This window comes from Anastrepha ludens, chromosome 6 (assembly GCF_028408465.1).
Source record: "Anastrepha ludens isolate Willacy chromosome 6, idAnaLude1.1, whole genome shotgun sequence".
NCBI lineage: Eukaryota > Metazoa > Arthropoda > Insecta > Diptera > Tephritidae > Anastrepha > Anastrepha ludens.
In genome coordinates this window covers 25594795-25883152 of record NC_071502.1, presented here as the reverse complement: position 1 = coordinate 25883152, position 288358 = coordinate 25594795, and the positions used below count along the sequence as shown (strand labels likewise).

At 38.6% G+C, this 288358-nt stretch overlaps 15 protein-coding genes across 29 annotated transcripts; 9 read left to right on the top strand and 6 right to left on the bottom strand.

Moving 5' to 3' along the window:
- Positions 1-15699: 15699 nt before the first annotated feature.
- Positions 15700-51910, top strand: LOC128865966 (uncharacterized). The gene is made up of 23 exons (XM_054106412.1): positions 15700-15772; positions 21081-21428; positions 21528-21622; positions 21760-21869; positions 24863-24939; positions 25208-25340; positions 25468-25610; positions 25910-26096; positions 30460-30572; positions 30655-30918; positions 31106-32203; positions 32339-32807; positions 32887-33050; positions 33131-33224; positions 33287-33371; positions 33448-33587; positions 40344-40580; positions 40654-40988; positions 41060-41127; positions 42527-42696; positions 42794-43009; positions 44416-44638; positions 51650-51910. Exons 1-22 carry the CDS (start codon positions 15700-15702, stop codon positions 44594-44596), a joined length of 4800 nt encoding a protein of 1599 aa, XP_053962387.1. The 3' UTR covers positions 44597-44638; positions 51650-51910.
- LOC128867757 (uncharacterized) lies at positions 47572-48248 on the bottom strand. Its single transcript, XM_054109227.1, has 2 exons — positions 48031-48248; positions 47572-47757 (listed from the first exon to the last, which is right to left on the bottom strand). The coding sequence occupies exons 1-2, from the start codon at positions 48104-48106 to the stop codon at positions 47630-47632; spliced, it is 204 nt and encodes a 67-aa protein (XP_053965202.1). The 5' UTR covers positions 48107-48248; the 3' UTR covers positions 47572-47629.
- Positions 51911-61937: 10027 nt separating the features above from the next.
- LOC128868096 (mucin-2-like) lies at positions 61938-76196 on the top strand. The gene is made up of 8 exons (XM_054109830.1): positions 61938-62582; positions 67453-67542; positions 67621-67734; positions 67819-68189; positions 68251-68462; positions 68524-69735; positions 75662-75778; positions 75847-76196. The coding sequence occupies exons 1-8, from the start codon at positions 62382-62384 to the stop codon at positions 75933-75935; spliced, it is 2406 nt and encodes an 801-aa protein (XP_053965805.1). The 5' UTR covers positions 61938-62381; the 3' UTR covers positions 75936-76196.
- A 2174-nt stretch (positions 76197-78370) lies between these two features.
- LOC128867754 (GATA zinc finger domain-containing protein 14) lies at positions 78371-80953 on the top strand. Its single transcript, XM_054109225.1, has 3 exons — positions 78371-78902; positions 78964-79629; positions 79693-80953. The coding sequence occupies exons 1-3, from the start codon at positions 78740-78742 to the stop codon at positions 80367-80369; spliced, it is 1506 nt and encodes a 501-aa protein (XP_053965200.1). The 5' UTR covers positions 78371-78739; the 3' UTR covers positions 80370-80953.
- Positions 80954-81942: 989 nt separating this feature from the next.
- On the top strand, positions 81943-99077 carry LOC128867458 (uncharacterized). The gene is made up of 7 exons (XM_054108662.1): positions 81943-82316; positions 96840-96934; positions 97437-97507; positions 97580-97720; positions 97833-98194; positions 98258-98484; positions 98602-99077. Exons 1-7 carry the CDS (start codon positions 82117-82119, stop codon positions 98781-98783), a joined length of 1278 nt encoding a protein of 425 aa, XP_053964637.1. The 5' UTR covers positions 81943-82116; the 3' UTR covers positions 98784-99077.
- Positions 99078-109975: 10898 nt separating this feature from the next.
- On the top strand, positions 109976-116186 carry LOC128867894 (farnesyl pyrophosphate synthase-like). 2 transcript variants are annotated; one of them, XM_054109478.1, is made up of 7 exons: positions 109976-110095; positions 111274-111362; positions 112506-112576; positions 112648-112788; positions 114542-114903; positions 114970-115196; positions 115976-116186. In XM_054109478.1, exons 2-7 carry the CDS (start codon positions 111275-111277, stop codon positions 116158-116160), a joined length of 1074 nt encoding a protein of 357 aa, XP_053965453.1. In that variant the 5' UTR covers positions 109976-110095; position 111274; the 3' UTR covers positions 116161-116186. The 2 variants fall into 2 exon arrangements, with proteins under 2 accessions (XP_053965453.1, XP_053965452.1); XM_054109477.1 differs by having other exon boundaries at positions 109976-110177.
- A 21175-nt stretch (positions 116187-137361) lies between these two features.
- LOC128865962 (farnesyl pyrophosphate synthase-like) lies at positions 137362-198859 on the bottom strand. The gene is made up of 7 exons (XM_054106409.1): positions 198816-198859; positions 141965-142053; positions 140923-140993; positions 140717-140851; positions 138645-139015; positions 138352-138578; positions 137362-137572 (listed from the first exon to the last, which is right to left on the bottom strand). Exons 2-7 carry the CDS (start codon positions 142050-142052, stop codon positions 137388-137390), a joined length of 1077 nt encoding a protein of 358 aa, XP_053962384.1. The 5' UTR covers position 142053; positions 198816-198859; the 3' UTR covers positions 137362-137387.
- On the top strand, positions 157551-165093 carry LOC128866023 (farnesyl pyrophosphate synthase-like). Of its 3 annotated transcripts, none has more exons than XM_054106486.1 (9): positions 157551-157737; positions 159836-159984; positions 160731-160813; positions 162275-162345; positions 162421-162561; positions 162636-162997; positions 163068-163297; positions 164522-164731; positions 164784-165093. In XM_054106486.1, the coding sequence occupies exons 2-8, from the start codon at positions 159851-159853 to the stop codon at positions 164704-164706; spliced, it is 1206 nt and encodes a 401-aa protein (XP_053962461.1). In that variant the 5' UTR covers positions 157551-157737; positions 159836-159850; the 3' UTR covers positions 164707-164731; positions 164784-165093. The 3 variants fall into 3 exon arrangements, with proteins under 3 accessions (XP_053962461.1, XP_053962460.1, XP_053962459.1); XM_054106485.1 differs by having other exon boundaries at positions 164804-165092; XM_054106484.1 differs by having other exon boundaries at positions 164522-165093.
- Positions 168018-219656, top strand: LOC128866020 (farnesyl pyrophosphate synthase-like). Of its 6 annotated transcripts, none has more exons than XM_054106481.1 (8): positions 168018-168288; positions 169737-169957; positions 212403-212491; positions 213603-213673; positions 213745-213885; positions 218002-218363; positions 218433-218485; positions 218550-218653. In XM_054106481.1, the coding sequence occupies exons 1-8, from the start codon at positions 168223-168225 to the stop codon at positions 218564-218566; spliced, it is 1020 nt and encodes a 339-aa protein (XP_053962456.1). In that variant the 5' UTR covers positions 168018-168222; the 3' UTR covers positions 218567-218653. The 6 variants fall into 6 exon arrangements, with proteins under 6 accessions (XP_053962456.1, XP_053962453.1, XP_053962451.1 ...); XM_054106478.1 differs by adding an exon at positions 219426-219656 and having other exon boundaries at positions 168024-168288; positions 218433-218659; XM_054106476.1 differs by lacking the exons at positions 212403-212491; positions 213603-213673; positions 213745-213885; positions 218002-218363 and adding exons at positions 171384-171472; positions 172395-172465; positions 172539-172679; positions 172776-173137; positions 219426-219655 and having other exon boundaries at positions 168033-168288; positions 218433-218659.
- LOC128866022 (farnesyl pyrophosphate synthase-like) lies at positions 176460-186723 on the bottom strand. The gene is made up of 8 exons (XM_054106482.1): positions 186610-186723; positions 184853-185079; positions 183980-184068; positions 180437-180507; positions 180225-180365; positions 179796-180157; positions 177183-177409; positions 176460-177009 (listed from the first exon to the last, which is right to left on the bottom strand). Exons 2-8 carry the CDS (start codon positions 185062-185064, stop codon positions 176825-176827), a joined length of 1287 nt encoding a protein of 428 aa, XP_053962457.1. The 5' UTR covers positions 185065-185079; positions 186610-186723; the 3' UTR covers positions 176460-176824.
- Positions 219657-231406: 11750 nt separating the features above from the next.
- LOC128867421 (farnesyl pyrophosphate synthase-like) lies at positions 231407-246844 on the top strand. 4 transcript variants are annotated; one of them, XM_054108612.1, is made up of 8 exons: positions 231407-231505; positions 238593-238817; positions 240249-240340; positions 241983-242053; positions 242128-242268; positions 243921-244282; positions 244888-245114; positions 246556-246844. In XM_054108612.1, exons 2-8 carry the CDS (start codon positions 238612-238614, stop codon positions 246738-246740), a joined length of 1284 nt encoding a protein of 427 aa, XP_053964587.1. In that variant the 5' UTR covers positions 231407-231505; positions 238593-238611; the 3' UTR covers positions 246741-246844. The 4 variants fall into 4 exon arrangements, with proteins under 4 accessions (XP_053964587.1, XP_053964589.1, XP_053964588.1 ...); XM_054108613.1 differs by lacking the exons at positions 231407-231505; positions 238593-238817 and adding exons at positions 239131-239179; positions 239711-239801; XM_054108614.1 differs by lacking the exons at positions 231407-231505; positions 238593-238817 and adding an exon at positions 238829-239052.
- Positions 246845-249650: 2806 nt separating this feature from the next.
- LOC128865924 (CWF19-like protein 1 homolog) lies at positions 249651-253606 on the bottom strand. Its single transcript, XM_054106338.1, has 10 exons — positions 253488-253606; positions 253258-253424; positions 253087-253188; positions 252789-253021; positions 252628-252728; positions 252350-252563; positions 250548-250668; positions 250143-250471; positions 249921-250078; positions 249651-249851 (listed from the first exon to the last, which is right to left on the bottom strand). Exons 1-10 carry the CDS (start codon positions 253505-253507, stop codon positions 249713-249715), a joined length of 1584 nt encoding a protein of 527 aa, XP_053962313.1. The 5' UTR covers positions 253508-253606; the 3' UTR covers positions 249651-249712.
- Positions 253607-257396: 3790 nt separating this feature from the next.
- On the bottom strand, positions 257397-259488 carry LOC128868858 (UBX domain-containing protein 6). Its single transcript, XM_054111403.1, has 6 exons — positions 259402-259488; positions 258790-259263; positions 258626-258720; positions 258135-258558; positions 257903-258051; positions 257397-257843 (listed from the first exon to the last, which is right to left on the bottom strand). The coding sequence occupies exons 1-6, from the start codon at positions 259453-259455 to the stop codon at positions 257732-257734; spliced, it is 1308 nt and encodes a 435-aa protein (XP_053967378.1). The 5' UTR covers positions 259456-259488; the 3' UTR covers positions 257397-257731.
- LOC128867493 (uncharacterized) lies at positions 259473-260188 on the bottom strand. 3 transcript variants are annotated; one of them, XM_054108748.1, is made up of 3 exons: positions 260069-260181; positions 259652-259996; positions 259473-259563 (listed from the first exon to the last, which is right to left on the bottom strand). In XM_054108748.1, exons 2-3 carry the CDS (start codon positions 259926-259928, stop codon positions 259484-259486), a joined length of 357 nt encoding a protein of 118 aa, XP_053964723.1. In that variant the 5' UTR covers positions 259929-259996; positions 260069-260181; the 3' UTR covers positions 259473-259483. The 3 variants fall into 3 exon arrangements, with proteins under 3 accessions (XP_053964723.1, XP_053964724.1, XP_053964725.1); XM_054108749.1 differs by having other exon boundaries at positions 259656-260188; XM_054108750.1 differs by having other exon boundaries at positions 259652-260183.
- A 19926-nt stretch (positions 260189-280114) lies between these two features.
- LOC128867326 (uncharacterized) lies at positions 280115-281527 on the top strand. 2 transcript variants are annotated; one of them, XM_054108444.1, is made up of 6 exons: positions 280115-280262; positions 280325-280465; positions 280535-280754; positions 280824-280970; positions 281034-281148; positions 281220-281527. In XM_054108444.1, the coding sequence occupies exons 1-6, from the start codon at positions 280246-280248 to the stop codon at positions 281411-281413; spliced, it is 834 nt and encodes a 277-aa protein (XP_053964419.1). In that variant the 5' UTR covers positions 280115-280245; the 3' UTR covers positions 281414-281527. The 2 variants fall into 2 exon arrangements, with proteins under 2 accessions (XP_053964419.1, XP_053964418.1); XM_054108443.1 differs by having other exon boundaries at positions 280116-280262; positions 280824-281148.
- The last annotated feature ends 6831 nt before the right edge of the window (positions 281528-288358 follow it).

Below are 288358 nucleotides of genomic sequence, written 5' to 3'. Positions count from 1 at the left end.
ACATGCTTCGTTCCCAATCAAATCTAAAGCATTCTAACAGGGCATGCTCAGGAGTTTCATATTTTTCTTGGCAGTATAGGCAAAATGGGAAGTCTGTGTGCCTGTATTTGGACACATACTGACTGAAACAGCCATGGCCAGTTAAAATCTGTGTCTGCATGAAATTCAAGTTTCCTCTATTCTCCGGATCCATTTCTGTATGTTGGGGATCATAGTGAAAATGGTTCTTTCCTTCCCACTATCGTTCCATTTGGTCTGCCAATTTTGCAGAGCGATATCATCGATCCTCTGTAGGGCTCCCTCAGTGAGGCTTTGTTACCAGGTACCCACGCGTTTTTTGCATGCTGGTATTTTTGTTTCATACATTTTGCCTTTATATTGAGAGGGATTCTGCCTGATATTATCCCTGCTGCTTCGTAAGATATGGTCCTATAGCCTCTAATGATTTACCCGTTTAGCCTGTCTCAGTAGCTGACATATTTCACTACGTCGCCCCAAACTTTCACAGCGTAAAACAGGATCGAGTTGCAGACGCTTGCTAGCAATGCTCTCATTTGTTGCCTTGGTCCACCCACATTGGGCATCACTCGCGATAAGGCCCCGCAGGATTTTGCAGCTTTGGAGCTTGCGTATTCCAGATGCTTTTTAAAATTGAGCCTTCTGCCGATCATTCCCCTCAAATATTTAATGGTATCTGTTAGTCTTAGCCGAGACGATTGTAACAATTGCTTAATTTTATTGATGGTGTCCTCAACCCCATATTATTTGGGTTACATTAGCCTAGCTGAATTGGTCTCGAAAAAGGCTTACTTGATGGGCACAGAGGTCACTTCCCTGCCTACAAAATATATCCGCAGTTCTAACCTCTGCATGTCGTTTTGATCTTTTAGCGTTTCCAATCAGTTCTACCAGTGGGACGGTGCTTCAGCAGTCCACTTTCTCGTCGAAGTGGTTCTACAGGAATCTGAGGCGGATACTACGAATTGCAGAACATTCACAGAGGAGTTGCTAAAGGTTTTGATCTGCTAAATAAAGCCCAAACTAAAAATGCTGGAAAAACTTGCTAAATTTCCAACTTAACTCCACTTCAGCGACGATAAATTAAGAATTTGTTGACCTTTCAGATGATCGCGAATTTGTATGTATATAAGCATTCATATAACTGCACAGTACACAAATAGACTCACACACACACACACACGTATTCATAGTTCCATGCATGTGTAGGTGATCGATTGGCGACAAAAGCGTCTGCAAAACGCTCGTTCATCACTGGGAAAAAACCATTTCAGGCCCTGCACATTCTGTGACCGTCAGCCGCTGCCTGGTTACCCAGTTGAGACAACTTCAGTGGCCGCTATAACAAAAATGAAGCTATGAACAAAAGCATAAAAAAAATGTATGCGCTGCTCATTCAGACATGACCAACAGCGCAGCCACAACGAACTTTGCCGAGGGCGAATCTCTGCACTCAACCCAACCATTTATGGCTAACAGCAAAGTTAAACTCAGAACGCAAACGATATTCGCTGAAATAGGCTGCAAAATCCAGAGGCCTCGGTGATCGAACACGGCATTTCGGAGAACTCAGTGGAAATAAGGCGACGAAGCGTCCAAGCGCCCCGACTAAAGTTTGATGACATCAACTCAACAACAGTCGCAATCGCCGGAGGAATCGAAGTGGTCAGCGTGTGTGGGCGTTGTGTGAAGAGTGGGCGCGGCAACTCAAATTTTACACGTGTGTGTGTGTGTGTGTGCATGTGCTAATTATCCCTGTGGTAGTGTTGGAGCGGGCATTAGTGGCACTTGTGCGCGCCGTCAACTCCCACAAGTAACGCCGCCACGGCTACACGGCAATCATTTCGGCTCGTTCGCTCGTTGATTCGGTGATTTTCGTGCGTTGCTGCTCGACCAGGCGAAAATGCGTGTGCGCTGCTGATGGTAGTGGTGGCTTTGATGTAGTTGTTGGTGGTGCGGATTTACATTACAAGTGAATTTTCATTTTTGTCGTTTTTAATAGATTTTTTTTTTGTTTTTTTTTTTTTTGGTTTAGAAGTTTTTTCATTCTGTTGCTATTATGTGCGCGCATCTAATTAATTTTTTGTTTTCTCTGCTTCTATTGAATGCGTGGCTCTAAATATTTTTTTTGTTTGCTGTTTTTTTTTTTGTCTTTTTATAATGTTCAATTTTATTATTCGTTGCGTGCAACTGTTGTTGTTGGCTGTGTTATTACTACTGATGGCAATCTTGTGTGCTGGCACCTAAACCTAAAATCACCATCCATCCATCCACAGCAGGGATTTGAGTTCTGACGCGCGTTTCAGAATTTTCAGTTCAGCGCGAAATTTTCTAACGATCGGTCGAGTTTTCCGGATAACTCGCTTAGAAATCGCAAAGCGTACAGTTGGCGCCAACTGTACACAGACATTGGGTATCCTGTGAAAATTTTTGAGCGAACTATTTTATTGCATTAAATAAAACTAAATAAAAATAATTGAAAAGTATTAGATAAGTGAAAAAAGTGAATAAAATAGACAAACGTAGTTATTGAAAAATAAACAAAAATAGAAATCGTCTATTTTAATAAATATTTAAGAAAATATTTTTAGAATTTAACAGAAAAATTCGAATACTCAAATAGTTCTCAAGTGGCTAAGTGTTAAAATCAAACAACGATAGTTTTGAATCCTTAAGGTCTTCCGGAGGAGAGCTGAAAGTAAGTTAATGCGAAATAAATTGAAATGAATTTTGAAATCAGACCTGTTTCGATTAAATAAATGAAACAAGGCAACGAATGAAGATTTAACTGCCTAAATCTATGAAAAATTGACAAAATTTTCACTATCACCTGATTTTAAACACAGGGTGCCACATTTGTAAAACATTCAATATTAAGCCAATAAAATATTAAAAAATGCCAAAAAGGCAATAAATGTTGAAAATAACAAATGAAAATGTTGAAACTTATAAATTGAAATGCCTTTTTTTTTTCTTTGTCGGGATAGACTAACAAGTACAGCTCTCAGACACATTTAAATCCATTGCACTGCACTCAGATTCCCTTTTTGAATAGTTTTTTTTTAAATCTACTCCACCTCCGAAGAAATCTGAGCAGATCTTGTGATGCCAAGGAGCCAAGGTGGTCGCCTGTTAACACATCAGTGCCAAAGACCTTAAGTCTGATTCGAGCGAACGCCGGGCAGACGCACAGAAAATGGTCCGCCGTCTCAACCTGCTCTCCACATGCTGGGCTGAGTGTCAGAGAGTCTGAGATGCCTACCTTTTCTATGTGCCTCGCCCTTTGAAAGTGGCCAATCATCAGTTCAATCAGCCTCCTACAGTCCCCTCTGCTAAGTAACAGGAGGAACTGCGACAGTCGGTCGGACATGACAGATAGCATCAGTTTTGTCCATCCGCAACCTCTCTCAGCCTGTCAAGCTATTGAAATGCATAATAAATATTGTAAAACCAAAAATTTTAGATATTCGACAGTCTTGAAACTCATTCATTTTGATGCCATCCAACGAGAATTTTTAAGACAGCCAAAAATTTTATGGAGCAGTATCGCACTTGCGGCCTCGGTAGACTGGCGTAAGTGCACTTGTCTGCTATACCAGAGGATGTGGCTTCGAGTCCCACGTAAGCCACGGTCGTCGCACTTTTTCAAATTTACCTACTTTCCCTGTTTCTAAAACAAAAACAAAAATTGTCTCCAATTTCATTCCTCAACCCCAAGAGCTTCTCCTTTCCATCCTTACACCCACACAATAGTCTGCGCATTATTTGCATTGTGGCTGCTAAAACAAGCAAACAAAAACCAAAACTAAGGAAAAGGACCCAGTAACACAATTGCATCAATGGCGCCAGCAAGAGAAAGCGAGCGACCGCGGTAATAACCCAGACACAGGAAATTTAGCGAAGTCCTCAACCGTCTTTGCGATCCTTTTGCCAGAAAAATGTGAGGCACAGATGGCGCTCCAAGCAGCAAGAAGGCGTTGTTCCTAAGCAACGACAGATGGGCATTCCCACTACTTAGGACTGGTAGCGGCAGGCTAATCACCTGCCCCGTCAGAAACCAAAAACAGATGAACGAAACCAAGGCAAGACTTAGTCTTGTCGAGGCCCTATGCTCCCAAGAGGAGTGAATAAGGAAAAAAAATCTCACTTGTTTCCTTACTTTTACTAGCAAAACATGCGCTTGCACCATTCCCATTTTCAAGTCATATTAAATAATATACTCGGCTGTTCCGTAAAGTTTCGGGTTCGGTAAGGAAACCACAATTTCTTTTATTATACAGTAAAGTCTCCCTGAACATCAATACGCTTGTTCCAAAGAAATTTTTCTTCTTCCTCCCCTTCTTTTTCTTCTTATTTTTCTCCTCCTCCTTAGCTTCTCAGTTTGTGTTGGAGCATAGCTTAATGAAGAATCGTCTCCCGTTCACTCTCTCTCCCACTACATTTTTTCAATTACGAAAGTTCCTCACATTCAAGTCTGCTTCGTCATCATCAAGCCACCTTTTTCTTGGTCGGCCGCTTTTTCTTTCTCTTATTCGACGTAAAGTAAACACTTTTTTGTGAATTCTTCCAACGAGTTTCTAATTTACGAATTGCATACCTGAAGTGAGAAACTGGAAACGCTGCAAAATACGCTTCCACAGCTGTTATGACCTCATCATTTGATGAAAAACGCTTTCCACGCATGAATTTTTTAGGTCTGGGAGCTGATGGAAGTCGCTAGGGGCCGAATCTAGTGGATGCTCTAACAATTCCAGCTTTAATTCTTAAGCCATTGTCAAAACGTTTGTGTTACACGGCAATTGGCATTGTCCTGATGACAAAGAATTTGTTTCTTTTCCAAACTGAGTCTTTCACCCGATTATTTTCTTCAGCTAGTCTAAAAGTTGGACGGATGAGTTGGTAGGGGAGTAGTCTGTAAGGAGCTGCCCATAAAGCTTTCGGCTCACTGTAGTGTTTTGCAAGCGCAGCTAGCCGGAATTAAGGAATCAATGTATTGGGTGCTTACTTCTGTAAATACTGTAAAGAACGTAAATGTCAACTCAAGCAGCAAAGTAGCAATTAGGGCCTTAAGCTCGTTACTTGAGCGTTCGAAATTAATCGGAAAATGCCTGACTTATCTCTCTCGAGCATTGGAATACTTCGACATTGCGCTCATTTGGGTTTCCAGTCACAGCAGAAAAGAAGAAAACTGCTGGGTTGATGAGCGGGCTAGACCGAGAACTCTGAAGACGGTTTCATCGCAAAACGGGAGGGTTTAGGGCTCCCTTGAGAACCTGTGGGTTACCACCTGGAAAGATGGGCCTCGAATCAACTCAGCAAGCGCTGGGCTAGTGCGCAAACTTGCAAGGTCGCGAGATCCTTCTGACCACGGGTAGAGCGGGGACGCTCGAGGGAACTCCTAAGGCTAACAAAGCAACAGCTCTCTAGTTTGGTGGATATCCTTAACGCACATTGTCCTTTAGGTGTCCATGCGGTGAGACTTGGGATTGCCTCACGTCCGTTCTGCAGAAGCTGTCTGGAGGACGAGCTGGAATCATCGCAACACCTTCTTTTCAGCTGCTCTGCTCTCTACAGCTGGGCTCTCATTTTTTCGCTATGCCTGCGGATATAGCGGGTTTAAATATCATACATCTGGTGAAGCTCATCAGTAGCTTGTTGCGGCTAATTATGAACGTAAATCAGCCGCCGTCGGCGTCGTCGTAAGTACATGGTCATCTTTAATCCCAAGGCTTCCTTCCCTTCTCCTTTCTGCTTTCCCCTGTATGGCACCACAACGGTCGAATTTTGCATAATTGTCCAAGTGGACAGAATTTATTGTTTTACCAGTTGACAAATAATCTACAAAGAAATTCTTTTGGCATCCTAAAAAAACTGTTGTTAACTCATTCTTGTCCAATTGCCGATTTATGGACACGAATTCGTTTCGGAGCCGAAGAACCAGGTTCACCCCACTCTTTACCATTGAAACCTAATACTTCAGTCGAAATATTGGTTACACTGCCCAATGAGATGCCTAGGGCTTCTACTAAATCTCTTTCAGTTACTCAACGATTTTCTAATACGACGTCCTGTATTTTTTCTACGATTTCTGGTGTTGTTGCTATTTTTGGACGTCCTTGACGTCGGTCGTCTTCAAGGCTTGCACGACCATATTTAAATTTGGGAATCCATTTTTCTACTGTACCTACTAATTAAAGGCGAAAAATGCTTAAACACCTTCAACATTCGTTCATAAATTTAATTTTTCCTTTGCTTTTAAGCCTCCTAAAAATAAAAATCCAATCACTGCGCGATGTTTGATGTTTTTCCATTGTAGAAAGCGCTGGGACACGTCGAAATTAAATGGCTTGTAATCAAAGAATGAGTTGACAGATTGAAATGAGGCTTCACATATGTCCATATGAAGAGTGTACCAACACAACAAAAAAGATTTAGGTTCTTATCAAACCGCAAGACTTATTGTTTTCCAAATCAAAATTTTGCCACCTGATCTGAAAAGGTTATACTCCCTTTCCTTAGCAAAACGTATGGTGTTCCAGAATTTCTCTTCCTCAGTTAAATGACCCCTAGCAAACTTTAATCTGGCAGCACGGTTTTTAGCCCTGATAAAAGGCTTGCTGCGGGCTGCATTACTATGGAAATCAGCTTCTCTTAGTACTCTGCGGGTACTTTTTCCCAAGATTTTTTGCAACTCCATTTGCAATTTTGGAGCACTCTCATGTGGATTTTCACGTAATCCTTAATTGAAATGCGCAGTGTTTGCTTATTTTGTACACGGTTTTCGCACACATAACATTGAATAAAGTGCCAGGCCTCAATTTAACCATTTCAGCCATTATTTTCTCGGTAGATGGATGTAGGGATCGATATCTCGTAAAGTATCGATCAAACGATTCAAAGTTTATACTCGCTGTCAAGGTGACATTTCACACTAAAAAAATTCGTTTGCTGTTTTTTATTTTTTCCGATCAGTTATGAGTTACAGGGTGTTAGCAATGGAAGTCAACAAAGAGAAGATCCGAATTCGGTACATTTTACAGATTTTCTTTCGTCGATTCCGTTGAGGCATTTTTGATGTTAAAGAAAATGTCGATAATGTCCATAAAACCATAGAAATAATCCAGTATTAGTAGTCGTAGCACGGCCCAGGAACTAAAGATCGACCATAAAACAGTTTTAAATCCTTTGCTCAAAAGTTTTACGGAAACATAATGGTTTATTTTTCGAACTGATACATAAATTTCTGAAATTCAATAACAATAACAAAAAAAATTTTTGGGTAATAAATATTTAAGGTATGGGAATAAGTTTCCGTCCTTTCTCAGCCAAAGTTGTGTATTATTTAAACAATTAAGGGGTAACATATATCCAGTTGCGCCAAAAACGCGCTAGAAGAAGAACTGTTTTTAGAAGGTATAACAAAGCAAATAAATATAAACAAATTTTATACATTGTTTATTACTACTTAAATTTTATAAAAAATAAATTTAAATTTTTCTTAGCAAAAATTTATATATATAAAATTACGTGACCCAAAGTACAATGAATATAAAGTTGCTATATGGTCTGCATCATTTCTCCTTGAAATGTTGATGGATCTGTAAAAAGTAAACAATTCTTTTATTATATTGTAAAATAAAGTTGTAGTCTGCCGAGCCAGATTTTTGAGTTTTGAAAAATTTTGCAATTTACGGCATTATAAAAAAATGATGCGTTTTACGTCGTAAATGTCACACTTTAATAAAAATATCAAAAACCAAATCTATAGAGAAAACACCTTCGAATATTTAAAAAAAAAAACCTTATCAAAAAATATTATAATATTATATAAATCATACAGTTGAGTTATCATTATCAGAAAAACGAGTTTAAACTTTCAAGTGCAATCGAAGGGCGGCTATCTGTGCGTATCAAACTCTCGTCGGGCAGTTACATTTTCTAACATTACTTTGCATCTATGGGGAATTTTTGCAATCGACTTCCGCAGAAATACGCCTAAAACTATAAAGAATAATAATCTGTAAAAAACAAAAAATCGATTTTTTTATTAACTCTGGGCGTAGGTATGTAACCCCTTAAGGTAGGTACAGTGGCTCACAGCTTATTTCATCCAGATTCAATTTATGAATTTAATGATTTGCTAACAATGCGTAGAGCAGTATTCGTGAAAATACAGTCCCACCCACAACGCAGTATCTTTGCTCACAGCTTATTTCATGCAAGCACTTGTTTAAGTTGTGGCGGCGGCTAGTCGCTTGGTCAACGGTATTTTGAATTTCTAGTTTATGTAACTAGCCCACAGTTATTGTTCTATGCAATTTTTAGTATGTTTGTGTTCGCCAAGTGGACAATATAAAAAAATATAAAAAATGGGCCGACGAACTACGATTGAACAGCGAGAACTGGTCATCAAGCATTTTCAAAGCGGAAAGTCGCAGCGAAAAATTGTGGGAATAGCTTGTTTGAGTAGTGCTACAGTACAAAGTATCATTGAACGCTTCGTTCATGAAAATCGGGTGCAAAATAAAGGCCGATGTGCCACAAAAAAAATTTTTGACGAACGTGATGAGCGTTTAATTGCTCGAAAAATAAAAGAAAACCCAATGCGATTGGCTCCAAAACTGCTAAATGAAATTTAGCTGGTATTGGGCAAATCATGTTGCGTCGAAACAGTGCGACGGTTACTACGTGAAAAGGACTTTAATGGTCGAGTAGCACGAAAGAAGCCATTCATAAATAAAAAAAATCAATTGAGCCGAGTTGCCTTCGCCAGAGATGCTCGAAATTAAAGATTTTGATTTCTGGAAAACGGTAATATTTTCTGACGAGGACAAATTCAACCTATTCGGCTCAGATGGAATGTCTTACGTACGGCGGAAACCTAATACAGAGCTCCACAAAAGCAACATAAAACCGGCTGTGAAACATGGTGGTGGCAGTGTAATGGTATGGGCATGTATGTCAGCAGTCGGAGTAGGAAATTTAGTGTTTGTCGAGGAATACCTCAAGATTTCCGGGACAAGATTTCTACCACAATGACAATGAGCCTAAACATAAGGCGGCAATCGTGCAGAAATGGCTCATATGGAACTGTCCACATTTAATGCAACCACCGACTCAATCACCTGACATGAACGTCATCGAGAATTTATGGTCATTACGGGAAACAAAAATCCACACACATCACATAAGCAATATAGATCAGATAAAAACCGAAATTTTGGAGGAGTGGAACAAAATCGGACCGGAAGTAAAGAAAAAGCTAGTGGAGTCAATGCCAGAAAGGTTAAAAGCTGTTAATAAAACCAAAGGATACCACACAAAGAACTGTATCATTTTTAAATCGTTAGTTTAACTTAATTTCAGAAAAAAGGAATACTTCATGAAATAAGCTGTGACATAAAATTTTGAACTGTTCTGTGTTTCTGTTTTTATATTTTCTATTTAAAGCTTAAAAAAATATATGAAGTACCTTTCTTATACTGCAATTGCGTATAAATTATTTCATATTTAAATTTTTTAAAAAGTTTACCTTTCAAAATACAGCATTCGAAGTTTTAGTAGTTCGCCTGCATGAAATAAGCTGTGAGCCACTGTAAGTGAATTGGTTGAAGTATCACTCTGGCACTTCCCAAGTAGCACTAAGCGCCGTTTTGATACCATTGTGAGACCTCCAGCAGGCAGATATCTACAGTCAGCCAGAGCTGTTGATGTAATGGAGGATGAAGATGGACGGAGTTTAGGTTGGCGCACTGTGCCAGGCTGTCGAAGAAAGGAACACACAGTGACCGTAATCGTCTAGCTGCCAAACCCGGACATTTACAGAGAAAGTGCTCAACAGTCTCCTTCTCTGAGAGATCCACACAGATTCTGAAACGGGGTATAAATGGTAAACCTAGCTTTTCCGCGTGTGCGCCTATCATCAAATGACCGGGAAACGCAGCTACGAGTTTGGAAATTGAATGGCGTGGAGTTCCCAAGACTTTATAAGTCCTGCTTCTATTGTACTGGGGCCAAAAGGTTTTCGAAATACTGCATGAAGAAATGGAGTTCCATCTTTTTTGCGCTATCCTAAGAAATAAGTTGTGCAATTCTACTTTAAGAACAGGCAGCGGATTGCTGATGACCGGGTAGGAGGTCTCTGAGACCAATTCAGTCCCCTTCCTGGCAAGCTCTTCAGCAATTTCGTTTCCCTCTATGTTCCTATGTTTTGGAACCCAGATAAGAGAAATGTTACCTGCACACTCAAGTGATTTTATCTCCTTCTGGGTGCAGATCCAAACTACTCAACTCCTGTAAGGAGGAGATCAAATGGCGTCGTCAGAGCTTTAATCACGGCTTGACTACCGGAAAAAGTGTTGAGGTAGTTGTCTGGTCAAAAACTCATTTTTATATAGATATTTTTTAGGAATTTTTTTTTTTTTGAGAAAATAAAATGCGTTGGTTTTGATTTTATAGTTTGTTATTATTGACATCAAATAGTATGCAAAAAAACATTTTCTTTTTTTTTACATATTTTTTTTAGCAGTGTGGCAACAAAGTAAGCGTCTTAAAAAAAGATAGGTGGCTTGTCAACAGGATTTTGGCTCTTCAGGACATCTGAAACGAAAAAGTTAAACTGATTATTATTTTGTAGGCTTGTCATTCTGATTGGTGCTACTTTCATTTCTTTTCAGAGCCAACTTTCCATACTACAGTCAGATTTCCACCCGAAAAACATACCTTTTTTGCAAAAGTCCGCCATTTTGTTATTTTTTCACATTGTAGCATCCGCCAGAAATTCCTAAAAACTATCTATAAAAAGTGAGTATTTGACCAGACGCCCTCGCTCCCACGTTCCCTAAGCATTTTGCAAGATCGCAAAGACTGCGGCCTGTAAAACACTTCCTTTGTTTAGTCACTGCCTTTTTTACGATTGTTTTTCACTTTTTTACCTTAAAAGAAGTTAACCATCTCGTCCAAGTCACATCCAAGTTTACAACCCCGCAATAATCTAAATTTGACTACTTTCACATGGACACCAACATTTTTATGTTGCCAATCGTAATAATTTTCGGCGCTTTATGTGGTTGCATCTGCCCGCCTGAGACGGTAATCGTTTGATGAATTAATATCAGTGGCCTCGATTTTTATAACATGGAAATTGGAGTGCTTCCAACTCTGCATTTATAGGTTTTTTTTATAGTACAAACATATAATATGAAAGTGATTTTAGACTAAAACTGCACCACAACTTTTCAAGAATTGAAGCCACTAAAAATGCTTTAACATAATTGGAAACATTATTGCACGTAAACATCCAATTCATAGACATTCAAAATCATAGCTATTCACAATTTACAAAATTACAGTTGATCCACTCATAACGGTTTTAATTGATGCTCTCCATTTGAACAGTTTACTGCCCACAATTTTGCTCCCATAAAGCAGAACCAGACACTTTCCAAAGACTTTTACATGAAGAAATGCATACAAATTTACGGGAATGAGCATTTCACCATTATGCGCTACAGTAAGCATTCAAGCACACATACATACATACATACATACATACATACACATGTACATGCATAGCAGCAGAGAGTGGGAAAGTGGTAGGAAAAGCGGCCGAATCATTCAAATCGAATGCCAATGCCGCATAGAAAATAAGCTAAGCCACTATTAATAAAAAAAATATACAATGCAAATTTAGAACGAATGGCCAAGCGAACAGTAAACAGTAAATGTCAAAGTGACAGTTGACATTTTTCACTTTCCTCATGCCCATTTATATAATACACACCTCGTGACAAGTAGAGAGCGCCTGTGTGTGTGTGTGTCTGCAATTGGTAATAAAAAACCGGAACCAACATCCGGCCACGTTGTTAACAATCAGCGGTATTGTTGTTGGCTTTATGAGCAGAATTCAAGCGCAGCTACGAATTTTTCATATCTTCATTTTTTCCACAGGTTTGCTGGATGTTGGCTCTGGGTTTATGGTAATCTGTTTGGTTGTTGTTGTGTCACGCATTGTGCACAATTGACCGAGAAGTAGCTACAAACCGATCAGCGCCTAAGCAACCAGAAATGAGCCAGTTTGAATGGCCAACAACTGTTGGTTGATTGCCGTTGAATGAAATCGAAATAGTTTAGTTTCAACGAGCATACGAGGAAAAATATCGCGTTGGCCGATACGTTCATTGCTATCGTGATTCAAATTGTCATAATTTCCATTTATTGAGGTCAAAATCATTTTTCTGGGCATGGGTATACTCACCTGTTCGTATGCTAGTAAAAATGTACGCATTTATAGCAATCATTTGGGATGTATGAGGGCACTCAAATGAGCATTGGCGGCCCTCGATGGAGTAATGGAAAATTTGCAATGATCAGAACCCGGCAATGATCAGAACCTCTTTGCAAATTAAGGATAAAAAATAATATTCTCTAGGGGGCCAATAAGTCATAGAGAGAAGAAAATACTTGTGTTACAACCAGGCTGGCCGTCAACTTGGCCGCGAATAGATAAGAAAATGTAAACAGAATTGCTCAACCTCTCAAGAGAGAACATCTCGAAGGTGGTGACTTGTGTCGCTGGTCTTTGGCTGTTAGGTAGGCAGGTTGTATTTTAGCTCTATAATACCATAATAAAACCAATTTTTTTATATGGAGTCATTGTCAGGTGGAACTCACCGGAGAGGATGGCATCGGTTAAAAAGTTGGAGAGAGTTCAAGGACCTGTAGACATTGCAAGTAAAACTGCCGCGGCTGAGACGTTTAAGCTTCAGGCTCGACCTCACTTGCGGACACTCAAGTATCCTCCGGCGACGGACCAGTGTGTACCCTCGCTTAGTCCAAGCGGAACTTGGAGTGGGTCAGGTGCATCACTTGGGGACAGGGCTTGGCTAACCTGTTCACGGATGGCTCGAAGTTGGATGGTAGGGTTGGAGGAGGAGTATCCTGCAAAGAGCTCCCCATCAGATTCAAATTCAGGTGGCCGCAATCATAGAAGCAGCTGGTTGGCTACTTACTTGCGAAATAACTGTTAAGGAGGTAAACATCTATTCCCATGACCAAGCCGCAATTAGGGCCCTGGGCTCTATTATAGTGCACTCGAAACTGGTCAGGGAATGCCTGGTTTCACTTTCGACTGCATCCAAACTCTTTGACATAAGGCTTACCTGGGTACCTGGTCATAGTTGCATTGCGGGAAACTGCGAAGCGGACGAGCTGGCCAGACAAGGGACTTGTGAGGTATTGTCCCGGCGAAAGAAGAGAATCGGGATCTCTTTGATAACCTGCGCTCTACTCCTGAGAAGATAGGCTTCGCGTCAATTCAGCGAGCGCTGGGCAAGTACATAAACGTGTAAAGTCGCGAAATCCTTCTGGCCACGGGTGGATCGGAAGCAGTTGAGGGATATTCTGAGGATGACAAAATCTCAGCTCTCAAATTTCGTGGGCGTCCTCACGGAGCACGGGGTATACATGCATTGATATTCAGAATTACTGCGAGTCCTTTTTGTGGTAGCTGTATGGAGGATGAGGTGGGATCATCTTAGCACCTGCCGCTTAGCTGTCCCGCTCTCGGAGGACTAAGATTTTAGCATATTGGTTCTCACTTCTTTCACAGCCCTGCTGATATAATAGGTTTTGATATCAAACATCTGATGAATTTTATCAGCAGCATAAAGCGGCTAACAGCCGCAAATTAGTCGCCGTTCGTAATCCACAAATACCTCCTCTACCTTCCCCCTGCAATGGTATCACAAAGGATGAACTAAACTTCTTCGTCCAAGTAGGCTCACTTTCTGGGCAACCATTACAACCTAACCTAGGTAGGCACTCATCTAGACTAGGAGTATTTTCGCATGAGTACTGCAGATGTTGTAAGGACGAGGAAGAGAAGAAACAGTGGCAAACTTCATCTGTAATTGCCCAGCCTTTGGTAGGAGTAAAGTAAGGTTGTTAAGAAAATAACAATTTGTCTCTCTTATGGAACTATCAGGTGTTGAGATAGAACCTACGCTACGCTTCATAAGAAAGTTCAACTGGTGCCATGCAAAATAATCAATGATGTTCCCGTGTTACACAGTGGTACCACAATGGGTCTTCAGAGGGTAAGTGAGTTGGCTACTCTAAGCCGACTCCTACAAAAATTTAACCTAATCTAGCCTCTTTGTAAAAACTCGGTTGTAGTTTATTCTTCAGCCGTTTTAAGCCCAGGAGATGATTAAAAAGCATTGCTCACTACGGCATCCAAATTTGTCGATTTGAATATGTGTCGGGAAAGAAATGAGGACTGGCTTGACGACGAATGAGAACAAACTCGAGTATACCAGCCAAGAACAAACATCTGTAAAGCGCAAAGTGGCAAACACTTGACGGAAAAAGAACAAATATTATAGAGATGAGGACGTATGCTTTTCCCCGACTCTACGGGAAAGGCATTATAAAGGCACTACGAGAAAGGTTTCGAATATCTGCATATCTGTGAACTGCCGTACGACACACCAGATGGCCAGAAAACAAAAGCGATAACGTCTGGCGATCTATTCTCGGCCCCCATTCTCTGGAATCTGAGCTGTGATAAGATCTGGCGGGATACGCGAGCAATAAAGCGACGGTCATACCAGCCTGGAACACTGAGGACGCTAGAAGGAAGCTGAACTAAGTTATAATAAGGAAGCAAATATAGCTTGATGACCACGTAGTGGAACTCCCCAAACACAAGACCGAAGTCATCCTTATGACACGAGATCACATGCCACTCGAGGTCGGCATGCGATTGGGCCACACGCCCCTAATGACACTAAAAGTAGTGGAATACCTGGGCATTCAACTCGATTGCAGGCTTACGTTCTGGGCCCAGCTACGGCAGACGCAATCAGTTAAGGCCACGGGAATGCCAAGCAACAAAGTATGGGGAATTACGCTAAACTGTAACACCAAGGACAAAGCACTGGAGGTTGTGCAACGAACAGTGGCACTCAGAGTTGCCTCAGCCTACCGCACTGTCTCTGGCGCTGTAGTCTTTGTGATGAGCGGGGAGATATCTGTCGACCTCATGGCCCGGGAACGAATTGATGTATGGGATTCCAAGAAGAATCACGCCATCACTTGAGTCGCAGAACGGAGATGCCAAACCGTGCTTGCTGTGGCAAAACCGATGGGACACTGAACTTAGTGGCAGATAGACGGCGAAACTCATTCCATCAATAAACAAATGGGAACAAAGGAACTCCGGGCAAGTAAATTACTTCTTAACTCAGTTCCTCTCGGGCCACGGATACTTCCGGAGATACTTATACCACATGGGCAAAGTGAGCGAGCCCAGGTGCATATACTGCGAAACGCCAAGCGATGGCGCTGAACACACGTTTTTTAGTTGTGATAGGTGGCTCGCGGAGAGAAATGCTCTGAGGAAGTAGTTTGGCGACATCGCGCCGAGCAACATAATCAGCAAAATACACGAACGTGAGGACAGCTGGAATGTGGTTGAGAGATACATCGGAAACGTACTACGGCACAGTGCAACAAAGCGAAGGCGCACAGATAGAGACACAAGAAGACAAGCCCATAGCAAGAAAGTTGGCTACAAATACGACGGACATGAATAGAACTTGTCCTTTATGGATGCCATTCTGAGCCGTACGGAGGTAATGCAGAAAGTGTGTTGTGTCCTAAAGCGCAGAAATTTGGAGCATGAATCTTGCAGACGAGGAGTGCCCAAGAATATTTGAGCGTAAAGTATTTGGCCGAATGCGCGAAGAAGATGGTGAGTACAGAAGAAAGTCATAATAAAGACCTGTTCAGTCTCTGCAAAGGCGAAGATACTGTAAGATTTATCAAATCGCAACGCATCTGACATCGTGACTACCTATATCACAAGATCCGCTTGGATGAAAGTAGTCCTTTATGCTCAAGACCCCGGGCAGACCAAAAACAAATTAGGCGTCCAAAACTGGAAATCTTTAGCACTGGTTCGCGTTGAATGGAGGAAAATTGGTGAGGGGGTTTTAGCCGCGGGCGGTAACGCTAATAGATGATGATGTTTTCAATTTGGCAAAGCTACAGTGTCACCACATGGCTCATCGCTCTTTTACCGCATTTTCAGAGGAAAATGGTTACCTCTCCGCCAGACTTACATGCGCACCAAAGGCCTCATGGTGGATGCTTGGGACTTTGAAAGATCCTGCGTTCCAAAAAGGCAATTGTTGTTTTGTTGGCATAGCCATTAAGTTAGAAATTTTCTTCCTCGGAGAATATGATTTGCCACGAAAAATTACTACTCCCTTGTCGATGGCTTCAAGTGTTGTTTGCACTAAAGAGCAGATCATCCAGATCTAAAATTACTAAATTGTCTGCATGGCTTAACCAGTACTCGCTCTTCCACGTTTGCTAACACACAAAGTGGATCAGAGATTTTGAGCAACTTGGTTCGTATGCGATAGAATTGTGCTAAATTATTCCTATGCAAATAACAAACGGAAGCGAAAGTCACTTCCTCGGGTTTCTGAACCCAAATCTGTCCTTCCTAGTACGTACATTAATTGCGGCACCTGTCTTAACCTACGTGTAAGTGTAGTCTGGTAACCCCAAATACGGCTTGACATTTGTATTTCACAATATTAACTTCCTCCGTTGAATCATTGTGAGTACATTTTAATCGCTATTTTTTGCGCTAATTTGATTAAATAAATTTGTTCAGCTGTTTACAAAAAATGTGAGTAACTGATATAATACACCTATAGTAAGTTATTGCAATATAACAACAAACTAATTTAATTGACACCACAGCTATATTATTTAAATACTTTTTTAACGAGGCAGCCAAATTCTAACTTCTTAACGATAAGCAACCTTAACTTATGAAACCTTCAAAACTACTGAGAAAGAAAGCAAATGGTTTACATATTTGCTATTGTTGTAATTGTTCGGTTTTCAATGTTGAAGTTAAATAGGTGATATCATATAAAATGGCATCCCGTGCCAGAGAGTTACAGTTTCTTTTATGCACCTCTTACAGGCAACTGAAGGTATGATAAAGGAACACAAGAGAATACGATTTGTATGTATGTATTGTACGATATATCACTTTCTCCGTCTCTATTCTGTTCAAATTTAAATATCTCGGCGCAACTTTTGATAGCAAGCAAATTAAATGAGAGAAAACGGTTTACACCGGTGGTGATTTCTTATGAATGTAATAGTAATAGTAGCTTCCACGTTGGAGACAATAATGTTTCTTGAGTAACTTCTCTGTTCAGCAACAACGAATAGATGAACCTATTGTGTAAGTAATACGATTACGATGTTATTACTTATTCAATGATAAAACAAAACCGATGTGTATAATTCATATCCAGAGAACTTGGGGAATTTGTATTTGTAATTTGGTTTGGCGAAGGCGTTGCGAAGCATACTCGTATGTACTTGTGAGTCATCTACTATTGCCCTTATGCATAATTGGCTTCTTATAAATGCAATAGTAATAGTAGCTTCTTGTTTCACCAACAACAAATAGATCGAACAAAATCAGAATAATGTTTTATTTTAAGTATATGAATATACAGGTGGCGCAAAAGTAACCTTGCGATGTTTTTTGGCTGTAATTTAAAAAAAATGAAAAACTTTGATTCTTCTTGTGGATTATTTTTATTTGGTCTTTTAGTTTTTTTTACATCAAGTCGAGAATATGATGTCATGTAAATGGCCGCCGCCACAGTTTATTGCCATTTGAGCCCTTTTTATGGCATTTTCCATCACTTTGGCCAAAACTTCCGGGGATAGGTCCTCACATTCTTGACGGATATTGTCTTTAAGAGCTGCAAGAGTCTGAGGCTTGTTGACATAAATCCGCGACTTTACAAAGCCCCACAAAAAGAAGTCTGGAGCGGTCAAATCAGGTGATCTTGCAAATCGCCAAAACGGGAGATTAGGCGCCCGGGAAATGCATCCTTCAGCATATCGGTTGTGGCACGTGCAGTGTGTGCCGTTGCACCGTCCTATTGGAACCACATGTTTTCCAATCCCAATTTATCAAGTTACAGCACACCATACAGTCACTTTGAGCGGGTGTAATGGCTCTTCGTGGGTTACACGCGGATTTTCAGTGCCCCAGAAGCGTAAATTTTGCTTATTTACGTACCCGCTAAGATGGAAATGGGCCTCATCACTCATGATTATTTTTGATGAAAAATCATCTTCCTCTTGTGGTGGTGATTAAGGATGGCTTGAGCGTATGTTAGACGCGATTGGCGGTCAGCAGCTAACAGCTGATGCACCGTCTGGACTTTGTACGGAAACATCTTCAAATCTTGTACCAAAATTCGTTGTAAAGACCGTCGACTGATACCCATTTATACCGGCGGCGATTCCATGACATCCTCGGCTACAGCAGCAATATTCTCTGCAGAACGGCTACTCCGGGGTCTGCCACGGCTGGCAGCATCTCGTGTTGTGCCAGTCTCTTCGAGGCGAGCGGCTAAACGTCGCAGTGTTTCACCAGTAGGCGTTGGACGGCGAGAAAATCTGCGACGAAATTCACGTTGTGCCAAAGTCACCGACCGATTATTGGTCAAATAAATAATCAGCAATATTCCGCGTTCTGGAGCAGTGTAGCGTAGCATTGTTTATTAAAGTGTATTTCGCATGTGTTTACTACACAAATGTCAAAACAGAACTGACATTAGGGGCCAATCGCAAAATTTATAGCATTATCTGATAGAAGGATTACTTTAGCGCCACCTGTTATAATACCTTAAAAATATTGCGTGAAAATTTTAAGTGAATGCGCCATTACTTTTCGAGTTATTCAACAATTAACAAAAGGCGCTCGGGCGCTCCAGAGCGTTCGAGAGGAAGCAAGCAACCGACGATAGCAAAACTTTAAATGCATTTTTCTCAAAACTATGTTTTTTGAACTGGTGATCGCTTAAAAACTGCTTAGTAGATTTCAATAAAATTTATATTGCTTTTGAAAAACATAAAAAAGTCGTGCCTGATCGAAGGATTTTTTTTTGACGTGATAACGTCTTATAATTCGATTTAGTCGGCTGCACGCACGAAAAAATGTGTCGTTACCTTGCTCATTTGTCGTTACCTTGCTCATTGCCGTTACCTTGAATGAACTGCAAGCGAAAGCGCGGAACGAACGACAAAGCAAACGAACGGCAACGTTCGACATCTTGCTATCTCCTACTTAAGTGAGCGCATATATAAATTCACGTATTTGTATTTGCATATGCCTTCTTATTGATTATTATTAATTTGATTTACTTGAAAATTTTAAAATAAAACCAAGTTTGTTAATAATACCTGTTGTTTTAATGTTATTATTATTAATTTTTTTATTATATATGAAGGAAAAAATGTATGGTAATATTTACCATATACCTTATAAGATATGTTGTATACTAATATATGTATATAAACATGCATATACATATACAATTTCTCGCAATTTTCAAAAAGAACAAATCTATATGTAAAGATGCATACAAGTCATATGGACATATCAAATATACGAATCTATTCCGTACGCAAGCAAATGTAAGCTAATGTGTTTGAACTGCAAGCGAGAGCGCGGAACGAACGACAAAGAGCGCAATCGGCCCCCGCGTTCGGCAACGTTCGACATCTGGCTCTGTCCTACTTGAGTGAGCATATATATGTATGTATATGCGCATTTGTATATAAATTCACATACTTGTATTTGCATATGCCTTCTTCCTGTGTGCATGGTAATGAACCATTTCTCTGTTGAGAATAGGACGATGATAGAAAAAGTAGGAAATGAAAGGGAGTGTTTCGAGTGTAAAGTGTCTTGAAAAGGGGAAATCGATGATGGTGCCTCTTAGTGTTGTTGACTTATTAACTTCTAATGCACAATCGAAATTGAAGATATATTTCATGAATTTGATAAATGTTTCGTCATTTTTCACGTTTGTGTAAATGTAACTTGACCTATTTCACTGCAATTCCATTTACCTCCTCCTCTATACCCATACAAAATATCTATCAAACAAATAAAATTAAAATTTTGTTTTGAAAATTGCAACCATTCCATCAATATTTTCTTATGACGTTGTCACGTTAAACTATCGTCAGTAAACCGACTTTACACACAACCTCTTTTTTCACAAAAATTTCGATCTTTTTTAAAGAATTAATTGTCGGTTTTTTTCTCGAAAATCTGAAAAATGTTTCCTGAGGCCGCCATATTGTTAATTTTGAAAAACAAAACTTCCATCAGGCCCAAGATTATCTATTAATAAAACTCCGTGGGATTGTAGATGATTCGCCAAGGACTTGTGATGATCACCGTAAGGGACTTCTGGAGATACGGGTTCCACACAAATAGTGATAACTTTTACAATTATTTTTTTTTTTTTGAAATTTTGCTAAAGTCAAGTCGAAATATGATATTTTAATGCTATGTTTTTATTTTTGAAAATAAAGCAATTGACTAGCGAAAAAATGATTGAAAATTATCATTTTTTCGGGCCTCTGATTATCCCTAATCCCTTAAGGAAAAATTACAGAAACAATAAAAATTGACCGGCATGTTAGTAGTCGTAGCATCGCCCAGGAACTAAAGATCGATCATTTACTCAAAAAATTTTACACAAAAATAATGAATTTCTACTTTCCTTCTTTCTTTCAAAGAAATCTATATCTTTAAATTTTCAGCCTAACATTTTTTAGTCCATTAAATAATATTAATATACAATTTCCTATTACCTTTTCGTTTGCAGCCCAAGCAACCAGTTTCCGCACTGTAAGAATGCGGCCTAAGCAAGCGTCCATCGTATGAAGATTCAACCAAGACTGCGAAAGTATTGGTTCCCACAGCAATTCACTGCAAACTCAAACCAATTAAGCTCATAAACACAAGCAAACATAACAATGACGAAAACAAATCAAAAATTGCATTTTATATACTTAGTTGTAGTATTTAGTATAGGCATCCAAACCAGTTATGGTAAGTTACGCCCTGCATTGCCAACATAATTACCACCATCTGTCCTCACCCTCAACCCTCCACTAACCAACCACATTCACCAACACAATCTCCACTTTAGCACAAACAACCTGCAAAAACGGACTGGGACGCGTCCTCTACGAACGACTGCCCAACCAACAATTACAGGGCTACGATGATGATGTGGTGCGCGATACGGCGCCACCCTTTCGCGTACTAGAAAAGTGTCAAGATTTATGTTTGCGCGATCGCACCGGCACCAACAATCTGGTGCGCACCTGCACCAGTTTCGACTTTCAGCCCGGCAGTCGCATTACCTCATTCGGTGGCACTTCTGAATACGAAGAATCCCTTTGCTATTTGACATCGGAACAAGCGGGTCCTGAGGGCATCGGCAGTCTGATGTTAGTGCCGAATAGTGTGCACTTCAATGAGATTTGTTTGACCTGTAAGTAGAGGAGCCGAAAAAGTTCCACTGATTACTTAGTGCGATATAAAATAAATATATAATTAACATCTTTCTTGTTGTTGTTGTGTCATCATACAGCTAGTCGCCCGGAAAGAGAATGTCCCAGTCGGCGTTATGTGTTCGAACGACATCCACGCAAGAAATTGAAATTGCCAATATCGGATGTTAAGGAGGTGTGTAATGGCTATCAGCAACTGCAACTGTTGTTTGATTGTCTATTATTAGCTAGTGTTGTTGTTGTTATAATTATTGTCTATGGCTCGAATGTAACACTTTTGTCGTTGACTCATTCAAGTTTGTATTCATACAGTTTACGGCAGCAAATCGTTCGGATTGTGAGGATAAATGTTTGAATGAGTTCGCCTTCGTTTGTCGCTCCGCCAACTTCGACTCGACTATGCGATCTTGTACTCTGAGCAGGTGAGTGTGATGATGAATGCAAGTGCAGTGCAACATGTTTTAGGCGCCTTCGCACCAAGCGGATGCAATGAGTTAGCATTTCAAAGTATTAGGTTGGGAAATAAGTTCGTAGCGTTTTTATCGAAGACTTTTATTAAAACAAAAAACAATAATTAGGTCAATAAGTTAATCAATTATAAAGGGTTTTCCAATAACAGGTGTTATTTTGAATAGCCTGTTATTTCGGTAGATGTCACTTTTGAAGCTGTCATTTTTCAATAGAAACTACGCCATTAATAAACTAATGCGTTGTTTGATGATTAAAATTCATTATAAAAATGGTGAAAATTCGTAAAACTCGAACATTTTTGGGTTATCGTGAAGCACCATGTCGGACCGCAATACGGAAATTGGTGAAAAATTCGAGGGACAAGTTAGCGTTGGGACAAGTTAGTGATGTGAAGCATAAAACCCACGCACGTCGCTCAAGATGTGTCGAAAATATTGCTGTGGTAGCCAAAAGTGTTGAAGAACATCCAGGTTTGTCCATTCCTCGTCGTTCTTTGGAATTAAGTATTCCACAAACGTCATTACACCATATTTTGCATAAAGATTTGGGTCTTAAGGCTTACAAAGTCCAGTTCACACAAGAACTCAAGCCGGCCGATCATTAACAACATCGTGTCTTTGCTGATTGGATCGTTAAAATGCATGAAAATGATCCGAAATTCCATCGAAAAATCATCTTGAGTGATAAGGCTCATTTCCACCTCGGTGGCTCCGTCAACAAGCAGAATTGTCGAATCTGGGGCTCATAAAAAAAGCCAAGAGTTATTGTTGAAATTGCCTCTCTTTCCTTAAAGTGTGACTGTTTGGTGTGGTTTATGGTCCGGCGGAGTCATTGGACCTTACTTTTTCGAAAATGAAACTGGAGCAACAGTTACGGTGAATCGATTGCGCTATCGAGAGATGATAAACAACAAGACGGCGCTACGTGCCACACAAGCAACGAAACCTTTGATCTTTTATTAAAATAACACCTTTTTTTGGAAAACCCTTTATATTCGCCGTTACTGTTTATAACCTCTTCTCACCTCTCGACCACTTTGTTGATTTCGTTCCGCCAAAAACCACCTGCTCTGGTGTCAAATAAGTTGTTCAGGCAATTTTTAAGAACCTCTTTGTTATCGAAGGTAACTCCCTTCATATGGTTTGACAGGGGAGCGTGAAAGATGGTAATCGGTTGGTGCAAGGTAAGGAGAATACGGCGGATGCTGAGGGACCATTCGAGCTCTTGGAATGCGGCTTTGACGACTTGCGGAACATGGGGCCTGGCGTTGTCGTGAAGGAGTATGGTTTGACTATGTTGATCAGGTCTTTTCAGTCGAATAGCCCCATTCACGCGGTGTAGCTAAGCACTGTAGAGCTCCTTGTTGACCATAGCATTCTTTTCGAGCACCTCCCGGCGCACCATGCCCTCCCAATCCACCCAAACACATTTCATAATCTTCTTTGGATGAAGATCCGGTTTGACTCTCGGTTTTAGCGTATCTCCTGGAGCCACCCACTCTTTTATTTGCCTCATATTGATTTATAGGCACCATTTCCCATCTCCCGTGACGATTACAAAAAGCGCTGTTTGGGAGCGCGTGTTGCTCGATGACGGGCGAGATGCTGAGATGCAATTTGAAGGCGACCTTCTTTGTTTTGTTTCGTTGAGTTCGTGAGGCACTCAGGCTCCCAAATTTTCGGTAAATCCCATTGAATGAAGGTAATGGAGTATCGTTTTATGATCGCAGCTCTTTTTTTCGCCGATTCTCGACTGGTTTGGCGACCGTCCGCCTTCAAAAGTAATTTAAGACGTTCTTCATCGAACTCAGAACTCAGAACTTATCGACGTAAAAGTCGCCATTTTTGCACTTTGCAAACCAGTTTTGTGCTGTGGACTTGCCTATGACACCTCCTCCATATTTGTCGCAAATGTCCCGAGTTCCTTTTACAGCTTTTTGACCTCGATGAAAAGCAAAGAAGAGCAGGTGTCGAAAATATCGTTTTTTACCTCCTGCATATTCCATTTCTAAGCCTCAAAACTAATAAAAAATTAAATAACTCAAAAATGCAATTAACATAATTTTGTAGAGCAGAAAGAGTTAAGTTAGGTTAGCTTGGAATGGTTGCCCAAGGAATGAGCACACAAACGGATTCGTCCTTTGCGATGAGCAGAAAGAGTTCTATCGAATGAATACTTACCCTTTGATTATCCCGATAAAGGGGAAAAAATCGCTGTAAAATAAAAGAAAATATAAAAACGCTATGAACTTATTCCCGAGCCAATACATACAGTCACTCACATCTTATTTCATACAGATGCGATTTTTTTTTTTGTAAAATATTCTATATTTCATAATATTTTGCGTAAATGGAAAAACCGAGTACGCAGATATTTTATTTTTTTTATTTTTATTGACAATTGTATTTATAATATATATAGTTACTATAAAATACAAAAAGCTTATAGCTATGGCTACTGTGGCCTTAAGCTAAACAGATATTTTATTTATTTTCTTTTATTTCATTTCTCAATGCACAAAAACAAAACCAAAAAAAAAAACACAGAAAATTTACGCCGCAGCTTTATTTTTTTAATAAAAAAAATCGTGTCGGTATCAAATAAGATGTGAGTGACTGTATGTACATTAAAAAATTTCACCTAAAAGTTTGTTTTTATTTATTTATTTTTGTTTTTTTATTCTATTTCTTTTTTTATTTATTTATTTTTTTTTTTTAATATTAAAAGTTAATTTTTAATATTTTTGTGAAATATTTTGTTAAATACCTTAAAATAAATATAACAAATTTTATACAATAACTCCCATGGAAAAACAGCAACTTTTTTTCGCTGAGTCACCCTAATCTACAAATGTTTCTATTGAATTGTTAAAAGGCAATACTTACAAAATGCAAACAAATGCAAAAATATAACGGCAATTAAATATTTATCTTCTCATCAACAGATTCACACGTCGCACACATCCCGAATTGCTCGAAGATGACCCCAACTCTGATTATCTGGAGAACACCTGCTTGAATGGTATGCAAATTCCACTGCCATAGTCATTACATTAACTCATCTACACGAATACACAATAATACATACATAGACACACACACACACATACATGCGCATATTCATGTGTATGCATGCAAACCTGTTTCTTCCTTGTTATCATTCCAAATCAAAACAAATGCCACTTATCAATTGCTTACATACCCACACACACACACACACAAGTAGAATATACACCTGGCGGGGTAATGAAATTGCAATTCTTCACATTTTTCCCCCCTCTTTTCTCCAGCTGAGCGACGTTGTGACGGCTTGGCCGTGTTCGTTAAGGAGGAGAACAAACGACTGGGCGGTCCCTTCGAAGTGGATATTTTTAATAACATGACATTGGAAGAATGTCAGACGATGTGTCTGCGCGCCGAGAAGTAAGTAACCACTCAGGCAGCATACAAACAACCAACCTATACGTACACATTACATAACCTCACTTAGCGTGCCTTGTGCAAATACAATTAAACAATTATGAACGCGGTAATTGTTGTGCAATTTCAGATACTTTTGTCGTTCCGTCGAGTTTGATGATCAGACGAAACAGTGCATTTTGTCTGAAGAGGACTCCATTTCGCAGAAAGACGACATTAGCATCAGTTCCAGTCCGACTCATCATTTCTATGATCTGGTCTGCTTAGACAATCGTAAGTACAAGTACAAGGCGGGTAAGGGTTGCGGTACGGAAAGTGGAAAATGAGAAATGCCCGCAGTGTTGCCGTGGTATCCCACAAATGTGGCCACCTGTTATAAACTGGGATACGTGCGGCGATTCCACTCGCAGTCACTCTACCGCACAAACATAGCACAAATTAGCTTCTAATTCAGGCGTTGTTCAGGCGACTTGTTTCGCAAACTTATTAAAATGCCAATAATAATTACAGAGTGTTTCTTAATGTTGTTGTTTTTCTCATTTTTTTTTAATTTTTCGCATTTTTGATTGCAGAACGCGCTACTGATTATCCCGATAATTCCGTCACATCGCATCTATTCTCGTCGGGTCGCCGGCCCGATACCGCCTTTCAACGCTATCGCAATTCACGCCTGGGCGGCGAGTTCCATTCCGAGATTACGGGCCGTTCTCTAAGTGAATGCTTGGACGAGTGCCTCCGTCAAACAAGCTTTCAGTGTCGGTGAGTACTTAAAAACTCGAATACAAATTTACAAAATAAATAAGACTGGCGTCATAAAAATGTTTTTGATAGCGCCATATTTTTAATGAGTTAGTGCGTTCGAAGTTACTTCCCTAGCTGACTTCCAGTGAAAACTTGGTGACATTCGGTTCAGTCGAAGCGAAGTTATTGCGTCTAAAGTGTGTTTGTGTCATCGGTGCAAAGATGAGTTTCGAACAAAGAGCTAATATCAAATTTTGTTTTAAAATCGGTAAATCGTTTACCGAAACATTTGGATTCATGAAAAAAGTTTATGGCGATGATTCTCTGTCGCGTGCCAGAGTTCATGAGTGATTTACACGTTTTAGAGATGGTTGTGAATACATAAATGCCAATGAAAATACGGGCCGTCGCCCAAAATCAGTAATCACCGAAAAAAACTCCATCGAAATTGTTCGTAAATTTATCAAAAATCAATCGAAATCATTGTTGAAATTCATGGAATCGGAGTTGAATATCTCCTAAACATCGATTTATCACATTTTAACTGATCATTTGGACTTACGAAAGGTCTGTGCACGTTTCATTCCGCACAAGTTAACTGAGGACCAAAAATTGCTCAGAATTCAACATTCCAAAGACCTCATTAAAGAGGCGAGAAATGACGAGAACTTCCTTTATAACATTGAAACTGGTGATGAAACGTGGTGTTTAAAATATGAACCTGAAACTAAGCGTCAAAGTGCCGAGTGGAAGGTCCCAGCCGAGCTACCACCCAAAAAATCGATGCTCATTTGTTTTTACGATTCCAAGTGAATTGTCCCCAAGAAATTCATGCTGATGGGCCAAACCGTCAATGCAATTTTCTATCTTGGCGTTTTGAAGCATTTGTTGCATCGTATTCGTTGAATTCGCCCTGATACCACGAAGAAGGAAGCTGGCGCTTATTGCATGATAATGCAACATCTCATCGATCCACTCTTGTGACTGATTTTTTTACTAGAGCCATATTCGCCTGATATGCCTGTGACTTCTACCTATTCGGAAAATTGTCTTTGGCCCTGAAAGGAAAACGTTTTGCGTCCGTAGAGACGACCCAAAAGGCTTGTACCGACATCCCGAAGGACATTCCGGTTAATGACCTAAAACACTCTTTCGAAATGCTTTAGATGGCGCAAAACAGTGTATCGAGGGCAAAGGGGACTATTTTGAATAAATAAACTCGAAGTTATTAGAACAAAGTTCCTCTCGTTTCTATTTTAGCTCAGTCTTGTTTATTTTGGACTTCATCTTGTATACATATATTAAATTATAAGATCGAATACAGTAGAAACTCGATTTTTGCACACCTCGATACTTGCGATACTATTTTTTTTCCATTGCGTACTCAGTACTTGCGATATCAGTAAATTTTTACCTCGATACTTGCAACATTTTTTGCTTTGCCTTTTTCTTTTGATGGTTGGTTGGAGTGGTGATTCATCTAGAATCCAACTAGCCTTTCCGCACCATTTTGTTGGCACATCCTCGTTACCGACTTGTTTAACGATTAGTTACAACAAGAGCATATCCAGTCTGTGCGGTTTAAGAACCTTATCAGGTTGTTGACCTCTAATCCGGACAGTTGTTCGAGACTCTCGAACAGCGGTTTGCCCAAGGTGAACATTTTTTCCTTCCAGAGGACAGGGCATTCACAGAGGAAATAGAAGAATGTTTTCGTTGTCTCCGGTTGTTTACAACTATGAGAGCTAGTGGTGTGCGGGATGCCAATTTTGGCTGCTTGTTCTCCAACAGACTAAAAGCCAGTGAGTCTCTCATTGCCGTGAATATTCAGGCATCCCATCACTTCATGTTTCTCAATGTTGATGACCTCCAGAGGTTGTAGGTGGGCCATAACGACTCCGTTGGCTGGGTCATGTAGTCCGAATACAAACAAACGCTGCGGCTCTGAAAGTATTAGATGCGTTTGAAAGATCAGGTGGAGAAGGACTTGACTTCACTTGGTTTGTCCAATTGGCGCCGGGTAGCACGAGAAAGAAACGACTGGCGCGCTTTATTAAACTCGGCCAAAATCGCGTAAGCGGTTATCGCGCCAATAAAGAAGAAGAAGGTTAATGTAAATTCTCGCATTAAATTTGTTTCACTTCGCTATGTCCATGTCGTCATAAAGCTCGTACAGCTCATCGTTTCATCGCCTGCAATATTCGCCGTTGCCAACGTGCAAAGATCCAAAAATCTTGCGCTGAAACTTTCTCTCAAACACTCCCAGCGTCGCTTCATCAATTTCCATTAATGCATTAGTTAAAAACATTCACGTGCATAGAGCAACAGTAACTTATAATTAAAAAATCCAGGACAAAACGCACTTACATCTACTGGACCGGACAGTATACAGACAGACGCCAAAATACTTTCATCGGGAAACACTTACGACCTTCCTAAAATCCCGACCTCTGAATGCCGTCATCGGAGTCCAACCGGCACCTGTTTCTGATGGAGAGCTACAGGTACTCCGAGAAACTCGCGTAAATTTGGCACAATTACGTTCTGGATATTGTAGCAGATTCAATTCCTACCTATCCAGAGGCGACCCTAACATATCCAACACATGTCCAGCATGTGAAGGCACCCCGAACGACACTAACCACCTTTTCACATGCCACTCAAAACCCACTCATCCAACACCCCTCTCCCTCTCTGTTACAACAACCACAACAAAAGAAAATGTGATATTAGATGTAAGGAGATGAGGATCAAGAAAGTTTTCAGTGTATGGCGTATGAACTAACAAAAAACCTTTATGGAAATGCCAAAAAGTATACTATTTGGTATGGGAATAAGTTTCCGTCCTTTCTTAGCCAAAGTTATTTAAACAATTAAAAAATACGTGATATTAAGTGAGGCATGTGCCATTGGAAGCTACAACTGTACTCCATCTTTCAGACAGCATACGGATACCTCTGACGAAAAATTGTAATTCTTTTGACTTGACCCATTCATTGAGCCAGTTTACGATGCTCTCGTACGAACTGAACCGCTCTCCAATAAGGGCTGACTGAGGGCGGTAGTCCTAAGGTGCAACGTCTGGTAAATACGGCGTGTGGAGCAAGACTGCCCAATTCAGTTCCTCTAAATATTTCTGGACCGATTTAGCAACGTGTGGGCTGGCGTTGTCATGCAGCAAAATCAGTTCGTCATGTCTACCCTCCCATTCCGGCCTTTTCCGCTTTTTTTTGAGAGCTCGATTCAAACGCATTAGCTGCAGTCGGTAACGATCGCCAGTGATGGTTTCAGATTGTTTAAGGAGTTCATGATATAAGACACTCTTCTGGTCGCACCAGATGCACAACATAACCTTTGAACCATGAATATTTTTTTTCGCTTTCGATGAACCTGGTTCACCTGGCAGGCTCCAACATTTTGGACGCTTAGAGTTACCATAATAAATCCATTTTTCATCGCCAGTGACGATGCGATGCAGAAAACCTTTTCTTTTCTGCCATTCAACACGTCACCAAACGTCTCTCGATATCTCTCTCCTTCAATTGATGTGGCACCCAGTTACCTGCTTTCTTTCTACCCATCGCGTGCAAACGTTTATCAATGGTTGATCTGTCAACATACAACTCTTTAGACATATCATCAAGGGTTCGACATGCGTCTTCATCCGAGATTCATAGTTAAAGCCGCTCCTAAAAAACCCTTTCTAAAATTTCATATTTCTTGTACTCAACGAACTTCGAATGCGGCGCCATCAAATTGCTAAAATTAGCTTCAAATACTAATAAATATTAACCACTTCACCACAAGGAAGTCTCGGCCTTTTCTGTGTCAATTAGATAAGAATATTTGAGCGTTGAGTGACACTTTTCCGCTACCTCTTTACATAATTCCTCTCTTCGTACGCATGCGTTTAATTTACTTGAACAAATGCCTGCTGATGCCTTTACAAAGTGATCGTTGCGCGCAGATGCTCCTCTTAGGCGACTGCCAGGCACCCAAGCTGTGCATTGATCTGATTGCCGTCAACCAAAGAAATGCGACTTTTGCCAACATTTTCTGCGCACACTTTAATGATTCCGATTGTAATGGAAAATTAATTAACTCAACAAATGGAAAGTCGTCGCAAGACTCACCGCACGCACACACACACACACACGCTGTCGATATGTGTTGCACGTAACTGTTATTGCTGTTCCGCGTTGACTGACATTTAAGTGGGCATTTAAAATTGTGTGAACAGTAAACGGTTCAGCGAACAAATCAAAATCATTAAATAAACCTGTCATATGCAATTCTTTGCTGCATTCCCACTTTACTTTTACCTTTGCTCCGCAATGCTTTGACAGTTTTTTTTTTTTTTATTTTATTTTCTTTACAACAGCTCGGCCGTGTACAGTGATCGATTTCGCACTTGCCGCTTGAGTCGCTACAATCAGAAGGACGGCATGCGCATCATCTACGACGCCGACTACGACTATTATGAGAATCTGATGTGTAAGTAGTGCAAAAAGCGGCCACTCTCGTACTTTCATCGCCTCAATAAACGCACAAATAATTTGCTTTGTTTTGGTTCCAGTAAACGTGGTTGGTGGCGGCGACGCAGATGGGCATGGCGGCACTGGTAGCGGTGGCAGCCACCGGCCTGGCGAACATGGCGGCTCTAATTGGCGCCCACCAAACAAAGATGACGATCGATATGGTGCTGGCGGTGGCGGCAGTGCTGGTGGCAGATATCCTGGTGGAGGTGGCGGCACAGGCGCAGGTGGTGGTGCGGGCGGTGGTAGTGGCGTTGATGACTACGGCCGTCCATATGACCGTTACCCAGCGCCCAATGAATATGGTAAATGTCTACGCTTTGTGCACACTTTTATATGTAGCTCAATGTTTAACTGCAATACTACTACCACATGCGCATTTTTCAATACATACAAATGCAAGTGCGTACATTTTGTATATGTAACTGCTTACACCCTCACTTACTCGCTAACCAACTAACAACGTGCGCTTTATTAACCCTCCTTTCCCAGATCGTTATCCAGGCGGCGGCGGCGGTGATCGTTATGCTGGAGATGGCCGTTATCCACCACCCGTCGACAGTCGTGACCCTTACGATGAACGCTATCCACCCGGACGTCTTCCTGCTGGTGATAATGAACGCTATCCGAGTGACCGAGATCGTTACCCAGGTGGCGGTGTAGATTTGTATCCTGGCGATCGCGATCGTGAACGCTACCCAGCAGATCGTGACCGTTATCCGAGTGATCGCTATCCCGTTGATCGTGATCGTGAACGTTATCCTATTGGTGAGCGTGATCGTGAACGTTATCCAAGCGGTGACCGAGATCGTTACCCGGGTGACAGAGACCGCTATCCAATTGATGATCGTGAACGTTATCCGATTGGTGATCGGGAACGTTATCCGATTGGTGAGCGGGAGCGCTACCCGTTAGGTGATCGCGGTCGTGACCGTGAGCGCTTTCCCATCCCTGTCGATGATCGTTACCCGCCCGGTCGTTATGGCGAACGCGATCGCGAACGTTATCCAGTGGCTGGTGGCTATCCACTACGTGACCGTTATCCTTACCGACCTTTGGACCGTTATCCCATACCGCCAGTTACCGACAATGGCTTGCCGGGCGATGTGCCGCATACGAGACCCTACCCACCAGACGATGATCTGTCTTATCGTCCATATGGCACAGCTGGGCGTTACCCTGAAGATCGCTATGCCAGTCGGTACCCCTCGCGTTACGCACCCGGCAGAGAACCCTTAGGCGGGTATACAGGACGCGATGCTCCGGATAGTTTCTTCCTTGACAAACGTTTTCGTCCCTCCTCCTTTGATTCGCGCTACCCGCTACTAACAGATGGTCGTGGTGGTACGCCGTCACGTTACGGCCCCGACGGACGTTATCCACCAGATGACCTAATACACAGTGCACGCAGACCAGAACCAGACTCGGCGAAGCGATATCCACCCGCACCTTTAGTGCCGCCTACAACAATAAGTAAATACCCTTCATCGCCGAATCGCTTCCCGGTAGGTACCGAACGCTTTCCAATCGATATTTACAAATATGGCAATCGATTTGGCAGCAGCGGTAGTAGTGGCGGCGTTAGGCCAGGTAAGCGTAACTACTTATAAAATAATAATTACAACAAATACACTAATCGACTAGCAAGACTTTCGTGTGCTTAACCGAAATTACTGATCGAATCGGAGCTGAGTTAAAAAGCGCTAACCAAATCTTCTCATGTAGGTTACGATCGGCCACGCCCACCGCCCCACTACTACGACATGGACTATGACGAGCGCTACGGCGATCGTTATGGTGGATATGATCGTGAGTACGAGATCCCAATAGGCAGACGACCTGCGATCGGCGGTGGCTATCCCCACTATGAGAGTCCCTTCAATCGACCCTACGGACATGGCGTAGGTGCACCACCGCCGCTCGATGACAATCGCCCTCTACCGCCACCACTACATCCTTACGGCGCAGGCGGTCCAAGCGGCCTCGGTCCAGCTGCTGGTGGCTCTGCAACTGGCGGTCCACCGCGGCCACTGTTGACGCGTTGCGAAGAGACTGATAATTTTAAACAAATCGCAGCAAGACACAAAATGCGACGCCACTACGTGCGGCGCGCACTAGTCGTGCCTTCGCTCATCCAGTGCGAGCGCGAGTGCATCGAGTCGCGCGAATTCATATGCCGCAGCTTTAATTACAGGTGAGTGGTCCAGATGGCCTGCTTCGATGCGGCACAAGCAAAGTCGTTATTTACATGCGCACATTTCTCACCTGCGCAGAGATGCGGCGGCTACAAATTACGATGAACGCGATCTGCCTAATTGTGAGCTGAGCGATCGCGATTCGCGCGAACTGGACGTGCACGATCCGAGCAACTTTGATGCAGCCAATTATGACTACTATGAACGCAGTTTGGGACGCAGCGATGGCGAGTGCATGGACGGTGAGTGAATGAGCGATGGATTGGAGTCTCAGGAAATGTATTTGAACGCATTCCAATAATAAATACGTTTTGGCTTGCAGTAACACAAACCTGCAACGAAGAGGGCATGGAATTCACAATACGCACGCCGGAGGGCTTTCTTGGGCGCATCTACACGTACGGCTACTATGACAGGTGGGTCAAGCGGCACAAGCGATCAATGTTTGAGTTGTACTAACACGCAATTTGTTTTGTAGATGTTTCTTCCGCGGCAATGGCGGCACCGTGAACGTGCTACGCATCAGCGGCCCACAAGGCTATCCCGATTGCGGCACACAAAGAGTAGGTTTTTTTGCTAATCTAATGAAATGCAGTTGCCATATCGAAATTCAAAAAAATAATTTAACTTTTTTCGCAGTACGGCGACACGCTGACCAATATTGTTGTTGTGCAATTCTCCGACAATGTACAAACCAGTCGTGATAAACGCTATAATTTGACTTGTGTTTTCCGCGGACCGGGTGAAGCGATTGTCACTTCCGGTTACATTGGTGCAGGGTAAGACAAATGCATAGAAATGCGCGCGGTTGTATGAAGCGCGAAATGGGCTTGCATACTTGTAGGCGTATGTGAAGTTGATTGGTAGTGAGTAGCGTAGCTTAGCGGCCTTAGGTAGCTAATACTTAGATACAAAAACAACTCTATACCTATGAATATGCGTACATAAGGTATTATTCTGGCCTCAGTTACGAAAATGCATGCACAAATTTATGCGCTGTGCTTTATATTGTATTTTTTTTTTTTGTTTTTCACAGCAAATGACATGAAGTTTGAAGATTTGACTTGAGGTTTTAAACACATTTCCTACACCGTTAATAATAATAAACACATAAGCAGATAATTATATGTAAGCATAATTTTTGTTGGAAAGGAAGTCTCAGCTAAGTTTTAGTGTATACTAAAACGCTCGCAAGTGTTTGTATTAAGGGGGGAGCCTGCTTTAGAGGCTTCAAAAATCGATTTTTTTTTACGTAAATGCCTTCCCAAACTAGCCAAGAATGTGTCCTCAAAATTTCAGAAGCAAATTCAAAATATTTTCGGAGTTACAGAAGAAATTGTGAGCAAGCGTCGAGCTGGTATACGAGCGGCCGGATCGCTCCAAATGCGATTTCTCGGTTTTTTATTTTTGCAATTTTTCCTAATTGGCGGGAAAGATAGGGAAAAAGTTAAACGTCCCATCGAAACGAGATAACATTGATTGTATTCGGAATTCAATTCTCTTCTAGTTGAACGCAAAAAACCTTAAGAAAGTTATGATTAACCCACTTTTTAAACAATTTAAAGTGAATTTGATTTTACAAAAAAATTAATTTTTTTTTTTATTAGCGAAAAATTTTTGAATTTCTCATTTTTTGTTTAATTTTCTTGATTTAACTAGAAGCTTTACTATACCAAAATAAAAATTTTTTTTGGGCTTTTGGCTTCAGATTAAAATTGCGACCTGCATCTTTCCCGCCGCACGACACATGCACAATCGAGGCGCCTCGGCAAAATGCTTGTATCAGGCATAATATGACATATATTTTATTGAAAAAATTTGAGAAGACTGTTTAAATATATAACAATAAAACCAGAAAGTTTCGTTTGAATCGAATATTTCTTTCCTTCCCAAAAAAATCCACGAAAAAAACGAATTTTTGAAGCCTCTAAAGCAGGCTCCCCCCTCAAAAGGAGAGTGGCAATACCGATTGTGGGAAGAAATCATGCAGCCCGCGGCAATCAAAACCATATCAATAGTCTAACAATTTTGAATATATCGCTACAGAGTTGACTATGACAGCTGACAACTGACAGCTAACTATCATATAAGCACTCGTATTATAATCATTCTTAATTACAAAAGTGCTCAGCAAACTACTCATTTTTGTTCTAGCCATGGGAAAAAACTGATAGCTTCTGTCGGTGTGCTATTCAATCTCCCTTTTACCAATAGCAATTTCTCATGAGTGAGAAATATCTCCACTGTGCTCTTAAAAGCCACACCGTCAAAAAATTCAGCGCAATGTTTCAGCTGCGTCAAACTTTCACTTTTTTGTACTAAAATTGAATTAGTAATAAAATTGAATGCCACAAATTTTTCTAGAAGTTCTAATTAAGAACCGTGGAATTAGGATGAAATGTTTATGGAATTTTTCAAATTTTTTGTATGCATAAAATTTTAAATTTGGACTTATATGAATTTTCTTAGACAGTGAGCTCTACTTTTATAGAAAAAACTACAAAAAAAAATGAGAAAAATTGTCAAACCTACACAAAATATCGGCTATTGCTTTGCCGCGGAGTGTAAATGATTTTCACATTGTCTAAAACACAACGACAACTATTTCGCCCTTCAAAAACAATATTTTTCCTTGCGAACTAATTTATTATTTATTTGCGGAGTGCCCAAACCCACGCAAGATTACATAATTTTGAGTGAAGGACTTAGATTTGAGACAAGCAGCAGATCATAATTTCATAATTTAAAACCCAATTATTCAGGTGCAGACTCCGCCTACAGTTGAGGTCCAAGACTGTAAGTAAGGTTGATAAAGTGGGAAAAGGGGGTGGATAGCGCGAGTTTAGCTCCTCTACAAACTTTGCGGACTTCTTAAGATATCTGAGAGATCTGTTATAGAGAGATCAGACACAGAATACGGCTGAATCCATTCTCTATGTATCTGACCCAGAAATGTGTCATCTTTTTTGTTTTTGTCCTAACAGCTAGCAAGTACAGCACTCAGACAACATTAAGTCCATTGCAGTGCACTCGGATTCCCTTTTCAATTTTCTTTAAATCTACCCGACCTCCGCAGTAATCTGAGTAGATCTTGTCGTACCAAGGAGTCAAGGTGCTCGTCAGTGGCAAGGCGAAGACCTCAAACCTGATTCGAGCGAATGCCGGACAGACGCACAGAAAGTGGTCCGCCGTCTCATCCTCTCTGCACATGCAGGGCAGAGTGCAGTGTCTGAGATGCCCACCTTTTCCACGTACTTCGCCCATAGAAAGTGGCCCGCCATCATTTTCATCAACTGCCTATAGCCTGCTGCTAACTCCTTAGTGACAAGAGGAGCTACGACAGTCGGTCAGATATGACAGGTTACATCAGTTTTGTCCATCTATAGACTCTCCCAGCCTACCAAGCTCGCTTATGGGTTGAAGTAACCTGTTTGCTAATCGTGGCCTTGATGGTTGCAGAAGGGAGTACAGAACGGGCTCCGGACCAAAGAAGTTGTGTCTCCTTTTGTATTGCAAATATCGAATAAGCACAGAGAATGTGATCTGAATTTTCAGCCTGCTTCCGGTTGGAAACTCTATCCGATTCTCCCTAATATCCACGTTGCTCCCATAGATTGTGTCGCGCAAACAAGCGAACGAGTTATCGTAACTCCTTTTCAGCTGGATAAAGAGGTCCGCTGCCAATATGCTCCGCTTTTTTCACTTGGGTACCAAAAATCCATGTTTTTTGTACTTGATATCTCAGATTCACCTAACGCTTCCTGGTGCCCGACAAGTTCAGGCTTGTTCCTCTACACGACGCAATTTACTCTCAATTTACATTCCTGTAGTACTTCTGAAGAGGTACGAGCGAACATTACTACATTTCATTTACATTGTTACGTGATTACCATTCGGAATTCAGAGAGAACGTAGGTTCGAATCTCCACACATGAAACACCAAAATGATAGAAAAAGTTGTTTCTAATAGCAGTCGCTCCTCGGATTTTGCTGCTATGAAAAAGCGCCTCATAAAAAATGCTTGCCGTTCGGAGGCGTCTTAAAACTGTAAGTCCCTCTATTTATGGAACAGCATCAAGACGTGGATATGCTCAGCCAAAACGGGTAGAGGTACGAGCGTTTTTTGAGCGTCTTTAGGACGTTTGTCGCTTCAGACTATGATTGACCTTCAATTGCAAAACCGCCTGCATAGTAGCCCGTAGGTAAGAAAATCTGAAGTTTTCCCCTAGAAGCAATTCAGCACCACGTGTCTTATCTATTTAGCATAAGACCCACCATATGGTCAAGTCCTTTCTCGTTGGATATTTAGCTGAACTCATTGATTCGAAATCGCACTAGACATAGTAAAAAAAATTCAGAAGATGGGGCCAATATTAGACCGTTAACCGGCTCTCAGCGGATTCGAAGAAATCAACTGATTGGCTGACATCACATGGGCGGAGACGGTGGTTTATTTAGGATAAAAATGAGATTATGTTACTTCGCTTATTTTACTTCGTTGCTGTCTGAACAACGACTGATTGGACGAGTGTGTGAAAATGAGCGTGCAGAATTCTGCTGAAACTCGCAAGTGACGTGGCAGCCGAAGTTCGCCTCACAATTTTCTTTTTCACCATAGTTAAAGAGCAAACCTGGGAGGCCTATCATCGGTATGTGAAATAAGCGTGCCCTGGCAGCTGGAATTAGTTGCTCAATTTCGTTTTCCTCCTTAGCTGAAGGCCAAATCGGGTAATCTATCAACCTTGGAACTATGCCTAAAGCAGTAAACAGAAGAAGACACATGAAGTTCCAATATTCGCTAAACCAACCAAAAAAATTGCTCCAGCTGCTCTCTATATATTCCTATTTCTTGAATAACTCTGTTCTACAACATTCACAAAAAACGAGGAAATTTCACGTTTTCTCTTAAATTTTAATATGTCTTCTTATTCTTCTTATCCACTGAACTTATTCACAATAAAAAATGCAGTGCTGCATTCGAAAGATTTTTATGATTTCACTGGAATAGAAACAGAAACAGATACAGGGTTCGACACTCGAAGTGTAACCAATTAAAAAGTCCATACCTTAGAAAATTACTTTTATTCAATTCAAATTCAAAAAATTCGTGAAAATTATAAGAAATTAAGAATCAATTTACTTTTGCTCGATATCATCACATTTTGCCTTGACTATGGTCTTGAGGCGGTCCAGAAACGAATCCAAGCAGCCCGAATGAGACTTGCAGTTATTTTGACCCACTCACGGACATTGGTTTTTTTCAGCGCCTCGAGACTGGTGAATCTTTTAGTTCGAACTTTGTCCTCCAAAATGGCCCTAAGAGAATAATCCATCGGACTCGCATCTGGAGAATTTGAGAGTCATTGTGTGGACGTTATGAAGTTCGGAACGTTGTTGTTTAACCATTTTTGGTTCACTCGAGCTTTGTGAGACGGTGCCGAGTCCTGTTGAAACGTCCATGGTCTGCCACCGAAATGTTTGTCTGCCCACGGTTTCAAGGCAACTTCCAGAATACTTCCCCGATAGTATTTCGCATTAACCTTGACGCCAGGCTCGATGAAAACGATTGGAGAGCGCCCATCTGCGGTTACAGCGGCCGAAACCATTACCTGTGGCGGGTGCTGCCTTCTGGTGGCCAATTGATGACTCAAATTCTCGTATAAACGGTCGGTCTAGGAAACCCTATCGTTTTGGGAGCTTACGAATTGCACAATTTGAAAAATTGTTTCGTCAGAAAACACATTGTTCGGAAATTTACTCCTTTTGGCCAAGCGAAGCCACTCCTTTGCTCTCTCAAGTCTGACTTTGGCTGCTTTGGTGTGAGAGGATGCGCATTTTGTATTTTGGATCTTGTAAGGCCTGCCTTTGAGATTATTTTTCAGTATGCGGCGGATCCTCCGATCAGATACTTCCAATTCTTTCGCCATTTGATTGGCACTTCGTCGGGGATTTCGTTCAAGTCGTTTCTTCACTTTTTTAACCATTGCAGTCTTTTGATGACCACCTCCATGAGGTTTCGCGATGCTACCAGTGTCATTGTAACGAGTAATGGTGCGGTAAACAAAAACTTCAATTACTTTGAGGTGCTCGAGCTCACGAACAATCGCTGGTTGTGATTTACCAGCCAAATGTAATGCAATCTCACTATTTCATTTGAAATCCATTACTGATTTTCTTTTTTCGCGTTTACTCTCGGCAAAATGCTTCCGCGCGCTTGTTAACAATACTCTGGACTGGCATTTAGCATCAGCTGCGCGAGCGGTCTGAAGTTGGTTACGCTTCGAGTGCCGGACTCTGTAATTATCAATTAACAAGCCAGCTCCTAATTCTTCATGCTGGTCATTGAGACATAAGGCGAAAAGCCTTTTTTCAAATTGTTCAGATTTACTATTGCCTTACCAAATGATTGAGATGGATTACTGATATATTTTTTTTTAAATAAAGTTAACAAATTTTGTCGAAATTCTCATTTCGTGTAATTTGTAAATCAGCAGTTTTTTAGGTACCTCGTCAAAGGTGGCTTTAAAGTCAACAAAAAACGCATACACTTTTTTCGCTCATTGACTTTTAAGTGAACTATTGACGCCGTCGAGTAATTCTTTCTAAATCCTGCTTGGAATTCTTTTAGAATTCCATTTTCTTCTACCCAGTCCGCCATCCTTGCATTTGAAACACCTTAAAGATTTCCTTACTTCTTTATTGTCCACTTTGTAAATTTGTTAAGAAACTTTCATCTACAACCAGAATAGTGATTCCTTTGCTTTATATGTAGACGTGCTCCACAATCTAATCCCAGGATGCGAATTTTTTGTATTATGAAACCCAGAAACTGCTAAAAATCAGTATCGTTTCAGCCCTCAGCTTAGATTCCTCTGTTTTAAGACTTAATAAAGATAAAATTTGTGCCTACCTGGTCGCGTACAAGAAGTCTGACCGTCAATGAAAAGCTCTACCTGCCTGCTGTGTGAGCTCCACAATTTATAGCAGTACCACAAATTTATATATATTTTTAATCATTTACTTTCAATAGTAATTTTGGCATTAGTAGAGTCCATTTCTTAAGTGGTTTATTTCGTCCACTGTGAACTGTTCCCTTTTAGTGCTGAATTTCGTGCTGACTTCTTTCCGAACACACGATGATAAACGTAGTAAATAGTTTTTTGGAGCAGCCTTTCCATGACAAGAGATGAGTACTTCGAGGAAAAGAAAACAGAAACATTGGTCCACTTTAGGGGCCTCTTCCGCCAGAATAATCCCTTAAAATCGCATGCTTTCTACTAGTTTTCTATTTTACGCTATACAGCTGCTAGTCTTTGCTCTATCGATAAGCTAATATTAATTTTATTTAACTATCACTAATCCCATTAATTTGTTATATTCAAAACGCAACGAAATGAGCGAGAAGGCGGCATGAATGAATCACCAATTCTTTGTTTTAATACTGAACCTCATTTCATGCGCTCCTCCATCGTCCATCATTTTGTTGATCCTTTGCCACAATGCGTTTCTGTATAAAGTCTTTCCGATTCCGACAGATCCGGCAGTCCCATACCGATCGAGTACTTGCCCGCAGAGAATACGCTTAGCTCCAAAGTGCGTCTCATGATACTTTACCAAGGACGACCAACCACCACCATAGCGGTGGGCGACCCGTTGACCTTCCGCCTGGAGGCGCAGGATGGCTACAATCACGTCACCGATATATTTGCCACAAATGTAGTGGCACGCGATCCCTACTCCGGCAGGAGTATACAACTTATCGACAGATTTGGGTAGGTAGATACGAGTATAATTTTAATGAAATAAATAATTCCACCAAATCTGTTGTTGGATGTCAAATTGTAGATGTCCCGTGGATCCGTATGTCTTCCCGGAATTGGATAAATTACGCGATGGCGATACATTGGAGGCGCGTTTCAACGCTTTTAAAATACCAGAATCTAATTTCCTTGTCTTTGAGGCCACTGTGCGCACTTGTCGCGATGGCTGTCAGCCGGCTTATTGTCCAGGTGCAGCCGGTCGCCAAGAGCCTTCTTTCGGGCGGCGTAGGCGTTCGTTGAACGAAACAGATGTTGCAGAAATTGAATCAAATACCGAACCGGTAGCTGAACGTTTGGTCGACGATGTGTCGGAGTTGAATAGCACGAAGGTGACAGGCACGCTGGGAGAGTTTAACAAAAGTGAGTAGATTCTATGAGAAAGTAAACATTTTGAACCGCTTTTAAACCTACAAAAATGTACACTCTTACAGCTGCCATAAGCGATGATAAGTCCAATCAGGAAATGGAAGAACCGGAACAAGTGCGCGAAATGATCGAGGTAAGGTTTTTTTCTTAGAGGCATCGGAGTTTATATTGAAATAAAACAACGAAGGGTCAAATTGATTCGGCAATCTTTATTATTTTTGAGTAGGATCATTCATGACATTTGTTTCTTAAAGATAATCCCTTTCAAATGTTGGCCGTAATTCGGCTAACCGTAGACTCCAATTTTTAGTGACTCGCTGGATGACTTCAGTCGGTCGTTCGGTATCTCCTGAGTAACTTTAGTAATGTTGACTTCCAACGCCTCAATCGAGACTGGCTTCTCCGCAAAACATTTAGGTTTTACATACCCCACAAATAAAAGTTCAAGGATGTGATATCACACGATCTTGGAGGCCACTCCACTGGTCCGAGACGGAGATAAATTGCGCACCGAAACGACGACGCAGTAAATCCATTATTTCACGGACTGTACGACAAGTAGCGCCGTCTTGTTAGAACCAAATGCTGTGGAGATCACAAACTTCAATTTCCGGCAATAAAAAGTCGTTTATCATCTTGTGAGAGAGTTCGTCATTCACTGTTACATTGGCGCCAGCCTCGTCTTGAAAGAAATATGAGCCCATGATTCCTCCAGCCCATAGGCCCCACCGAACGGTTGTTTTCAATGGATGTAATGGCAGTTCTTGAATAGCTTCGGGTTGCTCTTCAGCTCAAATATGGCAATTTTGCTTTCAGAGAGCAATGATTTTCGTAATATAATTTTGCGATTTGTAAACTTTGTTGAGGCGTAAGTCTTTCCATGATAAACTGTCAATGAATGCTAAAAAAAGTATGTATTTAGTTTGACAGTAGGCACCCGTCATCTGTCAAAGAACTCCTATTGGAAAAAGTACCTCCAATCTGATCACTCTTTGCAAGCCTTTCTAAAAATTTTGCTTAAAAATTTTTAACTTTTAATGAAAATCAGTTGACTTAGTTTTATTTTTGAAACTTAGATTTATATGTTTTTTGTAGTTTTATGCTCTGTTCTATGCCTAGCGACTACAAGAACAAAATGCGTTAATAGGCGCAGCCGTAGCGGGCATTATTCTAGTTGCCACAGTGCTGAACAGTCTGAAATAGTCGCGGCGGCGCCGAACAGTTTCCACTTTTGTACTGAACAACAAAAACTCATCATAAAATATATATAAGGTATAGCTCTCTCTCTCTCCTTTTCCTCTACGTTATATCTTTTTTCTCTTTCGCGGAACGAAAATGCCCAAAACGTTGCATGGCCTTGAAATTTTACTCTCCATTCTCGCTCGTCCATCGACTAAGCGTCGATGAAGTTTCACTTCAAAAAGTAAATTGTCAAAACTTGTCAACAAGTCCCTGTGCTTTGGTTATGAAGCGCACTGCATAAATAGTCGTAGTTCTGGTATTAATCCCGTTACTTCTATCTTTTGACTAAGGTTTTTGAAACACGCGAGGAGATCGAAAAAGAGTCGTATCCACGTAAGCTGGTCGCCCCCATCGAGACCGTCTGCATGACCCCCTCCGAGTATCACGGCCTCATAACAGCAATTATACTACTTATGGTTCTACTCTTCAGCATTACCTTGGTGTCCGGTTTGGCCTACAGGTGAGTTTGCGAATAAAAATTCTCATATTTTTTACTTAAATTCATTTAGCGAAAGCAAATCGTACTAATTTTTACACTTTGTGTAACATTTCAATAGACGTTACTGGAGCACCATGTCGAAGAATCGTACTGCCGATCGTCACTCACCGATCCATTCAATGGGACATTCGTCGATACGCACACACGAGCGTTTCAGTGAGATCGGCCAAATGCCAAGTGGCAGCGGAAATGCGATGCCAAATCGCACAGCGGGAGCTTTCCGCTCGAACATGTCGATATTCGGCGGAAGTTTGCATAAAACCTTTGCAACTGGGTAAATTAAATTACTAATAGAATTATGTCTTAGTTTGAGAACTGAACTGTGAAAATATTTAAGAGGCACTAAATTACATACAAACAGCACTGCTTAAACTCAACAGGGTGAGAGATGTAGTAATTCTGGTAACTAAGATTTCCCTGCCCGTAGTGAATAAAGCCGTGAAAGTTGGTTTTGAATCAATACTAAGATTTCAAGCATCGAGTTGACGAACCTAAAAGTTCAAATAATATGACCTCTCGGGCCAAGTGTCTGGAAGTCACATAAGATCCCAAGCCGATATTCTATATACAGGGTGGGCCATATAGCGTTTGCTTTTTGAGCCGCCTATTTTTTTGAGAATGGTAACACAAATGACATGTCAAATGTGTTCACAATTTACTTAAAGGTTTGACATTTACGAAATGGGACGCTATACGCTTGAACAAAATTGGGAAATATTGAAAACCTATTTCCAAAGTGGTGAGTCTTCTTCTTCTTTTCTGATTTTCACATCGGTGACTACGTCTATAAGCAAAATTGTCGGATTTGGGGCTCAGAAAATTCACACGTTACTGTAGAAAAGCAAATGCATCCACAAGGAGTCACTGTTTGGTGCGGTTTTTGGTCTGGCGGCACCATCGGGCCACTTTTTTTCGAAAATGAGCGAGGAGCCGCGGTTACAGTAAATGGCGAGCGTTACCGTGACATGCTCAACGAGTTTTTCTTTCCAAAAATTAAAGAGGATGAGGTGGACGACATTTGGTTTCAACAGGACGGTGCAACTTGTCACACTGCCAAAGTTACACTCGAACTTTTGGCTACCGTTTTTGAAAACCGAATAATCAGCCGAAATTCCGATATCAATTGGCCGCCTCGGAGCTGTGATTTAAGCCCGTTGGACTATTTTTTGTGGTGAGCCGTTAAGGACAAATGCTATGCGAACCATCCAGAGATGGTTGCCATTCGCGTTGCCGAAATCGAAGTTGCCATTCATGAAATTGGAGCCCAAACAATCGAAAATGTGCTTAAAAATTGGGTTGATCGAATGGCCTACTGTAAAGCCAGTCGAGGCAGCCATTTGAACGATATTATTTTTCATTCATAAATGATAATGTTCAATCTTCAAAATAAAAAAAAAAGTTTGGAAAAAGTATTGATTAGTTTTTTTTTATAGCCGATTCAAAAAGCAAATTTTACATGGCCCACCCTATACTTTCATGTAAAAAAAAATGTAAATATATATCTTTTATATCAGATTGTAAATTTTATTTATATTATTTCCAACTTTCGTTTTTTTTTTAATTTAATTTACTAATTTTATTGAAATATATTAAAATATATATGGATTATATCTATCCTTTACCTTTCATGCCCACACTTTCATCTCTGTTTTATTTCTCTTATTTCTCTTGCTTTAACAGCAATTTAGCGCGCATGTGCCAGCTGCCCGTCATCAATCCGATGCGCAATAACGCCAATACAAATCATCAATTCGAAGACCCTAGTGAACCAATCTACACTGATCCGTCACTATTCGAACGTTCTAGGTTCGTAGATTTGAATTTTTATGGAGCGGCAAATCGCAAGATACTCCACAAGTAATGAATGTTGTGTTATCACGGCCTGATATTTCATCCACAATCGGTACATACCTACAGACATACATACATACATACATACATATGTACATACACAGTGCACGCATAGATAAGTTAATTCCGCGCAGCATTCAATGAAACTATCGAGCCTGCAACAACAACACTCATTCTTACATATCAGTTTTCACACTTTTCTTTATAAATCAATTTACAGGTGCGCTGCTAAAAGTTTGTAAATATTTTTTCTATTATTTGCATTTATTATAAATTATTTTCCATTGCACTCAGCAAAACAAAAAAAATTTAAATGGAAAACAAATTATTAGCTCACCCAACACATTTCTACATGCACATATAAAAGTACATACTGATCGGGTTAGGGGTAGACAGAGGCTCGAAAAAATGATGATTTTCAATAATATTTTTTTGCTAGTCAATTGCTTTATGTTCAAAAATAAAAACACAGCATTAATACATCATGTTTCAACTTGACTTTAGCAAAATTTCACTGAAATCGTACGTGTATTATTTATAGTATTTGCGTACTATGAAAATATGTTAGGGAAATTGAAAAAAACCCTCAAATAGTTCATTCATAAGAATAAGCCGTTGTGAGTACATTTAAGTATAAAAGCATTTCATTAACGCAAGCCCTTCATTCACACGAAGTCATAATCAGAAGTGCATATACCACATACATACACACATAAATATAAACGTTAACAATTTAACTCTCTGTCAATGATTCGAAAAGAACGTAGTATGACTCTTAAATAACGAGGGTCACACTGCTATTGAAAAATCTGTTTAGCATGAAGCCTTCTCCTTCGAGTGCGATACCTCTCACTTCTGTAAACAAATCAATGTAGCCATAACCTTCGTTCGCAAAATAGTGCTTTTTTCGCCGGAAAAGCGTTGAGTGTTAGAACAGAGCAAGGGGAATTGAATACTGAAGACGGCGTCTTCTCAAAACAGTTATTTTTCGCTTAACACGGATTCGTTCTTACACGGGTAGATTGCCTATCGGAAAATACCTACATATATTTATGTATATCTCCCAACAGTTAAACATTTTGCATGCCTGAAGGATTGAAAACACCTCTACTTGAATCTGTCGGTAAAAATAGAGGTTCTTATGTCTGTGCCGATTCTCCCCTCCTTCCAATCCAGCCTGCTTGGAGGGATAGCCCTAGCACAACCCTTAAAACTTACTTTGAGGATGGAGAGATCTGTACGATTTACAAAGAAGGAAGGAAATCAATTAGACTCAAAATGCTACCATAGGAGATTGCCCCCAAAGGCCAACCCTCTTCAACCTAATAGCGCTCTGAGCAGCCTGAGCCGAAAAGCAACCGGAAGTAAGTGCAAAATGACGTTAAGGGCGGCAGTGGGGCTTTTTTACACGCCCCTTTCGAAGAACTGCTCACCAAACTAGGCAATCAAACGTCAGAACTGGCAGAATCGCTAAGTGGTACATCCAGAGTACGGCAACTGGATTGAAAAGCCATTTTTAGGCGAACATAGATTTGCAGGAGAAAAAATCTATACAGGCCTTCTTAACTCAATTTTCGATGTGCAGCTTCCAAGGGAACTTGAAGCCAGTTTAGGTTAGGTTAGCCTGGTTGGCAATAAGCCACGCATAGAGCTTTTGGTCCCTAGCGATACCAGATGGAGACCGACCTCTATGAATACCGAAAGTAGACATAATGTAGGATTTCAGCGCTTTTGGCGAATCTAAGCAGAGCTGGGAGATCCGATTTTGAGATGTCCTCCAGACCCTCAAACAATGGGGCTCTCAGGCATTTTAAACGCGTTCTTAATAATACCGGACAAACGCACAGAAGGTGTTCTAAAGTTTCCTCAACATCCTCTCTGCATTTCCTGTATTTGTCCGTGTTAGTAATGCCTATTTTGTACGCATGTGCAGCCAATAGATTATGACCTGATATCTATGATAGTTCTGCAGTCCTTTCGCGAGAGCGTAAGTACGAATTGAGTCAGTTTTTCGTCGTTAGTTCTACACATACTTTTGCTGTTTTGCGTGTGATCAGATTAGTTCACCTAGCTTCCATTCGTTTCTTCATATAGTCGTCCATTTCCTTGTATACTCTATTTAGCGGTTTTGGTATGTCGTTCTCTTGTTCAAATGGTAGTCTAACAGCGCTTTATGCTATCTCATCTACTAGTTCGTTCCCCATAATGCCTTTGTAACCAGGCACCCAATAGATATGCAGCCTACTGTTTGCGGCTAGCCTTTCTATGGCCTCTCTGCTCCGTCGAACATTTTCGGACTTAATACAATATGAGCTTATTGCTTTTATTGCTGTTTGACTGTCTACGTATATATTAATATAATTGTTGAGTTCTTTCTTGTTCTTGTGTAGGCTAGCTCCGCGGCTTTCCCCACAGAATACTGGTGTGGTCTGGCCGCTTGATAGGCTACCTTATCCCTAGTTTTGAGCAGTAAATACCCGCTCCCACTCCGTCTACAGTTCTAGAGCCGTCTGTGTAGATGTGAAAAGTTCAATGGCCAGTCTTCATGCCTTTGTGCCATCCCTCCTCTTCAATTGTAATGCGAAACCTTCTCTCCCAATTAAAGTACGAAGTCATGTAGTCTGTGCAACCTGAGCTCCACTTCCCTATTGAGCTGTGACCGAAGGTTCTGCAGGTGAATACCCCAGCAGCCACTAACCTCGTCGCGGACTTCGCTGCCAGAGCTTGGAGCCAAGTATTACACCAAAATACTTGACTTCCGACGACTGCGTAAAAAACTGTTTGTTTAATCTGGCAATCCTAAAATGCGGAGGTTTGTATTTCCTGGTGAATAGCATCAACTCTGCTTTGTCAGAGTTGACTCTAAGACCGCAACTGGTAGCTCTTCGACTGAGTACAGCCAATGCTGCTTCCAAAATTTCAGATAAATGACGCGCAAAAAACGTCAGATATTAGCCACTCCTTAGTAAAATACGCAGATTTCGCTTCACATTAAAAATTGTGTTCAAATTTATTTCAAAATATTGGCATGCCCATCAACATTTTACAATTGCCTGCAATGACATATTTTTACTTTGTCGCAATAGCCGTCACGTCCACCAGCAGTTTGACATTTTACAGTACACCAGTCGCCGCTCAACTCACACACACCCGTAAAAGTTAGCATATTAACTGTAAATACACAAATATTTAAATCGTAAATATTGAAAAAATTACTAAGATATTTTGGAATGAGTCAAGCAATGATTCTATAAATAATTACACATCTAAAGCAGTGAAGATAAAATTATTTTAGGATATTTTTTATTTTTTTTTTTTAGAGTTTCTCAAAATTCGCCAGCTGCGTGAGAAAGTCGTTTTGTGTCGCGTTTAACATTAAAAAAATATATTTAAATACTTTTTTCCAGAGACAAATAATTGATAAACACATTGGCATTCACTAACCCTCAACCGGTAAGGCATAAACGCCACATACAACAACAAATGAGAGTAAAATCATCAATGTGCGGAAGAAAATCATATTTGAAATTATTTTTTAGGCGAATCCAAATAACCACCGACGATTTTGGTGAAATAAATTTCGAGTATTTATTATTGCAAATATCCGCCAAAAAGTGTGATCTGCCGCACGAAAATTCAAACACTGATTGGGTTTTAGAGCAAATGCCGCCGTCAATTACTGCGGAATGATTTTTATTGATTTCATTTTATCGAAGATTTCGGATTTTTAGGGGCGTATACGAAATATGCATGTAATAAATATTAGTTATAAAATGCTACAATAATATGAACAAGAGCAGCAGAAATCAATAATAATAATAAATAAATAAAAGTATGCAAAATGTCTACATGTATGTAAAGGGTATTCCAATAAGAGGTGTTATTTTGATATTCAAAGAAAAATGCTATTTTTTAATTTAAATGATCGGCTGTTTATTTCATTATAAAGAGGAAGGTATGTCGTTAATAGTGGAAAATAACATCAGGCGAATGACCACCACCACTACGCTTACAGGACAATCATGAAATTTTCCATAACCGAATTGCAAAGTGGCTGCCCTGTGTCCTCGATAACCTCACGAATTTCATCTTTGAGGTCTTGAATCGACCCTGGGCTGTTGGCGGTGACCTTCTCTTTCACGTGGCCCCAAAGAGACAGGTCACAAGGTGTTACATCACAAGATCTCAGTGGCCAATTGAGATCACCTCTTCGTGAGATAAGAAGGTCCGGAAACTTTTCCCCTTAAAAGATCAATGGTTTCGTTGCTTGTGTGGCAACTAGTGCCGTCTTGTTGAAAATAAACGTTGTCAAGATCAATACCATTCAATTCCGGTCATAAAAAATCGTTAGTCATCTCTCCTGTTTAACACCTGTTATTGGAAAACCCTTTACATATGTGCATTAGGGTGCCTCACGAAAAAAAAGTTGCGGTTTTCCCACCGCGATTTTGCCAATTTCAATGACATATTACTATACATTAATTGGGATAATTTATTTGCTGAACTTCACACATCTAGTAGTTTTTCTGCCTTTAAGTCCATTTTGTCTAAACTCTGCTTAGATAACATTCCGCTCAGAAAGAAAAGGCCTTATTAATTACTCTGGTATTCAAAGGCTTTGAAAAAGCTTAAAAATCTTAAAAATAATGATTTCAAGAAGTTTAAATCTACGAAGAATCATTTGAATTTCGTTAAATATAAGCAAACGTTAAAGAATTTTGACGATTCAAATAAATCTCTCTATAATAGCTATATTAACAACATGGAGTTAAACATTAAAGCAAAACCCAAAATCTCCTGGAAATGCATAAAATCTAGAAGGAGTAGTACCAGTGTTCCCACTGGTATTATTTTCAAAAATAGTCAAGCGCGAAGCCCAAGTGAAGTGGCAAACTTATTTGCTGAGTTTTTTAAATCCAATTTTGTTGACGAAGAACTTGATCTTCCGTCCGACTTTTCTTCTGACTTAGTTCATGCCCTGAACTTTGGAGGTCTTTGCCTCTCTCCTGAGGATATTAGTAAAGCTTTAATTAAGTTAAATTCATCCTCTCTAAATGATGCTGATGATTATTTTCAACAAATCTTTATCGTCGGGTGTTTCACTGATGCATGGAAGCTCTCTTTCATTACGCCCTTCTTTAAGAGTGGAAATAAAAACTATAGTCCCATTTCAAAGCTGTCAACTATTTCCAAAATATTTGAGCACGCGGTCAATGCAAATCTTTAATTTGCCCTAGGTAGGTAGGTAGGTAAGATGGCAAGAGTACACTTCAAATAGCACTTACGTGTCGTTTTGATACCATAATGTGGACCACTACCTGTGAAAAGATTTAGGGAAGAGAAAACCCGTCTACAGCCATACAGTGCTGTTGATGTAGTGGAGGCGAGAAAAGAGATCTAGGCTGGAGAATTTCTTAAACTCATCCCCAAAGGGCACGCTAAGGAATTCAAGCGCCTAGCCGCCAGAGCCGGACATTTGCAGTCTCTTTCTCTGCAGGATCCCCACAGCTTCTGCAATAGGAGTTGTACGGAATTCCAAGCATCTCCGCATGAGTACCGATCACCCAGTGACCAGTGATCACCGCAATGAGTTTGGAAATTGAATGGCGGGGGATTCCCATCACCTGTTTTTATCGTATTGAGGCCGCAGTGTTTTCGAAATAGCACACAATGAGACAGACCTCCATCTGTCTTGCGCTTTTTTTAGAAAGAAATTTTGTAGTTTCCCTTTAACAACGGTCAAGGAGACACCGATGTCTGAGAAGGGAACAACTGAAACCGGTTCTGTCGGGGTAGTGAAGCTCAACAAATGGTCGCAAAACCAGGATTGATGCCTCGAAAGGTTATGCTGTGTGTTTGGTGGGATTGGAAAGGAATCATCCACTATGAGCTGCTCCAGCCTGCTCGAACGATTGATTCTACACTTTACTGTCAACAACTGATGAGATTGAAGCAAGCAATCGAAAAAAACGGCCAGAACTGATCAGCAGAAAGGGCATCGTCTTCCATCAGGACAACGCTAGGCCACACACATCTTTGATGACTCGGCAAAAATTGGGAGAGCTTGGCTGGGAAGTTTTGATGCATCCACCATATAGCCCTGATCTTGCACCATCGGACTGCCATTTGTTTCGGTCAATGCAGAACTCCCTTAATGGAGTAAAGTTGGCTTCAAGAGAAGCCTGTGAAAATTACTTTTCGCAGTTTTTCGCCGAGAAACCACAAAAGTTTTACACTGATGGAATAATGTCTCTAGAAGAAAAATGGCAAAAGGTGGTCGACCAAAATGGTACATATTTGGTTTAAAAAAATTCATTATAAATATAAAAAAATGAGTTGAAGTTTGATTAGAAATACGAATTCGACTACCAATATATTCTTTAAAAACAAAATCCAAAAAAAGATCTATAAAAAATGAGTATTTGACTACGTCTTTCAATGCGCATAGCTACCATTAGCGTGTCTACATTAATGTAATGTGCGCCGGTTTTTGTTTCATTTATAACTACCTTTTTTTGAAATTCAGTTCTGTCAATGAACAGTCGCCACTCTTTCTGAAGCAAAAAAGTTAAGCTGATTATTATTCTGTCAGCTTGTCCCTTACACCAGGTGCCAGCAAATAATGTTTATTTAATAATGTACAAAAGGTTTTAATAAATTTGCTCTATCCCTATTTAAGAAAAAAATTGCCAAAAATACTGTTTTTTTTTCGCTTAAACCCTTACTCGTCCCTTAAAAATGAAGCAAGCTCCTGCGATTTTCGTTGTGACAGGCGGCAGTAATTTAGCGACGATCGAATCCATACTAATCTGCGATACCAAAATTATATATGTATGTACATACATATGTATAGCCCAGGAGCCAAAGATCGCCCATAAAACAGTTTTACGTAAAAATAATATTAACTTGGTTTACATTGGATAATAACAGCTGTCCGCACTTGCACTTAATGCACATGTAAATATGTATGTATAAATAAATTCCACTAGTTCACTCGGCTTTAAGGAATTTATTAGTAATTATTCCTGAACAAAAGGCATTTAAAATATTTAATCTATTCCAGATCATTGCGCAGTCTAACTACCGAGGATGAAGCTGAAGATCGTCATGCGGCTTAATACCCAAGCAAAGTGTAAGCAGACAACCGACCGAATGCACGTAACGGCGCTGCACATACAAACATCCACAAATACCAAACCAAAACAAAGTAAATGAAAAATGTTGCGGAGGAGTAAAATTAATTAAAAATGCGTATACAAAAAATGCACTTGGAATTTAAACAAAAACAAAAAACATATGTACACGCACTCATCTTTGTACATGCATTTGTTTCATAAAATAAATATGAATAAATATAATTGGAATGCAAATATGGAATAGATAACTGTAGCGTACGTGCATATAAAATTACATACATACACAGTTATACCGCGGCGGTCAGAAGCTTAGTAGTGCTTATGGCTCATTATAAAGGGTGGTTAAGTTTCAAGGGCCGGTGTTGATTTTGAATAAAATACAATTTTTTTAGGAAATCATTGTCATTTCTCTTTATGATGATAATATTCCTATAACTCAATTACGTATGAAACAAAATATCGGCCAAATGGCCGCCGCGGCCTCAGCGGCTCACCTCCATCCGATGGTCCAAATTTTCGATGGCGCTGAGACATAATTGAGGTCCTATGCCGTTAATGTGCCGAATTATCTCATCCTAGTAGCTCCGTTAGCTCTTGAATTGTTGCTGGCTTATCGACGTACACCTTTTATTTCAAATAACTCCAAAGAAAGAAGTCCAACGGTGTCGTTGACGTTTAGGTGTGGTTCACATTCAACATCGTCCCTTGAAATTTAACCACCCTTTATTTAAGTGGCCACGTTTGTGTAATCACAATAATTTTTCGCCATCCACTGTAAAATCCGTTAGATTAAGAAGTCGGCCTCATGTTATGCAATCACTTGTTAAACTTAACCTGTTGGTTTCCTTAATTTTGCATGAAATTGTACAGGGTGGGCCATATAGCGTTTGCTTTTTGAACCACCTATTTTTTTGAGAATGGTAACACAAATGACATGTCAAATGTGTTCATAATTTACTTAAAGGTTTGACATTTACGAAATGGGACGAAATGGGCTTGAACAAAATTGGGAAATATTGAAAACCTATTCCCAAAGTGGTGAGTCTTTTTCTTCTTTTCGGATTTTCACATCGGTGGTTACGTCAATAAAGAAAATTGTCGGGTTTGGGGCTCAGAAAATTCACACGTTACTGTAGAGAAGCAAATGCATCCACAACGAGTCACTGTTTGGTGCGGTTTTTGGTCTGGCGGCATCATCGGGCCACTTTTTTTCGAAAATGAGCAAGGAGCCGCGGTTACAGTAAATGGCGAACGTTACCGTGACATGCTCAACGAGTTGTTTCCAAAATTTGAAGAGGATGACTTGGACGACATTTGGTTTCAACAGGACATTGCAACTTGTCACACTGCCAAAGTTACACTCGAACTTTTGGCTACTGTGTTTGAAAACCGAATAATCAGCCGAAATTCCGATATCAATTGGCCGGAATTCCCGCCATCCCACACAAGATTTGTCCAGAATATGTGACCTGGGACCATCACTAAATGCGTCGCCGCAAACACATTCGCGGCTACAGACGTATCGAGGCTCAACCGCATTGACTGGGAGAGGAAAGCGCAGAAACGACATCAGCAGTTGCAACTGCAGCAACAACAGCGACAGCAACAGTAGAAGCAGAAAGATAGATTAAGTACTCAATACATACTATTATAATATTTAATTAACTAGGTAGTAAGGTCAGCTAAATTATTTCTTAAGTAGTGTACTCAATCTAGCTAAGTCATAATTCGCGCAGTTTTGAGGAAAAAGGAAGAAAAAAAAACAAAAACAACCTTATAATAATACAGTTTATATATAGTCTATTCGTTTATCAGTAAGTTTTTGTACCTTTGCTAACAGGTGGACAGTGGAGATCAACTGCTTTAGACAAACCGACGCGAGGTACAGACGCTTGAGCCAAACACTCACAACAGTACCACACAGAAGACAAGACAATACCTTGTGAGTATCAGGCTATTGCAGATTTTCCGATGTTTCACATCCTCCACAATGGCCTGAAAAGGCAGGGAGGAGTGAATACTATCGATGGAGTAAAGTCTCCATACGCGAACAGGAGCGGAATCTGGACGTAGGAACCTGTTGACCAATTGACATAAACGCGGCTCCACCTTGAAGATATGCTAACGTGGATGGAAATCGGCCGAGGAGGAGGAATGTTATAGTGTTAGTGGGAGCATACATTGGTGTGACGGCACCTTTAATAATGTTTCTGACATTTTGTTTTACACATCTTAACTAAAACAAAAAAAAAAAAAAAGCATGCAGCAGCCTTCCTTTCAATCCCATCTGCAGAAGCTGTCAGGCGGAGGCGGTGAAAGAAAGTATTTTCCACTATTTATGTGAATGTTCAGGTCTAGCTAGAGCGAGACCTCGCTCTTTCAATAGGCCTTTCTTACAGCAAATTAATGACATCTGACTCACAAAAAAAGCAAAACAAAAAACAAGACAACACACGAGAACAGTGGTGGTAAAACGTCGCTAGTCGCTAGTCGCTAATTAGGATTACTTCAACAGAAATACTACATCACTCTAACAACAACAAAAAAACATATATGATACATAGACATACATAACTCAACGTAGCTTACTTTACTTTGTCATTGGATTTAGTTGTGCAAATAATTGCTTGCAATATTCATAACAGTTGCACGTAGCTTAGTTTGACCAGGCATTTAAAGCAACAATTTTTATTTGAGTGCACAGCATCTGAACAGTTATGCATTTTTTGGGAGTGTGGGATTAATTACGTGACAATGAGCAGTTCATTTTAAAGCGTAACCTTCTGATTCTACTTATTATAAATGTAAATCAAGGCACATTTTTTTAAATTACATAAATCCACAAAATTAAAATTTGGTGGCTTTTAAATTTATTTTTAAATTTCATCAAATTGACGTCGATATTGGAATGTATCTTTAAAAGGCAGATATCGTCGATGCCAGACGTACTAACCTCAAAAAGTAAGCGAATTTCGTCTGCTTAACGCAAAGGGCTCAGTTAATGAAATTTTTCATTCTTGTTATGATATTTTTGCGATTTCCTTAAAATAATATCCATCCTTCACGCAATATCCCTTCAAATAGTATCCACACTAGATAGTTAGTCCAGTGAGCATTTTCCAGACTCTTTGGCAAATCTGAAAATATCCTCCAATTTGAGAGACCGAATATTACCCATTCTCCTGGCATCGGAACCCAAAATTAGTAGCCTTGCTCTAGCAAATGGAGGGCACTACAGAGAAAATCTCAGGGATACCAGGCTCCTCTAAGTAAGACAGCCAAACCGGGTCCTCTATTATTCCAAGCGGCCTCGGTAGTCTAACGTAGGTTCACTGCCTGCCATCTCAGAGGTTTCGAACCCCACGTAAGGCAAGGTCCTCGCACTTTGGAAATGTACTTACTTTCCCTGTTTCTAAAAATAAAAATAAAAATCAAAATCTGATTCCTCAACTCCAGAAACATATCCTTTCCATCCTTACTCCCTCACAATAGCGCAAAAAAAAAAAACACAGTAACACAATTGCATCAGTGGTGCCAGTAAGAGGAAGTGGGCAACCGCGGTAATAGCGCAGGCACACCAAATTTAGCGAAGTCCTCAACCATCTGTGCATTCCTTCTGGCAGAAAAATGTTAACACAGATGGCGCTCCAAGCAGCAAGAAGGCGTTGTTCCTAAGCAACGACATGTGGGCATTCCCACTATTTCGGACTGGTAGCGGCAGGCTAATCGCCTACCCTGTCAGAAATCAAATAGATTGACGAAACCAACGCAAGACTGAGTCTTATCGAGGCCCTATGCTCCCGAGAGGAGTGAACAAGGAAAAACAACAAAATATTCCAATGATGGTCATATGCTGACCGCGTGGATGGTGTCCTGTAATAATATCGACATCAACCGAACGTCTTTTTACCAAGTTTTAGAAAAAAGTTCGACAGTTTTCTGTTCGGACTTGTCACAAAACACTTTGCAGCTCTGCAGCGTTCTAGGCCGGATCATCGCTTTTTATATAATTGCATACGTAAACCCTGATCCACTTCATGATTTCTGTAGCACTGATCCCGATTATTGGCTCTGGTGCCTGTTGGGGAACTGCTGATACGCAGATGGCCAATTTATCGGCAATTTCAAGTCCTTGAACACCGGAGTGTCCTGGAACCCATATAAGTACAAGCCTGTTCTGTCTTCCGACAGAATTAAGTTTCTTCTTACATTCTTGAACAATCTTTGAGGTTTGCTTCGTGTTCTCCAGCGCCTTCAGTGAAGCCTGACTGTCACTGAAAACTCCAATCTGTTTCCCGCTCCATCTCCTCTCGATTATCCATTCGGCTACTCTCAGGGTGGTAAAAACTTCCGTTTGGAAAACAGTTGCCATTTCCTCCATAGCATAGTGATACTTATTACTATCGTTCTACTATCGCTCCAGACCCTATTTCATTCTTGGATCCATTGGTAAAAAAATATCCATCAAACCTCCGTGAATGCATTTTGGATTGCTCCATAGCTCACGCAATGGAAATCTGACATCAAATTTCCTTCCAAATGAAACTGTGGGTATCAAGTCGTCTTTAGTTCTGGCACCTAACCACAGTGGATGCTGCTCAGACAGCATTTTAAAGATTTCTCTGTTAGGATTGTCACTAAGTCCATCCAATTTCCGTGTTCTCGTTTAAAGGCTAAGATAATTTTGTTCGGATTGACGGAAAGACCTTGTCTCGTGATGATTGATGTTATCCAGAATTCTCTGCACTTTCATGCAAAGCCTTCTTAGAGATTTCTCCGATTAGCAGAGACTCAACGACGAAGCACCACAACAGCGAAGAAAGAACACCCCCTTGGGGGCATCCTTACTTGGCCCTGATGGTAATTAGTTCATCATTGTTCTCAACAGCGGTTAGAAGCCTCTCAGAGAGCATGGAATGTATCCATTTTACAGTCGTTTGATTGATTCCGTGTCATTCGGCAGAGGAACTATTGAGTCAAAAGTGGTATTATGTTTGCGAACACACCCAATGTGCACTCGTCAGCTTCCAGCTTGGCTTCAATCTTGCTGGCAATATCGTGTATGTAAGGCTGATTCACATAATTTTCCGCTCCGGTAAGCCTGTTGATTTCTACTAAGTGGACTTCTCGGTAACACCCTCACTCGAATATGTTTCTCCACCACTCGTTCCAGACTTTTCAACACGAACGATGTCACACTAATTGGTCTAAAACTTTTTGCTAGGGAATAGTCATCTTTTCCCGGTTTCGAAATAAATACTACTCTTACGCGTCGCCATTGGGATGGTATTTGACCAAGTGCAAGACAGGCTGAGAAGATCCTTTTCAAGGCCTCAATCAGGCTGTCTCCTCCTTTCTTAAGCATTGCTGGATATAATCCGTCAGGTCCAGGTGACTTAAAGTTTTCAAAGGAAGATAAGGATAAGCTTATCGATTATTTCGTCACTATCCGACTAGTAATATACCAGCTGTACCTAGAGGTTCCACCGTCGCTACCGTTATTGTTCCTGCTACTCTCTACTTCAGAGAGTGTTCTACTAACCGGAAAATGAGTTTCGAGTAGAGCATTAAACTTTTCCGATTTGGAAATGGTGTATGAACCATCAGGTTTTCGAATGGAACCCAGCCTTACTGAGGAGTCTAGATGAAGGACCTTTCAAGGTCCTGCTGTTTCCCTCAATTCTTCGACGTTACTGCAGACAAATTTCTATAGGATTCGAGTTTGGCTTTCCGTACTTTTTTTTTATTGTCTCTGTGTAAGTCGAAGATTGGTCCAGTCCTCTTCTGATTGGGGTTTTAAGGCCTTATTAAGAAGTTATCTGACCCATACACGAAGCTTCGACAGTTCAGGGTTCCACCAAGGAACCGCTTTCCCCTGTCTACTTTGCCTGAGTGGGCAAAGTTCCTCGAAGCAATTGATTAAAGTACTTTCTAATTTCTCAGTAGCATCTTCAATCATTTCCATTGATTTGAGTTTTTTCAGGTTTGGTAATCGCTCTGTTACAAGCTCACCCTACCTGTCCCAGTCCACATTTCGAGGATTCCTACCGGAAGGTATTAATATTGTATCAATTCCCAGTCAGAATTCGATAAGACGATGATCAGAAAGAGAATCCTCTTCCAAAACTCGCCATCGGTCGATTTGATTTCCAACTGACCTATTGGTAAGTGTTAAATCAAACATCTCATGTCTCCTTTTGGTCACAAAAGTTGGTTTGTTACCAATGTTTTGAATGACCAAATCAGATGACAGGATAAAATCCAGTAACTTGCGACCTCTGGGTGGGGTTAAATTTGCTGCTTCCCCATACAATGTTCTGTGAATTTGCATCACAGCCCACTATTAGCTCCAGATTATTGGACTCTGCGTACTTGACTGCTTCTCTTAGCTCCCTCAAAGGAGGTGGCTGTAAAGAGTCGTGGGTAGGTAGGCCGAAACTATGATAGCCACTATTGCCACTCTTCTAGTACTTTATTTTTGCAACAACTATACCTCTGGAGCATAGCTCTCTTAACATCGTGTGTTCGATCAACCTTGACATGATAATACAGCTCGCGGTCTCACACTCCCTTCGCAATGAAGTATTTGTCCCCACGACATAGCACCTAGACCACAGATACGCTTGTGGCATACACATGATTCTTGTATTTATTAGTTCTCCCACTCATACAATGCCCCTTGATTGCTATTAGACCGAGTGGAAGTACTTCGGAAAGGATCACTTATATTTATAAGTATATTTATCAATTTTTTTTTTGTCATCTTCAAGTGATGAAAATAAAAAGATACTGAAAGATGTTGAAATGCTTTGCATCAGCGGCTCCAGAAATGCCTAACAAAAGAAAGAAGATATCGCGTTTTATACGAAATCCGAGGTTTTATTTAGAAATGCAGCGACGTGCACCAAGCAACGACAGTTTGGAGCTGCGCCGTTCTATAATTCCGCCGTTTGAGGTTCGCGTTTCAACTTTGGTGCACACAATGCGGTATTTACATATGAAGACTGGGCTTCTGTTACGTAAAGCGAAAGATTGGCTCAGTAGCATAGCAATCAGAAAGTTGAATGAGAAATTACGTACATTTGATCATAAAATATATTATATAAAATAAATATAAGAGCAAAAAGATGTTACATAAGCAAGCGCGTCAAAATAATCGGACGCTATAAATCTACATAATTCGCTTGAAATGTGATGCTACCGTAGAAATCGTGTTGGCTTTGTGTCTTCTCCAGCAATGCAAAATATGTATGTAATATATGTATGTATGTATATCGGGAAGCCCAACCGCATTTCTATACCATTCATGAAAATGTGTGGAATATTTAAGTATTATTTGAATGTATGTGTCTTTTTTTTATTTTTTTGTTTTTTTTTTTGCAGACGAGGTTAAAATCGAAAATGTCAGACATCATCAAAGGTGCCGTCACACCAGTAGTATGTGAGGCATGCCCCACTAACCCTATAACATTCCTCCCCTCTCGGCTGATTCCACCCTGGGACTGCTAAAAGCAATTTCATCAAGGTGGAGCCGTGTTTATGCCTTTTAGACACACCAGGTACCTACGTCCAGGTTTCTCTATTAATTCTGTATTGGAGTGATACGCTATCGATAGCATTCATTGGTTTGTCACCAATGGGGCATCGGAAAATTGCAATATTGTTGCTAGATATCGACTTGTCGTCTGGTTGGGTTCGTCTTGAGGCTTTACCTCACGCGTTCGTGCTAGTAGTATGTTCGAGAATACAGTCACCTCCACAGGAGATCTGTTTCAAAATGGCTTCTTTGGGCGACGCATCTGCGCATCTGTTGGGTATTATAAAAGGTGGTTAAGTTTTAAGGGCCGGTGTTGATTTTGAATAAAATACAATTTTTTTAAGAAATTATTGTCATTTTTCCTTATTATGATAATATTGGTATGGCTGAATTACGTATGGAATAAAATATCGGTGAGAAGTGGCACCGTCCTGTTGAAACCACATATCGTCCACATCCATATCTTCTAATTCGGGCCCTAAAAAGTTCGTTATCATCTCACGATAGCGAAAACTATTGGTAGTAACTGCCTGACCGGCCGCATTTTGGAAAAAATACGGCCCAATGACGCCGCCGGCCCATAAACCGCACCAAACAGTCACTCTTTGTGGGTGCATTGGTTTTTCGGCAATCACTTTTAGATTATCATTCGCCCAAATGCGGCAATTCTGCTTATTGACGAATCCACTGAGGTGAAAATGTGCCTCATCACTGAAGATGAAGTGCGCGATATGCATTTTGATTTGAACGCCTGTTTTCATAATAAGCCTGAATAACTTTAACGCATTGCTCGATTGTGTATCTTTCCATGGTTCAAATTGAGTTAGTCTGAAATTGAAAAATATCAAATGAAATGCAGAAAAGAACTTGACGTTTAGGTGTGGTTCACATTCAACATCGGCCCTTGAAATTTAACCACCCTTTATATATAATATATATATATGTATATATAATTGGCGCGTACACCCTTTCTGGGTGTTTGGCCGAGCTCCTCCTCCTATTTGTGGTGTGCGTCTTGATGTTGTTCCACAAATGGAGGGACCTACAGTTTCAAGCCAATTCCGAACGGCAGATATTTTTATGAGGAGCTTTTTCATGGCACTCGGAGGTTTGCCATTGCGTGCCGAGGGGCGACCGCTATTAGAAAAAAGTTTTTCTTAATTTTGCCCGCCGTAGCCGAATGGGTTGGTACGTGATTACCATTCGGAATTCACAGAGAGGTCGTTGGTTCGAATCTCGGTGAAAGCAAAATTAATAAAAACATTTTTCTAATAGCGGTCGCCCTCGGCAGGCAATGGCAAGCCTCCGAGTGTATTTCTGCCATGAAAAAGCTCCTCATAAAAATATCTGCCGTTCGGAGTCGGCTTAAAACTGTAGGTCCCTCCATTTGTAGAACAACATCAAGACGCACACCACAAATAGGAGGAGGAGCTCGGCCAAACACCTAACCGAAGTGTACGCGCCAATTATTTATTTATTTTTTTTTTTTTATGTTATCTTTTAACTGTATTTTAGTAAAAATATTTACGTTTTGCGGTGACCACTATATCTCTGAACTGGATCCTCTGAAATTAAAAAACCAAACAGATTTCGTTAAAGTAATGTCAAATCTAGCAATTAATCGAAGAAATAAGCAAAATAAATTTTTTTGACAAAATGGTGGTTTCTCAGAAAAAAAAATTAATTGTTGACAAAAATTTCGGCAATTTGAGGCCTATTATATTATTATTATTATTATATTATAAAAAAATATTTATATAATATATTTATCGGTGAGAAAACATCTTCGATTAATTACTAAAAAATATATTTGAGAAGCTCGTGTTAAAATTTGAGAGTAATCGGTTTAGCTGCTTTCGAGTAATGTTGGCCAGTGACTTTGAAAATACCATTTTGAGCAAAACGCGTTTAAAGTTTGAAAAGCACTGAGTGTAAGTCTGAAACACTTTTTCATATTCGCTTCGAAAATATTCACCGGAACGGTATTAAATACTCTGTGTGTATTTTTTAGTATATGTACATTAAGAAAAAATAAATAAAAAAATTGATTTTTTTGAAAATTTTAACTGTATGTATATAACCCCTTAACTAACGACCCCACAGCTGAAGAGTTGTGTATCGTTTCTGAATGAAAAAAGCGTTTTTATGGATATGTAAACATTTTCAATTAACGACACAGCCGAAGACATCAACGCTCTTACCTGTTTTGCCATAGTGGCAAATGGTCAGCAACAAAATTGCGTTGAGCGAATCAAAACATTACGTGAGTCATGAACTTGGGAGTTCTTAAGTGGTGCCGCCAAAGCCATCAACGAATTTGACCGACTACATAAACTTGTATGTATGACGCCATAATAATAACGTTGAAAGAGAACACCTGCTTATCAAAGGTTTAAGCGCTGTAACATAGCGCATTTGCCAAAAAGTGAGCGGGTGCTCGCTCGCATAACCATCGTCCCATTCGTTGTATTGGCTCAGCCGCGCATGCATAGAACTGCAACGAATGTATACATACATACATGATAAGAGGTGCAAATAACAATAAAAATGTTTCCAAAAATATCACAACTTACACGTTCTGACCGAATTATGCAAGTAGCCGTCAGAGTGGAGTAAAAATGCATTAAAAGCGCTTGACACAAAATTTAAACACAACATTCGAAGGTGAACGCTTCGCACAGCGAGAACCAAACTCAGTCAATAGCAATCGGCATTAACGAACGCCCACACACAAGTGCAGAACAAGTTTAACGAACGCATTCAAAAACTAAAACAACACAAAGTAACGAGAGTGCACGAACGTACAGTGAGAGGAAACGGAAGTGTTAATAAGTGGCTTGGAAATCCGACAGTAGTATTTTCCTAACGGTGAAAGTGAAAAAAAAGAGGCGATTAAAAAAGAAAGGCATTGAAGAGTTGAATAAATAATAATTTAATTAATAAAAAATAAATACATTTGAGAATTTTGAATTGAGTGTGAAAGTGGAATATTCGCAGTTAGTGAGTGCAAAACTAAAAGATTTGACGCATTTGACATTTGTGACCAATATATGCGTTCAATTTGTGTATAGAAAATAGAAAACCAAAGCCCAGTTAATTAACAAGTAAATGAACTTTTAAAAATGGCAGCTGGTGACTATAAAGTGAAAGAGTTCCTTTTCAGAATAATTGTAATCGCAAATTTGGGGCATGTGTTGTCGCGTTCTTTGCCAACTGGAAATGCGCCATGTCCAATGCCAGCTTTGCAATATCCATATCCTTTTCAAGGCAGCCCAGCACTGCCTGGTGGCTATTATAATCCTCAAATTCCACAAGTGTATCAAGTGAGTTTCTGCAAATAGTAATTTTTAGGTTAAGAATTTAAAAACCTTAAATATTAAAAAAAAAAATTTTTAAATTTTAAGGTATAAATTCACAAGATAATAGATAATAGAAATAAGAGCTTCTTCAAACTGCAGCAATCAATTAAAACTAAGTAAGCGCCAATTTACACGATGGCTTTTCACCGTGGGTCATGCGTGTCAAGGTTGGTGGCAAAAAGTGTAGAGAAGTCAACGGGATAGACAAGCAGGCACGCTTAGCGAAATCGAAGGACTTTTTTGACTTTTCGCTTTCATCGTAATCCCATGTTTGTATTTTTATTCAAGTACAACAATATTCCAGTGAATGGCCAATGAAAATTCTACACTCAAACATCAAAAACACGCAACGAATGCTGCAAACAAAAAGTGATCGTGTAAATGCACGAACATTTTCGAAGGCTTCTTTAAACGACAACGTGCAAAACCCCCAGGATGAAAAGTCATCGTGTAAATAGGCATGAACTCAATAACCTATAAAAAGAATTTGGATAAAGGATTAGGGCTAATCAGAGGACCGAAAAAATGATGATTTTCAATAATTTTTGTTTTTTGCTTTTGGCTTTATTTTACAAAAATAAAAATACTTTAGCAAAACTTAAAAAAAAAAATTAATAATTATATACACAAATTAATTAAAATTTTTATTATATTTTAAAAAGCTTACATGATAATAAATTATTAGGTAATATGAAGCAAACTCAACGATAGCAACAGAGGCTTTCGGGTGATTGGCTAAAACGCAACATTTTAAGATCACCACCACTTTCAATTAATTTTCTTTAAATGTACAGAGAGCTAACGACTTAGTTCATAAATTATAAGGAAAATTGCGCTTGAGAAAATAGACAGCCTATTTATTTCTTTGAATACAAAAATTCAATATACCTACGATGATATCGAAAGATTTTATCCGAGACGTATGGCTGCATGGTGGTTATTGTAGTGGAACTGCAATGGATTTTTTTTACGGTGCCAAGATGTATAGCGACAAGGACCACCACTAATTTTAAACAAATTTGTTGTTTTTCTCTATGCTAGCTTTGATTTGGCCCTTAGCTATGGTGAAAAACACGCAGAAGGCATATCAAATGGGTTGGGTACGTAATGCTGTATGATACAATATTCTGTTTACAAAATGCTGTATACAAAATTCTGTAAAAAATATTCTTTATTCCCGAAATGCTGTATTGACAAAATTCTGTATTCACGAAATTTTGTATTGACAAAATTCTGTATTGACGAAATGCTGTAAGTAAATGATAAGAAATTCAACAAATTTTATAAAAAAAGTGCGCACTTTTTTTCTTCAGTTTCGATAGAATCCACCATATTTTTGCGTAGAACTCCTTTTCGCGTGGGCGGCCTTCGGCCGCGCTTCAAAAAAATAACCCTCATCAGTCCGACTCCGGCTGCGCAATCCACCGTATTTTTGCGTAGAACTCCTTTTCGCGTAGGCGGTTTTCGGCCGCGCTTCAAAAAAATAACCCTCATCAGTCCAACTCCGGCTACGCAATCCACCGTATTTTTGCGTAGAACTCCTTTTCGCGTAGGCGGTTTTCGGCCGCGCTTCAAAAAAATAACCCTCATCAGTCCAACTCCGGCTACGCAATCCACCGTATTTTTGTGTAGAACTCCTTTACGCGTGGGCGGCCTTCGGTCGCGCTTCAAAAAAATAACCCTCATCAGTCCAACTCCGGCTACGCAATCCACCGTATTTTTGTGTAGAACTCCTTTACGCGTGGGCGGCCTTCGGCCGCGCTTCAAAAAAATAACCCTCATCAGTCCGACTCCGGCTGCGCAATCCACCGAATTTTTGCGTAGAACTCCCTTTTTCGTTGACTTTTGTCAACACAAATTTTTTTCAATACAGAATTTTGTTAATACAGAATTTCGTCAGTACAGAATTTCGTCAATACACAATTTTGTCAATACAGAGTTTTTTTAAGACAGTACAGAATTTTGTTTTTACAGAATTTTGTACATACAGAATTCTGTAAATACAGAATTTTGTCACTGCAGAATTTTGTTACGTTAATTTACAGTATTTCGTACGAAAAGAATTTTGATATACAGCATTTTGTAGGGATCCCATATCAAGTATCAGACCGTTAACCGGCTCTCAACGAATTTGAATGAATCAGCTGATTGGCTGGCGTAACTGTGGCTCTGCCGGTGGTAGGCTTACGAAAAAACTGGCATTGTGTTAGTGAAGTAAGAAAAAAGTGAACGCAGTACTCGCTCAAGTTACTTTGTTGCGGTCTGAACACACGACTGATTGGACGTGTGTGTGAATACGTGTGAAATGAGCGGCGGAAATCCACTGCCGAGTACCCGTAATGTGGCAGCCGAAGTTACTCGCTCAATTTCTCGCTCGTTTTTCACCGTAGCTGAGGGCCAAATCTTGTAATCTATCATGCTTGGCATCCTTACAACGAAAAGCGGAGACTGTGTTGATCTTTTCCGTATATCACCAACACAATCTCAGTTTTTTCGTAAACACATCTCATGCTTCGTTAGCCTAAATTCGCTGAGAGTGGGTTAACGGTCTGGTATTGACTGATACAGGCGTCTTCAATAAGCCTTGGAGCCAATATATAGAAAATACTTTTATTAATTTGATGGCTCAAGTGACGTAAACTACAAAGCTCTTTTGTGGCATAGTGTAAATTATCAAATTAAGCGGCCATGAGTGGCGCGTAATTACAAAGAGACGGGATTTAACTATGTTGTAGTAAATTTAAAACAGGTTTTATCTCTAAAAAGGCATTTCGCGTTTTACGGAAACATGAACGTGATTTTTATACTTTAAAACCAAGTTTTAGATTGATGTTTTGCGGTCAAAAGTGTTGGAAAATTGGAAAAAACCCAAAATTATAATAAAAATTAAAAACATGCTTCGAATTCAGGCAAATTAGAAACTTTTTTTAACACACAAATTAAAAAAAAAAAATAACAAAAACAAAAGGTATTCGATGTTTTATCAGACACGAAGTATCTTAAATTTCCTGTTATACAAATTTCTAGGTTTACTAAATTTCGGCAAGTCTTCAAGTTGGTTATTACTTACACAAACTGTAAGCGTTCAGCCATTTTTGGCTTTACCTTGAATGGGAATATATTGATTGAAAAAGGCACCGAAGAAATGCAATCATCGGGTAATGCATCGGGTTCCACCAAGGCGCATTGAACCGGTAGTGAGAGTAGAGCAGCTGAATTGATTTTTATTTAAAAAAATAAAAATTAATAAAATTACGTTAAACTGTAAATCTTTGCTTGCAGATTTTGACATTATAGGCACCAACACGGAAAGGTTGTCTACGAAAATGTACTCAACTACGACAGTTATTCAGCTCTCTCGAGGATTTTGTAAAATATGATGCAAATAGTGGCCCTCGGTCATAGTCCAAAGTTGAAACACATTTTAATGCAAATCAAAATCAGTTGTTAAAACTGATTTCTAGCAAAATGAAAGCATAAGAGAGCAATCCATAAGAAAAGAAATATTTACTCGCCAATATAAAGAGATTAGAATACTTTAATATTGCGAGTCTGCTCTCAATATTAGCAGATTTTTGTGATTGATGCCCGGCAATTCTTCATGGGCCAATCGCCCAAATGTAGTCGGCATACACAGTCCCATTTGGCGTGTTTACCGTAAGAACCACAGCAAGTGCTGGGAGAAGAAGATTTAAGCTCTTAACTCAACAATCCACTATGTATCCAATCCACTGTATTCATAAATTTACTCAAAAATTCACAAATTCAAAAATTCATTCATAAATTTACTCTAAAAGATATACGATACCAGTTCAATGGACGGTATGTAGCCCAATTGCTGGAGTCTGCATTAATTTCTCGCTGTTTTTTTATTTCAATTTAGCTGGCACCCGGCACGTTGTTGCCATAGGGATTATAACTGTAGAAATATGATTTGAAATAAAATTTGATAATGAAATTTGTTAAGAAAATGAAATAAGCACCGAACGACTTTCGAATATGACACTACAACAAAAGCCTCTTCTAGAGAAGGGAGCAAATCACACACACATCTTAGCTCAAAAGAAGTGAAGACTTCAGATCTGAGGTTGAAATCGAAATGGCAGAAACATTATCAAAGGTGCCGTCACACCAAAGCATGCTCCTACTAACACTATAACATTTCTCCTTCTCGGTGGATTTCCAATATGCAACATCGTTAACATTTCTTTCAACTAGAGCGCTTAAAGTTCAAAATAGAGATTCCCATCACTGAAATTTTTTTTTTTGTTTTTTGTAAAAATGTTATTCAAAAACAAAATTGGATTAATTATGCTGAATTTATAAATTACTCAACTGAACTTGAAATTATCAAGAGATTTAAATCAACTTCTACATTTGCTCTCATATAATCACACATGTGCACATACATACATACATATATAAGAATACTCAATTTGTATTGGCTCTTACGCCTTTTATTGGTGTTTGGCCGCGCTCCATCTCCTATTTGTGGTGTGCGTCTTTAATGTTATTCCACAAATTGAGTGATGTACAGTTTTAAGCCGATTCTGAACAACCGCTGTTGCCCAATGGGTTGGCGCGTGAGTACCATTCGGCAGTGCACTGTCGTATCTTCTTGCATGCAAAAACAAAGGATAGAAAAAGTTGTTTGTAATAGCGGTCGGCCTCGGCAGGCTATTTCAAATATGCGAGTGTATTTCTGTCATGAAAAAACGTCGCATAAAAAAATATGAAATATGTAGTTTTAACAATAAAAGCAAATTAGAAATTTATATTCATTACGCACTATGTTTTCTATGTACCTACATATATATGGAACTTTTTTTTGCAGCCCCCTCAACCAGTTGGTACATTTTATGACAGCAAACGTGGCATACTGCGCTCATTCCCAGGTGGTGGACTGCCAGTGTTAGTCGACTATGTATGTATTCAAATTGTAATACATTTTTTTGTTTAATTTTTTTATACAATAATATTTCATTTATTCCCGCCTCTGCAGCATAAACGTTGTTCTAATAATTTCGTGGGCATTAAACCGCATCCCAATCAACGTCAATACTATTACGTTTGCAAACCGGATTGTGTCATTTTTGGAAAGTGCCAAAATCTACAGGTAGACGCCGAAATGCAAAACTCTATATGTACATATATGAATTCCATAAGTCCTTCATTAATTATTTAATATATTCTATTTAAGTTCTTCGATGCAACCAAATGTCAATGTACTCCCTATCCCACGCCGAAATACGCACCAGTTTGCACAAGACCCGGCCGTTTCCCCATTTTATCAGACTGTACGATTTACTACCGATGTGACGAAAACCTAAAGCCACGAATCCACACTTGTCCGAAAAATACCGTTTTTTCCCCGCAGAACGAAAAGTGTATCAGCGGTGCGCAGTGTTATCCAACGGAAGTCTCTCCTTATGGTTCGCATATACCACAAGATTGCGAGAATAAATTCCCACCATGTCTGCAGAATGGAACTTTTCGTTCACCTACTGATTGTTCGCTATTCTATACTTGCACCATGCAAATGAAAGGGATCTACTTGCAGACACGCTTCAAGTTTGTGCATTGAAAAGCCTCAAACGAGATCACATACATATTGATTAAATTTCATTTGTAGGTGTCCTGAACTCACTTTCTACGATAGAACTAGAGGAGCGTGTTGGCCGCAACACGAAGTTGCTTGCGATTGCATACAATTATCAGAATTGGTATATCCCAGACCTCCACCGTTGCCCCACCTACCGGTTGTTTATCCTCGTCATTATTCCTGGGACTCTCTGGAGGATAGCGCATATTCAATGGACTCCTCAAAGTCGTCCTCCAAAGAGGGTATGCTTTAGAATTACTTGTACGTAGTCGAAAATTTAAAATTTGTATCCATTCCATGCAGATACATTTAGCTTAAGCGTTGGTTCAAGCGATGAGAATGACCAAACTACGCAAACTAGTTTCTCAAGGAAAGAACATTTTGGACTACCACAACTAACTCCTGCCCCGATAACAACAGAGCCCACTATATATACAATGGAAACCTCAACGCTGGGTCCATCCACAGACAGTAAATTGACAACACTTTTTAATGAAGAATTGGTGCGGCAATCACACGACCTTACTAGTCCCAGTCCTGCTCTTACTACAGATCTCCCTTCGTCAACCACTGCCAACCCATTAACTACGAAGTTTTCAGAAGAAGAAAATGCTGCTGCATTGCAAGACAATCTTGTCCCAATAACTACGACAACAACAGAGCCCACAATGGAACCTTCAACGCTTGGTCCATCCACAGAAAGTCCATCACTTTTTAATGAAGAATTGGTGTGGCACTCAAACGACCTTACTCCTGCCAGTCCTGCACTTACCACAGATGTCGCTTCGTCAACCACTTCCGACCCTTTAACTACGAAGTTTTCAGAAGAAGAAAATGTTGCTGCACTGCAAGACAATCCTGTCCCAGTAACTATGACAATGGACCTTTCAACGCTTGGTCAATCCACAGAAAGTCCAACACTTTTTAATGAAGAATTCGACGTACAATCATTTGACCTTACTAAACCCAATGCTGCTCTTACCCCAGATGCCGATTCGTTAACCACTTCCGACCCATTAACTACGATGTCAACTGATTCAACCATCGGTTCAAATGAAGGTCCTGACCATTCTACGCTAGCGCAGTTTTCAGAAGAAGAAAATGCTGCTGTATTGCAAGACAATCTTGCCCCAGTAACTACGACAATGGACCCTTCAACGCTTGATGCATCCACAGAAAGTCCAACACTTTTTAATGAAGAATTCTTCGTACAATCATTTGACCTTACTAAACCCAATGCTGCTCTTACCCCAGATGCCGATTCGTTAACCACTTCCGACCCATTAACTACGATGTCAACTGATTCCCCTATCGGTTCATATCCCCCAACAGCTACACCTGCAAAGGAGTCTCCCATATCTACAATGGAACCTTCAACGCTTAGCCCATCCACAGAAACTCCATTATCAGCACTTTCTTTTGAAGAATTGATGTTGGAATCACTTGACCTTACTGGTTCCAGTCCTGCTCTTACCACAGATCCATACTCGCTGCCCACAACACCCAAAACTACAGGTACGTTGGGACCAATATATGCAATGTAACTATGATCTAAATTTACTTTCAAGTTGTAGTAGGTACATACGAACTGGAAATGTAAAATAGCACACATGTGACTTGAAAAATGTTTCTTATTCCGGAGCCCCTTGCTGAAATCCATTCAGTTCTGGCTACACTACCTAACACTAGCCTCAGTCGGATTTAGGTTACATATTTTCAACTTGCTAATATGGCGAGTTTTTCGAAAATCGAAAAGGGATATGCTCTTATGAAGATTGTCGTAATACATTCGGCCACCGTAGCCGCATGGTTTGATGTGTGAATAAAAAACATTAATTGGCGGATGTTTGGCCGAGCTCCTCCTCCTATTTGTGGTGTGCGTCTTGAGGTTGTTTCACAAATATAGGGACCAACAGTTTCAAGCCGACTCTGAACGGCAAATGTTTTTTATGAGGCGGCTTTTCATGGCAGAAATACACGCGGTGGTTTGCCATTGCCTGCCGAGGAGCGACCGCTATTAGAAAAAAAGCTTTGTCTATCATTTTGGGGTTTCTTGCACTGAGATTCAAACCTGCACACTTTCGAGGTGGTAGTCATGCACCAACCCTTGCGGCAACGGCGGCCACAGTGCGTGATTGCCATTCGGCAAAACCGGGGGTCGAAATCCGCTGTGGTCTTGAAATACCCAAATGTGGAAAACGATTTTTCTAATGGCGGTAACCCTTCGGCAAACAATGGCAAACCTTCGAGTGAAACAAACCTGCCATGAAAGAATTTCTAATAAAAAGCCATCTGCCGTTCAGAGGCGACATAAAACTGAAGGAAATAAAACATCATCAAGACGCGCATCACAAATTGAGGGAGGAGCTCGGCCAAACACCCAACAAAGGATGTACCATTTGTATAAATGTACTTAGACCTGCCATAAGTTCTGTTACAAGTTAAATCCGTTATAAATATGAAATTATATTTTTTTTTTTTAATGAAATTAGTTTTATTTAATCAGTTAAATATTAAAAAAAAAAATCATTTTCATTCGAAATTGTCACAATTTGCTTTTACACAAGTGTTCAAAGGATTAGGCCATTCAGCTATTGCAGCACGCACGGTTTCCTTGGATAGTGACGTGCTGCTCGAACCAAAGATTGTTTAAGGCTCGCCAACTTTCTGTAAGGTCTCCGGCAGGCGATTTTCTCCAATTCTGGCTACAAACTGTCCAATGGATTCAGATCTGGACGTCCAGACGGCCAATCTGCTGCGGCTATGAAGCCAGGATTATTGTTTTTTAACCACTGCTGAGTGGTTTTTGCCTTATGGGCTGCACCGGAATCTTGCTGGCAGATCCAACGCTTTGCATTGAAGAGAGAACTGCTTCACCACGTCTTCTAAGACATGCTCTTGGTACACTTGTGCCCGCTCTCAACCTCTTTTTCGCAGAATTGAAGAGAAGGAATGCCTTCACAAGGCACACTCGCCATCAAACCATTACGGAGGCTGGATGGTGACTGAACGCTGAACCCTTGGAACAACATTTTTTGCGTCTTTAGAAGTTTTAGCTTAGATTTTTTTGGTTTTGCCTATTAAAAACTTTTTCAACAGTGAAAATTTGTTCATTTGTGAAAAGAATATTTTCATGGCCACGTGCCACCGACACGTCTGTCGAGTCAAAAGATGACCAGTTGAGCAACGGAAGGCTTTCATGTAGATATCATCTCTAATTAGAAGACTTCAAAGTATCACCTTCTTCTTCTTGATTGGCACGATAACCGCTTACGCGATTTGGCCGGGTTTAACAAAGCGCGCCAGTCGTATTTTTCTCGTTCTAACCGTGGCCAGTTGGACACACCAAGTGAAGCCAAGTTCTTCTCCCCCTGATCTTTCCAACGCAGAGAAGGCATTCCTCCACCTCTGCTACCACCAGCTGGTACCGCATCGAATACTTTCAGCCGGCTCTGCGTTTGTATCCATTCGCTTGACATGACCCAGCCAGCGTAGCCGCTGGATCTATTTTGTACGTTTTGAATCGACGTTCGGTTTCAAATCTAATAGAAATTTATAAGATTTCAAAGTTAAGCTTAAAATAAATTAAAAATTTATATACCTTCTACACTTTAACATTTCACTTTCACTCTCACTTCCCTACAGACTATACACAAAATTCCATACAAAACTCAATACAAACTCCACCAGAAACACACAACACTGAGATAAATAATGAAATGCAGAATGAAATCAGATATGTGAGGTCAAACACAGCGACGATGTTAGTTGGGGAACCCGAAAGCAATGAATTCGACGATACAAACATTGGTGAGGTCCAGTCAGACGAAGTAGAAAACACTGTCCATTCCAATGAGTCCGATTCTTCGTGGTTGACAACAACCCAAACTATGCGAGAAAACAATTCCACAAACGAGAATAGAACTCAAACTACAAAAATTATACCAAATAATCCAATTGACGGCAACTTCTCAGATACCGTTAAACGTATGGCAAGTACCGATAATGTAGTACCGAAAAATTCAAAACCAGCCACCGAAAGAAGAAACGCAAAGGCCAAACTGAATCACCCACGAGGGAATAGAGCTGATGATACTGGTTACTACGATGCTGGCATGGAGTGCAATGAAGTATTACCAGCAATTCAAAAAGTTTGGCCAAATGTTGAGACTGTTTTGACAACTGAACGTTCAACCTACAGAGACTTCACTAACTGTTCCCACGCAACCAAAGTAGAAGATGCTGAGAAAAGTTTCGGTTTAGGTATAGTAGTAGACTACTTTGTTAAAACTCACCACCGATATGCCAACACCTAAAAAGGAAACTGAAGAAACACTGCCAACAGCTGTAAGTTCTATAAAACAAACAAGGGATAATAAAGGATTTGAGACTACGTTGGATGCTGAGAAACCTCGAATTCCTATACTCAAAAGATAAACATGAAGAAAATGTGACTACCAGACAAATTGAAGAGAACGCGAAACGATCCATGAAGTGGTCTAGCACAGAAAAAACGTTGGTTGAAGAATCGGTGACTACTAAAGAAAAAACAAACGAGTCTAACAATGCTAATGCGGATTTAATTTTCACGACGCAGAAAGCTAAAAAAGATAGGAAAAGATTGAAAGAATTGAAAGTGGCTGAAAAACCTAGTAAAATAAGTACAGTAAAGAGGTTAAGTACCGAAAACATCATAGCAGAAAGCTTTGAGGCTACATCTGGAAACACGGAAACTAAAAAAAATACAAACGAGAATAAAGTTGAGAACTTGAAAGCAATACACAAGCACAGTAACTTTGAAAGCGCAAAGACCGCATCTGCTGCGGCAAACCAATTCAGATGTCATGCGTATAGAATTGGCGCTGCTGCACCGAAAGAGAATGAAGCTAAAGAAGCTTTGGAGGACAGTCAAAAGCTTTCAACAACTGGCTCTCTAGGAAGGCATGAAACAAATAATTTAGTTATCACAAGTAACGAAGCTAGCGGGAGTGGCGCGCAATTAAACACAACACAACGGCTCGAGAACGAGACTAGCCCAGCTCGCACCGCTATAGGCTTGACAAGCACCACAGAACACGCACCAAGCGATATAAATGTTACAACAGATATGTATATTGAAGAGTTGCGAAGAAGAATTTGACAGAAATCTTAACACTCAGCGCAATTCCCTTTCTATTTGTCAACAAAATGAAGAAAAAAAGAGTGCTACTCTTGTCAGTAGCACCAATTCGAGTTTAGCGCAAATCGCACCTGTAGGCGCGCAAATTAGGGTGGTAAAATCCGCCAGCGAACGATTCGTGGAGTAACCAAAAAAATAGCGATTGTATTGTGGACTCTACAGACAAAGCGGTGACGCATTTTGACACTGAAAACACCAAGCATGAAATGTCAAAAACTACAAACGAAATTTGCTTCAGAGTGAATGCCACTACCAGTCCTAGAAAACATATACACCCAGCTGTAGTGGCAGTAGGCGGTGAAGCTACTACGACGCTTCCCAACACTAGTCCAACCATTTTTGATTTGAATTCGCTGAGTTTATTGCGCCCTCTTCAAGCAACCGAACCAACTGTATTCAAGCCTACAATGAATTCCGAAAACGCAATCGCGGCTGATGTGCGTGGTTTAGCCGAGCAACAAATTCGTGAGAGGAAGAAAAATGCATTAATAAATTTACTGATTACACGACTACGAGTGTAGATACATTATCATCCGCGCACTGCAGTACAGAAAAGACTCAATTTAGAACCGTTAGTCGTCAACCTACATCAGCCAAGTATGCGCGTCATGCTTTGAATAAAATTGATGAGAGCTTCAAAGAGACGCATCGAATGCACGCCTCAGTTGCTAAACAAAATACGCATGCATCGGAAGCAATCAATGCTGGCATAGCCACAAACTCAACCAAACAGAAAGTCGTTCGTACCAGAAACTCACTTGAGATGCTTGATACCAAAAATAGTGCAAGAAGTGCAGATGCTCCACCGGCTGTCACGGCCATAGAACGTAAATTTGAAAGTGACTCAACCAGAACTGAACGCACAAGTCGGCGACGCCCGCAATCCAAATTAATAGAGATTTCCCTTGCAAAAGCGACAGGCGGGAAAAAATTCACACATTTGCAGGAAGGTTACAGGTCTGCTCATGCAAGCGCGCGTAATTCAAATTTGTCAGATGCTAGAAATAAAAAACAAAGTCGGATACTTTTCTAACAGACCTCGTACTAAGATCGAAGGTTGCACAGGAATGCCGGGCGCCCCTAAAAGATATTAGTGACGTATTCAAGGTCAGCCTTATTTGGGTTGCGGGACATAGAGATATTGAGGGAAACTGTAAAGCTGCTGAGCTAGCCAGAGAAGGTACTGCTCCTCAACTGCTCCGTGATAAAAGTACCATTGGAATACCCATGGCCACAAGTAAACTAATAATAAAAAACAACATTGTCCAATAGGTCATGGAGAAATGAAGATAGGAGTCTAACAGCTAGTCTACTATGGCCACAGATAAACAAGAAAAGAACAAAGGAATTGCTAGCCTCTCAAGAGACAATATCTCGAAGGTTGTGGTTTGTTTAACCGGTCACTGGCTATTTGGCAGGCCTTCCTCGAGACTAGTAGTTTTCTCCCATGAATATTGCAGAAGTTGCAGAGATGAAGAAACTGTTGAGCACTTCCTTTGCAATTGTCCAGCCCTATCTAAAATCAGAGCAGGTTGTCTAGGTAAATACTTTTTTAATTATCTTACAGAGCTGTCTGGTTTGGGGTTGCGACCAATACTACGTTTCATAAGAGCCACAAAATGGTTCCACGAAGGAAGGTAAATGAGGTTCGCGTGTAGCACAGTTGTATCACAACGGACCTGTAGGTCTAAGCGAGTTGGTCGTCCAGACCGACTACCACCATAACCTAACCTAACCTAAGTGCTGAAACTGTCGAAGAGGTTAGTGCTGCCACATCTTTAGAGCAGGGCACTGGTCTTATAAGAATAGGTGATACTTTACAAAATTACGCCTTAAATGAAAATGTTGTCGAACACAAATTGAGTCAGCTACTTTCAAGGCCATCAAAAGCAACCATGGGGTTAGCTCCAACAAAAGATTTCATTGCGACGCCGAACTTCACTGTAGGCAATTCAAATATTATTAGTGAAATAACTGCGCATGGTATACCCTCAATCACGGCACCAAACACAATCACAACAATGCCAACACAAACAACAAACCAAGTTGATGAAGTATCAGCCAAAACATTAGAAAATTACGAAACCACAACACGTCACAAAACTGAGTTAGGCCTACTATTACAACACAACTCTGTAAACATCAAGTCCAACGACTTGCGTACGACACGAAATGCAGAAAATTCAATTCATTATTTATGAAAAAATAAAAGTGAAAATACTCAAACACCAGTGGCTAATTCAAATTCCCAAAATCTTATAGGATATCCAGCGAATTCCACAGATGTACCTAAGTTAGAGCTGTTGGTCTTGGGCGATCTCGATTTATCAGTTGTCTTCTGCCCAACGGATTGTACCAAAATCCATGAACACAAATATGGTCAGCATCAATACTCAAATGTTGTATTTTTGTATTTCTGTTCTATAAAATAACTTTTGTACTTTCAGATAAGAAAGCATTTGGGGATCAGCATGTGGTGGGCATATATTGGGATCCAGCAAAATCGAACAAAACCATGAGTCTTATCACAGGTTAGCTGAACTAATCGAACTTCCGAGACTTAAACTCGCTATAATTGAAAATATTATAATAAATTCTAGTTAAATTTAGTATAATTAGCAAAATGTGAAAAATAATTTTAATTTATTTCAATAGGATAGGACATTAATATTAACAATATTCAATTAATTTCACTTTAACATCCGAAGTGTTGCAATTATACATACAAATTAATAAAATGAAAACAAATACAACTCAGTTGAAAATATTTTTGCATATAAATTTGGAACTTCAGTAGGTAACTAAGAAGTAAAGCTCTCTCTCTCGCTCATCATTCCCGTCCTAATATAAGGCGCAGAGGCATGGACGATGTCAACAGGAGATGAAAAAGTTTGTGAGCCTTCTAAACAAAAATTCTGCGTCAGATCTTTGGCCCCACCACGTTAGTGAGGAGTACAGCGTACGGTGGAACAGCGAGTTGTATGAGCTATATAGGGGCATGGGCATAGTTAAGCGTGTAAAAATACGGCGGCTACGTTGGCTTGACCATGTCAGCCGTATGAAAGAAGACGCTCCAACAAGGCGAATTTACGACATGGTATCCCAAAAAGGAAAGCGTGGAAGAGGAAGACCGCATCTCCGTTGGAGAGATCAAGTGCTGCAGGACCGAGATTTCCAACTGCCACCAACGAGCGGAGGACAGAAACAGCTGGCGCGCCATTTTGCATTCGGCCAAAACCTACACACAATTGTAGCGCCACATAAGTATGAGTAAAGAGTTTTCCAATAAGAGGTGTTATTCCCGTAAAAGATCAATGGTTTCGTTGCTTGTGTGCCACGTAGCGCCGTTTTGTCGAAAATAAACGTTGTCCAGATCAATACCATCCAATTCCGGCCATACAAAATTGTTAATCATCTCTCGATAGCGCAATCCATTCACCGTAACTGTTGCTCCAGTTTCATTTTCGAAAAAGTAAGGTCCAATGACTTCGTCGGACCATAAACTGCACCAACAAGTTACACGTTGAGGATAGAGAGGCTTTTCAACAATAACCTTTGGTTTTTCTGAGCCCCAGATCCAACAATTTTGCTTGTTGACGAAGTCGCCGAGGTGGAAATGAGCCTCATCACTCAATATGATTTTTCGATGGAATTCCGGATCCTTTTCATGCATTTCAACGACCCAATCAGCAAAGACACGACGTTGTTGATGATCGGCCGGCTTGAGTTCTTGTGTTAAGTGGACTTTGTAAGCCTTACGACCCAAATCTTTATGCAAAGTACGGTGTAATGACGTATGTGGAATGCCTAGTTCCAAAGAATGACGAGGAATGGACAAACCTGGATGCTCTTCAACACTTTCAGCTCCAACAGCAATATTTTTAGCTGTTCTTGAGCGACGTGCACGAGTTTTATGCTTCACATCACTAACTTGTCCCAACAGCTCGAATTTGTTCACCAATTTCTGTATTGCGGCCCGACAAGGTGCTTCACGTTGACCCAAAAATGTTCGAGTTTTACGAATCGTCTCTGCCAAATTTTCACCATTTTTATAGTGAATTTTAATAATTTCAATGCGTTGTTTAAGCGTGTATCGTTCCATTTCAATTAATGGCGTAGTTTCTACTTGTCAAATATCAAAAAATGACAGCTTCAAAAGTGACATCTACCGAAATAACGGGCTATTCAAAATAACACCTGTTATTGGAAAACCCTTTAAAAGCCTCCGGAGGGTGTGTGTGTGTGTTTTTTTTAATTTTTACGGTGGGAATACGCCCCTCTATTCCCCTTTTCCCACTTTTTTTCAAAGCGTGTTTTTTTTGTGCTGCAGATTTCACTTTTTTGCAACTTTCAAAGAAAACAATTAGTTCATCAAACAATGTATGTTAAATAAACCTTACGGAATTTAATTATATTATAAATATGGACGCTGAAAACAAATGATATTCATCAGCTGATGTGCTTCGAAAGACGTATCATAAGGAAAATATATGGTCCGGTTGCAACAATAGATGGCAGCTACCGCATTCGCTACAATAATGAAATCGAAGAAATCGTTCAAGGACAAAATATAATACGTTTTATCAAAGCCCAACGAATTAGATGGATTGGGCACGTACTGCGCATGCCGAAAGAGCGAAATGCTAGGAAAGCTTTTATTTTAACACCAATTGGAGGAAGAAAAAGAGGACGCCCACGAAAGCGATGGTTAGATGACGTCGAATCAGATCTTAAGCAAATGAACGTACACAACTGGAGAGATGTAGCCATGGATAGAATAAAGTGGAGAAAAATTGTTGATGAAGCTATGGTCCACCACGGACTGTGAGGCTAAGAAGAAGATAAATATTGTATGTTGAGTAAAATATCATTAAGAATATTTCACTTGGGTTAGCCTGTGCAAGATTTTTACGAAGACGTGTGAAAGAGAGAAGAAGATGGTTAAACAATTAAAAAACCACAATCAGCCACAACTGTCATTTTGCTATTGTCAAACAATTAAAGACTTTTCTGCTGCAGTTAGTTTTCATGCCCAATAATTTATTTTGTAATATACTAACGAAATATATTTAAATAAAGTGAAAAATTAGTTTGTGCATGTATGTGTTTCAATTCGTTCAATATTACACTTCATAATATTCTTATCCACAAATTGTAATCGTGAAATGTGTGATGTCGGCAATAGTCTGCTCTCTAATTAACAAATTTAATTAAGCGATAATTAAACTATCGGTGTGAGGCGCTGTTAAAGCAGAATCACAGTGCTACAAGAAACTGAAGCTGTAGTTGCGTTAACGTATCAAAAGTAAAAAAACAAAAATTGATTTCAACGCGCAGAAAATGATGGACGAGCAGTTAATTGATGAAGTCGCACAGCACGGAGTTATTTTCAATCGCCAAAAGTACTACCTCAATGGTAGTAATGGTCCTGGTAGTGGAGGGGGAAAGTATGAAACTAAAGATGAAGCTTGGCAAACGATTGCAATTAAATTACGTACAGATGGTAAGTGTGCCTTAAGTGATTTGCAAACTTTTTTTCGCCACTAAATTTATTGTTCTTCCAGTTGAAACTTGTAAGAAACGTTGGAAGTACTTACGGGAACGATACGTTTCGCAACGCAAGCAAGGCGATCCGCCGGTGTATGAGCATCTCTCGCGTCCCTACCTCGAAAAGATGAAATTTCTCGACCAGCACATACAGCCACGCAAGTCATACCGAAATGTGCCCAATTTTCTTACATCCCCACACTCGGTGAACAGTTCCAATTACAGTGAGTTCAATATGGATTCGAAGTCAAATGGCTCTATAAAGAATATAGGTCATTTTGGCAACTCTCAACATCATTACCACCAACCAGATCATCAGCACCCTATGAATGCATTGAGTTCCAGCGCAGCGGCCACTTCGGCAACAGAATCCGGAAACGGCCAGGTGAAAATAGAAGCCGATCAAATGTTTCGCGATTTTGCTGCTGCAGTAGCCTCACAACAACTCCAACAAATATCACAAACACAGCTGCATCATCATCAAGCAGCTGCAGTAGCAGCCGCTATAGCAGACTCTTCTCAAAACTATAATGAAAACTATCGTGATGGCAACAACATAAGTGGGAATAGTGTAACACAAAATGGCAACAGTAGCGGTATGGGTATATCGTCATCCTCGTCTTCAATGAAATCACCATTATCTTCGCCATTGGCTGGTGTGAATGGCAATCACAATGGGACAAGTAAGTGTAACACAAATTCACATGCTCCAAAACTGTGTTAATTCGCACATTTTTATGTTACAGATCACCACCACTCGACAAGTAGTGCGCAGCAGGCAATCGCTTCATCATCCTCTAATCAACTTACTACTCATCCATATGGTGACTCCAATGCGGATGAACTGGATTCTTCGACCGGCAGTAATTATCATTCGAAAAAGCCACGTGTACAGCTGAATTCCAATGTTGGCAATATGTCGCATAATAACAATCATTCACAGCATCAACATTCCGGATCCCATAATACCTCCAATGCCACAAATACACACTTTATTGATGATACAGACGATGATTCCGATGATAATAGTAATGGCTTATTGCAACCGCAAGCAATACTCAATGATAATCACAATAATCACTATGATAATACGGCTTCTACTTCCTCCGCGGCGGCGGCAATACAACGCAATCCCAGTTCCTCCAACAGCGGTCAACAACAACAACAAGGCATGTTTCCCGCAAATGCCGACTTTCTATTTCAGCTTTATCAGCAATTGCCTCACCAGCAACAACAAAATATAAATACACCACAGCAGCAGCAGCATTTCAACAAGTTTCAAGCACCACAGAATCCCGCACCGTCGCGTTGTTCCGAGCACCTGTTGGGTGAATTGGTAACAACAGAACTATTAAAAATGTCAAAAGAACGGCGCAAGCATGTTCAAAAACGTATTCTAGAAATACTATTTTTTGATGATTAAACGCAACAATTTACGTACTACTAAACGCCAAGTGACATGAATAAAGTTGCTTCATAGTATCGCGGTATATTTTGCCATCTCTCAACTGGACGCAGTGCATAAAGTGTATTCATTCCACGTAACAGCTAGATTTAAAGATATAAGAATAATTATTTGATTATGAGTTCTCTAGAATCTTAGTTTTATGTGTGTATGTAGAACCCACCTAAATTAAATTTAAATCTTTTTTTATCATAGTAAACTTAGATATGTATCCTATCTTTTCTACTCTAGTCAGTCTGTAAATCTTGCTTAAGAATATCTGTTATACAGCTTCAAAGAATTATTATACCGATAATACCAGTTTTTCGCATAAAACTAGAAATGTATCCATATACCTATATGGTTTTTTTACTTGGCGACTTTAATTGTATGCTCGTATTTTTGTATAACTAAAAGTTATGCCAACTTCTACGTAAATAAGTGCACGCAGCAGAATTGTGACCCATTTACTACAAAATAAGATACAAAATATAAAAATATGTCTTAAATCTATCGATATTGACTATAGGTATTACGAAACAATAAAGAAAACTATAATTTAATTCTTGCACATGCATTTCTTTTAGGGGTGTTGTTGTTGTTATTATTGTTATAGCAGCATAAACATTCCCCACACGTGTAGGGGAATGGGATATATTGTTGTAGCAGCATAAACATTCCCCATACTTACATACGGTGAATGCTGCTGGAGTGACAGTCCTTGGCCGGATATAATTTCGGGTCGTTTCGGTAACGTAGAACCGACTGTCGTGGAAACTGAGATATAAAGCCGGGTCGTTCCGGTTACGTAGAACCGATTGTTGTGGGAATGTTCTTTTTGGTAGTTATCATTCCTTGCCATATGGCGCTCACACTCACCAATGTAGACGTACGCCCGTATCCGCTGGCACAATCAAACTCATGAGAGCCCCATGTAAATACATTCTCACCACTGTTCCGTTCTGTAGTATCGTAGATCGTTGTAGAGGGATTTTGGATTGCTACCGTAGAAACGTGTCAGCTGATTGCTCTCTGAGCACACGTGCTGCCAGACAGCACATTTCGAAACCAGTTACAAAATAAACTTGGAAAATTTTGAATTTTTGTTAAAATAACTTAAAAACAATGCTGAATAATGTTAATTATGCATCGATAAATGAACTATTTGCATTTGGTGGTTTTTGGCTTTGATTTGTTATACAATTAAAAATTACTACTGATAACGCGGGCGTGTGAAAAAGTGTGTAAGCAAAAATATGAATGGCAACATTATGTAGATACAGCCAAATACATACACACACAAATTGATGTATTGTGTAAATATGTAATTGGGATGAGTTTTTGTGCTCGTTAGGGGCTGCGGTAAGGGACTGCGCACGTCGTTCACTCTTTTCAGCATAACTCGTTCTTAAACATCTGGTAAAACTTGCTCTTAAGTAGTGTCGGTAAAGAGGTACCGCTCCTGATAGTGAATAAACGAACTCAACGCCGTCATATTTGAATTCGTCGGCGCTTGCACTTTCTTTTCGAATCAGCTGCTTTCGTTTATTTAAGATTTTGTTTTCAAGATTTGAAGTGCGGTTCGTATGGAGTGCATATCTTCGCGTGATAACTAGATTGAAAAAGAAAGTGAATTGAATTGTAATAAATATTTTGACAGCACAATTTGTTTTAATTAGTTTTAGTTTGACATTATCGAATTAGCAAATAAACGATCACGCGGAAAATGTTTTCTTTGTCGCGAAAATGGACACAACTACGCTCCAGCATAAATGCAATCTCAGGAGCAAGTGCAACCAATACCAGAAGCAACAACAATATTGGTAATTCAACGCATTACCAATGTACAATAACTCCCAATGATAAGCAAAAGCAATTAATTGTTAAAGCGGAGAAACGGCACACACTCGCGAAGAGATTCCAACGGTATGTGCATAGTTGTGTCAACTTTTAAGTTTATTTAAAGTTACAAGCACGAGGAATTTTCAACGCATCGTTATCTGATTAGACAAGTTAGGTCCTTTTAGCTTTATAAAAATTACTAATATCAACAAGACCGAGAAATAAGTTGCTATGAAAACATTCAAATAACTATAGCTCGTGACTTACTACTAGTTGTTGTTGTTGTAGCAGCATAAACATTCCCCATACTTACATACGGGGAATCCTGCTGGAATGATAGTCCTTGGCCGGATATAAATCCGGGTTGTTTTGGTAACGTAGAACCGACTGTCGTGGAAACGTGGTCGTCTATTCCAATAAAAATGCATTTTATGAAAAAAAAAATTAAAACAAATATGTAATAGTTATTGTTGTTGTTAATGATGTAGGAGCTTGCAAAGCCCTGCTTTCAGTCGTTATCGTCGTTATCATTTAACGATAGGCCCAGAAAACGAGCGATATCGACGGGATTGGGCCAAAAAAAGGAGTGTATGGTTAGTGTCCTGTAGAGTACTTTCACATGTCGGAAATGTATTGAGTGGGTCGGTGTCGATTCCGTGTAGAAAAGAGTTCAACCTAATACGACATCCGGAACGTAATTGTGTAATTGTTGTAATGAACTCTCAGTGAATGCCGTTTAAGATTTGTCTCTATTCTGCTGTTGTTATTGTAACGTCCTAAAACGTTCCCCTGACGATCCGATGTAATGGCCTCTGGTGACGATACAGCATGCTTGACTGCGCTTTGTATGTGTTAGTGCAGTCGGGTGGCGTCGTGTCACACATACTTGTTGTCGGTAAAAATCAAAAATTTTAGATATTAGCGTCAAGCACCCGACACGCACACATATAAAGTTCTTGTCAAACAATGCTTGACCGTCACCAGAGGCCATAAGACGATCAGCGAAAACGTGTTTTATGGCCTCTGGAGACGATACAGCATGCTTGACTGAGCTTTGTGTGTGTTAGTGCAGTCGGGTGTCGTCGTGTCACACATACTTGTTGTCGGCTTTTGAATGATGAAAATCAAAAATTTTAGATATTAGCGTCAATCAGCCGACACGCACACATATAAAGTTCTTGTCAAACAATGCTTGACCGTCACCAGAGGCCATTAACACGATTAAATTAGTGTTCTATGTTATTTCATCATAATAAGATATTAATCTGTTCGAAGTATTAAACAAAAGGAATAAAAATCAAAGTACAGTAGAAGCCCGATAAGTACAATTGGAAAATTTCAGCAATGATTGCACTTAACGAAAAATTGCACTTTTGCGAATTTCTCCTGTGGATCGAGGAATACCTAGGGAAAAATATTTTAACTCTATTCAATGCAATTAATGAGCTCAAAAGGTCGATATTCAAGAAAAATGAACACATATTTACTGAAATTAATACAAAGAGATCAATGCGGAAGGACATATGAGTGTGTGCTCCAAAATTCAATTATTTTTTTTGGAAAAACTTTGTTATTTTCGATTGCGTTTTCTCGTAACACTTTTCAAGTGCTTTTGCTCGGATATCATGCAAACAAGCGATCTGATTGAATGACAGTACATCGTTCTGTTCACCCCATTTCAAAATTGTATTGACATAGCCAAAAATCGATTCATGCTGGACTTTTTCGGTTGTTTCTTCTTGAGTAGTATCTTCGGGTTCATTGGCTTCACTATCACCTTCATCTATTCCTAATTCCAAAACCCAATTGCGGATTTCGTCTATGTCTGCTTCACCCACATAGTTTTCGACCATCTCATTTAACCGTTGTAATCTTTCAACAAGAAGGGGGTCGTCAATTTCGATATCCAATGGCATATCGTCTGGATTAGATTCAATAATCGCGTCAACTGTTGGGCTTGTACCCAATACGCTTTTCCAGCATTTAGCGATCGTTTCAGGGAGCAATTTCCCCCATGCTTGGCTCAACATGATCACGGCGGTTTTCAAATCAATTTTATTCAATAGTTCATGTAATGAAGAATCTTTTTCACTAATTATGGTTTCCATTAGCAATGTTTTGTATTGAATTTTTGTCAAGTTAATAACACCTTGATCCATTGGCTGTAAAATCGCTGTGCAATTGGCCGGAAAATACATCACTTCGATCTCACCACAAACTAATTCTTCTTCGGACGGATGAGATGGGGCTTGATCCAGCAAGAGTAATGCTTTGGGTGGAACATCATTTTCTTTGGCGAATTTTTTCACTTCTTCGACAAAATTATCAAAGAACCACTTTTTGAAAATATCCCGCGTCATCCAAGCAGTCTTGTTGCTAGCATAATTCACCGGTAGACGAAAATTTTTAAAACAACGCGGATTCATAGATTTGCCGATAGTTAATGGTTTTATTTTGTGGCTGCCATCACCATTTGCACACAAAAGAACACTGATTCGATCTTTTGAAACTTTGTTGCCTGAAGCACTTTTTTCATCAAGCACCGTTTCATCAGCATTATATATTTGTGATGTTACATATCCTTTTTCAGCGATTTTCGCCGTCAATTTTTCCTTAAATGGCTCAATGGCTTCTGGATCACAAGATAATGATTCACCAGTCACAGTCAAATAGCGCAGTCCGAAGCGTTTCTTGAATCCCGAAAACCATCCATCACTTGCATTGAATTGTTCTCCATCCTTTTTTATTTCATCAAATATTTTTAATGCTTTGCTTTTCAATATCAAGCTAGAAACAGGAGAATTTCGTCGCCGCTGATTCATGAAAAACTGGTACAAAAGCTTCTCGAGCAAAGTTTTCCGTTTATTTCCAAGTGAAAATAAATTGTATGCATTTTCTTTTAATGAACGTGATTGTTTTTTTATTCGGCAAATCGTTGCGCAATCAACTTTGTATTCGAATGCGAGATCTCGTTGTTTAACGCCTTTTTCAATTTTTTGGAGAATCTCATCTCTTTCTTTCAATGTAAGAAAATGTAGATACTTTTTCACTTTTCCCATGATTTTATTTGATGAAATCAAACAAAAATGATTCAAACTCCGAAAGATTGTTTTATTCTCAAGAATCAGCTTGCAACTAACGCGTGTTGAATGTCACAAATGATTCGATGCCATATTTTATGATATCAGCGCTACAATTTTACAGTTATTTGTAAAAATCAAAAATCATAAAGCGTGAGAACAGTGTTTTTGGTTGCAATAATTCCGAGAACCATAACTGTGCATAGCTATAAAGCTGTGTCTTCGCGCGTGATGAACGCAAATACATTGCCGTATTAAGTAAAAAATTTCTTCGAACAAGAATTCTTTTGCGCCCGAAAATTGCAATTTTTTATTGCTCTTTTCGAGTTTTCTATGGACTCAAAATCGAATTGTACTTTCCGCGAAATTGCAGTTATCGGTATTGCACTTATCGGGCTTCTACTGTATTACATATCGATAAATCGTATGAGGGAAGTTACAATAGCAAAAAGCAAAAGTATAATAATTGAAATAAAAGCTTTAAATGCACCAATAGCATTAAAAATATAAGCAAATATACATACATACACGTAAATAGGAGCAAATACAAACCTGCTTTTATCAGCAGTTAACATAAAAAATAGCTTAAAACAAATAAAAAAAGCTTTGATGCTAGCGTTGAAACAGTCCGTCGAGTCTTGAGTTAATTTATACGGAATATATAATTTATATGATTAATTGTTAGAGGAAAGTTTAGATACCCTGATCGATTTAATGCAGGGATATCTGAATGTAGTTGTTCCATGGGCAGCAGACTGCGGCATATCGGTGAATCCTCTAAAGACGGAGCTCGTCCTTCTCACGAGGAAGTATAAAATACCCAGAGCTCAACTCCCCTCGATGGGGGCGCTCCGTTGGTGCTTTCTGACAAGGCGAAGTACATAGGTCTAATTCTTGACAGTAAGCTAACGTGGAAGCCCAACATTGAGGAGAAATTAAGGAAGGCAACAATCGCCTTGTATAGATGCAAGGGCGCAATTGGCAAAAGATGGGGGGTCTCGCCTAGAGTTGTATTTTGGCTCTATAATACCATAATAAAGCCAATCCTGTTATATGAATCCGTTGTCTGGTGGAGCTCACTGGAGAGGACGACATCAGTTTAAAAGCTAGAGAGAGTTCAGAGGACTGCACTCATTGGAATCAGTGGGGCGCTTCGAACTACTCCTACCCTGGCACTTAATGCAATGTTAAATGTGGTACCTATAGACATCGCAGACATAATTGCCGCTGCACGCACCGCAATCAGACTGAGGGGCTTGGGCTATAAGCTCAATCTCACATATGGGCACTCAAGCATCCTCAGAAACTTTGAGTTCATCCCCTCGTCGACGGATCAGTGTGTGCCCTCACTTAGTCCAAGCGGTACTTTCTCCACCCACATTCCACCAAGGGAGGAGTGGACCGGGGGCAACACTTGGGGACAGGGCCTAGTTAACCTGTTCACGGATGGCTCGAAGCCGGCCGGTAGGGTTGGAGGAGGGATATTCTGCAATGAGCTCCCCATCGAACTCAAATTCAGGCTACCGGATCATTGCAGTGCGTTCCAAGTAGAGGTGGCCGCAATTAAAGAAGCAGCTGACTGGCTGCTTGCATGTGTAATAACTGTTAAGAAGGTAAATATATATTTACTTCGATAGACAAGCGGCAATAAGGGCCGTAGGCTTTATGATGGTACATTCGAAACTGGTCAGGGAATGCCTGGTCTCTCTCTCGATTGCATCAGAATTCTTCGATATAAAGATAATTTGCGTACCTGGTCACAGTGACATAACTGGAAACTGCGAAGCCGACGAGCTGGCCAGACAAGGGACCTGTGAGGTAGTGTGCCCGCGAAAGGAGAGGATCGGGATCCCCTTGAAAACCTGTGCTCTACTCCTGGAAGGATGGGCTTTGCACCAACTCAGCGAGCGCTGGGCAAGTACACGAACATGTAAGGTCGCGAAGTCCTTCTGGTCACGTTTGGATAGGAGGCGTTCGAGGGATATTCTGAGGATGACAAAATCTCATCTCTCAAATTTCGTGGACATCCTCACGGGGCACTGTCCGCGGGGTATACATGCCATGAGACTCGGAATTGCTTCGAGTCTTTTTTGCGTCAGCTATATGGAGGATGAGGTGGAATCATCTCAGCATCTGCTCCTCAGCTGCCCAGCTCTCGCGGGACTAAGATTCAAGCATCTTGGTTCTCTCTTCTTTTCTGCGCTTGCTGATATAGCAGGTATTGAAAACAAAAATCTGCTGAACTTCATCAGCAACACAAAGAGGTTAACACAACCGCAGACTAGTCACCGTTCATAGTCCCCAAACAGTCAATCTTCCCCATCCCTTTCCCTTTCGTCCTCTTTGGGCAATCATCACTACCTAACCTAACCTATAATTTATATGAAAGAGTCTAACGCCAAAATCCACAACTGAGTTAAAATCATTCTTTTAAGTTTTACCAACTTTTCTCGATTCTAACATCTACATAATCTACTTAGGCTCCTCTTACAAGTGAAACAAAAATAAATACCCTTTAGACTACTAACAGTGAGTTGTGTTTTCAGTTGGTATACGAAGTGGTTAATTTCGAATGATTTATGGAATTTATTACTATTAACTATTAATTGTTTTGCTTTTGTATTTCCTTAATAAAATGGAGTGGTATTTCAAATGTAAATTATTAATTGTAACGCAGGCTTTTATTTAGCGTTTCAACTATTGCAAGGTAAATATTTTCTTAGGGTCTCACTGTGAGTGTGCGTAGCAGTATACTGGTATGAAACAATTGTTACCACACACAAACGTAGATTTGTGTACATGAAAAATATTATAAAACGTGGTTGTTGTTGTTGTAACAACAAAAACATTTCCCATACATGAACGGGGAATGCTGCTGGAGTGACAGTACTTGGCCGGATATACCATATACTCGTAGTTAATCCGGGTCGTTCCGGTAACGTAGAACCGACTGTCGGGGGGATTGGTTCTTGGGTAGAACTTTGACAGATAGAAAACAAAACAAAACTGGAAATGTTAACAAAAAGTGGATGCTGTCCTATACTGCTTCATAGAATTCTATCTTCCATAAGAACTGAGGCGTCAACTATGTAAGTGGGCCGCTGAAAAGAGTCAACGTTAACGGGACAACCCGGATTTATATTCGGCCAAGGACTGTCACTTCAGCATCATTCCTCCTACACTTAGAATACTTTGCTTTGCGGCCAATACATTTTTCATAAAAAAATTTTGTATTTATTAAACTTTTGTTAAGATGGTTACTGAAGCTGCGAGTATACATTATTAATTGATTAAATATTTTAAGAAAAGCAAGTAATTTAGTGCATTACAGGAAAAAGTGCTTAGTCGAGTTACTATAAGTTCTCTTCGTCTTCTTAATTGGCGCGATAGCCGCTTACGTGATTTTGGCCGAGTTTAGGAAAGGGCGCCAGTCGTTTCTTTCTCGTGCTAACCGGCGCCAATTGGACACACCAAGTGAAGCCAAGTCCTTCTCCACCTGATCTTTCCAACGCAGAGGAGGCCTTCCTCTTCCTCTGCTACCACCAGCTGGTACCGCATCGAATACTTTCAGAGCCGGAGCGTTTGTATCCATTCGGACGACATGACCCAGCCAACGTAGCCGCTGGATCTTTATGCGCTATGTCTATGTCGTCGTAAGGCTCATACAGCTCAGCGTTCCATCGCCTGCGATATTCGCCGTTGCCAAAGTGCAAAGGTCCAAAAATCTTCCTTAGAAACTTTCTTTCAAACTCTCCAAGCGTCGCTTCATCGGATGTTGTCATCGTCCAAGCTTCTGCGCCATACGTTAAGACGGGCTATAAGTTGCTTTATCAAAAGTATATTCTTAGGTGTAATTATATATACTTCCCGTGAACAAAAAATTGACAAGCACTATCACTTTGTCTATTTTAAAGTCGACTGTATGAGTTACCTTTACGCCGCGTTGTGTGGATTTAGTATGCCCAAAAAAACCAATACGGCTGTCTAAAATGACGTTGAGAAATACCACCAGCTAAGTCAGTATTAGGGAGGACCCTTAATTTTATAGTAAATAGCAAGAAATTACATTTATTTAGGAGTCAGCATTAATACCGTTAACAATGTCAGCCTTGGAATTGAGCCGGCAATCTCTCTTGTAGTAAGTTATGAACAGTAAAATCCTCCACGGTCAAATTATAAGTCCGTATGCCCATTTTATTGCAAGACCCAGAACGATAACAATATTTAACTACAGTCAAATTTAAATGCTCAAATTCTCATTCACTCTATTGGTGCATCTCTTCTCGTAAACTCTTTTTCAGAAAAAACCTAACTCAACTTTGCTGGCTTAATAGAAAACTTTCCTTTCGCAGTGATAGCAGTATTAGAAACCTAAAATTTTTCTCAAGGCAGTTTTCAGGCGCAACAAGAATTGCAGGTTTACAAAACAATTTTTACCATAAAAATATATAATGTTTTCTGCAATATACGAAGTTTATACTGTCTTCATTTTGAAATAACCAGTACTAAAGAGGCAAACCAAAAGTATGAGACGTGAAGATAATGATACCCTTTACATAAAAATAAAAACGGCTTTGATGGCCGTCAGCAACATTCAAATGTAAACTAAAATCAGCTGTTTGAGTCAAAAGGGTTACTTTTCTAGTTTTAAAGTAACCGCGGTCGCCAATTTCAAAATTGGCATTTTGAGTTATGAGCAAATATTGTAAATTTTGACTTTGAATTTTTGGACATATTTTCAAAAAGCTATATTTTCAGAAAGTGCAATAAAATAAATTCAATATTCTGAAAGTTAGCACTAGAAGCAACTCCTTAACATAGCTTCTAGTTACACTTAAGTTTTCCTTACGTACAACAATTTTCATTCTCTCCTCTTGCTATTGCTCAATGCTTTTACTTAGTTCTCCCTCGCAGAAGCCATTCTGAACTGGCAACCTCTAGATCTTTAAATTCGAAAGGAAGCAATGAAGGCGGCGTACAGGCTCAAGTTAAACGGAGTCTGGCGAAATGAAGTAAGCACTGGCCACTGTCAAATATACCACCAGTTGTCGGAGCGGTGCACACTGTTCTCGATGCCAGTGGACAATCGGGTGCCTGTCGTTAGCTTCGGTAGGAAGTATGATGTTTTGATCCCAGATAGAGATCAATGGTTAAGTCCAGAGAACCTATTAACGGGATATCAGCACACTTTCTACACCGACGGGTCCAAAACCAGCGATGAAAGCGGATCTGGACGGTACTTAGACAAAGACACTAAATACTCCTATGCCACAGGGCAGATGGCCACGGTATTTCTTACGGAAATCTATGCCCTCTTGAATGTGGCGTACTGGCTAATTGAGAAAAAGTAGCAGGGCAACAGTACTGCTCTTCGAAGTTAGTCGGTGAATGTAAGACTGCTCTGCTTTTTAGGTGTCAATTCCGCATCGATTCAACTATGGATTGACGACTTCATGAGGTCTACCCACAGAGGTCGTTGGTCTGAGTGAAAGAACCAAACAGTAAAACAGCGACCTTTCTCCTAAAACTCAGCTGGAAGGACCTGAGAGTACTGATGGGTGTAATCACAGGGCACAACGTGTGTGGTCAGCATATGGCTACCATGGGGTTCGTGGACAGCCCGATATGACTATCCTGTCTTGAGAATGACGACACTGCAGAGCATTTTCTCTGTAACTGTCCTGCATTTTCTAGAATCAGACTTAGGATATTGGATTGCGATATACTGAGTATGGACAAAGTTCATATTCTTTCTCTTCCGGATCTTTTAAAATTCATCAATGAATCCAAGAGATTTGTGGAAGAGTGGCCTCAAACTGTTTACCATCCACCTTTTATCTTTCCTATCTCTATTCTTTCTACTGATATCTATCCGGGTGTATAGTACAATGGTCTAATGACTGAGTGCTTGGACTTGTCTAGCCCCCCACAAATCTTATCTATTTTCTACATGGCAAAATTACTCCCCAAATTGCGCGCAAACTTGCCTTCTATTATTATCGGAAGTAAACTATTCCGATAACTCGATTAGCAGCAAAACTTCTCCCTCCTGCATATTAATAAATAACTATGTTTTATAACAAAAGATAATTTGTAAATTTTTTTAATTTGTTATGCACTTTTTTTAATTTGTTATGTTCTCGTACTTAAGTTATGCCGAATCTTACCTTTGTTTGTAAACACACCACCGATTTCTACAAATGAAAACATCCACAAAGCATTAGCATACTTACATATGGCTGTATGTGCAATCACTCATGTGCATGCACATATGTGTATGTATGTGCTTCAGCACTCAAACTAATTTTATCAAACAAAACATTATGCATATTTGCTTATTTAAACAAATACAAAATATGTACGTGCAAGCCCACAAAAAACGCAAAGTAAAATACATAAAAATTTGTAGGCTACCAACTGCCAACTGTAGGCTATATGTATATGTACACTTGCAGACAAAACAATAGAATCGCGGTAATTTGACCCGTTTTCATCACCTTTCTTTTTTTAATTTTCATTGATTTTATATAAAAAAAAATATGTACACTTGCGGAGAAAATAGTAGAATCGCGATATTCTGACCCGTTTTGACCACATTTTTTGTTTTTTTTTTTTAATTTTCGTTGATCTTATATAAAAAATATATGTACACTTGTAAACAAAATAATAAAATCACGTTTTGACCACCTTTTTTTAATTTTCATTGAATACACTTGCGATCAAAATAATAAAATCGCGGTAATTTAACCCGTTTTCACCATCTTTCTTTTTTTTAATTTTTGTTGATTTTATGCAAAAAAAAATATGTGCACTTGCAGACAAAATAATAGAATCGCGGTTTTTTGATCCATTTGAGCACCTTTTTTTAATTTTCATTGATTTCATATAAAAAAAAAAATTTTTACTTTTGCGAACAAAATAATAGAATCGCGGTATTTTGATTCGTTTTGACTACCTTTTTTTTCTAATTTTCATTAATTTCGTATAAAAAAATCATTCTAAAAAAAATGTCATATAAATCAAGGTTTGAAACTTTTTAATACTAAAAAAAAATTGGAGTTTATAGTCTATTATATTTTTGTATAATAAAGTGCAAGATGCTGGAAAATCCCGGTCATTTTCTATTTCTCATAAAGGCCATTTTCACCAAGCCATGTAGTCTAAATTGGCTTAGGAACAAGGTGACGCGAAACTAATCATCACATTTTGTTTTTGAATAACTTTTTTACCAGTTAAAAAATGATTTTGAGCTTCTTTGCTTGTCTGTTTATACATATATTGCAGCTGTCTAGTTCGTGTGTTTGCATTAAGTAGGCTATAGACGTGGCGAGCATGCTCGCTCTCGTTTGCCACAGAATGGTGAGCGGCTCATATCACACTTGTTACGTTAAAGCGTAACAACTCAAAATCTGAACATTTTCAGTAGAGACGAAAAACTGTTTCCGTAAATATTAATAATATACATAGGTATTACAAGGGAAAAATATGTAATTGCACGAAAATATCATTAAAAACAATATAACGGTTGTTTCATTCTTATTTGTTTAATAGTTGCGCTAAAATAACAAATTTTTGAGTGGTTACTCTTTTCCTTTTCTTTTTGAGTTGTTACGCTTTAACGTAACAAGTGCGATATGTGATTTTGTGCTGACAGCGTACGGAGGGATGCCAAAACGCATATGTATGTTGCGATTGCAATGTTTGCTATTTATGCCTCTTTAAAAAGAAAGAGGGCAAAAGCAAAACGCAGAAGAGTATGCGTGAATGATTGAATAATAGAAGTGGGAGAAAGATACCGTGTAAAGCTATTAAATCATCTTTAATTGTCGAGATTCTAGAAATTATAACATTTTTTTGCGTATGGACTTGGAGACTTATAACTCGAATTCTCGAATTGGTGATGCCTGCAACTGTTAAAAAAACTATATTAATGCGAGACTCGATTACACTGAACGAGAGATTATGCGCTACATTAAGATCCCTTACCTCAGGACGAAGCTACGAGAACTTCAGATTCTAGGCAAATATTTCATCCCAGTCTCTCGGCTTAGTAGTAGTAGAAACATGTTCTGCAAATATTTCTTCTCTAAAGCCATTTAGGTAATTCTATCCCATGCTCTGGTTTTTTAAACATGAAACATGGTTCAGGAACTATAAAAAGTATAATTTTAAGTTGTGTTCCATCATACCTACAACTTGCAGTATACTGACATATGCACCTAATTTGACAGTTATATTTTCAGTTTAACACCTTGAAAACGCATACAAAATGTTTCTAACAAAACGAAAACGAAGAGTGCTCAAGTAGCAGCTATGAGAATAGTAGCAGAGCAACAGGAGCATAGCAACAGGGGTAGCTGGAGTATACATGAGTAATTTCGTTAGTAGCGCTCCGGCCGTTTCCAAGTTTTTTGCTACCACTCCAACTAAAGAGAGCATTTAAAATTTTGTTTGGCTATTGCTCTGGGCTATTAGTAACGAAACGTAGCTGAGAGCGGAGCAAAATTCAAGTTCAGAGCAGTATCGAGAGCAAAAATGGAAATTAGGAAATAGCGAAACAATTTCCATCCCTGTCTAGTTCTCTAGTTTTAAATAGAACTGACGTACTTTGGGTATAGAGCAGACATATTTGGCATCGACCATATATTTTTTTGTTTTTCAAAATTTTCTCCATGATAACCAATAGTATTGATGCAAAATATGTCACAGCATTATTAGCAGTTTGATTCAAGTGCCACCAAAACATGAGCTTTTAAAAAACCTTCATATGTAGGCGGCCGCCGTAGCCGAATGGGTTGGTGCGGGATTATCATTCGGAATTCACAAAGAGAACGTTGGTTCGAATCTCGGTGAAACAACAAAATTAAGAAAAACATTTTTCTAATAGCGGTCGCTCCTCGGCAGGCAATGGCAAACCTCCGAGTGTATTTCTGCCATGAAAAAGCTCCTCATAAAAATATCTGCCGTTCGGAGTCGGCTTGAAACTGTAGGTCTCTCCATTTGTGGAAGAACATAAAGACGCACACCACAAATAGGAGGAGGAGCTCGGCCAAATACCCAAAACGGGTGTACGCGCCAATTATATTATATATATATATGTGTATGATTAAAAAAGGATTTGATACCAAATCAGATCTACAGGGAGGATGGCCTACGTATGTATGTATGTTGTGTTAGATGTAAATTTAAATTGAATTGTCTCGATTTACACACAGAGAAATCTAAAAGAGAGACACTGGAAATTCTCTTTTGATGTTTCATTCGTGGTCACACGGGCAAAATTGTTTTCGGCAACGTTCGTTGCTTTTGACGTTTACTTCTTTAAGTTTGCCAATATGAATAAAAGCCCAAAGCTTGTCGCCAGTACGGGCAACCAAAACCCTCCTCACTTCCCTGTCAATCCTTCTCCCACGAAGAAAATGTTTCCCTGTGTAAATCGTGACATTCGTGCTTCCTTATTCGTTAATTAAATTCACAAAAAGGCAACTAACTCCCTCACTAGCCTTCGGTCTGTGCATACTGTACTCAGAGTTCAACAACAACCCATCGCAGGGGAAGTGCTCTAGCTGACTCGAGAGACCGGTGTAATACTAACACAATTACGTTCTGTAAGTTAAACTCCTACCTATCCTGAATATGTATGTAGTTCTGGACATATCAGAAATGGGTCCAACATGTGAAAGGACCTAATCTTCATACTAACCTAATCTTCACATGACCGCTCAATGCAACTCATCTCTCCCTCTCTCTGCAACCATTTCCCCTCCAGCCGAACCTCTTCAAATAGACCACCAACTTGGCAGAGCTTAGTTTGTTACGATCACAACTTATACTTGGGTTTCTGTTTCATACTCCTGCATCCAAGATTCATGAACTGTACAGATGTTGTAAAGATGTCTAATACGATTGATTCTTAAAGGAAAACTAACCTTTGAAATCAGAAATTTAGCCTGCTGCCTTCAGCGATAATTGAAATTCACATTTTTCCCAATGAAAACGTCCAGAAATCTCGCATTTTTTCCCAGGACTAACGCCGCTACTCATTGCCCCAAGAGAACATTACAGGGTCCGGCACTCGAAGTATAACCAATTAAAAGGGCCATAAATTTAGTTTGGAAAATTACTTTTATTCAGTTCAAAGTAAAAACTGTGTGAAAATAATCAAAATTAAGAATCAAATTACTTTTCCTCGATATGACCACCTTCTGCCTTAACTATGGTCTTGAGATTGTCCAGAAATTAATCGCAAGCTGCCCGAACGTAACTTCCAGGTATTTTGGCTCACTCGCAGACTATGGCTTTTTCAGCGCCTCGAGACTGGTGAATTTTTTAGTTTGGATCGTGCTCTCCAAAATGGCCCAAAGAGAATAATCCATCGGATTCGGATCTGGTGGATTTGAGAGCCATTGTGTGGATGTTATGAAATTCGGAACGTTGTTTTTTTGGCATTCTTCGTCCACTCGAGCTTTGTGAGACGGTGCCGAGTGCTGTTGAAACGTCCATGGTCTGCCATCGAAATGTTTCTCTGCCCTCGGCTTCAAAGCAACCTCCGGAATACTTTCTTGATAATATTTCGCATTTACCTTGACGCCAGGCTCGATGAAAACGATTACAGAGCGCCCATCTGCGGTTACAGCGGCCCAAACCATTACCTGTGGCGGGTGCTGCCTCCTGCTGGGAGTTTACAAAGCGCTCAATTTGAAAAATTTTCGCGTTAGAAAACACAATGTTCGGAAATTGACCGTTTTCGGCCAAACGAAGCAACTCCTTCTCTCTCTCAAGTCTGACTTGTTGCTGCTTTGGTGTGAGATCATGCGCCTTTTCTATTTTGGATCTTGTAAGGCTTGACTTTGAGATCATTTTTCAGTATGCGGCGGATGCAACGGTCAGATATTTTCAGTTCTTTCGCCATTTGATTGGCACTTCGTCGGCGATTTCGTTCAAGTCGTTTCTTCACTTTTTGAAACATTTCACGTGACTTTGCAGTCTTTTGATAACCACCTCCATGACGTGTCGCGATGCTACCAGTGTCATTGTAAAAAGTAATGGCACGATAAACAAAAACTTCATTTACTTTGAGGCGCTCGAGCTCACGAACAATCGCTGGTTGTGATTTTCCAGCCAAATATAATGCAATTACGCTATTACGCTTGAAATCCATTACTGCTTTTCTTTTTTCGCGTTTGCTCTCGGCTTGTAAACAGTACTCTGAACTGTCATTTAGCCAACTAACAAACAGCTGATACCCGTGCATGAGCTGTGTGAGCGGTCTGAAGTTGGTTACACTTCGAGTGCCGGACCCTGTATTTTAGGCAAAGAAATATTTTATTTCATTATTCTAATATATATGGCGAACAAAAACTATATATGTGCATAGTACATTCTTATATAATATGTATGTATATATTGTGTGTGTGGCAGAATTAAATATCTTTTAACTATTTTTACTTGTGGCTGTGTTATCCATCCGGTATAATGGCAATCTATTTGTATTTGTGTTTATTTTTCACTTTTTCTCTCTTTTTAGCTCTTTATCAACATTGGGGAACCATTCAGAGCCAAAAGCTGCACGCATAGAGGCCTCAAAAGATGAGAGAAATGCATTCATGGCCGTATTTCCAGGTCAGTTAAAAGCAAAAAGAATGTTTTTGTCTGTCATACATTCTATTTGTTATCTTGAATTGCTCACTTGTGTTCACTTGAGCGCAGAAGGGTCAGAAAAAAGGGCACAGCTTTACTTTTACTTTTGTAATGCTAACAGATTTACAACAAAACGAAAATAAACGAAGCTTAATAATCATTTCTCGAAAACTCTTGCATTTAGTTTGCATAACTTAAACAATTTTCTCAATGCTCCATTGTTAGGTGCGGCTACTCGATAAATATTTGAGTTTTGCAACTGCCTTTGAAACTGAAATAATAAATTTCTATGTGTAAGCATCTTTTCATGTAAATTTATTTTCCTAAAACTTTACTCAATTTGCCTATTTCAAACCATTAAAAGTCCGCGCGGTCTTCCTACAGCTCATTTATCGAACTACATCAAAACTGCTCAGTACTCACACGCAGGCCAAGTACTTGTGTAGGAAATATTAGTAATTTGTAATGGATTCTGCCTTTACAGATGTTTTGCGCGAACTCAGCGAGGCAGCTAAAAGATACACAACTCCTGAGGCCGAAAACTGGTACACAAAGGTATTAACTGTTTATGTGCTTAATTCATTCAAAAATATCTAATTAAAGCATTTCTTTTTAAATATTTCGTAGGCTCTGCAGTACAATTTGCCACACGGCAAAAAGAATCGTGGCCTACTTGCCGTTTTAACGTATAAAAATCTAGTCAAACCTGATGCGCTCAGTGCGGAAAATTTAAAATTGGCCCAATACCTGGGTTGGTGTGTCGAAATGGTAGGCATTTCGCTTCTTTTAGGCATCAAATATTTTACTTATTTGATTTAACTGCGCTCGCAAACAATATTTGTCAATTTTGTGAACAGTGATTTTGCATGATTTTCCACAGGTACAATGTTTCTTCCTCATTAACGACGACATGATGGACAACAGCACTACACGTCGTGGTCAACTGTGTTGGCACAAATTGGAGGAGGTTGGCTTTATAGCCATCAATGATGCGCTTATGATTGAGAGTGGAGTTTATGAAATACTACGCAATAATTTCCGCCACTTGGATTGCTATGTTGATCTGCTCGAATTGTTCCATGAAATAACATTCATCACAACTTGTGGGCAATCCATGGACTTACTGAATGCTAATAAGAGTGTCAACTCATTCACTATGGACAAATATAATTTGGTTGTCTCGAACAAGACTTCTCATTACACTTTCTATTTTCCGGTAGCATTGGCCTTACATTTAGCGGGGTTAGTAGACAACCTCAATTGACATTTAAACTCCAAAATCGAAGAGAAAATGTTTATTTTTAGCGTTAAAGATCCGGAAATTTTCCGTCAATCCAAAACCATTCTATTGGAGATGGGTCATTTATTCCAAGTACAAGATGACTTCCTTGATTGTTTTAGCAATCCCGAGATTAGTGGCAAAATAGGCACAGATATACAGGATAATAAGTGTTCCTGGTTGGCGGTGACGTGCATGCAGCGAGCTAGTCCGGAGCAGAGAGCAATTATGGAGGAGTGTTATGGGAAAAATGGTCAGTATTAAGGTGGACACATTAACAGCAAATCCTGAATAGTAGCAGTTTTACTAATAATGAATAAATAAGTGCTATAACATCACGAATTTCAAATGCACACCATTTTCATTTCAGATTCCGAGAAAATCGCGCGTGTTAAGCAGCTCTATAAAGAATTAGACATTGCCAGGAGCTTTGCCATATACGAAGAAGAAAAATACAATATGATAAAAACACAGATCCAGCAAACCACGTGTGGCATACCACAGGAAGCGTTCTTACAATTACTTAATAAAATATATCGCAGGGACTCATAAGTCGAAACACAAGAAGAAACCCCAAAACGAATACAGCTGATTTGTGCAGTTAAACGAGCAGCTCTTAATCTGTGGGGCTTTTACGCGTTATGAGGATGTTTATGTTTAAACATTGATGGGGTCGGGTTGTATGCAATCTGGAACACAAACTTAATTTTATCTAGTTAAAATAATAGGTTTTACACTTCATTGAAAACCTAAGAACTGGTATCAATATTAGTAAATAAAGGGAATTTATGTATAAATTTGAAACGATTGCGAAACGAACGAATTAATAAATTTTTTAATTTAGTACATCTTCTAATACTGTTTATTATATTCATATGGAATATTGGAAAACATAAGAAAATATTGAATTTTCTTTTTTCTAAATTTATTTTATAACCAAAAAATAGACACCTATTTGTTTTTATGTGGTATTTACCCGTACCACCAGTCCTTAGATACATTCGCATATTCATACATACTGATCGTCTGAGGTCGCACTGCCCATTTTGTGCTTATTTTGTCACATTTTAATAATTATAAAATTAAACAAGATTTTTGTTTTTAAAGGGTGGTTAAGTTTCAAGGACCGGTGTTGATTTTGATTAAGATACAATTTTTTTAGGAAATTATTGTCATTTCTCTTTATTATGAGAATATGAGTATGGCTCAATTACGTATGGAACAAAATATCGGCCAAATGGTCGCCGCGGCCTCGGCGGCACACCTCCATCCGATGGTCCAAATTTTCGATGACGCTGGGGCATAATTGAGGTTCTATGCCGTTAATATCCGGAATTATCTCATCCTTTAGCTCTTGAATTGTTGCTGGCTTATCGACGTACACCTTTTCTTTCAAATAACCCCAAAGAAAGAAGCCCAACGGTGTCAAATCACCTGATCTTGCCGGCCAATTGACATCGCTGCGACGTGAGATTTTTCGGCCATCAAATTTTTCACGCAAAAGAGCCATTGTTTCGTTAGCTGTGTGACAAGTGGCACCGTCCTATTGAAACCACATATCGTCCACATCCATATCTTCCGATTCGGGCCATAAAAAGTTTGTTATCATCTCACGATAGCGAACACTATTCACAGTAACTGCCTGACCGGCCTCATTTTGGAAAAAATATGGCCCAATGATGCCGCCGGCTCATAAACCGCACCAACAAAAACAGTCTAAAAAACAGTCACTCTTTGTGGGTGCATTGGTTTTTCGGCCATCACTCTTGGATTATCATTCGCCCAAATGCGGCAATTCTGCTTATTGACGAGTCCGCTGAGGTGAAAATGCGGCTCATAACTGAAGATGAAGACGAAGTGCGCGATATGCATTTTGATTTGAACGCCCGTTTTCATAATAAGCCTGAATAACTTTAACGCGTTGCTCGATTGTGTATCTTTCCATGGTTCAAATTGAGTTAGTCTGAAATTTGAAAAATGTCAAATGAAATGCAGAAAAAAACTTGACGTTTAGGTGAGGATCACATTCAACATCGGCCCTTCTAATTTAACCATCATTTATATAAAATTTTAACAAGTTTTTCTTTTTTGTTTTAAATAAAAATTAAAAAAAAAATGTTATTTAATAAAAATTAGAAAAGTTCCTCTTTTAATAATGACTATTTCATGCACCGGCTGGACAATCATAATGTAACCCTTATAGTGAAGGGAACTTGGTAAAATGAATTTGAAACTTTTTGATGTCAGATAAAAACTAAGCTGCCAACGTTGGCGCTAGAAATTGGGCAACCCCGCTCTGCTTCTACCTCAAGATCATTTTCAAAAATGCTAAATATACAGTATTTCAGCAAACAAAACAAAAAAAAAGGTTTGCAAAAATTTAGTGGAAGATATCAGCCCGAAGTAGACTTTGATGTTATTATTTAAATATTTTGAAAAAAAAATGTACCGAACTACAAATTTGGTATGCACAGTGCACTCGCGATGCATTATGAAATTTCGATTGCCGTGGATGTACCCTCATACATATGTATATGAATTAACTCAAAATAAGTCGAATTTCTTTAAAAAGAGGCTTCGACTTGATAAGAGGTTTCTTCGTGCGAGCTACTTTAAAGATCTCAAGACATGAATTATTTCAGTTATCAATAAGAAAAAACTGCTCAAAGGCAGTATAGGAGATAAAGTAACGCAATTCTTTGAAAAGTGTCTATAGTGGCTATAGTCTGTTCAGTGATAGCTCGACCTTTTGGAATTGACGACATTCCGAGTTTGGGCAAACTGCGGACCATCGGTGATTGAACAAATTTGTAAGTAAAATAAGTATCAGTTGGTTATGAAAGTTTTCCGCTTTGGAGTGTATTAATGAAGCAGATTGATTGCCTTGATTCCGACCCCCAGAGGCGTAGTGATTGCTACCGGAAGGACATGTCAAAAGTGCCCTCAATGTCTAGGAAAGCGCCCACAGTGAACTCTTTCTAAGAAAGGGACACCTCGATATCTCTGACAATAGTTTGTGAAGCAGAATCCACCGATCTGGCTTTACAATAGGCAGGTTGGGCAACCGATAAACGCCCCCAAGAGATTTCATACCTTCCGAACAGCCTCACAAGGACCTTCAACACGATGAAAGACTGATTGGCCTGAAACACTGTGGGGATACGTGTAAGATTTTACCTGCCTTGGGTATGAAAGTAACTCTCACAGCCCTCCAAGAAATGGGATTGAAGCTCCTATCAATGCAGCTCGCATAGATAGGAATCAGCCAATGACAAGATACCTTCGCAGATTCCAGTAGTTGAGCAGATATGATGCCATCGTGGCCAGATGACTTGAAGAACTCGAAAAGGACTATCGCCCAAGCCAGGCGGCGCTTATCCAGCAAGCAGATATGGATGCGGGGAATGAGCTGGTATTGCTCCAGTTCGGATTCGCCAGAAAAATGGGCGTTGAGAAGCAACTTGAGTGACTCCTCGCTAGTCATCGTCCGGCATCTTGATGCGTCCTTCAGGTCCCCATGGGCGTGAAATTCCTCGAAGCCAGCCTTTAACGCTACCGCAGAATTTTCTCCATGAGTCTCACTTCGCTTTCCAAATTTTGGATTTTTTAGATTCCTTATCCTAATTTGTAGAGTTCTCATCCCGTGAGAGACTTAATACTTCTTGCTCTTATGAAGAGCCGTCTAGAGCAAGTTCTAATTTCAGAGAGTTCAGTAGTCCATCAAGGTGGCTTTTGCGTGTTAGGGGGCGATCTTACAGTACAAGAGCTCTCGAGAGCCCAATTACACGCAGTGGTGTATGTCTCCACTAGTTAGTGAGGTCAAGTACCTTCTCCCTGACCGCAGTAACAAAAGTCGGGCCCCACCTTATTATAAATAACCAAGTATTCACTTAGAACAAAATCAAAAACATTATAAAAGCGACTCACCTCTTGCATTAATGTCCATACTTCCCCAACAAGTATGATGGGAGTTCACGTTGGTGCCAATGATGACGCCGATTTTCCTTCGCCTCGCCTCAGCTAAGGCCTTCTTTAGAAGCGTGAGAGCTGGTTCCACCTCGTCGTCATGTGCCATGTTAGCTGAGCTCAACCAGAGTCTCCCAGTAGTGCTCTCCAAGCTCATAGTAACAATGCCTTCATTGCTGAAATGAGACAAATTTAATGCATTTAGTTCTTTCCTGATGAGTAGATCGATAGATGAATAAATTCTTTTCATTATTTTGGAAATATACATAAATATCTTTAAAAAAAAAACCGGAAAAAAAACCACGGTGGAGTGCTGTGAAAGTGCCGAGTTTGTCACCGTTCAGGTTTTGAAAGCCGTTAAGGCCGCATTTCCTTTGGCGTTACCCAGGGTGCACCGCTCGAAGGTGATCCACCCCCTAAAAATGAACTCAAATATGCAGGAAATAACTGAATCGTATATTTATGCAAATACTTATTTCACCTCATGACAAAGGTAGATATTTTCATTATCCCATGCAGTTTGCGTATTTTATATTTTACTCCAGTTGACCGATAAACAATGAAATGCAGGGAAATAGTGAATTCTGTTGGCCCCGATCAAGTAGTACAATTAATTATATATAAACGCGCATTTTAACTGTTGTGTAAAGAATTTTATATTGACTGGATATTGAAAGAAAATTAAAGTATTGTCAGGTCTTCTAAAGGGTCATGTGAATTCATCGCTTACAAAATGTTCCTTCTAACGCTGGTAGGGTATTTTCCACTTAGCTACAGTTAAATATTTCAATTCAATAAAATAGTTGTTGTATCAAATGTAGTAAAGTCTCTTTCACATGTTACGTATTTCAGTTTTGCTTGGACAAACAATTTGAAGGCAAATAATTTCCTTAAGCAACTTAAACAGAAGAATTCCAATTTTCTCTCTAATCGTTCAAAAAAGAAAAGTAAACTATTTATCTTTATTCATGTTTGTTGTTTTATACTCACAGATATGGACATTTTTTAACAAAGACTTAGATTTACAACGAGATTTAATGCCTTGAAATATTGAAATGCCCAAAGTTGAATTTGCTTATTCCGATTAAATTTTTTTGCCACATCGTTTGCGACACCGTCACGTTTTAGTTCCGATTTGCAAAGTGAACACGGCCCCTTTCAACTTCCTTTTTAGCTCATCCCAATCGTTCCGCTTCAGCTTGCGTCAGATTGGTCATGCCGCAAAACCGGTTGCAGATTTTGACTGCAGCATTGTAGCGTGTTCTCGCGTTCATCCCCTCTTTGGCCCTTTCTTACTCCCAGAAATGGCACCATCAAGCAGCACCGGAGGGCGAAGTAAAGCTTCTTCCTCGTTATTATTTACGCTTGCTAGGAGCTCTGGTATTACTCAGCAATTGGGCCATGGACTGTGGTTTAAGTGTAAACCCGAGAAAAACTGAACTGATGCTATTCACTAAGAATATCAAGGTACCAAACTTTAATCTCCCAAAACTAAACGGCGTTAGTCTGACGCTAACCGAACAGGCAAAATACCTAGGTGTTATCCTAGACCCCAAACTCAGCTGGAAGTCCAACGTACAGTACAGGAGGAAATACTCAGGGGAAAAACTCTCCCACTTCAACAACAACGACACTTTCCAGGTCCGAGTCTTCGCAGACTATAGCACCCTTGCGTTGCATAGCGTTCTTTGTATGTTTGACAGTAGCATTAGGACCACTGTAACTAGCTCCCGTTACAGTAGAAGTTTGGTCGCTTGAGTCAGTATTTGAATTCATCTTTTTCGTAGGACCACCTGCTCGACAAGGCAAGCGCAGTGGTCGAAGTACTATAAAGAGGAATTCAAAAGGTCCACCACGGCAGCGCCCCATGCCCAGCCGTTCTGGTAAAACCCCTGGCTGCCAACCATCCGATGGGCACCGTGTCGCATAAAATCCTGGATTAGGGGGTGGGCAAGGAGGCGAAATAATGGGATGCCGGGGGTTTAGAAATAACAAGGGATCTCAGTCGGTACGGTGATCTTCGCATTGTGATTGGATGGCCACTAATTTCGCCGCAAAGTGGATGGATGGCTAGCCAATCCCCATATGGACCTTCCCTCTAAGTTCGTGTTGAGTTGGTCCCCATGATATGGGGGACAAACCACCACTTAAGCCTCATCCCCGCACCAAGGAGACCAACATTAACGATGATTAAGAAAAAAAGTTGACTTTTCATGGCGAAGTATTTAGTAAAACTGCAGCATTTTTAAAAACTTCAACGTTTTCATTTCCATCATCTCTGCCCTCGCTATTTACTTTTCTCATATCGTCATTATAGTGCTGATCTTCAAGGTTGTCATCGCTTCAAAAGCCCCATGCACCTGAACTCTCGGTGTCTGCCAAATTTAGGTGAAAATGAAAATCAGAAATTATGTTGGAGGAATGCAACACCTGAGCGTCGTGTGCGTCATATCTATGAACTATATGAAGTTTGATGTAAAAAATTCAAAATCAATCGAAAATCACTTTAGTTTTCCTCTAATAGTGAATATCACTTAAAATCGAGGTAGAAAAAGGTCACGAACTATTCTGGCATAATACTGATTTCAGCTTCTGCTATCCCGTATCAGAAATACTAGCATTACCATTTAAAATTTCACAAGTGTAAATGTTCCAATTTTGGTTTCCATTGTGCGAAAAAATATCATTTCTCGAAATTATGCAAAAAGACGTCTAGAATCGAAAAGCCTAAATATCAAATTATAGATTCGGAAACTGCATGAAATTCTCTAAAACTTTCATTTGGTTGCAAGATCTGACGAACCGGTACTCACATTTTTTACAAAAAAAATCTAGCGCCCACACATTTCCAAATCTATTTTTGAATATGATGATGAACTGATTAGAGTTGAAAAAATAACACCTGATTTTGAACGGTTCACAGCCAAATGCAACTAAACTATATTAATTTGTCGATAATAGTCCGATATTACGCGACGATTGCGTGTGCCACTTTCGATGAAAGCTTTTCTTGCGTGTAAAAACAATCTCGTATATGATAGGCGCACTTTTCGCCAGAAAAAGTAATCACGTGCCCGCTACGACGTTCTCAATTTAGGCACGGAGAGAGGTGATCCTACTCTCCCACACATTGTTCTATTATTATTATTATTATTAGAAGGCCATTACGCACTGCGACCAGAGCTGATCTATTGTGAAAGGCCTATTTTTGTAACCCTAGAGTTTTAGGCTTTTTAAAAATTTTAGCACAATTTTAGGTTTGTTGTTCCAAAGATTGCATGGAGATACTACGATACCACCAAGGTGATGAAGTCTCTGTCTGCCCAACGCAGGACATTCACAAAGCACAGGTTCTGAGCTTTCTATGTCCATTTCGCAAAAGCGGCAGACATTGGTCTCAGATAGATCAATATTATTTAGATACTTCAGGCTGCAGTGACCTTTAAGATATCCTGTTAAAAGACGCAGATCTACTCTGCTTAGTAAGAGAAGCTTGTCAGATATTCCTTTGTAGGGACTTAAAAATAGTTTGGCTTGACGCTGACCGGCACAGTTTAGCCAGTGTGCAGCGAATTTCCTTTCTTCCCATTTCCTAAGGAATTCATTAATGTGGCTTTTTGTGAGTCCACAGAAAGGCTCAGGACCAGTAAGTTGCATATTTGCTCCTTGTTTTGCAAGGTCATCAGCCATTTCATTTCCCTCATGTCCTTCAAGTCGCGGAATCCAGCCTAGTGTTACTATGTTGAGGTTTCCTAACGTGTTGAAAAGGTTTAGGCAATCATTTACCAATTTAGAGGTGATAGTTGTTGATAGAATGGCTTTTAGAGCCGCTTGGCTATCTGAAAGTATGTAGATGTGAGTACCTCTCATTTTCCTGCTAAGGCATTCTCTCACACATATTTCGATGGCATGTATTTCTGCCTGAAATATTGTTGGGTAGAGTCCCATCGGAATCGATTTTTTGAATTTAGGCCCATTGATTCCTGCCCCTGTTCTGCCATTTTCCAATTCGGACCCATCAATAAACCATAGCTGAGAGCCAGGTTTAAAAGTAATAGAACTAGTTCTCCAATCTCTGCGTTCATTAATTATAACTTGGAAGTTCCTGAAGAGTATTGGTTTGGGTGATAGTATATCATCCCTATGAAGAATGGGACTATGTAGGAAGTCTTCTAAGATCTTTAAATGTCCTTTCATATCCCCACTTTTAAGCTTCGCTTTCAATCAAGATTGGAAGCAGTATCATGTTCACAAGTAGGACATGTTTTCATAGCCCCTGTAATACCAAAACATATCAGGCGACGCTGTTTGTTTAATTCGTTTACCAAATATTTTGGTCGAGATTTTTTTTGTGAAAATTTGGAAAATTCTTCGAAAGAAAACTGTATATCGGAAATTTTACTTACTGCTATGAAGAAAATAATTAATAAAGTTTAAAACTTCTATGTATTTATAATAAAGGACCTTATTCAAAAATTCAATTCACATTTCATCAAAAAAGTACCGGGAATTGTTCAATAAAACGCAAAATAATTGTTTAATCATCAAAACTTATTTTGTTGCCTTTAAAACAGGCTCCATTCGAAGCAATGCACCTCTGCCAACGATTAGCCCAGTCATCAAACCACCTTTTAATCGCGCTTGAAGAGATCTTCTTCAGCTCCTTCAGCGAATTCTCCTTTATGGCCCCTATCTGCTCAAAGCGACTTCCGCGGAGTGGCGATTTTAGTTTTGAGAAAAGGGAAAAGTCACAGGGGGCCAAATCCGGTGAATACGGTGGTTGTTCGATTATATTTGGCGAGTTTTTAGCCAAGAAAGTGTTCACAACATGAACCTTGTGAGACTGTGCGTTATCTTGGTGCGAGATCCATGAGTTTTCTTTCCACAAATTGGGCCGTTTCCTACACACATTCTCTCTCAAACATCGCAATACTTCCAAATAATATTCTTTATTTACCGTAGAACTATTTGGAACGACTTCCGAGTGCAAAACACAATGATAATCAAAGAAAACGAGTAACCTGACTTTCACTTTTGACCGACTTTGACGTGGTTTTTTGGGTTTCGGCTCATGTGGATAGTGCCATTCAGCCGCCTGTTGACTGGTTTGCATGTCAAACCCCTGTTATGATGCGCTGGATAAACTTTGCGTCCTAATTCACTTGCTCAAGCATGTCCTCAGCCACATTTTCCGATGAATTTTTTAAAAGAAATTCAACGCTCTTGGAACGAGTCGAGCAGACACGCGTCTTGGCGTTTCATACCCAATTGATGGTGTAAAATGTTGCGAATTGATTCGTGAGACACGCTAAGTTCACGGGCTATCTCTCTCAAGCTTAAATGATGGTTTTCCAGCATCATTTCCTTGACTTTGGCGACATTTTCATCCGTTGAAGACGTTGATGGGTGGCCAGATCGTCGAAAATCTTCCACGACTTCTCGGCGCTCTGTAAAAGCCTTATACTACTCGTAGACACATGCTTTTGACAAAGCAACAAATTCAGCATACGAAATCCCGTTCAAAACACAAAATTTAAGACAAATTCTTTGTTCGATATTTTTATCCATAATAAAAATCGCAGAGCACATCTGCGCTTGACTGATATAATTAAATGTCAAAAACAAGCTAATTTACAGATTACGCTCAAACTCTGCGGCACTATAGAGGGCAGTTGTACCAACATTCCAGCAAAAACAATTTAGACATAAGTATGTGTAATGCGCGTTTTTAAATGAACAATTCCCGATATTTTTTTGACAGAATGTATTTCATTGTCCCTCGCTACAGTGGCTATAGTACGGGAACCAGGGGTCATTTTGGCCTCATCATTTCATGCCGACTGATTTTAATACTGAAGTCAGACGCCATCCAATGGATGACGAAACCAACTGTCAGCTGGTCCAGTAGCGTTGGGTACGTGCGTGGGATGCTGCGAAACGTGTCGAAAAAAAATTTTTAAATAAAAAAAAGTAGTCAGCTGCGCCGTAGAGAGGGGAAAATACGTCAGGCGAACTTGTAAAATAAATTAAAAAGTAAAACTACTTATGCCGATTGAAATTTGTTTACATAATTTTGGACACATATGAAAATATAATAATGATGGTCAGCTGCGTTTATAGCGGTGAGAAGACCGTCAGCCGAAGCAAGAATGTAACATTGCGTTCAGCTGACGTATTTTCCCCCCTCTACCGCGCAGCTGACTAATTTTTTTTTTACTAAATATCAAAAATACATGAAAAAAATTTCAGCCCGTATAAAATGAGTTGGTAGAAATTTTTTTTCGACACGTTTCGTACCCTTCCACAAACACACCCACCACGGGTGCGCCAGCTGACGTTCACTTTCGTTATTCATGAAAGCTAAATCACAAGTAGGTATAGTCAAGAATTTAACGGTATAAAAACGCAGTCCAAAATCGACCCCTGGCTCCCCGACTATTAACCCCATAAGAAAATAATACAAGAAAAAAACAAAGAAAATACATAAATCTGCCCTCTTTTCTCTTTTTACGAAGTCGCATTATAAGGCAGTGAATTTACATTAAATCACTGCTCCAATTACTTCATCAATTATGAATTCAAATCAAAATTTAAACAGTGGGAAAGTGAACAAAACCCTTAATTTTGACAATCTATCCACAAATACCATAAAAAACACAAATCAAATCAGTTGTTCTCATAAAACCACATTTTGATTGGTATTGATATACAATTTGGTGTAAAACTAATCCCCCTATCATATCAAAAATCTGATGAACTTCATTAGCAGCATAAAATGGCTAACACAGCCACGAATTAGTCATCGTTCATAGTCCGAAAATACTCAACCCTCCCACCCCTCTCCTTTTGGTACTATCGTTTTCCTTCATCTCTTTTTCCTCTCCTTGTAATGGTATCACAAAGCATGAATCAAACTTCTTTCGTCCAAGTGGGCCCACTTTCTGGACAACCATTAGAACCTAGCCTAACCTAACCTAATCACCCTATCGAAAGCTTTATAATTTTTGCAAATGGCGTCGGACGTCAATCGCATTGGTCACTTGAGAACTAGACAGCTGCAGTAAACAAACAGAGCGCGTAAAGGTCAAAATAAAGATGTCCATCACTCAAAATCATTGTTTTTTTTTTTCGTTTAGTAAAAATGTTATTCAAATTGAATGATTAGTTTTGCGCCACCTTGTTTTTACTCTCCTTACAAAATTTCAATTTAAGTTTTGAAAAGGTTACACCTTTTTTATGTTTTTATTCGAGTATTTTGAAAAATGTTCTTTTGAGAGATTTTAGGAAAGTCTTACATAATTTTCTCATTTCGGAGGAGCTTTCAACCTGCATTACAACCAATATTTCACAGCTGCTTTTTTGTCACTTTCATATTGCAACTGAATGGCTTTGTTGTGGGGACTAAAAGCTTGGGTTGGTTTGGCGTAAAAAAGAAACTTAAAACAGATTCAACAAACAGATCAAAATAACTAAGAGACTAATACATACATATGTACACAAGTAGTATTACAAAAGTAAATATTTATTTGTTAATCCCTTTGATTATCGCATTGGCATTCCGTCTTTAATATCCGAGTCCATTATTTATGCACAACCCGATGTAGTGCAGTCTCTAACTACTATTTGGGGCTGTAACTATGGGAAAATTATTCAAAATTATAAATATTAATTCAGTTTGAAGCTCAAACACAAACTTTCCCCCTTGTTGCCACTCGATTGCGCGTGTCGGGTGGACTTGAGCTTGACTTTATTTTAAAGCGGCCGCGTTTCATATTCTCGCAGTAATAATTTGCTTTCGGTGCATTAAACATTTGCGGAGCTTAGATTTTTAAAAATTAAGGATAAAACCGATAAAATCTTGCCATAATAAATGCTAATGGGATAAGCGATAGTGACAAGTGAGTTGAAATTTGGCTACAAAGATTTCAAATAAAAGGATAAAAAAATACTCGCCATCATCATAAGGCAACAAATTTAAAGGTAAACAAGGAGCGAATAATATTAGAAAAAAATTTCTGTTTGATGTATCACGTCCACTGAAGAAATTTTGTTCAGAACTCCATGTCTGCACAAAGTTAATAGAAAATGTTTAGGGTGAGATCGCCAAAAGTACTACAAAAGGCAGCCATACTATGAATAAATGAACTGTAAGCGTTGACCTCTCTCTCGCTCATAGTCCGTCAGTGAGAAGTTGCCGCGCCGTGTCGTTCTAAGGACTCACTCGCTCACATTTCTCTAACGGTAGCAGCAACATCAAACGAAACTGTGAAATTCAAATAATTATTCCATGGAAAATTCATGTGTTGTAAATTTAGTTTAATTCGATATTCACCAAGCAATATTCTTCGCCCAGAAGTCGCCCGTCCTCTTGACTTCAGATACCTGCGTAAGGACAATGAAGCACAGCCAAATGAAGAATGAATCAGGAGTTGGGGCAGGTCTAGCTTGCTTCAGGTTGAGATGCTAGTTCTCTCATTCAGTCTAGTCACATTTTTCATTCAAATCTTGCATCGTCAAGCCATTGAGCGGTAGGAATTTAGCTATCAAACACCTTTTATCTGGAAGTTTTAAGAAACCATGGTCAATGGGGGTAGCAAGGTGATACTGGGAAGCTTTTCACCTATTTTATGGAATATATAATAGTAATAATATAATAATTTGATCATTGCCGTCAATTCTTCTAGTTCAGCTGTAGGTTTGAGTATGAGTAAAGGTTCAATGTGGAACATAATAAGAAGAAAACTAAAAACATTTTGAAACTATTTTAATTATTTAATTTATTCCATATTAAAAATTTAGGTTAAGAGTTTTTAAATTGAATACTTTTTATTTTTTTATTGTTTAGGACAAAATATAATTACCAAAAGCAATTTTTTTCCAATTTTTTGGAAATATTTTTGTTTTGTAAAACAAAAAGTTATGCGTGAGAGAAATAAGGTTTGCTCCTTTAAATGTACCGAAAATACTGCGGACCCTCCAAGGAGTGGCTATGTAGAAATTCAGTAAATCTGTTAAAATTGAAATTTCTCTGCGAACATTGATTATGATTTATATTTAATTTTTGATTAATTTTTAGTATGAACACTTCGTCAACAATTGGAAATCTTTCTGTGCCCTTGGCGATGGGAAAAAATGAGATCGATGGATTTATCGCTGTCTATCCAGGTAATTATTGGGTTGTTCGAAAAGTAATTTAGTTTTTTTGTGGTGAAAATGAAAGACGATCTTCGTATAATGAATAAATATTATATTAAAAAAAAAAACAGTTCAATTCGATAAACTTAGCCTCTCATCGATCTCACTTGTTGTTATTCGCCGGTTTGCAGCAACTAATGCTTTTATCGCGACTTAATCAACTTCAATCGTTGTAACAGCTCGTTTGTTATCGCAGAAACTGTCACTTTGAGTGGTGAAATACAATAACATCCGGTCTTAAATTTTTCTGGGCATCGAATATTTTAGTTAATTAAATAAATTAATATTACAACACTGCCGTTCATCTCTATTCAACAACTTCGGTTTCACCACCGCGACCGCTGGTCGTGAGCTCGAAAATTTGGGGGTTTTTAGGAATTTTTTTACAATAAAATAAATTAAAAACAATATTTAATTTTTTTTGGCATTTTAGTTAACATCTTTTTCATACAAAAAATTAAAAAACAAAATTTTTTAATTTTAATAATTTAAAAAATGGCGCTGAAGTTGACCCTCCCGAAAAATTGGACGTAGACGGCGTTGCCCATTTTGGCTCTTCTATTTATCTGAAATACAAAAAACAAAAAAATTATTAATCAGTATGATTGTAGCTATGTCCCGCTACTAAATACAATAAAAAAAATAACAAAATGGCCCGGTTTTGAATTTGAAACTCTAAAAATTAGTTTTTTTTTTAAAGACATATTAAAATTTCAAATTTCAAATTTAAAGTTTTAGGTACAGGAGCGCGCACACCGCTCTTTACCTAGTTAATGGGCTGTAGGAGCAATAATATTGGTAATTTCCGCATGAACATTTCACAGAATATTCTTAAAATACTATCTTTTCGAAATATCGAAAAAATAAAAAATTGATTTTTTTAAATTTCTATACCTCAAGTTAAACTTCTTATATAATCCTTTTATGAAGACGGCTAAATCTTCTTTTTGTTTTCGTGAGGTGCTCTTTTATCGTGGAAATTCATTCTTTTGGCATTCGATATTAGATTTTATTCCTGAATAATTGAGTTTGGTCTCGATAGGAAAAACGGATTTTGTTCTTGGTTTTGTTTTTCTTTTCTTTCATATCTAATGAGCCTTCATTTATTTACAGATGTTGTAAGAGATCTTACGGATTTTGGAAATAATAACGCAAGCAAAATGGTTGCAGACTGGTTCGAGAAGGTAGTGAATACTGATTTTCTAAATACATTTCAAAGTTAACCAATGCTCAAAGAAATGTTTACACTTCACAGGCTCTAAACTACAACTTGTCACCAACCAATACGAAAAATAGTGTAATTACCGTTTTGACTTACAAAAATTTAATGAAAGGCGATCAACTCACTGCTGACAACCTAAGATTGGCGCATTTGCTTGACTGGTGCCGTGAACTGGTATTATTGACTTAGACTTATATATGTAGATATATAATATTTTGATAGCCTAAAAACACATTTCATTTTTACCAACTGCATTTACACATATACACCTTACAAATATTTTCATGAAAAACACTATCGAAATTTGTAGTTGGAAACATATTTTATTTATTTCTTTTTTCATTACATTCTTAAATGACAAAAGCAAAAGAAAATAACGCGATCGCTCACTTCATTGCTTACATAACGGTAAATAATTGCACCAAGTCGTAAATATAGCAACCAGAAAGTCTGCATACAGTTTTAAAACGTAAGGGGACAGATGGCTGTAAACGGCCATATTTCTTAGAATTCTTGTAAGTCACCGCTGACTGCCGCTGCTTTGGAACCCACATACTTTATTGCCTCTTGCGACAGTATTTCATGGCCACCTATCCGCAATTTCATGAACTCTCTTTTTCTTCACGCAGTTACGACGACCGCTTCCGTTTTTTTGTACTGCCAACTTCAGCCCCGCTGCAGAGAGCCATAGTTGGACTCCAGCTGCCGGATCATTACACTTCTCCTGCAGATGATTTAGCTTCTTGTCCGCGACCACGAGAGCGATCTTATCGGCATAGTCTACCAGTGTTGCTTTATCCGGCAATTTTAAGCTAAGTACTCCGTCGTACATGGCTGTCCACAGTGAGGGTCCAAAGATTGATCCCTGAGGGACGCCACCAGTGACTTTATATGTCTTTAGACCGTTATGCGTATCATACTGCAAGATTCTATCCCTAAAGTAGCTTCGTATTATGCGTATTAGATAGCTAGGGACTTGGGGATTTTTTAGAGACAGCAAAAAAACGCATTTTTGACGTCTAGCGTAATAATTGCACAGAACTTCGTGCGCGTGTGCCCTCCGCTAATGGCGTCGCGCGCTATATTTGTCACCATTCTAATAGCGTCCACAGTCGATCTAGCCCGTCTGAAACCTAATAGTTTGTCAGATAGGCCGGTTGGGCATTCCATATAGCAAATCGATAGTAATTCGAGGATTAACCCTCGCTACTATGCATTATGATGCGCTCTTCTCGGACCGTTATCGTTCACCAGTCTGACTGATTGTGTGACAGAAGCAAACACAAACAAGCACAAACGTCGCTAAAATAAATTCAATTTTAGAAATGCTTGACCACATAAACATATTTTTATTTATTTTTTTTTATTCAGTGATGCAACCTAACACAGGGCCTTTTTTATGTATTTGTACAATTATACTTCCTCCCCCTGTAGGCAGTTTTTCTTGTAATCATATTTGCGGAGTTCATACCCATCGTATTTTAACAATTCCACATTGATTTCATGGCTACCACAGCCGTTATAATTTTTAAGCCTACTAATTGTGCCTTTAGTGTCTTGGCAAAAGGGTGGTTCCATTCTGTTTTCAGCCGTATAAACTTTACATTCGAGCGGTATGTGGTCATTATGGTTTAACACTTCAATCTGAAGTGATCTTTCCATACGTTGAAAATACCATTCATATCGTTTATCACTTTGCTGTACCTTTCTTTGCAAATGTCAGCTCCAGGTTGGAAACCTTTAGTATGTTTCCTTATTCTTCGGTACAGGTCTCTTATCTTATTTGCCTCAAACTCCTTCTCGCTTTGTCTTGTAGGTCGGCTCATATAAATTTTAGGTGCAGCTTAAACTTATACTGTGCTGTGAATCAATTAAAAAATATTAGAATTGTAAGGTGTATATTTTTAAATTTGTTTGTGTTCCGCAGCTTCACACTGTCATCCTCATCATTGATGATATCATGGACAACAGCACCACACGTCGGGGCCAGTTGTGTTGGTATAAATTGGAGGACGTTGGTCTCAATGCTGTGAACGATGCGCTCATGATTGAAAGTGGCATTTATACACTATTAAAAAAACATTTCCGACATTTGGACTGCTATGTTGATCTGGTCGAATTGTTTTGTCAAGGTGCCTTTAAATATGTGACTGGGCAGTCAATGGATATGCTTGCTGGTCGAAGGAGCGTGACCACTTTCACTAGGGACTTATACGATGCGATTGCAAAGGCTAAAACTGCCGTCAGCTGCTTCTATTTACCCGTGACTTCGGCTTTATATTTGGCGAAGTGAGCAATCACTTGAAATATTTATCAGAGTAAAACAAAATATATTTTAAAAATCTTCATTTTTAGTGTTAAAGACCAAAAAATGTTCAGCGAATGTCAAGACATTGCAATTGAGTTAGGTAAATTTTATCAAGAACAAAATGATTTCCTTGATTGCTTTGGTAGTCCTGACTTCACTGGTAAGATTGGCACAGACATAGAGGCCAATAAGTGCACCTGGTTGGCTGTGGCGTGCATGGAACTGGCCAACCCGGAACAAAAGTCTGTCATGGAGGAGTGCTATGGGCAAAGTGGTATGTATAAACATTCATATGTACATATTTAATAAACAAATGTCTGCGATATAACAACCTCAGTGCTTAAGGGATTATTGAAATCAAGGTTTCCCAATTGTCTTTGTACTGCGACTCCCTTTACAGAATTAATTTTCACACTTCCTTTTAAAAGAAAATACCGATACTTGTGCATTGATAGAACTGACATTATGATGGGGATTGACATTAAAAAATTTCATTCGGTGTTATGTTTGCTCGATATAGCTCAAGGCGAATCTATTTACGGTGGTATCGGTAAATAAACTGATTTGTTGTTCTTTCTTTCGTTAATCTCTTTGAATTTGGCGGAAAAAAAACCTGTGGCCATGAGTTTTTCTAAGAAACCACACTTCTGAGAGCCATTTCAATTTTCTAGACAATTCACTTCTCATTTTTGCCCAATTGAAAAGCCGAAATGGCTCTGCAGTGTACTAAAAATGTCAGTTTTCGAAAAATATCGATGCATCGACTATTTACACATCGAGTGGAAAATTTTGGATGCAACGAAGCATAACATCGACATTTTCGAAGTATTTTCAAGTGTACTTAGTTACTCTCATTACTCACTTAGGATAGCACTGCCACGCCCCACAACGCACAGTTTGGGAATCTCCAATGGCATATACCGGTTTTTCATATAATCGCTTTCCCAATTGCAGATCCTCAGAAGATCGCGATCGTAAATTTCATTTACTAATCATAAGTCGGTCATACATCGCATAACGAATTTGAAATAAATGTTCCCATTTCCATTTCAGATCCCGAGAAAGTTGCTCGCGTTAAACAGCTCTACCAAGAACTGAATATACCCAGCCTCTATGCCAAACACGAAGAAGAAACATACAACAGGATAAAAACACTTATTCAACAGGCATCGGTTAAGGTGCCACGTGAAGCTTTAGAAGAAATTCTTAACGCAGTTAATCGAAGAGGAATTATATAGAAACTAATAAATTACACAATAACACAGCTCGGATTTGCAACTTTTTTTGGGCAAAGGTTTGGATAGTTGATATTGAGTGAATCTTTGCGGGGGACCCTATAACCACAAGACTCCATAAATTTATCAAAAAGTGTTTAGCAGCAACACATTGGTTTGCGCCTACAAACCTTACGAGCTATAAAGCTGAAATAAATGAAGTCGTAGACGAGCTCAACCAGAAGTCCAGCTAACACTCTGTTGTTTTTGTTGTTGTTGCTGTACCAACATAAATATTCCCTATACATATACGGGAAGTGCTGCTGATATCCGGGTGTTTCCGGTAGCGTAGAACCGACTGTCGTGGGAATGGAGATATCAGTTTCGCTATCCGCGGTTCCTCCGATTTCCCTAAGCCAATCACATAGGGTACTTTTCATATGCTCTCCAGAATGATCGGTGTAGTGACAATTCAAGGACGTTTTTCAAAGTAGTGTGCAAAAGTTTCAGTTATTGTAGACCAGTGCTGTCCATCCCATAGATCAATTGATCACACGTATTCTTACTCTCCATCGTTCAGTCGTTAGCAAACCAGCAACGAATAAACACCAAGTTTGTTCGCGACGCTTAGTGTATGCAATACAATGCCCTGTGAGAACTTTTTATGCTAGAAACTGCCTTTGGCGACTTGCAATGCCTTTTATGTTACAAGTCGTTCAAAGGAGGCTATAGATGTAATATCAAAAGGCATTTCGATTCCTCCCACAAAAATACACAAATTTTAGACAAAAAAGCTAGTGAGGGATTATAAGAAGAAAAAAAGTTAGACTTTTTGGAAAAATTCAAAGGGTGGTTGGCCAAAGTAGAAAATGAGGAAGTTGTTAAGCAATCAAATATAAAAATGAAAGCTGAGCTATCTTCCATGATCAGCTTATATATTGCTAAACAAGGCCGGCCTTTTATAGATGGTGTTTTTGTTCAAAACATTTGTCTAAAAATTTTTCAAAAAATGAATCTTGATACAGAGCTAGTTAAAAATATACCCATATCCCGCCAAACAGTAGCCCGACGTATTGATGAACTGGGAATACACATTGAATCTGCAGTGAAGGAAAAAATTAATGATTGCCAATTTTTTCTCTGTGCTTGGACGAAACCACCGATATTAATGATTTATGTGAACTGGCGATATGTGTTCGGGCAGTTAACGTAAATTATGAAATAACTGAAACAATGTTTCTCTTGAAACATTCTGTGAGAATGTTACAGGAAAGATCTTGTTTGACGTAGTAAACGAAAAAGTTTTTTCAGTTTTCGATGCAAACAAATTTGTAGGAGTATTCACGGATGGGGCAAACGTTATGACCGGCAAGAATGAAGGGTTCATTGGTCAATTGAATAAAAATGGAATTTCTGGGAGACATTTTCATTGCATTATTCATCAAGTTGCACTCGCTTCAAAATTTTTGAGCGGTCATCCTGTCATGAAACGTGCAGAACAGATTATCAATGAAATACGTGGAGGGCACCATTCCCTCACCCACAGAAAATTTGTAAATTTTTTAAAAACAACTTCTGCTCGGCATAATGGCCTAAAAATGTATACAGACATTCGTTGGCTAAGTCGTGGTGATTGTCTCAACAGGTTGTTTGAGTTGAGGGAAGAAGTTTTGCAATTTCTTGAAATTAATTGTAATGAAGACACCCTAGTTCGATCTTTAAAAGATGACAATTTTATTTTGGATTTAGCATTTTTGGCTGATGTCTCCTTTTTTTTTGAACAAACTCAATTTAATGCTTCAAGGAAAAGAAACAGGAATAAACGATGCTGTGAAAAATGTGCATCAATTCCAAGCAGAACTATTTTTGCTTTTAAGGGAACTTCAATCTGGCGATTATGCCCATTTTCCGAAAACTTCGCTTATTATTACGAAACATGAGGGTGTTAAGCCGAGTGATCATATTGCAATTCTCGAACAGTTGTTTAACAATTTTGAAGACTGATTTCAGGATTTTGTTTGTTTTCAACCATTTCTTGAAAACCCCTTCAAATGCGATATATGTAAGTAAGTATGAATTTGCAATTCAGCCCGAGCTAATCATCTTGCAAAGCGAAAACGTTCCACCACACGGATATAATATTGAATTCTGGAAAAATTTAGAAGAATCATTATATCCAACATATTTTTGTGAGAAAATTTTTTCGGACTTAAAGTTCATTTGCTCCAAGCAGCGCCACAGTTTAACATCAAGTCATTTATCGAATGTACTTTTATTAAGAAGCTGCCACGAAAGTATTCATATTAAAGATTTTATTAGAGATATAATATAGATTTACAAACCCAAATATATATAAGGAGTTACATAACATTCCAAATTTTCTACTCCAATCCAATATTTATTTATTTTGGTTTAAATTTCCTACTGGGCTGCTCCCATTCTCTCGTTCTCACTTATACACTCACATTTTCCATTCTGGACAGCACTGTTGTAGACCGTCTCCGCTTATTTTAAATATTTACAATAGGGTAATTGAATTTGGGGTACAGTATGTTTCTTGTTCACCGATCATTCTTTTCCAACAATCATGAGTAAAAACTCGAAATACAATTTCGGAATTGACCAAAATTACCAACATTAATGAGGCTTGTTCTGAGGTGTCCTCCGAAGAAGATTAATATGAATTAGGTGAAAGTGATGATTACAGTGAAGATTCTGAATCCACTGAAACTGCAGAAATGGAAGGGTCATCGGATAGTGAAGAGGAAAACTTCTTCAATATACGACGTAACAAGAAAAGGGCGCGGATTATTTCTAGTTCTGACTTGGGAAAAGATGACACTCGATGCTCAAATTCGTTGGGCCAGTTTGTAAAGTTGAAATTAGCTGAGCCCTATGTATATACATCGAGAAGGAAATATCTCGACCGGCAATATTTTTACAACCATCCCACTGACCAAAAAATTGCTTGAACTAAAGGCAACCTTGATTGGGACCAACCGTTCAAACAAGAGAGAACTACCAAAACCAAATGTATATAAATCAGAAGACTGCACGCTTACTGTACATACAAGTAAACCGAAAATAAAAGTCCTTCTTCTAAACACCAAGCATGCAAATATACAGATAGTGGGCAATAGAGAATGTGTTCCAGAAACTATTACGTTTTATAATAAAACAAAGTTTGGTGTCGATGTCGCGGACCAAACGGCACGCAAATATCGTGTGAAAGCAGGGTGTTTTCGATGGCCCCTTCAAGTTTTTTACAATATTTTAGATTTGGCAGCCATAAACGCCTTGATATTGTACAAAGGGTCTACCAGATCGAAAATATCCAGAAAGGAGTTTATGTTTTCTTTAGCTGATGAATTAACTGGAGAAAATAAAGAGAACATTCGTCACAGTTCAGACGTTTCAGATCAGTAACCTTCAACATCAGGAGCGCGAAAAAGTTGCCAAGTGGGCTACTGTAATAAGAATAGAAGCAGTAATCGTAGAAGATCGTATGCGGACTAATATTTTATTTTTACGTGAAGCCTTATATTGTCAAACTCAGATTTAGTTTAAATAAATTGTTTTTTTGTTTAAGTAAATACGTATTTTCATCCACCCGTCAAGTTGACGGATGCTCGTAGAGATAGGTATATAAGAAACGCCCGTAAACCGAGTGCTGAAAGTAAACTTGCATTTTTATATAACCATAAGTTATGGTAAAATTCTAGGTAAATAAATGCACTCAGCAGACCCGTTTACTACAAAGTGAGATACAAAGTGTAAAAATAATTATTAAATCTATCGCTTGTAGATATGTATTACGAAACAATAAAAACTATTCCCTACAAGACAGCTGACTATCATATAAGCACTCATATTATCATCATAACTATCCTCACCCAACTACAAATTTTCGTTCTAGCCATGAGAAAGTTCTGATAGTTCCCCCAATTTCTTATAACTGAAAAATATATCTACTATGCTCTAAAGGCAAGGCAACTAATCATTTTTATTCTTACAATGTATGTAATAACTGTTGACAACTAAACACCTCATTGCCATCATCACAAACTTCTCAGCACTAATAATCATACTTCTCATTTTTGTTATCAAAAAGTAATCAGCACTGATGGCCCAAACTACTCATTTTCGTAAAAAGTACAATAATCAGACTGATTACAAAAACTCCTCATTTTCGTTATCATTAGAAATTTAGAAATACATAAAATTTATATACAATATATTTTTTTTTTCATTAGAAAACTTTTACAACCAAATTCGGTATTTCATCCACGGAGATTCGAACTTCAAAACTTCATTTTCAAATGTTAGCCAAGCACCTACTCATTCGGCTATGGAGACCATACAACAAACACAGCCAAATTTCACACTAGAACTGTTTTCAGAGCAGCCACATTATAAGCATACAAATGAGTTGCCTTGGCGTTTAAAATACAGTAGATATATTTTTCACTTATATGAAATTGCTATTGGTAAAAGAGAGATAGAATTCACACCGAACAGGGGAAAAGAATATCAAAAGAAATATTTGGTTTCCCCATTAAAAAATTTTGTATAGGCCATTCTGAGAATGCGCATGTATTCGAGACTTATTAAATATGATACTTGTAAATGTGTTGGAATTTTTGTCAAAAGTGCTCAGCACTGTCTTATATATGAAAACTCTTTGTGAATGTATTTTTTTTGTTTGTTTAATAAACCAAAGCCCAGAACCAACAAATGCAAATAGTTCATTTATTTCTAATTAACATTATTCAACATTGTTCTTAAGGGGTTAGGGGTAGTCAGAATTTTCAAAACATCGATTTTGTTTTTTTTGCATTTTCTTATAGTATAATGTTTTAAAAATATTGTGTAAAAATTTGAAGTGAATCCGACAAATACTTTTCAAGTTATTCAACAATTAACAAAGGGCGCTCGGCCGCTCCGGAGCCGATAGCAAAACTTTAAATGCGTTTTTCTCAAAACTATGTTTTTCAAACTGGTGAACACTGTAACTTAAAAACCGCTACGTAGATTTCAATAAAATTTATACAGCTTTTGAAAAACATAAAAAACTTGTGCCTGATCGAAGGATTTTTTTTTTTCAAAAATTTCGATGTTTTTTTAACAATTAACTGTTGGTTTTTTCCCGAAAATCTGAAAAATATTTCCTGAGGCCGCCATTTTGTTCATTTTGAAAAAAAAAAACAAAGCTTCGATCAGGCTCGAGATTATCTATCAATAAAAATAATTTTTCTCATCCGATTGGTTTTAGATGAATCTGCAAGGACTTGTGATGTTCACCGCAAGGGACTTCTGGAGAAACGGGCTTCACACAAACAGCGATAACTTTTGCAATTATTAATTTTTTTTTTTGAAATTTTGGTGAAGTCAAGTTAAAACATGATGTTTTTATGCTATGTTTTTATTTTTGTTAAATAAATTAATTAAGTAGCAAAAAAAAATTCGTGAAAATCATCATTTTTTCGGGCCTCTGACTACCCCTAACCCCTTAAGTTATTTTAACAAAAATTAAAATTTTTCCAAATTTATTTTGCAAATGATTTCGAGTGCAGACAACACTGTGTGAAGAGAGCAATCAGCTGACATGGTTCTGCGGGAATTTTCAAAAATCCTTCGATAAAATTTACGATACGGAAGGGAAGTACTCTTTCATTTACATGGGGCTCTCATTAGTTTGATCGTAACAGCTGACAGGGGACTGCGTTTACGTCGGTGACTGTTTGCAGCATTAAAGCAGGCTTTGAGTGTTGCTTCATTTGTTTTCTTCTTTTGTGGGAGAAAGTTCCGAGTTATGTGTTGGTTTTCAATCAAACGGAAGAAATTAACGATGACAAGCATCCGAACGCTGCTTGGGAAATGCAGGACTATTTTTGTTAGGTTGGTATAATTTAAAAAACTTATGGGGATGTTTATGTTGAACTCCATTTTTTTTTGTTGAAATTTTGCAATAATTTAGGTAATTAATTAATTCGGTAAGTAGCTAAAATTTACGCCAATTTTAGTGAAATACAATGTAGAACAAAAATTTTAGGTTTTTAGAGAAAATGGCCAAGAAGAAGTTATCTGATCGTGAAATTGAAAACTTATTGATGTATGAAGATATACCTTCAGATACTGATAGCTGTGCGGGTGGAGAAGGATCTGATGAAGCCGAACCTGATATTAAAGACGTTTCCCTTGACTCGCAACAGTTTTCACTTGGTAAAAATATTTTTCCATCTGCTGAGGAGCTTGACTCTGACGATGAAGTTCCGTTATCCCATTTGCTTGGACGTAATCGGCTTGATTTGCGAGATGACTACATATCACATTTTATGCCGCTCAGCCGCTTCTCATGGATTCTTGGAAATTTGCATCTAGATGACAATAATTTATTGCCTTCCCAAAACGATCCCCATTATGATAAGTTGTATAAGATACGCCGTTTCATTGAAATGCTTCGAGAATCTTATAAGAAAAATTACAACCACACAGAAAAAATTGCTATTGACGAGTCCATGATCAAATTTAAAGGAAGAAGCTGTTTGAAGCAGGAAAGTCGACAACAAGGTGGAAACCAATTTAGTAATGTAGGTATAGTCCAGTCATCTGCTAGTTTGACCTGGAAAGTTTTGCGAGAGTTTTGAAACTGGATAATTTTTATAGATTTTGGGATGCTCTTTTCGAATTTCAACTTTGCCACCTCGTATCTGCGACGATAGCGCCGCCATATTGAAAAAATGGCGCCTTAAAACAGATTTTTTACAATATCTCCATTCCGACGCATTTTATGAGAAAAAAATATGTATACAAAATTAAACTAGAGATAATTTCCTACATTTTATGTTATTACGATTTTTTTATAAAATCAATAGTTTTTGGCGTATGAGCGCCACAAAGTACCTTTTAATATGCGTTTTCGAAAAAAACTCATTTCCACACCAGGAGGTAGAGTAGAGCGGCGCGTTTTATTTATAGTGGTGTCCCCTGTAGGTCTAATCCACATGTGATGCACACTTTCGAAAATTTAGCAACCTCCTACGTTTTACCGTTCCTGATGGACCAGGCGTTGCGAGTTCGTCTTGGGCACCGATCAAGAGGGCCCAGACTGAAATCTGTAGCTGTTTGATCTATAATATTTTCAGTGGAAAATATTTGTTGGGTAATTTTACCTTTTCCTGGTTTGAGAAAGTATACGTTTGATCGCATACATAGAGCTGTCAAAAGAATAAGAAGGTCTATATATTCGCCGACCACTATTACGGTGTCGAACGCTGGTGAAACATGCATTGCGGTATTGATGATTAGCGTATCCGCATCTTCCGTGGCTTGTGAGACCATGAAATTCTCAGCTTCAAATTTTGTTTTCAACATTCTAATGAGGCAGTTCTTGTTCGCATCATTTCCCAGAAATTTATCTTGTGACACAGTTGGAATCATTGTCTCATCAAAAAGTATATTATGTCTTCTGAAGCAGTTATTCGTGATCGTCGAGATCGCTCCGCAAATTTAGTACTACAGTTTGCTTTTCTAAAACTTGCTATAGTAGAAGATTATTGTAGAGAAATATACGAAAAAACGTGGTGGTGTAGGTGAATATTACTTTGTGGCGCTCGTACGCCCAAAACTATTGGTTTTATAAAAAAATCGTAGTAACATAAAATGTAGGAAATTATCTCTAGTTTAATTTTGTATACATATTTTTTTCTCATAAAATGCGTCGGAATGGAGATATTGTAAAAAATCTGTTTTAAGGCGCCATTTTTTCAATATGGCGGCGCTATCGTCGCAGATACGAGGTGGCAAAGTTGAAATTCGAAAAGAGCATCGAAAAATCTATAAAAATTACCTAGTTTGAAAATTCCCCGAAAACTTTCCAGGTAACTCCCTGTTTTTTTCCAAATGACTAGACTAGTAATGTTGTCAGAAAATTCTGTGAGGGATTGAAAAATAAAAACCGTAAGGTGTACTTTGACAATTATTTTAACAGCTACGAACTCCAGGTCAATTTACGTCAGAAGAACGTCTATGCATGTGGGACAGTAAATGAATCTCGTAAACATCGTAAACGTTGCGTTTTCATTTTGAGTAACTTTCATGATCCCAGAGATCTGGTTTATGTAAGAAGAACAGAAAAAACTGGGGAGAGAGTTGAAGTGTCATGCCCTCTGGCCTTGAAGGACTACAATGAAAATATGAATTTCGTGGATAGATTGGCCGCAAATCAAAAAAGAATGGTGGCTCCGAATATTCTTTCATTTTCTAGATTGCACGGTGGTAAATGCTTTTATAATCTATAAAGAATTACAAAAAGACCCTATCTCAGGATTAGAGGAGTTGTGTCTCGAGGATTTAAGGCGACATCTTTACCAAGATATGCTGGCACCTGCTAATATAAGTAATAAGAGAAAAATGTTGCGCTCTTTCAGCAACTCGGCTTCGCCTACCTGGGAAGAAGCACAAACCGGCAGTACCGGCAGCAATAAGGCTTGCTATGGGTAACCATCAGCCTATAAGAGGCACCTCAAGGCGCTGCAGTGTGTGTAGCACGAAAAATATGCCTGTGCGGACTGTATGGAGCTGCAAAATATGCAAAGTACCTGTTTGCTACCGGGAAGAAAAAGAGTATTTCAATTATCACCATGAACGTTTATAATACTAGTTTTGAATAAATAAAAAAAAACTTCTAAATTGTGTATACTTATTTCACAGTGATTACCTCAGCTAACCACCATAAGATAGGTAGGTTAGGTTAGGTTAGGTTAGCATGGTTGGCAACAAGCCACGCATAGACCTTTTGGTCCCTAGCGATACCAGATGGAGATCGACCTCTATGAATACCTAAAGTAGACATCATGTAGGATGTCAGCGCTTTTGGCGAATCTAAGCAGCGCTGGGAGAACCGACTTTTGAGACGTCCTCCAGACCCTCAAACAATGGGGCTCCCAGGCATTTAAAACGTGTTTTTGTTAATGTCGGACACACGCACAGAGGATGTTCTAAAGTTTCCTCAACATCCTCTCTGCGTTCGTCCGTGATAGCAATCCCTATTTCGTGAACATGTGCAGCCAACATATTATGACCTGTTAGCATACCTATGATAATTCAGCAGTCCTTTCGCGGGAGCGTAAGCATGAATTGAGCCAGTTTTTTTTACTTTGTTCTACACATAACTTTTGCTGTTTTGCATGTGGTTAGATTAGTCCACCTAGCTGGCACTCGCCTTTTCATGTAGTCGTCCATTTTATTGTATACTAGCAAACCCGGCCCCCTTCGCTGGGCACACTAAAATAGAATAGATATGGTTTAGAACAGAAAATATATGATTTTCATATTATTTATTTCTTTATTCTTTATTTAAGCGCTTTGGCATAAACAATAGTTTTTGTTTTTCTATTTGTTTTTGAGTAAATATAAAATATAAATTGAAAATCAGAAAAAAAGAAGATTGTTTTTAAATTTCAAATCAACGCATATGAATAAACAATCGTCTTTTTTCCTGATCAGCCATGAATTTTTCGTTTCAATTTATATGTTTTATTAAGCATTGGAGCTTTTTTAACCATTATCCATTTATATTTTTCAAAAAAAAAAACGAAAAAAATTTTTTTTTCCACGAACACATAATTTCATTCGGATTTCACATTAAATTCTCAAATTTCGTAAGAAATTATTCACTGTTCCAAAATCCACTCCAAAAAAATCCACAAACAATTTTTACATGTTGCACTTACGTTTTTTCCTTATGGCATCCAAATCAGAAAGAAATATTGACACATTGTAACTCACACTGTCAATTTGACAGTTCAGTTCCGCCCCAAGCGTTAAAAAAGTAAGCGACATTATGGCTGATTCAAAAGAACGCTGTACCCGTTGCCAGTGCTCCGAATTACAACCAAACTTTACGAAACCCATTTTCAATACTTGCTTAACAATGTGCGTAAGTTTGGTTTAATTCGGTGCAAAGACACGGCGGGTCCACGTTTCGGCATATATTTCGAGACCCTAGTCATCAATAGGTATGCAAATTACCCCGTATTAAAGCACTTATCAACAGCTTTCATTTGATACCCATATTGTACATACACAAAAAAAGGTTACCCGGGTCCACGTGTTGACCTATATCTCGAGACCCCAGTCACGGAGCGGCATGAAAAATACTCTGTACTAAAGCATTCACCAACAGCTTCAATTCGATATCCATATTGTACAAACACATTCTAGGGTCCACGTTTTGGTCTCTATCTCGAGACCCTAGTCACGGAGCGGATGGAAATACTCTGAACTAAAGCATTCAACGACAGCTTCCATTTGATACCCATATTGTACATACACATCCGAAGGTTACCCGGGTCCACGTTTTGACCTATATCTCGAGCCCTATTTCCAAAATAAAATATAATCCATGTTACTCGTGGATGATGTAGCTTTCGAATGGTGAAAGAATTTTTAAAATCGGTCCAGTAGTTTTTGAGCCTATTCATTACAAACAAACAAAGTTTTCCTCTTTATAATATTAGTATAGATGTATAATACTTCAGTTGACTGATATTCAATGTTGCAGTTAAATAGTAATTTATGTTGGCCCCGATTAAGTAGTACAATTAGTTAATTATATATAAACGCGTATTTTAGCTGTTGTGTAAAGAATTTTATGTTGATTGGATATTGAAAGGAAATTAAAATAGAATTGTCAAGTTTTCTACGGAGTCGTGTGGATTCATCGCTTAAAAAATGTTCCTTCAAGCGGTGGTTGGGCGCATGCATACATAAAGGGTGTTTTTTTAGAGGTTAGGTTTTCAAGTTGGCACTACTTTTTTCGTAGATGGTCTTTTTGACAGCTGTCACTTGATTTATGCTCAGTTTGGTTTGCCATTTCATAATGAATAGACTTACACCTGATCAAGCGCGTCGCACGTTCGGTGAATGGGCCCAAAACGAGATGGCCACCGATCCCGATTTTCACAAGAAAATTTTGTTCAGCGATGAAGCTCACTTTTGGTTGAATGGGTATGTCAATAAGCAAAATTGTCGCATTTGGAGTGAACATAATCCACAAGCCATTGCTGAGACGCCGTTACATCCTCAAAAAGTCACTGTTTGGTGTGCTCTATGGGCAGAGGGAATCATTGGTCCATATTTCTTTAAAAATGAAGCCGGCCATAATGTTCCAGTCAATGGAGAGCGCTGTAGAGCCATGATTAATGACTTTTTCGTGCCTGAATTGGACGATGTTGATGTGGACGACCTTTGGTTCCAACAAGACGGCGCTACATGCCATACAGCCAACGCAACAATCGATTTATTGAAGGAAACTTTTGGTGAGCGCATTATCTCGCGCCGTGGATCTGTGGCGTGGCCTCCAAGATCGTGCGATATAACACCACTGGACTATTTCTTGTGGGGCTATGTGAAGTCGCTTGTCTACGCAGATAAGCCCGAGACGATTGACGTCTTGGAAGAGAATATTCGGCGCGTTATTGCTGACATACGGCCCCAATTGCTGCAAAAAGTGGTCGAAAATTGGGCCTCTCGGCTGGAATTTATTCGAGCCAGCCGCGGCGGCCACTTGCCCGAAATCATTTTTAAAACATAATGGCAAACCCTTATCTTTATAATAAAGCTAAATTCTTGGCCATAACATTAAATTATATACGTTTTATTTCATCTTGAAAACCTAACCTCTAAAAAAACACCCTTTACATATGTACATAAATATTTCCAGTTTAGCTGCAGTTAAATATAATATAAATGACCCAATTTCAATACAATAGTTGTTGCATCAACTATCAGATGTTAGGTATTTCTATTTTGCTTGGTCAAAAAATTCTAAGGTAAATAATTTCCTTAAGCAACTTGAACGCAATATTTAGATTATCTCCAATTTTCTCTCTAATCGTTTAAGAAAAGTTACAAAACTTATTTTTATACATATAAATTGCTTTTATACTTACATATACAGGGTTTGATTGAAAAGTAATGAGCCTTCCCGCGCGGAGCGTCTGCCAAGCGATCAACCGAATCGGCTGGTGGGGGAAACCCAGTTCTCAGCGTGAAAGCTGTTTTAAAAGTGTGTTAGGATTTTGCACTGGCGAAAATGCAGCGATCGTTGGAGCGTAAAGCTAAACAAAACGAGTACCGAAACCATTAGGCTACTCAAGGAAGCTTACGGGGACCAATCTCTGTCCAGTGCCCAGGTAAAACGGTGGCACAAGTCGTTCAAGGAAGGCCAGGAGGACGTCGAAGACGAACAGCGATCTGGAAGGCCTTCGACGACGCAAACAGACGAAGATGTGAACCGGGTTCTTGCATTTTTGAACTTTGACCGTCGTGCTAGTCTACGTGAGATCAGTGAAGAGTTAAATTTAACTTATTACAATGTGCGGGAAAAGAAGGCTGAAGGGGAGGCGTTTCGACTCCATCGAGGCGATCCAAAAAACTGTGACAGCCGAATTGAACGCGATACAGGCGGATGAGTTTAAAAACTGTTTCCTGCAGTGAAAGGACCGCTGCCAGCGGTGTATTGACGCTCAAGGGTCCTATTTTGAAGAATATTAGTTGTATAAGCCAAAAGGTTTAATAAAACTGATTAAAAAAATAAGGTTCATTACTTTTCAATCAAACCCTGTATGACCATTTTTTAATAAAAACTTAAGTTTACAATGAGATTTAAAGCCGCCGCATTGCGATTGGTCCAAAGTTGAATTTGCTAACACCGATTTAATTTTGTTTGCCACATCATTTGCGACGCCATTGCGTTTTAGTCTCTGATTTTTTAAATGAGGTACTGTTTTTTGACTATCATTTAGTCCTAGTATTGGTATTTGGCTAAAATAAAAAGAGCAAAAAAACTGCATTTGGAGATATTTTTATAATTCGTGCTCTCCCAATTTAATACGCCACACTTCGTTTTCTTCCATTTGTTTAGTTTAAATGTCACAAATCACAATATTAACAAGCCATTCACTGAATTTTCCCTGAAAAGAAAATTCTTCCTATTTACTATACTTTTGTTTGTTTTGTATTAGGGACCTGTAGTAGGGAATTGACGTCTTCTTCTTCTTAATTGGCGCGATAACCGCTTACGCGATTTTGGCCGAGCTTAACAAAGCGCGCCAGTCGTTTCTTTCTCGTGCTAACCGGCGCCAATTGGACACACCAAGTGAAGCCAAGTCCTTCTCCACCTGATCTTTCCAACACAGAGGAGGTCTTCCTCTTCCTCTGTTACCACCAGCTGGTACCGCATCGAATACTTTCAAAGCCGAAGCGTTTGTATCCATTCGGACGACATGACCCAGCCAACGAAGCCGCTGGATCTTTATTCGCTGCCCTATGTCTAGGTCGCCGTAAAGCTCATACAGCTCATCGTTCCATCGTCTGCGATATTCGCCGTTGCCAACGTGCAAAGGTCCAAAAATCTTACGCAGAATCTTTCTCTCGAACACTCCAAGCGTCGCTTCATCGGATGTTGTCATCGTCCAAGCTTCTGCGCCATACGTTAGGACGGGCATGATGAGAGTCTTGTAGAGTGTTAGTTTTGTTCGTCGAGAGAGGACTTTACTGCTCAGTTGCCTACTTAGTCCAAAGTAGCACTTGTTGGCAAGAGAGATTCTACGTTGGATTTCAAGGCTCACATTGTTATCGGTGTTAATGCTGGTTCCTAAATAAACGAAGTCTTTTACAACCTCGAAATTATAACTGTCTACAGTGACGTGGGTGCCGATACGCGAGTGCGCCGACTGTTTGTTTGAAGACAGGAGGTACTTCGTTTTGTCCTCGTTCACCACCAAACCCATTCGATTTGGATGATATCGATATCATCGGCTACGCCAATAATTGTACGCTCTTATAAAATATTGTGCCTGAGCGATTAAGTTCTGCGGCTCGTACGATGCTCTCCAACATCAGGTTAAAGAAGTCACACGACAGCGAGTCACTCTGTCTGAAACCTCGTTTGGTATCAAACGGCTCGGAGAGGTCCTTCCCAATTCTGACGGCGCTGCTGGTGTTGAGCAACGTCATCTTACATAGCCGTATTAGTTTTGCGGGGATACCAAATTCAGACATCGCGGCATACAGGTAACTCCTTTCCGTACTGTCGAATGCAGCTTTGAAGTCGACGAAAAGATGGTGTGTGTCGATTCTCCTTTCGTGGGTCTTTTCCAAGATTTGGCGTATTGTGAATATTTGGTCGATGGTAGACTTTCCAGGTCTGAAGCCACACTGATAAGGTCCAATCAGTTGGTTGACGGTGGGCTTCAGCCTTTCACACAATACGCTCGCTAGAACCTTATAGGCGATATTTAGAAGACTAATCCCGCGGTAATTGGCACAAATTGCAGGATCGCCCTTCTTATGGATTGGGCAGAGCATACTTAAATTCCAATCGGCAGGCATGCTTTCATCCGACCATATTTTGCATAGGAGCTGATGCATGCACCTTACCAGCTCCTCGCCGCCATGTTTGAATAGCTCAGCCGGCAGTCCGTCGGCGCCCGCGGCTTTGTTGTTCTTTAGCCGCGTTATCGCTATTCTCACCTCGTCATGGTCGGGTAACGGAACGATAATTCCGTCGTCAACGATTGGGGTATCGGGATCTTCACATTCTCTATGACATGCGCAGCTGTCACTGTTTAACAGGTTCGAGAAGTGTTCCCTCCATATTTTAAGATTGCTCTGTACGTTAGTCACCAGATCACCGTCTTTGTTCTTACAGTAAAACGCCCCGGTCTTAAAACCTTCTGTAAGCCGCCGAACTTTCTGGTAAAATTTTCGGGCGTTGTTCCTATTGGCCAGCATCTCAAGCTCCTCGCACTCACGTATTTCGGCCTCTCGTTTCTTCTGTCGGATAATACGTCTCTCTTCCTTTTTCAGCTCTCTGTAGCGATCCCACATGGCTCGCGTTGCGCCCGATCGCAGCGTGGCTCTATAGGCGGCATCTTTTCTTTCGGCGGCAGCATGACATTCCTCGTCGTACCAATTGTTTTTTCGGGCTCGCCGGAATCCGATTTCTTCTTCGGCGGCGGTACGTAGGGAACGAGAAATGTTGCTCCATTGCTCGCGCATGCCGGTGTGTTGGGCAGTGCTCTCTGAGAGCAGGAGTGAGAGTCGAGTGGCGAATCTTCTGGCTGTCTGTTGTGATTGCAGCTTTTCGATGTCGAACATTCTTTGCGTAGGTAGATGTACGTTTTTTGCTGCACAGAGGCGTGTGCGCAGTTTGGCTGCAACAAGGTAATGATCCGAGTCGATGTTGGCTCCACGGATCGTACATACATCTAATACACTAGAAGCATGTCTTCCATCTATCACAACATGATCGATCTGGTTTCGCGTTTTTCGATCAGGGGACAGCCAGGTGGCTTGGTGTATCTTTTTATGCTGGAATCTGGTGCTGCAGACTACCATGTTTCGGGCCCCGGCGAAGTCGATCAGCCTCTGTCCGTTACCGGATGTTTCGTTGTGCAGGCTGAATTTTCCGACTGTGGGACCAAAAATTCCCTCCTTGCCCACCCTGGCGTTGAAGTCGCCAAGCACGATTTTTATGTCGTGGCGGGGGCAGCGCTCATAGGAACGTTCCAAGCGCTCATAGAAAGAATCCTTGGTCGCATCGTCCTTCTCTTCCGTCGGGGCGTGGGCGCAAATTAGCGAGATGTTAAAAAATCGCGCTTTGATGCGGATTATTGCGAGACGCTCGTCCACCGGAGTGAACGACAGTACTTGGCGACGAAGTCTCTCTCCCACAACAAATCCGACACCGAATTTGCGCTCCTTTACATGGCAGCTGTAGTAGACGTCGCAAGGTCCTATGTTTTTCTTACCTTGCCCCGTCCATCGCATCTCTTGGATGGCAGTGATGTCAGCCTTTACTCTCACGAGGACATCAACCAGCCGGGCAGAGGCACCTTCCCCATTAAGGGACCGGACATTCCAGGTGCATGCCCTCAAATCGTATTCCTTATTTCGTTTACAGGGGTCGTCATCAGTGTTGGAAGTTCTCATCCGAGGCTTTGTTGCTGTTTTCATTGGGGGGGATTTTTAAGTGGCGGGTCCCAAACCCAGCGCACAACCAGCTATGCTGGGATGCTTCGCCTTCTCACGTTAGCTCACTCCCGAACGGGTGTTCGGAAGCTAACCAGAGGATACGTGGGCTAATCCCGGGCGTTGTGAGCTGCTTGAACCATATGTAGAAGAATCGTCCTGGCCACTCCCAAGTGAATGGCGATCAGTAACTTTCCCCACTTGCGTGGACTCTACACATGGAACCATCCTGGAATTGACGTCACACTTTTTAAAATCGCGAAAACTAAAGTCACGGCTTTGTGTGGACGCCACCTTCTGTATTCAATTCACCTTGCCGAGAGCTCTGTAACGTGGCACCCGAAGTTGCTCGCACCTATGGTGAAAGTAATGGCCAAATATTGTACTCGTAAATCTATCATCCTCGGGTGGAAAGCTTGGCAATTTGATCGGTAGTTGACAGGATAACAATCAGTTGCTTCAGAATGGGCATTTAAGGGGTTACCATACTGTATATACCTTGTGTTGGACTAAAAAATCGAAATTTTTTCACGGCATATTCTAAAAGTCATCATCTTGAAAATATAAATTCAAAAAATCATAAAGATCGGAACACTAGAACGAAAGTTACAGACCGTGGAAGCGCGCGACCTTATCCATAAATGAAGTGCACGCAAAACTTTAGACGCGATTATCTCGTAGTCGTGTTTTTTTTTATTACCGTCGCGGTGATCATTATTTATCAAAAACTATTTGACCGATTTGCTTAAACTTTTTTTTAATTATTCGAAGTTACAACCTCGAGAATCTGAACGGTTCACATTTTATATTGTAAATATTTGCATAGTTCGCTGAAATAATTTTTTTTTGTCATTTTTCAACCCGGTTCAGCGGTTTTCGTATCGAGAAAACTTTTTTTGGGTAAGGTAGGTAGGTGGGGTGGTTGTCATAAAGACACACTTAGACCTTTCGCAGGTCCATTGTGATACCACTGGAGCTTATCCTTACTCTACGTGTTCCGTTTCAAACCATCCGGTAGCTTTAATAAACGAGCAGAGCTTCGTTAGTTTTAGATGGGCTATGTCTGCTACATCGGTTGGAAAAGCTGTATCAAGAGTGCGCAGCCTTCTCATAGCTCGGCTTTCACACTCACATAAAAGGTGTCTGACTGTTTCCTCTTCTTCTGTATTAAGACAGCTTCTACAGAAATCGAAGTACGGGAGTCCTAACCTTCTAGCGTGGCTGCCTATTAAACAATGACCAGTTAATACACCTATCATTTTTCTTATTGCTTCTCTGTTAAATCTTAGCAAGATCTTCGATCGACCGCTTTTCCAGTTCGGCCATGTCTGTCTGCTTAGTTCGCATGTTGTAAGATTTTGCCAGCTTGTATTTACGTTTTTGATGTCTATAAGTAATTTACAAGTGGCTATGGGCATGGCGAGCGTTGTACCGGTTCGTGCAAGTTCATCCGCCTTACAGTTTCCTGCAATATTCCTGTGACCTCGCACCCAATCATTTATTTTTTTTTATTCCAGTTGAGCTGCTCATGCGCTACCGTGAGCACCGCAAGCCTCTTCTAAAAAACGGCGTTTCGGGGGAGGGGCGACATCAACAATAAATAATAACATTTTTTTGAATAAAAACACCAAAATGTATTCTTCGAGAGTTACCCTTTAGTATGATATATGCCGCATTAGTATAAAAGTTCTAAAACATATTTAAAAAAAATTATGACAATCGTCCATTTTTTCGGGCTCACAAGGTATATAACCCTTTAATGGTCAGGCGCAAAGTTTCAATTTCAAATATCAAAAAGTGAAGAAGAAAAGCAATCAATTAGGTTTTTGAAATATACAAACTTATTTATCTCTTTATTTTCTCCAGCCAGTTCATCAGCTAAAGAAAACATAAACTCCTTTCTGGATATTTTCGATCTGGTAGACCCTTTGTACAATATCAAGGCGTTTATGGCTGCCAAATCTAAAATATTGTAAAAAACTTGAAGGGGCCATCGAAAACACCCTGCTTTCACACGATATTTGCGTGCCGTTTGGTCCGCGACATCGACACCAAACTTTGTTTTATTATAAAACGTAATAGTTTCTGGAACACATTCTCTATTGCCCACTATCTGTATATTTGCATGCTTGGTGTTTAGAAGAAGGACTTTTATTTTCGGTTTACTTGTATGTACAGTAAGCGTGCAGTCTTCTGATTTATATACATTTGGTTTTGGTAGTTCTCTCTTGTTTGAACGGTTGGTCCCAATCAAGGTTGCCTTTAGTTCAAGCAATTTTTTGGTCAGTGGGATGGTTGTAAAAATATTGCCGGTCGAGATATTTCCTTCTCGATGTATATACATAGGGCTCAGCTAATTTCAACTTTACAAACTGGCCCAACGAATTTGAGCATCGAGTGTCATCTTTTCCCAAGTCAGAACTAGAAATAATCCGCGCCCTTTTCTTGTTACGTCGTATATTGAAGAAGTTTTCCTCTTCACTATCCGATGACCCTTCCATTTCTGCAGTTTCAGTGGATTCAGAATCTTCACTGTAATCATCACTTTCACCTAATTCATATTAATCTTCTTCGGAGGACACCTCAGAACAAGCCTCATTAATGTTGGTAATTTTGGTCAATTCCGAAATTGTATTTCGAGTTTTTACTCATGATTGTTGGAAAAGAATGATCGGTGAACAAGAAACATACTGTACCCCAAATTCAATTACCCTATTGTAAATATTTAAAATAAGCGGAGACGGTCTACAACAGTGCTGTCCAGAATGGAAAATGTGAGTGTATAAGTGAGAACGAGAGAATGGGAGCAGCCCAGTAGGAAATTTAAACCAAAATAAATAAATATTGGATTGGAGTAGAAAATTTGGAATGTTATGTAACTCCTTATATATATTTGGGTTTGTAAATCTATATTATATCTCTAATAAAATCTTTAATATGAATACTTTCGTGGCAGCTTCTTAATAAAAGTACATTCGATAAATGACTTGATGTTAAACTGTGGCGCTGCTTGGAGCAAATGAACTTTAAGTCCGAAAAAATTTTCTCACAAAAATATGTTGGATATAATGATTCTTCTAAATTTTTCCAGAATTCAATATTATATCCGTGTGGTGGAACGTTTTCGCTTTGCAAGATGATTAGCTCGGGCTGAATTGCAAATTCATACTTACTTACATATATCGCATTTGAAGGGGTTTTCAAGAAATGGTTGAAAACAAACAAAATCCTGAAATCAGTCTTCAAAATTGTTAAACAACTGTTCGAGAATTGCAATATGATCACTCGGCTTAACACCCTCATGTTTCGTAATAATAAGCGAAGTTTTCGGAAAATGGGCATAATCGCCAGATTGAAGTTCCCTTAAAAGCAAAAATGGTTCTGCTGGGAATTGATGCACATTTTTCACAGCATCGATTATTCCTGTTTCTTTTCCTTGAAGCATTAAATTGAGTTTGTTCAAAAAAAAAAGCCATCAGCCAAAAATGCTAAATCCAAAATAAAATTGTCATCTTTTAAAGATCGAACTAGGGTGTCTTCATTACAATTAATTTCAAGAAATTGCAAAACTTCTTCCCTCAACTCAAACAACCTGTTGAGACAATCACCACGACTTAGCCAACGAATGTCTGTATACATTTTTAGGCCATTATGCCGAGCAGAAGTTGTTTTTAAAAAATTTACAAATTTTCTGTGGGTGAGGGAATGGTGCCCTCCACGTATTTCATTGATAATCTGTTCTGCACGTTTCATGACAGGATGACCGCTCAAAAATTTTGAAGCGAGTGCAACTTGATGAATAATGCAATGAAAATGTCTCCCAGAAATTCCATTTTTATTCAATTGACCAATGAACCCTTCATTCTTGCCGGTCATAACGTTTGCTCCATCCGTGAATACTCCTACAAATTTGTTTGCATCGAAAACTGAAAAAACTTTTTCGTTTACTACGTCAAACAAGATCTTTCCTGTAACATTCCCACAGAATGTTTCAAGAGAAACATTGTTTCAGTTATTTCATAATTTACGTTAACTGCCCGAACACATATCGCCAGTTCACATAAATCATTAATATCGGTGGTTTCGTCCAAGCACAGAGAAAAAATTGGCAATCATTAATTTTTTCCTTCACTGCAGATTCAATGTGTATTCCCAGTTCATCAATACGTCAGGCTACTGTTTGGCGGGATATGGGTATATTTTTAACTAGCTCTGTATCAAGATTCATTTTTTGAAAAATTTTTAGACAAATGTTTTGAACAAAAACACCATCTATAAAAGGCCGGCCTTGTTTAGCAATATATAAGCTGATCATGGAAGATAGCTCAGCTTTCATTTTTATATTTGATTGCTTAACAACTTCCTCATTTTCTACTTTAGCCAACCACCCTTTGAATTTTTCCAAAAAGTCTAACTTTTTTTCTTCTTATAATCCCTCACTAGCTTTTTTGTCTAAAATTTGTATATTTTTGTGGGAGGAATCGAAATGCCTTTTGATATTACATCTATAGCCTCCTTTGAACGACTTGTAACATAAAAGGCATTGCAAGTCGCCAAAGGCAGTTTCTAGCATAAAAAGTTCTCACAGGGCATTGTATTGCATACACTAAGCGTCGCGAACAAACTTGGTGTTTATTCGTTGCTGGTTTGCTAACGACTGAACGATGGAGAGTAAGAATACGTGTGATCAATTGATCTATGGGATGGACAGCACTGGTCTACAATAACTGAAACTTTTGCACACTACTTTGAAAAACGTCCTTGAATTGTCACTACACCGATCATTCTGGAGAGCATATGAAAAGTACCCTATGTGATTGGCTTAGGGAAATCGGAGGAACCGCGGATAGCGAAACTGATATCTCCATTCCCACGACAGTCGGTTCTACGCTACCGGAAACACCCGGATATCAGCAGCACTTCCCGTATATGTATAGGGAATATTTATGTTGGTACAGCAACAACAACAAAAACAACAGAGTGTTAGCTGGACTTCTGGTTGAGCTCGTCTACGACTTCATTTATTTCAGCTTTATAGCTCGTAAGGTTTGTAGGCGCAAACCAATGTGTTGCTGCTAAACACTTTTTGATAAATTTATGGAGTCTTGTGGTTATAGGGTCCCCCGCAAAGATTCACTCAATATCAACTATCCAAACCTTTGCCCAAAAAAAGTTGCAAATCCGAGCTGTGTTATTGTGTAATTTATTAGTTTCTATATAATTCCTCTTCGATTAACTGCGTTAAGAATTTCTTCTAAAGCTTCACGTGGCACCTTAACCGATGCCTGTTGAATAAGTGTTTTTATCCTGTTGTATGTTTCTTCTTCGTGTTTGGCATAGAGGCTGGGTATATTCAGTTCTTGGTAGAGCTGTTTAACGCGAGCAACTTTCTCGGGATCTGAAATGGAAATGGGAACATTTATTTCAAATTCGTTATGCGATGTATGACCGACTTATGATTAGTAAATGAAATTTACGATCGCGATCTTCTGAGGATCTGCAATTGGGAAAGCGATTATATGAAAAACCGGTATATGCCATTGGAGATTCCCAAACTGTGCGTTGTGGGGCGTGGCAGTGCTATCCTAAGTGAGTAATGAGAGTAACTAAGTACACTTGAAAATACTTCGAAAATGTCGATGTTATGCTTCGTTGCATCCAAAATTTTCCACTCGATGTGTAAATAGTCGATGCATCGATATTTTTCGAAAACTGACATTTTTAGTACACTGCAGAGCCATTTCGGCTTTTCAATTGGGCAAAAATGAGAAGTGAATTGTCTAGAAAATTGAAATGGCTCTCAGAAGTGTGGTTTCTTAGAAAAACTCATGGCCACAGGTTTTTTTTCCGCCAAATTCAAAGAGATTAACGAAAGAAAGAACAACAAATCAGTTTATTTACCGATACCACCGTAAATAGATTCGCCTTGAGCTATATCGAGCAAACATAACACCGAATGAAATTTTTTAATGTCAATCCCCATCATAATGTCAGTTCTATCAATGCACAAGTATCGGTATTTTCTTTTAAAAGGAAGTGTGAAAATTAATTCTGTAAAGGGAGTCGCAGTACAAAGACAATTGGGAAACCTTGATTTCAATAATCCCTTAAGCACTGAGGTTGTTATATCGCAGACATTTGTTTATTAAATATGTACATATGAATGTTTATACATACCACTTTGCCCATAGCACTCCTCCATGACAGACTTTTGTTCCGGGTTGGCCAGTTCCATGCACGCCACAGCCAACCAGGTGCACTTATTGGCCTCTATGTCTGTGCCAATCTTACCAGTGAAGTCAGGACTACCAAAGCAATCAAGGAAATCATTTTGTTCTTGATAAAATTTACCTAACTCAATTGCAATGTCTTGACATTCGCTGAACATTTTTTGGTCTTTAACACTAAAAATGAAGATTTTTAAAATATATTTTGTTTTACTCTGATAAATATTTCAAGTGATTGCTCACTTCGCCAAATATAAAGCCGAAGTCACGGGTAAATAGAAGCAGCTGACGGCAGTTTTAGCCTTTGCAATCGCATCGTATAAGTCCCTAGTGAAAGTGGTCACGCTCCTTCGACCAGCAAGCATATCCATTGACTGCCCAGTCACATATTTAAAGGCACCTTGACAAAACAATTCGACCAGATCAACATAGCAGTCCAAATGTCGGAAATGTTTTTTTAATAGTGTATAAATGCCACTTTCAATCATGAGCGCATCGTTCACAGCATTGAGACCAACGTCCTCCAATTTATACCAACACAACTGGCCCCGACGTGTGGTGCTGTTGTCCATGATATCATCAATGATGAGGATGACAGTGTGATATATATTTTTCTAATTGATTCACAGCACAGTATAAGTTTAAGCTGCACCTAAAATTTATATGAGCCGACCTACAAGACAAAGCGAGAAGGAGTTTGAGGCAAATAAGATAAGAGACCTGTACCGAAGAATAAGGAAACATACTAAAGGTTTCCAACCTGGAGCCGACATTTGCAAAGAAAGGTACAGCAAAGTGATAAACGATATGAATGGTATTTTCAACGTATGGAAAGATCACTTCAGATTGAAGTGTTAAACCATAATGACCACATACCGCTCGAATGTAAAGTTTATACGGCTGAAAACAGAATGGAACCACCCTTTTGCCAAGACACTAAAGGCACAATTAGTAGGCTTAAAAATTATAACGGCTGTGGTAGCCATGAAATCAATGTGGAATTGTTAAAATACGATGGGTATGAACTCCGCAAATATGATTACAAGAAAAACTGCCTACAGGGGGAGGAAGTATAATTGTACAAATACATAAAAAAGGCCCTGTGTTAGGTTGCATCACTGAATAAAAAAATAAAAATAAAAATATGTTTATTTGGGCAAGCATTTCTAAAATTGAATTTATTTTAGCGACGTTTGTGCTTGTTTGTGTTTGCTTCTGTCACACAATCAGTCAGACTGGTGAACGATAACGGTCCGAGAAGAGCGCAGCATAATGCATAGTGGCAAGGGTTAATCCTCGAATTACTATCGAATTGCTATCTGGAATGCCCAACCGGCCAATCTGACAAACTATTTGGTTTCAGACGGGCTAGATCGACTGTGGACGCTATTAGAATAGTGACAAATATAGCGCGCGACGCCATTAGCGGAGGGCACACGCGCACGAAGTTCTGTGCAATTATTACGCTAGACGTCAAAAATGCGTTTTTTTGCTGTCTCTAAAAAATCCCCAAGTCCCTAGCTATCTAATACGCATAATACGAAGCTACTTTAGGGATAGAATCTTGCAGTATGATACGCATAACGGTCTAAAGACATATAAAGTCACTGGTGGCGTCCCTCAGGGATCAATCTTTGGACCCTCACTGTGGACAGCCATGTACGACGGAGTACTTAGCTTAAAATTGCCGGATAAAGCAACACTGGTAGACTATGCCGATAAGATCGCTCTCGTGGTCGCGGACAAGAAGCTAAATCATCTGCAGGAGAAGTGTAATGATCCGGCAGCTGGAGTCCAACTATGGCTCTCTGCAGCGGGGCTGAAGTTGGCAGTACAAAAAAACGGAAGCGGTCGTCGTAACTGCGTGAAGAAAAAGAGAGTTCATGAAATTGCGGATAGGTGGCCATGAAATACTGTCGCAAGAGGCAATAAAGTATGTGGGTTCCAAAGCAGCGGCAGTCAGCGGTGACTTACAAGAATTCTAAGAAATATGGCCGTTTACAGCCATCTGTCCCCTTACGTTTTAAAACTGTATGCAGACTTTCTGGTTGCTATATTTACGACTTGGTGCAATTATTTACCGTTATGTAAGCAATGAAGTGAGCGATCGCGTTATTTTCTTTTGCTTTTGTCATTTAAGAATGTAATGAAAAAAGAAATAAATAAAATATGTTTCCAACTACAAATTTCGATAGTGTTTTTCATGAAAATATTTGTAAGGTGTATATGTGTAAATGCAGTTGGTAAAAATGAAATGTGTTTTTAGGCTATCAAAATATTATATATCTACATATATAAGTCTAAGTCAATAATACCAGTTCACGGCACCAGTCAAGCAAATGCGCCAATCTTAGGTTGTCAGCAGTGAGTTGATCGCCTAAATTTTTGTAAGTCAAAACGGTAATTACACTATTTTTCGTATTGGTTGGTGACAAGTTGTAGTTTAGAGCCTGTGAAGTGTAAACATTTCTTTGAGCATTGGTTAACTTTGAAATGTATTTAGAAAATCAGTATTCACTACCTTCTCGAACCAGTCTGCAACCATTTTGCTTGCGTTATTATTTCCAAAATCCGTAAGATCTCTTACAACATCTGTAAATAAATGAAGGCTCATTAGATATGAAAGAAAAGAAAAACAAAACCAAGAACAAAATCCGTTTTTCCTATCGAGACCAAACTCAATTATTCAGGAATAAAATCTAATATCGAATGCCAAAAGAATGAATTTCCACGATAAAAGAGCACCTCACGAAAACAAAAAGAAGATTTAGCCGTCTTCATAAAAGGATTATATAAGAAGTTTAACTTGAGGTATAGAAATTTAAAAAAATCAATTTTTTATTTTTTCGATATTTCGAAAGGATAGTATTTTAAGAATATTCTGTGAAATGTTCATGCGGAAATTACCAATATTATTGCTCCTACAGCCCATTAACTAGGTAAAGAGCGGTGTGCGCGCTCCTGTACCTAAAACTTTAAATTTGAAATTTGAAATTTTAATATGTCTTTAAAAAAAAAACTAATTTTTAGAGTTTCAAATTCAAAACCGGGCCATTTTGTTATTTTTTTTATTGTATTTAGTAGCGGGACATAGCTACAATCATACTGATTAATAATTTTTTTGTTTTTTGTATTTCAGATAAATAGAAGAGCCAAAATGGGCAACGCCGTCTACGTCCAATTTTTCGGGAGGGTCAACTTCAGCGCCATTTTTTAAATTATTAAAATTAAAAAATTTTGTTTTTTAATTTTTTGTATGAAAAAGATGTTAACTAAAATGCCAAAAAAAATTAAATATTGTTTTTAATTTATTTTATTGTAAAAAAATTCCTAAAAACCCCCAAATTTTCGAGCTCACGACCAGCGGTCGCGGTGGTGAAACCGAAGTTGTTGAATAGAGATGAACGGCAGTGTTGTAATATTAATTTATTTAATTAACTAAAATATTCGATGCCCAGAAAAATTTAAGACCGGATGTTATTGTATTTCACCACTCAAAGTGACAGTTACTGCGACAACAAACGAACTGTTACACTGTGTTTTTACATATTTCCACCAATTACCTGGATAGACAGCGATAAATCCATCGATCTCATTTTTTCCCATCGCCAAGGGCACAGAAAGATTTCCAATTGTTGACGAAGTGTTCATACTAAAAATTAATCAAAAATTAAATATAAATCATAATCAATGTTCGCAGAGAAATTTTAATTTTAACAGATTTACTGAATTTCTACATAGCCACTCCTTGGAGGGCCCGCAGTATTTTCGGTACATTTAAAGGAGCAAACCTTATTTCTCTCACGCATAACTTTTTGTTTTACAAAACAAAAATATTTCCAAAAAATTGGAAAAAAAATTGCTTTTGGTAATTATATTTTGTCCTAAACAATAAAAAAATAAAAAGTATTCAATTTAAAAACTCTTAACCTAAATTTTTAATATGGAATAAATTAAATAATTAAAATAGTTTCAAAATGTTTTTAGTTTTCTTCTTATTATGTTCCACATTGAACCTTTACTCATACTCAAACCTACAGCTGAACTAGAAGAATTGACGGCAATGATCAAATTATTATATTATTACTATTATATATTCCATAAAATAGGTGAAAAGCTTCCCAGTATCACCTTGCTACCCCCATTGACCATGGTTTCTTAAAACTTCCAGATAAAAGGTGTTTGATAGCTAAATTCCTAACGCTCAATGGCTTGACGATGCAAGATTTGAATGAAAAATGTGACTAGACTGAATGAGAGAACTAGCATCTCAACCTGAAGCAAGCTAGACCTGCCCCAACTCCTGATTCATTCTTCATTTGGCTGTGCTTCATTGTCCTTACGCCTATCTGAAGTCAAGAGGACGGGCGACTTCTGGGCGAAGAATATTGCTTGGTGAATATCGAATTAAACTAAATTTACAACACATGAATTTTCCACGGAATAATTATTTGAATTTCACAGTTTCGTTTGATGTTGCTGCTACCGTTAGAGAAATGTGAGCGAGTGAGTCCTTAGAACGACACGGCAACTTCTCACTGACGGACTATGAGCGAGAGAGACGTCAACGCTTAAAGTTCATTTATTCATAGTATGGCTGCCTTTTGTAGTACTTTTGGCGATCTCACCCTAAACATTTTCTATTAACTTTGTGCAGACATGGAGTTCTGAACAAAATTTCTTCAGTGGACGTGATACATCAAACAGAAATTTTTTTCTAATATTATTCGCTCCTTGTTTACCTTTAAATTTGTTGCCTGATGATGGCGAGTATTTTTTTATCCTTTTATTTGAAATCTTTGTAGCCAAATTTCAACTCAATTGTCACTATCGCTTATCCCATTAGCATTTATTATGGCAAGATTTTATCGGTTTTATCCTTAATTTTTAAAACTATAAACCCCGCAAATGTTTAATGCACCGAAAGCAAATTATTACTGCGAGAATAAGAAACTTGACCACATTAAAATAAAGCCAAGCTCAAGTACACCCGACACGCGCAATCGAGTGGCAACAAGGGGGAAAGTTTGCGTTTGAGCTTCAAACTGAATTAATATTTATAATTTTGAATAATTTTCCCATAGTTACAGCCCCAAATAGCAGTTAGAGACTGCACTACATCGGGTTGTGCATAAATAATGGACTCGGATATTAAAGACGGAATGCCAATGCGATAATCAAAGGAATTAACAAATAAATACTTACTTTTGTAATCCTACTTGTGTACATATGTATGTATTAGTCTCTTAGTTATTTTGATCTGTTTGTTGAATCTGTTTTAAGTTTCTTTTTTACGCCAAACCAACCCAAGCTTTTAGTCCCCACAACAAAGCCATTCAGTTGCAATATGAAAGTGACAAAAAAGCAGCTGTGAAATATTGGTTGTAATGCAGGTTGAAAGCTCCTCCGAAATGAGAAAATTATGTAAGACTTTCCTAAAATCTCTCAAAAGAACAATTTTCAAAATACTCGAATAAAAACATAAAAAATGTGTAACCTTTTCAAAACTTAAATTGAAATTTTGCAAGGAGAGTAAAAACAAGGTGGCGCAAAACTAATCATTCAATTTGAATAACATTTTTACTAAACGAAAAAAAAAAACGATTTTGAGTGATGGACATCTTTATTTTGACCTTTACGCGCTCTGTTTGTTTACTGCAGCTGTCTAGTTCTCAAGTGACCAATGCGATTGACGTACGACGCCATTTGCAAAAATTATAAAGCTTTCGATAGGGTGATTAGGTTAGGTTAGGCTAGGTTGTAATGGTTGTCCAGAAAGTGGGCCCACTTGGACGAAAGAAGTTTGATTCATGCTTTGTGATACCATTACAAGGAGAGGAAAAAGAGATGAAGGAAAACGATAGTACCAAAAGGAGAGGGGTGGGAGGGTTGAGTATTTTCGGACTATGAACGATGACTAATTCGCGGCTGTGTTAGCCATTTTATGCTGCTGATGAAGTTCATCAGATTTTTGATATGATAGGGGGATTAGTTTTACACCAAATTGTATATCAATACCAATCAAAATGTGGTTTTATGAGAACAACTGATTTGATTTGTGTTTTTTATGGTATTTGTGGATAGATTGTCAAAATTAAGGGTTTTGTTCACTTTCCCACTGTTTAAATTTTGATTTGAATTCATAATTGATGAAGTAATTGGAGCAGTGATTTAATGTAAATTCACTGTCTAATAATGCGACTTCGTAAAAAGAGAAAAGAGGGCAGATTTATGTATTTTCTTTGTTTTTTTCTTGTATTATTTTCTTATGGGGTTAATAGTCGGGGAGCCAGGGGCCGATTTTGGACTGCGTTTTTATACCGTTAAATTCTTGACTATACCTACTTGTGATTTAGCTTTCATGAATAACGAAAGTGAACGTCAGCTGGCGCACCCGTGGTGGGTGTGTTTGTGGAAGGGTACGAAACGTGTCGAAAAACAATTTCTACCAACTCATTTTATACCGGCTGAAATTTTTTTCATGTATTGTTGATATTTAGTAAAAAAAAAATTAGTCAGCTGCGCGGTAGAGGGGGGAAAATACGTCAGCTGAACGCAATGATACATTCTTGCTTCGGCTGACGGTCTTCTCACCGCTATAAACGCAGCTGACCATCATTATTATATTTTCATATGTGTCCAAAATTATGTAAACAAATTTCAATCGGCATAAGTAGTTTTACTTTTTAATTTATTTTACAAGTTCGCCTGTTCAGCTGACGTATTTTCCCCTCTCTACGGCGCAGCTGACTACTTTTTTTTATTTAAACATTTTTTTCGACACGTTTCGCAGCATCCCACGCACGTACCCACCGCTACTGGACCAGCTGACAGTTGGTTTCGTCATCCATTGGATGGCGTCTGACTTCAGTATTAAAATCAGTCGGCATGAAATGATGAGGTCAAAATGACCCCTGGTTCCCGTACTATAGCCACTGTAGCGAGGGACAATGAAATACATTCTGTCAAAAAAATATCGGGAATTGTTCATTTAAAAACGCGCATTACACATACTTATGTCTAAATTGTTTTTGCTGGAATGTTGGTACAACTGCCCTCTATAGTGTCGCAGAGTTTGAGCGTAATCTGTCAATTAGCTTGTTTTTGACATTTAATTATATCAGTCAAGCGCAGATGTGCTCTGCGATTTTTATTATGGATAAAAATATCGAACAAAGAATTTGTCTTAAATTTTGTGTTTTGAACGGGATTTCGTATGCTGAATTTGTTGCTTTGTCAAAAGCATGTGTCTACGAGTAGTATAAGGCTTTTACAGAGCGCCGAGAAGTCGTGGAAGATTTTCGACGATCTGGCCACCCATCAACGTCTTCAACGGATGAAAATGTCGCCAAAGTCAAGGAAATGATGCTGGAAAACCATCATTTAAGCTTGAGAGAGATAGCCCGTGAACTTAGCGTGTCTCACGAATCAATCGAATCAATTCGCAACATTTTACACCATCAATTGGGTATGAAACGCCAAGACGCGTGTCTGCTCGACTCGTTCCAAGAGCGTTGAATTTCTTTTAAAAAATTCATCGGAAAATGTGGCTGAGGACATGCTTGAGCAAGTGAATTAGAACGCAAAGTTTATCCAGCGCATCATAACAGGGGTTTGACATGCAAACCAGTCAACAGGCGGCTGAATGGCACTATCCACATGAGCCGAAACCCAAAAAACCACGTCAAAGTCGGTCAAAAGTGAAAGTCAGGTTACTCGTTTTCTTTGATTATCATTGTGTTTTGCACTCGGAAGTCGTTCCAAATAGTTCTACGATAAATAAAGAATATTATTTGGAAGTATTGCGATGTTTGAGAGAGAATGTGTGTAGGAAACGGCCCAATTTGTGGAAAGAAAACTCATGGATCTCGCACCAAGATAACGCACAGTCTCACAAGGTTCCTGTTGTGAACACTTTCTTGGCTAAAAACTCGCCAAATATAATCGAACAACCACCGTATTCACCGGATTTGGCCCCCTGCGACTTTTTCCTTTTCTCAAAACTAAAATCGCCACTCCGCGGAAGTCGCTTTGAGCAGATAGGGGCCATAAAGGAGAATTCGCTGAAGGAGCTGAAGAAGATCTCTTCAAACGCGTTTAAAAGGTGGTTTGATGACTGGGCTAATCGTTGGCAGAGGTGCATTGCTTCGAATGGAGCCTGTTTTAAAGGCAACAAAATAAGTTTTGATGATTAAACAATTATTTTGCGTTTTATTGAACAATTCCCGGTACTTTTTTGATGAAATGTGAATTGAATTTTTGAATAAGGTTCTTTATTATAAATACATAGAAGTTTTAAACTTTATTAATTATTTTCTTCGTAGCAGTAAGCAAAATTTCCGATATACAGTTTTCTTTCGAAGAATTTTCCAAATTTTCACAAAAAAAATCTCGACCAAAATATTTGGTAAACGAATTAAACAAACAGCGTCGCCTGATATGTGTTGGTATTACAGGGGCTATGAAAACATGTTCTACTTGTGAACATGATACTGCTTCCAATCTTGATTGAAAGCGAAGCTTAAAAGTGGGGATATGAAAGGACATTTAAAGATCTTAGAAGACTTCCTACATAGTCCCATTCTTCATAGGGATGATATACTATCACCCAAACCAATACTCTTCAGGAACTTCCAAGTTATAATTAATGAACGCAGAGATTGGAGAACTAGTTCTATTACTTTTAAACCTGGCTCTCAGCTATGGTTTATTGATGGGTCCGAATTGGAAAATGGCAGAACAGGGGCAGGAATCAATGGGCCTAAATTAAAAAAATCGATTCCGATGGGACTCTACCCAACAATATTCCAGGCAGAAATACATGCCATTGAAATATGTGTGAGAGAATGCCTTAGCAGGAAAATGAGAGGTACTCACATCTACATACTTTCAGATAGCCAAGCGGCTCTAAAAGCCATTCTATCAACAACTATCACCTCTAAATTGGTAAATGATTACCTAAACCTTTTCAACACGTTAGGAAACCTCAACATAGTAACACTAGGCTGGATTCCGGGACATGAAGGGCATGAGGGAAATGAAATGGCTGATGACCTTCCAAACAAGGGGCAAATATGCAACTTACTGGTCCTGAGCCTTTCTGTGGGCTCACAAAGAGCCACATTAATGAATTCGTTAGGAAATGGGAAGAAAGGAAATTTGCTGCACACTGGCTAAACTGTGCCGGTCAGCATCAAGCCAAACTATTTTTAAGTCCCTACAAATTAATATCTGACAAGCTTCTCTTACTAAGCAGAGTAGATCTGCGTCTTTTAACAGGATATCTTAAAGGTCACTGCAGCCTGAAGTATCTAAATAATATTGATCTATCTGAGACCAATGTCTGCCGCTTTCGCGAAATGGACATAGAAAGCTCAGAACCTGTGCTTTGTGAATGTCCTGCGTTGGGCAGACAGAGACTTCATCACCTTGGTGGTATCGTAGTATCTCCATGCAATCTTTGGAACAACAAACCTAAAATTGTGCTAAAATTTTTAAAAAGCCTAAAACTCTAGGGTTACAAAAATAGGCCTTTCACAATAGATCAGCTCTGGTCGCAGTGCGTAATGGCCTTCTAATAATAATAATAATAATAGAACAATGTGTGGGAGAGTAGGATCACCTCTCTCCGTGCCTAAATTGAGAACGTCGTAGCGGGCACGTGATGACTTTTTCTGACGAAAAGTGCGCCTATCATATACGAGATTGTTTTTACATGCAAGAAAAGCTTTCATCGAAAGTGGCACACGCAATCGTCGCGTAATATCGGACTATTATCGACAAATTAGTTTAGTTGCATTTGGCTGTGAACCGTTCAAAATCAGGTGTTATTTTTTCAACTCTAATCAGTTCATCATCATATTCAAAAATAGATTTGGAAATGTGTGGGCGCTAGATTTTTTTTGTAAAAAATGTGAGTACCGGTTCGTCAGATCTTGCAACCAAATGAAAGTTTTAGAGAATTTCATGCAGTTTCCGAATCTATAATTTGATATTTAGGCTTTTCGATTCTAGACGTCTTTTTGCATAATTTCGAGAAATGATATTTTTTCGCACAATGGAAACCAAAATTGGAACATTTACACTTGTGAAATTTTAAATGGTAATGCTAGTATTTCTGATACGGGATAGCAGAAGCTGAAATCAGTATTATGCCAGAATAGTTCGTGACCTTTTTCTACCTCGATTTTAAGTGATATTCACTATTAGAGGAAAACTAAAGTGATTTTCGATTGATTTTGAATTTTTTACATCAAACTTCATATAGTTCATAGATATGACGCACACGACGCTCAGGTGTTGCATTCCTCCAACATAATTTCTGATTTTCATTTTCACCTAAATTTGGCAGACGCCGAGAGTTCAGGTGCATGGGGCTTTTGAAGCGATGACAACCTTGAAGATCAGCACTATAATGACGATATGAGAAAAGTAAATAGCGAGGGCAGAGATGATGGAAATGAAAACGTTGAAGTTTTTAAAAATGCTGCAGTTTTACTAAATACTTCGCCATGAAAAGTCAACTTTTTTTCTTAATCATCGTTAATGTTGGTCTCCTTGGTGCGGGGATGAGGCTTAAGTGATGGTTTGTCCCCCATATCATGTGGATCAACTCAACACGAACTTAGAGGGAAGGTCCATATGGGGATTGGCTAGCCATCCATCCACTTTACGGCGAAATTAGTGGCCATCCAATCACAATGCGAAGATCACCGTACCGAATGAGATCCCTTGTTATTTCTAAACCCCCGGCATCCCATTATTTCCCCTCCTTGCCCACCCCCTAATCCAGGATTTTATGCGACACGGTGCCCATTGGATGGTTGGCAGCCAGGGGTTTTACCAGAACGGCTGGGCATGGGGCGCTGCCGTGGTGGACCTTTTGAATTCCTCTTTATAGTACTTCGACCACTGCGCTTGCCTTGTCGAGCAGGTGGTCGTACGAAAAAGATGAATTCAAATACTGACTCAAGCGACCAAACTTCTACTGTAACGGGAGCTAGTTACAGTGGTCCTAATGCTACTGTCAAACATACAAAGAACGCTATGCAACGCAAGGGTGCTATAGTCTGCGAAGGCTCGGACCTGGAAAGTGTCGTTGTTGTTGAAGTGGGAGAGTTTTTCCCCTGAGTATTTCCCCCTGTACTCTACGTTGGACTTCCAGCTGAGTTTCGGGTCTAGGATAACACCTAGGTATTTTACCTGTTCGGTTAGCATCAGACTAACGCCGTTTAGTTTTGGGAGATTAAAGTTTGGTACCTTGATATTCTTAGTGAATAGCATCAGTTCAGTTTTTCTCGGGTTTACACTTAAACCACAGTCCATGGCCCAATTGCTGAGTAATACCAGAGCTCCTAGCAAGCGTAAATAATAACGAGGAAGAAGCTTTACTTCGCTCTCCTTTGCTGCTGGATGGTGTCAGTTCTGGGAGTAAGAAAGGGCCAAAGAGGGGATGAACGCGAGAACACGCTACAATGCTGCAGTCAAAATCGGCAACCGGTTTAGCGGTATGACCAATCTAACGCAAGCTAAAGCGGAACGATTGGCATGGGCTAAAAAGGAACTTGAAAGGGGCCGTGCTCACTTTGCAAATCGGAGCTAAAACGTAACGGCGTCGCAAACGATGTGGCAAAAAAATTTAATCGGAGTAAGCAGATTCAACTTTGGGCATTTCAACATTTCAAGGCATTAAATCTCGTTGTAAATCTAAGTCTTTGTTAAAAAATGTCCATATATGAGAATATAAAACAACAAACAAAATTAATTTTTTACTTTTCTTTTTTGAACGATTAGAGAGAAAATTGGAATTCTTCTGTTTAAGTTGCTTAAGGAAATTATTTGCCTTCAAATTGTTTGTCCAAGCAAAACTGAAATACGTAACATGTGAAAGAGACTTTACTACATTTGATACAACAACTATTTTATTGAATTGAAATATTTAACTGTAGCTAAGTGGAAAATACCCAACCAGCGTTAGAAGGAACATTTTGAAAGCGATTAATCCACACGAGTCTTTAGAAGACCTGACAATACTTTAATTTTCTTTCAATATCCAGTCAATATAAAATTCTTTACACAACAGTTAAAATGCGCGTTTATATATAATTAATTGTACTACTTGATCGGGGCCAACAGAATTCACTATTTCCCTGCATTTCATTGTTTATCGGTCAACTGGAGTAAAATATAAAATACGCAAACTGCAATGGGATAATGAAAATACCTACCTTTGTCATGAGGTGAAATAAGTATTTGCATAAATATACGATTCAGTTATTTCCTGCATATTTGAGTTCATTTTTAGGGGGTGGATCACCTTCGAGCGGTGCACCCTGGGTAACGCCAAAGGAAGTGCGGCCTTAACGGCTTTTAAAACCTGAACGGTGACAAACTCGGCACTTTCACAGCACTCCACCGTGGTTTTTTTTCCGGTTTTTTTTTTTAAAGATATTTATGTATATTTCCAAAATAAAGAAAAGATTTTATTCATCTATCGATCTACTCATCAGGAAAGAACTAAATGCATTAAATTTGTCTCATTTCAGCAATGAAGGCATTGTTACTATGAGCTTATAGAGCACTACTGGAAGACTCTGGTTGAGCTCAGCCCACATGGCACATGACGACGAGGTGGAACCAGCTCTCACGCTTCTAAAGAAGGCCTTAGCTGAGGCGAGGCGAAGGAAAATCGGTGTCATCATTGGTACCAATGCGAACTCCCATCATACTTGTTGGGAAAGTACGGACATTAATGCAAGAGGTGAGTCACTTTTCAATTTTTTTTTATTTTATTCTAAGTGAATACTTGGTTATTTATAATAAGGTGGGGCCCGACTTTTGTTACTGCGGTCAGGGAGAAGGTACTTGACCTCACTAACTAGTGGAGACATACACCACTGCGTGTAATTGGGCTCTCGAGAGCTCTTGTACTGTAAGATCGCCCCCTAACACGCAAAAGCCACCTTGGTGGACTACTGAACTCTCTGAAATTAGAACTTGCTCTAGACGGCTCTTTATAAGAGCAAGAAGTATTAAGTCTCTCACGGGATGAGAACTCTACAAATTAGGACAAGGAATCTACAACTCCAAAGTTAGGAAATCGAATTGAGACTCATGGAGAAAATTTTGCGAAAGCGTTAAAGGCTGGCTTCGAGGAATTTCACGCCCATGGGGACCTGAAGGACGCATCAAGATGCCGGACGATGACTAGCGAGGAGTCACTCAAGTTGCTTCTCAACGCCCATTTTTCTGGCGAATCCGAACTGGAGCAATACCAGCTCATTCCCCGCATCCATATCTGCTTGCTGGATAAGCGCCGCCTGGCTTGGGCGTTAGTCCTTTTCGAGTTCTTCAAGTCATCTGGCCACGATGGCATCATACCTGCTCAACTACTGGAATCTGCGAAGGTATCTTGTCATTGGCTAATCCCTATCTATGCGAGCTGCATTGATAGGAGCTTCAATCCCATTTCTTGGAGGGCTGTGAGAGTTACTTTCATACCCAAGGCAGGTAAAATCTTACACGTATCCCCACAGTGTTTCAGGCCAATCAGTCTTTCATCGTGTTGAAGGTCCTTGTGAGGCTGTTCGGAAGGTATGAAATCTCTTGGGGGGCGTTTATCGGTTGCCCAACCTGCCTATTGTAAAGCCAGATCGGTGGATTCTGCTTCACAAACTATTGTCAGAGATATCGAGGTGTCCCTTTCTTAGACAGAGTTCACTGTGGGCGCTTTCCTAGACATTGAGGGCACTTTTGACTATGTCCTTCCGGAAGCAATCACTACGCCTCTGGGGGTCGGAATCAAGGCAATCAATCTGCTTCATTAATACACTCCAAAGCGGAAAACTTTCATAACCAACTGATACTTATTTTACTTACAAATTTGTTCAATCACCGATGGTCCGCAGTTTGCCCAAACTCGGAATGTCGTCAATTCCAAAAGGTCGAGCTATCACTGAACAGACTATAGCCACTATAGACACTTTTCAAAGAATTGCGTTACTTTATCTCCTATTTTTCTTATTGATAACTGAAATAATTCATGCCTTGAGATCTTTAAAGTAGCTCGCACAAGAAACCTCTTACCAAGTCGAAGCCTCTTTTTAAAGAAATTCGACTTTTTTTTTAGTTCATTCATATACATATGTATGAGGGTACATCCACGGCAATCGAAATTTCATAATGCATCGCGAGTGCACTGTGCATACCAAATTTGTAGTTCGGTACATTTTTTTTTTTGTAATATTTAAATAATCACACCAAATTTTACTTCGGGCTGATATCTTCCACTAAATTTTTGCAAACTTTTTTTTTTTGTTTTGTTTGCTGAAATACTGTATATTTAGCATTTTTGAAAATGATCTTGAGGTAGAAGCAGAGCGAGGTTGCCCAATTTCTGGCGCCAACGTTGGCAGCTTACTTTTTATCTGACATCAAAAAGTTTCAAATTCATTTTAACTGAGCTGAAAAGTTCCCATCACTATAAGGGTTACATTATGATTGTCCAGCCGGTGCATGAAATAGTCATTATTAAAAAACAGGAACTTTTCTAATTTTTGTTAAATAACAATTTTTTTTTTTAATTTTTATTTAAAACAAAAAAGAAAAACTTGTTAAAATTTTATATAAATGATCGTTAAATTACAAGGGCCGATGTTGAATGTGATCCACACACACTACTTCATTTGACATTTTTCAAATTTCAGACTAACTCAATTTGAACCATGGAAAGATACACAATCGAGCAACGCGTTAAAGTTATTCAGGCTTATTATGAAAACGGGCGTTCAAATCAAAATGCATATCGCGCACTTCGTCTTCATTTTCAGTTATGAGCCGCATTTTCACCTCAGCGGATTCGTCAATAAGCAGAATTGCCGCATTTGGGCGAATGATAATCCAAGAGTGATGGCCGAAAAACCAATGCACCCACAAAGAGTGACTGTTTGAAACCGTCTGGACTCCCTCCTCACAAAATGGAGCTGAAAATAGGTTGTCTTGTTATTTTATTAAGAAACCTAAGTCCACCTAAACTTTGCAATGGCACGCATTTGATGGTAAAATCACTGAAAACTTTCATAATAGAGTGCACAATACTCACAGGATGTGGTACCGGAGAAGATGTATTGATTCCCCGAATCCCTCTGATACCATCGGATCTACCATTCCAATTTAAACGCTTACAATTTCCGGTAAAGACATCTTTTGCAATGACCATTAATAAATCTCAGGGTCAAACCTTCAACGTTGCAGGCTTAGATTTGAGTGTTGACTGTTTTTCACATGGCCAACTGTATGTCGCTCTTTCAAGAGTAGCCTCTAGAGAAAACATGTTTGTATTGTCTAATGACAAGAAGGCTATGAACGTTGTATATAAAGACATTCTGTAATATAGTAATTGTTGAAAAAATAAAATAAATACGAAAGGTTAATATGCAAAAATGTAGGGTATGAATTTAGATATCCCAAAGATGGCAGGAAATCTTCATGCTATAAAGAAAGGGAATTGTTTTACTCCAAATTTAACGCGTGCGGGCCACGGGCAATAATGAATAAGCCAAAACTACTGGATCGATTTTAATCATTTTTTCAGTGAGTGACATAGGGTATATATTTTATACCCGTGCGAAGCTGGGCGGGTTGCTAGTTAATTATAACTTGGAAGTTCCTGAAGAGTATTGGTTTGGGTGATAGTATATCATCCCTATGAAGAATGGGACTATGTAGGAAGTCTTCTAAGATCTTTAAATGTCCTTTCATATCCCCACTTTTAAGCTTCGCTTTCAATCAAGATTGGAAGCAGTATCATGTTCACAAGTAGGACATGTTTTCATAGCCCCTGTAATACCATCACATATCAGGCGATGCTGTTTGTTTAATTCGTTTACCAAATATTTTGGTCGTGATTTTTTGTGTGAAAATTTGGAAAATTCTTGGAAAGAAAACTGTATATCGGAAATTTTACTTACTGCTATGAAGAAAATAATTAATAAAGTTTAAAACTTCTATGTATTTATAATAAAGAACCTTATTCAAAAATTCAATTCACATTTCATCAAAAAAGTACCGGGAATTGTTCAATAAAACGCAAAATAATTGTTTAATCATCAAAACTTATTTTGTTGCCCTTAAAACAGGTTCCATTCGAAGCAATGCACCTCTGCCAACGATTAGCCCAGTCATCAAACCACCTTTTAAACGCGTTTGAAGAGATCTTCTTCAGCACATTCTCTCTCAAACATCGCAATACTTCCAAATAATATTCTTTATTTATCGTAGAACTATTTGGAACGACTTCCGAGTGCAAAACACAATGATAATCAAAGAAAACGAGTAACCTGACTTTCACTTTTGACCGACTTTGACGTGGTTTTTTGGGTTTCGGCTCATGTGGATAGTGCCATTCAGCCGCCTGTTGACTGGTTTGCATGTCAAACCCACATACCTACGTCTCATCCCCTGTTATGATGCGCTGGATAAACTTTGCGTCCTAATTCACTTGTTCAAGCATGTCCTCAGCCACATTTTCCGATGAATTTTTTAAAAGAAATTCAACGCTCTTGGAACGAGTCGAGCAGACACGCGTCTTGGCGTTTCATACCCAATTGATGGTGTAAAATGTTGCGAATTGATTCGATTGATTCGTGAGACACGCTAAGTTCACGGGCTATCTCTCTCAAGCTTAAATGATGGTTTTCCAGCATCATTTCCTTGACTTTGGCGACATTTTCATCCGTTGAAGACGTTGATGGGTGGCCAGATCGTCGAAAATCTTCCACGACTTCTCGGCGCTCTGTAAAAGCCTTATACTACTCGTAGACACATGCTTTTGACAAAGCAACAAATTCAGCATACGAAATCCCGTTCAAAACACAAAATTTAAGACAAATTCTTTGTTCGATATTTTTATCCATAATAAAAATCGCAGAGCACATCTGCGCTTGACTGATATAATTAAATGTCAAAAACAAGCTAATTGACAGATTACGCTCAAACTCTGCGACACTATAGAGGGCAGTTGTACCAACATTCCAGCAAAAACAATTTAGACATAAGTATGTGTAATGCGCGTTTTTAAATGAACAATTCCCGATATTTTTTTGACAGAATGTATTTCATTGTCCCTCGCTACAGTGGCTATAGTACGGGAACCAGGGGTCATTTTGACCTCATCATTTCATGCCGACTGATTTTAATACTGAAGTCAGACGCCATCCAATGGATGACGAAACCAACTGTCAGCTGGTCCAGTAGCGGTGGGTACGTGCGTGGGATGCTGCGAAACGTGTCGAAAAAAATGTTTAAATAAAAAAAAGTAGTCAGCTGCGCCGGAGAGAGGGGAAAATACGTCAGCTGAACAGGCGAACTTGTAAAATAAATTAAAAAGTAAAACTACTTATGCCGATTGAAATTTGTTTACATAATTTTGGACACATATGAAAATATAATAATGATGGTCAGCTGCGTTTATAGCGGTGAGAAGACCGTCAGCCGAAGCAAGAATGTATCATTGCGTTCAGCTGACGTATTTTCCCCCCTCTTCCGCGCAGCTGACTAATTTTTTTTTTACTAAATATCAACAATACATGAAAAAAATTTCAGCCGGTATAAAATGAGTTGGTAGAAATTGTTTTTCGACACGTTTCGTACCCTCCTACAAACACACCCACCACGGGTGCGCCAGCTGACGTTCACTTTCGTTATTCATGAAAGCTAAATCACAAGTAGGTATAGTCAAGAATTTAACGGTATAAAAACGCAGTCCAAAATCGACCCCTGGCTCCCCGACTATTAACCCCATAAGAAAATAATACAAGAAAAAAACAAAGAAAATACATAAATCTGCCCTCTTTTCTCTTTTTACGAAGTCGCATTATTAGACAGTGAATTTACATTAAATCACTGCTCCAATTACTTCATCAATTATGAATTCAAATCAAAATTTAAACAATGGGAAAGTGAACAAAATCCTTAATTTTGACAATCTATCCACAAATACCATAAAAAACACAAATCAAATCAGTTGTTCTCATAAAACCACATTTTGATTGGTATTGATATACAATTTGGTGTAAAACTAATCCCCCTATCATATCAAAAATCTGATGAACTTCATTAGCAGCATAAAATGGCTAACACAGCCACGAATTAGTCATCGTTCATAGTCCGAAAATACTCAACCCTCCCACCCCTCTCCTTTTGGTACTATCGTTTTCCTTCATCTCTTTTTCCTCTCCTTGTAATGGTATCACAAAGCATGAATCAAACTTCTTTCGTCCAAGTGGGCCCACTTTCTGGACAACCATTACAACCTAGCCTAACCTAACCTAATCACCCCATCGAAAGCTTTATAATTTTTGCAAATGGCGTCGGACGTCAATCGTATTGGTCACTTGGGAACTAGACAGCTGCAGTAAACAAACAGAGCGCGTAAAGGTCAAAATAAAGATGTCCATCACTCAAAATCATTGTTTTTTTTTCGTTTAGTACAAATATTAATCAAATTGAATGATTAGTTTTGCGCCACCTTGTTTTTACTCTCCTTACAAAATTTCAACTTAAGTTTTGAAAAGGTTACACATTTTTTATGTTTTTATTCGAGTATTTTGAAAATTGTTCTTTTGAGAGATTTTAGGAAAGTCTTACATAATTTTCTCATTTCGGAGGAGCTTTCAACCTGCATTACAACCAATATTTCACAGCTGCTTTTTTGTCACTTTCATATTGCAACTGAATGGCTTTGTTGTGGGGACTAAAAGCTTGGGTTGGTTTGGCGTAAAAAAGAAACTTAAAACAGATTCAACAAACAGATCAAAATAACTAAGAGACTAATACATACATATGTACACAAGTAGGATTACAAAAGTAAGTATTTATTTGTTAATTCCTTTGATTATCGCATTGGCATTCCGTCTTTAATATCCGAGTCCATTATTTATGCACAACCCGATGTAGTGCAGTCTCTAACTGCTATTTGGGGCTGTAACTATGGGAAAATTATTCAAAATTATAAATATTAATTCAGTTTGAAGCTCAAACGCAAACTTTCCCCCTTGTTGCCACTCGATTGCGCGTGTCGTGTGTACTTGAGCTTGGCTTTATTTTAATGTGGTCAAGTTTCTTATTCTCGCAGTAATAATTTGCTTTCGGTGCATTAAACATTTGCGGGGCTTAGATTTTTAAAAACTAAGGATAAAACCGATAAAACATTGGCATAATAAATGCTAACGGGAAACGCGATAGTGACAATTGAGTTGAAAAAGATCAAAAAGTAATCGCCATCATCATAAAGTGGATAAGTAGCAGTGATCTTGCATTTTGGGCAATAAATGTAAAGGTAAACAAGGAGCGACTAATATTAGAAAAAAATTTCTATTGTTTGATGTATCATGTCCTAAATGGACCCACTGAAGAAATTTTGTTCAGACATGGAGTTTTTGAACAAAGTTAGTAGAAAATATTTAGGGTGATAAATGAACTGTAAGAGTTGACCTCTCTATCGGTCATAGTCCGTCCGTGAGAAGTTGCCTCGCCGTGTCGCTCTAAGGGCTCACTTGCTCACATTTCTCTAACGGTAGCAGCAACATCAAACGAAACTGTGAAATTCAAACAATTATTCCGTGGAAAATTCGTTTGATGTAAACTGAGTTTAATTCCTGACACATTGACTTAGGAGATTTATTTGTGCCGATATTTACCAAGCAATATTCTTCGCCCGTCCTCTTGACTTCAGATACCTGCGTTAGGAGAATAAAGCACAGCCAAGTGAATAATGAATCAGGACTTGGGGCAGGTCCAACAATCCTGGCTTCAAGCTTTCCATCGAGATGGACATGTGGTCTAACTTGCTTCAGGTTGAGATGCTAGTTCTCTCATTCAGCACCAGCCTAAATCTTGAGAAAGGTCCATCTAAACTCATTAACGAGTGATAAAACCTCCTTCAGTTTCTAGGAAAAGTACATACTGTAGTGTTTGACTGGTAACTGATCACAGTGGCAGTGTAGGCAACGAGTGCTTTCTCGAACTGCAAAAAAGCATTAGCCAAGGGCATCGTAACTGAGTGGTAAATCCAACACGGATAAGTCCTAATGGGTAGTAGAAAGACTTGGACCGAAGGCAGTTTCCGATTGCTCGCTCGGCAGAAAGGACATCAAATTATTAGGTAGCATCAGGCTACTTACTGGTTGCCCAACAGAGTGTTATTCCGCATGCCGCGAAGAAATTTGTCTACTGGCAGGGAATGTCGGTTTTGTATTAAGATTGATAAAATGTCTAGTCACATTTTTCATTCAAATCTTGCATCGTCAAGCCATTGAGCGTTAGGAACTTAGCTACCAAACACCTTTTATCAGGGGGAAGCGTCAGTCTCCATGAATAAACAAACAAATTGAAAGGGAATTATTTGTTTGTGAAGAGGAAGAATAAACGAAAAAGAAACTATCAAACGCAAGAAATTAGACACACACACACTTTCTTGCCACGGCGTCATTCGTTTCCTTTTTTATAATTCGTGCTTGCACAATTTAAGAAGCGACACTTCCTTTTCATTAGTTTGTTTAGTTTAAAGGACACAAATTACAATATTAACAAGCCATTCACTGAATTTTCACAAACACGCAACTTCTTCTCCTTTTGTTTTTTATGTATTGGTAAGGGGTCTAATGTCAGGCATGTCGAAATGGCGAAAACTAAAGTAACTGTAAAATACCTTCAGTATTCAATTCGCCTTGACCTTTAGTAGATACGCCTTGACTTCACCGATTTGCAGTACGTACAGGGAAACTTGCAGCGATTACAGAGCTTAGTTTAACTTATTCAAATATTAATAAAAAAATTGAAAATCTGTCTTTCAAAAATGAACAAAAATTTTGTTTCCTCAAATATTATAATATATATTTTTTGAAAAAATTAATATATTTTGATAAACATATTTATTCCTAAAAAATAAAGCAGACAAAAAATTAAAAATGTTAAAAATACCGGAAAATTTTTCTCTTCAGAAAACGTTATACTAATATTTTCAACATTGAGTAAACCTCAAAATTATAAATTTTTTTTAAAACGTTTTACTTCTTATTTACTCAAATTACAAATCAGCCAATTTTTAGAAGAATTTACGCCTATTTGAAAAAATATTTGAATGACTTAAAATGGAATCGCTCCCAATTCTTATTTAGTTGTATGGAAATATTTTGTTGTTTTTTTGTAATATAATCCTGTGATCGTGATATTTGAATTTTTTTTGTTTTTTACTGCTTTTGGATATTTACATACGTAAATATCTGAGAATAGACAAATTTCACTAATTGAGTTAACTACAGCACCTCTGACCCAAGTACGAATTAACCTGGTAGCATAAACAAATTAGTGGAATACTTATAAGAAAATATTCACAACTACCATTTACTAAATATATTGTAATTGCTATTTCATAGGAAACCACAACGAAAATGCTTTCGAAAGTACGCAGATGGCCACAGATATATTCTACTGTCCGCGCAACAATTGGCGCATGTTGTGCCCACGCCAATCACACAACTTTTGCTCAGCCGCCAGTATCACAACGCATTGGAAAATCAGCGCGGTAAGAAAAAATTGCATATCTCATTATGAATCCACCATGAAAAACCAAACAGATTATTAATCAGTATGACTGCAGCTACTAGACTATGACTAGCTACTGTTGTGTACAAGAATAAAAAAAAATGACAAAATGGCGCGGTTTTAAATTTGGCACTCTAAAAATCGGAAATGAGATAATAATATGATTCTAGTAAAGACCATAGCCATTTATGTTGTGTATAGCCATTTTTCAAAAATTATAAATCTTCCTCTGGGGTGATTAATTTTATGCTGCCTTGTATATTTACGAGTATAAAACCAAGTGGAATTTGAAGGTGATTTCAAATGATTAAATTCACACTAAGATGAGCAACCGAAAAATGTTTTATTGCCAAAAAATAGGCATATCGTGCCACCAACGCTTTGAAATTCATCATTGAATTCCCACGGGAAGAATGTACCTTTCCACAAATTTGGCTTACAAAACTGTATTCACAAATCGTTATTATTTGTTTCCTAAGCTGAATCTGCATTGAAAGTCAAAGATGTGTAAAAGAAAGTGGCGACCATCCGCAGCTCGCATCGAGTATTGTACTCGTAGAGTGATAATAAATGAATATTTATGTAGAAAATAAAAGGCTTGCAGGGTATGTCTCGTCATTTCATAGCCACTTACTGTACTTGTATATATTTGTATATTTTCCGAAACTCTGTGTGTTTGATATTCTCAATTCTCCTCATATTGGATATTTTTGATACTTTCTTTAGTGCCTGTTCAACAATGGAAAATCCTTACCCAGGTGTAAAGATATCGAATGAAGAAAACCGTGAATTTATGGACGCATATCCAGGTACATTCATACATACTTTTATATCCATAAATATAAAACTTGCAGCTATACAATAGTCAAGAGGTGTACGACTGTAAATAAACAGACCCCTCTCAGAATGATAGTCAGCATCAAATTTTAAGCTCTATTTACTATCTGGTTTTGTATCTGTTTTTTGAACTTGACCCTTTTTCCAACGTTTCAAAGTTTCTTAAGGTTTGTGGTCTATATTAGCGGAGCATTCAAGTATGCCTTGAAAATAAATTATTTCAAAAGTTTGCAAAAAAATTAAGGCGCGGTAACTTCAAGGCGCATGCGCTTTGTTATCTAGTGGATCATTCTATTGGCTTCTCCATTAAAATATATGTTAAAGTGTTTGTTAGATACATCTTCGTAGTGAGGTAAGATAAAAAGTAAAAATGGCTGTCATTCCTAAGGCGCTCAGGTTGCACCCCAACTTTTAGGCCTCTTCCGTCATGAAATTATGCACAAAATATAACATTAAAGTATTCGTAATGGGGGAAAAACACCCTGTATAAATCATTTTGTCTTAGTTTGGAGAACCACGATTGTCCTACAACAGAGGAAAAAATGTTGCTAATTTCAATTCAATTAAGGTAAGGCAAGGTTGTCCCCAAGGTTGTCGCCCCTTCTCTTCGCCGTCATCCTTGATGACCTCATGAGCCAACTGACTTTGCACAAAAAAGGCATCGTATGGAGTTTTACCGAACATCTCGAGGACCTGGACTTCTCCGATGACATCTGCCTCCTCTCTCACAAACTCTCTGACATGCAATCGAGAGAGTTTACCACAATAACGCAAGGCAGATATTGATTGAGGGATGCCGGTAGAATTCGTTGAAAGCTTCCGCTACCTCGGCTGCATCATTACGGCAGATGGTGGAGCAGATGAAGATCTTAACTCCAGGCTAAACAAAGCAAGGGCGGCTTTCAGTATGGAGGAGCTCGCAAATCTCCAGGCGCACTAAACTACGATTCTTCGGTTCCCACGTGAAGTCCGTATTGTTGTGCGGAAGCAAAACATGGCTGGTCTCTAACATCATCACACACAGGCTACAATCCTTCATCAGCAAATGCCTCCGCATCATCTGCAGAATATTCTGGACAAACACCATCAGTAACGATGCAGTGTGGAGATTAACGAACGAGGAACCCATCCTTAAGCAAATCAAACGCAGAAAGTGACGATGGATAGGTCCCACATTAAGAAAACCACCAGATAGCATCACGAGGACGGCACTGGACTGGAACTCGCAAGGGAGCAGGGGTCGCGGTCGACCAAAAAACACTTGGAGAAGGCCGAGGCTGCGCGAACTAGCAGATGCCGAAATCTCATGGGACGGTGCAAAAACAACAGTACAGAACCGTGTAGGATGGAAGAGTCTTGTCGAGGCCCTATGCTTCCTAGAGGAGAGAACAAGGAAAAAAATTCAATTCTACCTACATTTTCCTTATTTACAGATATTGCGCGTGACCTTGCTGAGATAGTTGGTAGGGACAATAACAAGGACGCTGCAAAATGGTTTAGAAAGGTAACGGCACTCATTTTCTAAGCTGAAGTTAAATTAAATCACCCTCCACTACAATATTTCTTGATTAATTTATAGGCCTTGGATTATAACATAGCAACGAACCTCAAAAAAAATGGTCCAATCACCGCCTTGACTTACAAATGTTTTGTCAAGGGCAATGAACTCACTGCCGAAAAATTGAAATTGGCTCTCATACTTGGCTGGAGTATTGAACTGGTGGGCATCTCTGTTAGTTATATCTACGTTATTGGTAAATTACCTGATTTCCTACATTTTCATGCGCTCTGTAGCTGCATTACGCGCTCCTCATGTTCGATGACATCATGGACAAGAGCACCACACGTCGGGGCCAGGTGTGTTGGAATGCATTGGAAAACGTTGGTCTCAATGCTGTGAACGATGCGCTCATGATTGAGAATTCCACCTATGTATTGCTCAGAAAGCACTTCCGTCATCTGGATTGCTATGTGGATCTGATAGATTTGTTCCATGAAAGTTGCTTTGAATGTTTACGTGGACAGTCAATAGATATGCTCATTGGCAAAAGGAATGTCAGCACTTTCACTATGGAGGCGTGCAATGCGATTGTGGACCACAAAACTTCATCTCATTTGCTCTATTTACCTGTAGCTGCTGGTATGCACTTAGCGGGGTGAGTACAAATTCAAATGGTAACTGAAATTCTAAAAATTTGCGATAATTGTTAAACTGTTTGTGTTTAGAGTTAAAAACCAGAAGGTATACGATGAATGTAAAGCGATTACATTTGAATTGGGTCATTTCTTCCAAGTGCAAAATGATTTCCTTGATTGTTTTGGAAATCCTCACAAAACTGGCAAAACTGGCACAGAAGACATACAGGCCAATAAGTGTACCTGGTTGGTGGCATCTCTCTTGGAAAAAGCTAGCCCGGAACAGAAAAACATTTTAGAGGAATGCTATGGACAAGACGGTAGGTGTAATCATACACATGAGCAAGGAAATAAAATCATAAAGGATACAAATATCCACGTAAAGAGCAACATGATTTAGGGCGTATTGGCCTGTGCGCCAAGGTAAACGATTATCTCACCAGACTTTCTCTCTTTTTCACTGCGAGGAATCTCCAACTTTCGACCTTCTTTACCACCTAGACAAAGGAGGTCAAACTGAAACTCAAGGTAAAAGTCGATGACACTTAAGACACACAACTGCAATTGCCACTCGAGCCAAAATCGCAATAAGGTCCTCAAATCGCTTGCCGGCAGCACTTGGGGCAAAGACAAAGAAATGTTGCTATCGACATTTAAGACAATTGATCGGCCGGTTCTAAACTATACTGCGTCACTAGTGACACGCAGTGGATGAAGCTCCAGACTTGCCAAAACACTGCTATTCGGACAGCGACTGGTTGCCTCCTGATGTACCCTCTTCAACACCTTCACAACGAGGCATAGATGCTCCCTCCAATGGAGCAAAATAAACTGCACAGGAAGCAGTTCCTGTTTGGGTCCTGTCGCAGGTTTCACCCTTGCAGACACATGCTTGAGCTAGAACCGCCTCCCAGGCACGTCAGGAGACATATCCTTAATTACGCAGACGAGATCCAGGATAAAACTAACAGACATTTACTGGACCAAACAGTGTTTAGGCAGAGAATAAACGACATTCATCGGGAGACCGTCATCATCTTCCTAAGCTCCCGACCACCGAATGTCGTAATCGGAGTCCAACAACCACCTAAAGCAGATGAAGAGCTCCAGCTTCCTCGTAAGACCCACGTAACACTGGCACAATCAAGTTCTGGACATTGTAGCTGGTTAAACTCCTACTTATCCAGAAATGACCCCGACATAGTCCGGCAAGTGGAGGCACCCCTTACGACACTAATCACCATTTCACATGCCCCTTAAAACCCACTCATCTAACATCCCTCTCCCTCTGGACCCAGCCTTCCGAAACAGCAAATTTCCTGGGCCTACCTGTAGATGAGCTAGACGAAGACGACCGGGGATATACACTACATTGACAGTGCTTGTATTACTGCTACAACAACAACAACAGGGCATATTGGTATAAAAAATAATCTATTAATAATTTGAAGCTCCAGTCGGCACTTAAAATTTCATTTACTCATCATAAGTCGGTCATACATCACATAACGAATTTGAAATGAATGTTCCCATTTCCTTTTCAGATCCCGAGAAGCTAGCTCGTGTTAAACAACTTTATGAAGAATTGAATATACGCCATATCTACGCCAAATACGAGGAAGAATCTTACAGGAGGATAAAAAAACTTATTCAAAACGCATCGGAGGATGCACCACGTGAAGTTTTTCAATTGCAACTTAACGTAATTTCTGATGAAGCATTCCTGTAATAAGAAAAGTAGTTGATAAAAAATAGTTAATAGTAATAAATTGTGGGCTGAAAAAATGTCAGCTACTGGATAAGTAGATACTTTGGTAATATTTCAGAGCTAAATCGCACCGAGCCCGAATTGTGCTGGATTATTTGACGAAACTCCAAGTAAATACCATCGTGCAAGCACCGTATTCACCTGATATGTCCCCGTGCGACTCCTTTTTTGGTTCCCAAGTTGAAGTTTCCCCTTCGTGGAAGGAGATTTCAGTCGGTTGATAGAGAAGGTCAAAGAGAATGCGACGAAGGAGCTGAAGACCATCCCTTCGTTGGCCTACCAGGGGTGCATGGAGGACTGGATTAAGCGTTGGCACATGTGTGTTGCTTCAGATGAAAATAGATAAAATGAATTTGCCTGAAATTTAACTCTGTTGTTGTTTTATTTAAACATTTCCAGTAATTTCTGATAATAGGGTATATATATAATTGGCGCGCACATCCTTTTTGGGTGTTTGGCCGAGCTCCTCCTCATATTTGTGGTATGCGTCTTGATGTTGTTCCACAAATGAAGGGACCTTCAGTTTCAAGCCGACTCCGAACGGCAGATATTTTTTTTATGAGAAGCTTTTTCATGGCAGAACTACACTCGGAGGTTTGCCATTGCCTGCCGAGGGGCGACCGCTATTAGAAAAAACTTTTTCTTCATTTTGGTTTTTCACCGAGATTCGAACCTACGTTCTCTCTGGATTCCGAATGGTAGTCACGTACCAACGCATTCGGCTACGGCGGCTGCTTAATATAACTAGTAAGTACACATATAATCCGCTTTCCAAGTATGTAACCTTCTAGATCGTTGGCAATACCAAGTATTTGAGATTTTCTTGACATTCTCTGGACAAAATTGTATTAATCTCTCGCCTCTTACATTTCGATTCCTAGACCGAAACCATCAGTTACACTATAAATGCGTGGACAGCCAACTTTTCCATTGAAATCTTCTTGAATGATGTCATGTCGTGTGGTTTAGTAAGCTTTAGAAGTTCATCTATTTCTGTGTAAAAACTTCCGATTCCATCATCGCTCTTGTCAACCGTTGGCGCATACACTTGCAGGATGTTAAGTTTAATGGATTTGCATTGCAATACGCGGAAAGGCATGAAAAAGTGATTCTACAGCATTACGAGTACAACGATCGGCCTCACGTTGCCAAACCCGTTAAAACCTACCTGAAAACACTGAAATGGGAAATCCTACCCCACCCGCTATATTCTACAGATATTGCGCCGTCCGATTATCACCTGTTCCGATCGATGGCACATGGTCTAGCTGACCAGCAGTTCCATTCATATGAAGACATCAAAAAATGGCTTGATCCGTGGATAGCTTCAAAAGATTAACAGTTTTACCGCGACGGTATACGAGATCTACCAGAAAAATGTGAAAAAGTAGTAGCCAGCAATGCGCAATACTTTCAATGATTCACTTGTAACCATTTTTACTGACAAAAAAGTTGTATTTTCATCAAAAAATCAGCGAGAACTTAGTTGCGCACCTAATACATCAGTGGTTTTTCGTTGCATTCTGAAGGGTTTAAATTTTTCCACCTTAAAACTCAGTCGTCCTTAACATAGGAAACAGGCGCTGCCGGCAGCCGCTAATTACAGGAAACAGTCGCTGCTAATTGTTCGCCCCGAGTACTTTATCTCCACGGTACCTGCCATTATCTGACGGGTTTTCCCTTATCCGCCACCCAGAGAGGCGCCCGATGGAGGAAGAACCACACCCGGCATGAGCCATGTTGTACGACAAGGCCCGATTACGGGCTCATGTGAGGTCACGAAATACTCTAATTTTTTTAAGGCGTGTATTCGCGTATGAGAAGTAAAATAAGGAGGCTTATCTCTCTAACCGGAGTTTCTGAACAAAGCCAAGCTACTGTTATTTAGACAATTTGCTAGCCCAAACCAAATTGAGCAGGTCAAATCTTACTACCTACGTCCCCTCTATCCAAGTCTAGATTTATGTATTTTCTTAATCGGCCATATAATTTTGGTTTTAGTAGTGTAATTAAAATTTATTAGCAGAGTAAGCTTTTAAAAATATTTTATTCCACTTTAAGCAGGTTGAAAGTCATTAATGCGAATTATCTGATTGTATTTACTTTGAAATATAAGCACAAATCCACAAGTAATTCGTGTTGTAGGTGGTAGTGTACGTATAAGTTGAGGTTCTGACAATTAATGAAGCTTATTTTTAAAATTATCGCGAATCATCTAATTACAAGGTAAACATTGCAAAAAAGATGCTTGGCCTGATTTTGAAATAAATACAATTTCGAAATACATAAAACCAAATGCGATTGCGCGTATCGAGTGAGCTTGAGGGTGGTTCTATTTCAAAGCTACGAGTACTACGGAGGTATTTTCCTCTCATAGACAAATTGTACTGCAAAAAGATTAAAGCCATTACCACAAACTTGATTTTGTTTTTTTTTTTGTTAAATTTGTCATAAAATAATTTGAAGTTGGTCAACAAAGCGACGTCATATTTACTGACTTTAATGGAGTTAGTCACAAAATTCTACTTAAAAAGGCGGAATCAGTTGAATTTCATTCAAGCTTACTGAAGTGGTTTGCATCCTACCTCACTGATACGACCCATTCATGCACATAAATTACCCTGAATCAGATGTCATTAAAGTTAACTCAGGCGTACCTCAAAACGTCCACCTTAGACTTTTGCTTTTCCTATTATCTCTCAATGATAATGCAGACATTTTCTTGACTTCGCCTGGTCTGATGCACAGAAATTACATGAAGATACAAAATACAGTCACATAGAGAACATAGAGAAGATGTGTGTCTGACTGCCTCCAACTTCAAGAGAACTTATGAAGATGCCAAACAAATTTTAATGCAGGCAAATTTCAGTATTTATATTTCACTAGCCATCCATTAATGTGCGATTGATATTCAGTATAAGATAGGCACTGGTACCCTTAGAAAAATATATGGAAAGAAAGACTTAGGGTTCAGCTTTATTTCGAAAAAGTCCTTTTTGAAACATCGTTGACAAGTCTAAGTCTATGCGTGGCTTCGTAATAAGGCACTCAATTGAATTCCAGGACTATTTACACTCAAGAGCTCGGATATATAGATTTCGAGTTTATATTGCCTTGATAATTTACAAATGGAACAACATCAGATTATTTTTACTTAATGGTGAACTACCCTAATAATACGAAACAACAAAAAAATGTGTAAGCAATGAAATATATAAAAAAATAAGTCTTCACTAAAGTGCAACTTACTTTTAGGACTTTGCAATTTCAATGGTACGAAGCGAATCAGCTTTCTATAAATTATCACATAAAGTATGGAAATATCTCTTTGCTCCGAATATGCGTTCTCTGGGAAGAGAACTGTAATGATTGCACCATGAAAGCGGCAACATTTTAAGTTCACAGCGCAGTTATAATTTGTCTTTGGTGCTCTTCAGATGTGTAGTGATTTTCTTAAAGATTTAAAATTCATTAATGAAAATAAAATCGAATAAGGCAACAAAAATCTGGAAAACTCGACAAAACGTACCAAAACTGTTGGTAAATTTATTGAATTCAATCACAACAACAAAATAAGTAACACGTTTTCTGCAAAGTAGTTTCGCATTGTGGGATTTTCGGCCATGGGCAGACGTCAAAACTATTTTACATAATTTTTTCACGATTCCCTGTTTTTATTAGTTACAATAGAATGCCGGACCTCCGCAAAATTTACAAAGATTCGGTCGCATACCTGCGTACTCCATAAAAACTCGAGAATTCACAGACTGAAAATAAACTTTATTAGAAACTGGAGTATACTCGATCAAAGGTTATAGGCGTTCTGAATTCCAATTCGGCGCCATAATTGCTCTGGTGGCTAAGGTTTCCAAAATATTTTCACTAAAAAAACAAGATTGTGGTCTATATTTGAGGTTAAGTGAAGTTTCTTCCAAACAAAACATCTTGAAACAGCATCTTGAAGTTTGTGTCTTCTTTTATGAGTTGAATTTGCTGTTTCATATACAAAATGTAATAATTTTAATAAAAAACCTTGCGACACTAAATTTTGGTTTACACAGAGAAGAATTAAAACTAATAAAGTCAAAAAGTTCAAATTTAAAGTAACTATCCGAAATATTCAAGGCTTTCCAAGGATGAAGTGATCAAAGGACATTTTCAATTCCTATTTGTTTATTTGAAACCCATACTAGTATCTGCATTTCGCTGAATTAAAAAAAATAATTTTATTAAATAAACATAAAAAAATTATATTAATAAAAATCTCACTTTAGAGAGAAAACTAGATTCGTAGTTTTACTATATTTGGCCACTGGACTTGCAACTATTATATTTTTTTTAATATGGTGGACAATGTCGAGCTTGTAATTCTTGTTCCAAGAAATCTAAATTTCAAACATTAATCTCTTACGGGCAGGAAATAGATTAGGTGGCAGCAACACAACGTTTGCAGGTAATCACAGACATTTAGCATGGATATGTCGACCAAGAAGAAAAATGCCTTACTAAAAAATTTCGAGAAAATCGTGAAACTGAAATTAAAAATAAATAGAAAGAAAAAAAGCAATGAATTTAGTTGCCATAAAAATAATTAAAATTTGCTTTCTAAATGCGACTGTTTCTATAGAAAAGGCAACACTACGCTTAGTTTTCTATTAAATCATGGCCAACAATCCTGTCATGAAAAAATCTTTAAAACAAAAAATAAAAAAATGCATTCCAATTCCACCCAGTCGCTGCGTTCAGGGTTGTAAATATTTTCGAAAATATCTCAAATTAGTCTCTGTAACTTTGAGTAGATAAACTCAGATATCTGTACTTGGTTTCAAATATTTCAAACGTAGCGCCATCTGTCCGGTCTAATTTTTCGAAGCAACATTTGTTGAAAAATATCCACGAAATTATCCAATTCACATATAAAAATTAATTCCCACGAATATCTTGACTGCACAGCAACTAAGTAATTTATTAGCTTTATTACTTTGTAGAATCAGACTACCAAAATGCTTTTATCGATGCGAGAGTGGCCACGAATGCATTCACGAATTGTTGTACGAGTCATTTCAAGCGCTACCAGAACTATAAGCAAACCTGATTTTCCCAGGAGCGCATCACAATATCGCACTTCTATGCTCGGAGTCGGAAAGCATCGCACCAATCAATTGACTATTCAGGACGCACACGAGCAAAACCTTGGTAGAACCATGTGGTAAGTGAATGGTGAATGAAAAAAATTTTATAAAATTAATAAAATATGTATCGTGAAGGATTTGCTACTTATGTACATATACATATAAACCTACATATGTATGCGGTTTCGAGCCATCAAGGGGAACAGACCTTCTTACATTCATGTAACTGCACTGTTAGATGTTCTGCAAATCAACAGCTTGAACAGAAATGCATCCAACCAAGTTCTTATACTTGAAAATTATCGAAAATAATAAAAAAAGCATAGACAGATAGTAAATGTTTTATATTATGGCATTATAGCTGTTTTTCAAATATTATTAGAATAATATAAAATATTACACTAACTTAAAAACAAAAAAAAGAGCACACTAGCTGCTTGGGCCTTCGGTGCTTGGTAATTATAAGGTTATGTTTAAGTTTTAAGGTATAGGATAAATGACAATTTTACAAGCTTTCAATTAGGCCGCTTACCTTAATAAAGTTATACATTTTAATGACATTCTCTGTTGTGGTTCAAAAGTTCAGAGGGGTTTTGGGAACCAAAGATAGGTACACGTTTAGTATTTAAATTTGCACAGATGTCTATTATGTGTATAAGGTTAAGTTGATCGTTACAGAAAGAACATGTGGGAGGAGACGTGGATAGAAGAAGGTGTTCATGGGTTAGCCTGGAGTGACCGATCCTTAAACGCACGAATACAGAAATTTGATTCCTTGATAATGTGGATGCATATATTGCTTTTTCACACTTTGGGTTAAAAGCTTTATACGGGTGCCTGAATTTCGCCCACGATGAATATTTTTGTCGTAGGAGATAGCTGTTTATGTAGGCTTGAAGGTCTTTAGAGACAAGTGGAGTAAATAGAAAGACTAATAATGAAGCGCATCGAGATCTAAAACTGTTCAACTGCATAAAACATTGATTAACTATGCTTTTTCAACATAGAAATAGAAAGTGTAAAGAACTCAATAAATAACAAAAAATAAAGATTTACATCTATTACGAAAATTCAGTTTTTGCTCGGCTTTTTCAGGAATTGAGTACCGGTAAGCAATAAAATAGAGTCAGAATCTCGAACAAAAATTATTTTGTATGTGAGATGCCAGTGCTGCCCATTTCCCAAGTAAGGAGTATAAAAATAAGAGGATACATAAATCATCGCCTGGAGTAAGAAAGGCGACCAATGATGGCTTTGCTCGTAAACACTAAGAGTAAACGCGCATTATAAATAGTGGGCAAAAATGAATTAATTTTGATGAAAATTGGTTTTTAGTGGAGTAGTCTGCGCTGAATCCTATTACTTACTCAGTGTTTAAATATATCGAAAATACTGTGGGTCCTCCATGGATTGGCTATGTAGGAATTCAGTAAATCTGTTAAAATTAAAATTTCTCTGCGAACATTGATCGTGATTTCTATTTTATTTCTGATTAATTTTTAGTACGAGTACTTCGTCAACAATTGGAAATCTTTCTGTGCCTTTGACGATAGGAAAAAATGAGATTCGTGAATTTATGGCTGTATATCCAGGTATTCATGTAGAAATATTAAAAAAAAACAGTTCGTTTATTATTCCAGTAACTGCCACTTTGAGTGGTGGAATAAAATTCGCTTTTAAATATTTCATTGCCATTCATCTCTATTCAACAACTTTCGTTTAAGGGGTTACATGGGTTTCGTCGGGTAAAAAAAGGAATATTTTCAATATTTTTTTTTTCTATGCAAAAAATATTTATTTAATTCAAACTTTTTTCTGTCTTATAGGTACGTATTTAAAGAATAATTTCTGAAATAAAAAAAAAATTAAAACTCCTCCAATGTGACGACGTTCCCGGTGACCCCTCGAAAAAAGGTGCGTCCGCGTTGTCAGCATAACTCCTGACAGGATCATCAAAAATAAAAAAACAAAAATAAGTGTTTTAGTTAAGACCATAAACTCATGCTTGAGTGAAGGAAAGAAAAAAAAAGTAAAAATTGGAATTTTGGCAGACATAAAAAAATTAAAATTTCGATCAACTTTGTTTGACATTTTGTTATCTCGAACACCTGTGTAAAATGTCATCATGAGTAGTTTTCGAGAACATTTGACTTTGAAAACACGGTTCCGAGTAAAACGCGTTTAAAGTTTTGAGTACCAATAAAAGTGGCTTGGAGCGCACACATTCCAAAGGCTGTATCTCCGAAACTATTATTCGGATCGACTTGAAAATTTAGGATAATATTCTCGAGATGTTGTAGAAATTAATAAGCCAAAAAAATATCGACTTTTTGAACCCACGAAACCCACGTAACCCCTTAAGTTAAACTTCTCATTTAATCCTCTTAGGAAGTCGGCCAAATTTTCTTTTTGTTTTTGTGAGGTGCCTTTTTATGTTAGAAACTCATTCTGTTTGCATTCCATATTACATTTTATTCCTTTTTTCATTTCTAAGGAGTCTCAATTTATTTACAGATGTTGTAAGCGAGCTTACGGAGTTTGCCAATAGATACGAAAGCAAAGTGGCTGCAAACTGGTTCGAGAAGGTAGTGAATACTGATTTTCTAAACTTATTTCAAAGTTAAACAGTGATCAAAAACAAAAATTTATACGTCACAGGCTTTGCAGTACAATTTGTCACCAACCAATATGAAAAACAGTGTAATTACCGTTTTGACCTACAAACATTTAGTCAAAGGCGATCAACTCACTGCGGAAAACTTAAGATTGGCGCATTTGCTTGGATGGTGCCTTGAACTGGTAGACATTTCACTCCTTTCACAATCATATTGTTGACTTAGACTTGTATATGTATGTAGATATGTATATAATAATACATTTGTTTGTGTTCCGCAGCTTCACTCTGTCATCCTCATCACTGATGATATCGTGGACAACAGCACCACACGTCGGGGCCAGTTTTGTTGGTATAAATTGGAGGACGTTGGTTTCAATGCTGTGAATGATGCGTTCATGATTGAAAATGGGATCTACGAACTACTCAAAAAACATTTCCGTCACTTGGACTGCTATGTTGATCAGGTCGAATTATTTCGCCAAAGTACTTTTAAATTTATATCTGGGCAGACAATGGATATGCTTGTCGGTCGAAGGAGTGTGACCACTTTCACTAGGAACATATACAATGAAATTGTAATGAATAAAACTGCCAGCTACTTTTTCTATTTACCCATGGCTTTGGCTTTACATTTGGCAAAGTGAGCAAGCAGAAATATTTATTATAATAGAACCAAAAATATTTTAATAATCTTCATTTTTAGCGTTAAAGACCAAAAAATGTTCAGCGAATGTGAAGCCATTGCAATTGAGTTAGGTAAATTTTATCAAGTACAAAATGATTTCCTTGATTGCTTTGGTAGTCCTGACTTCACTGGTAAGATTGGCACAGACATAGAGGCCAATAAGTGCACCTGGTTGGCTGTGACGTGCATGGAACTAGCCAACCCTGAACAAAAGTCGCTCATGGAGGAGTGTTATGGGCAAAATGGTATGTATAAACATACATATGTACATATTGAATAAACAATTTTGGATGCATCGAAGAAAAATTAGATTGAATTTAGTTACTCTCATTACTAACTTAGGATAGCTCTACCACGCCCCATGATGCACAGTTTGGGAGCCTCCAATGACTTATATCAGTTTTTCATACATTCACTTTGCCCAATTTCAGATCCCCAGAAGATCGCGCGTGTTAAGCAGCTCTACGAAGAACTGAATATACCCAGCCTCTATGCCAAACACGAGGAAGAAACATACAACAGGATAAAAACACTTATTCAGCAGGCATCGGATAATATGCCACGTGAAGTTTTACAAGAAGTTCTTAACACAATTTATAAAAGAGAAATTAAATAAAAACTAAATACAGTCAGAAGAAAGGAACCGCCCTTATTCATAGAGTATAAAAGATATGTATATTTACTTTTTTTTTTACGTAAAAGTATGTACAAAACTACGAGTCGCAATTACTCAATAAGCCGTGTAGTCTTCATCGTTGTCGAGTATAGCCTGGCATCTTCTTCTTTCTTTCAACCAGCTTTTCTGCGTAGCTCGTCGACAAAAAAGACTAGATTTTGCGAACTTGACGCGCGAGTTACTTTCCCTTTTTATCAAGAACTGATCGTGCTTGGCGTAGTCACAAAGGAGGGTCCCGCTTAAAATGTTGGACGATACCTTTATCCTGTTTTTTTGTCATCACTCGCTCAAGCCGCGCTCGGAAAAGTGATCAACATTTTTGTACACCTTATACCGCTGATTCCACGTCACAAAAAAGGTGTTTGATTTTTTCATCACTTTCGCAGCCGCAGACTACCGGACCACTACAGTGCGTTCCAAGTGGCGGAAGATGCAATCAAAGAAGCAATTGATTGGTTGCTCGCTTGTATCAGGGAAATAAACATTTACTCCTACAGCCAAGCCGTAATTAAAGGCCTGCACTCGCTGCTGGTGCGCTCGAAACGAGTCGTGGAATGCATGGCTTCCCTTTCGATCGTATACAAATACATTGAAATTATGTTTATTTGGGCAATTGGCCCCAGAGAAAGTGTGGGAATCCACTGGATGAACTAGTAAGGCAAGAAGATTGTGAGGTAGTTTTCCCGTGAAATAAGTGTATTGCGAATTCGTTGAAAACCTGTGGCCTGCTCCTGGAAAGGTGAGCTTCGCGCCAACTCAGCCAGCGCTGGATGCGTACACAAATGTGTAAAGTCGTAGGGTCTTCTGGCCGCGCATAACTCAGAGGCGCTCTTAGGTTAACAATGCCGCAACTCTCGAATGTTGTGTGTTTCCTTTCGAAACTTTGCCTTTTCGTTAGGCATCTACATGGTGAGACGTGGTACTACTTCGAATGCTGTAGCAGTTGCTTGGAAGAAGAGGTGGAATAATCTCAGCTCCTTCTACTTAACTATCCTGTTTTTATGGCATCTTGGCTCTCACTTCTTTACTACGCCTACATGCATATATAGCAGGTTTAGGTAATATCCACCTGCGGAATCTCGTCAATAATATGAAGCGGTTACCACAATCGTTAGTAATCATCGTTCGGTCTTCGCCATAACCGTCAAGCCCACCTCTTCCTATTTTATACCTTTACGGTCTTTCTCGATTTTGTCTTTTCAATATATCGCAAGGGACAGATTTAGAGTTCCCGTGTGATAAATAATTAGCTCAGTTATTAGCTGGTATGGGTACCAGGACACAAGGGGTAGAAATTCTTCTTAAAGCAGATATTGGAAGAAAACATTGTACATACATACATATATACTTAACTTTTTTATGTGAAATTAGTTTTTATTGATTTTAAAGACAAAATTGTTCAAAGATGATTACAATTTTAACATACATATGTATATTCACTTTAGCTCGATATGACCACCTTTTGCTTTGACTATAGCCTTCAAACGGTCAAAAAATGAGTTGCATGGTGCACGAATATAATCTTGAGGTATTTTGGCCCATTCTCGTATAATCGCTTTTTTCAGCACATCCATACTGGCATATTTTTTAGACCTCACCTTGCTCTCCAAAATGGACCAGATGGAATAGTCCATCGGATTTGCGTCTGGCGAATTCGAAAGCCATTGTGTGGACGAAATGAAGTGATTTCGATGATTTTTTAACCATTCTTAGTTCACACGTGCTTTATGAAACGGTGCCGAGTCCTGTTGGAACGTCCATGATCTACGACCGATATTTTGCGTGTCCACGGCTCAAAGCAGTTTCTAAAACATTTTCCCGATAATAACACCAAGCTCGATAAAAACGATTGGAGAGCGTCCATCAGCGGTCACTGCGGCCCAAACCATTACTTGCGATGGGAAATTGCTTCGAGTGGCCATACGTAGGCTCAAATTCTCGTATAAGCGTTCGGTCAAGTAAACACGATCGTTTTGAGTGTTTATGAACTGCTCAATTGTGAAATTTTTTTCATCAGAAAACACAATGTTAAGAAATTCGCCACGTTCGTGCAAGCGCAACAACTCCTTTGCTCTTTCTCACCGAACTTTTTTTTGCTGGGGTGAAAGATCGTGTGCTTTTTGGAACTTGTAAGCCTTGACCTTGAGCTCATTTTTCAATATGCGTTGAATGCTGTCTTGCGATATTTTCAGTTCTTTGGCTTCGACGTGGATTGCGTTCAAATCGAGCCTTCACTTTCCGAACCATTTCTGGCGTTGTTGCGGTTTTTTTTGGTCCACCTCCATAGCGTTTTCCAATGCTACCAGTGTCATTGTAACAATTTATAGTGCGATACACAAACATTTTATTCACTTCGAGGTGACTGAGCTCACGAACAATGGCTGGTTGTGATTTTCCAGCCAAATATAACGCAATCACACTATTACGTTTGAATTCCACTACAGAAAAAAAAATCAACAAAACTGAGACGCAAATGCTTTTGATGGCTTATAAACAATATATTGAACTGTCATTAGAACAATTTTGACGTTGATGTCATGAGCTGTTTTACAGATACACTTCATATCGTTCACCCTGTATATTAATGAACAATTCAGAACCGCATAATGAATAATGTTTTCAGATGCTGTGAAGCAATATTTTGATATTCACAAAACCACTGATTGCATTGATCTCAAATCTGGCCTGAATAATTTCATTGATTAGAGTTTTCCAAATAATTAGATTGGTGTTCCTAAAACCTAGGCTAAAAGATATTGAAATGACTAATGACGACTCAGTGACCTTCCATACGCCCACAGATTAATTTTGTAGTAGCACAAGAGTTCAAGGCACTACTTCCAATCAATCAATTGCATCTTCCTCGACTTGGAACGCTCTGCAGTGCTGGGGAGACCAACTATCAAAACCATTACCCAAAAAAAAGTTGGAAATCCGAGCTGTGTTATTATGTAATGTATTAGTTTTTATATAATTCCTCTTCGATTAACTGCGTTAAGAATTTCTTGTAAAGCTTCACGTGGCAGCTTAACCGATGCCTGTTGAATAAGTGTTTTTATCCTGTTGTATGTTTCTTCCTCGTGTTTGGCATAGAGGCTGGGTATATTCAGTTCTTCGTAGAGCTGCTTAACACGCGCGATCTTCTGGGGATCTGAAATTGGGCAAAGTGAGTATATGAAAAACTGATATAAGACCTTGGAGGTTCCCAAACTGTGCGTCGTGGACCTAAGTGGGTAATTGAAACTGCTTGGAAAATGTCGATATTTTGCTTCGATGCATCCAAAATTGTTTATTAAATGTGTACATATGTATGTTTATACATACCATTTTGTCCATAACACTCCTCCATGAGCGACTTTTGTTCCGGGTTGGCTAGTTCCATGCACGCCACAGCCAACCAGGTGCACTTATTGGCCTCTACGTCTGTGCCAATCTTAGCAGTGAAGTCAGGACTAGCAAAGCAATCAAGGAAATCATTTTGTGCTTGATAAAATTTACCTAACTCGATTGCAATGGCTTCACATTCGCTGAAAACTTTTTGGTCTTTAACACTGAAAATGAAGATTATAAAAAAACTTTTTGTTTTACTCTGTTAAATATTAACTAGGGCAATAAGAAATCCATTATTTTTGCGTTAATGATTTAAAACTGTTTTATGGTCGATCTTTAGCTCCTAGGGGATTCTTCGACTGCTGGGCGATATGCCGGTCAACTTCGATTATTTCTGTGGTTTCATCGACATTATCGACATTTTCTTTAACATCAAAAAATGCCTGAACGGAATCGACGAAACCGATATTACACGTAATTATCTATTACAGTATCGGCACCATAAAATTATTCACAATTTCAGCGGCTTGGCCTGCATTTTCGCCTTTATCAAAGGAAAACTATAGAATATGTTGACTTCCATTGTTGTTAACACCCTGTAACTCACAACTGAATGGAATACACAAAAAACGGGGAAAATTGTTTTCGTAACGCCACCTCAGCAACAATTCTGTCCATGCGCCAATAAAAAGCTATGAGTTTGTTGTTGTATCAGCATAAACATCCCCCATACATATACGGGTAATGTTGCCGGGCTAAATCCGGGTCGTTCCGCTTACGTAGAGCCGAGTGTCGGGGGGAATGAATAATATCAAGAGCAATATTGTTGTTATCATTTGGTTTTCTTGTTGTTGCCTTGTTGTTTGCCGATTTTTAAGCCCATTTTTAGTGCTACGAAACTGCATCCTTGGGATTTGCCAAACATAGAACGAGATACAATTTTTTTTTTCAGGCGCGAAATATTTTACTTAAACCAATTTCCATGTCATTAAACTTTATTTTAGTAAACATAACTTTTGGAAAGGTAATTTAAGACAGTTTGACCAGCAACTGGAACTTAAAACATACAACTGGTTGGAAGCAGAACTCCATTTTGTTCAGCTTTGAGATTCATTTATTGCTCGTGCGAGGAGTTGACGTCGATTCAATTTTGTAAAAAGTGGGCCACAAAAATACCAAAGTGAATATTTTGCGATGAAATTCAGCCAGGACTGAGTTCTATCATCCAGAAGCACACTCAGAAAATTTTGTTGTAAAATTCTAAATAGTTTTGTTTTTATTAACTATCGAAGTTTTTTGCAGCGCTTGAATAATTATCCCATTTCTCGTCAAGTAAGTATCCGATTACAATGATTTTTCAACTGCAGAGTGATAAAGAATGATATTTTCCAAATACGTTATTTTTGTTCCGAAACTTGATGTTTTGTTGTTGTAAATAATTTTTTTTAATAAACAATTAAAAATTTAACTAATTTCTGCGCCTCTGGGATGAAATTTTTTTAAGGATATTAACGTAATAAACATCTGTGCATTTATGTATGGAAAAAATGCGCGCAGTTCGAAAAGGAATAATTACAATTAATTTTTTTGTGCCAGGATGCGCGCTTCGACTTACGCGGACGCGCACGAACACACATCCCAGACTCATGGACGATTAAACAAATTCGTGAATATTTTCATGTGTCTCGACGAATGGCCGCTGCAGCTAAAAAACTTCGGAAAACGAAAGGCATTGGATCGCAACCAGAGAGAAAAAAAGGTCGCCCAATCGATCCAAATATAATTGAAGCTGTTCAAAATTTTTATCGGTCTGATGAAGTAAGTCGCATGACTGCAGGTGTTAAACAATATAAAACAGTAACAAATATAGGAGCTGGACATCGTGAACAGAGAAGATGATTATCAGATAAAATCGAGAAGCTCTTCATTTATCAGATAAAACTGGTGTAGATTAGAACAATTACATGCGTGAATTATGTGAGTAATTAAGAGATTTGGCTCTATCCCCCTTGATAAAATTATTGATTGGAAAGGTTGCCAGTCAAATAGAGTAGAAATACAAGGATTTCTTCACGCTAAAGTTAATCATAAATACAATTTTATTGGTTCATACACAAACAGTTGAGAGAATATGGGGCAGTGCTACATGGAAAATAAGAGATATTTGCGGACAGCGAAACATCATTTGGCATCTCATCTATCAAAGTTCATATGGCGACAGCATCAGTTGAAAGAAAATGAATAAAGACAGTTTTGAATCTATTTTGAATTCTTTATCGGTCCATTTTCCGTCTAAATCCTAATGAATACTTCGCTTTTCAATAAAGCTTAGGGACTTCTAAAGTGTTTTGATGTTAAATAACTTTTTTTATTTTATATTTTATATTTTGCTCCAAAAATTTAGGTTTAGATTGCCTGCACTTAATAACCATTAAATTTTTGCTACAGTGGCACCAATTTTTTTGGTGTGCAATATCACCTTGACAACGAGCATAAACTTTAAATTGTTTGATCGATACTTTACGAGATACCAATGACTATAGGCATCTATCGAGAAAATAATGGATTTATTTTTCTCCCAAACTAATATTTCAATTGCTTGCTCACTTCGCCAAATGTAAAGCCACAGCCATGGGTAAATAGAAAAAGTAGCTGGCAGTTTTGGTCTTTACAATTTCATCGTATAAGTCTCTAGTGAAAGTGGTCACACTCCTTCCACCGGCAAGCATATCCATTGACTGCCCAGTCATAAATTTAAAGATACTTTGACAAAACAATTCGATCAGATCAACGTAGCAGTCCAAATGACGGAAATATTTGTTTAGTAGTTTATAGATGCCATTTTCAATCATGAGCGCATCGTTCACTGCATTGAAACCAACGTCTTCCAATTTATACCAACACAACTGGCCCCGACGTTTTATGCCTTTGTCTATGATATCATCAGTGATGAGGATGACAGAGTGAAGCTACGGAGCAGAAAAAAATTTAGAATATAATTGCAGTTGGTAAAAATGAAAAGAGTGAAATGTCTACCAGTTCACGGCACCAGTCAAGCAAATGCGCCAATCTTAAGTTTTCCGCAGTGAGTTGATCGCCTTTCATTAAATTTTTGTACGTCAAAACGGCAATTACACTATTTTTCGTATTGGTTGGTGACAAATTGTAGTTTAGAGCCTGTGAAGTGTAAATATTTTTTTGATCACTGTTTAACTTTGAAATGTCTTCAGAAAATCAGTATTCACTACCTTCTCGAACCATTCTGCAGCCATTTTGCTTTCGTTGTTATTTCCAAACTCCGTAAGGTCTCTTACAACATCTGTAAATAAATTAAGGCTCATTAGATATGAAACAAAAGAAAAACAAAACCTAGTATAAAATCCGTTTTCCCTATCGAGACCAAACTCAATTATTCATTACATTTGATTACCAAACTCAATTATTCATTACATCGAATGCAAACAGAATAAATTTCAACGATAAAAGAGCATCTCACGAAAACAAAAAGAAGAGGATTTGGCCGTCTTCATAAGAGGATTATATGAGAAATTCAACTTGAGGTATAGAAATTTCAAAGAATTGATTTTTTTGTTTTTACGATGTTTCGAAAGTATAGTATCTTAAAAATATTCTGTGAAATTTTCATGCGGAAATTACCAATATTATAGCTTCTACAGCCCATTAACTAGGTAAAGAGGGGTCCGCGCGCTCGTGTACCTAAAACTTTAAACTTGAATCTGAAATTTGAATATGTCGTTGAAAAAAAAAACCGATTTCTAGAGTGTCAAATTCAAAACCGGGCCATTTTGTCATTTTCTTTATTGTAGTAGCGGGACATAGCTACAGTCATACTGATTAATAATTTTTTTGTTTTTTGTATTTCAGATATATTAAATAGAAGAGCCAAAAGGGGCAACGCCGTCCAGGTCCAATTTTCGGGGGGTCAACTTCAGCACCATTTTTTAAATTATTAAAATTAAAATTTTGTTTTAATTTTTTGTATGTAAAAGAAGTTAAATAAAACGCCTAAAAATTAAATATCGTTTTTCATTTTTTTTTATTGTAAAAAAATTCCTGAAAATACACTAAATTTTCGAGCTCTTGACCAGCGGTTCCGGTGGTGAAATGGAAGTTGTTGAATAGAGATGAACGGCAGTTTTGTAATATTAATTTATTTAATTAACTAAATTATTCGATGCCCAGAAAAATTTAAAACCGGCTGTTATTTCACCACTCAAAGTGACAGTTACTGCGATAACAAACGAACTGTTACACTGTGTTTTTACATACAGTAGAAGCCCGATAAGTGCAATACCGATAACTGCAATTTCGCGGAAAGTACAATTCGATTTTGAGTCCATAGAAAACTCGAAAAGAGCAATAAAAAATTGCAATTTTCGGGCGCAAAAGAATTCTTGTTCGAAGAAATTTTTTACTTAATACGGCAATGTATTTGCGTTCATCACGCGCGAAGACACAGCTTTATAGCTATGCACAGTTATGGTTCTCGGAATTATTGCAACCAAAAACACTGTTCTCACGCTTTGATTTTTGATTTTTACAAATAACTGTAAAATTGTAGCGCTGATATCATAAAATATGGCATCGAATCATTTGTGACATTCAACACGCGTTAGTTGCAAGCTGATTCTTGAGAACAAAACAATCTTTCGGAGTTTGAATCATTTTTTTTTGATTTCATCAAATAAAATCATGGGAAAAGTGAAAAAGAATCTACATTTTCTTACATTGAAAGAAAGAGATGAGATTCTCCAAAAAATTGAAAAAGGCGTTAAACAACGAGATCTCGCATTCGAATACAAAGTTGATTGCGCAACGATTTGCCGAATAAAAAAACAATCACGTTCATTAAAAGAAAATGCATACAATTTATTTTCACTTGGAAATAAACGGAAAACTTTGCGGTTTGGCAATCATCCAGAGCTCGAGAAGCGTTTGTACCAGTTTTTCATGAATCAGCGGCGACGAAATGCTCCTGTTTCTAGCTTGATATTGAAAAGCAAAGCATTAAAAATATTTGATGAAATAAAAAAGGATGGAGAACAATTCAATGCAAGTGATGGATGGTTTTCGGGATTCAAGAAACGCTTCGGACTGCGCTATTTGACTGTGACTGGTGAATCATTATCTTGTGATCCAGAAGCCATTGAGCCATTTAAGGAAAAATTGACGGCGAAAATCGCTGAAAAAGGATATGTAACATCACAAATATATAATGCTGATGAAACGGGGCTCTTTTGGAAACTTTTGCCAAATAAAACCTACGTTTCGAAAGATGAAAAAAGTGCTTCAGGCAACAAAGTTTCAAAAGATCGAATCAGTGTTCTTTTGTGTGCAAATGGTGATGGCAGCCACAAAATAAAACCATTAACTATCGGCAAATCTATGAATCCGCGTTGTTTTAAAAATTTTCGTCTACCGGTGAATTATGCTAGCAACAAGACTGCTTGGATGACGCGGGATATTTTCAAAAAGTGGTTCTTTGATAATTTTGTCGAAGAAGTGAAAAAATTCGCCATAGAAAATGATGTTCCACCCAAAGCATTACTCTTGCTGGATCAAGAGCGCTAAATGCTGGAAAAGCGTATTGGGTACAAGCCCAACAGTTAACGCGATTATTGAATCTAATCCAGACGATATGCCATTGGATATCGAAATTGACGACCCCCTTCTTGTTGGAGGATTACAACGGTTAAATGAGATGGTCGAAAACTATGTGGGTGAAGCAGACACAGATGAAATCTGCAATTGGGTTTTGGAATTAGGAATAGATGAAGGTGATAGTGAAGCCAATGAACCCGAAGATACTGCTCAAGAAGAAACAACCGAAAAAGTCCAGCATGAATCGATTTTTGGCTGTGTCAATACAATTTTGAAATGGGGTGAACAGAACGATGTACTGTCATTCAATCAAATCGCTTGTTTGCATGATATCCGATCAAAAGCACTTGAAAAGTGTTATGAGAAAACGCAATCGAAAATAACAAAGTTTTTCGAAAAAAAAAATGAATTTTGGAGCACACACTCATATGTCCTTCCGCATTGATCTCTTTGTATTAATTTCAATAAATATGTGTTCATTTTTCTTGAATATCGACCTTTTGAGCTCATTAATTGCATTGAATAGAGTTAAAATATTTTTCCCTAGGTATTCCTCGATCCACAGAAGAAATTCGCAAAAGTACAATTTTTCGCTAAGTGCAATCATTGCTGAAATTTTCCAATTGTACTTATCGGGCTTCTACTGTATTTCCACACATTGCGTTGTTCGGAAAGTAATTTCGTTTTTTTCCGACAGAGGATTTAATTGTATTTTTTCACAGCTAACCTCACACTTAAGTCACATTGTCATTATATGTTTTGAGAGCTGATGTAGCAAAGCTTGGTCGGTGCCCTTTAAATATGGAGAGCAATAAGCAGCATTTTTGTCATATATTACTTATTTACTATAGAAAAGGTAAAAATGCTGTTCAAGCCAGAAAGAAATTAGCCGATGTGTATGGAAAAGATGTGTTGACAAGACGCCAGTGCCAGAATTGGTTTGCAAAATTTTGATCCGGACATTTTTATGTCGAAGATGCACCACGTTCTGGAAGGCCGGTTGAAGCTGATAAAGACGCGATAAAGGCATTAGTTGCTGCAAACCGGCGAATGAGAGGCTACATTTATCGAATTGAACTGTTTTTTTAATATTTATTCATTGTACAAAAATCGTCTTTAATTTTCACCACAAAAAAACCAAATTACTTTCCGAACAACCCAATAATTACCTGGATAGGCAGCGATGAATCCATCGATCTCATTTTTTTCCATCGCCAAGGGCACACAAAGATTTCCAATTGTTGAGGAAGTACTCGTACTAAAAATTAATCAAAAATAAAATATAAATCAGAATCAATGTTCGCAGAGAAATTTTAATTTTAACAGATTTACTGAATTTCTACATAGCCACTCCTTGGAGGGCCCGCAGTATTTTCTGTGTATTTAAAGGGGCAAACCTTATTTTTCTCACGCACAACTTTTTGTTATTGTGGTCCTATCTTTGAACTGTAACATCTAGGTTTCAGATCACTGAAACTCAATTCAGTAGTAAATGACTTGAAAAAGCCGAGCAAAAACTGAATTTTCGTAATAGATTTAAATAGGAAATTTTTTCCTATTTCTATACTAAAAAACAACATAGCTGATGAATTTTTATGCAGCTGAAAAGTTTTAGATCTCGATGCCTAACAATCTCCTCCCTCTCTTGGCCCGTTGCCAAAACAAAAGTCATCCGTACGTCACGCAGAATGCGCCAATCGTGTCGGTTGGATTCATTATTATTTGAGAAACAGCTATAATGCCATAATATAAAACATTTACTCTCTGTCTATGCTTCTTTTATTATTTTCGTTCATTTTCAAGTATATATAAGAACTTGGTTGGATGCATTTCTGTTCAAGCTGTTGATTTGCAGAACATCTAACAGTGCAGTTACATGAATGTAAGAAGGTCTGTTTCCCTTGATGGCTCGAAATTGCATACACACATATGTAGGTATATACAATATATATATACTATATGTACGTAAGTAGTAAATCCTTCATGATACATATTATATTTTATTATTTTTATATAATTTTTTCCGCTCACCATTCACTTACCACATAGTTCTACCAAGATTTTGCTCGTGTGCCTCCTGAATAGTCAATTGATTGGTACGATGCTTTCCGACTCCGAGCATACTCGTAGAAGTGTGATATTGTGATGCGCTCCTCGGAAAATCAGTTTTGCTTTTGGTTCTGCTAGCGCTCGAGATAACTCGTGCAACTATTCGCCAATGCATTCGTGGCCATTCTCGCATTGATAAAAGCATTTTCGTAGTCTGATTCTACAAAGTAATGAAGCTAATAAATTACTTAGTTGCTGTTTAGTCGAGGTATTCGTGGGAATTAATTTTTATAATGAGAATTGGATCATTTCGTGGATATTTTTCAACAAATGTTACATCGAAAAATTAGACCGGACAGATGGCGCTACGTTTGAAATATTTGAAAACAAATACAAAATATCTGAGCTTATCTACACAAAGTTACAGAGACTAATTTGAGATATTTCGAAAATATTTACAACCCTGAACGCAACGAGATATCAGGCAGGTGTTCAGGTATCTGGTGGAATCGGAATGCATTTTTTTATTGTATTTTTGGTTTTAACGATTTTTTCAGGTCAGGATTGTTGGTCAGGATTTAATAGAAAACTAAGCGTAGTGTTGCCTTTCTATAGAAAGAATAACATTAAGAAGGAAATTTCAATTATTTGTATGGCAGCTAAATTCATTGCTATTCTTTCCGTCGTATTTAGATAAATAAATAAATTTCAGTTTCACGATTTTCTCGAAACTTTTTTAGTAAGGAATTCTTCTTCTTGGTCGACATATCCATGCTAAATGTCTGCGATTACCTGCAAACGTTGTGTTGCTGCCACCTAATCTATTTCCTGCCCGTAAGAGATTAATGTTTGAAATTTAAAATTTTCTTGGAACTTTTTTCAAACAAGAAATACAAGCTCGATATTGTCCCCCAAATTAGAAAAAAATATAATAGTCGGAAATCCAGTGTCCAAATATAGTAAAACTACCCTTCTAGTTTTATCTGTGAAGTGAGGTTTTTATTAAAATACTTTTTTTAGTTTCAGTTAATTTAAAAATATTTAAAAAATTCAGTGAAATGCAGTTTACTTGTATGGGTTTCAAATAAACCAAATTATGTTTATATTGCACAAGAACGAATATGAATTGAAAATGTCCTTTGATCACTTCATCCTTGGAAAGCCTTGAATATTTCGGATAGTTACTTTAAATTTGAACTTTCTGACTTTATTAATTTTAATTCTTCTCTGTGTAAACCAAAATTTAGTGTCGCAAGGTTTTTTATTATTAAAATGATTACTTTTTGTACATGAAACAGCAAATTCAACTCATAAAAGAAGACACAAACTTCAGGATGCTGTTTATGTTTTGTTTGGAAGAAACTTACTTAACCTCAAATATAGACCACAATCTTGTTTTTTTAGTGAAAATATTTTGGAAACCTTAGCCACCAGAGCAATTATGGCGCCGAATTCGAATTCAGAACGTCGATAACCTTTGGACGAGTATACTCCGGTTTCTGATAAAATTTATTTTCATTCTGTGAATTCTCTAGTTTTTATAGAGTACGCAGGTGTGCGACCGAGTCTTTGTAAATTTTGCGGAGGTCCGGCATTCTATTATAACTAATAAAAACAGGGAATGCTGAAAAAATAAGGTAAAATAGTTTTGACGTCTGCTCATGGCCGAAAATCCCGCAATGCGAAACTGCTTTGCCGAAAATGTATTACTAATTTTGTTGTTATAACTGAAATCAATAAATTTACTAACGTTTTTGGTACGTTTTGTCGCGTTTTCCAGATTTTTGTTGCCTTATTCGATTTTATTTTCATTAATGAATTTTAAATCTTTAAGAAAATCACTACACATCTGAAGAGCACCAGAGACAAATTATAACTGCGCTGTGAACTTAAAATGTTGCCGTTATTGTCTTCCCAGAGAACGTATGTTTTGTTTTCGCTTATTAAAACTATATCAACGTTGCTTGCATTAAAACTTTACGGCCGGAGCAAAGAGATATTTGCAAAATCTTAATCAAATCCTAAAATTCAGTAGCAGTTTAGTGAAGAGTTCTTTTTTTACATAGGTATTCATTGCTTACTCATATTGTTGTTGTTTCGTATTATTAGGGTAGTTCACCATTAAGTATGTACAAATAACCTGATATACCTGTAGTTGCATTTGTAAATTATCAAGGCAATACAGACTCGAAATGTATATAACCGAACTCTTGAGTGTAAAAGAATCCTGGAGTTCATTTGAGTGCCTCATTACGAAGCCACGCATAGACTTAGACTTGTCAACCATAAAGTGCATATGTTTCAAAAAGGACTTTTTCGAAATAAAGCTGAACCCAAAGTCTTTCTTTCCATACATTTTTGTAAGGGTACCAGTGCCTATCTTATGCTGGAAATCAAACGCATATTTATGGATGGCTACGGAAATATAAATACTGACATTTTCCTGCATTAAAATTTGTTTGGCATCTTCATAAGTCCTCTTGAAGTTGGAGGCAGTCAGGCACACATCTTGTCTAAGTTCTCTATGTGACTGTATTTTGTATTTTCATGTCATTTCTGTACATCAGACCAGGCGAAATCAAGAAAATTGACAAATAATAAGAAAAGCAAAAGTCTAAGGTGGACGCTTTGAGGTACGCCTGAGTTAACTGTGATGGCATCTGATTTAGGGTAATTTATGTGCGTGAATGGGTCGTATCAGTGAGGTAGGATGCAAACCACTTCAGTAAGCTTGAATGAAATTCAACTGATTCCGCCTTTTTAAGTAGAATTTTGTGACTAACTCCATTAAAGTCAATAAATATGGCATCGCATTGTTGACCAATTTCAAATTATTTTATGATAAAATTAACAACAAAAAAAACCAAGTTTGTGGTAACGGATTTACCCTTTCTGAAGCACAATTCGCCGAGGACAATACCTCCGTAGTAGCTTTTAAATAGAACCACCCTCAAGCTCACTCGATTCGCGCAATCGCATTTGGTTTTATGTATTTCTAAACTGTATTTATTTCAAAATCAGGCCAAGCATCTTTTTTGCAATGTTTACCTTGTAATTAGATGATTCGCGATAATTTTAAAAATAAGCTTCATTAATTGTCAGAACCTCAACTTATACGTACACTACCACCTACAACACGAATTACTTGAGGATTTGTGCTTATATGTATTTGAAAGTAAATACAATCAGATAATTCGCTTTAATGACTTTCAACCTGTTTAAACTGGAATAAAATGATTTTAAAAGCTTATTCTGCTAATAAATTTTAATTACACTACTAAAAGCAAAATTATATCGCCAATTAAGAAAATACATAAATCTAGACTCGGACAGAGGCGACGTAGGTAGTAAGATTTGACCTGCTCAATTTGGTTTGGGGTAGCAAATTGAAAGACCGAAATGAAGAAAAAGGGTTTTTTAATAGCGGTCGCCCCTCGGCAGGTAATGGTAAACCTCCGAGTGTATTTCTACCATGAAAGAGCTCCTCATACACAAAAATATCTGCCGTTCAGAGTCGGGTTGAAACTGTAGGTTCCTTCATTTGGGTAACAACATCAAGACGCACATCACAAGTAGGAGCAGGAGCTCGGCCAAACATCCGAGTTAAATTTCAGGCAAATTCATTTTATCTCCTTTCATCTGAAGCAACACACATGTGCCAACGCTTAACCCAGTCCTCCATGCACCCCTGGTAGGCCGACGAAGGGATGGTCTTTAGCTCCTTCGTCGCATTCTCTTTGACCTCCTCTATCGACCGACTGAAATCTCCTTCCACGAAGGGGAAACTTCAACTTGGGAAACAAAAAGGAGTCGCACGGGGACATATCAGGTGAATACGGTGCTTGCACGATGGTATTTACTTGGAGTTTGGTCAAATAATCCAGCACAATTCGGGCTCGGTGCGATGGCGCGTTATCATCATGCAAAATCCAAGAATTGTTTGCCCACATTTCCGGCCGTTTGCATCGTACAACATCTCTCAAACGCTTCAAAACGGATTAATAATTTTCTTTATTGACTGTCTGGCGCGATGGAAAGTACTCATGGTGCACTACGCCTTGGCAGTCAACATCACCTTCCCGGTACTTTTTGATCATAGGGTATATACGATATATACTTATTAATAAGCGATTTAGCTCTGAAATATTACCAAAGTATCTACTTATCCAGTAGCTGACATTTTTCCAGCCCACAATTTATTACTATTTACTATTTCTTATCAACTACTTTTCTTATTATAGGAATGCTTCATCAGAAATTATGTTAAGTACCATTTGAAAAACTTCACGTGGTGCATCATCCGATGCGTTTTGAATAAGTTTTTTCATCCTCTTGTAAAATTCTTCCTCGTATTTGGCGTAGATATGGCGTATATTCAATTCTTCATAAAGTTGTTTAACACGAGCTAGCTTCTCGGGATCTGAAAAGGAAATGGGAACATTCATTTCAAATTCGTTATGTGATGTATGACCGACTTTTGATGAGTAAATGAAATTTTAAGTGCCGACTGGAGCTTCAAATTATTAATAGATTATTTTTTATACCAATATGCCCTGTTGTTGTTGTTGTAGCAGTAATACAAGCCCTGTCAGTGTAGTGTATATCCCCGGTCGTCTTCGTCTAGCTCATCTGAAGGTAGGCCCAGGTAATTTGCTGTTTCGACAGGTTGGGTCCAGAGGGAGAGGGATGTTAGATGGGTGGATTTTAAGGGGCATGTGAAAAGGTGATTAGTGTAGTGCAGGGTGCCTTCACATGCCGGACACATGTTTGGTATGTCGGGGTCATTTCTGGATAAGTAGGAGTTTAACCAGCTACAATGTCCAGAACTTGATTGTGCGGAGCTCTTCATCTGCTTTAGGTGGTTGTTGGACTCCGATTACGACATTCGGTGGTCGGGAGCTTACGAAGATGATGACGGTCTCCTGGTGAATGTCGTTCATTGTCTGTCTAAACACTGTCTGGTCCAGTAAATGTCTTATAGTTTTGTCCTGGATCTCGTCTGCGCAATTAAGAATGTGTCTCCTGACCTGCCTGGGAGGCGGTTCTAGCTCAAGCAAGTGTCTGCAAGGGTGAAACCTGCGGCAGGGCCCTAACAGGAACTGCTTCCTGTGCAGTTTATTGTGTTCCATTAGAGGGAGCATTTGTGCCTGTTTGTGAAGGTGTTGAAGAGGGTACATCAGGGGCCAACCCGTCGCTGTCCGAATAGCAGTGTTTTGGCAAGTCTGGAGCTTTGTCCACTGCGTGTCACTAGCGACCAGGCGACTAGACAGGCGCAGTATAGTTTAGAACCGGCCAACATTTCTTTGTCTTTGCCCCAAGTGCTGGCGCCAAGCGATTTGAGGACCTTGTTGCGATTTTGGCTCTAGTGGCAATTGCGGTTGTGTGTCTTAATAGTCGGATTTGGTGTGTCATCGACTTTTACCTTGAGTTTCAGTTTGACCTCCTTTGTCTAGGTGGTAAAGAGGGTCGAAATTTGGAGATTCCTCGCAGTGAAAAAGAGAGAAAGTCTGGTGAGATAATCGTTTACCTTGGCGCACAGGCCAATACGCCCTAAATCATGTTGCTCTTTGCCCTTTTCTTTAATGAGAAACTTTTTTTAATCCATAATTTTTGTTTACGTGGATATTTGTATCCTTTATGATTTTATTTCCCTGCTCATGTGTATGATTACACCTACCGTCTTGTCCATAGCATTCCTCTAAAATGTTTTTCTGTTCCGGGCTAGCTTTTTCCAAGAGTGATGCTACCAACCAGGTACACTTATTGGCCTGTATGTCTTCTGTGCCAGTTTTGCCAGTTTTGTGAGGATTTCCAAAGCAATCAAGGAAATCATTTTGCACTTGGAAGAAATGACCCAATTCAAATGTAATCGCTTTACATTCATCGTATACCTTCTGGTTTTTAACTCTAAACACAAACAGTTTAACAATTATCGCAAATTTTTAGAATTTCAGTTACCATTTGAATTTGTACTCACCCCGATAAGTGCATACCAGCAGCTACAGGTAAATAGAGCAAATGAGATGAAGTTTTGTGGTCCACAATCGCATTGCACGCCTCCATAGTGAAAGTGCTGACATTCCTTTTGCCAATGAGCATATCTATTGACTGTCCACGCAAACATTCAAAGTAACTTTCATGGAACAATTCTATCAGATCCATATAGCAATCCAGATGACGGAAGTGCTTTCTGAGCAATACATAGGTGGAATTCTCAATCATGAGCGCATCGTTCACAGCATTGAGACCAACGTATTCCAATGCATTCCAACACACCTGGCCCCGACGTGTGGTGCTCTTGTCCATAATGTCATCGAACATGAGGAGCGCGTAATGCAGCTACAGAGCGCATGAAAATGTAGGAAATCAGGTAATTTACCAATAACGTAGATATAACTAATAGAGATGCCTACCAGTTCAACACACCAGCCAAGTATGAGAGCCAATTTCAATTTTTCGGCAGTGAGTTCATTGCCCTTGACACAACATTTGTAAGTCAAAACGATGATTGGACCAGTTTTCTTGAGGTTCGTTGATATGTTATAATCCAAGGCCTATAAATTAATCAAGAAATATTGTAGTGGAGGGTGATTTAATTTGACTTCAGCTTAGAAAATTAGTACCTTTACCTTTCTAAACCATTTTGCAGCGTCCTTGTTATTGCTCTTACCAACTATCTCAGCAAGGTCACGCGCAATATCTGTAAATAAAGAAAATGTAGGTAGAATTGAATTTTTTTTCCTTGTTCTCTCCTCTCGGAAGCATAGGACCTCGACAAGACTCTTCCATCCTACACGGTTCTGTACTGTTGTTTTTGCACCGTCCCATGAGATGTCGGCATCTGCTAGTTCGCGCAGCCTCGGCCTTCTCCAAGTGTTTTTTGTTCGACCGCGACCCCTGCTCCCTTTGCGAGCTCCAGTCCAGTGCCGTCCTCGTGATGCTATCTGGTGGTTTTCTTAATGTGGGACCTATCCATCGTCACTTTCTGCGTTTGATTTGCTTAAGGATGGGTTCCTCGTTCGTTAATCTCCACACTGCATCGTTACTGATGGCGTTTGGCTAGAATATTGTGCAGATGATGCGGAGACGTTTGTTCGAGAGATTGTAGCCTCTGTGTCTAGTGTTAGAGACCAGCCATGTTTTGCTTCCGTACAACAATACGGACTTCACGTGGGAACCGAAGAATCGTAGTTTAGTGCGCCTGGAGATTTGCGAGCTCCCCCATGCTGAAAGCCGCCCTTGCTTTGTTTAGCCTGGAGTTAACATCTTCATCTGCTCCACCATCTGCCGTGATGATGCAGCCGAGGTAGCAGAAGCTTTCAAAGAATTCTACCGGCATCACTCAACCAATATCTGCCTTGCGTTATTGTGGTAAACTCTCTCGATTGCATGTCAGAGACTTTGTGAGAGAGGAGGCAGATGTCATCGGCGAAGTCCAGGCCCTCGAGATGTCTGGTAAAGCTCCATACGATGCATTTTTTGTGCAGAGTCAGTTAGCTCATGACGTCATCAAGGATGACGGCGAAGAGAAGGGGCGACAACCTTGGGGACAACCTTGCCTTACCTTAATTGAATTGAAATTAGCAACATTTTTTCCTCTGTTGTAGGACAATCGTGGTTCTCCAAACTAAGACAAAATTATTTAAGCAGGGTGTTTTCCCCCATTACGAATGCTTAAATGTAATTTTTTGTGCATAATTTCATGACGGAAGAGGCCTAAAAGTTGGGGTGCAACCTGAGCGCCTTAGGAATGACAGCCATTTTTACTTTTTATCTTACCTCACTACGAAGATGTATCTAACAAACACTTTAACATATAATAGGACTATGAATAAGTTCGTGCGGTTTTTTTCGAAATTTGAAACTTTATTGACGTAAAATGGTTACAAATTTAATATTCAAAATATTGTCCATCGCTTACTACTACTTTTTCCCATCTTTCTGGCAATTCACGGATTCCCTTTGTGAAAAATTCGGTCGGTTTTGCCGCAATCCACGAATCGATCCATTTTTTGACTTCATCGTAATTACGGAAGTGCTGGTCAGCCAGGCCATGTTGCATCGATCGGAAGAGATAGTAATCGGATGGCGCAAGGTCTGGACTATACAGCGGGTGGGGTAGGACATCCCATTTGAGCGTTTCTAAGTATGTTTTGACCACTTGTGCAACATGTGGCCGAGCATTGTCATGTTGCAAAATAACTTTGTCGTGTCTATCGGCGTATTGCGGCCGTTTTTCTCGCAGTGCTCGGCTCAAACGCATCAATTGTCGTCGGTAGACATCCCCCGTAATCGTTTCATTCGGTTTCAGTAGCTCATAATACACAACACCCAGCTGGTCCCACCAGATACACAGCATAACCTTCAGGCCATGAATATTCTGCGCCGACGTCGATGTTGAAGCATGGCCAGGGTATCCATACGTTGCCCGACGTTTTGGATTGTCGTAATGGACCCACTTTTCATCGCCAGTCACAATTCGATGCAAAAAACCCTTTCTTTTGTGCCGTTGAAGCAGTTGTTCGCATGCCATAAAACGGCGTTCAACGTCTCTTGGCTTCAATTCATACGGCACCCAATGGCCTACCTTTCGGATCATTCCCATGGCTTTTAAACGTTTGGAAATGGTTGATTGATCAACTCCCAAAGTTTTTGCAACCTCTTCTTGCGTTTGAGCCGGATCTTGATCGAGCAATTCCTCCAATTCGGTATCCATGAACTTTGGCGGCGCACCCTCGCGTTCTTCGTCTTCCAAGCCAAAATCACCACTTTTAAAGCGTGCAAACCACTTCTGGCACGTTCGCTCAGATAGAGCATGCTCACCATAAACTTCCACCAAGATACGATGACTTTCGGCTGCTTTTTTCTTCATATTAAAATAATGAAGAAGAATTCCCCGCAAAAACACATTATTTGGCACGAAATTCGACATTTTCAAGTGTGGTAAAAATATTGTTGTTTACGCTTCAAATAAAAAACTTATACTGACGTTTGTGCCTTACGACAGTAGCTCTCCAATGAATGTTTGGAAATGTGGATCGATGGAATAATAATCAAGTTACGCCATCTGTTGTAAAACCGCACGAACTTATAAATAGACCTATTATTTTAATGGAGAAGCCAATAGAATGATCCACTAGGTAACATTCAAAATTGTGCTTATTTTTTATCAGACACCTAAACGGCGTTGGAAAAGCAAAACAAAAAGAACTTTTTAAAAATCATAAAGAGCTAACGTTTTTGAAAGCATAGCAAAGCGCATTCGCCTTGAAGCATACCGCGCCTTAATTTTTTTGCAAACTTTTGAAATAATTTATTTTCAAGGCTTACTTGAATGCTCCGCTAATAAAAATTAAAATCTTGAGAAACTGTGAAACGTTGGAAAAAAAGTTCAAGTTCAAAAAACATATACAAACCAAGATAGTAAATAGAGCTTAAAATTTGAGGCAGTTTTTCAGATTAGATAACCGAGAGTCGATATATGTCAAAATAGTTCCACGGCAAGACTTTCGTTTTTTTCAATAAACAGCGTCAACCAAATAACCGTATTTTTTTAGAAAACAAATACAAAATGTGTAGCAGCCTTGACTGAGACTGATTAAATGTGTTAAGTACACAAATTTAAGTATTTAAAAAATATAAAAACTTCGTTAATCGCTGAATTTTTTTGCACCTAGAGGTTATGTCCTGTCTACTGAGGGACGACCGGTATAAGAAAAATCTGTTTCTCTTATTTGAGGTTTCAGTCTATAGCCTACCGAATGGCACCCACGCGTCAAGGAAAGCTCTGACTAACATTCTGGAGGGATCTGTTAATTTACAGTCGTACACCTCTTGACTATTGCATAGCTGAAAGGTTCTAAGCTTTACATTTATGGATATAAAAGTATGTATGAATGTACCTGAATATGCGTCCATAAATTCACGGTTCTCTTCATTCGATATCTTTAAACCTGGGTAAGGATTTTCCATTGTTGTACAGGCTCTAAAGAAAGTATCAAAAATATCCAATATGAGGAGAATTGAGAATATCAAATACATAGTTTCGGAAAATATACAAGTATATACACGTACAGTAAGTGGCTATGAAATGACGAGACATACCCTGCAAAGCCTTTTATTTTCTACATAAATATTCATTTATTATCATTCTACAATACTCGATGCGAGCTGCGGACGGTCGCCGCTTTCTTTTTCACACCTTTGACGGACAACTTTCAATACAGATTTCAGCTTAGGAAACAAATAATAGCGATTTGTGAATACAGTTTTGTAAGCCAAATTTGTGGAAAGGTACATTCTTCCCGTGGGAATTCAATGATGAATTTTAAAGCGTTCACGATATGCCTATTTTTTGGCAATAAAACATTTTTCGGTTGCTCATCTTAGTGTGAATTTAATCGTTTGAAATCGCCTTCAAATTCTCTTGCTTTTTCTTAATCACCCCAGAGGAAGACTTATAATTTTTGTAAATGGCGTCGTATGTCAATCATATTTGACTTCTGTGCACTAGACAACTCCAGCACACAAAAAGGCAAGCAATGGAGCGCGTGAAGGTCCAATACAAATTTGCATCACTCAAAATCATTTTTTATTTAGTAAAAAAGTTATTCAAAAACAAAATTGGATGATTTATTTGGGAATATTAACAAATATAGAAACACTCTCCACATGATAACCGGCTAACACAGTCTTAAGGGGTCCCGGTGGTCTAGAATTAAAAAAAAATCGATCTTTTGTTGTTTGATATTTCGAAAGTATAGGCTTTTAAGAATCTATTATGAAATTTTAGGAAGGATATTCCCAGTATTTTCGATTCTACAGCCGTTTTAGCAGGTAGACTCAGATTCATTACCCGACGGCATCAATGGCCGCATTATCCACTCTCAAAACATTCAACTCAATTATCTCAAAACGGCTTTTATCGGTCTGGTGTTGTCAAGAAAAGAAAAACTATTCAACCGAATCGTCGAAATTTTAATGTGTTGTTCACAACATAAATGGCTATGGCCCGTACTATAATCATTTTATTGTTTCAATTATTTCGTATTTTTTAATTAAAAAACTGAAAGAAACCCCATTTTTATAGTGTCAAATTCAAAACCGCTCCATTTTGTGAATTTTTGTTTTTTTCTAGTACGCAAAAGTAGCTAGTCATAGTCTAGTAGCTGCAGTCATACTGATTAATAATCTGTTTGGTTTTTGTGTTTCAGATAAATAGAAGAGACAAAATGGACAATACCGTCCAGGTCTAATTTTTCGGAAGGTCCACTTCAGCGCCGTTTTTTAAATTAAAAAAAAAACTTTTTTTTTCATTTTTGTATGTAAAAGAAGTTAACTAAAAAGTTTAAAAATTTAACTATCGTTTTTAATTTTTTTTTATTGTAAGAAAAAAATTCTGAAAATACCCTAAATTTTCGAGCTCTAGGCTACCGGGGCCTCTTAATGCTTTCCACTATCACGAAATTATTGCACAATCGAAATCCACTCTGGGCATGAAACGTCAAATGCTGTTTCAGATCCCCGTTTTCACTTCTGACCTGGCGTTCGAAGGTGGCAATGGGTGTAATTGTATTTGTAGATGTAGATGTAGATGTACGTGCTTACAGATGTAACTCATATTGTATGTTGCATGAGCTTCATGGTGGATTCGTAATCAGATATGCAATTGTCTCTTACCGCGCTGATTTTCCAATGTGTTGTGATTTTGGCGGCTGAGCAAAAGTTGTATGATTGGCGGGGGCACAACATGCGCCAATAGTTGCGCGGACAGTAGAATATATCTGTGGCCATCTGCGTACTTTCGAAAGCATTTTCGATGTGGTTTCCTATGAAATAGCAATTACAATATATTTAGTAAATGGTAGTTGTGAATATTTTCTTATAAATATTCCACAAATTTTTTTATGTTACCAGGCTAATTCATACTTGGGTCAGAATTGCTGTAGTAAACTCAATTAGTGAAATTTGTCTATTCTCAGATATTTACGTAAGTAAATTAATTAATTAATTTTTTGTCTCCTTTATGTTTTAGGAAAAAATATGTTTTTCAAAATTTTTAAATTTTTTTTTTTTTAAATATGTTTTTCTTTATAATTTTTGAGGAAATTAAATTTTTGTTCATTTTTGAAAGACAAATTTTTAAATTTTTTATTAATATTTGTACAACTTCGACTAAGCTCTGTAATCGCTGCAAGTTTCCCTGTACGTACAGTAAATCGGTGAAGTCAAGGCGTATCTACTAAAGGGTAAGGCGAATTGAACACTGAAGGTGGCGTCTTCCCAAAACAGTTACTTTAGTTTTTGCGATTGCGACACGCCTGACATTAGACTCCTTACCAATACAAAGCAAACAGAAGGAGGAGAAATGGCGTGTTTGTGAAAATTCAGTGAATGTCTTGTTAATATTGTAATTTGTGTCCTTTAATCTAAACAAACTAATGAAAAGGAAGTGTCGCTTCTTAAATTGTGAAAGCACGAATTATAAAAATGTATACGGATGACGTCGTGGCAAGAAAGTGTGTATGTGTGTGTGTCTAATTTCTTGCGTTTGGTAGTTTCTTTTTCACCTATTCTTCCTCTTCACAAACAAGTAATTCCCTTTCAATTTGTTTGTTTATTCATGGAGACTACCCAGCCAGTTCGGAAGAATCAGAAGAAGAATGTGCAAATTAGTATACTTGTAATGGAAACGCTCTTGAATATACCAAAATAGATGAAGAGCTTCCCAGTATCTTCTCTCTACCACCCACTGACCATGGTTTCTTAAGATCCCCTGATAAAAGGTGTTTGGTAGCTAAGTTCCTAACGCTCATGCGAGATTTGAATGGAAAATGTGACTAGACATTTTATCAATCTTAAGACAAAACCGACATTCCGTGTCAGTTGACAAACCTCTTCGCGGCGTGCGGAATAACACTCTATTAGGTAACCAGTAAGTAGCCTGATGCTACCTAATAATTTGATGTCCTTTCTGCCGAGCGAGCAGTGAGAAACTGCTTTCTGTCTGATGTCTTCCTACTACCCATTAGTACTTATCCGTGTTGGATTTACCACTCAGTTACGACGCCCTTGGCTAATGCTTTTTTGCAGTTCGAGAGAGAACTCGTTGCCTACACTGCCACTGTGATCAGGTACCAGTCAAACACTACAGTATGTACTTTTCCCAGAAACTGAAGGAGGTTTTATCACTCATTAATGAGCTTAGATAGAACTTTCTCAAGATTTAGGCTGGTGCTGAATGAGAGAACTAGCATCTCAATCTGAAGCAAGTTAGACCACATGTCCATCTCGATGGAAAGCTTGAAGCCAGGATTGTTGGACCTGCCCCAAGTCCTGATTCATTATTCATTTGGTTGTGCTTTATTCTCCTTACGCAGGTATCTGAAGTCAAGAGGGCGGGAGACTTCTGGCCGCAGAATATTGCTTGGTAAATATAAGCACAAATAAATCTCCTAAGTCAATGTGTCAGGAATTAAACTAAGTTTACAACACACAAATTTTCCACGGAATAATTGTTTGAATTTCATAGTTTCGTTTGATGTTGCTGCTACCGGTAGAGAAATGTGAGCTAGTGAGCCCTTAGAGCGATACGGCGAGGCAACTTCTCACTGGCGGACTATGACCGATAGAGAGGTCAATTCTTAGAGTTCATTTATCCATAGTATGGCTGCCTTTTGTAGTACTTTTCGCTCCCTTACTAAAGTAGTCGTAAGTAATGATTGAATGGACGATCTCACCCTAAATATTTTCTATTAACTTTGTGCTAAAAATCCATGTCTGAACAAAATTTCTTCAGTGGGTCCATTTAGGACATGATACATCAAACAATAGAAATTTGTTTCTAATATTATTCGCTCCTTGTTTACCTTTACATTTATTGCCCAAAATGCAAGATCACTGCTACTTATCCACTTTATGATGATGGCGATCACTTTTTGATCTTTTTCAACTCAATTGTCACTATCGCGTTTCCCGTTAGCATTTGTTATGCCAATGTTTTATCGGTTTTATCCTAAATTTTTAAAAGTAGAAACCCCGCAAATGTGTAATGCACCGAAAGCAAATTATTACTGCGAGAATATGAAACTTGACCGCTATAAAATAAAGCCAAGCTCAAGTCCACCCGATGCGCGCAATCTAATGGCAACAGCGGGGAAAGTTTGCATTTTACGTATGAGCTTCAAACTGAATTAATAAGATTTATATTTTCGAATTATTTTGCTATAAATATTTGCCTCAAGATATTATATTTTTACAACCATAGATTTCCATATTGTACTCGTATGTCAAAAAGGAATGCCAATGTGATTATTAAATCAAATTACTAATAAATAACAATTTTTATAACTCTAGTCTCTAACTTGGTTATTAAGATGAAATCTTTTACGACTTTCAATCAGTTTATAGGTTTTTTGTTAAACCTAAACATAATAGGGGTATTCACATAAATTTCTTTACTTCGACGGTTTGTTACTGTGAGTTGCTTTGATTGAAGGTAAATTTATTTATTTATTTATTTACAAACGTTAAATAATAATACTAATACTAATATTCACAATACGCTAAATCTTGGAAAAGACCCATGAAAGGAGAATCGACACACACCATCTTTTCGTCGACTTCAAAGCTGCATTCGACAGTACGGAAAGGAGTTACCTGTATGGCGCTATGTCTGAATTTGGTATCCCCGCAAAACTAATACGGCTATGTAAGATGACGTTGCTCAACACCAGCAGCGCCGTCAGAATTGGGAAGGACCTCTCCGAGCCGTTTGATACCAAACAAGGTTTCAGACAGGGTGACTCGCTGTCGTGTGACTTCTTTAACCTGATGTTGGAGAGCATCGTACGAGCCGCAGAACTTAATCGCTCAGGCACAATATTTTATAAGAGCGTACAATTGTTGGCGTATGCCGATGATATTGATATCATCGGCCTTAACAACCGCGCTGTCAATTCTGCCTTCTCCAAACTGGATAAAGAGGCAAAGCGAATGGGTTTGGTGGTGAACGAGGACAAAACGAAGTACCTCCTGTCTTCAAACAAACAGTCGGCGCACTCGCGTATCGGCACTCACGTCACTGTAGACAGTTATAATTTCGAGGTTGTAAAAGACTTCGTTTATTTAGGAACCAGCATTAACACCGATAACAATGTCAGCCTTGAAATCCAACGTAGAGTCTCTCTTGCCAACAAGTGCTACTTTGGACTAAGTAGGCAACTGAGCAGTAAAGTCCTCTCTCGACGAACAAAACTAACACTCTACAAGACTCTCATCATGCCCGTCCTAACGTATGGCGCAGAAGCTTGGACGATGATAACATCCGATGAAGTGACGCTTGGAGTGTTCGAGAGAAAGATTCTGCGTAAGATTTTTGGACCTTTGGACGTTGGCAACGGCGAATATCGCAGACGATGGAACGATGAACTGTATGAGCTTTACGACGACATAGACATAGGGCAGCGAATAAAGATCCAGCGGCTTCGTTGGCTGGGTCATGACGTCCGAATGGATACAAACGCTCCGGCTTTGAAAGTATTTGATGCCGGACCAGCTGGTGGTAGCAGAGGAAGAGGAAGGTCTCATCTGTGTTGGAAAGATTAGGTGGAGAAGGACTTGGCTTCACTTGGTGTGTCCAATTGGCGCCGGTTAGCACGAGAAAGAAACGACTGGCGCGCTTTGTTAATCTCGGCCAAAATCGGGTAAGCGGTTATCGCGCCAATTAAGAAGAAGAAATAATGATACAATTATTCTTAAAACGAGCTCTGGCTGCCAGGACCTCGCTGATGTAAAAATAAAAGGCAATTAGCTTGCACTATGTTAAAACTAGAATAATTACGTAAGTGAAAAAAACATCAAATACATTTTTTCAATCCTGATTGAACTAGGAATTCTGACTTGTTTGATATAATTTCATATTTTACCGTTAATTCATTCTAATCAACTTTTTTCGAAATGAGTCAAAACAAAGAACAAAATAAAAAATCCCTTTTCACAAGCCAAAATATTTTCAGCGATTATTTTTGCTTCTGTAGTTGGCTCAATGCATGCCAAAACCAATTAAAAAGGTAAAAAATTAAAAATATACAAGTATACCTGCGATACTTAAAAATTAATTGTAAATGTGGAGCATTTGCCGGTGGTGCCCAAACGAAGGTGTAACTTTTTTAATCCTTTTTTTTTGTTATATCCATAAATCGATAGAAATTTAAATTTTAGAAATCTTCCGCTGAAGTCGTTAGCTATAGTAGAAATATGTTTAATTCTCGTCCAAAGTCGAAAAAGGACTGGCCTGAGTGCCCAACGGAGTAAGTCTCGGCGGCCTTAAACGTAAGTAGAAAACAACAAAAAAGTATGGAAATAAATTTTGTAGCTTTTTTTTAAACGATTAGAGAGCAATTTGAAAAATCTAATTATTCATGTCTCTTGTGCTTGCCGGCGATGTCATATATGTATGAGTATACAAAATGAAAACAAAAACAATCTTTCAAAATCAAAACTTACAGATAATTTTTCTTCAGCAATTTTTTCTTCTGCATTTTTTCTTAAAGCAAAATAGAAATATATACCTGTCTATATAACATGAATAAACTGTAATATTCTAAAAAAATAAATGTATACAGGGTGCGGTATGAAAACATTGAATGACTTTGAAAAAAAAAACAAGTGATTTGTATAAGTGAGTTATTTTTATGTTATTTATTAAATCAGGTGATCTGGGGGCCAGTCGATGTCGTCTCTTTTTGACACTAGACGTCCCGGAAATTTTCGTTGCAGAAATTCAATTGTTGCATTCGCAGTGTGGCATGGCGCACAGTCTTGTTGAAACCTTTCTCACGCATTTGCGGGCAGTCATAATGAGCCAACATCCATTGATATCGGTTTCCATAGACCGTTTCGATTTCTCGTTAAAAATATGGCCCAATGAAGGTTGTGGCGCAAATGCCGGCCCAAATAGTTACTTTCCGGCCATACAATGGCGTTTCATGGATCTCGTGTGGATTCTCAGTTCCCCAAATGCGCTAATTTTGTTTATTCATGCTGCCAGAGAGGTTAAAATGTGCCTCGTCAGTCATTAAAATTTGCTTCCAAAAATTGGGTTCAGTGTCAACCATTCGAGCGACTGTTTGGTCGTATTCCAAGCGACGTGAATGGTCTGTCGGCAATATTCTTTGTGTGAATTGCACTTTATACAGAAACAAATTTAAATCATCTTTTAAAATTCGACGCATTGTGGTTTCACTGACGCCAAAATGCTGAGCGCAATGACGATACGACACTGTTGGCTCCTGGACAACGCTCTCCCTCACTGCTTCAACAAGTTCATTCGAACGTATTGGTCGTTGATGAACGGCATGTTGACGATATCCTACTGTCCCGTGCTCTAAAAAATTCGACACCGAGCCACGAATAGTATTGTCAGACGGTCCCTCTTTGCCGCGATACTTTTTCCGATATGCGCGTTGAGTTAGAACAATAGAACGACTATTTTCGATGTATAGCGTCACTATTTTAGCGCGTTGTTTCGGTGTAAAGCGAACCATGGTTGAAATTGTACTGAATTGACGTATCGAAAACATTTATGTTGAAGTCGATCGATTGGTCAAAGTCAAAGTTATTAAGTGTTTACATACCGACATAAAATATGGCGCACCCTGTATACCTAACAAAACGTTTATCTCCCAAAATTAAACGGAGTTAATCTAGCGTTAGCCCAACAAGCAAAATACTAAGGTGCTATCCTTAATACCAAGCACAGCTGGAGGTCCCATGTAGAATACATGGTGAAGAAAGCTCATATAGTACTTTACACATGCAATAAAATGTTGGGTAAAAATTGGGGTCTTCAACCAAAATTAATCAATTGGTCCTACACAGCCATTGTAAGGCCAATAATAACATATGCGGCACTAGTCTGGGGACCCGCTATGAAAAAGAAATACAACCAAACCAAGCCAAACAAGATACAAAGAACAGCATGTATCTTAACCATAGGAGCGCTTAGCACCAGTCCTACTGAAGCGCTTAACGTGATAACACATCTATTACCACTAGACTTACACATAAAACCAATCGCCACATGCAGCGCGGTAGCACTCAGAGATGTAGGAAGCTGGACAACAAAATCGTACGGTCCCAGCAAAATCCTCCTACCGGGACCCTCACTGCTCAAAAACAAATCAGACTTCACAATACCCGATCACAACTTCAAGAAAGACTTTACGGAACGTTTTTCCCCGAGAGCCGAATGGAGGAAAAGGAAAGTGATTGGTAAATTCGATGTCGAAATCTACACTGACGGTTCCAAAATGAACTGTGGTGTGGCAGCTGGCCTCTATTCAAACCCGCTCAACTTTTCCAAATTAATTTGACTTCCTGACTATGCCAACGCATTCCAGGCAGAACTACTAGCAATCAAGGAAGTAGGCAAATCACTAAAACACTACAAAGATTGGTGCAAGAGTAGCTATATTTTCAGACACTCAAGCAGCTATCAGGGCCTTAAATCCCAATTTCATTTAATCCAAACTAATTTTACAGTGTAGAGAGGAACTAGAATTGCTTGGTCATTGGCCTCAAATTATTCTGATATGGGTTCTTGGTCATAGATAAAGGGTAATGAATGAGTGATAATGGCCAACATACAACATCCAGTGGGCGAATTACCGTTAGGATGCTCTCGCCCAAACATCTCAAGTATCAGTGCAGCACTTACAGATTATTGGAAGGTAGGGGATCATGCAGCCAGACTCGGCCATCCTTTCAATCCAATCGGCAGAAGCTGTCAGGCGGAGATGGGGAAAGAAATTCCTTTTCACTATTTATGCGAATGTCCAAGTAACAAGACTTCGTTCTTTCGGTACGTCTTTCTTGCAGCCATATAATGAAATCTCAGACATAAACATAAAAAATTTACTGATATGCTTGGATCTCACGAAATGAATCTGAAACAAAAACAAAAAAAACACGACATTACACGAGATCAGTGGTAGTAAAACGGCGCTACTCGCTAATGGGAATTATTTCAGTAGAAACACTCAACCACTTCCACAACAACAACAACAACCTAACTAGCGTTCGAAAAAACATTTTTTAAGCAATTAATTACTACTACTGTTAAAATTCGCGTTTATATATAATTAATTTTACTACTTAATCGGAGCCAACATAAATTACTATTTAACTGCATTTCATTGTTTACCGGTCAACTGACGTAAAATATAATATAAAATAAGCAAACTGCAATGGGATAATAAAAATATCTACCATTGTCATAGGTGAAATAAGTGGCTGTATAAATGTACGATTTAGTTATTTCTTGTCTATTTAAGTTCATTTTTAAGATCTGTGGTAGGCAATTTATTAACGCTTGATGTGGCATAGTAATCATAACCGCCGTATTTTGTTAAGTGCTAAGTTTATTAAGTTTAGTTTGGCAGTTAGTGTCGCAACTGTGCGTGAACGTTTGGTGCAACACAAATTATTCCGAAGAAGTCCACGAAAAGTACCGCGATTGTTTTAGCGATCCCAAGATTAGTGGCAAAATAGGCACAGATATACAGGATAATAAGTGTTCCTGGTTGGCGGTGACGTGCATGCAGCGAGCTAGTCCGGAGCAGAGAGCTATTATGGAGGAGTGTTATGGGAAAAATGGTCAGTATTAAGGTGGACACATTAACAGCAAATCCTGAATAGTAGCTGTTTTACTAATAATGAATAAATAAATGCTATAACATCAGAAATTTCAAAAGAACCCATTTACGAAACGAACGAATTAATAAATTTTCTAGTGTTGTACATTTTCTAATACTGTTTATTATATTCATATGGAATATTTGAAAACATAAGAAAATATTCATATCTGTGCGAGTTTTTACATTAGGATGGTCAAAAAAACATTTTCTTTCTTCCAAATTTATTCTATAGCCAAAAAATTGGCACCTATTTGTTTTTATGTAGTGTTTACACGTTTCGCCAATCCTTAGCTCCCTTCACATATTCCGAATATATTGTATCTTCCATTGACCGAGGTCGATCGCGGATGCCCAAAACTGCCCATTTCGTGATTCTTTGTCAGATTTTAATTACAAATATGTAAGAATTATTAAGTTTTTTTTTAATTAAATTAAAATTTTTTGTTTTAAATAAATATTAAAAAGTTTTTTGTTTAAAAAAAAAAGTTTTTTTTGTGTAAAAAAAATTTAAAAATTTAAAAAAAAATTTAGTTTTTTTAAAAACAGTATTTTTTAAGTTTTTTTTTTAAAGTAAAAAAGTTTTTTTTTTAACAAAAATCAAAAAGTTTTTTTTTCAATAAGAATAAAAAGCTTATTTTATGCACCGGATAAACCATCCTAATGCAACACATAAAGGGTTTTCCAATAACAGGTGTTATTTTGAATAGCCGAAATAGCGGGCGGCAGATGTCACTTTAGAAGCTGTCATTTTTTAATATTTGACAAGTAGAAACTACGCCATTAATAAAAACAACGCATTGAAATTATTAAAATTCACTATAAAAATGGTGAAAATTTGGCAGAGACGGTTCGCAAAACTCGAACATTTTTGGGTCATCGTGAAGCACCTTGTCGGACCGCAATACAGAAATTGGTGAGAAAATTTGAGCTGTTGGGACAAGTTAGTGATGTGAAGAATAAAAGCCGTGCACGTCGCTCAAGAACAGCCGAAAATATTGCTGTTGTTGCCGAAAGTGTTGAAGAAAACCAAGGTTTGTCCATTCTCCGACGTTCTTTGGAATTAGGCATTCCACAAACGTCATTACGCCATATTTTTCATAAAGATTTGGGTCTTAAGGCTTATAAAGTCCAGTTAACACAAGAACTCAAGCCGGGCGATCAACAACAACGTCGTGTCTTTGCTGATTTGGTCGTTGAAATGCATGAAAATGATCCGGAATTCCATCGTGAAATCATCTTGGATGATGAGGCCCATTTCCACCTCGGTATCTTCGTCAACAAGCAAAATTGTCGTATATGGGGCTCCGAAAATCCAAGAGTTATTGTTGAAAAGCCTCTCTATCCTCAACGTGTGACTGTTTGGTGTGGTTTATGGTGGGGCGGAGTCATTGCGCCTTCCTTTTTCGAAAAAGAAGCTGGAGTAACGGTTACGGTGAATGGATTGCGCTATCGAGAGATATTTAACAATTTTTTATGGCCGGAATTGGATGGTATTAATCTGGACAACGTTTATTTTCAACAAGATGGCGCTACGTGCCACACAACCATTTATCTTTTATCCAAATAACACCTCTTATTGGAAAGCCCTTTATAATAAAGTGAGACTTTGCAGCTCAGGCAAGATGACTATGTAACTTTTTAATACCAGATCAAAACCAATCTGCCAATATTTGCGCCAAAAATTGGGATATACATAAAAATTGGGCAACTTCGCTATGCTTCTATCTCACGATCATTTTTAAAAATGTTAAGGGGGAGCACCGCTGTGATTTTTCAAAAAAAATCAATTTTTGCATTTTCTTAAAGTAGATATATTCAAAAAACAACTATGTAAAACAAATTTTTACTTAAAATCTTGAAAATTGACGAAGTTATACCCAATACAATGAGGGCAGGTAGTGAGTTACAGCGGCCAATGAAAACTTTAAACGCGTTTTTCTCAAAACGACTTTTTTGAACACGGTGACCTCGATTTCTCGAAGACTTATGAACCGATTTAAAGTTGTTTTTTTTTGTACATGTATTGGCTGCAGTCGTACATAGCCGTTTTTAAAAATTCCAAAAATTAATATTTTTTCAAGCCTTTCGAAAACTAAAAAAAGGGTAAAAACACAAACTCATTTTTCAAACCTGCACCATTTTCTCAAAAACGCCTTTATCGTGGCCACTAGGATGCATCAGTTTTTTATGACGCCATTGCAATAATATTAATAACAATTGTAATTTTTAATATTTTTTAATAAAAATTTGTGTCAGTATAGTTGAATATATGTTAAATAAATTATAATTTGTCAGATCCTCAAATACTCATCCCTACTTATAAAAAAAAATTCATGAAAATCACTAATCACTTAACTTTCACGTGTACACAGTGGTGTTGCCCCTTAAATATACGGCATTTCAGCAAAAAAGGATTTCCAAAAATCTAGTAGAAGATATCAGCTCTAAGCAGAAGGTATGATTATTTAAAAATTTTGGAAAAATTTAACCGAACTACAAATTTCGTATGCAAAGTGCACTCACAATGCATTATGAAATTTCGATTTCCGTGAGTTTGTTCACTCATATGTCAATTAATCCGTAAAAATATATTAATTCGTACCTCTACGATTTCTTCTCATACACACCTCGTTGTAAAATTATAAAAACCCCATTATATTTCGTTTTATAAAAATACATACAACAAATACCATATACCGCAACGCAACAAACTGTAAATAGAACTTTTCGAAATATTTAAAATTTTATCAAATCTTTAGAAATCCTACAAAGGGTTTGATATGCCCAACGTCTAAGTTAATTACGAAAAATAAACCTAACACTTACGGCAACTGTGCCACGTGAAGCGTTACTAGAAATGCCTACCATTGGTTTTAAAAATGAAATTAAATAGAAAGAAAATAACTGAATCGTATATTTATGTAAACACTCTTCATATTTTAGCTAATGACAAAGGTAGATATTTTTATTATCCCAATGCAGTTTGCTTATTTTATATTTCATGTCAGTTGACCAGTAAACAATGAAATGCAGTTAAATAGTAATTTATGTTGGCTCCGATTAAGTAGTACACTTAGTTAATTATTTATAAACGAGTATTTTAATTGTTGTGTAAAGAATTTTATGTTGACTTGTAATTGAAAGAAAATTAAAGCAGTATTTTAACCGATTATCAAACCTGTTAAGTTGATGAAATTTTCCGATCGAGTATTCGTACTAAAATGGCTTCAACACGTCACTTGGCTACCACGATTCTCAAAGAAGCTTAGAACGGTTTGCCTTAAAAAAGAAACTTAAAACAAATTGAAAGTCATAAAATGTATCTAAATAACTAAGAGACTAATACGTACATATATATGTACGTAAGTAGGATTACAAAAGTAAGTATTTATTAATTATTTGATTTAATTATCGCATTGGCATTCCTTCTTTAATATACGAGTCCAATACTTATGCACAACCCGATGTAGTGCAGTCTCTAACTGCTATCGGTGTGGAAATCTATGATTGTAAAATGTATTTATCTTGAGGCATCTAACTGTAGGAAAACTATTGAATATTAATTCAGTTTGAAGCTCATGCTTGAAAGCAAACTTTTGCCGCTGCTGCCACTCGATTGCACGTATCGGGTGGACTTGAGCTTGGCTTTATTTTAAAGCGGGCAAGTTTCATATTCTCGCAGTAATAATTTGCTTTAGGTGCATTACACATTTGCGGGGTTTCTACTTTTAAAAATTAAGGAAAAAGCCGATAAAACATATAATAAATGCAAACGAGATAAGTGATAGTGACATTTGAGTTCAAAAATTTGTGATAAAGGATAAATACTCGCCATCATCATAGGGTGGATAAGTAGCTGTGATATTTTTGGGCAAAAAATTTAAACGTAAACAAGGTGCGAGTTGTATTAGAAACAATTTTTTATTTTTTTATGTACCATATCTACAATTGAACTACAGAAAAAAATTTTGGTTAGACATGGATTTTTAGCACAAAATTAATAAAAAATATTTAGGGTGAGATCGCCCATTCAATCATTACTTACAACTACTTTAGTAAGTCCTCTTGACTTCACATAGCTGCGTAAGGACAATGAAGCAAAGCCAAATGAAGAATGAATCAGGAGTTGGGGCAGGTCCTTTAAGTTTAGCATCAAGCTTTCCATCGAGATGGGCATCTGGTCTAACTTGCTTCAGGTTGAGATGCTAGATCTCTCATTCAGCACCAACCTAAATCTTGAGAAAGGTCCATCTAAGCTCATTAATTAGTGATAGAACCTCCCTCAATTTCTGGCAAAAATATACTGCGTACAGTACTGTTGGACTGGTAACTGGTCACAGTGGTAACTGATCACAGGGCGTCGTAACTGAGTGGTAAATCCAACGCAGATAAGTCCGAATGGGTAGTAGAAACACTCAGACAGAAGGCAGTTTCTGATTGCTCGCTCGGCAGAAAGGACATCAAATTATTAGGTAGCATCAGGTTACTTACTAGTTGCCCAACAGAGTGTTATTCCGCATGCCGCGAAGAGATTTGTCTACTGACACGGAATGTCGGTTTTGTCTTAAGATTGATAAAATGTCTAGTCACATTTTTCATTCAAATCTTGCATCGTCAAGCCATTGAGCGTTAGGAATTTAGCTATCAAACACCTTTTATCTGGAAGTTTTAAGAAACCATGGTCAATGGATGGTAGAGAGGGGATACGGGAAAGCTTTGAATCTATTTTATGGAATATATATTAGTAAAAATACAATAATTTGAGTATTGCCGTCAATTCTTCTAGTTCATTTGTAGGTTTGAGTATGAGTAGAGGTCCAGTGTGGAACATAATAAGAAGAAAACTTAAAACGTTTTGAAACTATTTTAAAATTTATTCAATATTGAAAATTTTGGTAGAGAGTTTTTAAATTGTTAATTGATAAGGTCTGGTGTGATTTCGTCATTTTTAGTATATCGTGCGGAACCGGACGTCACACATACACATTTATAAGCTATTTGTTGTTGCAGCTTTTGAATATTTTCTATTATAGCTTTCGTATTGTTATTGTTTAGCGTTGTACGACACCTTATTGAAAGCTGTTGTTTTCTTTTAGTCATTCTCACCACAGTCTCATACTGAGACCCTGTTACTTAGTTATATTAAAATACGCACAGCAAACAAATCTAAACTACTCCACTAGTGAATTGAATCAGTGAAATGGACTGCTCTAGCATACATAATTACCAACACTGTGCCTTGGCCAAAGGACTTTCAATCGCCCTTTCAGTTTTTGATGGTCTTCCTTCAGCAACTTTCGCTCAGGACCATTCAAATGACTTTTCCTTTTTCTCCTTATTGTTTCTTCTAGAAAGGTAGGCTTTTCAACCTCAACCCGATGGACTTTTTGCACTGGCTTACTCAAAAAAGTTGCTGTTTCCTGTGTTAACGCAAAAGGCACTGCCTCCGAAAAGGTCCGTTTCGGTGTTGAATAAGCCGCCCGTTTCGTGCCTGAATCTTGTATAAGTTAAAGTAACAGAGGCGCAGAATCAAAGCTGTTGTCAAAATTCTGCTTTGGCACTCAATTTTGTGCTCAAACTTAATTTTTTATTGATCGTACGTCTGCGTTATGATCATAGCATTGCAATAAGAATTCAGCAACAACATACCTATGTCCCCGCTTAGCGGCACCTTCGAACACATACCTGAGCACCCAGTTAACAACACCGAACCGAACACGCGTTTATCGACACAGTTAATTTGCCAACAATAACTTCAGTTGCTGATCTTGCACATCGAAGCATCCCGCATTACAAAAAGAAAATAGCTTCGGTATGCCTTTGCATTTGCCCAGCGACAAAAATAACGCCTCTTGTTATCCCGCCAAAAGCAACGGAATGCGTTTACACATACATACGTATCAGAGGTCTCCCAAAACGCACTCGAGTGATAGTAGGACATTATAAGATCTGTCATAGAGCGAGTAACATCGCTGTGAACTTTTGATAAATAAAAAAAGTAATACGATACTAAAAAGTGTCAAAAAAGGTGCTTTGTATTAATTTATACCGCTTATAAATGCCTGACGCTTCATCTTTTCAACGAAGTCCGGTGTTATTTTTTAAATAAAAACCACCCTTCACAGAGAAAACTAAAAGCGTAAAATTACTGTATTTGGCCACTCGATTTGCCACTACATTAATTTTTTTAAATCTAGAACTTCTTAGCTTTTTGGCGCACCGTGTAATACAAACTACACTTGTAAACACTTTTAGATGGCGCTTCTCAAATCTAGCGTGAATACGAGGGGCAGCACGAAAGAGTGGACTGGTCTCAAAACAATTGGTGAACTAACAGAGGCAGCGAGAAACAGACACAAATTTAATGAGACCGTTGATGACATGGCCTCATAGCCATAAAAATAATTAAAATTTCCTGTCTAAGTATTATTATTTCTATAGGAAAGGCATTAAATCCTGACCAACATTTTAACATCGTTACAACCAAAAATAATATTAAAAAAATGCATTCCGATTCCACCCAGATACTTGAACTCCCGCCTGATATCTCGTTGCGTTCAGGGTGGTAAATATTTTCGAAAATATCTCAAATTAGACTCTGTAAGTTTGAGTAAATAAGCTCAGATATCTGTATTTGATTTCAAATATTTCAAACGTAACGCCATCTGTGCGCTCCATTTCTAACAGAAATAATTTTTCGAAGCGACATTTGCGGACAATATGAGACAAATTCGAATGCAAATACAAAAAACAAAAACACAAAAATATCCACGAAATTATCCAATTAACATATAAAAATTAATTCCCACGAATACCTCGACTACACAGCAACTAAGTAATTTATTAGCTTTATTACTTTGTAGAATCACACTACCAAAATGCTTTTATCGTTGCGAGAATGGCCACGAATGCATTCACGAATAGTTGCACGAGTTATCTCAAGCGCTAGCAGAACCAAAAGCAAAACTGATTTTCCCAGGAGCGCATCGCAATATCGCACTTCTATGATCGGAGTCGGAAAGCATCGCACCAATCAATTGACTGTTCAGGACGCACACGAGCAAAACCTTGGTAGAACCATGTGGTAAGTGAATGGTGAATGAAAAAAATTTTATAAAAATAATAAAATATGTATCATGAAGGATTTACTACTTACGTACATATATACATATATACCTACATATGTATGCAATTGCGAGCCATCAAGGGGAACAGACCTTCTTACATTCATGTAACTGCACTGTTAAATGTTCTGCAAATTAACAGCTTGAACAGAAATGCATCCAACCAAGTTCTTATACTTGAAAATGAACGAAAATAACAAAAGAAGCATAGACAAAGAGTAAATGTTTCATATTATGTCATTAGAGCTGTTTCTCAAATAATAATTAATCCAACCGACACGTTTGGCACATTCTGAGTGACGTACGGATGACTTTTGTTTTGGCAACGGGCCAAGAGAGGGAGGAGATTGTTAGGCATCGAGATCTAAAACTTTTCAGCTGCATAAAAAATTCGTCAGCTATTTTGTTTTTTGGTATAGAAATAGGCAAAAATTTCCTATTTAAATCTATTACGAAAATTCAGTTTTTGCTCTGCTTTTTCGAGACATCTACTACTGAATTGAGTTTCACTGATCTGAAACCTAGATGTTACAGTTCAAAGCTAGGACCACAATAACAAAAAATTATGCGTGAGAGATGTAAGGTTTGCCCCTTTAAATACACAGAAAATATTGTGGGCCCTCCAAGGAGTGGCTATGTAGAAATTCAGTAAATCTGTTAAAATTAAAATTTTTCTGTGAACATCGACTCTGATTTATATTTTATTTTTGATTAATTTTTAGTACGAGTACCTCCTCAACAATTGGAAATCTTTCTGTGCCCTTGGCAAAGGGAAAAAATGAGATCGATGGATTTATCGCTGTCTATCCAGGTAATTATTGGGTTGTTCGAAAAGTAATTTAGTTTTTTTGTGGTGAAAATGAAAGACGATCTTCGTATAATGAATAAATATTATATTAAAAAAAAAAACAGTTCAATTCGATAAACTTAGCCTCTCATCGATCTCACTTGTTGTTATTCGCCGGTTTGCAGCAACTAATGCTTTTATCGCGACTTAATCAACTTCAATCGTTGTAACAGCTCGTTTGTTATCGCAGAAACTGTCACTTTGAGTGGTGAAATAACAGCCGGTTTTAAATTTTTCTGGGCATCGAATAATTTAGTTAATTAAATAAATTAATATTACAACACTGTCGTTCATCTCTATTCAACAACTTCCATTTCACCACCTCTGGTCAAGACCTCGAAAATTTAGTGTATTTTCAGGAATTTTTTTACAATAAAAAAAATTGAAAACGATATTTAATTTTTTTAGGCGTTTTATTTAACTTCTTTTACATACAAAAAATGAAAAAAAAAAAATTTATTTTAATAATTTAAAAAATGGCGCTGAAGTTGACCCTCCCGAAAAATTGGACATGGACGGCGTTACCCATTTTGGCTCTTCTATTTATCTGAAATACAAAAAACAAAGAAATTATTAATCAGTATGATTGTAGCTATGTCCCGCTACTACAATACAAAAAATGATAAAATGGCCCGGTTTTGAATTTGACACTGTAAAAATCGGGTTTTTTTTTTAACGACATATTCAAATTTCAGACTTCAAATTTAAAGTTTGAGCTACAGGAGCACGCGGATCGCTCTCTACCTAGTTAATGGGCTGTAGAAGCTATAATATTAGTAATTTCCGCATGAAAATTTCACAGAAAATTCTTAAAATAATATACTTTCGAAATATCGAAAAAACAAAAAATCAATTTTTTAAATTTCTATACCTCAAGTTAAACTTCTCATATAAACCTCTTATGAAGACGGTTCTCTTTGTTTTCGTGAGATGCTCTTTTATCGTGGAAATTCCTTCTGTTTGGATTCGAAAATGTAATGAATAATTGAGTTTGGTCTCTATAGGGAAAACGGATTTTGTTCTTGGTTTTGTTTTTCTTTTCTTTCATCTCTAATGAGCCTTAATTTATTTACAGATGTTGTAAGAGATCTTACGGATTTTGGTAATGGATTCGAAAGCAAAATGGCTGCAGAATGGTTCGAGAAGGTAGTGAATACTGATTTTCTAAACTCATTTCAAAGTTAATCAATGCTCAAAGAAATATTTACACTTCACAGGCTCTAAACTACAATTTGTCACCAACCAACACGAAAAATAATGTAATTACCGTTTTGACTTACAAAAATTTAATGAAAGGCGATCAACTCACTGCGGAAAACTTAAGATTGGCGCATTTGCTTGACTGGTGCCGTGAACTGGTATTATTGACTTAGATTTATATATTTAGATATATAATATTTTGATAGCCTAAAAACACATTTCATTTTTACCAACTGCAATTACACATATCCCATAAAGTTTGCGTACACCTTACAAATATTTTCATGAAAAACACTATCGAAATTTGTAGTTGGAAACATATTTTATTTATTTCTTTTTTCATTACATTCTTAAATGACAAAAGCAAAAGAAAATAACGCGATCGCTCACTTCATTGCTTACATAACGGTAAATAATTGCACCAAGTCGTAAATATAGCAACCAGAAAGTCTGCATACAGTTTTAAAACGTAAGGGGGGAGGCTGATTTTCATTAAAATTATTTAAAATGAGGAAGTCAATATATCTTTTTTTTTAATTGGCATACAGTTTTTTATACATTAAAATAATATCAATTTTTTTTTTATTTTAATCATTTGAAAAGGCGGATGTACACTCAAATCTTCCAGGAAGGTCGCAGCGGGGCATTGTAGCATCGGCGTCAGTGACCTGAATACAAAACACCAAACATTTTTTTGTTTATTAATGTCATAATTTCTATATGAAAAAAAAAATCGCGGAATAAAATGCTTAAAAAAAAATGAATTTTGGGGCGAATTTTCCTACTATTTTTGCTTCGAAAAAATTATTTTTTCGAAAACCTGTAAATTCACATAGAAAGTAATATCATAAAAAAATGTGTGCACAATTTCAGGGAGATCGGTCAATACCTTTTCGAGATATCGTGTACGCCAATTCGAAAAATATAGTTTTGAGAAAATCGCGTCTAAGGTCGGCAAGGTAACCATACCTCTCCCAGCGCTCGAACGGAAAGAATAGAGTCGTCACGGTTGACGGTCTTTTATACAAGAAATATTTAAACTTACATTCTAACAATTTTTTGACATATTCTTAAAGGATTATATATTAACATTTTATGAAAACAAAATTTTTTTTTCGATATTTTACAGGTATCGGTCCCCTTAAAGTTTTTTGGATAGCCAAGATGTTTTAGGTCTTCACTCAATCTATTTGGCATTGCGCTTACTAACTTCTCTCAGCTTCCTCAGTTGTAATCTGCACCCACTCTGTCCACATAACACTGCGCAAAGCCACCTTACTTGTTGTTACCTCATTTTTCTAATAGATCCCACAGCTGCGCAAAGGGGATTGAGACGAGCGATTGATGGGGTATTTTGAGCTGTTTTGGAGCGTTTCACAAGATCCAAAGCTTAACGATCTCGGCTGGGTGTTTTGGGCGATTATTTTGTTGGCAACAAAACGTTATTGGTAACCCACGATTTTCGGCACTCTGCTTCAAATTCCTTTGAAAAATTTTCAAATACCCCCATTTATCCATTGTCGATTTAATAAATTCTAACTGATTCACACCACTTGCCGGCATGCATTCCCACCACCGCCTGTGTTTGCTTCTACCAACAAGATTTTGTCTCCCAAGACCAGTGCCTGATATGCCCCAAACGATTTGACGACCTTTTATCCCAAAAATACCAAATTCATTTTCATCTAAAAAATGGTTTATTTCCAAAACTCGGGAGGCTTACTTACTTATATTATAATTATTAGCAAATTTAATGCGCTTTTCTCTGTTCAGCTCCAGCTTCATGCTATAGTCTCATTTTCTAATGTCTCTGTGCCGTCCTACCAGTGGTATGTGTGGCATGTTCTCAAGTTCCATTCACATGGGCGTATGGGTGTTATAAGTACGCTATTGAGGTTTCTTTTGCATCTGCAGCAAAGAAGATGTTGCGGTAATATTAAACCGTCTTATGCCGTCGTGAGCACATGACTCGACCGCCTGTGATTTGTCGTCAGTTCGTAGACAGTCTACCTCCTATCGAGGGCTGATTTGTTTTTCTCTGTGTTTTGCGCTGCCACTCTGTACGTTGCAGGTGCAGCATTGTCCTCTTTGCAAAACTTTTAACTGCGTTCCAACAGTCATGTGATACACACATGCTATTGATTAAGCTGTCTGGATTCAGCTGTTCACTCAAGACTAACTCAAGCGTTCGGCGTTCTTCGTTGAAACGATCACAGTAGAAGAACACGTGCTCCGCGCTTCCTATTGCATTGTTGCAGCTAGGACAGAACGAAGTGTCCTCCATGTGAAAACGATGGAGGTACTCCAAGAAACATCCGGGACCGCTCAATATTTGGGTTAAATAGTGGTCTACGTCTCCGTGCTTTCTGGTCACCCATTGACTAATTTTGGGGATGAGTCTGTAGGTCCAATATCCGTTAACAGACGAGTCGCATCTGCTTTGCCACTTTTCCAACGAATGCAGACGTTCTGCAGCTTTAGATTCAGTTGTCGGCTTTACTCCTTGTCTGTCATAAAGTTGTCCCATTTCCTGCACAACTATATCTATTGGGAGCTTACCAGCGATGACGCAAACCGCGTCGTCTTAGACGGTCCTGTATGCGCACTTGACTCTTAGTACATTTCGTCGGTGCGCTTGAGCTACGGGTCTAACATTCAATGGCTTAGCTCTTGCCCATATAGGAGCAACATATAAGATGACTGAATCCATTACACTTACCAGGAGGTGCCTTCTGGCGCCTTGCGGTCCGCCTATGTTTGGAATAATTCTTGTAAGAGCACTGCTGACTGCCGTTGCTTTGGAGCCCACAGTTGCTAAATGTTGTTTAAAGCAGAGCCGTGCATTAATTATTACGCCTAGATACTTTATTGCCTCTTGCGACAGATTTTCATAGCCACCTATTCGCAATTTCATGAACACTTTTTCTCTTCGCGCAGTTACGAGGACCGCTTCCGTTTTTTGTACGGCCAACTTCAGCCCCGCTAAAGAGAGCCATAGTTGGACTCTAGCTGCTGCATCATTACATTTCTCCTGCAGGTGGTCTAGCTTCTTGTCCGTGACCACGAGAGTGATCTCATCGGCATAGCCTACCAGTGTTGCTTTATCCGGCAATTTTAGGCTAAGTACTCACTCCGTCGTACATGGCTTTCAACAATGAGGGTCCAAGGGATGATCCCTGAGGGACGCCATCCGTGACTTTATATGTCTTTAGACTGTCATCCGTATCATACTGCAAGATTCTATCCCTAAAGTAGCTTCGTATTATGCGTATTAGATATCCAGGGACTTGGAGACTTTTTAGAGGCAGCAAAATGTTTGACCACCTCGCCGAATTGAACGCATTTTTGACGTCTAGCGTGATAATTGATGAGAATTTCGTGTGTGTGTGCCCTCCGCTAATGGCGTCGCGCGCTATATTTGTCACCATTCTAATAGCGTCCACAGTCGATCTAGCCCGTCTGAAACCTAATAGTTTGTCAGATAGGCCGGTTGGGCATTCCATATAGCAAATCGATAGTAATTCGAGGATTAACCCTCGCTACTATGCATTATGATGCGCTCTTCTCGGACCGTTATCGTTCACCAGTCTGACTGATTGTGTGACAGAAGCAAACACAAACAAGCACAAACGTCGCTAAAATAAATTCAATTTTAGAAATGCTTGGCCCCATAAACATATTTTTATTTATTTATTTTTTATTCAGTGATGCAACCTAACACAGGGCCTTTTTTATGTATTTGTACAATTATACTTCCTCCCCCTGTAGGCAGTTTTTCTTGTAATCATATTTGCGGAGTTCATACCCATCGTATTTTAACAATTCCACATTGATTTCATGGCTACCACAGCCGTTATAATTTTTAAGCCTACTAATTGTGCCTTTAGTGTCTTGGCAAAAGGGTGGTTCCATTCTGTTTTCAGCCGTATAAACTTTACATTCGAGCGGTATGTGGTCATTATGGTTTAACACTTCAATCTGAAGTGATCTTTCCATACGTTGAAAATACCATTCATATCGTTTATCACTTTGCTGTACCTTTCTTTGCAAATGTCAGCTCCAGGTTGGAAACCTTTAGTATGTTTCCTTATTCTTCGGTACATGTCTCTTATCTTATTTGCCTCAAACTCCTTCTCGCTTTGTCTTGTAGGTCGGCTCATATAAATTTTAGGTGCAGCTTAAACTTATACTGTGCTGTGAATCAATTAAAAAATATTAGAATTGTAAGGTGTAAGGCCTATGTGTATATTTTTAAATTTGTTTGTGTTCCGCAGCTTCACTCTGTCATCCTCATCACTGATGATATCATGGACAAAGGCATAAAACGTCGGGGCCAGTTGTGTTGGTATAAATTGGACGAAGTTGGTCTCAATGCTGTGAACGATGCACTCATGATTGAAAGTGGCATCTATAAAATACTGAAAAAAAATGTCCGCCATTTGGACTGCTATGTTGATCTGGTCGAATTGTTTTGTCAAAGTGCCTTTAAATATGTGACTGGGCAGTCAATGGATATGCTTGCCGGTCGAAGGAGCGTGACCACTTTCACTAGGGACTTATACGATGCGATTGTAAAGACTAAAACTGCCGCCAGCTGCTTCTATTTACCCGTGACTTCGGCTTTAAATTTGGCGAAGTGAGCAACCACTTGAAATATTTAACAGAGTAAAACAAAATATAATATTTTAAAAATCTTCATTTTTAGTGTTAAAGACCAACAAATTTTCAGCGAATGTAAAACCATTTCAATTGAGTTAGGTAAATTCTATCAAGTACAAAATGATTTCCTTGATTGCTTTGGTAATCCTGACTTCACTGGTAGGATTGGCACAGACATAGAGGCCAATAAGTGCACCTGGTTGGCTGTGACGTGCATGGAACTAGCCAACCCGGGACAAAAGTCTGTCATGGAGGAGTGCTATGGGCAAAGTGGTATGTATAAACATTCATATGTACATATTTAATAAACAAATGTCTGCGATATAACAACCTCAGTGCTTAAGGGATTATTGAAATCAAGGTTTCCCAATTGTCTTTGTACTGCGACTCCCTTTACAGAATTAATTTTTCAACTTCCTTTTAAAAGAAAATACCGATACTTGTGCATTGATAGAACTGACGTTATGATGGGGATTGACATTAAAAAATTTCATTCTATGTTATGTTTTCTCGATATAGCTCAAGGCGAATCTATTTACGGTGGTATCGGTAAATGAGCTGATTTGTTGTTCTTTCTTTCGTTAATCTCTTTGAATTTGGCGGAAAAAAACCTGTGGCCATGAGTTTTTCTAAGAAGCCACACTTCTGAGAGGCATTTAAATTTTCTTGACAATTCACTTCTCATTTTTGCCCAACTGAAAAGCCGAAATAGCTCTGCAGTGTGCTAGAAATGTCAGTCTTCGAAAAATATCGATGCATCGGCTATTTACACATCGAGTGGAAAATTTTGGATGCAACGAAGCATAACATCGACATTTTCGAAGTATTTTCAAGTGTACTTAGTTACTCTCATTACTCACTTAGGATAGCACTGCCACGCCCCACAACGCACAGTTTGGGAATCTCCAATGGCATATACCGGTTTTTCATATAATCACTTTCCCAATTGCAGATTCTCAGAAGATCGCGATCGTAAATTTCATTTACTAATCATAAGTCGGTCCCGATTTTGAATTGAATGTTCCCATTTCCATTTCAGATCCCGAGAAAGTTGCTCGCGTTAAACAGCTCTACGAAGAACTGAATATGCCCAGCCTTTATGCCAAACACGAAGAAGAAACATACAACAGGATAAAAACACTTATTCAACAGGCATCGGTTAAGGTGCCACGTGAAGCTTTACAAGAAATTCTTAACGGAGTTTATCAAAAAGGAATTATATAAAAACTAATAAATTAATAACACAACTCGGATTTGCGACTTTTTTTGGGCAAAGGTTTTGATAGTTGATCTTGAGTGAGTCTTTGCGGGGGTCCCTATAACCACAAGACTCTATAAATTTATCAAAAAGTGTTAAGCAGCAACACATTGGTTTGCGCCTACAAACCATACGCGCCATGAAGCTCAAATAAATGAAGTCGTAGACGAGCTCAACCAGAAGTCCAGATAACACCCTGTTGTTTTTGTTGTTGTTGCTGTACCAACATAAATATTCCCCATACATATACGGGAAGTGCTACTGAAGTGATAGTCCTTGGCCGAGTATAAATCCGGGTCGTTCCGGTGGCGTAGAACCGACTGTCGTGGGAATGGAGATATCAGTTTCGCTATCCGCGGTTCCTTCGATTTCCCTAAGCCAATCACATAGGGTATTTTGCAAATGCAACCATACCAGGTTGTTTGCATTTACTTGTGAACTGCCCTAATATTATTAACCAACGAAAATACAGTGAGCAATAAAATATTGAAAAAATACTCTTCACTAACTAACTGGGGTATTTAATTTTGGGTTGTTTTAAATTATCACGTCACATATGGAAATATTTCATTTTGACCCTACCGTAAAGTTTTCGTGTAGGCAACACAGATCTTATATATATAAAAATGAAATGATGTTCGTTTGTACGCATTTTTTTGGGCCGATACGAGGCCAATTTTATTCGTTCTTTTTTCATATTATAGGGATCCACTAGGGGAAGGTTTTTAGCAAAAAAAAATTTCTTTTAAATACTTTCTTCATATAAAAAAAAGAAAAAATCAAAATATTGTACAAAACAAAACTTGCTCGATTCTTAGATTATAGTAAGTTTCGAATCGACATTCATTTTATGTGTACAAAAATATATTAGAAAAAAAATATTATAGTTTTTCAAAACATTTCATTTTCAACTATTAACAAAGAAGACATTTCATTTAGGTTGAATTGAATTCACGTTGAACAAAAATGTATTAGTGTGTGCATCGACAACAATACATACATATTTGCTGTGAATTATCTTCGCTGTTGCTTTGTGAGATTACATTAATGGACTATTCAATATTTTCGTTATTATAGTATTTATTGATGCTTTTTAGTGTTCCTTATTGCGAACAGATGAACAATTTGAATGTGTGGTTTTCGACGATTTTTAAAAATGCCGAAACGATCTGATCTTGGCCGTAAATCGCGCAATACACGTAATCATGCTGCAAGGAGAAATGAAGAGACTGCAGAGCAACGAAGTCAGCATAATGAGCAAAGTAGACAACGTATGGACAGATCATGTTCTGCTCATTCGAATGAAAAACGGGAAACACGTAATAATAATGATCGTGAAAGAATGAGAAGAAATCGTGCAGTGCAAGGTCAACAAAATACGAACATGAATCAGCGTATTAGGAGACAGAGGTCAATTGTATGGTACAAAATCTCAACAGAGCAGCGTTTGCATATAATCATTTGAATGACTGTAGTTTGCACAATTCTGTTGTAATTGGAACCATGACTAATGTTTGCAAACATTGTAAGGCACTGAAATTTCAAAATGAAACCGATGGTCTTTGTTGTTCCGGTGGAAAAGTTAAACTACCGGAATTAAAACTTCCCCCTGAACTATTACGTTCATTTGTATCGGGAACAACACCATTATCAAGGCATTTTTTGGACAAAATTCAAACGTATAATTCCTGTTTTCAAATGACATCGTTTGGTGCTTCGAAAATAATCACAGATAATTTCATGCCAACATTCAAGGTAATTTGTCTTTATAATACGGAAGTTTGTGAAATTTACAATTTTGCAAATTCTTCCACACAGATTCAAGGACAAATTTACCATCAAGTCGGACCTTTATTACCATTCGCGGATGCAAATTATGAGTTTTTACAAATTTATTTTATTGGTAATACCGAAGATGAAATTGATCGACGCTGTACAATTGCCACTAATGCTCGACGAGCAATAGTTGGAGAAGTGACAGAATTTTTCCATGCACATAATTTATTGATTCGATTGTTCAAAACAGCGATGGATCGAATGCCATCAGACAACCATAAAATTGTGATTCGTCCAGACAAAGTACCTGTAGGCGAACACTCTAGACGATTCAATGCTCCCACTATCGACGATGTTGCAATTGTAATTGTTGGCCAAGATTTTCAAAAGCGTGATATTGTGCTTCATCGTAGAACAAACGAGCTAATACGCGTGTCTGAAGCGCATCGCTGCTACGATGCTTTACAATATCCAATATTATTTTGGGAAGGCGAAGATGGCTATCATTTCAATATAAAAATGATAAACCCAGCTACAGGTAACTGAAAAAAAATTCACATCTATATATCGTCCCCTTAGTATTAAAATAGCCTATAAATTTTTTTATGTTTTGAGAAAATGAATTTCAAACTTTTTGTCGAAAGCAGCTCTCACTCAAACTCGTTATGTCTGTAAATATTTATTATTTTTTGACTGACGTTTTGACCCACTTTGTGGAACTAGAATTTGACAAAATTTTGACCACATATAAAATCGACGATGGAGAATCCAAAAATGCAAAAAAAAAATAATAGCCTATGAGCACATAGGCTATTGTTATACTAAGGGGACGATATATTGTATAAAAATGAAATGATGTTCGTTTGTACGCATTTTTTTGGGCCGATACGAGACCAATTTTATTCGTTCTTTTTTCATATTATAGGGATCCACTAGGGGAAGGTTTTCAGCAAAAAAAATTTTTTTTTAATATTTTCTACATATAAAAAAAGAAAAAATCAAAATATTGTACAAACTGTGTTTTTGGTGAAAATTGCCGCAGAACTTGCTCGATTCTTAGATTAAGTTTCGAATTAACATTCATTTTATATGTACAACTTTTTTTGGAATAAATATGCGAATTTTTCGTTATTGTGAAACGATTTGTGTCGTGTTGCTAAGTTGCAAATTTTTTTCGACGGAGCGTAAACATAAACAACAACATGTTTATGATACAATCATGAATAATGTTAGCCATGAAACTGGTGGATTGTTTTTCTTGGATGCTCCTGGGGGAACAGGAAAGACCTTTTTGATTTCATTGATATTAGCAACAATTCGATCAGATAATAACGTTGCATTGGCACTCGCTTCTTCCAGAATTGCGGCGGAAGGCGGTCACACAGCACATTCTGCATTAAAGTTGCCTTTGCATATGCAGGTAAATGAAACACCAACATGTAATATTGCGAAAACATCTGGAATGGCAAAAGTTCTTAAAGTATGTAAGCTCATCGTATGGGACGAGTGTACTATGGCTCACAAGAAACCATTGGAAGCACTTGATAGAAATTTGAAAGATCTACGAGGAAGCCAAACAGTCTTTGGAGGTGCCATGATTTTATTGGCTGGAGACTTCAGGCAAACATTACCTGTGATCCCAAAATCTACGGCTGCAGAAGAAATCAATGCATGTTTAAAATCATCGTATTTATCGAGACATGTAAACACGCTTACACTTACCACAAACGTACGTGTTCAACTACAGAACGATCCGTCAGCAGCTGAATTTTCACACCAATTACTGAAAATGGGAAATGACCAAATGTCTGTCGATCCAACAGGAATGATTACATTTTCAAAAATTTTAGAATACCTCCTATTTCTGCTCAACTGAGATCTTCCGATTCGTTAAAACATTGTCTGCCTAACATAGCAAATCTCCGTCTGAATGGAGCAGGATAATGGCACAGAAGGTGTAAGATTGTCTCTTCCTCTTCCTCATCAAGACAAGTTCTACAGAAGTCATGTGCGTTGCACACCCATCCTTTGGGCGTGCCTACCTATTAGACAATGTCCCGTTATGACTGAAATCAGTGTGCTAAGACTGTGCTTATTTTGGCTTAGCAAAGATTCTGTGCGTTCAGCACTGGGAGTCGGTCACAGTTGGTGGGCGATTTTGCAGGTGGCTTCATTACGCCATCTTTCGTTTGCTTTCCTTGCGATTTCTTCAAGGATAAGTAGCTTACATGTTTGTAAGGATATGCCTATGTCATTGTCTATGTACTCATCGGTCCACTTGGTGCCGAGTCTCGCTAGTTCATCGGCTCTGCAGTTACGCTCAATGTCGCGATGGCCAGGAACCCCTATTATCCTTAGGCGAAATGACTCAGCCATCTCATTGAGAGATGTGCGGCATTTCATGGCTACCTTGGAGGTTGTCGACTGTTTTGTGAGGGAAAATAAGATTCAAAATATAAAATATTAATTAAATCTATCGCATGTAGATATGTATTACGAAACAATAAAGGAAACTATTACTATATGAAAACTATTTGTGTACGTATTTCTTTTTCATTGTTTAATAAACCAAAGCCCAGAACGGACAAATGCAAAAAGTTCATTTATTTCTAATTAACATTATTCAACATTGTTTTTAAGTTATTTTATTAAAAATTTAAATTTTCCCAAGTTTCTTTTGCAAATGATTTCGAAATGTACTATGTGACAACACAATCAGCTGACACGGTTCTACGGGAATTTTCAAAAATCCTGCGATAGAATCTACGATACTACATACTTGGTTGCCCATATTCGACGGACCCATGTGTTTTCTTTAAATCAAAGAAAAACACATTTTTTTTGATGTTGACGATAATAATCCTTTTATTTGGTTCAAGTAGATTTGTTGACATTACTTTTTGAATATGATATCTCTCAAATGGTCGCATTGAGCCTGTGCGGCGTATTGTGCCCTTTTGCAGCATTTTCTATAGTTTCCGCTAACATTTCGGCTGGAATAGCGGCTATTTCCTCACGGATATTGTTCTTGAGCTCGTCTATGGTCTTTGGCTTATTAATATAAACCTTTGATTTTAAATATCCCCACAAGAAGAAGTCAGGTGGCGTTAAACCGGGCGAACGCGGTGGCCAGTCAAAATCGCCATTTTTCCACATCAAACGACGAGGAAACAATTTCTTCAAAAAATCGATTGTGGTGCAAGCTGTGTGTGGTGGAGCGCCTTCTTGTTGAAACCTGAACTGCCTCATATGCTTTCGACGAATAATTGGCATCACAATTTTCTTCTTTTATTCTTCTTCTTCTTCTTTTCACAATTGACTTCTTTTGTGGAATGTTGATTTCAACAATTTAAGAGCGCTCGCGTGGCGTGTACTGTTCCATGGTAAAAATCTACTTGGATTGACGCTTCCAACGCGGTATGTCATAAAGCGATCTGAAAAAATGGCCAAGAAGAAATTATCTGATCGTGAAACTGAAAACTTATTGATATATGAGGATATACAGGTACCTTCAGATACTGATAGCTGTGCGGGTGCAGATGGATCTGATGAAGACGAACCTGATATTGAAGTTTTCACTTGGGGAAAATATTTTTCCATCTGATGAAGAGTTTGACTCTGACGATGAAGCTCCTTTATCCCATCTGCTTGGACGTAAGCAGCCTGATTTGCGAGATGACTACATATCACATTTTATGCCGCTCAGCCGCTGCTCATGGATTCTTCGAAATTTGCATCTAAATGACAATAACTTATTGCCTTCCCGAAACGAGCCCCATTATGATAAGTTGTATAAGCTACGCCCTTTCATTGAAATGCTTCGAGAATCTTATAAGAAAAGTTACAAACACACAGAAAAAAATGCTATTGAAGAGTCCATGATAAAATTTAAAGGAAGAAGCTGTCTGAAGCAGTACATGCCGAAAAAAACAACAAAGAGGGGGTACAAGGTGTGGACAAAATGCGCTTCGACTGGATACTGTTTAGATTTGCAGATATATTTAGGAAAAGTCGAAAACAAGGTGGAAACCAATTTAGGGGGTAACGTTGTCAGAGAATTCTGTGAGCGATTGGAAAATAAAAACCATAAGGTGAACTTTGACAATTATTTTAAGAGCTACGAACTCCAGGTCAATTTACGTCGGAAGAACGTCTATGCAGTGTGGGACAGTAAATGAATCTCGTAAACATCTCCCTAATTTGAAAACCGATAAGGAATTGAAGCGCGGCGAATACGATTTTAGAGTCAGAGACAATCAAATGGTTTCCTTTATGAAATGGAAAGATAAACGTTGCGTTTTCATTTTGAGTAACTTTCATGATCTCAGAGATCTGGTTCATGTAAGAAGAACAGAAAAAACTGGAGAGAGAGTTGAAGCGTCATGCCCTCTGGCCTTGAAGGACTACAATGAAAATATGAATTTCGTTGATAAATTTGACCAATTGAAGGGAAGCTATGCGATTGGACGCAAATCAAAAAAATGGTGGCACCGAATATTCTTTGATTTTCTAGAATGCACGGTGGTAAATGCTTTTATAATCTATAAAAAGTTACAAAAAACCCTATCCCCGATTTTAGGCGACATGTTTACCAAGATATGCTGGCATCTGCTTATAAAGGGTGATTTTTTAGCTATTTTCTTTTTAAACAGTTGGTTTAAACAGCTGACGCACGTTTCGTGTTTTGTTTCACTGTCAAACATCTTCAGTTTGGCCTATAATTTAACCATGAATCGTCTTACAAACGAACAACGCTTGCAAATCATTGAATTTTATAATAAAAATGCGTGTTCTGTTAAGAAAGTTTATCGCGCGCTTCTTCCATTTTATGGTCAGTTTAATCGACCCACTGAAGCGGCTATTCGAGCTATTGTGACTAAATTTAGAACCAAATTTACATTAGTGGACATCAAACCACCAACACGCTTGCGTAGAGTGCCAACTGAAGAAAATATCGCAGCTGTATCGGCCAGTGTTAATGATGACCATCAACTATCGATTCGTCGTCGTTCGCAGCAATTGGGCCTCTGTTACTCAACAACGTGGAAAATTTTGCGAAAGGATTTAGGTGTGAAGCCTTTCAAAATACAGCTGGTGCAAGAATTGAAGCCGAACGACTTACCGCAACGCCGAATTTTTGGTGAATGGGCTCTGGGAAAGTTGGCCGAAGATCCACTTTTTTATCGAAAAATTGTGTTCAGCGACGAAGCTCATTTTTGGATCAATCGGTACGTAAATAAGCAGAATTGTCGATTTTGTAGTGAAGATCAGCCAGAAGAACTGCAAGAGCTACCAATGTATCCAGAAAAGGTCACAGTTTGGTGACGTTTATGGGCTGGAGGTATCATTGGACCGTACTTCTTCAAAGATGCTGCGAATCGTAACGTAACTGTGAATGGTGAGCGCTACCGTGAAATGATTTCCAACTTTTTTTCCCCCAAAATGCAAGAGCTTGACTTGCATGACATGTGGTTTCAGCAAGACGGTGCCACATGCCACACAGCACGCGTAACAATGGACTTGTTGAGAGGCGAGTTCGGTAAACAGTTTATTTCACGTTCGGGGCCTGTCAATTGTCGTGCGATATAACGCCTTTATATTAGATTATTTTTTGTGGGGCCATGTTAAAGCTCATGGCTATTCAGACAAGCCTGCTTCAACTAACGCATTGGAAGACAACATTGAAGCCTTTATATGTGAGATACCGGCCGAAACATTGGAAAGAGTATGCCAAAATTGGACTAAGCGGATGGACCATTTGAAGCGAAGTCGCGGTCAACATTTGCATGATATAATCCTCAAACATTAAATTATATGGACTGTACTATCGATTTAAATAAAAATTGCATGAATTTTTCTGAATTTTACGTGTATTTATATGAAAAAACTTTCCTATAGATCTTAAAAAATCACCCTTTAGTTCTATTTAGTATAACAAAATGGAAGTTTGAGGTAACTACAAAATATCGTTGACCGCGCTATAAAAAAAAAATTCGTTCATGTATTAAAATTCAATGGGCCATAGAATATCAACCCCAGAAAAATTCTAAAAACTTTATAGAAATGACAAATGCGTTACTAGAAACGACTACCATAGATTTTCAAAATGAACTTAAATAGACAGGAAATAACTAAATCGCATGTTTATACAGCCACTTATTTCACCTATGACAATGGTAGATATTTTTATTATCCCATTGCAGTTTGCATATTTTATATTTTACTTCAGTTGACCGATAAACAATGAAATGCAGTTAAAGAGTAATTTATGTTGGCTCCGATTAAGTAGTACACTTAGTTAATTATTTATAAAAGCGTATTTTAGCTGTTGTGTAAAGAATTGTTTGTTGATTGGATATTGAAAGGAAATTTAAGTTGTATTGTCAAGTTTTCTACAGAGTCGTGTGGATTCATCGCTAAAAAAATTTTCCTTCAAACGATGGCTGGGTGCATGCATACATATGTACATATCGATGGTTTTCGAGAAAAGCGACACAACTCAAAATTAACTCAAATTCGGAGTTTTGCCGTTAAAAGCAAAAATCAACTACAGAGTTTATATATTTTTATGTGGAAAAGCGTCATAAGCGAATCTTGAAGCAATTCGTTTTGTCAGGTGATCGAAATGGCGCGTCACTTATCTAGAAAACTGACCCAACTCAGTATTTTGTATTTTTGAATTATGTCACTTTTCGCGAAAACCATCGATATATTTTTCCAGCTTATCGTCAGTTAAATATAATGTAAATGACCGAATTTTAATACAATAGTTGTTGCATCAACTATCAGATGTTAGGTGTTTCTATTTTACTTGGACAAAAAATTTGAAGGTAAATAATTTTCTTAAGCAACTTGAACGCAATAATTAGATTATCTCCAATTTTCTCTCTTATTGTTTAAGAAAAGTTACAAAACTAATTTTTATACATATAAATTGCTTTTATACTTACATTTGGCCATTTTTTAAGATTTAAATGTACAATAAGATTTAAAGTCGCCGCATTGCGATGGTCCAAAGATGATTTTTGTTTACCACACCGTTTGCGACGCTGTTACGTTGTAGCCTTCGATTTTTTAAATGAGAAAATTTTGCAATTTAGGCACTGTTTTTTGACAATCATTTAGATCTCGGCTAAAATAAAAAAACAAAAAAACTGCATTTGGAGATATTTTATAATTCGTGCTTTCCCAATTTAACACGCCACACATCGTTTTCTTTCATTTGTTTAGTCTAAATGTTACAAATCACAATATTAACAAGCCATTCACTGAATTTTCCCAAAACAGAAAATTGTTCCTCCTTTTGTTGGTTTATTAAGGGGACCTGACGTCACTGCGTTCCAACGGCTACGATCACTAAAAATCGTCCGCAGAATCTTTCGCTCAAACACTCTAAGAGACGCCTCATCGGATATTGTCAACGTCCAAGCTTGAGCGTCATACAATAGGATGGGTTTGATAAGAGCCTTATAAATTCCCTAGTTTTGTTCGTCGAGAGAGTTCTAATTCATGCAGTAAAGGTTTAATTACCTGCTTACAAACCGCCGAAGTAACGACATTTACGTGAGTACCCTTATTATGTTTTTGCCAAAAAAACACTTAAACGGATTGAAAGTCAAAAAAAGGATGCGAATAACATAACGAGGTAACATAATATACATATACTTATAAAGGGTGGTTAAGTTTCAAGGGCCGGTGTTGATTTTGAATAAAATACAATTTCTTTAAGAAATTATTGCCTCCATCCGATGGTCCAAATTTTCGATGACGCTGAGGCATAATTGAGGTTCTATGCCCTTAATATGCCGAATTATCTCATCCTTTAGCTCTTGAATTGCTGCTGACTTATCGACCTACACCCTTTCTTTCAAATAGAACCAAAGAAAGAAGTCTAATGGTATCGAATCACATGATCTTGGCGGCCAATTGACATTGCCGCGATGTGAGATTATTCGGCCATCAAATTTTTCGCGCAAAAGAGCCATTGTTGCGTTAGCTGTGTGACAAGTGGCACCGTCCTGTTGAAACCACCTATCGTCCACATCCATATCTTCCAATTCGGGCCATAAAAAGTTTGTTATCATCTCACGATAGCCAACACTATTCACAGTAACTGCCTGACCGGCCTCATTTTGGAAAAAATATGGCCCAATGATGCCGTCGGCTCATAAACCACACCAAACAGTCACTCTTTGTGGGTGCATTGGTTTTTCGGCAATCACTCTTGGTTAATCATTCGCCCAAATGCGGCAATTCTGCTTATTGACGAATCCACTGAGGTGAAAATGTGCCTCATCACTGAAGATGAAGCTGAAGACGAAGTCCGCGATATGCATTTTGATTTGAACGCCCGTTTTCATAATAAGCCTGAATAACTTTAACGCGTTGCTCGATTGTATATCTTTCCATGTTTCAAATTGAATTAGTCTGAAATTGAAAGGGTGTCAAATGAAATGCAGAAAAAAACTTGACGTTTACGTGTGGTTCACATTCAACATCGGCTCTTGAAATTTAACCAACCTTTATATGTTTATCGGGTGTTTCTTTAGCTGCATGAGAGCTACCGATACTCGTATCAATAACTATGGCTTGACAGCTGAGAATATCAAACTGTGTTGGCATTTTTATCCAGGGACTTTCCACACTTGTGTAGATTTCTACACATGGAACCATCCTCCATACCATCCATTATTGCGCCAGAAGAATGTTTGGCAAGTCATCATGAGTCTTTAACGCCAGAACAGCGCTTCCAAATTGTGCAAAATTATTAAAAAATAAATAAATTTGTACACGAAGTTCATAGAACACTGGCGACATAATCGGCCCTTATTCCCGAAACGAGGAAGTAGCTGCCGTTACGATCGCTATCGAGCCATGCTTGAATTGAATTTTTGTTTCCAAAAATTGATCAGCTATACAGGGTTTGATTGAAAAGTTATGAGCCTTATTTTTTTAAGCAGTTTTATTAAACCTTTTGGCTTCTGCAAGTAATATTCTTCAAAATAGGACCCTTGCGCGTCAATACACCGCTGGTAGCGATCCTTCCACTGCAGAAACATTTTTCAGCCGAAGGAGCACTTCTTTGTAAAATGCCGCGTTTACAGTGCTTCCTGTAGCTACAAACTGTTTAGCTTTACGCAAAATTTGATCGAGTAACGTTGCTCCAACGATCGCTGCATTTTCGCCACTGCTAAATCCTAGCACACTTTTAAAACAGCTTTCACGCGCGGAGCGATGTTGACTGCACTCCTGTTGCCATCGAACTGGGACCGGTTTCTAGTGGAAGGTCCAACGATCATTTTCCCCCACCAGCCGATTCGGGAAGGCTCATTACTTTTCAATCAAACCCTGTACATTGACGATATTTGGCTCGCAACTGGCATAATAATCGATTTGTCGCATTGTAGTCAAGGCGTACATACTTACATATTCCAGATATTCAAAAAATAAATGCCATGAAAAATTCATTCCAACAATATTTCGGTTCCGTATTATCATTTTACGTTTTCAAGCTCTTAAAATAAACACCCATTATAAGTAGGATTATAAAAATAATTATTAATTAATTATTTGATTTCATTATCACAATAGCATTCCTTTTTTAATGTACGAGTCCAATACTTTTGCACAACCCGATGTAGAGCGGCATGTGACTGCTCTCGGTTCTGGAAATGTACGATTATAAAAATAACTTGGGGCGTCTAACTAAAGGAAAATTATTCAGAAATATAAATATTATTAATTAAGTTCATCTGAGCCCCTACTTATAATGCAAACTTGTGCCGCTGCGTTTGCGCGTGTCGGGTGAACTTCAGCTTGACTTTATTTTAAAGCGGCCACGTTTCATATTCTCGCAGTAATAATTTGCGTTCGGTGCATTACACATTTGCGGTGCTTATGCTTTTAAAAATTAAGGAGCTAACGGACAAAACATTGCCATTATAAATGCAAACGGGATAGCCATAGTGACATTTGAGTTGAAAGAGATCAAAAAGTAAAAAGATTGAGTAAAAATATCAAAAAGGAATCGCCATCATCATAAAGTGGAGAAGTAGTTGCGATATTTTTGGGCAACAAATTTAAAGGTAAAGCAGTGAATAATATTAGAAAAAGTTCTATGGTGTGATGTAGTACTCGTATATCCATAATTGAACTCCAGTTAAAATTTTAATCAGACATGGATTTTTAGCACAAAGTTAATGGAAAATCTTTAAGGTAAGATCGCACATCCAATCATTATTTGCAACTACTTTAGGAAGCGGAAAATACTACAAAAGACAGTCATAGTAGGGATGAATAAACTGGAATAGTTGACCTCTCTCTCGCTCATAGTCTGTCAGTGAGAAGTTGCCAGACCGTATTGTTCTAAGGACTCACTCGCTCAGACCGGTAGAAGCAGCATCAACTGAAACCGTGAAATTCAAACAAATATTTAGTGAAAAATGCGTGTGTTGTGAATTTGGTTTAATTCCTAACACATTGACTTAGGAGATCTATTTGGGTAGGCATTTACCCAGCAATATTCTTCGGCCAGAAGTATGGAATAACTAAATCTGCCTCCCTCAGCTCAGATACATGCGTATGGGCAATGGAGTACTTACTTATGTGGCGCTACAACCGTGTGTCGGTTTTGGCCAAAATGGCGCGCCAGCTGTTTCTATCCTCCGCTCGTTGGTGCCAGTTGGAAATCTCGGTCCTGCAGCACTTGGTCGTTCCAACGGAGATGCGATCTTCCTCTTCCACGCCTTCCTTTTTGGGGTACCGTGTCTTCAATTCGCCTTTGCTGGCGCGTCTTCTTCATACGGGTGACATGGAAAAGCCAGCTTAACCGCTGTATTTTTACACGCTTAACCATGTCCATGTCCTATATATGTATCTCATACAACTCGCTGTTCCACCGTACGCGGTGCTCCTCATTAACGCGGAGGCGTCCAAAAATGTTTTGTAAAATTTTTCTCTCGAAGGATCCCAAAAACTTTTTCATCCGCTGTTGACATCGTCCATGCTTCTGCGCCTTATATTAGGACGAGAATAATGAGCGTTTTGTAGAGTGCCAGTTTAGTTCTTCGAGAGAAAGAGCTCTACTGCTCAGTTGTCTACTGAGCCCAAAGGCACAGTTGTTGGCAAAAGTTATTCTTCGTTTGATCTCCAGGCTGACGTCATTTCTGTTATTAATATTGGTCCCAAGGTAGACAAAGTCCTTCACAACTTCGAATGATTGGTTGTCAACAATGACATATGGTCCAAGACGCGAAGACGCCTTGTGTGTTGACAGCAGGTACTTTGTCTTACCCTCATTCCACTGACCCAAATTGCTCACCTCTCTCTTTAAATTGGAGTATGCCGAGCATACATATGCGGTTGGTTTTGCCGAAAATATCGATGTCGTCAGCATATGCTAGTCGCATGGTACTCTTATAAAAGATAGTACCAGTGCCGTTCAGCTCGGCAGTGCAAAAGATTTTTTCCAGCAAAGGGCTTGAAAAAGTCACAACATAGAGAATCGCCTTGTCTGAAACCTCGCTTGATATCGAACGGCTCCGTGCTATCAAAGACGGCTTTGAAATTGACGAAGAGGTGGTGCGTGTCGAGTTGTTTTTCATGGGTTTCTCCAAGATTTGGCGAAGATTTGGTCTATGGCGGACAATGGAGTACAGTCGAATGAAAAATGAATCTGGAGGTATTTATAGGCCTGGCACCAAATTTTCTCTATCCATGGGCATAAGATCTAACTTCCTGCAGGCTGAGATGCTAGTTTGCTTATTTATCAACTTGAGAAAGAACCATCTAAATTCATTACAGAGTAAAATAACACCCTTCAGTTTCTAGAATGACAGTAGCGCTGGGCTGGTAAAATGCAAAAAAGAAGTCGGACAGCTGGCATTATTGCGATTGTTTGGCACTTTAATCCTCCATACATTCAGCGTAAAAAGGACTCGAGGTAATTCCAAGTCTCACAGCATGCATTCCTCGCGCATAGTGTCCCGAGATTCGGGAGCTGATATATTGTCAACCTTAGAAGCTCGCCCGAGCGCCCCCGACCCACACCAGAAGGATTTCGCGACCTTACAAGTTTGTATACTGGCCCAACGCTCGCTGAGTTGGCGCGAAGCCCATCTTTTCAGGAGCAGCCCGCAGGTAGTCAGGAGGATCCCAAGTTCACCAGACCCTGTTCCCAAGTACTCATATAGCCATAAAACAGCTCTTAGCGAAAGGCCCCATCTTTTGCCAATTGCGCCTTTGAACCCATACAAGGCGATTGTTGCCTTCCTCACTCTTTCCTCAAGACCTAATGAAGAGTTGCTGGAAAAAAAATTTCGTTCCACAGTTAAACATGGGGTGGTTCGGTAACGGTATAGGGTTGTATGTCCGCTGTTGGTACTGGAAATGCTGCATTAAGGGCAATATGGACCACAAACAATACCTAAAATTACCAATTATGAAGGAAAATTTGGTCCAAAGTGCTGAAAATTTGGGAATTAAGTACAATTTTCGGTACTATAAAGACAAAGATTCCTAGCATAAGGCACCTGATGTCCGTGTCCGTCTATGGCTTATGTACAACTCCCCTAAAGTACTTGAAACACCTCCACAATCTCCAGACATCCATGTAATTGAACATCTGTGGGCTCATTTAAGTGGATGTCCGAGTTCTTGATTGAGCCACTGTAAATGCAAACATAGATACACTACAGCAAAAAAAAAATAACACTCTTGTTAGATATATATATATACATATATATTAATTATGTATTTACAACTACAAAAGAGTGGACTGGAAATTTTCAGTAGCGCAAGGTTGATAGATTTAAAAGGTTTGGTCATTAACTATGGTGGAAAAGAGAATTGTGAAAGGAACTTGGGCTGCCACGTCACAGGGAGTTCGGCAGCCGAATTTCGCATGATCATTTCACATGTATTCACACACTACCCAATCAGTCGTTGTTCAGACGGCGACGAAGTCTCATTGGTTAATTTTTTTCATATATCACTAAAGCAATCTAAGTTTTTTTGTAAACACATCCCCTGTTACATCAGCCCATTAGCTGATGCTGTCCCCATGACATTTTTCATTTTTAAAGCAGTAGGTGCGATCTGGTAAACACTTATAAAACAACCCAGTTTCATCTGCATTAAATATATCCTTAGCTTCGTAGGTTTTAATCAGGTCACTCAACTTGTCCTTCCAGTCAGAACAAACGCCTTCATTAACAAACGCACTTTCGCCGCACATTTTTTTTAAAGTAGATATTGTTTCGTTTTTTAAAATGATCTAGCCAACCACTGCTTGCAATAAAATCTGTTATGTTCATAGCTCTGGCAAAAAACAAAGCTTTTTCTTTTAATAGTTCTCCGCCAATGGGAACATTACTCTCACGGCATTGCGTAAACCACAAGAGTACAGATTTCTCATTTGGATATTCAGCAAGCATATTTCTGACGTTTCAGTTTACTATGAGCTGATGTTTGCAGAATAAACTCTCTTTTATGTAAAATTGACGTGATTGTTGATGGAGCGATATTAAATTGTTTTGTCACGTCAATTTTTTTTGTTCCATTATCAATGGCTGAAATAATGTCTTGCTTTTGCGCGATTGATAAGGTCTTATGCGTACGTCTATTTGCCATTTCTAAGAAATGATGTTGCGCTTAGAATAAAACTCGACAAACTAAACGAAAACAGTGTGAGAAGCGCAAAATTCAACATGCACAGCGACATTAAGGCGTCATAGCACCTTTGCAAAATGCAACGGTAATTTAACGACAAAAAGTTTCAAATTGCAATACGAATTATAAGAGGTTACGAAAACAAAATTTCAATTTATAAGAGGTTTAATATTCTATGAGTTGTGAAAAAATTAACCAGGGGACCAAAATGTGTGGACTTTTTACAAATTAACGTTTTTTTTCAAGGGGATAGAATTTTTTTTGATTTAGCGTGTTACAAATTATGGAGACTCGACTGTACGTACATTTTCCTAAGCATCAAATATTCTATTTACATTTGTGCGTATCTACAAATGCATGCAAATTAATTAACGATGAACGTTTTTATAAAAACGAATGTTTTCTTCCAAAGCGAAGACTGGAAACTTTCGAAACTGACTGAAACCGAACTGTCCTTTAATTCAAAAATATCTCATTTTTAGCTTTCAATTTCTTTATCTCAATTCTAGCTTTTACTTAATATTTCTAACTTGCAATGTTGTTTATCTTAATTTTATTTATAGATTCAAATTGGATCTTGCAATTTTGTCAAAGTATATTGAATTAAATTTTAAATTGTAATTTCTATTAAACTGTTGTTTACCCAGTAGCGGAAATCGGCGTTTATTTTATTGATCTGATTAGATTTCTTCACAAGAGTCCAACGATCGATATGATTACTTTGTAGAAAAACTGGTTAAGTTTAGCATTTGATTGAGAGGCAAGCGCTATTATTGACTTGCATGAATATATGTATGTACAGGTGTATGCACGTTTACCGTACGCTTGCTCAGTGCTTGGGCAAAGGCAAATCGCCACCACACTTGCTTCGTGTCGATTTATTGCTCCTGCAAAGGCATCGTTTCTCGCCTCTGGAATTTGCCCTCCCTCTCGCTTTTCACCGATCGCGTCGATATGCACACTTGCCAAATATTTTATTACAAGGTCAGGCACTCGGCAGTGTAACCAACTTCAGACCGCTCGCGCAGCTGATGCCCGGGCAAAACTTACAAAAACAAAACTGATGCACGGGCATCAGCTGCGCGATCAGTCTGAAGTTGGTTACACTGCCGAGTGCCTGACCTTGTAATAAAATAGCCTGTGCTGATGCCCGTGCATCAGTTTTGTTTTTGTAAGTTTTGCCCGGGCATCACCTGTCTGTTAGTTGGCTAAATGACAGCCCAGAGTATTGCTTATAAGCGCGCGGAAGGATTTTGCCGAGAGTAAACGCAAGGAAAATAATATCAGTATTGAAGAAGCGACTTGAGCGAAATCCCCAACGAAGTGCCAATCAAATTGTGAAAGAACTGAAAATATCTAACCGTAGCATTCGTTGCATACTGAAAAACGATCTCAAAGTCAGGCCTTACAAGATCCAAAATACAAAAGGCGCATGATCTCACACCAAAGCAGCAACAAGTCAGACTTGAGAGAGCGAAGGAGTTGCTTCGCTTGGCCGAAAGCGGTCAATTTCCAAACATTGGGTTTTCTGACGAGAAAATTTTTCAAATTGTGCACTTTCTTAACTCCCAAAACTCCCACCAGGAGGCAGCACCCGCTACAGGTAATGGTTTGGGCCGCTGTAACTGCAGATGGGCGCTCTCCAATCTTTTTCATCGAGCCTGACGTCAAGGTGAATGCGAAATATTATCGAGAAAGTATTCTGGAGGTTGTTCTGAAGCCATGGACAGACAAACATTTCGGTTGCAGACCATGGACGTTTCAACAGGACTCGACACAGTCTCACAAAGCTCGAGTGAACCAAGAATGGCTAAAAAACAACGTTCCGAACTTCATAACCTCCACACAATGGCTCTCAAATTCACCAGACGCGAATCCAATGGATTATTCTGCTTGGGCCATTTTGGAGAGCAAGGTCCAAACTAAAAGATTCACCAGTCTCGAGGCTCTGTTTAAGGGCATTGTCCGCGAGTGGGCAAAAATAGCTACAAGTCACATTTGGGCAGCTTGCGATTCGTTTCTGGACCGTCTCAAGGCCATACTCAAAGGAAAAGGTTGTCATATCGAGCAAAGGTAAATTGATTCTTAATTTTCTATTATTTCCACAAATTTTTTACTTTGAATTGAATAAAAGTAATTTCCCAAACTAAATTTATAGACTTTTTAATCGGTTACACTTCGAGTGCCGGACCCTGTACAAGCTGGCAAACAGTGAAGCGCGTAGAGATAGATAGGTTGAGAATAAAGATCTCCGTCACGCAAAATTTGGTTTTTTATCTACATAGTAAAAAAGTTAAACAAAAAGCAAAAGATTATTAATTTTGCGCCACCTTGTATTTATAAGTTATAAATAATTATGGTTATAAGTAAGTATGTAAAGTGATAGTAGATGTAGAGCAACTGATTTGTTTTTGTTTTTTTCATGAGATTTGGTGGTTTAAAGTCCAAAAAAATAAACTTACAATCTGGTTCAAATTTTTGCCTTCAAATTGCAAAAACCAAATATGTTTCAATTTGGTTTTTATACTAATGCTATCATCACCTTATATGAACTTGCCTATATACATACATACGTTCTTTGCAAAAAGATAACGGAACGTCCAGGACACTTTCATTTTCATTTCGTTTTTTTCATTCAAGGCGTATCTATAGAAGGTGGTGTGATTAGAGTATTTGATTTCTTCTTCTACATTTTGCCTTTAATTTAGAAATGCCAGTAAAACGAAATGAATGCGCGACAAACTAATTTTAGGTCTGTTCATGAAGCAAACAGTTTGTAACAATTGTTACAAGTTTTGGTGTTCATGTACCCAAAAAACTTGCAAAGTAGGGGAAAGTGAGAGAGCAAAATGACATTTCATTTTGAAGAGAAGTTGCAAGTTTTTATTGGATAAACTTTTACTTTTAGGAACTTGCAAGTGAGAAAAACAGCTGATCGCAAAGTAAAAACAAGCACGAATTAAAATTGGCGAATTGCAGTTGCTAATGAGATGTTCTGCATCTGACGGCGATGATGAAGTGCAACAAATTATTGTTGACAAAATGAAATTATGTGATTCCGAAGCTCGTTTTTTTGCATTTTATTTGCTTTTTTTGTTTTTTTGCGAGGTGCTTCAAGTGAATTTTTTTTTCTAATTTTTGTGTTTTTTCCTGTTTGCACTTTAATCAGCTGTTCGTAAAGCTTAAAAATTGTTATTGGTTTTGCGTTCATGTATCTTTTTTGATATTTTTCTCTTTGAGAGAGAGAGCTCTCGAAAATTAAGTTGCTGGCAAGTTACTGAATAATTTTTACCTGAACAAACCTTTTATCTATTTGTCATTCATTCCATTTTTCTCTTCGCTTTCCTTTGACATTTCTAATTTTAAAAATTTTGTTGTTGCTCAAATACCACCACCTTAAATAGATGCCTTGTTTCATTTCTATCATTTTATAAAAAGGAAATTGCAAAACAACCCGCAATGTGTATAAAAATACAGCTAATATGTTTTTTCCATCTTTCGCAGACTCAGATAACAAATAAAAATGATTCCTTTGATGCGCAAGTGGTCACAAATGCGATGGCCTTTGACAGTAGCTGGTGGTGGCCCATACAGCAGAAGCATTAACAGCATAATTCAACGGCAAACGGTTATTTTCCCGCGCAGTCTAACAACAATTATAGGCTCTCAAAATATTGAGCATTCAACTACTCAACCAGTGAGCCAGCAAAAATTGCAAATATCAACTAGGTGAGCGGGAGAATGGATTTAAATAGTACTAAACTAATCACGAGCTAACATCTAATGAGCTTTGCAACGCCTAATAAACAAAATTTTTCATACTTTAACTGAGTGTTAGTGAACTAAAAATTTTGAAAGTTAATCATACAAAATTTTAAACAAAATCAAATTTTAATTCTGGGGTTGAGAGTGAAAAACATTAACACAAACGAAACATAACGGGCTAGAAACACCACACACGCAAGTCAGTTACAAAACATAAAATTGATTTATGAGTAGCCGTAGAAAGTAGCATAAATATTCAAAATAAATGTATGGAAGAGTCTTCTACTGAGCAATGCGTAATTTTGTATTCACTTTGGAACAAAAATGTAAAAACAAAGTATCATTGGACTTACACTGTTGGAGACAATTCACAGTCAAAATAATTATAGTTATACTAATTAAAGAATCATCATCAACCACACGGACCGATAAAATTGAAAGAAAAAAAGCACCAGAAACCAGAATATACTTTTCTTAAGGTTTTCGTCAAGGTGAATCCATGTGGATCAGATTTCCAAGATATTTAAGATTAAAAGTGCAAAAAGTGCGCCTCATATTTGAGGTTATGTCGCAATGCGACTTCTTTCTGCCTAAAAAACCATGCACCATATTTTCAATTAGAAGTCTACTTCTTCGAATTCTGTTAAATTTGTTTCAATTTTTTTGTTTTTGTGTTACTAATCGACTGATCGATGATTGCCTGGTACTGCGTAAGCTTTTGATTATTGAGAAATTTTCAAATTATGCATTTTTTAATGTGCTATCTCGGTGATATGTCCCCAATGTACATCACTATCCAAATACAAAAAACCGGTACTTCTTTTGTAGCGAAATTATAAAATTTATTGTATTTTAAGACTGCCGCCAATGTGATAGCACTTCCAAAAATCTGCCTCCGTTCATACAATTTTTAAGTATTTTTAAGCTTAAACTCTTCTATCATTTGAGGTAAGTTTTGGGAAATAATATTTTTAAAAACTACTAAAAAACCTGATATTTGGAGGTATTTTGAAATCTGTGCAGCTCACGTAAATCTTAAAATGTTTCGGAATAATAAGTTTTTCAATTATGATGGAAAAACCACCATCAAAATGTCCTTTGTATTAATAAAATCGGTAGTGAATGCCAAGTGGTGACGCTGCGCATAAATGTATCAAATATTTACTCGACATTTCAATGGAAATCTTGACTGAACATTGTTGAAATTAGGCACAGTTTGAATGGTACCATTTTGCCAGTCACAAGCTCTATCATCACTTGATTTCTATCAATTAAAACGATTCAGTAAAAGCTCTATCAAATTCATCATTACGAATGGCCAGCCCATTTGCTTAAGAACATAACTTGAGTTTTCATTTTTGCTTATTGCTTATTACTTCGCAACTCTTTTCATAGCCCCCCATCTGCAATGGAATGCCAAGAGATATTTGATCCACGCTGGGCGAAATGGCGAACGGAGATTCAACAGTACATGGACGTTTTTCCAGGTAAGAAACTACTAATATTTTAGTACATGCAAATGTATGCTAGCGCCGCCCGCATTGTCGAGAGAATGGCGCTCCATATGCTACCTTTAGTCTTAATATCATGATGTACATCCATCTCTGGATTCTTGTGCTACAACCCCAGGATTTCCCTGCTAGGGGCTTGCAGATCACGAGAGCCTTTATTGCTTTAGACAAGATTGCGTCAGCATGTCTCTTTCAGTTAAGCTTTTCATCCAGAACAAGGCCAAGACACTTAACTTCGCTAACCAAACCAATAGCAGCTCCGTCCATGCTGATCTTCCTCATTCCTGGTGAAAGGAATGATCGCAGGACGGGTTTATATCCAGACTGCAGCAGGGACTCTATCCATCTGCAGATGGATCTCTGCACGTTTCTCTTCTCTACTGCGCGACACACTCCCGAGTTAGAGGCGTTGTCGAGAGCTCCGTGGCTCGAAGAAGGCACAGAGAACAATTTCCTTACAGTAAAAGGAACTCTGGATCTCCGCGCATAGCTGATACAGCGCAATGTCCGTAGACCTTCCTGACTTGTACGCATGCTGGTTTTGATGAGGTTTGAAGAGGTGTTATACGCAAAGTGTTTGATCTGATTTCATTATCAATAATCGTCTCCATTACTTTCAATACAAAGTAAATGAGACTAATTAGTCTGAATAGTTATTTTTCCTACTTTTGGTATAAAGGCCAATTATGCTCTTCTCCTCAAGTGCTCTCAGCGCAAAACTGTCTCGCATTATTCCAACTAGATTGGTGTGACTAACTCCCCGCCTTACGGTAGTACTAACGGGCGGACTCCATAATCATCCAGGGTCTTGTATGGGTTAAAGAGCTTGGTAAACAATAGTTTAGCATGTAGCAATTTCATGTAGGCATCCAAAACGCTTGCAAAGTAGGGGAAAGTGAGTGAGCAAAATGACATTTCATTTTGAGGGGAAGTTGCAAGTTTTTATTTGATAAATTTTTACTTGTAAGAATTTGCAAGTGAGAAAAACAGCTGATCGCAAAGTAAAAATAAACACAAACACACAAAATTTGCGAATCGAGTTAAAGTTCTAAATTTAAATAAAAATTGTGATTAAAATGGAGAATGTAAGTGAGTATATTTTAGATAAAATTTTATAAAGTCTATTTGAAGTCATATATTAAATAGGAATCGGCCAGTGCTATCTCCCTTTGTACCTCTGAACCACAGTCTCCGGCCACCAAAGGCTGCAGTGAGGGCATCTCAAAGATCGAGCTAAAGCGAATAAACTATTAAACATTTTAAAGATGCAAAGTTGTGAGGTTGAAGATCAAATTATACTTCACTCTCATCGAAAAATTTAGCAAAAGTATTGACATACCTACATACATATTTAAGTGTGCACTCGGGGGACATTTCGAAATTATCATTTATCATTTGTAAATTGTAGACTCCCTAAGCCGAAAGTAAATTTCCATTCGTAATTTATGTTTTGTTGAATTTCAAAAAGAAACTCGTACTCGTAAGGTCCTGCACTAATACTTGCTTATTTTATTCGCCTAGCATACATTTACAGATGTAATTCTCGTCAGACTTATATCATACATATCCACTTTATAGAAACCACATAAAAATACCATCGTATTTCCCATATTTGCAGAAATCTTACACACTCTCACCGAAGTAGTCAAAATTGAAAAAGGGCCTATCGTCGCAGAGTGGTTTAGAAAGGTGCTGGAAAGTAATAATTCATGCAAAAGTTAAACCAACTGATTTTCGAACACTTTCTTTACATCGTTTTGCAGGTTCTATTGCACAATGTACCAAGCTCCAAACCGATGTACGGCATGGTCGCAGTCTTCGCATACAAGAGTCTAATCGAAAGGGAACAGGTCAGGGCAGACAAATTAAAATTGGCATATTACCTCGGTTGGTGTGTTGAATTGGTGAGGCTGCCACAATTATTTCATCATCAAAGACAAATCACAAACCAGTTGTAGTTCAACTGCAATTTTTCTATTATACTTATACTTATACTTATACTTATACTTATACTTATACTACTTATACTTATACTTATACTTATACTTATACTTATACTTATACTTATACTTATACTTATACTTATACTTATACTTATACTTATACTTATACTTATACTTATACTTATACTTATACTTATACTTATACTTATACTTATACTTATACTTATACTTATACTTATACTTATACTTATACTTATACTTATACTTATACTTATACTTATACTTATACTTATACTTATACTTATACTTATACTTATACTTATACTTATACTTATACTTATACTTATACTTATACTTATACTTATACTTATACTTATACTTATACTTATGCTTATACTTATACTTATACTTATACATGCATACACATTTATGTACTATATAACACATGGGCTGAAAAGTCCCGGGCCTAACAAAGAAATCACGTTTTTCTTTATGTCCAAAATTAGATTTGTTCATCCACGTAATTTCCACCAAGAACAACGCATCATTCCAGTGTCGCTCTAACATTTCAAAACCACTTTTGTAGAACCATTTATCTTTTGCCCCAAAATAGGCCCAGTTTTAACGATAACCTCTTCATTCGAGCGAAATTTCTTACCGGTAAGCATTTTTTAGGCCGGCGAATAGACAGTAATCGCTGGGAGCCAAATCTGGCGAATACAGTGGACGTGGGAGCAGTGGATGAAGTTCAATTCATGTAGTTTTGCCAGTGCTTCGATTGCGTTGCGTTGTCTTGATGAAACAACATTTTTTTCTTTGCTGTATGTGGACGTTTCTTTGCAATTTCGGCCTTCAAACGCTCCAACAACGCTATATAATATTCACTGTTGATGGTATTTCCCTTGGTCGATGAATATTCCACCACGCACATCCGAAAATACCGAGGCCAGCCGATTGTTCCAATTGCTGTCCACTCAGATGACAGCCATTTTGATTTTGGAGTGAAGTGATGGATCCATGATTCATCAATTGCCACATATAGACGTACAAATTCCAGTTCATTACGTTCATTAAACATGGTCAAAAAGCTGCTCAGAATCATTCAGAGCAGAGCTTTCTCATAGTCGAATGTTCATGCACTATAAAGCCAAAATGTTTTTGAGATAACTTTACGTTGCCAGCTAACTCACGCAACTTCACTTTGCGACCATTCAAAACAATTTTGTGAATTTCTTTGATGTTTTATGGTTTCTTCTGGTAGCCTGTATCGTCCACTTTGAAGTCAGCAAACACTCGTTTTATTGTTGTTTCTGATAGAGCGTAGTCCCCATAAGCCACTGCTTCGCTTGCACGGCAATCTTATCCCATCAAGAAGCAGTATAAAATTAAAACATGAAATTCTTTTTTATCCATTTTTATGAAAATAACAAAAGTAGCGTCACTCTTAGCACAATAACTCACGAACTAATGATCATGAAATTTTAACAGCTGTCTTTGTGTAGTGGCGAATGCAGCAAAACTAGTGAATCTATGTGTTAGGCCCGGCACTTTTCAGCCCATTTTTTACAATATATACATATAAATATCATATACATACATATATTTTTCTACAGCTGCATGCTGCCATGAATATTTCCGATGACATGATGGACCAAAGTACTACTCGTCGCGGCCAATTGTGTTGGTATAAACTAGAAGAGGTTGGCCCTACTGTCATAAATGATGTGATCATGATAGAAGCCGGCATTTATGAAATACTCAAAAGAAATTTCCGCCAACTCGAGTGTTATGACGAACTGGTAGAGTTATTTCGTGATGCAACCCTTAAAGTAGCTCGTGGTCAGTTATTGGAATATCTAACTGCGAAGAATAATGTCAACACATTCAGTGTAGAAACGTTCAATACTATAGTGCACTATAAAACTTCCTGTCACACGCTGTATCTGCCCGCAGCATGTTCTCTACATTTAGCAGGGTGAGTACCTATAATAACAAAGAGAAAGAACGGTAACGTAAGTGCAATACCCAATGTCGAAAACCGAAGCACGAGAGTGGTACAAAGAATGTAGAGAGGTCGGAATTTCGTGGGTGAGTAACTATGAAAACAAAGCGATAGTAAAGAACGGTAGCCTAAGCGAAGCAGCCAATGGCGAAAACCGAAGCCCAAGAGTTGTACAAAAAGTGTAGAAAGTTCGGAATTTTGAGAAACAGCTCAGGGTTTTTTCATTGCATTGCCATACCACCGGCAAATAGACGTGCAATCATTTCACGAGTATACGTGTTGACTTAACCCCTATCTGACTCTTTCTCCTACCCACACTTCGGGAAAGTGCAGTTTTGATATAATTTTGGCAAAGGTGCTAAATACGATTCGGCTATCGGTTAAAAAAGTGTTTTGAAGATTGAAAGAAGCGTTGAAGGAAACTTTAATTTACGACAATTGGTTACTGCGAATCTAAGCAAGGTGGCAATCACTTAAATTAAATCATGTTTGTTCTTATTTCTATTATTTATTTATTAATTTTATTTTATTTCTAAAATTAAACCTGCGTTCAAACCACATTTTATATTTATTTTTAGCATCAAAGACCGTCTATCATTTCATCAATGTAATGCCATTCTAGTTGAATTAGCTCATTTTTGTCAATCACTCAACGACTTCCTCGATTGTTTTGGTAATCCTGATGAGACTGGCAAGATTGGCACAGACATAGAGGGCAACAAGTGCTCATGGTTAGCAGTGGAGTGCATGCTACGGGCTAATCCAGAGCAAAAGGCTATTATGGAGGCATGCTATGGGAAGAAAGGTACGTTTGAATGTAAAAATGCGCAGAATACTTGCGTTTCTACTACTACTCAATACTTGAAGAGTTGGGAAAACCGTTTTTTTTTTTTGGTTTTGGCAATTTTCAAAAACACACACATACATATAGGCTTTTCATGACGCTAATAATCAAACATAAATTATCAACCTCGTGTGTTCATGTAGCCAAAAAACTTGCAAAGTAGGGGAAAGTGAGAGAGCAAAATGAAATTTTATTTTGAGGCGAAGTTGGGCAAGTTTTTGCTGGATATATTTTTACTTGTAAGAATTTGCAAGTGAGGAAAACAGCTGATCGCAAAGTAAAAATAAACACGAATTACAATTTGCGAATCGAGTCAAAGTTCTAAATTTAAATAAAAATTGTGATTAAAAGAAAGAATGTAAGTGAGTATATTTTAGTTAAAATGTTATAAAGCTTATTTGAAGTCATATATTAAATAGTAATCGGCCAATGATATAGAGGTATGTACTTCTGAGCCACAGTCTCCGGCCACCAAAGGCTGCAGTTTCCGAAATACAAATTGAAAGTAGCTTTTGTGTTTTATGCGTTTACATCTTGATTATTAACTAATTTGGCAATAAATGCATAGACGGAAGCAAGGAAAATATAAAGAAAGCTGTGATTGCAAAAACAATATAATTGCTACTGGAATGTTCTGCATCTGAAAGCGATGAAGAAATGGAACAATTTATTGTAGGCAAAATGAAATCAAGTGATTCTGAAGCTCGTTATTTTGAATTTTATTTGCTTTATTTTTGTTTTGTTAATTTATTTTATTTATTTATTTATTTTCATTTATGTATTTTTTTTTTATTTAATACGAGGTAGCGCAAGTGAAAAAAGTATGTAATCAGCTGTTCATAAAACTTGCAAATTGTTACTGGCTTTGCATTCATGTACTTTTTTTGATATTTTTCTCTTTGAGAGCAAATTCTCGTAAATTAAGTTACTGGCAAATACTAGATAATTTTTACATGAACATTCTTATGTACATATATATTATACATATAATACGTAGCCGAATGGGTTGGTGCGTGATTACCATTCGGAATTCACAGAGAGGTCGTTGGTTCGAATCTCGGTGAAAGCAAAATTAATAAAAACATTTTTCTAATAGCGGTCGCACCTCGGCAGGCAATGGCAAACCTCCGAGGGTATTTCTGCCATGAAAAAGCTCCTCATAAAAATATCTGCCGTTCGGAGTCGGCTTGAAACTGTAGGTCCCTCTATTTGTAGAACAACATCAAGACGCACACCACAAATAGGAGGAGGAGCTCGGCCAAACACCTAACAGAAATGTACGCGCCAATTATTGTATTTTTTTTTTTTTTAATATAAAACATCATAAAAAATTTACCGAACTTAGTTAGCTGACGAAGATAATTGGAGTTTTTTTATTGCTATTATTTATTTTTTATTTCAGATCCTCAGAAAGTTGAACGTGTCAAACAACTTTATTTAGAATTGAACCTTCCTGTAGCCTTTGAAAAGTACGAAGAAGAAGCTTGCAACTGGGTCAAAATGCTTATTCAACAAGCATCGAACGGTATACCTCAGGGGGTTTACTATGATTTGATTGAGTATTGTTGTGAAAGTTTAAAAAAATAATGTAATTAGAAAATAAATGATTAAGATAAAACAAAACATTTCTCTGTGGTGGCTCTCATTGCTGCTGCGGTTTCTAAAACAATAAAACTAGCTACAAAAAATGATTTATGCAATTGAACATTTATTCATGATAGACCGTTCTTCACGTTTATTAAAAACATCGTCCAAAATAAGGAATTCTCACTAGAACAACTTAAAGACGCACGCCAGAAATAGGAGGAGAAGCTCGGCCAAACACCTAACTGAAGTGAACGCGCCAATTACATATTGTATATAATTTTTAATTTTCTGACTGATCTGTCCAATAATTTTGTTTGACTCTGCATCGCTTTTTGGAACCATGTACGACTGATTTACTCAATTTTGAAAAAGGTATATACGAGTATGTATGACAAGCTCTGGACTCGACGCACAATCGATAGGCTCCGGCATGTATAGGTGCCCCGGTCGACAATAACCACCTATTCACTTGCCCTCTTCAACCCACTCACCCTTCTCTCTCTGGAGCCACCCCGTAGAAACAGCATGCTTCTTGGGCCTACCCTAAGATGAGATAGACCGCGATGACCGATAACTTCACTGCGCTTGATAGGGCTTTGTGAGCTGATACAAAAACAACAACAACCGACATGTAATTAAAGAGAAAATTACGAAAAAAAACTTCGCAAGATTTTAATTTACCGAAACGACCCGGATTTATAACCTGCCAGGAACTGTAACTTCACCATTTTTCCCAAAAATGTATAAGGAATCTTTTATGTTGGGGAGCCTTTCGAACTCTCGACCCGTGAGTACCGTCATCAGCCAACCGATCAATCCATTCGACGTTTTTCCTGGACGGATTAAGTAGCGCCTTTGAGCGCCTGGCCTCCAATTTTGGCCAAATTCTTTTAGTAGTATTACAAGTCAGACTATCAACCCATCTCGTGTTTGCTGAAGTGACAAAGCTAGTTGCTCCACGCAGTTTATAGGTTAAGAGAGCTATACCTGCATTCTTCATATCAAGAGGGAGGCGAGTAGTAGTAGGTATCCTCTTCGTTAATTTGTTTGTCTTACAATTCCCTGGTATGCCACTATGCCCTGACACCCATATCAAATGGATGCGGAAGTATTGCCACATTCGTTAAGAAACGCCCGACCAGATTACAAGGACGCAAGTGTTTGACAAAACGTCTTTCCCGGTTTCTGATACAACGGCAGAGCTCGTAGTCGATTTTATAAGCCTACGATCGGAAATAGTCAAGCTTAACGCTTTTGACTGCTGAGAAATGCAAAGCCCAGTTGAATTGGAGGGGTTTCCTCCTTCCAGTTTTTTAAGAGTTCCGGACTCTATTTTTTTGTATTTTGTTGTTTTTTATTCTTCAAATTCCATGTTTTGGTTCCACGAGCGTGGAGCAAGGGAAGGTCCACTCCACAGGGGCTCCTGTGTACAAGCAAGGATGAATAATGCAAAAGGTCGTTTTTAAATTTCTTTAAATTTACTCGACCTTTGAAGAAATCTGAGTACATCTTGTGGTGCCAAAGACCTCAAGTGGTCACAGAAAGTGTCCCGCCATCTCATCCTTCTCTCCACATACTGGGCAGAGTGCATTGTCTGAGATGTCCACCTTTTCCATGTGCTTTGCCCACAGAAAGTGGCCCGTCAGTCCAACCAGCTGCCTACAGTCCGCGCTGCTTAGTGACAGGAGGGACTGCGACAATCGGTCGGACATGACAGGTGACATCATTTTTGTCCTCTCTCAGCCTGCCAAGCTCGCTTGTGGGTTAGAGTAACCCGTTTGCTAACCGTGGCTTTGTTGGCTACAGAAGGGAGTGGCAGAATTGGCTCCGGGCCTCAGAGCCCATTCTGGTTCGAGTCAGAGATCTCTACCGACATAGTTCAGCCTGGATTTATTCGACTCGACTACCCTTGAAGTGGTTGGGTGGCTGTCTAAGGCTATGAGCGCAACTTGGCTGTCGCTACAGACACATACAGATCTGCCTCTCCATCTGTTTTCCACAACAAAGCTCATCGCTTCTTGAACAGCATACACCTTCGCTTGAAACACAGATGCATGCATTCTAAGAGCAAAGTGCAGTTTTGTCCCGCTGGATTCCACGTAGATCCCAGAGCCGGAGCCCTGCTCGATCCTGGAGCCATCCGTGAAAACGCGGAAAGTGTTTGCCGGCTCATTTTCTGATTATGACTACAGTTGTTTGGCCTCTGGTAGCACCACACTGTATCTCTTGTCAAGCACGACTCTGGATGGCATGGAATCAAGGGGCATGACGAGGATCGTTGGACCGAAGTCCATGTCTACTCTGTTGTCCAATGCCGGCCAAGGGCCGTACCGATTCCCGTTGTATTTCAGCCTGCAGATGGCCTTCACGGCATCTCCTTGGATGAAAGCATCAAATGGTGGCAAACCAATCAGAGCATCTAATGCCGGGCCTGAAGTAGTCGGAAAAGCTCCGACGCAACAGATGGCCACAGTGCGTTGTAATCTCGATAAGGTTCTCCTGACTCCCGCTAGAGGAAGACTACTCATCCAAACCACTGATGCATAGGTAATAAAAGGTCTTATCATAGCCGTGTAGATCCATACGACCTTGCTGGGAGAAAGACCCCACGTTTTCCAAAAACACCCTTGCACTGCTGTCAGTGCTTTGGATGTGTTTGTTTTAACGTGTAATTTTCAGAGGAGTTTATTATCGAGGATTACTCCAAGATACTTAATTTCCTTGGATAGCTGGATTGTCGTCACCTTACTCCAGCCCAGGGGAAAAGGAGAAGGGGAAAGGAGCAATTGTGATAGTAAAGGAAGTGGGGATGGGATGACTGCCTCTTAGCTTCAGGACTCATTTACGTAGGAAACGATAGACTTTGCCCTTACTAGGCGCTGCTCACAATAATGCTTGAAACACACCATCTCTAATGAAATATTTATTATATAATACAATCTCTCAATATTTGCGATACGATTATTAAAACATTACAGTGTAAAGTCATACTGTTGAAACTTTTTCCGAAAACTTTTCACCATTTCAATCTCTTCCTCTTTATCTAGTTTACAATCTTTCCAGTTAACCTTTTCTTCGCAGTTCAGTAAATTTTCAGAGCAAAAAACGTCGCTAAAATAAGTTGAAATAAAATGAGAACATCAAACTAAGAAAAGATGTATAGTTAAATTTGTAACTAACCGGGCAAAATGCAGTGGGAAATGTTTCATTTGCCGCGTTATTAATGTACTTTCATCAGGCAACTCGGCTACGAAATAGGGGCCTTGCTGTGGCAACATTTGCGATGTAGTAAGCGGAAGCAGTGTTTCAAACTCCAAATTGAATTCTTCCGCTTTGTCCTGCAAAAAGTAGTTTTTTTAATGTTTATAGGTTTTGACTCCCTGGAGATGCATATTTTCTTACTTCAAAAGCATGCTTGATCTTCCATGCGTATCCTTCATCAATGCCCAATGCATTGATTTGCAAATGAGATGACTTGTAGTGACGCTCGGTAAAGCAAACAACCTGCCCATGCGATTTGAAGAAGTCACGCAGTGCTGTTTTAAATTTAGTCAATTCCTGCCAGTCGTCGTCGGAGAGTAGGGATGCAGAGGAAATGTGCGTGATAGACATAATAAGCACGTGAAACTCATTGATTGGGCCTTTTGCTAGAGCTAAATAGAAATTCTCTCCAATCGATATGACTAAATGCTTTTCCACTTCGGGTGAGGATAAGCAGAACCAACACTTTTCTAGAAAAAAAAATTAAATTATGTTAGTAATTAGTTAAATACAGGTTTGCTGGAAAATTTAGAATTTTATATGCACCTTGATCGATGTTCATAATTCTTGGACGTTTATCACGGCGTTGACCTCCGCCGCTGCCTCGCTTGCGATTATCGTCACCGCCTGCCTGCATATCATAGAAATATTGTTTGCTGTCCGATTGCTGTGCGATAAAAAAAATAAAATAAAAGCTTCACAGCATTCACAAAATAGTTGATGTTTACATTTTAACCCTTTGCGGACGGAGCCGCTCGACGGGCGAGCGTCGCTGAGGAGGAGAGATATTGGAGTGCGCAGAAAAAAAATAAAAACTTTGAACGTTATAAAAACTAAGGTTTTTTACCAAGAATTAAAAAAAAAATGTTTCATAAAGTCAAAAACGGATTTCACTTCTACTTGACGAAGTAATGCCGTCATCTTCCATCTTATCAGATTCAAAGTAATATTTGTCAGAACTGTCACCAACTAACGTATCATCTCTAGATCGCTTAGCCATCGTGCGTAGGATAAAATAGAAAATATATAAAAAGGCTGCTGGTTCCTCTCGCAGTGAAATTCGTTCTGACACTACCGTCGTCTCATATCTATATGCCGACACGCGTCCGAAACGGTAAAACGGCTTGGGCGGCTATATACAGGGTGAGCCATATAGCGTTTGCTTTTTGAACCACCTATTTTTTTGAGAATGGTAACACAAATGACATGTCAAATGTATTCCTAATTTACTTAAAGGTTTCACATTTACGAAATGGGACGCTATACGCTTGAACAAAATTGGGAAATATTGAAAACCTATTTCCAAAGTGGTGAGTCTTCTTCTCCTTTTATGATTTTCACATCGGTGGCTACGTCAAAAAGCAAAATTGTCGAATTTGGGGCTCAGAAAATCCACACGTTACTGCAAAAAAGCAAATGCATCCACAACGAGTCACTGTTGGGTGGTTTTTGCGGTTTTTGGTCTGGCGGCCTCATCGGGCCATTTTTTTTCGAAAATGAGCGAGGAGCCGCGGTGACAGTAAATGGCGAGCGTTACCGTGACATGCTCAACGAGTTTTTGTTTCCAAAAATTGAAGAGGATGACATGGACGACATTTGGTTTCAACAGGACGGTGCAATTTGTCACACTGCCAAAGTTACACTCGAACTTTTGGCTACCGTTTTTGAAAACCGAATAATCAGCCGAAATTCCGATATCAATTGACCGCCTCGGAGCTGTGATTTAAGCCCGTTGGACTCTTTTTTGTGGGGAGCGGTTAAGGAGAAATGCTAAGCGAACCATCCAGAGACGATTGATGCTTTAAAACACCAAATCGAAGTTGCCATTCATGAAATTGGAGCCCAAACAATCGCAAATGTGCTTAAAAATTGGGTTGATCGAATGGCCAACTGTAAAGCCAGTCGTGGCAGTCATATGAACGATATTATTTTTCATTCATAAATGACAATGTTCAGTCTTCAAAATAAAAAAAAAAGTTTAATAAAATATTGATTAGTTTTTTTTTATAGCCGATTCAAAAAGCAAATTTTACATGGCCCCCCCTATATATGCAATTACCTCGCCGCAGCCCAATGAGTTGGTGCGCGACTACCATTCGGAATTCAGAGAGAAGGTAGGTTCGAATCTCGGTGGAAGACCAATATGAAGAAAAAGTTTCCTCCGAGTGTATTTCTGCCATGAAAAAGCTCCTCATAAAAAAATATCTGCCGCTCGGGTTCGACTTGAAACTGTAGGTCCCCATATTTGTGGAACAACATCCAGACGCACGCCACATTTAGGAGGAGGAGCTCGGCCAAGCACACGAAAAAGGGTGTACGCGCCAATTATATATATATAATATAATTACCTCGCCGCGCGCTGTAATATCATTAAAATTAATTCCCACGAACGGACATTTGGTTTCATTTGTTGTCTTCTGTATGAGCTCCAAAACACGCATTTTCTCTACAGGCGTTAAACTTAGAGCATAAATATATTTTTCCTTGTTAGCATTGCCTACATCCGCCAACGAGATGAAGCGCGTGCAAAGTTCCAATTGAGTAAGCTGGTCAGAGGGTATTCTGCAAGAAATTTGAAAGCATTAAATGCAGTGTATTTGTTACAACATTAAAATTTAGTGCTTACCTGAACGGTGGTGGTTCGTAATATTTGCCGTTATGACCACAAAAATGGTAGCGTGGCTTGATTTCTTTGCACAAAAAAGATAGCAATTTTGAGGAATTTTTCTACAAATAAAAGCTTTAATTAGGAAAGGACATTGTGATATGCAATCGTTCTACACCTACACTATCTTCCACTATGCCGTAAGGCCATTGTGAGCTGAGTAGCACGTCGACGCCTTTGTAGTCGGAGGCAGAAGTTTTACTAATCACGCAGGAGTTACGTATTGACAAGATGTCATCTTTGTCAAAGTAAATCTTACTATCGTCGCCAATCGATTTTTCTGCATCGGGCTTCTCCAAACCACTCAAATAGACTATTTTTACACCAGAGCTGAGCGTATATAATCCGCGTTTACCTGCGCAAAAAGCAATAAAGACAGTTATGTGTTATTTGCATTTTTAATTGCACTTCGTCACCTACCCAAGTACGTCAAATTACTGCATATTTCACCATCCACTAAGTCATCGTAAAAGCAGACAGTTTCCTTTGAACACGGACCCAGTATGTAGGTGGGCACGGGCACTACAATAAACAAAAGATTTTAGCTTAAAATGAATATACGAATGGTGCGGTCATTGTTCACACGCTCACCATACTTATTGCCATTCTTATAGGCAATCAGTTCATCATTTTGCTCTTTGGCGCCAAAAAATTCACCAACACAAAGTAGTATTTCAAAAGGACCAGCTTTTTTGTTGATGCTATCCACGCGTTGGAAGAGCTGTCTGAAGCGTCCGCGTACATCGCCTACTACAAGGCTGCGTAAAAAAAGGTGTGGTGTTGGTCACAAAATCATTTAGTAAAAGTAAATAAAAGCTTACATTTTAATTTTTGCATCCATTTGATTAAACAACACAATAGCCAAAAAGAATTTATTTACATTTTCATTTGTCAATTTATCAACAGCTGAATAGCAGCAACAAACACAAATGTCAAAATGTTGCCAATCAGAAGGGATGCCAACTGTAGTGAACCGTATAAAAAAGTTTAACGTTACAGCTATGCCCACGTCAAGGCGAATCTATTAAAGGTGGTGTTGGTAAATCAGCTGACTTATTTTTTTCTTTCGCCGTGTCCATGTGACTGGCATCTCAGAATGACACAAGGCGAATTCATTATTCATCATTGGGTTAGTGCCATCACCTTCTATGAATGCGCTTTGATTCTTTCCGAGAAATAATTTGCCAGTAATGAAATTTTTCAAAATTTGGTAGCATTCGCTCTGAATAGACTGTTAGATATTATCAGACAATAACAATAAATGTTACAAATTAAACATTTAAAGGGGATGGTTTTCCATTGCTACCACGATAAACTTACTTATAATGTGTAAGCGCGTTGATTGAATTTCAAAATTATAACACACAAATGTAGTCACTATATCAGCCTTTTGATTTATACTAATTTTTATAAATTACCATTAAGAATTAATACTAATATTGCACGTTAAGAATAGTTAGTTTTTGCATGAGCTTGAAAAAATGGCCTATAACAGACGGTTATTTTACTTAAATACAAACACAGAAAATTAACAATATTCACTTATAAACACTCCTTATTAATTCTAGATTTGATTTAAAGCTATTTCTTCTCAATAATACTACGAATTTTATAAAAAATCTATTATTACAAATGTTCTTCTAAACGTTTGTAGTACCGTGCAAAATAAATGTGCGGGACGAACTGTCAAAGGAACGATAGTGAGAAGAGAAGAAAGCGAAACCGAAAAAACCCAGTCAACCAACAATGAGGTTCGATAGGACTTTGTAGTTTTTAAAAGAGTTAAATTAAGCTTTGGCCTTCAATAAATCATTATGTTCAAAAATAGTGAAAATTTTGACTAAGAAAAAATATTTTCATAAAAAGTGAAAATTTGGAATAAATAGTGATAATTTGGATTAAAAAATGATGTTACACAAGGAAATATTTGAATAAAAAGGCACGTTTTTAATTTTAAATATATATTTTTACATATACTGAAAATTTGGAATAAAAGTCGCGGCGAAATTTTTATCAAAATAACGCCCCCTCCTCCTCCGTCCACCATCCAAATATATCGTGGTAGTAATGGAAAGTTGAGCCAAATCATCTTCCGATTGCGGATTATTAATATTGAGCAAAAATCAGTAAACATCTGATGTGCTTGGAATTTATTACATTGTAGTACGGAAAATATAAAAAATAATGAACTTTCCCCTTTAATATATGTATGTATATGGGCCTCACGTCAACTCAGCGAGCGCTGAGCTAGTGCGCAAACGCGCAAAGCTTCAAGATCCTTCTGGCTACGGGTAGGTTGAGGGCACTCGAAGGAAATTCTAAAGCTAAAAATGCCGCAGCTCTCGAATTTGGACAATATTCTTACCGGACATTGTCCGTTAGGTGTCCATGCGGTGACCCTAGGGATTACTTCCAGTCCTTCTGAAGGACGAGATGGAATCATCTCAGCACTTTCTTCTCAGCTGCCCTGCTCTCGTCGGCCAAGGGTTTAGAGACATCTGGGCTCTAACATTTTCGCTACACCTGCCGATATTGCGGTTTTAAATATCATAGACCTGGTAAAATTCATCAGGAGCTTGAAGCGGTCAATACGAACGTAAATACCCACCGTTGGTCGTCATCATATAATTCAAAGCCCATTGTTGTTGTGGTTCTTGTCGTAGTGGTAACTTTGCCCTGTCAGTGTAGTGTAAACACCGGTCGACTTCGTCCAGCTCATCAAACGGTAGGCCCAGGAAATTTGCTGTTTCGACAGGTTGGGTCCGGAGGAAGAGGGGTGTTAGATGAGTGGGTTTGATGGGGCATGTGAAAAGATGGTTAGTGTTTTTTTTTTTTTTTTGTAGCAGTAAGCTGTCAGTGCGATGTAGTACCAGTCGTCTTCGTCTAACTCATTTAACGGTAGACCCAGGAAACGTGCTGTTGCGACAAGTTGGGAGGGGGGTATTAGGTTTGATGGGGCATGTGAAAAGGTGGTTGATGATAAGTGGTTCACCAGACAGAGCTAGTTCACTAGTGTTGTTGTTGTTGTTGTAGCAGTATCTTTGCCCTGTCAGTGTTATGTAAATTACCGGTCGTCTTCGTCTAGCTCATCTAACGGTAGGCCCAGGAAACTGGCTGTTTCGACGGGTTGGGTCCAGAGGGAGAGGGATGTTAGACGAGTGGGTTTGTTGGGGCATGTGAAAAGGTGGTTAGTGTCGTGCGGGGTGCCTTCACATGCTGGACATATGTTTAGTATGTCGGGGTCGATTCTGGATAGGTAGGAGTTTAACCTGCTACAGTATCCAGAACGTAATTGTGCCAGGATTACGCGGGACTCTCGGGGAGTTCACTAGTGTCGTGCGGGGTGCCTTCACATGCCGGACGTATGTTTAGTAGGTCGGAGTCGATTCTGGATGGGTAGGAGTTTAACCTGCTATAATGTCCAGAACGTAATTGTGCCAAGGTTAAGCGTGGCTTTCGGGGAAGTTGGAGATCTTCATCTGCAATGGGTGGTGGTTGGACTCCGATGACGGCAATCGGGGGTTGGGAGCTTAAGAAGGTGGTAAGAGTCTCCCGTTGAATGTCCTTAATTGTCTGTATAAACACTGTCTGGTCCAGTAAATGTCTGTTAGTTTTGTCCTGGATTTTGTCGGCTTAACTGAGCAGGTGCCTGGGAGGTAGCTCAGGCTCAAGCAGGTGTCTGCATGGGTGGGACCTGCGGTAACACCCTAACAGGAACAGCTTGCCGGGCAGTTTTTTATGCTCCTTTTCAGGGAGCATATGGGCCTCGTCATGTAGATGTTGCAGTGGGCTTCTCATGTCCCCACTGACGCAGTCCTAATGGCAATGTTTTTACAAGTTTGTGGCTTAGTCCACTGCGAATCACTGGGTCCAGGCGACCAGACAGGCGCAGTATAGTTAAGAAACGGCCGATCAATTGTCTTAAATGTCGATAGCAACAATTCTTTGTCTTTGCCCCAAGTGCTGCCGGCAAGCGATTTGAGGACCTTGTTACGATTCGGGACTTTAGTGGAAAGCAAACTGTCAAAGGTAGCTCTCAAGATATTGGGGTTGTTAATAGTCGGAATTGGTGTGTCGTCGACTTCTACCCAAAGCTGCGGTCTGACCTCCTTTGTCCAGGTGGTGAAGAGGGTCGCCGTGGACAGCCGGTTCTACGTTACCGGAATGTCTTGGACTCCCGACCAAGGGCTGCCGCTCCAGTAAACTAGCCCTGTCTAGTGTACCGTACCTCACCTTCAAAGGCCATTCTTCCTGTTTGGTTCCTTCCCTTCGCCTTTCCTCTCCCCTCCTCTTGTATGGTATCACAACAGGTACATTTTTAATATTTATCCAAGTGGGCCCGTCGCAAGGGCAGCCATTGATCCTAACCTCGTTTTTATTTCACCAAAGCTTTGTACTGGTTAAAAAATGAATGAAAAAAAACGTTTCCACGGCAGTCGGTTCTACGTTACCGAAACGACCCGGATTTATATCCGGCCAAGGATTGCCACTCCAGCAGCATTCCCCGTATGTAGAATGGGGAATGTTTATGCTGCTACAACAACAACTGGTTAAAAAAAAATATAGTTTTACCACAAGAATGATAGCGTGAGGTGCTCAATTCACCTAGGTTTTTGGTTTTACCACATCTCTGATATTTCTTTTGTTGCTTAAAACTCGGCTTAAGAGTTCGTCACAGCCATACTTACACAGGGAAACTCATCCCTACAGTTACAGATTTAGCACAACACTTACGATGGATTAATTCAAATTAATATTTATTTATGTAGTTTTACGATGAGTGTTACGAACGCAAATAAAAACCGATTACAATACAACTCTAAGTGTCATTAAAAACATTGGATTTTAATTCTCCTATTTAATCACTGCTAATAACTGAAACTGTGTGTAGCAAAAATATGACAATACCAGCACACGCCAAGATTTTACTAAGGGGAAAAATCCAATTTTAAACGTTTATAAATATAAATTAAATAGTAACTACTGTAATAGTCATAATATAAATATAATATATGCGATAGTACTAAGTCAACACAGGATTCCTCCAAATTGTAGCCGGCACACTTCACATCTTCTGCACCAACATTAGCAACTCTTCCTTTAGAAAATTTATATCAGCTGCCATTGAGGCGGTTGCGTGAGGAATCGTAAAAAGCAGCACAATGTTTGGAATGAGTCTGTATATGAATAAAGTGCTATATACTGTCAGAATATACTCGATAAAGTGCAAATTTACCGCAAGTCGTATAAAGTGCTCTCCATGTCTTCGTCGGTGAATTTGACGCCATTGGTAACCACCAAATTGAATTCCAAGTTTTCGTCGATGAGACAGGACTGCACAAATTCAAAAATATCCCTAATTTTCTCGTAAACATTAAAAGTACCCTGTTAAAATAAAATACACGCATTTATAAGAAAAATTCCGATCTACGCATTTCAATTAAATTGGCTCAACAACGCTCGCTTACCTGTATGTAAATCCCATTTGGGAACTTAACTCGAATCAATGCGAATCGATACATACGCAAATTACGTTGTTCTTCGCGCTCGCGCATTGCCTTTGTTCGCAATACTTGTGCACTCTCAATCGCTTCGGTACGGAGCTGTTGTTCACGTTTTATCTCCTCTGGCGAGATGCGATAAAAATCATCAGGCAGTTCAACACTACGCGCCTGTGACGGCATAAGAACTCTAATATTTCTATCCAATGCCAATTCTATAGTTTCAGCATTTTTCAGTGCATCAAGCAATGTAGGCAAGTCATAGTTATTATCAACATTTTCCTTAGACCAAAGTAGAAAGGGTTCGCCATCGATTTCGATTTCACGAAATCCAGCTGCTAGCAAGAAGTCTAAAGCTCCCTCTACATAACGCACTTTCTCGCTAAAAATTCTGAAAATTAGCGAATAAATGAGGTAAACCATATTGAATTTGAGGCACGTACAAAAAAATCACATACTTATTGGACATTCTAATTTTATAGTATTTCTCTTCATCAGGATGGTTATGTATGTTTTCAAGATATTTCGTAATTGTTTGAATGCAGTCATCAGCCTGTAAAACATTCCGTATTTAGTATTTTGCACATCACAAATATTGTAATTAAAATTAAATAAATTCAACCTTTTCGCGTGTATTGCAGTTACAAATTATCAGACATGCGGTTAATGCGCGTTCAAACTCCATTTGTTGATAAAGAAATTCTTTTATTCTCGCCTTCCATTCTTTTCGTGGCAAGATTTCCTCTCCAATCAGCGGGCAGCGAAAGAATACTCCTTCACAGGCCAAATTTTTTTTCGCTGTCGTTGTGCTTGAGGCACCCGAGGACACACTCTCTTCGTCTGCTCTTATTTTCTGTTCCGCTTCCAGCTCACGTTTAGCCTGCGCTTTAATGGCCGCCAATGATGTGTTGAAATCTTTAGATTCTTTTTTTTCATTGCGAGCAAGCGCAGCAGCAGCTGCAGCACGTGCCTCAGAGCTTAGTTCCTGACGTTTGGGTGCGACATAACTGCTACCTGATTTAGAGCTTGAAGTATTCGGAGGTGGAGCTGCTGCGTTCAAAGCACGACCCTGCCCCATACCGCCGCCAAGTTTAAGCTGCAAAATACGAACACGAGTATTATGGTAAGGCTATTTTATGCAATTACATATATTAAGACAATCGCATAAATGCCGACTAGATGGATCGGCAGGTGCAATTGGAATTGTTTTCTGGAAATCGGTATGTAAACTCACCTTAAACGCGGCCTCCTCCTTTTTGCGAGAAAAGAATTTTTTGATTTTAGACATATTTCTTACTTCAAAATCAGAAGTTGCTCTAAATTCGAGGTGAATGTTCTTTAGGTAACTTCAATTTAGCGACCGATAACTTCAGCTCTTCGATTTCCTTAAGTGTGCCTGCAAATGGTGTGTAAAGCATTTATTTTGAAGAAAATAATAAAATTTATGTGTGTAAAACTACAGAAGTAAGTTTGTACTCGCTTACTTGCCCGCACGAATTTCTCAGTAATTACGTTGCCGTAAACACGCCACGAATACGCAATAAGTCCAGCAGTGCCCAGTAGCAGCACCAGTAGCACTTTCAATAGCGTCAACTGTAGTGGCGAAAACTCAATAGGACTACTCCAATTTCTTGTTGCCTCAGCGAATTGGCGTTGAAGTAATGTCGCTGCTTGCACTGCTACTCCCACGAATTGTTCAATCTTTAATATGAGAATTTGCAGCGATTGATTTAGCGACTGCTGGAAGGAATCGACATTCATTTGGTGCGATCGCTTGCCTTTCGTGAGTGTCAAATATTTATTGTGCTCGTCCTTCACGACTCTCCTGCCTTGTTATCGTTAAATAAAAACAAAGAAAGTTTCACAATTTTTGCAATTTTCCAACAATTATGGTCGCTCACGGGAAAAATAAACGAAAGTCAATGAATTGTCAGAATTTTTTCGCAGCTGGTGACTGATTCATGATAGTGTTGCCCTGCTTGAAGATTTTCTCAACTTTGGTTTCTCCGCATTTGCTGTATGCAATAAAAAATACAGAGAACGTCAATTGTTTGTTTTGAAGTTAGCGCAAAGAGAGACACAAAATATCTTCAGTTTGTTTTGATCTGAATTTCCTGCATAGGGGCATCCATACACTGTAAGATTTTTTGAATATGGGCGACTTTGATTTGCTTAAAATAAATTAAATTTTTCTTATAGAAAAATATACATTTTGAAGCGATTGATATGTTTTTTGACTCAAATGTTTTGTTTGGAAAATGGATCAATGATTGAATATTGTATATACAGGAACGATATGTTTTAAGAATTTTATAGCGGTCTTAGCCGCCAACCTTACAGAAGTGGTACTTTTCGGAAGAGTTTCTAATAAAAGTTTATATGCAAAATGTAAAATATCACGCATAGACTTTTTCTTAATGAAATCGTCAGTAAGCTTTGTTGATAAACTGACATTCATAGAAAATGAACTGATAAACAAATATCTGTCAAAGGCAAGGGAAATGTCATTACCTCTAACAGAAAAACATTTATCACCAATATATTTAAAAATACTAAAAAATAATAATATGTTACATAAAAATAGTAAAGCAATATATTATCATAGGCGATACAATACTTACAACTTCAACGATGAAAATTTAGTTTATAACATTGATCAATTTATAGCCAAATAAATTATAGAAGTTTAATATACGTTATCTCCTTTTTAAGCCCTTTTTGGGAGAATATAAATAAGTTTTAAAATTATGCCAAAGACATTTCAAATAATAATGATAACCTATTGTATAATCAAAAGAAAAATAAGTTTTAAACTCCTAGATAAATACAAATATATGTCAGGATAATGCTAAATAATCTAATTTTATCATAACTTAAAATGATTTTGGGCAATATGTTAAAATGATTTTAGGCAATAATTGAAATGAAATGAAATGAAATTGTATATACAGGGCGAACAATTGGAAGTGTTACCTATTCAAAACACCATAACTTTTTTGTGTGAAATTAGTTTTTATTGATTTCAAAGACAAAATTGTTCAAAAATTATTACAATTTTAACATATAATATATTCACTTTAGCTCGATATGACTACAGTTTGCCTTGACTATATCCTTCAAACGGTCAAAAAATTAGTTGCATGCTGCACGAATGTGATCTTGAGGTATATTGGCCCATTCTCGTATAATCGCTTTTCTCGGCGCATCCGTACTGGCATATTTTTTAGTCCTCATCTTGCTCTCCAAAATGGACCAGATGGAATAGTCCATCGGATTTGCGTCTGGCGAATTTGACAGCCATTGCGTGGACGAAATGAAGTGTGGAACATGATTTTCTAACCATTCTTGGTTCACAACAGCTTTAAGAGACGGTGCCGAGTCCTGTTGGAACGTCCATGGACTACGACCGAAATGTTTGCGTGTCCACGGCTCTAAAGCAGCTTCTAAAACATTTTCCCGATAATAAGTCGCATTCACTTTGACACCAGGCTCGATAAAAACGATTAGAGAGGCGCCATCTCATTATTCTTTCCAGCATGCGACGCCCGTCATGGTCAAATTTGCTGAGAGCAAAGTAACGGTACCACGATAGGCGCCATCTCATTATTCTTTCCATCATGCGACGTCCCTCATTGTCAAATTTGCTGAGAGCAAAGTAACGGTATCACCATAGGGCCATCTCCATGATGCAATCTCATTATTCTTTCCATCATGCGACGTCCCTCATTGTCAAATTTGCTGAGAGCAAAGTAATGGTATCACGATAGGCGCCATCTCATTATACTTTCCATTAAATGACAAAGTTAAACTTGCACTGTAAAACTTGTTGTGGATTACTATGTTGATCTTAATACTTTTCCTTTGGCTTGGTGCGGCACAGATTATTATTTTTTACAATAACATTTCTTACTATCTCTTAGCTTCACAATCTGTGGTGGACCAGAACTTCATCAACAATTCTCCTCCAATTCAGTCTCTCTCTTGCCTCATTTCTCCAATTACGAACGTTCATCGCTTTTAAGTCTGCTTCGCCGTCATCAAGCCATCTCTTTCTTGGTCGGCCTATATTTCGTCCGCCAATTGGACGGAAAGTAAACACTCTTTTTTTGAAGGGTGAAGTTTAAAAAATTCAATGGTGGGAGAAACTAGATCAACCTACTGACTCCAGCCAAAACGTAACGCAAGCAAAGTTAACTTAAAATCCCATTAATACTAAATTCAGTACTTTTTTCATGCACTCTAATTTACCAAATAAAAGTATTAAAATTGTTTTCAAAAAATTTGCAAACATGCATACATACATACATATGTACATAATTCAGTGCATCCGAAATTACGGCAATTTTCGTTTCCAGCCTTGTTTGACGAAACAACTTCCAAGCCGTCATCTGTTGCAATTTTTTGATTTATTTCCTTTATTCTACTAAACCTTAAAGGAGAGCAGCAAACCAAAGGGCGATTTGCCTTCTGGTGTATTACAATTATATTATATTTTGTTATTGTATAGTGCATACATACATATATACTCGTTTCTCGCATGTTTCTTTATCCGGAAATTGCCCAGCAGTTCGTTACATAATTTGCCATTTTTAAAGGCTCAATGCGATCGCTTCCTGGCTCGTTCCTTTGTTGTATTTGGTGCGCCCGTGCGGTTTTCTTTCACTACGTTTGCTGGTCAATACGGCATTAATGCATACACACATATATGTACATACATGCATAAGTATAAGTGTTTATATAACGTATTTTAAAGCACGTCCGTCAGCTGTTAGCAGGATGCACAGCAGTGACCGAACTCCTATCATTTTTTGAAAATTAGAGTGTTTATGGCCATGGACAATATGAGATCTAAAGGGTGTTTTTTTAGAGGTTAGGTTTTCAAGTTGGCACTACTTTTTTCGTAGATGGTCTTTTTGACAGCTGTCACTTGATTTATGCTCAGTTTGGTTTGCCATTTCATAATGAATAGATTTACACCTGAACAACGTTTGCAAATCGTGCAAATTTATTACGAAAATAATGGTTCGGTTCGCGCGACGCATCACAAGAAAATTTTGTTCAGCGATGAAGCTCACTTTTGGTTGAATGGGTATGTCAATAAGCAAAATTGTCGCATTTGGAGTGAACATAATCCACAAGCCATTGCTGAGACGCCGTTACATCCTCAAAAAGTCACTGTTTGGTGTGCTCTATGGGCAGAGGGAATCATTGGTCCATATTTCTTTAAAAATGAAGCCGGCCATAATGTTACAGTCAATGGAGAGCGCTATAGAGCCATGATTAATGACTTTTTCGTGCCTGAATTGGACGATGTTGATGTGGACGACCTTTGGTTCCAACAAGACGGCGCTACATGCCATACAGCCAACGCAACAATCGATTTATTGAAGGAAACTTTTGGTGAGCGCATTATCTCGCGCCGTGGATCTGTGGCGTGGCCTCCAAGATCGTGCGATATAACACCGCTGGACTATTTCTTGTGGGGCTATGTGAAGTCGCTTGTCTACGCAGATAAGCCCGAGACGATTGACGTCTTGGAAGAGAATATTCGGCGCGTTATTGCTGACATACGGCCCCAATTGCTGCAAAAAGTGGTCGAAAATTGGGCCTCTCGGCTGGAATTTATTCGAGCCAGCCGCGGCGGCCACTTGCCCGAAATCATTTTTAAAACATAATGGCAAACCCTTATCTTTATAATAAAGCTAAATTCTTGGCCATAACAGTAAATTATATACGTTTTATTTCATCTTGAAAACCTAACCTCTAAAAAAAACACCCTTTACTACTTTTTCTCTTGATTTACTCGTATGCAGAAATTGGAATTATTTTAGAATTATTTGAAATATTTTCGGAGTTACAGAAGAAATTGTAAGCAAGCGTCGAGCAGGTATACGAGCGACCGGATCGCTCGAAGTGCGATTTCTCGGTTTTTTATTTTTACGATTTTTCCTAATTGGCGGGAAAGAAAGGGGAAAAGTTAGACGTCCTATCGAAACGAGATAACATTGATTGTATTCGGAATTAAATTCTCTTCTAGTTGAACCTAAAAAACCTTAGGAAAGTCATGATTAACCCACTTTTTAAATAATCTAAAGTGAATATGTTTTTCCAAAAAAATTATTTTTTTTTTAATTAGCGAAAAATTGTTGAATTTCTCACATTTTGTTTAATTTTCGTGGTTTAACTAGAAGCTATAATATACTAAAATAAAATTGGGGTTTTTGGTTTCTGATGAAAATTGCGACCTGCATCTTCCCCGCCGCACGACACATGCACACTCGAGGCGCCTCGGCAAAATGCTTGCACCAGGCATAATATGACATATATTTTAATAAAAAAATTTGAGAAGACTGTTGAAATATATACCAATAAAATCTGAAAGTTTCGTTTCAATCGAATATTTCTTTCCTTCCCAAAAAAATCCACGAAAAAAGCGATTTTTTGAAGCCTCTAAAGCAGGCTCCCCCCTTAAGTTAGGTTAGGCTAGCCAGACTGCTTTTCTAGTACAAGACACTCGGTGGTGCTAAGGCCCATTGTGATACCTGCATTTGATTTCCATCCACTAACTAAGTTGCTTAAACCACTTAGATCTCTTTAAGAAGGTAACTAGTCCCTCCGGTGAGACTTTTCGCAAATTTCCCAGGCTTCCAAAGCAATAATCACCAAGACATTTGGCACGGTTTCTTTGAAGTGCAGGACATTCACAGAGAAGGTGTTGCACAGACGCAATTTCTTCTTCTTCTCCACAGCTCCTGCAGATGTAATTGTGAGGTACACCCATTCTGCTGGCTAGGGTGTCAATAGTGCAGTGATCCGTAATAACACCTGTGAGGAGTTCATGGTAGCTGGTAGTTGATCAGTTGAATTCAAGCACACATTTCGTTCTTTTAAGACTCAGTTTTGGCCAAAGCGTTTTGGAGACCCTGCTGTTAGTAGTGAGAGATTACCGTTTAATGGCTTTCGCGTTTACGCTCCCGTCAATGGCAGTGTACAGTTCGTTTAGAGGAATACTTATATCCTATACCACTCGCTGAAGTCCAAGCTCAGAGCGAGCCTTTCCGTGCACACTCATCCGCTCGTTCATTTCCTTCCCTTCTAGAGTGGCCGGTGACCCAACAAAGTGTGGTGTTGTGTTGTTGGTTAGGCGAGAGCGACCTCCTGCATTCTTTAACACATCCCGAATTGATGCAGTCCCTTGATTGCAACTATCAACGTGTCAATTGTTAGGTTTGCCGGAGGTAAGTCTATTAGTCTTATCGATTTTGCTGCTTTGTCTATAACGTAGATCCAAGCTTGCAAGACGCTACACCAGTTTGGCAGTCTAAAGGAACAATTTAAGAATAATTGTTCCGAGTACACGCCCGATCCGGTGTCATTGTCAATCTTTGTGCCGATAGTATAAATATGGTGACCACTGTGAAGGGCCAATCTTTTCTGACGGGTTTTCGTATTTCATAGTCATTGCTCAGATATATCTTTGGAACCAGATAGTCTAATTTCGATGCGTCTTGCAAGTGTTCCACAGATAGTAGGACTGTTGCATGATCGTTTCTTTTAGCATGCCTGCTGCTTGAATCCTACAAGCAGATTTAGCCACTATCCCTTTAATATATTTATCAATAGGTGGAATACGAGTACTCGTATGTAGGATCACTTCGATGCCTCAGCGATCGAAGCACTCCTGTTATTCTTACTCAAGCTAATTGTTGGACTTTTATGAGATTCTTTAACAACATCAAGACGCACACGACAAATAGGAGGCGGAGCTCGACCAAACACCCAGGAAAGAGTGTAAGTGTCAATTATATACCTACAGGGTCGGGCTCTCGAAGTGTAACCAACTTCAGACCGCTCGCGCAGCTGATGCACAGTCAAAGCGCAGAGGCATCCAAAGTGAAGAAGCGATTTGAGCGAAATCCCCTACAAAGTGCCAGTCAAATGGCGAAAGAAATGAAAATATCCGACCGTAGCATCCGCCGTATACTCAAAAATGATCTCAAAGTCAAGCCTCATAAGATCCAAAAGGCGCATGATCTCACACCAAAGCAGCAACAAGTCAGACTTGAGAGAGCGAAGGAGTTACTTCGCTTGGCCGAAAGCGGTCAATTTCCAATCAATTTCAGAGCATTGTGTTTTTTGACGAGAAAATTTTTCAAATTGAGCAATTTGTAAACTCCCAAAACGATAGGGTTTATTTGACCGACCGTTCATATGAGAATTTGAGTTATCGATTGGCCACCAGGAGACAGCACCCACCACAGGTAATCAGGTTTTCATCCAGCCTGACGTCAAAGTAAATACGAAATATTATCGGGAAAGTATTCTGGAGGTTGCTTTGAAACCGTGGGCAGACAAACATTTCGGTGGCAGACCATGAACGTTTCAACAGCACTCGGCACAGTCTCTCAAAGCTCGAGTGAACCAAAAATGGCTAAAAAACAACGTTCCGAACTTCATAACGTCCACAAAATGGCTCTCAAATTCAACGAACGCGAATCCGATGGATTATTCTCTTTGGGCCATTTTGGAGTGCACGGTCCGAACTAAAAGATTCACCAGTCTTGAGGCGCGAAAAAAATCAGTATCCGCGAGTTGGCCAAAATACCTGCTAATCACATTAGGGCAGTTTGCAATTCGTTGCTGGACCGTCTCAAGGCCATAGTCAAGGCAAAAGGTGGTCATATCGAGCAAAATCAAATTGATTCTTAATTTTGTATTATTCACACACATTTTTTATTTTAAATTGAATAAAGGTAATTTTCCGAACTAAATTCATGGCCCTTTTAATGAGTTGCACTTGAGTGCCGTACCCTGTATATATACTAAAGATAGGAAAGTGGTACTAAAGTTGGACTAATTTTAAGCCAGGTTCAGCAAACAAAGGCACGAAAATATGGCTACATGGCAGATGAGTTGTTACATTTTAAACAACAGTCTACTTATACATATTTACGAGCTCTTATGCATATGTATGTATGTATGTACGTGTTTCAGTTAGAAGCTTTCATGCTAAAATTCCGCCCATACTCAGTTACTGACTGCAAGTATTTAGTAAGAAGACCATGCAACCGTATCCGAATATGCATGTGCTTACATACATACTATATACAGAGAGTAGATGTGTAGATTAGAGGGAACTCTTTTCTACATTAATATTGTTCAACTGAAGCCAACTGGACGACCGGAGAGCTCATTTGATCAGCAACAAGTCAACTGGTTACAATAACAATTCGCAACATTACAAAGTTGTACCAAAAATGTGCATTTCGTGTAGTTCTCTCACATTCATACATACATACGCACATATACTAACATACGTACATACGTAGATGTGCTGTTCGTTTGGTAAGTAAAATGTTTAGATGCTTCAGCACTCGGAGGTTCATCAGCCGCTAACATCTAAACAACTTTAATACCTATACATATGTATGTTGTGTTTGTATATATGTATTTACAGTCTCAGGCGCGTGCTTTGAATTAATATTGCAAAAACGGTTTGCGATCATTTTTCTGCAAGCTTTGCGACTTTATATTTAGTATGAGAAATGAAAACAATTTTTATTTTGCACATGCGCATACACACATACATACATGCATATGCAACTCACAATAAATGTACTGTCTACCGAAAAACGAGGAATTCGTGCGCACGATCTCAATGGTTTGTTGTTTTATTTTATTTTATTATTGTTGTTGATCGCTTTATAGTTGTCGCGAATATTACTTTGCTTTGTATTATTCTTTTTGTTTACTTATTGTTTATCTTTGCTTTTGATCTTTATGCAGTTGTTATTGTTTGTTGTTGTTTTTTTAGCAGTGGTTATTTGCTGCTTTCACGCCAGTACACCTTTGTTCAGTTATGCCTCGCTTTTAAGGCTACATATGCATGATATGAGGATGCTGACTGAGTGAACTCTCAATTTTTTGAAACGAGTATTACGAGTATTAAATTTTAATATCATTGATTAGCTCCTGACTGTACATATTTAAATCAAATTTGTCTAATAATAAGTATTAGCACCATTAAATGACAATTTTTTTAGCCATTGAATAATAAATAATTTATGTCAGACGCCAATCTGATTGACTCCATGTCATACTAAAAGTCTATTGTACATAATCCGCTGCCCTATTTTTCCTCTCCTACGGAGACATCTATAAGTTGTTCATTTAATTTCGTTATTCTCGTTAGCCGAGAGCTGCTATCGCTCACACGAACTAAGTACAACTAAGTACAAGAGAAAGTACAGAGACTTATAAATTTCAATTTTATTGTGAATTGTTTTTTTTTTTTTTTGTTTAATTAAACCATTATAACATTTAAAAGGAAGATGTTAATAAGAATTATTTAAGTAAGGAAAATAATGAATCGGGTGGTTTTTCAATACAAAGTTTTGGCAGAAAGCTCGGCTCAAGAAAACGATTTTGTATTTATTCCGATTTATCATCTGACCACAGCAATGAAAAAAGCGTAGCAAATAATTCTACCTACTGGGCGAAAAAGAAGATCTAATCCTGGTAAATAGGACAGAAATGTGAAAAAGCAAAACAGAATAAAAGGTTTAAGATACAGAAATAGAAGTGGATGTTTAATATCTGAAAAAACATTTGCAAATCTGACATGGCGATGTCGAAATACAATGGAAAAACCATTTCGAATGAAAGAAAAGCTGGCATGGAGGCATTTTATCAGTTAGAGAGTCAAGTTGAGCAAAAAACTTTTTAAGAGGGTGGAAAGAATATTTTTTTAAGAGGATGGCGGGGGGTCAAAATAAAAAAAAACTAAAACGAAGGCGTCCGAACGAGAACATTAAAATTCCGAGATCACGTTCTTTCATGTGTTATATTCGAAAAACGAAAGAGATGATATTTCGATTTGCAGGAAATATTGGTAGTCGAAAAAATCGTTTCGTATTTCTAGTCAAACTTCAACTGATTTTTTTTTATATTTATAATGAACTTTATTAAACCAAATATATACATATGTATACATTTTGGTCGACCACCTTTTGCCATTTTTCTTCTAGAGACATTATCCCATCAGTGTAAAACTTTTGTGGTTTCTCGGCGAAAAACTGCGACAAGTAATTTTCACAGGCTTCTCTTGAAGCCAACTTTACTCCATTAAGGGAGTTCTGCATTGATCGAAACAAATGGTAGTCCGATGGTGCAAGGTCAGGGCTATATGGTGGATGCATCAAAACTTCCCAGCCAAGCTCTCCCAGTTTTTGCCGAGTCATCAAAGATGTGAGTGGCCTAGCGTTGTCCTGATGGAAGACGACGCCCTTTCTGCTGATCAGTTCTGGCCGTTTTTTTTCGATTGCTTGCTTCAATCTTATCAGTTGTTGACAGTAAAGATTAGAATCAATCGTTCGAGCAGGCTGGAGCAGCTCATAGTGGATGATTCCTTTCCAATCCCACCAAACACACAGCATAACCTTTCGAGGCGTCAATCCTGGCTTTGCGACCATTTGTTGAGCTTCACCACCCTTGCACCATGATCTTTTTCGCACATTACTGTCGTATTTGATCGATTTTTCGTCTCCTGTTCCCATTCGTTTCAGAAATGGTTCGATTTCATTTCGTTTCAGCAAAGAATCGCAGATGTTAATTCGGTCCATTAAATTTTTCACAGACAATTCATGTGGTACCCAAACAGCGAGCTTCTTTTTGTAACCAGCCTTTTTTAAATGATTCAAAACCGTTTGATGATGAATGTTTAGTGCCTTGGCGATGTCATGGCAGCTTATGTGACGGTTCTGGTCAATCTTTTCCATAATTTCATCGACTTTTTCAACGATAGGTCGAACGGAGCGAGGTGCATCTTTCACATCGAAATTTCCAGAACGGAAGCGAGCGAACCATTGTTGTGCTACACGAACTGATACAGCATCGTCTCCGTAAACTTCACAAATTTCATTGGTGGCTTGCGTGGCATTCTTCCCTTTTTAATACAAAATTTCAAAATATAGCGAATTTCTTCATTAGTTTCACTCATTTTTGAACATCTATAACTTTTTTTCAACTTCTCCATGAAATTTTTCGCGCAAAAGAGCCATTGTTTCGTTAGCTGTGTGCCAAGTGGCACCGTCCTATTGAAACCACATATCGTCCACATCCATATCTTCCAATGCGGGCCATAAAAAGTTCGTTATCACCTCACGATAGCGAACACTATTCACAGTAACTACCTGACCGGCCTCATTTTGGAAAAAATACCAAACCGGCCCAATGATGCCGCCGGCCCATAAACCGCACCAAACAGTCACTCTTTGTGGGTGCATTGGTTTTTCGGCAATCACTCTTGGATTATCATTCGCCCAAATGCGGCAATTCAATTCTGATTATTGACGAATCCACTGAGGTGAAAATGTGCCTCATCACTGAAGATGATTTTTTTCGAAAATTGGTCATTCACTGTTGCCATTTCCTGCCACCATTCTGACCATTGTCGACGCTTGAAATGGTCAAAATAATTTAGTTCTTGAGTCAATTGCACCTTGTCAGCGTATCAATGCAATACTTTATGCGTAATGTTCATCAACGACGTGCGTGAGAGGTGCAATTGTTGGGCACGACGACGAGTTGAAGTGGACGGCCGTTCAACCACACTATCACGAACAGCAGCAATATTTTCTGCAGTACGAACTGTACGAGCATGCACTGGTGTTTTCACATCTCCTACAGACCTAGTTTTGCTCAAACTTTTGCACAATTTTTCCGATTGTACGCACATTTGGACGATTAAATTGACCGAAAATATCACGAAGTGTGCGATATGCATTTTGATTTGAACGCCCGTTTTCATAATAAGCCTGAATAACTTTAACGCATTGCTCGGTTGTGTATCTTTCCATGGTTCTAATTGAATTAGTCTGAAATTGAAAAAATGTCAAATGAAATGCAGAAAAAACTTGACGTTTAGGTGTGGTTCATATTCAACATCGGCCCTTGAAATTTAACCACCCCTTATAATTCTTACAATCAAGTTAACAAATATGAGCTTAAAAACTAATAGTGAGTTTCAATGTAAATTGTTGTTGTTTTTATGTAACACGGAGAAATATATTGGTTAAAATAATTTCATTAAAGAAAAGTTCTGTTAGGATGGGAGCAAATTCAGAAGAAGAGATATGAGAATATAAGTAAGGTAAGGAGAGGATGAGTAAGGAAGTGTGTGTTGTTGGTAGTGAGAGCATGGTTATGTGACTATACACATAAACTAAATTCCCGCATACACAAGCCACTACACAGGAGCTTACAACTGTAGTAGAAAAAGTAATAAAATAATAATTAAAAGACTGAATTTGAAATTATAATTTACCATCACTTGCCAAATCGATTAACACCACTAATCACGAAAAAATTGTAGTAATAATAACAATTACTTCAAGCAATGCGCATTCATTAAGGGGTTTCAGAGGTTGAAAAGAAGAAGATTTTGACTATTTTTTTTTAGTATATAAAATCATATAATTTATTTAAACAATACACTATATCTAAGATACATATATAAACAGTATTTTGTGAAATTTTTATTTAAAAATTTCGAAAACTCAGGCGTTGGTACCTCATTTTCCTTGACGTCTCAAAAAAAATGCTCTTGCCGTAGACAGCATAACTCATTATTGGTTCATCTAAAATCAAAAAACTAAACGGATTTCGTCAGTATATGGATATATCTCGTTGTTGTATGAAGGAAAAAAAAATCAAAATTTGATTTTTTGACAGGCTTTGAACCAAAAAAACCATTTTTTAGTGAAATTTTCGACATACATTGGCTCAAAAAAAATAGTTGTAAAAAAAAAAAAATCCTTCGTTCAATAACTAGATAATGTTATTTCAAAGATTTGTACAAAATTTGAACTAAGTCGCTTCATAACTTTTGGAAATATCGTGTCCACCGACTTAAAAAATGGAGTTTTGAGATAAACACGTATACCTGCGAAGCGCTCAACTAACGTGGCCTAATGGGCGGAACTTCTCAAGGGTCTATCTCTTAGAATTTTACTCGAATCGACTTAAAATTTTAGGAGAGTATTTTAAACATACTGTACTATATTATTTAATGAGACAAAAAAAAATCGATTTTTTGAAATTTTCAAACCCACCTAACCCCTTAAAGGTGGTGACCAACAACAATATTTTGTACGTTTCATTGTCAAAGCAAAGTATTGGCAAAAGAGAAATCAAAGTATGAATTCGCTTTGTTTCATTCTGGGTTGACAGCCACATGGACACGGAAGAAAAAAACAAATCAGCTGATTAATAATAGATTTGCCTTGACTCCAAGTATATTCCGTCTTACACTTTCTATATGGCGTCAAATCGAAGATACGTTTCAATAATACAGTCCACATCGTAGTTATGAATTTGTAATTTGAAGAGAATTACCAATGAAAAAAAAAAAATAAAAAACAACAACATACATATGTATTATATAATATTTTGTAATTTTTCTCAACTGCTTGTTTCATGGAGTTATTCGATTTGGCCATTGAAGCATCCAATTGTCACTCACATATGGAAAAAGTGGTCCACACGTATTGAAGGTCCTACTCCAGCCGCCGTATACACCAGACAATGCACCTTACCATTACTAACTGTTTCAAAACATGCAGAAACGCTTCCAAAATTGGCCAACTTCATGGATTAATTATGATGCTTCAAATATGTGTAACACCTCGCATCTCAAATTAACATTCATTAAAGCTTTATAAATAAGTAGTTGAATCTGACCAAAGCTTACTGGCCTTAACGAATCGCCGAATGGGCTAAGCAACTGCGAATTATGAGTGCCACATGGACAGGACACGCGATTGGAATGCAGTTGTTTGAAATCAATGTTGTGCCATACATGCAAACCACACACGGGCGTATAAACGCACACCTACCCACACACACGCACACACACACACACATGTATATATGCATGTATATTGCGGTATATAGCCAACTACTATACCACTCTGTGCAATTAAAATTCCGATGGCGTCTGGCGTGTCTGCCACAGTTGGACACCATAGCGACTGCCGGCTGCAATTGGTCTTGTTGTGCTGCAACAACGCCAGTAGTGGCAATAGCATTGCAGAATGCCACGAAAAATTGCAGCAGAACTGCAAACTTAGATTTTTGCAATACGGCCAGCAGCGCAACAACAAAGCACACGAAAAAAAACTGGTAAGGAAAATGCCATGCACACAACACTGCACAATGCAACTGCAGCCGCAAGTCAACTAACAAAAACAGCAGCGGTTGCGGTATGCAGCTCGATGATGGAGCTGGAGCTGGAGCTGTACGCTGCGCGCTTAGCTGAACCTGAAAAACTTGTTCAGCGGCTTTGCCTATTTAATGCTTTGCATTCTCTCCACAAATCTGCTTCTATTTTGGTTTTCCACTCGCAGTTTGCCTTTCGCTCTTGTTTTGCTTTGTTTTTGCTAGCATTTTTGTTGCCATCTCAAGCCGGCATAGTGAAACTATTGCATTGCGCGCATAGTTGCGCATGCGCGCCATTGCCAAAAGGGGTTTCTGCTTTTTTATTATTTTTTTGTTTATTTTTTCTAATTGCAAAACTTTTACGGAGGCCGCCGTAGTCGAATGGGTTAGTGCGTGACTATCAATCGGGAGGGCGTAAGTTCGAATCTCAGCAAAATTATAGAACAATTTTTTTCTAATAGCGGTCACCCCTCGGTAGGCAATGACAAACCTTCGAGTGTATTTCTGCCATGAAAAAGCGCCTTATAAAAACCATTTGTCGTTCTGAGTAGGCTAAAAACTTTCATTTGTGAAACAAGATGTACGCCACAAATTCCTACTCCCAAATCCCTACTCCGCTAAGCACCTAACAGTAGCGTTTGCGCCATTTATTTATTTATTTCTCAAACTTTTTGTTGTTAAATTTCTGCCATTCGCCATTTGCTATCGCCTTGCATTGGCATTTAGCTTAAAACTGAGTCATGGCAGAAGCCATTTTTACCATTTCCATTTTCTAACTTTTTCATTTCATTTTCCTCAAAATTTTCGCTCTTGCAAAAGCATGTGGAAAGCATTCCTGCTTCTGCGTTCCTTTCCTTAAACGGATTGTTTGTTTGACTCTCACACATACATACATATGCATGTAAGAGAGTGCATAATACTTGGAGCATGACGACTGGCCACCCTACCACGAGCCCCCGCAGAGGCCTTGCAGGCATGTTAATATCCATGTATGTATGTGGGTATATGTGTGCGTATGTGTGTATGGGTGTAACTAACTCACCTGACTTGCTTGCGAAAAACTTGTTTTTGCTTTTCTGCCGCTGATTAAAAGCGACTTTTGTGCGATTTCTTTGTAGGTTGTTACTTTTGCTGCTCTCTACCTCTCTCCCTCTTTCTTTTTCTGCACATCGATACTTATTGTTTTTGTTTTTTATTTGCATTTACTACACAATAGCGCTGGTGTTTATAGTACAACGAAAGTCAAGGCTGCTCGCTCAAGGCATTAAAAAAGCTGTTGACTTTGAAGTCAATGCGAAAACACGTACACACGCAGTCATACACGCGTTCATGCATATATATACATGTGTATATATGTATGTATGTATGTACTTATGTACATATATTTCTTTCCCCATATGTGTGAATGTATGTATGTATGTATATGCGAGAAATTGCAAGCAAATCACAAAGCAAAGCGAATTTGGTGGAAACGCCGCACTCGAACTCATCCAAGCCTGAATCACACACCTACATACATACAGATGTACATATTTGTGTTCACATATTTGGTAAAAATTTTGTTAAAAGTGGAACAGCAATTCGTTTGTCGGCGCATGCACTTTTGTGGGCCAACTTACAGGAAACGCATAATTTGTGCGAAAAAATTTTAGAGAACTTTAATTTTGCTTGAGCTTTAAATTTCTGTCTTGAAGTTTTACCTTAAAAAAATGATTAAATCCAACACTATTTTACATCAGGTATAAGTACATACATACAAGATGAAGTCCAAAATAAACAAAACTGACGACATAAAAATGTTTTTGATGGCACCATCTCTTTAAGGGGACAGATACCTATAAACGGCCATATTTTCCCTGATTTTCATTAAAATTATTTAAAATGAAAAAGTCAATATATTTTTCTCAAAATTGGCATACAGTTTATTTATACATTAAGGGGCTAGGCCACTGTAACAGCTTGAAAAAAAAACGTATTTTTGACGATTTTTTTTTTTAAAAGAAGGGAAGGTCGAATAAAAAATCGGTTTTAGTATGTTATACGAGTAGTCTATGTCTTGAAGATGAACCAAACAAATTTTTATCAAAACATATTTAAAAATGACGGTGCTGTAGCTGTTCTCTGGTAACATGAAAATTTTAGAAGGCTCCGTGGCACGCAGGATAACTGATGCAAATTTTCATCTGGAACAAAATAAAAAAATTTTTCTTAATCTGCGATACCAGCTCCATATAACTGCCCTTCTGAATTGAAGTTTTTGTCCTCTGCTGCTTTTCTGGTTGATTTTATGTTGGAGCGCCCTTCTTTCGCCGCATCGCTCAGTGAATGTTCGGTAAGCAGTTACACTTATCTTCTGAGCAGGCGCGAATTTAATGCATATAGTAATTTTAGGGACAACTGACGCGCTGCGGGAAAGGCGCGAAATTTGAAAGAAAAACAATTTGTTTTGGTTTAATTCTGTTTGCATCATATTCCAGAAGCTCCAAAGTAATAATTTCAATAAAAAAAAATCGATTTTTTCGAAATTCTACAGTGGCCTAAAACCCCTTAAAATATTATACATTTTTTTTTTTTTAATCATTTAAAATGGCGGATGTACACTCAAATCTTCCAGGAAGGTCGCAGCAGGGCTTCTCAATCGGTGGGCATTGTAGCATCCGCGTCAGTGACCTGAATACAAAAAACCAAACATTTTTTTTTGTTTATTAATGTCATAATTTCTATATGCATTAACAATAAATAGAAAAAAATAATTCGCGGAATAAAATGCTTCCAAAAAAAAAAAGAATTTTGGGGCGAATTTTCCTACTATTTTTGCTTCGAAAAAATTATTTTTTCGAAAAATTTTCGAACTGTGAATTCACATAGAAAGTAATATAATAAAAAAAAATGTGTGCAAAATTTCAGGGAGATCGGTCAATAACTTTTCGAGTTATCGAGCACGCCAATTCAAAAAATATTGTTTTGAGAAAAACGCGTCTAAGGTCGGCAACGTAACTATACCTCTCCCAGCGCTCGAACGGAAAGAATAGAGTCGTCGCGGTTGACGATCTATAATATAAGAAATACTTAAATTTACGTCCTAAACATTTTTGACACATTCTTAAAGGATTATGTTAACATTTTATGAAAAAAAATTTTTTTTTTCGAAATTTTACAGGTATCTGTCCGCTTAATGAGTTAGTGCATTGGAAGTTACTTCCCTTGCTGACTTCCAGTGAAAGCTTGGTGACATTCAGTTCAGAGCAAGCGAAGTATAAAGTGTCAGTTTGTTTGTGTCATCGGTACAAAAATGAGTTTCGAACAAAGAGCTAATGCCAAATTTTGTTTTTAAATCAGTAAAACGTTTAGCGAAACATTTTTATTTTTTTTTTATTTTTTTTTTTATATTCCCCATTTATTTTATACATCTGTCCTTTGACATTAAGTATGTTGTTTAACAATTTGGTCAGGATTTATATACATCGCTTAATGGCCAGTGTCAAAAGCGATAAAATTAAAATAAACGAAATAATAGCAATTGAATAGTATACAATAATACAATACAAGTTTCACTTTACATGATTACATTTAACAACTATTTTTAATTATTTTTTTTTACATATTTATTGTTTTTTAGCATTTATCATACTAGGTCGCTTGGTCGGGTTCTCTTTAAACGCCTTTTCCCGTTTCTTTCCCTTTCAAGAAGTTTGTTAATTTCTGCATTACTTTGTGTGGGTATTTTTTCAAAGTGCCTTGTTGTTATCTTTTTGATTTCTTCGTCTACTCTTGCTATATTAAAAGTCCTGTGGATGTCATCATTTTTCGTGTACTTGTCAGACATGGTCAAAATTCGAAGAGTTGCAGAAAAAAATCGATGGCGATGATTTTCTATCTTGTGCTAGAGTTCATGAGTGGTTTCTACGTTTCAGAGATGGTTGTGAGGACATAAATGACAATAAACATACGGGCCACCGCCAATCAGTAATCACCGAAAACTCCATCGAAATTCTTCGTAAATTTATCAAAAATGAACCGAAATCATCTTGAAATTCATGGAATCGGAGTTGAATATCTTCAAAACATCGATTTATCGCATTTTAACTGATCATTTGGGCTTACGAAAGGTCTGTGCACGTTTCCTTCCGTACAAGTTAACTGAGGAACAAAAATTTCTCAGAACTCAACGTTCGAAAGACCTCATTAAAGAGGCGAGAGAAGACGAGAACTTCCTTTTCAACATTGCAACTGCTGATGAAACGTGGTGTCTTCAACATGAACCTGAAACTAAGCGTCAAAGTGCCGAGTGGAAGACCCCCAGTCGAGCCACCACCCAAAAAATCGCGTTTGGTGACGTCAAAAATCAAGTCGGTGCTCATTTGTTTTTACGATTCCAAGGCAATTGGCCACAAGGAGTTCATGCAAATGGGCCAAACCGTCAATTCAATTTTCTGTCTTGGTCGTTTAAAGTGTTTGTTGCATCGTATTCGTCGAGTTCGTCCTAAATACCGCGAAGGAGGAAGCTGGCGCTTATTGCATGACAATGCACCATCTCATCGATCCACTCTTGTGACCATTTTTTGACTAGAGATCGCATTTTAACCATCAATAACTAACCGTATGCGCCTCATATGGCTCCCTGTGACTTCTACCTAATCGGAATGTTGCATTTGGCTATGAAAGGAAAACGTTTTGCGTTCGTAGAGGCCATCCACAAGGCTTGTACCGACATCCTGAAAGACATTCCGGTCAATGATCTAAAAAAACTCTTTCGAAAAGCTTTTAGATCGCGCAAAACAGTGTATCTAGGCCAGAGGGGAGGGACTCTTTTGCATAAACAAACTCGAAGTTATCAGAACAAAGCTCCTGTCGTTTCTAATTTAGCTCAGTCTTGTTTATTTGGGAATTCATCTCTTATATGCGTATGTTTTTTTTGTTGTTTTTTTCGTATTCACTGCGGAGCATAGGGCCTCGACAAGATTGTTCCATCGTACATGGTTCTGGGCTGTTTTTTTTTTTGCGCCGTTTTGCCATATAGCGGTTTTCTAAGCGATTGTCGTATCCATCGCCAGCTTCTGCGTTTAGCTTGCCATAGGACGGGCTGCTCATTCGTTGATCTCCACAGCGTGTCGGCCTGAATATTCTACAGATGATGCGGAGGCCTTTGTTGACGAAATAGTGTAGCCTCTGTGAGATGGTAAGAGAGACTAGCCATGTTTCGCTTCTGTACAACAATATGGACTTCCCGCATGAGCCGAATATTCGTTATTTAGTGCGCCTGGAGATTTGCGAACTCCCCCACAGTGTATGCATTCGCCCGAATGCCCGCCCTTGCTTTGTTTAGCTTGCAGTTGACATCTTCATCTGCTCCGCCTTCTGTCTTGATAGTGTAGCTGAGGTAGCAGAAGCTTTCGACAAATTCCACCGGTCATCCGTCAATCAATATCTGCCTTGCGTTATTGTAGTTGGCTCTCATAGCCTTCGTCTTGGCGATATTAACCTCCCGTCCGACAGTGCGTGCCAGCGTGACTGGTCTGTCTGCCTTCGCTTCCATGCCAGTGAGTTTGTGAGCGAGGAGGCAGATGTCATCGGCAAAGTCTAGGTCCTCAGATGTCTGGTGAAACTCCATACGATGCACCTTTTGGGCAGTGTCAATTGGCTCATAACATCGCCTAGGACGATGTCGAAGAGAAGAGGCGACAGAGCACAACCTTGCCTTATGCCTGCGTTGCCGTTGTTAGGCACTGCCAGTTCGAAGTTCTCGTAAAGTGCTCTAATGAGGCGGACTATTTTGGCGGGAACACCCTTCCCACTCAACGCCAGCCATATTGAGTCTCGTTTGTTTGTGCCGAATGCCTTCTTAAAGTCAACGAATAGCATGCCAGGCGGGGAGCGCCACTCACTTGATTGTTTTACTATGATGAGAAGAGTGTTGGCTTGGTCAACACAGTTTCGGTGAGGGTGAAATTCAGCTTGATCGTTCCTTGAAGAGCGTTCGAGTCTGCTTTGTATGATAATGGCTAAAATTTTAGCCGCAGTTGCCGCAGTCACGCAAATCGCCTTTCTTGGGCAGCTTCGCAATGATCCCTTTTGCTCCAGACGGTGGTGATGTAGAGATAAAGAATTTCCGCTGAAATTTGCGGTGTATTGGTATGTTTTTATATGTAATTTTTAGTTAAGACCCTAATACATTCTCAATATTGAACCCGGTTTGAGTGCATTTAGGTTAAATAAAGCGGGTCGCTGGAGGGATAAAACTTATGGTCCTGCCAGTCTATTATTGCGATAAACTCAGTTCACCTCGAGGAGGACTGATTAAATCATCCCAATGGTGACATTCAATAGGAAATTCCCCACCCTCCTTCCATTGAAGGAATGAATGAAGTAACAGACTTTTTACTAAGCAACTTCGACACTACAGCCTACACAGAGTGACGAATCGACGACGCCTTCAGTCTTATTAAAGACATTTAAAATTTTAAAGGAAACAACAATAATAACAGACGTGTTCTGTTGTCACTTGCTGCTTGTGAAGCGCCACTTGATGAATAATTTTTGCGCCAACTTCCGTCAAACTACCATGAAATTGTTACTGTTACTTGCAACACACTCGTTAACTGCTAAAGAACAATCGTAGAACCCCTATCATATTTGGTCGAAACGCCTCACAAGTGCGCTTAGGATCCACACTAATGAACGCTCAACACTCCACCCACAGCCATCAGCACACTTTTCTTTCAAATTTCATAGAGTTCTCTTGTGTCAATTTGTTTTTTTGGATTGCAGTCAAAAACTTATTTTTATATGAACACAAAAATTTATTTGTATACGTATATTTCTCACTTTTCCTTCTCCTTCCCTAAAATACTGCCATACATACATGTCCACCAAGCCAAGGTGAGTCAACAAACGAAACTTTTCCAGCTAACAAAAGCATATTTTTCTACATTTGTCCGCAGAAAACAAACTGGCAGTTTTGTCAATGATCCCTCTGACATCAACCTCATACAGCTGAGTCCGCGCACTGAGTTATTTCAGAATGAACGCACCACATATACGATGGCGAGCCACAGTTCCAAGACGAATTTCATCGGTGATTCGTGAGCAAACTGCAAATGCGTCCAACATTACAACATTCAGTTTATTGTATTTTTTGTTTAATTACTCAGCGTTATGCCTGAAGGTCCGCGCGCAGTTGCCGTTAGCGAAACAGGCGAGAAACATTCGATAAATTTGGAAGAGGACAACATGCCGTTGAACTTAAACCCCTTCTCTGTACCATCTCAATGTTCGCAGATGTTCAAAGTGCCAATTAACAATACTTCTTCAACGAAAATTTCGGGTTTTGCCAGCGATTGTCCCAGACTCATCACTACCAAGCGATCGAAGGTATGCTCGAAATTAAAAGACGTATCCCCAATCTCACACCACACCCCACTCATCATTGTTATGAATTAGGGCACTCGTCGTCATTCGAACCAGAAGACGCGACCCATTTTTACACCACGTAATATAGATAAAATTCCTACCCGTTTCTTGACTGACGATTCGAAAGCTAAATCTTGTTTGCCACAAACGGATGTACAAACGCAAACCGAGGCCAATGTAAGCTGCTCAGTTTTAGCACCACGCTCTTATCATCCGCCACCTATGGTGCCACCAATTCAGATGCCACGCCGATACATGCCGCCCCGCGAGACAGTTGGCGATACGCTAGACAGTTCACGTCGCCAACCGCTGAGAGTATTGCCGCGTGAGAAGAAAACTTTTAAAAATTACTCAGGTATGTAAAACTAAATTCTACCTCGAGTGCCCGTTTCAACATCCAATAATTTGCGGTTTTTACTTTTTTAGAGTTGCGCAGCATTGCGTCTGCACTCACTTTGATTACCGTTGTGTCGTGGCTCTTCTCGATCTTTTTCGAACTGGAAGGCATGTTCGACATGTTGGGCGGTATTTTACGTCTCCTAACCAACTGGTACAACAAGGAAGAACCGCAAATGACAAAGATGGAGCTGTTGGTGCAGTTTGCGCGGAATTTTTGGTAGCAAATATGTGACCGGGTTGTGGGTCACGACGATTGCGATTTATTATTTATTTCGATTTTTTGAAATTTACACAACAAATGTTAATAGAAATCTTTTAAGAAACCCATCCTAGTATCCAAAGGGAATAATTCTTCAATTTATATCAGCATATTGCCAACGGCGGTAAAAGAGTGCCGGTTTGATGCGGTTCTGAATGTCGAAAGGAGAACTTCTCACTGGTGCAGTTCCTGTGCGCAACAAGGCGGGTCTTTTGATATTTACCAATATTGTTTTTGTTATTTTGAGTCAATTACATTTTAGGCTACATTTCCGGAATATTTCCATGTAGACAGACAGACAATTTTTTTCACAAAGCATTAAATATTAGCGGCCGTGGTGACCGTTTAATTGAAGACTATCTGAGCGACTTCGGTAGTCTAGCGTAAGTGCACTAGCCTGCCATCCCAGAGGTTATGGGTTCGAGTCCCACGTAAAACGCGGTCCTCGCACTTTTCCAAATTTACCTACCTTTTTCCAAAACAAAAAAAATAAATAAAAACATTCTCATTCCTCAACCCCAAAAAACGTATCCTTCCCATCCTTGCTTCCGCACAAGAGTCAGCGCATTACTTGCATTGTGGCTGCTAAAAGAAGCAAAAAACAAAGAAAAAGACACAGTTACACAATGCACCAGTGGCGCCAGCAAGAGAAAGCGGGCAACCGCGGTAATAGCGCAGACACACCCCATTTAGCGAAGTCCTCAACCATCTGAACGATCTTTCTGCCAGAAAAATGTGAAATACAGATGGCGCTCCAAGCAGCTAGAAGGCGTTGTTCCTAAGCAACGACAGTTGGGCATTCCCACCACTTAGGACTGGTACCGGCAGGCTAATCACCTACGCTGTCAGAAATCAAAGACAGATTAACGAAACCAACGCAAGACTGAGCCTTGTCGAGGCCCTATGCTTCCTAGAGGAGTGAACAAGACAAAAAAACAAAAACAATGCGGTTTTCTTGGAGGCAAGTCTACAATCGATCAATCAATCAATGTTTTGATCTTAGCCAAATGTTTGAAAAACACTATGAATACGCGCTAGATATTCACTGCCTGTTCGTTGATTTCAAACAAGCCTTCGACAGTGTTAAAAGAGATAGGATCTAGCACATACTGCTTATTCTTGGAATTGCTGCCAAACTAATAAGGCTCGTTAGCGCAACGCTCACAAATACGCAAGCAAAAATGATCACTCAAGGGAAGCTCACAGAGTCGTTCACTATTGAATCAGGTGCAATGATAAGTCATCACTATCAATAGTCATAAAGGGTGGTTAAATTTCAAGGGCCGATGTTGAATGTGAACCACACCTAAACGTTAACGACACCGGGCAAAAAAAGTTGGATATCAATTTACGGTAGCGCTCACCATTCACAATTACGTTACGATTCGCAGCATCTTTGAAGAAGTACGGTCCAATGGTGTCTCCAGCCCATAAACCGCACCAAACTGTGACCTTTTCTGGATACGTTGGTAGCTCTTGCAATTCTTCTGGCTAATCTTCACTCCAAAATCAACAATTCTGCTTATTTACGTACCCATTGATCCAAAAATGAGCTTCATCGCGGAACACATTTTTTCGATAAAAAAGTGGATCTTCGGCCAACTTTCTAAGAGCCCATTTACCAAAAATTCGGCGTTGCGGTAGGTCGTTCGGCTTCAATTCTTGCACCAGCTGTATTTTGAAAGGCTTCACACCTAAATCCTTTCGCAAAATTTTCCACGTTGTTGAGTAACAGAGGCCCAAGTGCTGCGAACGGCGACGGATCGATACAGCTGCGATATTTTCTTCAGTTCGCACTCTACGCAAGCGTGTTGGTGGTTTGATGTCCACTAATGTAAATTTGGTTCTAAATTTAGTCACAATAGCTCGAATAGCCGCTTCAGTGGGTCGATTAAACTGACCATAAAATGGAAGAAGCGCGCGATAAACTTTTTTAACAGAACACGCATTTTTATAATAAAATTCAATGATTTGCAAGTGTTGTTCGTTTGTAAGACGATTCATGGTTAAATTATAGACCAAACTGAAGATGTTTGACAGTGAAAAAAAACACGAAACGTGCGTCAGCTGTTTAAACCAACTGTTTAAAAAGATAATAGCTAAAAGATCACCCTTTACACTTGCAACATTCGTTCATAAATTTCCTTTGCTTTTAAGCCTTCCAAAAATAAAAATTCATACTTGATACTTGATTTTTTCCAATGAAGAAAATACTGTGACTCGTCGATACTAAATGGCTTGTAAACAAAAAATGAATTGACAGATTGAAATGAAACTTCGCATGCGCGAACATAACAAAAAAAATGTAGGCTTTTATCGAGCCGCAAAACTTATTGAACAACCTAGTATACATATATGTATGTATCTCCATGAAAGCGCGCACAGTAGAGTTCGATACGTCCAATAAATAATTTAAGAAAATTGATGCTAATAATAATTAAAATTGCAATCAATTACGGTGAACAAAGATAGAACGGTTAACCGAGTGCTCCACAAACCCACAATCAACATATGGTATGCGCTCTCATATATACACACACACACATACAAGCTGAAGATAATTATATAAAAGTACCCGTCCTGCAATATGGTTTACGTTTGCATCGGTTTGACCCATACATCACTTAAAGTCGGTGACGACAATTGGCGACGGACGGAAGCTCAATAATTGTAACTGACGAGAGAGGAGCGCGAGCACAAACAGAGGCGATCATTATAACCAACCACGAATCTACCGAACAAAACAAAAGCAGCAATGGAGAGATCGCGAAACACAGAGGCAGAGTAGTAATGCAAAATTCTATTTAAAGTAGCCACAATAATAAGTGCATGCAACATTTTATACGAAAGCAACGAATATCCGGTGATAATGTTGGTCACTCACCATTCCCGGATCACCGCAAATACATAGCGCAGCAGCGCGCCGGCCGGCCTGTTCAGCGAGCCGGTAATTGTTGGCGGAAGTGTGCGATCAAAACAATGCACAATGAGAAGCAAATCAGCAAAAGACAGGAAAAGAAATATGTAGTAAGTAGAAAGCAAAAACAACAATTGGAAAGAACAATGAAAATTGAAAAACAATAGCGGCTCAGCGGATGAACCAGGCTGGAATTGATGAGTGCAAAGAGGAAATTATAAACTCAGCTGAGAGAATGCGTCCGCTGCGCTGCTAAATGTACTCGCGCATTATAAAATGCCGGCAGTTGAATAATTATGGAAAATGAAAATATTGCTTTATGAGCGCTGCTCGCGTCGAAGTTCGGCTTCGTGGCTGACGACTGTGTGCATATGTATATATGTATGTGTGTACGAGTACACCACTAAATTAAACGCTAAAGCGTCGGTTAAGCATCCGTTTATCCATTTACCGTCGTCATAAGATCTACGAGCATAAGTAACAATAAAGTACAAAAACAACAAAGAACACTCACTCACTCACTCACTCTCTCAGTTATTGTTAAAGCGATTTGTCAACAGTGTCGACAGAAATGTTTATGCTTTCCGATGCAAATGTGTGCGTGAGTGTTTGAGGAAACAGGAAAGTGCGCGTACGGGTATGTGGCGGCTTTTGACTCTTTACCCATTTACCTTTTCCGGATTTAAGGTATTAAAATGCTTCCGTCGGATGATTCTGGCATATACTCATGCATACACACATACATACACACACACATACATATGTATGCACATACATACATACAGTGCAGGTTTATATGCAAGTACACATATTTTGGTTTTATGAAGTGTTGAAATTTGATTTCTCAATTGTTTATTAAATTAAATCTGTGGGTTTCCCTAAATTGGAAAATTTGAACTTTCCTGTTGAATTCTGTAGTAGAGGCGCGCCGACGCATCCGCCAATAGAGTTTGCCGCCATAAACGGGTTAGCGTTGTTTCTTGCGATGGAAGGAAGTGACTTGACTAAAAATGTTTGGAACATATTTGAAGTGGATTTCAACTGCTTGGTGTACTCTCAAGTGCTCTGATATAGTTAAAAAGCATGTTTTTTTTTTTTGATTTTTAATTTTAATAAATTGTAGTCTTTCTTATTCCTTTCCCTACATGCCTACTTTATGCATATGTGGCATTTACGGTGGTGTGCGATGAAATAGGGCCACACACTGGTCACTGTATTAGCGGAGCTAATCTTCATAAGAATCTCACTGCTAATTTTTATCGCTTCACTAAAATTTTCATTAATAATAAGCCGTCGTAGTTTTTAACAGCTGCGGTGTTAGTTCTGCCTTTTCCCAATTGGATGAAGAGGCCAAGCGAATGGGTCTGATGGTGAACGAGGACAAAACGAAGCACCTACTGTAATAAAACAAACAGTCGGCGCACTCGCGTATTACGCCCACGTCACTGTTGACAGTTGTGATTTCGAGGTTGTAAAAGATTTCGTTTATCTGGGAACCAGCACTAGCACCAATAACAATATCAGTCTTGAAATCCATCGAAAAATATCTCTTTCCAGCAAATACTACTTTGGACTAAGTAGGCAATTGAGTAGTAAAGTCCTCTCTCGACGAACAAAACTAACACTCTCTAAGACTCTCATCACGTCTCTTAACGTATTGCGTAAAAGCTTGGACATTGACAACATCCGATGAAGCGTTCCTTGGAGTGCTTGAGAGAAAGATTCTGCGTAAGATTTCCGGACCTTTGCACGATGGCGACGGCGAATATTGCAGGCGATGGAACGATGAGCTGTATGAGCTTTACGACGACATAGACATAGCGCAGCGAATAAAGATCCAGCGGCTACGTTGGCTAAGTCTTGTCGTCCGAAAGGATACAAACGCTTCGGCTCTGAAAGTATTCGATGCGCTACCAGCTGGTGGTAGCAGAGGAAGAGGAAGGCCTCCACTGCGTTGAAAACTTCTGGTGGAGTAGCACTTGACTTGGCATGAGAAAGAAATTATTGGCACGCTTTTTTTAAACTTGGCCAAAAGCGCATAAGCGGTTGTCGCGCCAATTAGGAGAAAAAAGAAGAAGAAGAATCTTTTCAGAAATGGGTAAGATTGTTAATAAAATTTTACTTAGCTAGGAACAAACATGAAAATATAAAGAATTCTTTAAACCGAGTTGCAAAATTTTACAATTCATAAAGCGCGAAAACTTTCAAAACATGTCGGTGAAAAGATTGATGAAGTCGCAAAGTATTTCGGTATTGTAACAGCTTTTTTATGCTTTTACTGCTTTTTATTTTAAAGTAAAATTGGGCTTATTCGATAATCTCAATTTGGTCTGAGTGCATCTTACAAAATTTCAATCGATTCCAATTGCCGCAAAACAGACTTTTTTAAAAATTGATTTTTTATTATTCTTTCTTACATATAAAGGGTGGTTAAGTTTTAAGGGCCGGTGTTGATTTTAAATAAAATACAATGCTTTTAGGAAATTATTGCCATTTCTCTTTATTATGATAATATAGGTATGGCTCAATTACGTATGGAGCAAAATATCGGCCAAATGGCCGCCGCGGCCTCCGCGGCACACCTCCATTCAATGGTCCAAATTTTCGATGACGCTGAGGCATAATTGAGGTTCTATGCCGTTAATGTGCCGAATTATCTCATCCTTTAGCTCTTGAATTGTTGCTGGCTTATCAACGTACACCTTTTCTTTCAAATAACCCCAAAGAAAGAAGTCCAACGATGTGAAATCACATGATCTTGACGGCCAATTGACATCGCCGCGACGTGAGATTATTCGGCCATCAAATTTTTCGCGCAAAAGAGCCATTGTTTCGTTAGCTGTGTGACAAGTGGCACCGTCCTCTTGAAACCATATATCGTCCACATCCATAAACCGCACCAAACAGTCACTTTTTGTGGGTGCATTGGTTTTTCGGCAATCACTCTTGGATTATCATTCGCCCAAATGCGGCAATTCTGCTTATTGACGAATTCATTGAGGTGAAAATGTGCCTCATCACTGAAGATGATTTTCTTCGAAAATTGGTCATTCTCTGTTGCCATTTCCTGCCACCCATCTGACCATTGACGACGCTTGACATGGTCGAGGGGCTTTAGTTCTTGAGTCAATTGCACCTTGTAAGCGTGTAAGTGCAAGTCTTTATGCATAATGTTCATCAACGACGAGCGTGAGAGGTGCAATTGTTGGGCACGACGACGAGTGGAAGTGGACGGCCGTTCAACCACACTATTAAATTGACCGAAAAAATCACGAAGTGTGCGATATGCATTTTGATTTCAACGCCCGTTTTCATAATAAGCCTGAATAACTTTAACGCGTTGCTCGATTGTGTATCTTTCCATGGTTCAAATTGAATTCGATTGAAATTTGAAAAATGTCAAATGAAATGCAGAAAAAACTTGACGTTTAGATGTGGTTCACATTCAACATCGGCCCTTGAAATTTAACCATGTAAGAATACACACAGAAAATTTAATATCGAAGTTACACGCAAATTTGAAAAAACAAATTGTATCCTATGTAAAGTGCTTTTCAAACTTTAAACGCGTTTTTTCTCAAAATGGTGTTTTCAAAGTCGGTCACCAACAATACTCGAAAACGGCTAAACCGATAAGTCAACAAGCTTCTTAAATATATTTTTAAGTAATTAATGAAAGGTTTTTTCTCACCGATAAATGTTTTTGTTTAACAATTTAAGACCGAAATTTTGGTTACAAATCGATTTTTTTTTTTTTTTTTTAGAAATCGCCATTTGGTTAAAAAAATATATTTTGCTTATTCCTTCTATTAATTGCTAGATTTAATTTAATTTACTTTAACGAAATCTGTTTGGTTTTTTAATTTCAGAGTATCCAGTTCAGAGATATAGTGGCCACCACAAAACGCCCTTTTTTAGAGGAAGAGGAGCTCCCTGAGATCAGTTGTAGCTCCTTTCCAAAAAAATATTTTTACTAATACTAAGATTTAA

Excerpts from the sequence above, each read along its gene's own strand:
- LOC128865966 (XM_054106412.1), top strand. The coding sequence starts at position 15,700 with ATGAATCTTGCAGACGAGGAGTGCCCAAGAATATTTGAGCGTAAAGTA. Across the intron at positions 21,870-24,862 it reads CGATCTTGTACTCTGAGCAG|ATTCACACGTCGCACACATC; the intron begins GTGAGTGTGATG and ends TCTCATCAACAG. Across the intron at positions 26,097-30,459 it reads CAAACAAGCTTTCAGTGTCG|CTCGGCCGTGTACAGTGATC; the intron begins GTGAGTACTTAA and ends TCTTTACAACAG.
- LOC128867757 (XM_054109227.1), bottom strand. The coding sequence starts at position 48,106 with ATGATTTTCTTCCGCACATTGATGATTTTACTCTCATTTGTTGTTGTA. Across the intron at positions 47,758-48,030 it reads TTATGCCTTACCGGTTGAGG|TTAATATGCTAACTTTTACG; the intron begins GTTAGTGAATGC and ends GTGTATTTACAG.
- LOC128868096 (XM_054109830.1), top strand. The coding sequence starts at position 62,382 with ATGGCAGCTGGTGACTATAAAGTGAAAGAGTTCCTTTTCAGAATAATT. Across the intron at positions 62,583-67,452 it reads AAATTCCACAAGTGTATCAA|CCCCCTCAACCAGTTGGTAC; the intron begins GTGAGTTTCTGC and ends TTTTTTTTGCAG. Across the intron at positions 68,463-68,523 it reads AAAGTCGTCCTCCAAAGAGG|ATACATTTAGCTTAAGCGTT; the intron begins GTATGCTTTAGA and ends CATTCCATGCAG.
- LOC128867754 (XM_054109225.1), top strand. The coding sequence starts at position 78,740 with ATGATGGACGAGCAGTTAATTGATGAAGTCGCACAGCACGGAGTTATT. Across the intron at positions 78,903-78,963 it reads AATTAAATTACGTACAGATG|TTGAAACTTGTAAGAAACGT; the intron begins GTAAGTGTGCCT and ends TTGTTCTTCCAG. Across the intron at positions 79,630-79,692 it reads TGGCAATCACAATGGGACAA|ATCACCACCACTCGACAAGT; the intron begins GTAAGTGTAACA and ends TTTATGTTACAG.
- LOC128867458 (XM_054108662.1), top strand. The coding sequence starts at position 82,117 with ATGTTTTCTTTGTCGCGAAAATGGACACAACTACGCTCCAGCATAAAT. Across the intron at positions 97,508-97,579 it reads CCGAAAACTGGTACACAAAG|GCTCTGCAGTACAATTTGCC; the intron begins GTATTAACTGTT and ends AATATTTCGTAG. Across the intron at positions 97,721-97,832 it reads TGGGTTGGTGTGTCGAAATG|GTACAATGTTTCTTCCTCAT; the intron begins GTAGGCATTTCG and ends GATTTTCCACAG.
- LOC128867894 (XM_054109478.1), top strand. The coding sequence starts at position 111,275 with ATGAACACTTCGTCAACAATTGGAAATCTTTCTGTGCCCTTGGCGATG. Across the intron at positions 112,577-112,647 it reads TTGCAGACTGGTTCGAGAAG|GCTCTAAACTACAACTTGTC; the intron begins GTAGTGAATACT and ends TACACTTCACAG. Across the intron at positions 114,904-114,969 it reads TCGGCTTTATATTTGGCGAA|TGTTAAAGACCAAAAAATGT; the intron begins GTGAGCAATCAC and ends CTTCATTTTTAG.
- LOC128865962 (XM_054106409.1), bottom strand. The coding sequence starts at position 142,052 with ATGAACACTTCGTCAACAATTGGAAATCTTTCTGTGCCCTTGGCGATG. Across the intron at positions 140,852-140,922 it reads TTGCAGACTGGTTCGAGAAG|GCTCTAAACTACAACTTGTC; the intron begins GTAGTGAATACT and ends TACACTTCACAG. Across the intron at positions 137,573-138,351 it reads GGAGTGCTATGGGCAAAGTG|ATCCCGAGAAAGTTGCTCGC; the intron begins GTATGTATAAAC and ends TTTCCATTTCAG.
- LOC128866023 (XM_054106486.1), top strand. The coding sequence starts at position 159,851 with ATGCTTTCGAAAGTACGCAGATGGCCACAGATATATTCTACTGTCCGC. Across the intron at positions 159,985-160,730 it reads CGCATTGGAAAATCAGCGCG|TGCCTGTTCAACAATGGAAA; the intron begins GTAAGAAAAAAT and ends TACTTTCTTTAG. Across the intron at positions 163,298-164,521 it reads GGAATGCTATGGACAAGACG|ATCCCGAGAAGCTAGCTCGT; the intron begins GTAGGTGTAATC and ends TTTCCTTTTCAG.
- LOC128866020 (XM_054106478.1), top strand. The coding sequence starts at position 168,223 with ATGAAAATAAAATCGAATAAGGCAACAAAAATCTGGAAAACTCGACAA. Across the intron at positions 169,958-212,402 it reads AACCTTGGTAGAACCATGTG|TACGAGTACCTCCTCAACAA; the intron begins GTAAGTGAATGG and ends ATTAATTTTTAG. Across the intron at positions 213,674-213,744 it reads CTGCAGAATGGTTCGAGAAG|GCTCTAAACTACAATTTGTC; the intron begins GTAGTGAATACT and ends TACACTTCACAG.
- LOC128866022 (XM_054106482.1), bottom strand. The coding sequence starts at position 185,064 with ATGCTTTTATCAATGCGAGAATGGCCACGAATGCATTGGCGAATAGTT. Across the intron at positions 184,069-184,852 it reads AATCTTGGTAGAACTATGTG|TACGAGTACTTCCTCAACAA; the intron begins GTAAGTGAATGG and ends ATTAATTTTTAG. Across the intron at positions 180,366-180,436 it reads CTGCAGAATGGTTCGAGAAG|GCTCTAAACTACAATTTGTC; the intron begins GTAGTGAATACT and ends TACACTTCACAG.
- LOC128867421 (XM_054108612.1), top strand. The coding sequence starts at position 238,612 with ATGATTCCTTTGATGCGCAAGTGGTCACAAATGCGATGGCCTTTGACA. Across the intron at positions 240,341-241,982 it reads GTACATGGACGTTTTTCCAG|AAATCTTACACACTCTCACC; the intron begins GTAAGAAACTAC and ends CCATATTTGCAG. Across the intron at positions 242,054-242,127 it reads TCGCAGAGTGGTTTAGAAAG|GTTCTATTGCACAATGTACC; the intron begins GTGCTGGAAAGT and ends ATCGTTTTGCAG.
- LOC128865924 (XM_054106338.1), bottom strand. The coding sequence starts at position 253,507 with ATGGATGCAAAAATTAAAAT. Across the intron at positions 253,425-253,487 it reads ATGGATGCAAAAATTAAAAT|CCTTGTAGTAGGCGATGTAC; the intron begins GTAAGCTTTTAT and ends TTTTTTACGCAG. Across the intron at positions 253,022-253,086 it reads CAGTAATTTGACGTACTTGG|GTAAACGCGGATTATATACG; the intron begins GTAGGTGACGAA and ends CTTTTTGCGCAG.
- LOC128868858 (XM_054111403.1), bottom strand. The coding sequence starts at position 259,455 with ATGTCTAAAATCAAAAAATTCTTTTCTCGCAAAAAGGAGGAGGCCGCG. Across the intron at positions 259,264-259,401 it reads AGGAGGAGGCCGCGTTTAAG|CTTAAACTTGGCGGCGGTAT; the intron begins GTGAGTTTACAT and ends CGTATTTTGCAG. Across the intron at positions 258,052-258,134 it reads CAAATGGGATTTACATACAG|GGTACTTTTAATGTTTACGA; the intron begins GTAAGCGAGCGT and ends TTATTTTAACAG.
- LOC128867493 (XM_054108750.1), bottom strand. The coding sequence starts at position 259,928 with ATGAATGTCGATTCCTTCCAGCAGTCGCTAAATCAATCGCTGCAAATT. Across the intron at positions 259,564-259,651 it reads TGAGAAATTCGTGCGGGCAA|GCACACTTAAGGAAATCGAA; the intron begins GTAAGCGAGTAC and ends CACCATTTGCAG.
- LOC128867326 (XM_054108443.1), top strand. Across the intron at positions 280,466-280,534 it reads ACGAATTTCATCGGTGATTC|CGTTATGCCTGAAGGTCCGC; the intron begins GTGAGCAAACTG and ends TTAATTACTCAG. Across the intron at positions 281,149-281,219 it reads AACTTTTAAAAATTACTCAG|AGTTGCGCAGCATTGCGTCT; the intron begins GTATGTAAAACT and ends TTACTTTTTTAG.